The sequence below is a fragment of the Lepidochelys olivacea genome (assembly GCF_965140295.1).
Source record: "Lepidochelys olivacea isolate rLepOli2 genome assembly, chromosome: 2".
Lineage (NCBI taxonomy): Eukaryota > Metazoa > Chordata > Testudines > Cheloniidae > Lepidochelys > Lepidochelys olivacea.
In genome coordinates, this window is record NC_140412.1 from 180366208 (window position 1) to 180654565 (window position 288358).

The window sequence follows — 288358 nt, forward strand, 5'->3', positions numbered from 1 at the left end:
TCCGGAAGTGGTTGGAAGTTTCTGTCAATGTTTTTTGGCTGCTCTCGCTGTCCATTGTTCAGGGCCCTGCAGAGAATTCTTTCCTCTGACAAAAAAAAAATTTTTTAATTGGACCTACATTTAAAAATCAGTTTGGAAAATATGTTGCTTTAAATGAACTCAGTTTTAACAATCAGTTCAAGATGTGTCATTCCCTGAGCCAGCAGGGGCTGGGAGCACTGTACATGCAGTCCACTCAGCCCCTCAGCTTCCCTGGGGCAGAGGGAGGGTTACTGCAATGCAGGCGAGAGGTACTGCAGCTGTAAAGGAAAGGAGGGCCTACAACATCTAACAGAAAAACAAGGTGTGGATAGTAAAATACGTATTGATGCTTTAAATCTGTGTAATATGTCCTTTAATCAGGGCTATATCCTGCACTTGCATGGAAAATTGGCTGCAGTGTTTTAATAGGTCTTTTCTAGTTCTAACCTCTAAAACCCTACCTGTTCTTGTCAAATTACCGGCTGTAGCATGTACCAATAAAAGATACAGATTGCGAAGACTTGAGCAAAGGTGGTAACAACAGAAGCAAGCAGAACCAGGCTAGTGTAGCCTGCCAACTTCCCACCCCGAAGTTACTGGGACTCAAAGCCAATCATTGCTGCAACTCCAGAGATTAAAATTCTTCAGAACACAGTCACACATTCTCTAAGGACAAAGTAGTGTTCCAAAAGCATTCTGGACACAGCTCTGCAGTTGAGGCTCTTGTCGATGTCTAAAGGCGTGGGTGATAACTGATAAGGAATAACTGGGAATTTGGCTGAGAAAATGAAGAACACAGTGCCATGAATAAATCAAACTGTAGGACTGTCAGAAATGGATGTCGGAGGAACATTAATACGATGTAATGTGAGGGGATAATGAATCAAGACAGACTTAGAAGGAATGAACTCTTCTAAGTAAGCAGTAATACATGACTGGGTATGTATTTGCCAGTCAATATTACTCTGGCAGGGCTTGCAATTTTCCTGGTATGGTGCACTCCTTTTATAAGAATAACCTCTGTCCTGGATGATTTGTTTCTTATAAACAGTTGATTCTTAAAAGTGGAGTTTTTTAGAACTTTAGGAATGATTTTGTCCCAGTAGTTTTGATCACTATATGTGGTTGATTCTTATATCAGTGATTCTTATAAATGGAGTGCACTGTCCCACAGAATATATGTTCTTTGAATGTAACCATGGACATGATTTTTTAATTCAGGGCTTGATCCCGTTGACTTCAGTGGCTTGGACTCTTTCCATTGCCTTCAGTTGGCTTTGGATCAGGGTCTTTTTTCAGTAGATTGAGTTGGCAATATTAGGTACGTGCAGAGACGCATATGCTAGATAACAGGTTTCAGTGCAGGGGAGACATAGTTTCCATTGAAGAGTTGCTGTATTGCTTAATAATGATCTGGCAACATTTTGAGATCTGCCCTATAAGAAGAATTTCTCGAAATAAAGAACATTCTGAGTACAGGAGAAATTTAAACTAGTGACCATAATCTGTAGTCAGTCCCAGCCATCTGTTCTTTCTCTTCCATTTTTCTCTTCTCTTTCCCACCCTTTAATTCCTTCTTGCACCCTAATCTGTATCGTACATAGTGTGCAAAACATGGATTCCAATATGCTCATTTGACTTTTGTGTTTTTAATTGTGTTGCTGCTTTTGGTGTTTGTGCATGTTTGTGATCTACAGCTATCTTTTTTCCAATGTAAATTATAGCTGTAATATAAAATATACAACAATGTGGTGTGAAATAAAGGTTTTGTTTGCATAAGCGGGTCCTCCTAAATGAGCACCAATATCACTTTTCTACGTCATCTCTCTTGCAGACAAAGCCATCTTTAAAATATTTTAGGGAGTTTTACAATTTTTATGACAGTTTTTTCCCCCAATTTTCCATCTGAAGATACGGACTCTCTTAGTTATTTACCCTGAGTTCAACTGCTCTACTCACTGCTCAGTGATGCCTCCTCCTGGCTGTTCTGGGGATTAGCTCTGCCCAGCCAACACCCCTTTCCAGGGGTTGCACTCCATCATTCTCCATTTCTCTCTCACTCCAGGAGCTGCTGATTTCTGTTCATGACTCAGTCCTCTGGCCAGATTACTAAGTGGTTTCCCCTTCTGAAGTATGATATTTTCCAAGTCTCTCAGGAAAAAACAGCGTTCAACAGTCCTCACGCCCACTGCCCTGACCCTGTCACTCCTGCTGTGACTCAGACAGTCTGCTAGTTCACTGCTCCTGGCAGTACCACTCAGCAATGGTAGATTTTTTTTTTTAAACAGTGTCTAAAGTTAGGTTTCTTTAGTGTCCATATTTAGGCATTTTAAATAGTGTCCATAAATAATGTCCATATTTAGGCATTTTAAATAATAATAATTAATAAGGTTTGCTTTTTTTCAGAAGAGCTAAGTACCCACAACTCCTACTGAAGTCACTGGCCTGTTTGAAAATCGGCCCACTTATTTCGGTGCCTAAATATGAGCTTAACTTTTGACACTCAGGGTGAAATCCTGGCCCCGCTAAAGTCAATGGCAAAACTACCGTTGTCTGCAGTGGGACCAGGATTTCACCCCCCATTATTTAAATGTTTGGCCTTCATACCTAATTCTTCAGTGTCACAAGATGTAGAGCTATAAATTGATCACTGAGCAGGGTTAATATATATATATTTCCCCCTTTGCATTTTGATGTAATATATATTTACTAATATTTATAGGGTAACACTTGTGTTCTTTCTCTTTATATTGATATTATAGGGCCCAGTCATGCTCCCACTGAAGTCAATGCTCAGTGGGAGCAGAAGTAATTACGTTTTCTTATTTTTAAATAAAGAACAAGTTGACTACACACTAAAAAGTAGAGATCTTTGTTCAGACGGTAAAAAGGTTATGGATGAGATTTTAACTTTTAAGTCTGTTTGCACATCATAAGACGGAAGGAAAGTAAGAGCAAGAGACTTGAATAGAAAATGAAATCTATATGAACCATAAAATATAACCACTGTGCAATAATGTGTATCATTATCCATAGGGGAAAAACCCTGGCAACTCTTGTTGAAATATACAGCATACGGCTACAGTAATCAGATGAAATATAAGAAAGGCTTGCAATAATATTGTACACATTTTCAAACATTGGTGCCTAAGGTTAAGTGCCTAGGGATTAGCATTAATGGGAATGAGGCATTCAGATCCCATATGCAGGTTTGAAAATCTCAGCCCTAAATCCTTACTTGGATCCCAAATAATTGGCCTTATTTTCAGATGTACTAAATTCGAACAACTCCCACGGACCTGCAACTTTTGGCTCAATGTTGTTATTGATTAATTGAAGCAGTCTGTACAAGTCATTGAGTTAAATGCTGATATGCTTGGATATGCACTTTTCCACAGAAATGTGTAACTATTGTGCTTTAACCACTCTTGTTGAGTGAATGCTACCACCCAAACTTTACATGTAGGCAGAACTTTAAAATCAGTTCACCTCCCTCCAAACTGAGGGCTGACCGTTTTCTATTCAGTACGTGCATCTAACATGCAGTGCATTTTGTTTTTGCCAACCCAGTAAAAATGTAAATACTGTATATTCTAGGTTTCTCCTTACCCCTTAATCCAAAATATAGAGAGAGGGAAAGGATGAGAGAAGGAAGGAAAAATGCTGAAGAGGCTAGACTTTGTAAATACATTTTCTCTTTTTTTATGTTTTCCCCTACTTTGGCGGAACGGCTTTGTTGAAATGAACAGTAATAACAAATTGAATAGGTTCACCAAACTGTATTGGGTGGCTAGCTGATTAGATAAGGATCACCCCAATATACATACATATGTGAATATACACTAACTCACAAAAACAAACAGGTTAGATTGTCAGCTGTTTGGAGGAAGGGACTGTCTTTTATTAATATATGTGTGCACAGAGCCTAGAACAATGGTGCGTGGCTGGGACTTCAAGACACTACCACAATACTAATGACTAGTAATGATAATTAACAGGAAACGCCAAGCACAACTGTCAAGGTTCCTTCCCCACTCTGAACTCTAGGATACAGATGTGGGGGACCTGCATGAAAACCCCCTAAGCTTACTTTTACCAGCTTAGGTTAAAACTTCCCCAAGGAACAAACTATTTTACCTTTTGCCCTTGGACCTTATTGCTGCCACCACCAAGAGTCTAACAGATATATAACCGGGAAAAAGCCTGCTTGGAAACGTCTTTCCCCCCAAAATCCTCCCCAAACTCTACACCCCCTTTCCTGGGGAAGGCTTGATAAAAATCCTCGCCAATTTGCATAGGTGAACACAGACCCAAACCCTTGGATCTTAAGAACAATGAAAATGCAAACAGATTCTTAAAAGAAGAATTTTAATTGAAGAAAAAAAATAAAAGAATCACCTCTGTAAAATCAGGATGGTAAATACTTTACAGGGTAATCAGATTCAAAACATAGAGAATCCTTCTAGGCAAAACCTTAAGTTACAAAAAGATGAAAAAACAGGAATATACATTCTATTCAGCAAAGTTTATTTTATCAGCCATTTAAACAAAACAGAATCTAATGCATATCTAACTAGATTGCTTATTAACCCTTTACAGGAGTTCTGACCTGCATTCCTGCTCTGGTCCCAGCAAAGGCAACACACAGAGAGAGCCTTTGTTTCTCCCCGCTCCAGCTTTGAAAGTATCTTGTCTCCTCATTGGTCATTTTGGTCAGGTGCCAGCAAGATTATCCTAGCTTCTTAACCCTTTACAGGTGAAAGGGTTTTTCCTCTGGCCAGGAGGGATTTTAAAGGTGTTTACCCTTCCCTTTATATTTATGACAACAATTAAAAGAAAGTTAAATGTTAAGCAAAATGGAAACATAGAAAATATTGTTACTTAGCCTTCTAGAATGCTGTGATTGCACTACGGAAATGTTGCTATTTGCTTGCATTTCGCATTTCACTAGAGCTGTCACTTGAAAAAGTGACACTATTCACTGGTAAAAGTAAAATGTGTCACCATTAGTTGGTACTGCCTGCAAGCTTTATATAATACTGAATTCACAACATCCCCATGCTAAGAGTTAATTAATTACAAGAATAGAAGTGCTGCCTCTGTAGTACGCCAGTATGTTTGCCTCCAACTCTTCAGTGGCGTATGCTTATACAGCCTTGGAGAATTCTGATACCTGCTGTGCCCTGCAAGGTGAAAAAGAAATGACAGTAAATTCAAGAACACTCTCATCCACAAGTTATCCTAAAATGTTCAGCTTCCATGACACCAGAGAGGTGTTATTAGAAATTATGAGGTATCTTCCTGCATCTTCCTCTGTAGAGTCACTGGCACTTTGGGGGGTAGTTACACTGACAGAACAGTGAGACCTATTAGACTATGGTATTGTCTCAAAAGGGGAGTGACTGAGGCATCATTTTGTGGGTCAGTTAAAATTAGACTGGCTGGAACACCTTAGCTTACACTGCATGGGAGGATCCTGGTTGACCTACCAGTTCTTTTAGATCTTTTGCTCCCATTAATACTAGGGATGGATTTTTACAAACGGCAAATTATAGATGAGGGATCAGATCCTTACCCTGTGTAAATCGGCGTCGTTCTCCTGGATTTAGGGGAGCTACACCAATTCACACCATCTGGCCCAAGTTCTGTTAGGTTTCCTGGCTGTTGTGATTCATCCAGACCCTTACTGAAAAAATAAACCCATTCTTGTTTACCTTAAAAATTGAAATTAGCTGAACTAATTAGTGCTTAATTTCCTACTAGCACCAAATGCAGCCAAGGCAGCTATTTATAATTTCAGAATGTCTCTGGAAGATTTATAGCTATCACAAAAATCTTCGTTTTCAACTTCCAAAGGTTTTAGCATTACACTTGCTTCTTAACATCAGTTCATCTTTAGATCCTGTGGAAACAACACCAAACCCAAACATGGAATGGGAATGAGCTCACACCATCTGCAGAGACTTCTCTTCGGGACATGAAGTGTTTAACTAAGGAAGACCCCTACGTGAGCAGCAGCAGTTCAAATATAAAGCCTTTTATAACAAGTGCATTTTAAATGGTGTTTATGGTGATACAAAATGTTACACCAGCTGATATTCGTTCCAGGATTCATTACAAGGAAACACTAAAATAGCAATTAGCTTCATGAGCAGATGTCAGACTTTCTAAAATGCTAGGTTAAAACAAAGCATCCTACTGAAATGGAAACTACAGAATGAGGCTAGGAGAGGTTTATTATAGCCAACAAAAGTATAGTGGTTGCAACATTTTCAAATGTGGCATTACGTTCATTATATATAAGATGATCATGCTTTTTGATAACAGTCATACATATAGAAGCATAATAATTACAATGATTAATACCTTCATACTTAGCACTTATTTGCATATTGAATCTTCAAAGCATTTAAATAACCTAAGCTAATGAGTTTTCACAGTATGCTTGTGAAGTAAGATGTAAGTCTTATTATCCCCATGCTAAATGGAAAAACAGAAGCAGTGAAATTAGGAGACTTGCCCAAGGCACCAAAAAGAATCAATATGAGGACTGGGATTGGAAGGAGACATGCCAAACCCATGAAAAAAACGCAGAAATTGGGCCTGTTTTTGGCTTAATTAGCTTGCGAGTTACTTGTTCATCAGTTTTTGGCTTGTAGCTTGTTGCTTGTTTGGCTTGTGGCTTGTTGCTTGTTGTAGATTGTTGCTTCTTTTTTTTTGATCGGCTCCCAGCAAGCAGGGGCAAGTGGGGACAAGGGAGGGATAGAGTCAGGGGTGCACGGTGGGCCCACCACAATCCCAGACTGTATGCCAGGGGGATCTAGTCACATACAGTGTTGGGGTTCTTAGGGACTAACTTGTTTTGGCCTTGTTTTGAAATGGGATTAGCTTGATTTTTGGTTTATTGTGAAAGTCAGGGTGCTGATTTAATGTGTGAAAGTTGGCAACTGTGATTGGAAGTCAGAAGTAGGATGTATGCAGAATGAAGAACTTTGTACAAGAGGATGATAAACTGATATTGCTGGCAGATAGACTGTGATGGCACTGAGATAACCTGGATTGTTTGAGAGCTAACAAAAAGTCCAAATTTTAAAAATTGTGAAGCCAATGGGCCCCTTACCTTCTGAGAATTCCAGTGGTCCTTGTTGTTGGAGTCTTCAAGCCCTCCAGAGATATTTGTTGAATTTTCAGGGAATAGTCATAATCTGAACTGATCAATGAGCCAGTATCAATATACTAGTCTCAGTGATTTCAGATCTGGGTGGAGAATATATGCCTGCTCTTGTTGTAATGGATCTGGCAGAATTGAAAGTATTGCTGGAGGTTCCAATTCTGAGGAAAGGAGATCTGAGAATCAAAACTGAAGTGCCCAAAAATGGAGCTATTTTACGTCACCTGAACTTTGTCCTGTTGGTCCTCCTGATGACCCTAAAAGAAGCATTGTAGGGAAGGCAAAATTCTTGACTCTGGTTCAGAAGGAAGCATTAGGGAGAACAGATCTCTGCCATATCAGGAGCAGAACTGAAGGTACCTTATATTCTCTTTTATGGTCCTATTTCATAGCCTCTTTCATGCCCATATTTGGAGCAGGAAATCCTTGAAGGCCCCTCACGCTGGGTATTATATTTCCAGAATGAATTGTCTGCCAGCATGTCATCCTTGTTGTGAAAATGAAGAACCAGAGAAATGATTTGAAGCTGACTACATTATTCCTGGTACCTGATATCCCCCTACAGAATGGTTGAGACTGACTTTCTCCTGTTGGTTAACATAATACAAAAGATTTCACCATGGATTTGTCTGCAAAGACCTCTCTTGATATGAGGGAAGAGAGCGTTGAAAGTCAATGAAATTGTCCTCAGCTCCCAAGACATTTATGTGAAGCATTAGTTCTTTGGGTTTGTAGAGACCCTGGGTCATACAATTGCTGAGGTGCACTCCCCAGAAAGCTATGTTGGAAGTATCTATTCCTATCACAGCTGATGATGAAGAAGAGATGAATAGTACTCCCTTGCAGGTATTCTTGAGCTTTATGCACACAAGTAAGGTCCTGAATCTTCTGAGGTACGATCACAGAGACTCCATGCTGTCATGCAGAGGACTGTACACGATCCTTAATCAAGCTTGAAAAGATTTACTTTAAAGTATGGCAAACAATGCCATGTAGGTGAAGAAAGCCATGACTTCCATACCCCTGAGGAAGAACCTTATCCTCTTTTGACATTGAGATTACACAGAGAATAACGATCTATGAATCTCTTAAATTCTGTCATTTGACCAGTAAGTAACTGCAGAGTTGGTGTCCAAAACAGCTCTTGTGAAACCCAGCTGTGCTCTACAGTTACAGACAGATGAGCCTGTAAGGATTTCTCCAACAACAGGAGATATATCTTGGTGGGTGGCCTTCACCCAAGCACTGCAGAGACTGAGCCTACCAGTCTGTAAACAGTATCTTTCCAATATATAATGTACTGTATTTCAACTACAGTTCCTTACTGCATTCTGCCATATGTAACAGCCTAAATAGGACTGGCTGGAGCCAAAAGAATGGCTGCTAGCTGAACTGCGGTTGCTTTGAACCAGATAGGGGAACCCGTTCAACCCACAGACTAGGCAATGATACCAATACATAACCAATATTAAGACGACAAATCCTAACAACCACTAAAATAGGAACAAACTAGCTAATAGCTGACCAACGCATAAAAGAAGGTTCTTCCTTGAGTTAGTCAAAAGTTTCACAAATTTGTTGTTTATTTTCCTAAAAAGAGTTTTCATTCAAGTTTAAAAAATAATTCCAAGATTTGTTCCCCTACACTGTTTTAATCAGCTCTAGCTCTTTTAGCTTTTGCTGATAAGAAGGCACCAAGGGTTCGCTGAGTGTTAACGCTGCATTCTTGAACTCCGACTTGAAACCAACGGTGCACGCTCCTCAGAAGAGTAGGGATCAACATGGACAATGCTCAGAAGAAAACCTGGAGGTGGAGTATGCCATGTTATATTTTCAAAGCTATTATATGTGAATGTGACAATAATACTTTTTTGTTTGAAAAAGTGTAAAATCACAGCTCATCCAACTGCTAACCTAGTACAAGATCAGAACCTTACATATGTTTGCATTATGACATATAGAAATCCTGGATTTTACTGTGCTAAAATAGTGCAACGAGTGTCATGTAATTTCTATGTTTATTTGTGCACACACACTCCTCCCCTCAGCCCTTGGGGGATTTTCACACAGACAAACCCTGAAGAGAGGGAGCTATGCCAGAATTCTTGCTCCCCACTACTTCAAACCTAGGAGATTAAGTGACAGACTGAGGGTATGTCAACACTTACCATTTAAAGCATAAAAAGTCCCTTTTTTGTGCTAAAACCACAGGAGCGTCTACACTTGTTAAAAAGAAAACCACCTTCACGAGAGGCGTACAGCTCTTACTGCTGTTCTTTTCGCACTTTTCGCACTGAAAGTGAAGACACTTTGCACCAGCATAAACACTCTTTGGCCTCTGAAAGATATCCCACCGTTCCAAAAGCGACCACTCTGGCCCGCATCTCTGCTGCTCTGATGCTCGGACGTCCGCCCTTACCCCTGTAAGCCCCGGGAAGTTTGATGCTCCCTTTCCCTTTGTTTGGAGATGTGGCGGGGAAAGCAGCCAGACAGCAGGAGGTTTTAAAAAAAATGCCAAGGAAGAAACCAGGAAGTAATGGGGCTGCTGAAACATGAAGCAGGGCAGCACGGGGCACTGAGCAGGGACCCAGAATGCCTTCCGCTCACCCCCCGCCCAAGATCTATCGAGAGAGCTGCACTGTGGGATAGCTGCCCTACAGCGCTGCTCTCATCAGCAATGGAAGTGCTAGTAGCCTAAACACTCTCTGACGCCTGAGGAATTGAGTGAGTACACAAACCAGCGCTTTACTTTTACCGGTTCCCTATCACCAGTGAAACTTACAGCACAAAAACTCTAAGTGTAGACATACCCTCAGAGACTTTAAGGCCAGAAGGGCCATCATGACCATCTAATCTTATCTCCTGCACATCCCCAGCCGCAGAACTTTGCCCAACCACTCCAGTAATGGACCCCTAACCTCTGGCTGAGTTACTGAAGTCTCCAAATCATGATTTAAAGATTTCAGGTTACTGTGAATCCACCATTTAATTTAAACCTACAAGTGACCCATGCCCCATCCTGCAGAGGAAGGCAAAAACCCCCCAGGTCTCTGCCAATCCTGGGGGGAAATTCCTTCATGACCCCAAATGTGGTGATCCTTAGACCCTGAGCATGTGGGCAAGGCCTGCCAGGCAGGTACCTGGAAAATAATTATTTGTAGTAACTTAAACTAGTAACCCAACTGGTGTCCTGTCTCCAAAAGTTTGGGTTTTTGTCCCCAAATCAAGGGGGGAAATTCCTTCCTGACCCCAAAGATACAGTTGGACCCTAAGCACATCAGCATGACCCACCAGCCAGACACCTGGGAAAGACTTCTCTGTAGTAGCTCAGAGCTCTCCCCATCTAGTGTCCTATCACCGGCCATTGATGATATTTGCTACTAGCAGTTGCAGATTGGCTACATGCCATTGTAGGCAGTTTCATCATACCGTCCCCTCTATAAACTTATCAAGCTCAATCTTGAATCCAGTTAGGTTTTTTGCCCTCACCACTGCCCTTGGAAGGCTGTTCTAGAACTTCACTACGATGGTTAGAAACAGTATTCTAATTTCAAGTGTAATATTCTTGCTGGCCAGTTCATATCCACTGTCTCTATCTTCATCTTCCTCCCTCTCTCAGATCAGGCTGAGAGACGGAGGGTTCTGCCCTACCACGTTTGAAGTTTTATGCAGAGGGGGAGCTGTCCCGCTGATCTGGGCTTCCTTGGCACCTCTTTGGTCTGAGACTGCATCAGAGACCTCAGATTAGTGTTCTTGCTCTGCGGATACACAGGCTCTGCTGAGCCGCACTTGCTGAGGACAGCACTGGGCCAGCAGGCAAGACTGTGTGGCCACACAGTCAAACACCTCAGGTAGAGCCCAGATCATGGGGGTAGAGTCAGCAAGGTCAGTAACACCTGGCTCCCGGAAGCCATCCACAGACACAGAGAAATGTATAGAGCTCAGTACAGTGGGGTGCTGTTCGCTCCAGAGGACTTTAGTCTATTTGAGCAGGAATGTCCAAGAGGTAGCATCTTTTGGACCTGAGATAGGAAGCTATATTCAAATGCAGTTAATGTAAGGTAATCATTAACATGGTTGCTGTACTTTGCTCATTCAGGTTGGGATGGCCAGTGCTAGCAGACTGTATGTAGAATTAGTATCTGGTTTTTTTTAAAATGTGAATGGAACTGAGAACCCTGTGGTTGAGACTCTGGCAATTTTGAAACCTTGAACAATTGAATTAATGCCCATGATTTTGGTGAGGTAAACGGCAACTGTTCCAAACTGTAAAAATAGCCCATTTCTTCTATAGGCATTAGATCACCTTTTCCAAACTGCACAAATCCTTTTTTAAACAGGCATGATGCGTGTTTGTATGAGATAGAAAATGTATCCCCAACCATGTGTAACTTTCATTTGTGACTTTCCCCTTGAAGAGTTATTTCTCTACCTCACTTTGTGGGAAGAAGTTCAGAACCTATATAAACCCACAGCACATCTTTCATTTCCGAATGATTTAGAACTTATAGCTGCAAATAACCTAAATAGGCAACTGGAAGTGGTAGGTGAGGTACCCGTCTTATCTCATCATTCTTGTATGCCAAAATTCATATGCATACTCACATTTTGTAAATAAATATGTTTATAACATATATGTATGTATGTGTGTGTATGTGTGTGTGTAGATTTTTTATGCTGTGACTGTGTAAGAAGCAAGGAAGAGGTTTCATTTTCCTCTACCACCGTTTCCACAAAAATTCAGAGAGTAGATTGGCTCCAGATCATACATAGTCTGGTTAATTCAGATTGCCTTTGCTCAGCAAGTATCGTGAGGCCCTCCTACTGTGCAGAAATGTTGTGTTCTTTTGTTAATAACATTGATTGGGTGAGGGGCAAACTATCTGCTTCTGTGTAAAAAGAGTAAGGTTATGGGATGTAAGTGAAAACTTTGTTAGAGAAGGGCTGGCCCTAGGTGGAAAATGTTTTTTGCCGAGCAAAAAACCAAACCAAAACAGCTGAGTGAGGTGATGTTTTCCCACATGCTGATTTGGCGGCCCTAGAAGTTAACATCCAGGTCAACTGCCATGATTGCCCAGCCCTGCAGCCGGCCCTGTGTTAGAGCTTCACTTGGTATCCCTCACTGAAATGCTGGAGGTGTTGAGAGAACTCCGGGTCACAACATGTGAAGGCCAGGAAGTCCATTTCTGGTGCTCACCTGGAACATCTCTCTTAGAGAGGACAGACGGCCCCTTCTTTAACTTGCGATCATATCTAAAAATGACAATTCACTGTAGTCTGGGTTAAAAAAAAAGAGATTAAAAATGCCATTCATAAACTTGAGCTGTATGTTATACTAGATGTGATCTTATGATTTACATATGAAGACTGGAATACAAGGGACTGGTAATGAGATATGGAGGCTTTCACCCATATATTACCAGTTCGCATCTAGCTCAAGTTAATAGCAACCAGCAGTTGTGAGTATCTGATGACTGTGTGATAGCCTATGTAAAATGAGTTAGTGTTGTCAGTCTAGCTACTTAAAGACATATGTCCACATCACAGAAAAATATAATCACAGCTGGTGGTAACTGGGCCTCCATTTTGGCACTTGAGTTAAAGGGCCAAAGGACTAAATGGGCATGGATAATGAAGTAGTTGTCAGGGTTGAGACACATTGGTGGGGTAGCGTGGAGGAGTTTGCACTAATGCTGCCTGTGCTGTACTGTCCTGTGAATAAGTAATAATAGTACTAGTGAGCTCTTCTCCAGAGCTTTTCATCAGTAAATCCTGAAGCGCTTGACAGAGGATGTCAGTAGAGGATTTCGGTATCCAGGGCTCTGAACATATAGTACTTTTCATAAACACTTCAGTTGTTTAATGAAGACAAGGTGGTTGATGATGATGATAACAATAAAAATACATTATCTAGCACCTTTCATCTACACGATCTTTCGGTTGGTCTGTCTACCCCGCAGTGAAAGGCAACCAATGTTTAAAAATATATAGCAACACTAAATAATAGTCTGGTTCAAGAATTGCAGCATAAATCATAATTACCCCGTTCTTTCTTTGTCCGATTGAAACCGCAGGGGGAATTTAGGTAGGTATGATGTAATTACCTGTGCTAGAATTTGGCCAGGATATCTGGATCAAGTGTCTTGATACTGTGACTCTTAATTTATTTCAGTTAATAAATTTGCGAATAAAACCATCTTTTAGTGGATGCCTAATAATTAAAACAATAGTTAAACAGTGATTTGGAAAATTGATGCAATGCTAGCAGAAGACCACCAAACTCTGTCCACATAAATAAAAGAAACGCAACCCGTCCTATATCCCATCAGTTAAGAAGCCTGAGTAAACATGGGCCAAGCAATGTGCCATGAAGTCAACAAATCTGGCTCTGATATGTCAGCCGGGTGAGTAAAGCCAGAGTCAAATTCCCTCCCTAAAAATGTCCTGCCACCAGGTTGCTGTTAGTTCAAGTACTCAAGCTAATTACAACTGTGATGGTATCACCAAGGAACAACACAGTCTTTTAGGTGGTGAGGAAATAAGCTATAGAGTTTTATAGGCCAAAACTTACGTTTGAGTTATACTGGTAGCCATTGCAGATTATAGAAACCAAGTACAATTTACTCTTAGTGAAGAGCTCCACAAAGCAAATGGGCTGCTGAACTATTCTCAACTAGGTACAATTTCTACATTATCTTCAGCTATAGACTCGTACTGTCTGTAGCGTACATCATAGTAAGCTAGTCTGGAAGTGAAAAGTGCTACATAACTGCAATGAAGTCCACATCCAAATGGAAAGGTCTTATCTAATAGCCAATGTAGATGGAAAATGTTTGGGGAACACAGGTGCTACTCGATTTTCTTCTAAATAAAAATGTCAAAAGATCATTAATGGCCAGGTCTAACCATAAAGCTAAGGGTAGCCTAGAATTCCTCCTTACCTGTAAGGGGTTAAGAAGCTCAAACAACCTGGTTGGCACCTGACCAAAAGGACCAATGAGGAAAGAAGATACTTTCAAATCTTGGGGCAGGGGGGACAGGACACGGAAGGCTTTATTGTGTGCGTTCTCTTGGGAATCAGAGAAGCATCAGGTCAGAAAACTCCTCCTATAAATCATCCTAAAAGTCTCTCATATTACAAAAATTGTAAGTAAAAGCCAGGCAAGGCGTGTTAGATTATCTTTTGTTCTGCTTGTGAATTTTTCCTTTGCTGGGGGGAGGGTTATTCCTGTTTTTTGTAACTTTGAAACCAAGCCTAGAGGAAGTTCTGCTGTGTTTTTGAATCTTTTGTTACCCTTTAAGTTATTTTCCATCCTGATTTTACAAAGGTGATTTTTACCTTTTTTTTAAAAAAATAAAATCCTCCTTTTAAGAACCTGACTGGTTTCTCTATTGTCCTAAGACCCAGGGGGTTGGGTCTGTGATCACTTTGTAACCAATTGGTTAGGATATTATTCTCTAGCCTCCCCAGGAAAGGGAGTGTAAGGGCTTGGGGGGGGGATATTTTGGGGGAATAGGAACTCCAAGTGGTCCTTTCTCTGATTCTTTGTTAAATCACTTGGTGGTAGCAGCGTACCGTCCAAGGGCAAAGAATTTGTGCCTTGGGGAAGTTTTAACCTAAGTTGGTAGAAATAAGCTTAGGGGGTCTTTCATGCGGGTTCCCACATCTGTACCCTAGAGTTCAGAGTGGGGAGGGAACCCTGACAGCTACATAACTGCAATGAAGTCCACATCCAAATGGAAAGGTCTTAGCTAATAGCCAATGTAGATGGAAAACTTTTGGGGGACACAGGTGCTACTTGATTTTCTTCTAAATAAAAATGTCAAAAGTTTATTAATGACCAGGTCTTGGGTTTACAACTTGTCCCCCAAATTTTTGTGTGAACTAATATTAGTCAATGGAACATTTTAGTGTGACATTTTTCAGTATAAAATAAGTGCTGTTTACCAATGAGCACAGGACTTCTACAAAGATATTGTGAAACAGGTGGACCTAAGTTCTTTACATGGTTTGAAACACCTGACCAAACACTTGGTACCTATTATATGCATCTCAAAGCCCTTTAAGAGCCAATGCTTCCAGCAGCTGCCATGGAAATAAAGAAGAATATTTGCAGGAAGCTTTACAAAATGTATTGTCTTTGGCCAACCTTGTGTGGTGTTTTTGGCTGGATGTGATGCAACTTGCTGTTAAGATATTATTCACATTTACTACTGCTCTTAAAGAGAACCTCCAGAGAGGGTAATTTCATTTCTGAGCAACACTTTTGATGTCATGCAAGTACTGTATAATATATACAATATTATCAGCAATCTCTGAAGTATCATACTTCTTTGCTTTCTGTGGCTTAATTTTCTCATTTGCCTATTTGCAATTCCAGCTCAAGTGGTTCACGTGGTAGGAAAGGCATCAGGTACATGCGAACGTATCATCATGCCTTGTTTCTTTTTAGACTACTCCCTGTGATTATTTCTCAGAACATTTCCTGTTAGGCCCATTTGTCCTTTTCATTCACATCTGTAAAAGTAAAATCACTGGAAAAAAAATAATCCTAAGGGCAATATAGTTTTGGCAGTGTGCTAGAAAAGAAAGAGCACAAGATGGAAATTACATGGAAAGAAGTAAAGAGCATTTAATTTCCAACTTCAACAGCTCAGTTAAGAAAGCTTTTCTTGGAAAGAAAAAGACGGGGTCATACATGATGACTGTTAATTTCCACTAACTGGGTAGGATTTTGCTTTCCAATAATATCTACCTATCTACTTACTTACCTACCTATTTCATTGGGAGTGCAAGTAGTTGGAACGTCTCAGAATCAAGCCCAAAAGGTCAAATTCACCCTATAGCAGAGCCCACACAAAGCCCCATGCACCACTTGAGCCATACTAAAGCCCTGGGTTAAAGGTTTAACACCAATCTCCACAGGCCCGGGGTCTATCAGGTTATGTCTACACTGCAATTAAAAGCCTGTGGCTGACCATGCCAGCTGACTCAGACTAAAGAGCTCGGACTAAGGGGCTGTTTAACTGAAGTGTAGACATCTGAGTTTGGGCTGGAGCCCAGGCTTTAGGACCCTGGGTCCCAGAGCCCAGGCTGCAACTGGAGCCCAAATATCTACTCCATAATTAAACAGCTCCTTAGCAGTGTTGACATACCCTTAGTGAGCGGCAGGAAGCATTTTGTACGTAGAGATGAGCACACCTTGTGGTGTTTGATATTTTGTGAATCTGCAATATCCTTTGGGGGTTTGTGGTGTTCTCAAGACACTCTTACTTTAAATCCAGATGTGTGCTTTTCCAAGAAAGAGTCAATATTTTTTTTAAAGTTAAAGGGCAGCCTAGGCTCTGTTTAGCAATTGCACAGGCATGGGCGAGCTGCCTGTGTACAGTGTATTGTAGACTCTGGACTAGATCGTCATCTGCACCGGAGCTCCACTTGCCACAGCTGAGGAGAGCAGGGCAAAGTTGCCCCTCCATCTCACAAAGCAATCAAAGAAGGGGCCAAGGAGCCAGTCCTCTGGGGTGTATTAGGTATCTCTTCCTTCATTCGAATTTTCTCTCTCATATTGCTCCCTTTTTCAATCTCCTTACAGGGCACTCTCATTCTGTCCACTCTCTGCTCCACTTTTCACCCTGTTCTTTCTCGGTGCGCTGTTTCCTCTCTCTGCTCCTTTCAAAGGTCCTCTTCTAAACAGAGCATGGCCCACTTAATGTCCAAGGCTGAGATGAAAATTACAACTCAGAATGTCTGAGTAGGTTGGGAATTAGGCAAAATGAGTTTGCTCCTCCCGAATTGTGAGTGTCTCTGAAGTGAGCGTGGGATGTTACTTTATTACCTATACCCTTTAAATACAAAATTGACAAAAATTCTGGGAAGTGTTTCATTAGAAAACCAAAAAACCCCCCAAACTGAATTTTTTTTGGTCGGAAAGCAAAATCTTTTTTAGGTTTTTGGCAGGTTTTGGCTGATTTTATTTAATTAATTTATTTATTCTTTGGGTGCAGATTTTGGTTTTGTTTTATTTTTAATTGAAAAATCAAAATTTTCTGCTATTACAATGAAAACCAAAAATATTTTCATTCACATTTTCTGGGTGGAAACCCCCATTTTTCCAGCCAGCTGTACTTGTGGGATCACAGACTGAGATGCATGGCTGCAATGGTATGAACAGGCTTCTATACTGATAACATTAGCAAGCATTTTACTAGCGCACAGATGATATACAACAGAACCTTGCTTATCTCTCCTTCCACATGGTATTAGAAGAGTTTTTTGGTTTTTTTTTTAATCACTACCCTCATATTTATGGGTAGAAACCCCAAGTCGTGGCTGTTCATAAGTTGACTGTATAGTTTTAAAAGAAAAAAAACATTTAAAAATGTTTCTCGACATAAGTTTTTTGTCAGCATATATTTCCTATCAGTCGGGAGTATATTGTCCCTTGGTTGTGTCAGCATAAATCCAATTAGCTTTCATGGGAACAGAATGGTTTATTCATCTGCCCATGGGCAATGCATAACTCCTATTCAACCCTTCATAGCTATGCTTCTGGTCCAGCTTCTGAGTTGCCACTACTTCTGTTCCTGTTCTGCCATTCCACAGGAATCACAATGGAACTTCATGACGTGCCTGGAACAATGACGGTGTGTTTTGCCTGACAGCAGCAAAATGAGGTGCATAGACATGCGTGTGGATAGAGAGCAGACGTCACTGAAAGACAATGCCCTTCTGTTGAGAGAACCATCTTTATGTGCTAAGGAACACGTGTGAAACATAAATAATCCTTTGTGAAAAGGGTTGATTTAGTTTTAAGAAATGTATGTCCTTTTGTAAAACTGTAATTTTTCCCTTTAAAGTTACCTACCGTATCTTGGTATTTATGCTATACTTGTCATCACTAATATCTGAGCACCCAGAGCCACAGTTAAATGTACTTAGTTAATTGAATACATGTAGAAGGTGCCCACTGTGTGAATATGCACACAGTGACAGTACAGTAAATTAACAATATTACAGTATTAAATAAATAAGAACCACAGGAAAAGACCACCAACCAGCCGAAAAGGAAATGGCAAAGAGCAAGCCCTGTGTCATTAAGGCAAACCACCCACCAAACAAAAGACAGCAACTCTTTATTAAAACGAAAACCAGGAAAGACAAGGAGTTAAGATACCAAAAAGGAAATCAAAACAAAGGAGAGGGTCCAAAAAGAGTCAGGGGTAACCCTGATTCAATAACCAGGCCCGAGAAGCAACCCATGAAGTATCATATGTGGGAGAGAGTTCTCCAACACAGGTCCCTGGCCCAAGAAAGACAACCGAAAGCTGACTCATGATGCTGGCCAGAAGTACACAGCAGGCCAAGAAATTATTATTGAGGCATTTAGGGCTTGGATGATTTATGTATTACACTATCTCTTACCGCTTTCAATTTCTATTTCGATTTATGACTAGACGATGGCTCCCTGGAATGCAGCTGTGCAGTCAGGAGCCTCTCTACACTTGCATAACCCACATAAAGGTCCCCCAGAATTGGTGTCCCTGTGCTCGGAGGAGTGCAGGAGCTGTGACTCAGTTGCTCACCCGAGCAGCAAGTCACTGGAAAGGGGGAGGGAACTAGCTGTAGCAAGTTGGTTGGCTCTGTGTGTTGGGGTGAGCTGGGGGAAAAAATTGTCCTGTACCCTTAAAGGGGTATCACAGATTGCCTCCCAGCAGTCCCTGGTTGCACAGAGGGTAACACAATCTGCCTCTAGCTACATGCCCCCATCCTGTCCAATACAAGAACAGAAACCAGCACTGAAATGAACTTGTCTGCCTACTGAGAGAACACTTCTTTCACTGAAAATAATACTGAGTTTGTAACTCTGAGTGAAGGATTGTTTTATTGGCGAGGACAAAATTCAAACCTCCCTTAGTGACGTGGATTGCAATGTAAAAAATGACAACTGAACTGGTGCCGTTTCGAGAACATCAGAACTGTTTGTTTGGTAGAGCGGTCAAGCTTGTGAAAAACCTATGGCATGTGAATCCAGTGAGCTTTTCTTTTCTTTTTCCAGCTTAGCCACGTTTGCCTGGCTTGACTTGAGCCTGAGGTGAGCTCAGTTAACACTAACTGGCCTTTGGAGAGGTCATGATTCACAATCAGTGTACTCAGCAAGCACATATGGGTGTAGTAGAAATACATGTATAAAGTCGGGGCTGGCCCACAGCATTTTGGCACCTGAGGCGGGGAGCTGAAATGACGCCCCCATTCCCCCTTGCTTGGGCCAAAACTTTGAAACTCTGGGTCCTAGTGTCCCCCCACCACGGTCTGGCACCTGAGGTGGCTGCCTCAGTTCACCTCTTGGTAAGGCCAGCCCTGTATAAAGCATACATTTTTTGTGTGTGTGCAGCAGGAGGAAGACCCTGACAGTCCCTACTCCATAGAGTTTATAAGCTACATAAATAAGACAGACAAAAAAAAAGTGGGGTGAAAAGAAATGTTATTATCCCCATGTTACAAGATGGTGTAGCAAAGCACAGACAGACCTGTACTTTGCTACTCCATCTTGTAACATGGGGATAATAGCATATCTTTTCACCCCACTTTTTTGTATGTTCACCCTTTTTACAAGACTATGATAAATTTTGTACAAAGCATGCTTTGTGAAGTATCATTTGAAAACTCATAATCTGCTGAACATTATTGTCCCGGTAAAATATGTGTAGCAACATTGTATGTAAAGTTATAAATTTTTCTACTATATAACATTGCCATAACATGTTCCAGAGTTAGAAAGGCAGGCCTAAACCAGTTCTTGGAGACAAAGACATGCTCGCACCCCAAAATAGGTATTAACAAAGTCAAGTGGGCTATCACTTAGTTAAGCAGCCATTTTCTGGCAGGGGAAAGGCGTGAACAAGAAATTTACATTTCATCACAAGGACAGTTCAAACCTCATGTCCACAAGAGACTGTTTGGCCACCATGACTCAGCAAAGATATTTCTAGCTCAAGAAATTGAATTAGAAAGAGGAGAAAAACACTTGACCTCACTCGTCTCCTTCTTCATCTCTGCTCATGACATCAGTGACATGTAAAGAACTGAATGGGGGGAGCAGAGACTTTTCAATTAGTACAGACTGCTCTAAGTTTATGGTGAGGAAAAACCTTTTGCTTTTAAGTTCACTTAGTTTGTTAAGCAGTTAGTGTGTGTTTTATCTTATTTCTTTTGCAACCAATCCTAACTTTTATGCCTCATTAACTGTAGCCACTTAAAAACTTTCTTTTCTTTCTGTAGTTAATAAACCTATCTTATTGTTTTATCTTAACTAGTGTGGATTAAAGTGTATAGGAAACTCAATTGGGGATAACAAGGCTGCTGCATATCATTTTCCATTAATGAAATGACAGACTTTATATGAGCTTGCATTGTTCAGCAATGTTGGACAGCACAAGATACACATTTCTGGGGGAAAGTCTGGCACTAGAGAGCTTGCCGGTATTGCTCTGCAGTTTAATTAATGAGTGGCTAGCTAGTCCCATTTACAATGGAGTTCCAATGGGACAAATCCGGGAGGAGAATCACAACCCAATGTCAAGGTTAATTTTAGTGAAACAATCTTTTTGTAGTACTGCATTCCAGTCCACTAGTACAAATTGTCTTTTCCCCCTTTAAAGTTCAACACATTCTGATGGCTACACCTACGCAAAACAAGGGTTCAAATATTTTTCCACCAAGCGGAGAAACAAAAATGCCACACAGTGAACGCAAGTTAATCACCAAGCGCTAGAATTTTGCGGCCAGTTTTAGATCAATCCCAAGTTCGGTAGCAGTGCAGTTTCCATCCAAATCTCGCAAAAGAAACTACGATTTCATATAAACAACAATTGTGTAAGCATTACGTCAAATGGAATTGGGGATGTTCAGGAACTCTGCAAATGAGACTAGTGAGGTGCCTAAATGTGGACTTTGGGTCAAGTTTCTCAGAAATTGGAGCCTAAATTTAGGCATCTGAGGTAAAAATTTTAATAACACCTAAGTGACTTACGAGCCTAAGTCCCACTGACAATTAGTTTGTTACTACTTAATTTCAGTGGGTAAAATTTTCAAAAGTGCCTAACTGAATGACAATTGGACTTAGGCTTTTTAGCCACTTAGGCTCTTAATTCACTTAGGCTCTTCTACAAATTTTACCTTCACATCTATATTAAGGCACCTAAATAAATGGCCTGATTTTCACAAAAGCTCCCTACCATGAAGCCCTCATTGATTTTAATGGGAAAAGAAAATGCTTGATTACTGTATTACACCCAGGATAGTTGTTGTGAAGAAATTACTGTCCCACAGTTTCATTTACACGAAAGCCCCTTTACATCAGTCAGGCAGTGGGAATGGACCTTAAAGTGGGCATAAATGTAATTTACTCCCACTATAAAGTACTTAACACTGCCAGAGTGGTGTAAGAGAGCCAATAAGCAATGTTAAGGGCCTCTGTTGAAGACTATGATAACAAACTAAGCAAACTTTTTGGTTAATGACACACTCGTTTAGAACAATGAGAAAACAAATCCAAGGTTCTTTGTTCTTTCTTTAACAAGTCCCTTTATTGAATATATAGGGCAGAACTCAAAAATTCAAAAACAGCATTGTTTTAAACCGTATATATTTTGCCATTGAAAATTAACTTGGATATCACTGCAAAATTTTTAAAAGCACTTTGTGTTACAGACTTCTGCAAATGAATATTAAAAGACCATCTAATATTATTGTTAGAACCAATATAATTATAGACACGGTATTACACCCACACGCAGAGAGATTACATAGTTATCTGTCAAACCACAACAAAGCCTAATGATGTGGAATCACAGTTCCATGTTTGCTAGCCAAGTTTATTATATTTTCCAGCTTTCAGCAAGAAGCCCTAATGAAAACAATATGCAATTAGTATTTAAGTTGTCACAAAATTACAGAGGAATCACAGAGACTAAATGCATACTAAATTGATAGGAAATCCAATTCTATTTCCACTAGCACATCTCCATAAACTTTAATGTTTGGGAAAATATCATTAATTAGTTATATTTCAGCTAGTTCACATGTATACTTGCAGGAAGAGCTCCACTAAAGAAAATTCCTTCATGACTCCAGCTCTGAAAGGAAAATACATAATGTGCTACAGTGTCTAAGTGATAAAAGCTAGTACTGCTAAAAATGTACATTACCTGGGGCTTTTTGGTTTTTCTCTTTCTTTATAACTAAGCTCTCATTCCTTCCACCAGCAAATAGCTATATGTGGATGATAATGTTTTGGAATGCTGATTTAACAATGAACATATTCAGGGATCAAAGGAATGTGTGCAAACAAAAGCAGGATTGTCATTCGTGTTTCGCTCATAGTGCATTGTAATCATACCATGCAAAAGGCCTTTAAAATACCATTTTCCCTTTTGTCACACATTTAGGTTTTTCATTTGAATTGCAATGTGAGGAGCTGTATGTGCATTAATATAGCTTTGACTAGTTAGGTGACAGGAGCAGGTGCTTTTTACTTCTACCTGAAATTGTAAAGGCCTTTCATACTCTCTGAAAAAAAGAAAGACTTCTGAAAATAGGAGTTACAGACAATTATAGCAATTCAGCATGCAGTATCTGTTAATTTCCTTGCATAGGTTAAAAGCAAAAATGCCTTGACAAAGCATGAATTAGAAATGAATAAAACAGAAAAATGTCTAATCAGAAAGGCTTCACTGAAGGATTAGTAAATGTAAGAAAACTTTGGCTTAATTTTTTATTTTCCACCCATTAAAGTATTACATCAGTCACATCGTATTATATGAATAGTTACTCTGGTTTCTTTGCAAAAAAACCAACGACCTCAAACCCCTGTACACTTGACTGACAGCTTTTTGAAGAGCAAGGATAAAAAAACCAAGAGAATGCATTTAATCACTCTGATGTAGTCGTCTTAAGCTATGCCATTTTATGGTTACAGTTAAGCTCTTAAGCAGAATATATTTTACCAACTCCATAAAACCCTCCAAACAACTTTTCTTTTATGTTAATAGGAGCACAATATACTTTTGTGTTGGCATTTTAAAATATTAAATAATGAAACTTTCAAAAAATATTCACAGCTAACTACAGTGCCTATAAACATTACTTTTTCAGTAACAAACACACCAAGTGCATCGTTGAACAGAGTTTAATTTAGTGAAACACTGACATAAAGATATCCTTTCTGTTACACATCTTACCGTCCTGTTCAATTAAATATTGTGTTCTCTTTCAAATGAAAACTCACAATTCCAAAAAGAGCAAAAAACAGGTTACATGTCAGTTGCTGATTATTAATAATTATCCTCCATGTTATTGTTTGCATGTGGCAACCCGTTGTTCATAATCAGCATTCATCTTTCATCTTTATTGGCTGGGCGTCCTGGCAGGTGCTGGGTGGGGTAAACACAGAGGGGTCAGTAATACCCAGCTGTAGATCAAAAAAGCGGGTGGAGGTTGTCACGCTGTAGTTCTTGGTGTAGGTTTCCTGCACTGGGTAACAGTCCTTGACTGTGTAAACGCCAACCCAGGACTCAACTATAATGAAGCACAAAATGTGACTATTTTATGGGACAAGCATGAATTATTTTAAAGTTGTTATTAAAGAGACAAAAGAACATTTGCATATTTTCCTGACTTCAGTGACAACTTTCCGGGAATTTTGGACACCTAGAACGTTGAAAATCCCAGCCTTAATGGAGAAATGAAAAGAAAAATGTTTGGCATGCTGTTTCAAGATAAAATGTTTAGTCATGAGCTGAATATTAATTTATGGAGCAATTTTTGAAAACTCTGTATGCTGTATATATATCTTAAGCAAGTCATGAGCTGGACTGATATCTGCTACTCTAATGGACAGCATCAATCAATTTAGGATTGGGTTAATCCAATAGGAGTTAATCCCTAATTACCAGGAAATTGTTCTGATCAGAGAATCATGTCTGCAGACTTCCCTTTTTCGATCTAATATTGCCCTAATTCGTGCCAATACTGCCTCCCTAACCCCCCACTCTCTTCCATTTCTTTTCCTTCCTCAACTCACTCTCTCAGTTCTTTGGACCTTTCTGACATAATGCTTCCTTTGCCTTTATATTCACCTAAAACAAGTGTTGACCTATAAGTAGGGCGGTAAGTTTGTCAGGGTGGTAAAAATGTCATGGATGCTCTGACTTTTGTTTGTCTGAGATTTTTCTTTGTGCCCATCATTTTAATAAAGCAGTTATATTCCAGACCCTGGGTCATGACCCATCAGTGGGTTGTGGGAAGCACTTAGGTGGTCGCCAGCCTGGTAGAGAGGCGAGGCCCCAGTGGAAGGGGTTGGAGAGCAAGCCCACCCCATACTCATCCCATGGTGACAGATCCTGTCCTGCAAGACTGGCCCTGGCTCCCTCACATCATGATGGATTGGTGGCCAGGCCAAACTTGAGTGAGTGCACTGTGACCTGCATGCCAGCTGGCAACACCCAGTGTGGGGAGCCAGGCCCAGTCCTATGGGACAGGAGCTGCTGCTGTGAAGTGAGTGTGGGATGGGCTTGCTCTCCAGCCCTCTCACTCCAGGGCCTTCCCTGTGTGGGATTAGGACTGCTGTGCCGAGGCAGAGGGAACTGATACAAGGTCAATGCCTCTTCCCGCCCCCCATTGCGGTGAGGGCAGTGAAGAAGGAGGCATTTATGTATATTGTATTTAAAGAGGTATAGTTGAAATTTCATATCCATGACTTTACAAACCGGTTTCCCCTAAACCTGTGACTTTTACTAAATTTACAAATGAGTTTTGATCAAAAAGTGCGTTGGCAAATCTGCAGCTCCACCTATAAGTATCAATTTCTCATCCACGTAAACAAGAAAGTAGGTTTCTCTCACCTCTCCATCTGACTCTCTCATAGCTCCCACATGCCCCTCACTTGGAGGGACATCACTTATTTTAATCCTAAATTTACGTACGTTCCACACAAATTTACATCATCTCCTTTTTATTCTCAAAAATTATTTACCTCACAAATAAAGAACCATGAAATTGAAGTTTTAGAAGGAGTTATTTACACAAAAGGGAGGAACTCCACAGCATTTTGTGTTTCCTGCATGAAAAATGTTTTGGGTCCCACATTTCGAGTAAACATCAAACACTGCATCCCACAGGTATTCCGAGGTAGTTGAAGAGGTCTGAGTATCCTTGATGGTCACCATAACTTGAAAACATCTCTCTTTCCGTAGTTAACACATTGCCAAATGTATTTCTTCCTTCTGCTACTGAAGGCTCTTTCTCCAGTCTCATACTACTGGGCCTCAGAGCCACTTTTGACACTATGCAATACTCAGTTTCCATAGCTATGTAGGATATCTGATTTCCTCTTACCTATGAAGTCGCTCATTCTCTGTTTTGGTGGGAATTCCTTCTCTACACCAAGACTCCTCCTCTGTGGAGACCCACAACCTTCTACCTTCATTCCTTTTAGTTATCTTAATTGCTAACTGTGAATTTTATACTGATGAACTTCAGCTGTACATATTTTGCCTTTTGTCACATCTTTAATGAAAATATATATGGCTTCTTTTCATCTTCTTCTAGTTAACTATCTCAAACACAGAAGTGTTCATCCTGGAAAAGAAGAAGCATTCCCAAACACAACTTGAACTCCTCTACCTCTTTCCCTGACTCATTCCTCCCATCTCCCTGTAAATCCTTGGCACCATCCTAATCCCTAAAATTTTACTTCTCCCACAACTCTTTTTCTGCAAATCTGCCCATCATCTTCTCCACAGCATTGCCCATATAAGCCTTCCCCTTGCCTGCCCCCATTGTGGAAATCTTTACCCATACCTTCATTAGTGCAACTTCCACCTCCCTAAGCATCTCCCCTAGCTCACCATTCATTTGAAATCCTGTTCAAATCCTGCACTCCTTGGACCCTATTCTCCACTGCAAGGTACAAGTCAAGAGCACAAAATTTGTATCCTGAGACTGAGAATACGTCATGGACTTAGTCCAGCCTAAGTCTCAGACCTCCTCTCTCTCTCTGGTCCTCCACCACTAGTTTTCCCTTTGTCAATTCATGTAATCTTGCCACTGCTGATGCAAGAATTTCTCTCTCTACAGCTTCCGCCATCCAGAAGGGCTTCATTGATTCACCAACCTTTTTTAAATCTCACCTCAGAGCATATATTTTCTCTCTTGTCTGCACCTCTTAACTTTTCTCTTCCCCTTTTTTAACTTGGTGACTGTATAGTTTTAGGGATGTGCTCAAACACCTTGATGATCTAGAGCCTACTTTTGCACATTATTTGGGACACAGTTTGTATGAAAGAGGCGATTCAAAGCTGAATTTTATTGTATTTTATCATACAGATTTTAAAAGGTGCCATAATTAAACACTGGCAGAGCAGATATTTTTCCTTTGGTGTAATAATTAAGGGATTTCTTCTGTGGAAGGCTCTTTTGGGATTATAAAGATTGATAAAAAATTGGTTACTGTCTAACAAATAATTTTAAAAAAAATGAGTTTCTAACAGTAAGACTAAAGATCAAGAATTTAGGGCATTTTAAAGCTGTTGATTCTATCTTGGCTCTTTAAAAAAATGTTATACTTCTTGAATTTGGATGTGTATATTATTTCAGCATTGTATCCTTGCATAAGCTAGAATCTGCACTGAAATTTCAAAATTGACCAGTGCACCAATTCCCATGTGTCTCCTTGCTCAATCACAGGGAGGTTAACATACATTACAAATTAAATTATAAGACATGGAGAGGGAGAATACATCTGAACATAACCACTTGATACTTTTTAAGTTTTAAACCCTAGATGCTACCAAGTCCAGAGATCCTTACAGTAAATCCTAGTGCATTTGATTAGTATTTCTTATTACAGAAACCCTGATTCCAGCCCCTAATGGATGGAAAATATACACCATCATGCTAGATGCAGTGACATCCGCATTTCAGTAACCCCTATTAGTGACAATTTTTTTCTTTCTTCCAGCCCTTTAGTGGCCTCTACCTTCTCTTATCCAAATGGTCATGCACATTTATTCTATCATTTTAAAATTCAGTCCACATTAACAAAACAATTTGAGTGGTGATACACACACAGAACGTCTAAATAAAGGCTGATAAAATGAGCAATAAATTCAACACACTTCTCAGAAAATTGTAATACATTCGTGAACATATATAAATAAACGAACAGTCTACAGGATCCTTTTCAGACCTGCTCATTATGGTTTTTGTGAATTTCATATAAAAATGAATGCAAAATAAAATGCTATTGAAGTACAATATATTTCCATGAAACCAGAATAACCTTACCATAATAACAACCTCCAGAATCCAAACCAAATTAGTTCTGAGGGAGGGAGGGATGTATGGATAGACAGACATGAACAGGACATTGTTTTCTTTCAATATTATGAAAGACACAAAAATAACTGTTGGTGTACAATATAGCAGGGCATATTCAAATGACTTCAAGAGTGCAAATTGATACTATCTGGATATCAAGTACCATAAATCTGCCAATGATACTGGATCTGAATAACAAGTTTCCTGGTGTGGGTGGTGACATGTCTCTAGTGGAATGTGTGAGGATGCATCCAGTCTAGTTAGAGTTCTAACAATCTTTTCCTTTGTTTTATTTTTAATTTTTTTTATTAAAGAAATATTTTCCCTTGGCTGAGTATTAAGGTTCATAACTAGCCGTATATTTTGTTGGTCATAACCATAAGTATTGCATTAACTGGATAATGCTGTAAATTCAATTTAAATTCAGAGGGGTTTAAGAACTATTTTTTATAGTTAAGGTCTGGGTGTGATGCTTCCCAGAGGTACCCAGGGTTGTGAGGTATCTTGCTACTACCTACTCTTAGCGCGAAGAAGCTTTGTCTATGCCTGCCATGGGACAGCTACCCAGTTCTTTCAGTCAGAGGCAACACAAGCACCCCCTTCTAGATCTACATAGGCCCTCCTGTCTCTCTACAGGTTAGCAACAGGCACACTCTAACCTACGACCACTTCAAGCCTCTCCCTGGAGTGTCCAGTCCCTGATACAGTGGACTCTGGTAGTATTCACAGATTTGCCATTTCCAAAGAAACAGTACATCCCAGATTACCATTTACACCTAAGATCACGGCTCTGCTTAAAGCACAGCACTTATATATTGTGACAGGGTCTGGCCAGATGGCTACAAGAAAGTGATCCTATTGGGATCCGGTATGTGGGTGGGTGAAGCCCACCCACTGCTAAAGGATCCCCCCGCCCAGCCTAAGAGGGAGATCCACAGGACCTGGACACCAAATAAATGCAGGGGGCAACTAATGAAATAACAGGGACAGGAGTGTGGTCAAAGGGTCAAACGAAGGGAACCGGATGGGGACACCGAGCAGAGAACCCTGGACAGCACCCACTGCTCCTCAAAGGCATCAAGGGAGTCAGTGGACGCCACCCAGAGGAACTCTGCCCGGAGGCGTGAATGGACGGAGGATCAGAAGTAGGCCCCACAGTCACAGGAGACGCCATCGGCCAACCTCCTCACTCTGGTTTTATAGATGGCCATTTTAGCTAGGGCCAGGAGGAGGTTGACCAGGAGGTCCCGTGACTTAGTGGGGCCACAGACAGGGAGTGCATACATAAGGAGGTGAGGGGAAAAGTGCAACCAAAATCTTAACAAAACATTCATGAGGAGCCAGAATAGGGGCTGCAGCTTGGCGCACTCCAGGTACACATGCGCCAGGGTTTCCCTCATGCCGCAAAAAGGGCAGGAGTCCGGGATTGGGGTGAACTGCGCCAAGTACACGGCCGTGCTCATGGCCCCGTGAAGGAGCTGCCAATTGATATCCCTGGCAGGCCTCGGGACCAAGGTGGAATAGAGGCTGGCCCACCGGGGCTCCTCACCCTCTAGAGGTGGCAGGAGGTCCCGCCACTTTGTGTTGGGGTGGGACGCAAGGGTGAGGACGTGGAGGGTGTGGAGCACGAGCGTGTAGAGATGTCGTTTTGGCGCGGTCTGGAACCGGACCGGCTGCAACTCGCACAGCCGGCTCACGGTGAAGGGGCGGGGGGGATGGTCGGGTCCACGGGGCAGGGGCCCGATGAAAAGGTCCGGAGGGCCTGGGGTGCAGGGTGGGCGGGGCGCGCCCTCTCGCAGGACCTGGTCGAGGTAAACCCGAGCAGTGGGCGGCAAAGCGGCCCTCACCTCCTGAAGTACGCGCAGGGCAGTACGAGGACTGGAGAACCCCATGCGCTGAGCGAGCGTCAGGGGATCCAGCCAGTCTCCCCGGTCATAGTCCAGGAGGTCTCCGACTCTGGTGACTTCCGCCAGGACCAACCTCTGGCGCACCGAGGGCGACTCTGCCACCTGCACACGGAGCTGGGGGTTGTGTAGCAGGGGCTCCGCGAGGAGATCTTCCCCCACAGAGGCCGCCACGGACTTGGTCGCTGTGAACAGTTTCCAGGTCCGGAGGAGGTCCTGGTAGAAGACCGGCAGCCCAGAGAGGTCTCGCGGAAGACCTCTCGGATGGAGATAAAGGAGCTGCCGGTCATATCGGAGCCCCCGGAAGCGGTGCAGGAAGGCGTGCGCCAGTACGCTCCACGCCGGACTACCTGTACCATAAAGGAGCCTCTGCAGGGCCTGGAGGCAGAAGACATGGACCTGAGTGCGGAGACACTTCAGGCCCTGCCCTCCCTCCTCCAGGGGTAGATGGAGAACCGCTGCAGAGACCCAGTGCAGTCCTGACCAGAAGAACTCCAGAATCAACGTCCAAAGGTTGGCCAGGAAATCCGGGGCCGGGACCAGGGTGTTGAGCCAGTGCCAGAGCATGGACAGGACCAGTTGATTAAGCACCAGTGCCCTCCCTCGAAGGGAGAGACACCGGAGTAGTTCTGTCCATTTCTGGAGCCACTCTATCACCCTGCCCTTTAAATCATGCCAGTTCTCCGGCGGAGAGGGATGTGTGGCAGAAAGGTAAACGCCGAGATAGAGCAGCGGACCCACACTCCACCGGATGGCCTGAAGCCTGGGTGGGAGGGAGCTCGCCTGCCAGCCATCCCCGACCACCAGGCCAGACCCAGCTGACCCAGGTCTACAAGAGAGTGATAGAAGGCAGATATATTAGCCGCAGTAGGTCCCTTTTCCCTGGGTAAGGTAACAGGGAAGGTTTTTTTTAAAACAAAAAGAAAGTTTATTGGTAACGCTTACAGAATTACCAAAGGAAACAAAACAACTATGCAACAAAACAACGCAATCAGAAGGTATAACACAGCAGCTTTCAGGAGGGAGAAGTGTTCAGGCTAGCCTGGGCCCAGAGCGGGGGGGCTTCCTCGACACTCGTGGTCTTCCACCCTCCTGAGTTACCTGGTGGCCTAGAGCGGGGGGGCTTCCTCGACACTCGTGGTCTTCCACCCCCTCGAGTTACCCAGTGCCGCGCCCAGTGTCACCGATCCTCCCTCTCCTGAGAGTGCCCGGTAAGATGGGCACGGCTGCGGGGTGGGCGGTTTAGGGAGGGGGGGGTAGACACCCATGTATTATAGGACCCCTCCTAGATGACAGGAATGATGGTATCCACAGCGGCAATGGCTGGGGCTGGCGTCTCTCGCTCTTCCCCTCAATCAAAGGGTCAGACGGAGGGAACCGGACGGGGTCACCGAGCAGAGAACCCCAGACAGCGCCCACCGCTCCTCGAAGGCTTCAAGGGAGTCGGTGGACGCCGCCCAGAGGAACTCCGCTCGGATACGTGAGTGTACTGAGGATCGGAAAACGGCCCCACAATCGCAGGACGTTTCATGGGCCAACCTCCTCTCTCTGGTTTTGTAAATGGCTGTTTTAGCCAAAGCTAGGAGGAGGTTGACCAGAAGATCCCGCGACTTTGTGGGGCCACGAATGGGAAGTGTATAGATAAAAAGGTGGGGGGAAAAATGAAGCCAGAAGCGTAATAAAATATTTGTGAGGAGCCGGAAAAGGGGCTGCAATCTGGTGCACTCTAAATACACGTGCACCAGGGTTTCCCTCACATTACAAAAAGGACAAGTGTCCGGAATGGGGGTAAACCGTGTCAAAAACACGCCCGTGCTCACAGCTCCGTGAAGGAGCCGCCAACTGATGTCCCCGACGGGCCTTGGGACCAGGGTGGAATACAGGCTGGCCCACCGAGGTTGCTCACCCTCCAAAGGTGGCAGGAGATCCCGCCACTTTGTATCGGGGCGGGACACCAGGGTGTGGGCGTGAAGGGTGTGAAGCGTAAGTGTATATAAATATTTCCGTGAAGCAATTTGAAAGCTAACCGGCTGCAGTTCGTGCAGCCGGCTTGCAGTGAAAGGGTGAGGGGTGTATTGGGATCTATGGGGTGGGGGCCCGATGGAAAGGTCCGGCGGGCCTGGGGTAAGGGATGGGCGGGGTGTGCCCTCGCACAAGGCTCGGCTAACATAAGCCCGAGCAGCGGGGGTCAAGGCGGCCTTCACCTCCTGAAGTACGCGCCGGGGGGTACGGAGGCTGGAGAGCCCCATGCGCCGAGCGAGCATCAGGGGATCCAGCCAGTCTCTCCGGTCGTAGTCCAGGAGGTCTCCGACCCTCGTAACTTCCACCAGGACCAACCTCTGGCGCACCGAGCGGGACTCCGCCACCTGCACACGGAGCTGGGGGTTGTGTAGCAGGGGCTCCGTGAGGAGATCTGCCCCCACGGTGGCCGCCACGGACCTGGTTGTTAGAAACAATTTCCAGGTCCGGAGGAGGTCCTGGTAGAAGACCGGCAGCCCGGAGAGGTCTCGCGGAAAACCCCTCGGAGAAAGATAAAAGAGCTGCCGGTCATATCGAAACCCTTGGAAACGGCGCAGGAAGGCGTGCGCCAGTATGCTCCACGCCGAACTACTTGCACTATAAAAGAGCCTCTGCAGGGCCTGGAGGCGGAAGACGCGGACCTGAGTGTACAGACACTTCAGGCCCTGCCCTCCTTCCTTCAGGGGTAGATGAAGAACTCCAACAGGGGCCCAGTGCATTCCTGACCAAAAGAACTCTAGAATCAATCTCCGGAGATGGGTCAGGAAACCCGGGGCCGGGGCCAGGGTGTTGAGCCGGTACCAGAGCGTGGACAGGACTAGTTGGTTAAGCACCAGTGCTCTCCCTCGGAGGGAGAGACATCGAAGAAGCCTCGTCCATCTCCGGATCCGCTCTATCACCCCGCCCTCTAAATTTTGCCAGTTCTCCGGCGGGGAAGGATGCGTGGCGGAAAGGTAAACGCCGAGATAGAGCAGTGGACCCGCACTCCACCGGATGGTCTGAAGTGCGGGTGGGAGGGAGCTCACCTGCCGCCAGTCCCCCACCGCCAAGCCAGAGCTCTTGACCCAGTTGACTCGGGCGGAGGAGGCTGCCGAATAGATGGCTTGGCATGCCTCCACTCGCGCCAAGTCGCCCGGGTCCTGGACCACGAGAAGTACGTCATCGGCGTACGCCGACAGGACCAGCCGCAGCTCCGGCTCCCGCAGCACCAACCCTGTCATCCTCCTGCGGAGGAGACAGAGGAAAGGCTCGATCGCCAGAGCATACAACTGGCCCGAGAGGGGGCACCCTTGCCGCACTCCTCGCCCGAAGCTGACCGGTTCAGTCAGGGTCCAGTTGAGCCTAACCAAACACTCCGCGGAGGCATACAGCACCCCGAGAAAACTCACAAACTGAGGTCCAAATCCAAACGCCTGCAGAGTGCTCAGGAGGTACCCATGGTCTACTCTATCAAACGCCTTCTCCTGATCAAGAGACAGGAGGGCGAACGATAGACCATCTCTCCGCCCGAGTTCCAAAAGGTCTCGGACGAGAAAGAGGTTGTCGAAAATGCTGCGACCCGGGACAGTATAGGTCTGGTCTGGGTGGACCACGTCCGCCATCACGGACCCCAGCCGCAGCGAGATTGCTTTCGCTATGATTTTGTAATCCGTGCTAAGGAGTGAGACGGGACGCCAGTTTCGTAGATCGCGGAGGTCCCCCTTCTTTGGCAGCAAAGCGAGCACCGCTCGCCTGCATGACAGAGGGAGGACCCCGCTCTGCAAGGACTCAGCCCAGACGGTGACTAGGTCTGGGCCGAGAATGTCCCAGAACGCGCGGTAAAACTCCACGGTCAGCCCGTCCATGCCCGGAGATTTATTGGTGGGCATGCGACGGAGGGCTTCCGAGAACTCGGCCAGGGTGAGAGGCAGCTCTAGTCGGTCTCGGTCGCCCACGCTGACCGTGGGGAGTTCCTGCCAGAGCACCTCGCAAGCGTCAGGATCGGTCGGGTCCGGGGAGAAAAGGCTTGTGTAGAAGTCACGGGCCCTCCCACACATCTCCTCCGGACCCGTGAGGGGGGTGCCGTCTTCCGCAAGAAGGCAGGTGACGTGTTTCTTGGCCCCCCTCGTTTTCTCCAGGGCATAGAAGAAGCGGGAGCCGCGGTCCATCTCCCGAAGGAGGCGGATGCGGGATCGAACGAAGGCACCTCGGGCCCGGTGGTCCTCAAGGGCCCGGAGCTCCTCCCGCTTCTCCCGGCACGCTCCGCAGAGGGACGGGTCCTCGGGATCGGCGGCCAGGCGCCTCTCCATCTCTAAGACCTCCCGTTCCAGCTGCTCTATCGCCGCATTTCGCCGTCGGCTGGTGCCCCGAGTGTAGTCACGGCAGAAGAGCTTGGCGCGCACCTTCCCGAGATCCCACCATCGCCGCACCGAGGGAAAGGCACGCCACTGCTCTCGCCAGGCCAACCAAAACTCCCGGAAGGACATCACAAAGCTCTCGTCCTCCAACAGGCTGTTATTAAAGTGCCAATAGGCCGGCCCCGGTCTCTCTGCACGGAGGGAAACCGTTACAGTGACTAAATGATGATCGGAGAATGGGGCCGGCCGAATGGCGGAGGAGTGGGCCTGTGAAAGATGGAAACGGGATAAGTAAATACGGTCCAACCGAGAGTGGTGTGACCGATGGGCCTCCACCCGGACAAAGGTAAACGTGGAGGTGTCATCTGGGTGATGGTCACGCCAGACGTCCACTAGGGAATGATGGTCAACTATCCCTTGGAGAATATACGCAGCGGCCGGACTCGGTTCGGCCCCTGAGCGGTCCCGTTCCTCGAGGGTGGTGTTAAAGTCCCCTCCCAGGACCAGGCACTCGTGCGAATCCAGGGTGCCGAGAAAGTCGGACACCTGCTGATAAAATTGTGGCCGCCTGGAGCTCATTTGCGGGGCATAGATGTTAACAAAATTAACCACGAGCCCCTCCATACGGACTCGAAGGTGCAGCACGTGACCCGGCACGGCCTCATTGACCCCTAGCACCTCAGGCCGTAGGTTGGGGGAGAATAGGGTTGCCACTCCAGCCTGCCAGGTCGCAAAGTGGCTAAAGTATACCCCGTCCCCCCACTCCAGCCGCCACCTGTCCTCGGCGGCCGGGTCTGTATGGGTCTCCTGCAGGAAAACTACAGAGTACCTCCCCTCCCGAAGGTAAGAGAGCACCTGGGACCTGCGGAGAGCCATCCTACAGCCCCTGGTATTCAGGGTCGCAATAATAAGAGGCGTCATACGGAGGGCTGGGGGAGTGGGGGTCTCGTATTGGCGGGGGGGTTCAGGGCCCCCGGCGGGTTGCGCAGCAACCCATGACCCATCCCGTGGGTGAGTAGATCGCTTCGGAAGCTGCGGGCTCGCTCGTAGGCCGCAGCACCGCGCTTTCCTTGCCCCCTGCCCTCCTTCATAAGGGACTTTGTGGCCTGGAGGAGTTGATCAAAGTCCCCCCATAGCCGAAGAGCCAGCTGTGCCCTATTGCGGGCGCCACGGGAGTGCTCTAGGAACTTCCGTAGCGCATGCCGCAGCTCATGGGGGGGTGGGGTTACAATTCCCGAGGTATTCCCTAATGGGCCTCTTAATACAGCCTCGTGGTCCGCTAAGGCAGGTAGACAGGGTGCGGACCACCGACGGGGCGTCTGACAGGCTGGGGTTATTAAATTCATTTCACGCCTTGGGGTGGAGGGGGATGGCAGGGGAAAAATTGCCACTCCTAACGGGTCGCGACTAGAAAGTGCAAAGACTGCTCCCTGGGGGGAGTCTGCAAAAGGCGGAAAGGAAATAACCCCAGGGGCGGCATTAACATTGCAGGAGGAGGGACCTTGGGCAGGGGCAGGGGTGGGGGCAGGGGTAAGGCTCTGGGGTGCAGGAGGCGAGCAGCTAAAGGAAAGTGCCTCCTGAGCAGAATCAAGGGTTAAGGGGGAAGGGGAGGGGCTCCCAATAATGCTAGGTGCTGGCTCCATGGTGATTTTAGCGGTCACGGCATCAGGTGGTGGACCGCCTTCTGCAGGGTGCTCACCCGGGAAGGCAAAAAGGGGGAGGGAGCATGGGGAAAGGGAGGCTGGGGTAAGGCTGCCCAGCTCGAGGCCGGCCGGCAGCAAATCATCCCCTCCCTGGGTGACCGGGGTCAAATCTAGGGCCTCAATCTCCGCATACACGGAGGAGAGGCCAACTCCTGCCACCCCGGGGGCCTCTCCTCTAGGGCCAGCCTCAACGGCCGCCTCGGGGTCCGCGGGGGGTTCGGGTAGCATCCAGGCAGAAGGGGTGTTCTCAGGAGTCTCGGAGGGGAGGGTTTCCCGTGGAGGGGGGATTCTGCCCTCCAATGCCAGTCCGTCTTCCCCTCCCGACACCGGCGGATGGATCTCGCTCGCGGCCGTGGCGGGAGGCTCGATAGCAGTGCCTCCTTTCCTGGTCTTCCGGGGGGCTTCCGCGTCGGGTGGATGCAGCGGAGCTCGAGCCTTCCGCTTGCCTCGCTTCCCCTGGACTAGGGTCCATCCCTCCATAGCATCATCTGGGGGCTGGTTAGCAGGGGTCGTATCGGGGGGCGGAGGCGATGGTTTAGGGGTTCGGGGAGGTAGCGGTGGGGCAACATGAGGGGCGGGGGCTTCTCCTTGGGGAGGGCCCTCTCTTATACCCGATAATATCCTTGCCACACCCTCCTCCATGGGCTCTATTGGGGTGGTACTAGCAAGGGTGGAAACCCCTTGCTCGCCCGGGCATTGTAGGGAAGGTATCTCTTGGGCCCGGATGGGAGCAGCGATGGGTCGAGTAGGAGGAGGGTTGGTTCCTGGTACTGGGCAGCCAGGGGCGTCGGCAGCGACGGGGCCAATGTCCTGCCGGGTCTCAGGGGTTTCGGGTGCCCCTCCCCCCCGAGCCAAAGGGCAGTCTCTGCGGACGTGCCCCGCTGAGCGGCAGAGGTAGCACCGGGCCTCTCCGGTAGAATAAAAGACCCGATAGCGGGCTCCCTCGTAGGGGACTACAAAGGACCCCTCAAGCGCCTCTCCGTCACGCGCTCCTGCCGGTGGTAGAAGCTGTACTTGCCGGCGGAACGAAAAAATGTGACGGAGGGTGGGGTCCTTGCAGCCCAACGGGAGAGGGCTGATAACAGAAACAAGTTTCCCCAGGGTGGAAAGAGCGGGTAACAGGGCAGCATTGGGTAAGAAGGGAGGAACGGAGGTAAGGACGAGGCGAACGCCCAGGTCTTCTAACGGTTCTAGGGGGACAAACACCCCCCCTACCGTCAGGCCCCTCTCCACCGCCTCCTGGGTGGCATCCTCCGAGGCTAAGAAGAAAACGACCTTCCCATACATCTTGGAGGCCGCCACAATAGCCGTGGGTCCCACCACCTTCGCCAACGCCTGCACGTATGTCTCCACGCGGGGCGAGGCGGGCACCAGGAGGCAACGGACGCCGTGCTTCCTGGTCAAGGCGGGGAAAGGGCCTCGGCCGCTGGTGATGGTGGCAGAGGTGGGGGGGGGGCGAGATGACGAGGCGGCAGGCAGCGGGGAGCCCGCTGCTGCCCGGGCATACATCCTGGGGGCCGGGGGAGGGACAATCGCAGAGCTGGTGGAGGGAAACGCTGGGAAGGGCGCCACGGTTGATGACGAGGCCGCAGCGGTGGGGGCAGCTCCCGTCATGGAGGGCTCAGTGGTTTTAGCGGGGCCCTTTCCCTTCCACCCGCCCTGGCCCTTCTTGCGAACCGGGGGGGTTTTCCTAGAATCTGGGGGGGTGGTGGGTGCAGCAGCAGCAGCAGCAATCACCCCGGTGCCTCCTGCTACCGGTGCCTCAGCAGGGGGGGTGGCAAGTACCTTAACAATAGTAGTAGGGGGGGGACCTTGGGGGTTGGGCAGGGGTGGTGGTGGGGAAGGGACAACTAATTCTAATAAAGCAGTCTCGCCCCTCTCGTTCCCCGCCATTGTGAGCAGGGAGAGACAGGGAGACACCGGAAGGAGAAGGGGGGAGGGGAGAAGGCAGAATAGCCCCTCCCTCCGCTGGCTGCGGACGGGAAGGAAAAAAAATGCCGAGGGAGGGGGGCTGGGAGGAAGGGGGGAACAAAATCGGGGTCCAGTAAAAGGGGCAAGTTGTAGGATAAGCAGTCCGGGGGGGGGTGGTGCAGACCCACACACGTTTGTCCAAAGAGTCTCGGTTGGTCGGTTGTTAGGTCCGGTCCGGAAGGCAAAGTTCAAAGCAAACAGCTGGATCCGAAGGGAGATGGCAGATTGCCAGCAGGGACAGACTGCGGGGGGGCCGTGACAGTTGTAATAACGATGGGGGGGTAGGGGCACCGATGGATCGGGGGTGGGGGTCTCCACGCCACACCCCCTGTGCCGCCACAAACGCAAGTAATCACAGTCAAACTCCCCCCCACGAGAGCATAATTCAGAAAGTTACTCAGTCTTACGGCCTCCGTCACGATGATTTATATTATTTCTTCTGTCCGATGAAATCTCCGTCTCCGGCTGTGTTGGCTGTGTTCCAAGTCCTCCGGTATGTTAAGAATGCTATAAGGTCCGAGCTACTGGCGAAACGGCTGGGTCTGGGGGTTTCCACTCCCCCCTCCGGACAGCAAAATCGGCAATCTTCCCCCCCCTCCTCCGGGGGCTCAGCTGAGGCAAATAGCTGCGCCCGAAAGCAGGCGTGGGGGGGATGGCCGACAAAGGACGTAGATGGGAAAAAAACACAAAAAATAAAAAGAAAAATCAAAAAAAGCGTCTGGCCCGGTCGGGGGGGGACTAAGGCAGATGCAAAAAGTAAGAAAAATCCGGGCCAGGGGGCTTTAGGAAAGAATAGAAAGCAGATAGCTGAGGAGCAAGCAAAAGACGTTCCGTTTCCTAACAGGGAAGGTTCCAGAACAATCAGGAACTTTCTGGAAACAATTAAGGCAGACAGGCTGATTAGAACACCTGCAGCCAATCAAGAAGCTGCTAGAATCAATTAAGGCAGGCTAATCAGGGCACCTGGGTTTAAAAAGGAGCTCACTTCAGTTTGTGGTGCGTGTGTCAGGAGCTGGGAGCAAGAGTCATTAGGAGCTGAGAGTGAGAAGGTGTGCTACTGGAAGACTGAGCAGTACAAGCATTATCAGACACCAGGAGGAAGGTCCTACGGCGAGGATAAAGAAGGTGTTGGGAGGAGACCATGGGGAAGTAGCCCAGGGAGTTGTAGCTGTCGCACAGCTGTTCAGGAGGCACTCTAGATAGCTGCATTTCACAGGGCCCTGGGCTGGAATCCAGAGTAGAGGGCGGGCCCGGGTTCCCCCCAAACCTCCCAACTCCTGATCAGACACAGGAGGAGTTGACTTGGACTGTGGGTTCATGAAAACAGCCAAACTGGGAGCTGCCGTGAATCTCTGAGGCGAGCAAATCCGCCAATAAGCACAAGACCCAAGGTAGAGGAGGAACTTTGTCACAATATGTTTATAGTGAAACCAAGTACAAGTTTATTTGTTATAAGTATAACAAAGCACAGTGATTCAAGTAATAGCAAGTAGAAGTATTGGAAACAAATGGTCACATATCAAATAAAATCGTAACATGTTTTAGAACCCGGACTTAATTAACTAGATACTTTCATGTCTTGTAGAGCAATGCTCACCCAAGGTCCTTCCAGTGTTTTTCAGCCAGGTTGGCTGTGACCCAATTTTCATGAGGCAAAACATGGTGTCAATTTGCCTTCTCAGCAAAGGATCCAGGGTGTTTGCACCCATAAACATATCAGAACAATCCACTGTCCTTATTCACAAACAGGATGCCTATATACTCCTTTCTTGTAGACTTTGCAATCTCTTAATCAACAACTGGCTCAGTATGCAAATGGGTCTACAGTGTGAGGCACACAATACACAATGCCCAAACGGCCATACAGGGAGATAGGCATCTGCTACCCTGTGCCCGAGAGGAACCCGCCCAAGGTATGTCACCTCCTGGTAATCTGCCTTAACACCAGGGCCTTAAGAACACAATTTCCAGTTCAGATACGTAACTCCTCAAATATTATCCATGCACGCATTTTGAAATGATTAGGATTACCATTGGGCTACTGGCTCTCAGCAGAGACCTCACATGCTACCCTTCAGTGATTATTGTGCATATATCTGACCCAAGGGAGCCCTATAAAACCCTATGGAGCCCCAATGCCCTCTGTCAGTTGGCTCCAAGAAGTCCTTGGGTCACACTGGGTAATCTCCAAGCCACACAGGTCACGTGCAGTTACTCCTTAAACTGTGAAAGAGTCTCTCTATATTATAGATTTTCTTATGAATAATTCTGGGCTCAGATTACTGGACTCTAATGGGGAAATGGTGTGATTTCATCCCAAACTTTGTCTGAGACATGCAAACAACTCCATTATATGCTCCTGTAGATATTTAACCCTTCTTAGATAATGGGGACATTTTCTTTAATACAATACAATGAATATGATATACAGTATGTGCTGGATATTTATTACATGTTATTTCTTCCTGCAAATTTTGTGGTAATATGAAAGCCAATACTAACAGTCAGCTGGAAAATTATATCTTGGGTAAAGGAGATGCAGACATTTTTTAACAAAACCAAACCAAACACTTACATTTCCTGGCTGGTTTTCTGTCAGACCATTCCTGTACCATAATTTCATCTCCAGGCCCCCCGATGTAGTACTGATCTTCATAAGTGGAGTTGTTAGGAATATCATAAGGATCCCATGGCTCAGTCAAAGCAATCTTTGAGCACAGCTTTGTGACTTGTTCAATCTGAAACATCACTGCATCTTTATAGAGAAATATATATTCAAAGAATCTGAAACATTTAAAAAAAGAAAACAGTTAACGTTCATGATGTTTTTACAGCTAGTAGCACTCCCTGTAGTTAACATTGCCTGAGACTTCTCTTTATAACACCCTGTTTTTAGTCGCTTATAACTTTGTCAAATTTTAACCATTTTGGCTGAAATTTTCCATATTGGGTATCTGCCTCAGTATGAGGGTTTTATTTATTTTTTTTAAAAGTTTCAGCTGAAGTCCTTCAGCCATTTCTAAGAATGAGATGAGGGGAAAATATGTTTTGCCCTGGTTACATTTTTTAAACAACATTTTAGTTTAGAAGCCCTAGCACCTGCCAGTTTTGTGGAGCAAGGGCTTGACATTTGGCAGGAGGATGGCCTTTGTGTCAGGGTTATATCATTTGTGTCCCTGTGAAAGTCTGTCCAAATTTGGGCAAGATATAAGCCTTTGAAAAATTTCAGTTTTCATACACTCAACTTGTTTGAGTTTAGTGGTTAAATTCTCTGAAGATTCTGTCCTCAGTGAGCATGCTTAGTCTCCTCACAGGTCTTACCATGTGAACTGAGGCACAGGGAATTGAGGCTCAGGGCAATTAAAGCCAAAATTTTCAAAACGTCCTCTAATTTTGGATGCCCAATTTGAGACACATAGTGAACAGTTTTCCAGAGTATTTAGCATGTGTACAGCATATTATATGTTCAAAGCACAGCTCCAGTCAGATTTTTCAGTCCAGTTGCAGTTGTAAGCGCTCAGCACTTCTGCAAATCTGGTGTCAAGTGTAGAAACTGAGCACAAAGTTAATGGCCATCTGTGAACATTTTAATGTAAGTATTTGGCTTAAATGATTAAGCCAGATCACAACTCTGAAGTATAAGAAAAGACAGAATCCAATTCTTCAGGGTGGCATTCAACTTCCTTAACCAGAAAACCATTTCTTCTTTTCCTGGAATCACCTGCCTCATTCACAACCCTTGCAACAAGTGAGGCACGGCTCCTACAAACAAAAGCCTTACTCACTATACAACCTTGATTCATTCTCAGAGTACCATCTATCCCCTGCACTGATGTAGGGGTCCTGTGGAAAAAATAGGTGTGATTATGTAATTAAAGACTCTATCATAATGCATATGGGGAACCTTAATTGTGGCATTTCCTAATTTTTGAGTGCTTGACTTTTCAACCCTGAACATTCTTGTAATGTAATTTTTTTAATGTAATATTACATAAGACCAGGTGGAAGTAAATGCAATTCAAAATGTTATTAATTCACCATATAAAATATATATAGGTAGGAATCACTTCACCCACTGCTCAGGTGAAGTTATTTAAAGGTTAAAACATGAAAAACATTTAACAGTGGTTAAAAGCCATTTAGCAACACTCTCAGCAGCTCAAGAGAGAAAGTGAAGAATAGTGTATCCAAATACAGGGGGAAATGTAGGTAAGTGAAATGTAATTAGACAAACTGGAAGTTGATTAAGACATCCTGATTCTTTCAAAAATTGCCACAGAATCATTACTGGCCTAAAGTAAATTTACATTCTCTTTGTTGAAAGAAAAGTTCACACCATTGTGATAGGGGTCAGGAGAACTATCTGGTATCTGGTCAGTAAAATGCTGAATTTGTGAACACTTAAGCATGTGCATAACTTCTGTTCCACTGAATACAGTGGAACTACTCATGTAAGTACAATTATGCATATGCTTAAGTGTTTTCAGGATCAGGTTTTAAGGGTTTAAATCCAGCTCAGCTTCCTCTTCTGCTTGCATAAGTTCAGCAGTGGCGTCTTGAGATTCAGAGAGAAAGAGAATGCCTTTGGGAAAGCGAGCTGCATACATGCAGCTGAGTCTCATGGCATAGCAATAACTTTTGACCTTGAATTATCATCTGGAAAATTTGCAAATTAACCAAAGATAAAAATGCTGATTTATCTTTTAAAATGATGTGACATACACATTACATCCTGTCTGGTTTTAAAGGATTTCACTTCTCTTTCTTCCTTCAAATCCCTCCTCAAAACCTATTTTCTGTGGAAATTCTTCCTACTTTATTTCCCCTAACAATCATCTCTTCACACCTTCCTTTCCCTGAACTGTTATCCAGTGTTTTGCCTTCTCTGTCTTGTCTCTCATATATTATAAGGTATTTGGGGGAAGGGAATATGTTTTACCCTGTATTTTGTAAATCAAATTATATATTATTTATATTACATAAGAGATATATTCTGCCACCCTTAGTCAAGTGGAGAGTACCTTAGGCTTCAATCCTCCATATGCTTATGCATGTACTCAACCTTAAGCACATGAGTAGCCAGTCTAACTTCAGTGGGACGACCTGCATGTTTAAAGTTAGGCGTGTGTATAGCTATGTTCAGAATTGGAGCCAAACCCTGTAGATACATTTAGTTGACTTTGCTTTCTCAAACATAAATACCTAGCAATGTGTATATTAATAAAACAAAATAAAAAACCCTAACAACACAAGATACTTCACTGTACACACTTCTCACCCTGGGGAGAGGATGAGAAAAACTCATTACAGAGGTTAGTAATGTCGCTTAATGCACAACTGGAGGGCACTCTGATACTAAAATGATGAGCACAGAATAAGACTCTAAATAGAACAAAATAGACTACTATGACCACAATGAAATCATTGGTGTGCAGAGGTGTGTGTGATAATCTTTGATAATAAAGCAAGTAAACAAGTTTATACTGTAAATAAATATACTCTCCCTAGGTCTTACAAAAAATTCAGACATACCTATTATCCTAATTTTTACAGTGAGGATTGCTTCTGTGTATGTCTATATGCCTCCACACAGTGAACATAAGGTACTCTGCAGTTTTGCCAGACTTTTATTTCATTACACATTATTGAAGGTGAACTGCTAAATTGTTATTTTACAAAAAGAACTGTTTACCAGTCAAAAACAACAACAAAATGTGCATAGACTTAAAAAGGACAACCTGGCATATTTTAAAACAAAAAAATTGAAAACCATTTCCTCTTTTACTTTCCTACCAAGTCCTAAATGTACTCCCTGTAGTTGTTTTAGGTGCTTGAGATGTCACCGGCTTCCTAAGGGGAAGCATGGATTCCTGAAAGTAGGTTTTTGCAGGAGAACGGATTTTTCAAATACTTTGTTTTTTAAAAAGTAAATGTAGTTGGAATCTTTATCTACAATTACTATTATTCTGTTAATAATTTCATTTCTTAAACAGTTTTTTAAAACAACCCCCAAAATCCTTTATACCTCGCCTTCAAATATAATTTATAAAGGAGCTACTTGGTCCAGTTTCTATCTTTCTGGTTTAGATTATTTCCATTCCTCTCCCCTACTTTATGCTGTGTACTTAAAGGGACTCTGTTAAAAGCTTTTACAGTCCTTTTTTATATGACTTAAAATTAATAAAATCCTGTACATTAAGGCATGTATATAGTGTTTACTTCTCCTTTTGTGAGCATAATACTCCCTCTCACTTCAGTCAGGCCTTATATTAGCTAATAATGTTTACAAAGCATTTGGAAGGTGAAAGGCAGAATGTTATATATTAGTATTATTATTATTGCTGATGTGTTGTTCAGATGTGAACGATGTCATTTTAAATTGTTGCAAATGAACTTCAAAGTTAATTTTTTTCACCTCCACTAAAATAACTGGAATTGTGGATAATCTACCTCTGTCTTGATGGTATTGTTTAGATTTGTCTAGCTGCATTTTCAAAAAGATCATTGGTGCAATTGGTTTAAAAACATTGTGAAAGCCTTCTTCACAACTAGAAGTGATAGAAATTTCATTTTTTAAAAAACAAGTGTTTCTATTCTGATAAATATAACAAAACCTACAGGTAGCTCTACATCCTTAATTCTTTGGCTTTCTTATGCCCTGTTTGATAATGTATACCACAACTTTCATAGAAATATTGCTTCTTTTTACAAATCACTTTTCTAAACAAAATATTGATCAGTGTATTTCACAAGCCTAGTTCATTAAATGATGATAGCAACAGCTAATCTCTTCATTTTAATTTTAAATAAGAACATTGTAGAGGAGACAAAAAGCTGCTGAGTAGACATTCAGACAGATGATAAATACTTTTTTTCAGGTCAAGAAGACTTCATCTGCTTTTGGAAATCTCTGGCCAACTCATTTCCTAACTGTGAAGCATTCATTTTTTTTTTTTTTTGGGTATACTTCTGGGAACTCCATTCCTCTTTCCCATGATGTTTCAGTAATTTCAGACTTATGTTTTTTTTCTGGTGTATCTGACTTCAACAACAGTAATTACCATATTTGATCTCACATGTTTGGCAAAGATGCAGAATTATAATATATTGTACAAATACGGTATTGTATATATACATGTGGCAGTACATGTAATCTAATGTTGTGTCAATGCAGTACTTTTTAGACTGACCAAAAATGTTCTCAGATTTTACAGGATTTTCTTTTCCAAGGAGCCTGAGCCTTCTGTATCAGGTATCTAATTAACAAGTTATAAACAGAACTTTGACAATACGAGTTTTGAACTGGAAGACATAGGCAGCTTAATCCAGTTAGTTATGAAGTTCAGGTAAAAAGAAAATTTTAAATATAAGAAAAGAATCAAAACCTGAAAAGTCAAAGCTAAATCAACTAAGAGGATTACATATTTCTGTGATTTTACTGAAAAAAAATCATTAAAAAGTTATACAACCTTTTATTCTTTTGATTTTTGTAACATAAATTCGATTAATTACTTTGCCAAAAATGACAGGAAACTACGTTTTTCAGTAAGAAAAGATTTACATCGTTTTCTTTGCTGTTTCTTGTGGGCCAACTGAAGTTCCATAATATAGAGCCTAATCTAGCAAACTTTAATAATCCATTCTAATTTAAGATGTGATTCAGGAAAACACTTGAAACATGTTTAAATTCATTCCTATTTAGGATAGCACTTAAAGCACATGCTTAACTTTAAACACAAGCTTAGAGCCCACTGTCTTGTGTTTCAATGGGATTTAAGAATGTGCTTATGTTCTGTCCTAAATGGGGATGCATTTGAGCAAATCTTTAAGTACTTCCCTGAATTGGGGCCTTTAGTAGTCCCCTTAAAGACAATGGGGTTACTCATAAGAAATGAGATGGAAAATAGTAACAAAAATATTACAATACCTTCATATAAATCAATAGTGTGGCCTCATCTGCAACACTGTGTGTAGTACTGGCCACCCTATCTTTGAGTTTGTACAGCACCTCGCACAACTGGGGCTCCTAGGGCATACAGTGTACAAAAAGAAATAATAAAAGGATATTGCAGAACTAGAGAGGGTTCAAAAAGTTGGGGAAAAGTCTTCTATTGAGAGGGCTGAAAAGACTGGGTGTGAAGGAGCAGAGAGACCTCAGCCGGGCACAGCAGGGGTTAAAGAACACCTGTGGGTTCAGCTAGCCCCACCCCATTATACCTGCAGCCAATGCCAAGCCTGGAGGGGGGAGAAAAGAAGGGAGCCTGGCTCAGTCAGGGGCTGACTGGCAAAGAAGCATGAGCTCTCTGTATGCCTGCCTGAAGGCACAGACCAGCAACCTGCCTGCCAACACAGCCACTGGAGGCAAATAAGTCTTCCCCGGCCAAGGGGAACCTGCAGACAAGCCCCAATTGCGGGAAAACTGGACTAGAGGGGCCACGCCCCAAACTAAAAGGACTTAAATAGGGAGCAGCCCAGGAAAACAGGCCATGAAGCCCTCCTCACAGCTGGGAGGAAGGTCCATCTCCCCTGCTTAGGGGTGAGTTACACGGGACCCTGGGTCAGGACCTGAGGGAGAAGAGTTCAGGTGCCCCTTCAGCCCTCCCTAACCAATGATCTAGCCAGTAGGCTTCATGGCCACTGAAGCCCCTATCACAAACGGTGGAGAGTGTGGGCCTCACCCTAGTCCCTGCTGAAGGAAATTTAAAAAAAAAAAAAAAAAGAGAGACAGTCCCGGGGACAAACACTTGAATGGAGATGGAGCAGCTGCTGAAATGGATGGTAGAGGAAAACACCCAGCATCAACAGCAACAACAACTACTGCAGCAGATGGCCACATAGCAGCAGCAGCTAAATCGCAAATTGGCAGCCCAACAACAGCAACAGCTGGTCCAACAGGTGTCATCCATTTTGCAATCTGCTGCTCCAGCAAAGCTGCCTGCCCCTGCCCCTATCAGGCTTGCCAAAATGGGGCCTGATGATGATCCTGAGGCTTTCTTTGAGACTTTTGAGTGAGTGGCCACAGTAGCCTGGTGGCCCAGAGACCAATGGGCTGCCGTGCTGGCCCCGTATTTAACCAGGGTAACACAGACTGCATCATGTGCTTTAGATCCTACTGCTGTCCAGGACTATGCCCAAGTTAAAGCAGTGATCCTTGACGCCCTAGATATCGCGGAGGAAACCTTTTGGCAATGCTTCCAGGGGGATTGGTACCCACTGGGGGCCCGACCCCGCCTAGTCACCCAGAAGCTGCGCGACTCATGCTGGAGATGGCTCAAACCAGAAGCCAAGACAGGGACACAGGTTGCTGAGGTGGTCCTGCTTGAGCTGTTTGTCCAGATCCTGCCCCCTGGAGGAAGAGAGTGGGTGTTGCGGCATCACCCTGACACCACAACAGATGCCATCCAACTCATGGAGAACTACCTAGCCGGCCAGTCCCCCATAACAGCACCCCCTTTGCATTCAGCTGCAAATAAGAGCCCCATGTCCCTAAAAGATGGACCCACTCATGGACCCCAGATCGTGAGGAACGCCAGCACCCTTCCTCCCTCTCAGAGCTCTGGAGGGCTCAAGGATCTAGAGGTGCCAGAGCTCTCCAATCCAGAGTCATTTACCCGCACCCTAGCTTGGGAGACCACAGGTCCACCAGAGGCCTTGCCAGGGCCCTTGTTTGGCCCAGAACTCGGGGAGACCCGTCATGACCCAACCACCTAGGTACCCAAGTAGGAAACCCCATGTGCCACCCAAGTGTTTCACATGTGGCTGTTCTGGGCACTGGTCCAAAGAATGTCCGTACATGAAATGTAGCTTTGGGAAGATCTGGACTCCGTGAGCACGAGCACATGCTGGGGACCCAGCAAAACTGACCATCACACTGTGGGTAAATGGGAAAGAAATGATGGGACTAGTAGATTCAGGGTGTGCCCAGACCCTGGTACAAAGTACAGAGGTGCCTAATCCCAGCCCAACTCAGGGCACCATTATGTTACAGTGCGTGCATGGGGATGTGAGGGCCTACCACCGCACAGAAGTGACTTTAACAGTGGGGAGACGCGAAGAGCCCCTGATGGTCGGGCTGGCCCCAACACTGGCCTACCCAATTATTTTGGGCAGGGACTGGAACTATTTTGGGGAATTGTTAGTGGAACTGCTGGGACCCCCGTTCAACGGTCAAGGGCCCCTACCTCTGGCCACCGGCCGGCCTGAAGCTGCGACCCTTGTGAGGTAGGGGAGATTGCTGACCCTGCTGAAGGGATGTCCCAGTCCTCAGCGTCAACCCAGGCCAACCAGGCCCCCTCCTAGCCAGGAGGGGAGCTCCCCCTATTATCCAGATCAGAGATCCTGACTTGCCTCTCTGACTTTGTGGAGGAGCATCGGGCTGACGATACCCTGAGTCGGGCATACACCCAGGTGGCGGCAGTGAACAGGGAGACTGTCAAACCCCACCAACTGGGATGGTTCCCACACTTTGAGTTTCACGGTGACAGTCTGTACCACATACATAAATATCAACCAACTGAAGAGATTCAACATAGCTCTTGGTGCCCCGACCTTACTGTAAGGAAATTATGCAACTCGCCCATGCCATACCCGTGGCTGGGCACCTTGGAAGGGAAAAAACGTTAGCCCAGATTTTAGCCCAGTTCCTTTGGCCAGGGGTCTACAGAGACGTGGCAGATTTCTGTGCCTCATGCCCACAGCACCAGCTCCCTGCACCTTGGCCAGCTGAGGGAGCCCCTTTCATCCTTCTTTCACTTGTAAGTGTACCCTTTGAGCAAATTGGAGTAGATATAGTCAGCCCGCTGGAGAAGAGTGCTGCCAGATACCAGTTCATTCTTGTTGTGGTGGACTATGTGAGCTGGTACATCGAAGCAGTGCTGCTATGCTCCATAAATATCAAGGGGATGGCTATGGAACTTATGAACACCTTCGCCCGAGTCAGGGTGCCCCGGGAAACCCTGACAGATCAAAGGACAAACTTTGTCTCAGACGATCAAGTAGCTTTGCCAGTTACTTAAAACCAAGACCCTACAAAATGGATGGCCTGGTGGAGTGCTTTAACCAAACCCTAAAAACAATGCTCTGAAGGTTCATCCTGACGGATGTCCGACATTGGGACCAGCTGCTCCTGCCTCTCTTGTTCGCGGTCTGGGAAATACCTCAGTCTTCCACTGGCTTCTCACCGTTCGAGCTTTTGTATGGGATGCAACACCAGGGATTTTAGACCTTGTTTGAGAAATGTGGGAGGAGCAACAGTCATGGTGCAGTATGTTTTAAACCTGCGGGAGAGACTTCAGGCTCTAGGCTTGTCTGCCAGGCAGAACCTCCTACATGTCGAAGATACCCAAGAGGCAGCCTACAATAAACAGGCGCGTCTCCGAGAGTTTCAGCCCGGTGACTGGGTGCTGCTATTGTTGCCCAGTTCGGAGTTGAAGCTCCTGGCCCACTGGCAAGGACCGTATGAGGTGATCCGGTGTGTGGGGTAGGTGAACCAGACAAACGTAAGGTACGACAAATCTACCATGTGAACCTGTTAAAACCATGGAAAGCCCCAGAAGGCTTGCTAATAACACCGTACCCACCAGAACCTGAACTAGGCCCAACAGGCAATGAAGGCTTCAACTCCAGGGATCATTAACATTGGGGACAATCCTACCCCAGAGCAGAAGGGTCAGGCGCAGAAACTGATCACCGCTTTCTCTTCCATTTTCTCGACCCAACCGGGGCGTACTCACCTAATAACTCATCATATTCAGACAGAACCGGGTATTAAGGTAGGAGAAAACCCCCAGCCCCTGCCCCAGAAGCTTAGAGAGGCCATGAAAGACCAACTCAGGTCGATGTTAGCATTGGGGGTGATTGAGGAGTTGTTTAGCGACTAGAAAAGCCCCGTGGTACTGGTCCCTAAGCCCAGTGGAAGCACCCACTTTTGCATAGACTTCCGAAAGGTCAATGCAGTATCGAAGTTCAATGCCTACCCAATGCCACAGGTTGATAAACTGCTTGATCAGCTGGGAAAGGCGGAATAGATTTAACCACTTTAGACTTAACAAAGGCTATTGGCAGATCCCACTCACACCCGAATCCAGGGAAAAGACAGCTTTCTCCACCCCCTTCGGGCTTTTTCAGTTCCAGACCATGCCCTTCAGTTTACATGGGGCCCCAGCCACATTTCAGTGGCTAAGGGACGGAATTCTTCACCCCCATAGTGGGTATGCAGCTGCGTACCTCGATGACGTGGTGATTTATAGTCGCGACTGGCAACACCATTTGGAACATGTGACATCAGTCCTGCAGTCCCTCCAGGAGGCCGGCCTCACAGAGAACCCCACCAAATGTCACCTTGGGAAGAAAGAGACCACCTACCCTGGGTACACATTGGGAAGGGCTTAATCTGACCCTTAGTTGACAAAGTCCAGGCCCTCCAGCTGTGCCCCCCGCTGTCCTCAAAGAAGCATATATGCTGATTCCTGGGACTAGCCGGGTACTACTGCCACTTTATCCCAGGGTTTGCCTCCATTGTGGCCCCCCTTTCCGATCTCCTCAAGAACAAGAGTCCTAAAAGGATCCTGTGGACCAGAGCCTGTGAGGAGGTGTTTCAAACTCTGAAGGCCCGGCTCCCTCAGGAACCCGTCTTGTACAGCCCTGACTTCGCCAAGGAGTTCTTGTTACAAACAGACACCTCAGACGTGGGCCTAGGAGCAGTTCTATCGCAGGTAGTAGGGGGTGTCCAACACCCCATTCTATATATTAGCAGGAAGCTACTCCCGCAAGAGAAGACCTATTCGGTAATCCAGAAAGAAGCCCTCGCGGTAAGATAGACCCCATGGACTCGCTCCGTTATCTTCCGGGTGCGCACTTCACCCTCATTACCGAACTTGCCCCCCTCTGCTGGCTCCATGCCATGAAGGACACAAATCCCCGAATCATGAGGTGGTACCTTTCCCGCCAGCCCTTCTTCTTCCGCATCCAGCACCAGGCCGGGAGAGACAGAGCCCATTTGAATTCAGACTTCTTTCCACTGGATGGTGGAGAGCAGTTTGAGGGGGGGCAGACCCCAGAGGAGGTCATGGGTGTGGGGGGATGTGTGAAGGTTCATAGAGAGTGCAGCTGGGCACAGCAGGGGTTAAAGAACACCTGTGGGTTAATCTAGCTCCACCTCATTATACCTGCAGCCAATGCCAAGCCTGGAGGGGTGAGAAAAGAAGGGAGCCTGGCTCAGCCAGGGGCTGACTGGCAAAGAGGCAGGAGCTCTCTGTATGCCTGCCTGAAGGCACAGACCAGCAACCTTCCTGCCAATGCAAGTAACTGGAGGTTGTTGGATCATATTAAAGAAGTTCTGTATTAAAATCACAAATGAGTTTGATTCCCCAGAGTTTAAATTCCAGGGTATTACTAATTAAGAGGTCTCTTGGTTTTTGGTACTGTTTCTCTCCCTCTATGTGTGAAACTTGCAAGCTGCTAATTGTGTTAGTACATTCTAAGACAGAGTCTGTTCTCAAAGCAATTCACAGAGAGAGAGACTCAAAGCAATACTCTAACAACAGAAACAGCACCCAGAGACTCCCCGCCCTTTTGTTGTATTAACAATTGTGATTAAAATAGAGATAGAGGATGTATGTGGATGGATGCTTGGTGTGGATAATAACTGAATGATCAGGGAGGTGCCAGCCTAAGAATCCAGTGTCCATCGGCTGAAGAAGGCATCAAGTGGAACTAACCAGAGGACCCCCCTCTCCCCCGGAGGGCAGACTGGAATCCACCCAACAGCTTCAAGAATGGGAGAACCAAAGAACAAGATAACATCTTGGAGCCGTCAGGAATGTGCTATCTGCTGATTGATTCAGCAACAGCATGATGAAGCAATTCCCATAGACTGGCATAGGAAGAAATTCCTATAAAAATAGACTCTAAAAAGTGAGAACTTTGGGGGTCTGATTCTGCAAACCAACTTCCAGGAGCATCAGATGAGCATCTGACAAGGCCCTGCTCCCTCCTCATGTCCAGGCCACCTGACCAGTGGCTTGGCATGAGCAACTCTAAGGCTGGTAACTATGATAACAACTTTGCAGAACCTGTGTGTGTGGGTGTGTACGTGTTTGTATGAATGAATGTGTGAATAAATGAGATTGAATGGAATGTTATAGCTATAACTAACTGCTTACTATGATTCTTTCTGTATTCACAATAAATGTGGTATTTTGCCTTTTTCCCTTTAATAAAATCCTGCTGGTTTTTATTTTATTGGTACAACAAGGTAAGTAAGTCTTCCCCTGCTAAGGGGAATCTGCAGAGAAGCCCCAGTTGTGGGAAAACTGGACTAGCGGGGCCATGCCCCAAACTAAAAGGACTTAAATAGGGAGCAGCCCTCAGGCCCTGAAGCCTTCCTCACAGCTCAGAGGGAGGTCCATCTACCCTGCTTAGGGGTGAGTGACACAGGACCCTGGGCCAGGACCTGAGGAAGGAGAGGTCAGGTCCTCCTTCAGCCCTCCTTAACCAGCCACTAGGTTGCTCAGTCACTGAAGGCCCTATCACACTGGGATAGTTTATATTTATCTTAGAAAGGAGATGGATAAGAAGGGCATGATGATAAAAGTACAGAAAATAATGAAGGATATGGAGAAGAGAAATTGGGAACTTCTCTTCTCCTTGTCTTATTATACAAGAACAAGAGGACATTCAATGAAATGGAAAGGTGGATAATTCAAAACTGACAAAAGGAAATATGGTACTTTTTCACACAACCGGTGATTAAACTGAGGACTTAGTTGAACTTGATAAGATTCAAAAAGGGATTGGAAGACAGGCCATTTTGAGTCAGACATCACAGTAGGGAAGTTACATTCACTTTAGCTTTCTAACATCTTTATTCAAAGCTTTGAGTATAGTTTATTTTTAAATAAGCTCTGTGCATGATGAAGATTCACTTCACTGAAAATAAAAACAACCTGAAGTTCTGGCTCTTTCGTCAGGTTTCCTTCCCAACCTAAAAATAACTCTCCTTTGCCTCATCTAGAATTCTTTGTGCAGGTCTCTCTCTCTGTCTTTCCTTGCTACAGAAAAAAGATAATATTGTGTATATCAAAGGAAGCTCAGTTTATACACCAGTGGATGGGCTCAAACCCACATAGTTTGAGGAGTTAAAATCCTGGGTTGAATAAACATTGATTAGTATGACGGGTTGGGTCACAGAAACCCCCTTGGGACTGCCACTTAATGTGCTGAGACTATCTCTGAGCCCATTTTCCCTGGCAGCTTGGGACTTCAGTACCCTGTTTTGTTAAGCCAGACACGCTAGCCTGCTACAAACACAGACCCAGGTCTGAACCACGTCCCCCAAAAGCTGCAGGCTTAACGGAAAACAGCTTAAGAAGTGCTCCTGTCTCCAACACCAAGGTCCCAATGGGGTCCAAACCCAAATAAATCCGTTTAACTCTGTATAAAGCTTAAACAGGGTAAACTCAAATTGTTCGCCCTCTATAGCACCGATAGAGACATATGCACAGCTGTTTACTCCCCCAGGAATTAATTACTTGCTCTGGGTCAATTAATAAACAAAAAGTGATTTTATTAAAAACATAAAAAGTAGGATTTAAGTGGTTCCAAGTAATAACAGACAGATCGAAGTAAGTTATCAAGCAAAATAAAACAAAACATGCAAGTCTAAGCCTAATACAGTAGGAAACTAAATGCAGGTAAATCTCACCCTCAGAGATGTTCCAATAAGCTTCTTTGATAGACTAGATTCCTTCCTAGTTTGGGTCCAGCAATCACTCACACCCCTGTAGTTACTGTCTTTTGTTCCAGTTTCTTTCAGGCATCTCTTTGGGGTGGAGAGACTATCTTTTAAGCCAGCTGAAGATGAAATGGTGGGGTTTACAGGGCAATATATAGTCTTTGTGGGTGGAAACCCTTTTGTTCTCCTTTGTAAAATCCCCTTAACAAGATGAAGTTTGCAGTCACCTGGGCAAGTCACATGTCTATGAATGATTCAGCTTTTGACAGGCCGATGCTATTGTTTACATGTTAGTTTGAAGGTTCCCAGGAAAGCTCAGATGTGGATTGGTGTCTCCTGAAGTCCATTGTCAGTTAAGTGTTTCTTGATTGGGAACTTACTGAGAATAGTCCTTTCTCAAGAAGCTGACCAAATGCTTCACTGAGGATACGTAGAATCAAACAAATACATAGCCAATATTCAGAACTTCAAATACAAAAATGATACACACATACAGACAGTATAATCATAACCAGCAAACTACAATCTTCCCATAGAAACCCCACTTGGCCTCCTCTGTATAAGAATTGGTGCAACCATAGGACCCTGGTTGCAACAATGATCTATATGGTCACAGTTTATGTCAATAACATCACAATTAGATGTGCAAAACAGAGTATCATGGGAGATAAGAGGCGGCATGTGAGAGAGACAGGCAGCGACACAGGGAGAAAGAATTAAGCATTCATAGTTATGTTCATAAGGGAAATGGCACTTTGGACAATCACTGCAGTAAGCAAGTGTGGTACAATATATAACAAGTGTTTAAAAAAAACCATAGGTTCGTAATTATGGATCAGTTTGTGACACTTAAATTGAGCAATTCCAAATCCATTGCAACCCTATACTACCTTAAAGGTAGTGAAGGGACAACAGGTTCAACAGATCACCCAAGTGGTGTCAGTCTCACTCAAGAAACCATTTTTAGACATGAATAACCCTGCCAGTTGTTGTCCTTCTCAATTCTCCTAATTTTAAGGAAGGCTATTGAGAAAGTAGTTATAGGCCAACTCCAGCTGCCCCTGGATTCCGTCAGTGTCTTAGATCCTTCTCAAGTCTTGGTTCAAATGGTACGAAAATGAGACTGCATTGATATCAGTGGTTAATAATCTCCTTCTGGAAATGGACAAGGTTTAGATGTCAGTGTTATTGTTATCAGCTCTATCTGCAGCTTTTGATACCAAGGTACTGCCATCTGCAGAATCTTGCCAGAGTGGACCAAATGGCTTTTCTGAGAGCTTCCAGAGAGTAGCGCGGGGCAACTGCTCATTCTCTTTGAGGGTCCTCACATGGCAGTTCAGTAAGAGTCATTTTGTTACTCTTATTCCATGGACATATGAAGCCACTGAGGGATTCTGAAATATGGGGGATTGCAGTGTCTCCTGTACACTGAGGATACTCAGCTGTATGTGTCTTTTTCAATTAACCCAAATTACACCATCTCATTATTCCCCAGTGCCTGAACGAGTTAAAGGCCTGGACAAAAGCAGCCTGGCTAGAGCTCTGTACAGATAAAATGGAGGTGATGCTTCTTGGCACTGGGAGACATGTGGCTGCTTTTCACCAAAATGGTTCCAAGTCTTTGGTTTCTATTGAATCCATTGTACCTTTCATTAATTACAACTGGTCAGAAACCTGCAACTATTCATCTGATCAGTAGGTCTTTCCACTGTCACCCACACATTTGTCACCTCCATAACTGTTACTTTATGCACTGGCTCTATCCTTGCTGCTGTACTGGAGATAAATATAAGGACAGATCCTGATCCCTAATCTTACCATTTAAAAGATACACACAGATCAAACAAGATGCACTGGGAGAGCCAAATTAGAGTGCAGGATTAGAGAGTTTATTTTATTTTGTTTCATTGATCTCACTCATCTCCTATAATGTAATATTGTGTGGAAGAGGCATTCAACAGAGGCTAGTGTTATGGGGCGCTACAGAAGTGAGGCTTAGCGAGGCTTTGGAAGGGAGTCCTTTGAAGTATACTGCCTGGAACCTCCCTCAGCATGTGGAGAATACAGCTGGCAACCTCTGGAATGGGCCACTATGAATACATAACTCTGTACTCAAAGTCTTCCCATTGGCTTCATGATCATTTCTGAGGTCAGTTTAAGGTGTGCATCCTAACCTTTAAAGCCCTGTAACCCAGCCATCTTAAAGGAGGCTTCCTCTCACTCTTTCCCTCTGTGACATTTAGATCAGCTGGAAGGCTCTTTCCTGTTTATTCTTGAGGTTAAACACTGCACAATCAGCTGCAGGGCCTTCTCCGCAAAGGGCTCTTGCCTAGAGAATTTGCTTTCTTTGCAGGTCTGCCAAAACATGAGTCTAGTGAGTGCACAATGTAAGGTGACAACATTTGGTTAGGTATCTTTCAGAGCATTTGTGCTTTTTTATTTCTGTTTGATTTTATTTCCATCAAAAGCAGTTTTTAAATTTCACCTTTATTACATTAAAATTTGTAATGACAATAGGTATCTAGCTGCTACTGTGATAATTGTTAATAAATTAATGAATAATAATCCTTGTTGTTGAAACTAATTTTGACTGTAAAGATGTAAATATTTAAGTAAATAAGAATTTTTAAATAGGTTTTTAAAACGTCTAGTGTTTGCTCTAAGGTAAATTGCTAAAAGTATATTTGCTACAGAATTATTTCATACATTACCCGTTAATATACTGCAGAAATTGACCATCATTGTTAAACAACTGTTCCTAAAGACATGACTTTCAGCTAAAACAGATTGGCTAAAGACATTTCTATTTTTAAGTTATAGCCATTTTAAATGTATTAAAAAACAGGTGTGACTAAACGCCTGACTGACATTTATTTTTTATTCAAGGACAGGTCTAAGAAATAGTAGCAAGGAAGACAAGACCTGTAAATAACAGTGGTATAAAAATACAGCACGGGCACTGCTGAAAGTTTTCCATTACTCAGGAAAAGGTCACTAGACCTACTTAATATGTTTAGACTACCCCATGCTGATTAAAACATGACAGAAATAGGTTTACCATTTGGCATTTGACATGAATACAAAACCAAAGTCTCTGGCAAACAGGTAAGACTGTCTAACTTTCCTGACATGAAAGTGTCTGTGGCAGGTATCAGCTGGAAAAAAGAGCTGCTGTTCACTTTGAACATTTTTCATCAGCAAGAACTGAGAACTTTTCTTATATGTGCAATAGTGATTTACTTTTTTCCTTCTAAGAAACATTTTGTCCACCATCACAACAAATATTCTTACCAAAGTAACTTATCTTTTGAGGTGGACAAATTATTATTATTATGATTATTGATAACCATCCAAAGTGTGCATATTGTAATTTTCTTGTATTTCCAATTTCAGGCACATTTAATAAGAAGTAATGGCCAAGATTTTCATAAGTGACTAGTGATTTTGACTACCTCATTTTTGGGGTGTCTGATTTTCAGAGAATGAGTATTCAGCATTTTCTGAAAATGAGCATGGATGCGCAGCATTTTCTGAGAATCAAGCCTGTTTAAGTTGTCTCAAGTTGAACACCCAAAAATTAAGATAAAAATCATCCAAAATCATTAAATTTGAAAATTTTGATCAATGGGCTGCTTGCTTGTCTCTATTGTTTGCTTAAATCAGGGGCCTCAAACACGCAGCCTGTGCGCCGCACGCGGCCTGTGGAGTTATTTCCTGAGGCCTGTCATAGCTCCCTTAACCCCCCGCCTCTGCCCCCCCCCCCGAGTGGGCCGCATCCCTGCTCCTCCGCCTACCTCCCAGCGCTTCCTGCCACCAAACAGCTGTTTGGCAGCGCTTAGGACTTTCCAGGATGGAGGAACGGGGACACTGTACGCTCAGGGGAGAAGGTGGAGAAGAGGCAGGGCCGGGCCGGGGATTTGGGGAAGGGGTTGGAATAGGGGCAGGGAGGGGGCGGAGTTGGGGCAGGAACTTTGGGGGAGGGGTTGGAACAGGAGGAGCAGGGATGGGGCCTCATGGAAGGGGTGGAGTGGGGTTAGGGCTGGGGGTAGAGGCGGGTGGCTTTTGTATCTTTGTATGTAAAGGTGTAAATGATGCAGCCCTCAGGCCAATGTACTAGTCCTCATGTGGCCCTCATGGTGATTTGAGTTTGAGATCCCTGGCTTAAATTATTATCCTAATATACCAGAAGATCAGCCTTCCTACTGAGGGGGTCTCATGCCTCCAGCTTACATTTTCAGGACTTCCAAAGCTTAGGCATTTCTGGCACATCCGTACCTCTTTACGGACACATTCTTCAGGTTGTATATCCAACCCTTTGGGGTTCTTTTCTCAAAGGCTACCTTCTTGCATCTGTGACTGGGTAGATGACTCTTCAGAAAGAGCTACATCAACATTAACCACTTATTCACCAATACAGTTGAGACCTGTCCCTCCAACCTCCCACATGGCTATCAAGAGCCTTTTCACACTTCATCATCTACATTAGGTTCCCAAACACCTGCTACTATTTACAGATCCCTTTCCAGCACCCTCTCTATGAAAAATATGTACACCAATATACTTATCTCATTTTCCATCACAGTGTGAGCATGAGACCCAGCCATCCCAGTACAACCAGATAATCGCTATCACTCCAGCTACTGTACAAATACCAGCATAGACGACAATGAACTGTAACATATTTTCCAAAACAAATTTAGGGCCTGATCTAAAGCCCAGTGAAGTCAGTAGAATTAAATAGACTCTTAAATCAGGTCCTTATTACTTGTTACACATGGAGTACAAAGAGTAGTTGAAACAAAAATCTAAAAAAGGCATTTGAAATACTTAGCACAGATGCCAATATCCATCAAGTGGATAATGCAGATTATATGGGTGCATGCTGGAGTATGGAATGAGGGCAGAGAGAACGTTGTTTGTAAAATCTTAATTTCCAAAAGTTTATTTTTCACAAATTTACGGTAACTGAATTTTCTGGTTTTAATGTTCTAGAATTTATTTTAGGCAAAATAACTAATAGACTATATCTTTACATCCTTGATTATAACCACCTGAATTATCTGGTGCATATTCCCTGCCATAAAAGAACTGTGCTGGTTTTGGGGACCTCCCTTTTTATACTCAATCTTCAAAGTTAATTGGATAACTTCTTAGGGCAGTGATTTTCAACCTGTATCTAAGATTTCCAAAGGGGTCCACACCGCCATTCAAAACTTTTTAGGAGTCCTCAAATGAAAAAAGGTTGAAAACCACTGTCTTAGAGATGTGAAAGACTTTTTTGCTCCATGTAGCATTTTATTGTAATTCCATATCTCAGAGATGCCATGGTCTAGAGAAACTCCATATTTTTTGTACGAGGTTGACCCTGAAGAGGAGTGAGGTAGTAGAAGTTCTTCAGGGAGTGACAGGGGCTACTGAGAGTTTCTCAGAGATGGGCTTATAAGGCGTTGGTGAATCAAAGAGTAAGGATCTGAGGGGAATTCATTGCATATGAGGGGTGAAGATCCTGCTGCGGCTCATCTCTTCTGGCAGGAAGTGTTTGTGGGTAAATATGGCAGAGGCCAGGAGTAGGATCTTAAAACAGAAGGCCAGACTGTCCTCTACACTACATGACTGCACCATCTGGAGATTTTCCCTATGCTGGGAAAATTCCTGGGTAGCTAGTTAAGCCCTTCTTTGTGCTGCTGGAGTGGCACATATGGGAAACTGTTGCCCTAAGCTCCAAGAGCTTTTTATGGCTGTCATACTTCAGGTGAGAGTTACACCTGCAATTCATTATGCATGGGTGCACTGCTTCACCTGTGTAGGTCTGTATGCATGGAGAACCCCACTAAAGTCAATGGGACTTCATGTGGGAACAGCGCTGCACCTATGCAAAGTAAACTCCAGGATTCTATGTTGTAAGACACTACCGGCTGCTTCATCAGAGTTTTAGATTCAGCAAACTATAGTTATTAACCTGATAAACACAAACAGATGGACATCTATGTGTAAACTTGACCAAATTTTGTTTTTAGTTACATTGACGTTTGGCCTATCCCGCACTCATTATACTGGAATGAATTATAATAATAACATAAAAATTACAATTATACTGATGTGCATATATTGATATTTTAAAGATAATTATGGCTAATGTAGCTAAATATGTATGTTTGTTGTTTGCTCTGCTATGTTTGCAGTTTCAGTAGATAGAGTCCTGGCTGTCATAGATTTATGCATATATTCTGTGTTTACGAATACTCGATTCTAATAGGCATCATATAAATATGGTAATGATGATCTGCTATTTTTTAAACAAAAATTCTAGTAACATTTCTGAACATAAAAACAGAGAGAGAACTCTGTTTATATTGAACTTCCCATGGAAAGCCAAAATTACACTTGAATAAGTTTTGGGGGGGAATTAATATGAAGATCAGGTTGATGTTAACAGAAGGTAGTATTTAAAACCAATGGGTAATTAAGCATGGGCAAGCTGGCCTAATCTGACCCCTGAGCAAAAGACTATAAATTTAACTCAGGTCACCTGTTTTTAAAAAAAATCCCAAAAACATTTTTTACATTTATAGTCCCTGTTGCTATGGCATATAGGTATCTCAGTTACAACATATATTCTGCAATGTCATAATCCAAATTTTATGTAGTTTTGAAGGATTTTTTTTATTTCGTTCAAAACACAAATAGGCACTTAAAGTAAATTCAAACAAACAGTGCTTTAAATCCATAACAGTATTCATAGAAATAGAGAAGGAGGTCACCACTTCTAACAACAGTCAGATATATATAAGTACTGTATAATATAATTTTATCTCCTAATGTATGGTTTGTATCTAAGTGGTGCTTCCAAGTTTGCTGTTTTGTTTCATTTCAGAAACCTATATGCTGTCACACTTTATGCTTGCAGTCATAAGGTTTCACATCCATGAGTATTATATATTACAAATCATCACAGCTTAAATATAGTGTAACAAACAAAAACAAATCTATAGATAAACAAAGAAAGAGTAAAGAAACAAATATATGAGTAAACATTAATTTAATAAAATACATATTGAAAAATTAGTCTTTATAGAGAGAGTTAAGATTCAAACCGTGTTTGTGCATATTTACACGTGGTTGTAGTCACAAACAGCTCAAGCACAGAGTGAAGAAAAACGAAGCATCTCATCTGCACAGCCCTGATGATAAGATAGTAGTCTCATACAACATCAACAACTAGATGAATGAACCTAGTTACCTGATGCACTGGGGGACTCTATTAGCCAACATTAGGCCCATCTTCCCTTCATTTCTTTTATGTCTCTGTAGCAGGGTGGTAACCCTGCTCCTGCCAGAAGGGGATAAAGCAGCCCCAGAGAGGGCTGCAGTGAGGAAAGCTGGGCTAATTGGGAAAGCAGCCACAGCTGTAGCCAGTGCAATCAGGGCCAAGCTGACCCTTATAAGAGGGTGGTGGGTCAGAAGGACTCAGACTCTCTCTCTCCTTCTAGACAGGGAAGGATCTGGCTACCTGGGAACCTGAGAAGGGTACCTAGGATGGAGCAGTGCTGGGGAAGGGCAGAGGGGGCTGGGAGCTCCAGCCTAGCAAAACTGCAGGCTGAGTTAAGGGCCCACAAAGGGTACTGGGGCTGCAGAAGGGCAGCCCCGAAATAGGCAGAGGCAGCAGGTCCAAACCCCCCTTGCCAATGATGAGTGGCCTTTAAAGACTGCAGTCAGCCCCAGTGAGTGGGGGCTAGATGGTGACTGGCAGTAGCCACTGAGGCGAGGTGGGGATAGGGGGTTGGGAGTTCCCCAGATTGTGGGTTGCTGCGATGGGCAGAACCCCTGGTAAAAGGCACCAAGGTCTGGGAGGGACACAAGGTGCCAGGGGCAGGTGAGATATCAGCCAGCAGAGGGTGCTCTGGGGCTGGAAAGAGCTAATTCCCTGGACAACCAGTAGGCGGCACCACACCGGTGAGTCGCCACCCCGCCACAGTCTCCCATCCTAATTTTCCTCCTCATTGCTACAAAAAAGTGTAAGAGACACCAGAAACATCTTGACTCTTCTACCACCTAATCAGTTATATAGTCAAGGTTCCTTTTCCCTCTTTTGTAAGGCATGTAGAATAACATAACAGACTGATTGTGTGTGTGGGCAGGGGGAGGGTGGGTTATGCGTATGTGCCACAGTGTAAGAAACAATGAATGTGTATCTACAGCAGTAGGTATAGGATAATGAATCTGGATTAAGTTAAATTATAACAACAATGCCTGATCCTTTATGGAAACAGGTTTTCCAAATATACAATCCCTTTAGAAAGAGTCATACCCATGCAGAATGAGTAAACTTTCCAGTGCTGTCTGCCTAAAAGTGTGACAGAAACACAAGTTTCCTGGCAAGAAAAGCATTCAAATATCATAGAAACCACAGATGCTAATGGTATAAGGAAGTAATGAAACTGAGTACAACAAAATGTCTTTCCTTGCACTTCTAAACAAATGAAACTGTTCTCCACCTGAGCATTCAAAAGTTTTAGCACAGTCATGTAAATCATTACACTTTTACACTCTTCAGGTGAAATCTAGCTTCTCCCCCTCAAAAACATAAGTTTTATATGACACAAGTAGGTATATATTTCCTAGTGAGAGAGGGTGAAATCTTTGCAGAAGCCTGGCACAAAGTCTATGCACCACCTTGCCCCTTATTTTGAGGACTAATGTGGGACTGAAGAGGTGGACAGAATTCATGCTAGCCATCTACACAGGAGTGAATTCCATTCAAAATGTTTTAAAGAACTGAGAAAAGCAAAGGGTGCTACATTTTTGTGCATTCGTATATTCAGATCTCCCTGATTCTAGATGAAGTATCAACCTCATCTTGAACTGCAAGGAGATGACAGAAGGAAGCTGATAGATTTTGCTATGCTAAATATGAAAGTTCAAGAACTGACAGAGAAACAGATGGACAAGATTAATGCCTGAAACCTGAGTGGACAGTCTTGTAACCGGTGGTTTTCATAGCTATCTTACATTGTTTTCTTTCTGTAATTAGTCACAGGTTTAGAACAAGAACGCAGCAAAAAAAATAAGCATAATTATTTTGTTCTGTTCCTGTTGGGAACTGGTGCCATTTAATGATGTGGCATTTTATGATGAAAACCTCAAGGATAATTACATTAGTTCTCTGAACAACTTCCATAAGAAAACATCATTTAAATTATAGTTGCCACTTTTGGATATTAGCTGCAGACTTTTAAAAACATTTCATCTTGAATAAACCCCACAACAGCGTGCTTTTAACAGATATGCAAGGATCTGTGATAACACTAAATTAGTTACATAGGACCAGATTATGATACCCTTACTTATTCTGAATCATTAGTGCCTGAAGCTGTATGCATGGTACCCACAGTGTATAGCATAGGCCAGGGGACCAACTGGGGCGGGGGCAGGATTGCCCAGGGTGAGGATCAGTTTTCTCTAGGCCCCGCCCCCCCCCATTTGAGAAGGCCACTAAAGCAAGTGAGGTTGTAATGTGGCGTATGAGTTCACTGCACCACTCAGGTTTGGCCCATTGGCTCCTTGACAGACGGGTGCTGGGCCAAAGCTGAGTGGTGCGGCGACCCTGTGGAATGGGTTGCAACACCACTCCATGAAATTTGGCCCAGCAGCTCCTCCCTCATGACATTTTAAGTTAAAGTGAGAGTGGTTCAGTTGTGCATAAGATGTGATAAATTTCTGGAGATGCCTCTGTTCTGAATACCCCCTTTAAATTGACTTCAGAGGGACTATTTATGGAGTAATTTATTATACCACTTGAGTAAGTACAAAAGAATTTGGCCCACTGTAAGGTAAATAAATCAATGGAGAGTGGAACCTTTTTACAGAGCAGTAATTTTTCTAACAGATCAACTTTACTATAAGAAAAAGTTCACTGTAACCATTATTAAATGTTTATATTACACTTCACTGAAGTAATATTGGACTTTATATTATTTCACCATGAGTTTCACAGTATCAGAGTTTAGTAAAACTGGCTTTCACTGTATATAATACATAGAGAAAATATAATACTCAGTTTAAGATGCAAAGCTACATTTTCTCTCAAGGAGAAAATAACTTCATTTTAAAGAACAATACTGCACTTCCACTGCTACAGTATTTTATTTTTAAATAAAATTTTAAAGGTAGTTCTGACATATAGTATTTGGCCCTTTGAAGATAAATGTAATGTTGCCATCTTAATTACATCAAACCTCAAGTTGAACTAGAAACTAGTATAAGATCATGAATATAAAGATTTCTTTCACAGTGTTTGTATAACTGCTCAGTCATGTCATCACCACTGCATATATACTGTCTGCAAACACAGAACAAATTAAGAATATATATATACACTCACACACATACACATATGTCCTAACTCCTTTAGTCAGGATGCCAAAAAGTCCCCTAATGCAAATAATAACAATTTCTCTTGTGAAAACATTTGTCCTGTGCATCTGATTCAAAGACACCCAGACATAATGTACTCCTAGTTCAGATATGGTTTTGCTTTACTTTTATTAATAGTAGTATTACGGTAGTGTATAAAGGCACCAGTCAAAACTGGGACCCAGCGTGCTAGACACTGCACACACATATAGCAGAAACAGTCCCTTTCCCAAAGTGCTTACAATCTAAATAGAAGAGACAGACACAGTGGGAGGAATAAAGTATTATCCCCACTTTATGAGGTTCAGAAATATGAAGGGTTTAATCCAGTTCCCATTAAATGCAATAGCAACCTGGTCCATAAAGAACTATGAATTAACAGTGATTCTCACTAAGAAGACATCTTTTTTTTTAACAACCCCTCAGCAATATTTAGAATCTACCAAAGATCCCCTGAGAACCTCAGAGTTACGAACACCTCGGAAATGGCAGATGAAGCTATAGGCAAAATTATTGAAGTGCCTAAGTGACTGAGAAGACTAGGTCCTATTTTCAAAAGTGATTTGGGCACTTAAAAGCCTAATAGTTACTTAGGACCTAAGTTCCTGTTAGTTTTGAAAATGGGACTTAGGCTGCTGAGTCACTTAGGCAATTTTGAAAATTTTATCCATAGTCATATTTTATTTCCTAAATGTTGAGTAGCAAAAACCACTCTCAAAAGCAAGTCTGAGAAACAAATTTGCAGTCATTCAGTGATGTGAGCTCAATGACTTAGACAGTTAAGTCATCATAATGGCCACAGAAACAAAAAGAATTACATTATTTTAATAGGTCAGATTCCACTGTTTTTCTCTTTACAACTGCACAGCCTTAAACAATTAAGAATTGGCTCAAGATAAATCAGAGACACCTGCCCACACTCTTGTTTATTTTGAAAAGTGATCATCTCATCTCTGGACAGATGCTGTTATATTTGCACCTGACCATATGGTTCTTCTTATCAGTCTGGGAGAAGGATTGACACAAGTATGCAGACAGGCTACAGGAGTGCAAGATGCACTTGCCTAATCATAGCACTGTGCCTCCTGTACAGCATCAGCAGCTTTTGTTCTCAAGTCAAAGAGTTAAGCAGATTCATCATTTGTGTCTGTCCTTTGAAAATAGCACAGAGACTAGAGAAATAATCAATAATCATTTTTGTTATTAAATAAATATTATCATCTTTTTAATAGTTCAGATTTTTTACTCTCCATTATTATTGCCATTATAAGTGCCAAAAGGAATTGACCATATTAGGGTCCCATTATGCTAGGCACTATACGAACATACCTTAATTGTAGTTCCTGTCCCAAAGAGTTTATTGTTCATGATATACTTATAGAAGGTTGAATATGAAATATCTTCCTCTCTTCATGGTGCTGACCATTCGGTGAATTTAATATTTTTCTTGTATTTCTTATAGAGTAGAAGCTAACACCAATGTGGATTCCTTTTTGTGTATATCTCTGTATGTGCACGTAAAAGCTGTGACGGACCAGGAGTGAAATTTTATGAGTCCTGCAGCTATTGTTCTCCTTTCAATTGAATCCAAAAGGTATCTAAAAGACCTACGGGCTCAGGCTAAATTGAAACTTGCAAAATATAGCATGAAGGTAAAATAGCACCTGAGCTTCTCTTCCAATGTCTCACTGACTCGCCCTATTACCTTTGAAAGAGATCACATTCAAATGAAACAAATGCCTCAGATCCCAATGTGTAAAATAGGGATAATGATACTTACCACATTTATATAGTGCTTTTCATCCATGGATCTCAAAGCACTTTACAAGAACTAGGTATTACTGTCACTATATACTATTGGCACACTTAAGTTCCTTCCAGCATTAGACAATAAAGATTTAAGAGATATTCCCTATTTTTAAAAAGGGGAATACCACAATAAATGGTAATATCTCTAGAACCAGGATGAACTTTTTAAGCATGCTCAGTGAACATGATATGATAGCACTACTGGAGTGAACTATGGAATAATATAATAAAACATGAGATGGCACAATCTAGTGGATGAAAATTATTGTTTTCTTTATTATTTGTATTATGGTAGCACCCAGAGGTTCCAGCCAGAATCGGGGCTCCATTGTGCTGGGTGATGCACAAATGTAAAATAAGACAGTTCCTACCCCAAGAATTTTATAATTTACAATAATCTGAAGAACACAATGCAGTGGAGAATGGCAGAAGACATGAGTGAGTGAAACAGGAATATCGGGCTGCCTTTATTAGCTAAAACTGGGATTTTCAAAGAAGTTAGGCACTGAGCTCCCATTTAATTAAATATCCTTTGTCAATCTCAGCCTAAGTGCACAATTTGCAGAGTTCAGTGTTTGTTTGTTCTTAAATAAGGTAAGTGAAGAAAAGAGATTAATGAAACACTAAGAATGTCTACGCTGCAATTAGACACGTGTGACTGGCCCATGCCAGCTGACTTGGACTCACGGGGCTCAGGCTGCAGTGGCTGTTTAACGGCAGTGTGCACTTACGCGCTTGGGCGGAAGCCCAGGCAGTAGGACCAGAGGTGGTGCTAGCCCATTGGGGGCCCTAAGCAGGAATATTTTTGCTCCTCCCAACACACAACACATACTAATAATAGGGGGCCCCCATAAGTTGCTCGAGGCCCTAAGCAATTACTTAGTCTGCTTATGCCTAGTGCCAGCTCTGTCTAGGACCCTGCAAGGTGGGAAAATTCCAGAGCTCAGGCTGCAGCCCAAGCCCGGAAGTCTACACTGCAATTAAATAGCTCCCCAGCCCGAGCCCCGCAAGCCTGAGTCAGGTTCAGCTGACACGAGCCAGCTGTGGGTTTTTAATTGCAGTGTACACATACCCTAAGAGGCCACCTACCTCACTATTATCTTTAAGCAGTTCACTGTGGGCATCGTGGCTGAAGTGGGTATGAAAATACCACAATTTGTTCATTTCATTTTTAAACGTATTCCTTAGTGGTGGGCAACCTGCAGCCCATCAGGGTAATCTGCTGGAGGGCCGTGACACAGTTTGTTTACACTGACCGTCCACAGGCACAGCCGCCCGCAGCTCCCAGTGGCCGTGGTTTGCCATTCCTGGCCAATAGGAGCTGCGGGAAGCAGCAACCAGCATAGCCCCTTCCCGCAGCTCCCATTGGCCAGGAACAGCGAACCGCGGCCACTGGGAGCTGCGGGCAGCCATGCCTACGGATGGTCAATGTAAACAAACTGTCTTGCGGCTTGCCCATGTATTATCCTGATGGGACGCAGGTTGCGCACCATTGATATACCTACATGGAAAGCCCTAATAAGTATAGTCCTTACTATGATTACCATCCTGCAAGCAGGCAGATCCTTGCACTCCTTTGGGTCCCATTGAAATCATGCAACTTCAGTGGGGCTGGGCATTGGCACAAGAGTCCCACAGCATGGAACAGTTTGCAGGATTAAGGCCCATATTTGTAGGATTTAGAAAACATTTTGTTATTTACAATTTAATTAAATCTTTGGTCAGCACTGATTACTGTATCTTAGTTACATTTGATATGAGTAAAGTTTGTATATTGCTGCTCATGAGAAGTGTTACTAACAGTTCTCTAGAGGGTTGCATAGCAGTTTTGTTTGTTTTTGTAGTCAGTGCCTTGGCCTAATTATCTTTCTCTTGCCAATAACAGAGGTTAGGAGACAGAACTATTTTTTTCAAAAATCTGGAAAATTCCTTTTGATTTTGAACTTCTGATGCCTTCAGGATATGACTCACTATGTCCAAAGTAAAATGAAGTTATGATCACACCTTGAGGCCTGATCCAACACCTATTGAAATCCATGGAAATCTTTCCATTGACTTTAGTGGGAATTGGATCAGGCCCTTAGTGGACACTATTGGCATACGTGATAAAATCTCCCTACAATTTTGTATGACAGGAAATCTGCCCACCAGGAATAGTGAAGGTCAGAGGATTGTCTGCAATAAATGAATGGTACTCCTGGGGGAATTCTGCATTACTACGTGTGTGCAGAATTCATGTCCCCTGCAGATTTCTTTGCTTCCCCACAGAAAAATTACTTCTGATGGGGAACCAAAGGGAAGCCACAAGAGTGGTCACATGCCCCTCCCTGGCAGCACAGGCATGTCAGTTTGGGTGCCTGGAGCAGCTGGTAGAAATGTAAATCACCGCTAGGGGGAGATGGGCGGTTGTGCATGTGAGAGAGAGGGACACTGTCCCGCTTGCTCATTATTGCGGCTCATTTGGCATGGAGGGGCTGGGCTTCGGGGTGTTTCTGAGGAGCTAGAAGTGGGACAGGCTCTGTCCCCAAATGCAGATCGTAATGTATACTCCTGGGGGAACTCTGAATGCAGAATTTGCAGAAATTAATGTATGTGCAGAATTTATTTTCCCCCACAAAAACGGGCTGCAGGGCCCTGTGGCTGGGCTCTGGGAAAGAGGAGGTGTGAGTATCTTGGCCGGGGGTCCCTGTGGCTGGGTTCTGAAAGGGAAGGGATTCAGGTGTATTGGCTGGGGGGGCATGGCTGGGCCCTAGAGAGGGCTTGTGGGTGTCTGGTTCCCCAGCTGGGCTCAGGAGGTGGGGAGGGGGCAGAGAAACAGGAACTGGATTGTCACCGGGGTTTCTTTAACTTTCTACTCCTGGGGGAATTTGTGTGCGTGTTTGTATTGTTAAAGACATACTTGCTGACAGGTATTTTTAAATAAATTACCAAAATAATTGAAACTGGCGTGATTATGTAGTGTTATTTTGACAAATAAAATTTGCAGAATTTGCAGAATTTAAAATTATTGTGAGCAGAATTTTTAATTTTTTGGTGCAGAATGCCCCCAGGAATAGAATGGGTAGCACTAATGAAGGAAGGCTTCGACTGCACCTGTCTGCCCTGTGCCCAGCTCTATCAGCCCAGACGTAGTTGAATCCAGTCCAAATATGTAAAATATTCAAAAAATATTTAAAAAAACCAGAATCTTCAAATAATACAGCAATATGTTTGTGCAAACATGGGAATATGTGTTGTACAGTTTGCATATCAGAATACAATACAACATCAGATTTTCTAATGCACTTTTCTACACTTGTTTCTGTTTTGAAAAACAACCTAGAACTGATATATGATGAAGAAACTTGTACCTCATAGATCTCCTGAGATCAATTTAAGACATGTATGACAAGGAACAGATCCCAGGAATGAATTACCACCTTTCATGTTTGACCTATCTTATATTTAATACGGTTAAAACTGTTCCTTTCCAAAATATCACTAAAAGAAAACCCCACAATTTAGAAAGGGGAAAGAAAATTTAGATTTAAAACAGGATACAGAATAAGAATGTTGTGACAACCATTCTGACACAGAAAAAGAATTCAGGAGCATGCAGTTTAGAAAGACTTTTTAAATGATTATATGATGCTGGAAAGAATGGAAATTATTAACAAAAAGAGCAAAAATATTATTTTTGTTACATTTTAGTGCACTAAGAACTGTATTAATTGTTAAAGTATCTGTCAATGCATGCAAACAAACAGTACAGTTTGTAAATGTCAAAATTTTTGAAATCATTGGTCTGAAGTTTGGGAGGCCACAGGATGGGGATCAGGTCTCCTAAGGGAAAATCCTAAACCCGGTGAAGTCAATGGGAGTTTTGCTATTGACTTCAATGGAGGCAGGATTTCACCCATATTTCTAGCTCTGCCATTGGTTTTCTGTGTGATCTAGTGTAAGTCACTTAACCTCTGTGATTCATTTTACCCGTCTGTAAAATGAGGTACGGTGAGAATTAATAAGTATTTGAGATATTTGGATGAAGAATGTGACAGAGTACTGGGCAACAGCAGCTGAGCCAGCACACTTATCCAGGATATTAGCTGGTGGCCTGGACAGTAGAGGATGGTGATACAATGCTGCAATGACTGGTAAAACAATAGGCAGAGATGCCAAAGATGCTGCAAAGCTTCCAGCAGTTCCACCATCTGGAGAGGTAAGCTTTACGCGCTGAGCAACAGATGAGCCTGCAGGATCTTAATAAGAGAACAAGCCAACAAACAGCAGCAGCTTTTACTGCAGATGGTGAGTTTTGTAGCAGTGAGCAGCAACTGGGCACCAGCCCTGGGGCTCCGTAAGATGGGCCCTGCGGACAACCCTGATGCATTCCTGGGTACCTTCAAGAGAGTGGCTATGTGTGCAGGCTGGTACAGGGAAACCTGGGCCCTACAGCTAGCCCCTTATTTGACTGGGTAAGCTCAAGTGGCCTCTATGGCCCTGAATGATGAGCAGGCCAGGGATTATGAGGGGGTCAGGTAGCCATCATAGATCAAGTCAGCTTCTTCACTGAGAAATAATGCCAAAAAATCAGAGGCGTGAGGTGAAGTGTGTGTGTGTGTGTGTGTGTGTGCGCGTGTAGCCCCAGGCATTCATTCAAAACTCGATGGATTTGGCTACCCGTTGGCTCAGGCCAGACACCCAAATGATGGGAGAGATAATGGATGCTCTGGTGCTGGCACAACTCCTTCAGGGCCTCTCCAAGAATATACTGGAATGGGTTAGATGGCTTCAACTGATCTCTTTTGATGCAGCTGTAAAACTGATGGAGAAGTTTGAGGAGGTGGACCTATGAAGGAAAGAGGGTCAACCCTATAAAGGACTGGAACTAGGGAGGAAATTCAGGGAAACCACAGCTACCAAGGGTGTGGAGATGAAGAAGGAAGAGCCCAGAACTAAGAGCTTCAGCCGGGGTTTGACATGACGTGTTTCCAGTGCAGGCACCAGGGACACATAAAAAGGTGCTGCCCTGTGGCAGAGGTAAACCTGGAAGACCAGGGAAGGTTTAATTGGAAGTGAGTTGGGGGAGTGGACAGACTGCCCCATCCTGTTGTGTTGGGCACCAACTGGAACCCGTTCCCATTAGGAAAAGAAGGTGGTGTTAGGGGGCCACAGGCCGAGAAACAGAAAACCCGAGAGGGAAGAAACAGAGCCCAAATGGAAGGGAAAAAACCCTAGATAACAGAGCCTAACTCAGGTGAAAGGGGAGAAAAGGAGAGTCCTCGCAAAAATTGATGGGGAGGGGATAGGAATTAAGGAAGCAGAAATAGTGGAGAAAGACAACCCAAGCTCCTGTAGCCCACCACACCACAGCACCAAGGAAAAGCTGCGCAGGTACAGTTCAGAGGCCTGGGAGAGTCCGAGGCCCTGAATAATCAGGGGGATGAGGGAAGTGCTCTCAATCCATCGCCAGACACAGAGGGAGAAAGCACTCCCCTAGGGTGCCCATGATGTGGCGAATTGTGGACTGAAATGGAAGTGTGGGGGGTGTCCTCCCCACACCAAGTGTGATTTCAATGGGTGGGAAATGAGTGGGTACCACAAAGATGACCTAGATGATCAGCCTAAGGACCAAGAGAGACCCACACAGGGTGGCACCTCCAATAAGTGCAGAAGACAACAGGAAAAGAAAAATCTGACTGTCAGGTAAGGCAGAAAGGTGTGTGATGGAGTGCTGGGCAACAACAGCTGAGCCAGCGCTCTGATCGCTGCAACTCCAGTGGGTTGCCCCTGAGCACACGTGACTATGGGAACAGTGCGCAATTGATAGACTGGAATGGACTGGGGAGAGTTAAAAGGCTAATTAACTCATTAGCCCAGAGGGTACAAGAGGCACAGGAAGGAAGTGTGAAGAGAGTGAGTGGGAGAGAGAGAGGTTGCCTTGTAGAGTCAGAACCATGAACAATCTCTCCCCTCCGGAGCTGAGGACTCCATGGTACTGTTGGTATGTAGCTGCATCATCCTTAAGTGGTGGAATAGAACACTGTAAATATATTGCATGATGTGTTTTACTCGAACAAATGTCTCTGGGCTGTTTGAGGGCTAGGAAGTAGGTAGGAGCGAGTCTGCTCTGCCACAAAGAGCAATACAGAACCCTCTCTCTTCCTTCCCAGTGTTTGATGCAGGATGAGAGCAAAACTGATTACACTTAGTTTGGAAGAGTAAATTGTAAGTTCATTGGGGCAAAGATTTCATCTTCCTTTATACATGTTCAGCACCTCGTAAATTCTAGGCACTACCACAATACAAATAAGAAAGAACAAAAACAAATGCCAGTTGGAAGTACCAAGGGGAATGAACAGATTTGGTACCTTCATTTTTCCTCATGTGTCTTGACGTAGTGACTGAAATCTTGTTTCGATACCTAGAATTATATTCCACTGAATCAGTGAAAAGGCATTCTAAATTGAAGGCCTCACCTCAGGAATGAGTTTTCCCTAGAGGTCTTCCTGAGTCTGAGTTGGCAAATGGGAAAATAATGAAAGGCCTATCGCCACTCATTGAAAAGCACCTAACTCCAGAGCAAGCTGGATTCCATCCAGGCAAGTCACACACCAGTCAAGTGCTGAACATCACCCAATACACTAAAGATGGTTTTGAAAATGAAGTGGTAGCAGGCACCATGTTTGTTGACCTATCAGCATCACTTAAAGCGTCTTACTAAAACATATGTGATGAAATATCACCACCTCCTACGACTGCTACAATTTCTATTAGAGAATTAATGTTTTTATGTCAAACTATGTGGAAGCAGAGCCAATGATGGCAACAGAAAAAAAGCCTATAACAGGGGAGTGTATTCTCATCATACTGTTTAACATCTATACCAATGATCAACTAATCCATCTTGACACAAGAAGTTTTATCTCTGCCAACAACCTATGTGTCGCTGCCCAAGCCAAAGGTCTTGGCCAGACAGAAACTGCATTAACACTGCACTGTCTGGTCTCTCAGTCTATTACAAGAACCAATTGCGTGCCCAACCCAGCCAAAATGCTAGTGCGGTGGTTCTCTAAGTGGGGTCTGCGAACCCCTAGGGGTCCATGAGAGTCTTCCAGGGGGTCCGTGAGTCATGTCCAGCTCCAGAGGGTCCACAAGTCCAGTAAGATTCACAAGCTGCCACTGATAAATATAGTAAAGTATATTTATTGAGCATGGACATCAGTCAAGTCCCTGATGGCTCTTTTCCTGTTGCTTGTTACATAAGTATCTGTCACCATGATATGACAGCTCAGTTCACTTAAAAGGCTCTTTCTGGTTTTGCCTTTAACCTCCATATCACCTCCCTCTCCTAAGAAAAAAAATGTAATGGGGGAAGTCCTCTGTCACCATCCACCAGAAATCACCTCATCTCACTGTGCTTACCACCCATCACTGATCAGATCAGTTAAAAACATGATGCCAAATCCTGCTCTCAACTAGGCCAGTGTAAAATCAGAGAAATTTCACTGACTTAAACTAAGTTACTTTTGATTTACACTGGGGTAAGTGATCTGAATCTGATGAAAATGAAAAGGGCAGAATCTGTTGGACCTGTGGGAGTCCAGTTTTGGGGAATGGGTCTAAAGTGAGCTACACAATCTGCCAAATTACAGTGGCTGAAATAAATGATTTATCTGTGACATTCTTTGGGCAGGCTCACAGCACAATGCTAAAGCTGTGGCCTGGGATGCATAAATGATATAATAAGCATGCGGAAGCAGACTGATAAACAAACCCTGGGGAAAATAGGAGGAGGAAGAAATGCATCCCCTGGTTGCAAACTGAGTAAGGTACTGATGGTGGGATGGATGGAATGGAAGCTCTCTCTCTCTCTCTGGGCGTTTATACCACCTTGTCGGTGTGTGGAGGGGGGAGCAAGAGGAAGGGGGCTACAGCCCTTGAACAGGGGACTCTCGGGGACTGTGCTCCCCAGTAGTATTTGTGTAGCCCTTTGGGGCGTGTTCCAGTGCCCACTGAAGTCAGTGGAAATACTCCCATTGACTTCAACGTGCCCTGACTCGGGCCCAGGGTGCACCTGAAAGCTTTACCGAACCACACCCTGCTCCAGCACCCTCAGGTCCTCTCTCTCCCGCCAACGCCAGCACTGCCCGGCCGGAGGGGGGCGGCGGCGGGGGAGGGGGGTTGTTTAGAGCAGGTTTGCAGAGGCAGCAGGTCCCTGACGGCCGAGAGGCAGGGTGTGGGATTTCCCGCCCCAAGCCGCCCCTTCCCCAGAAGTGACTGGCTGACAGGCTGCTCTCCCCTCCCCCGTAGGGAGGGGCCACCCCCGTGGAGCTCGCAGCACCTACTTCTTGCAGGGGATGAGCCCCTTTCTCTCCTCCAGGAGCCGGAGGCGCTGGCCGGGGCCGTCGTAAGACACCGCCGCCCTGGTGTTCCTGCCGCTGCTGTGGTCGTACGCCACCGTGCGCCCTTCCCACTGCAGCGGCGCCTGGCACGGGGTGGGCGGCGGGGCGGCCGCCCCCGCAGGCCAGCCCGGCAGGCACAGGAGGCCGCCCAGCAGCAGCAGCAGCCGCCGCCGGGGTTGCCCCAGGCAACCGCCGCCGCGCGCCATCCTCGGTGCCTCCTCTGGTCCGCCCGAGCCCGGTGGGGTGAAGGGGGGAGGGGAGAAAGCCCGGGGCTGCTGAGGCGCTGGAGCGGCCGCCGCTCGCTCGCTCGCTCGCTCGCTGGCCCCTTCTGCGTGGCTATGTCCGGGGAAGGCGAAGGCGGGTCTGGCTGACTGCGGCAGCGGCAGGCGCGGAGCCAGGGCCCAGCAAATTCTGCAACTGGGAGAGAGACGGGAGCGGGTGCGATGCTGAGCTAGGGCGGCTGCTGTTTGATCTCTCTCTCTCTCTCTCTCTCTCTCTCTCCGGCCAGCAGGGGACTGCGGAGGCAGAGTGCCGCCTGCAGCCCGCCGGGCACCAATTATTTAAACAACGGCCACGGTGGGAAAAGCTACACGGGTTTCCTGCCACGGGCATTGCGCATGAGATCGAGAGCCCCAATTCTGTAGCTGGATTTTAATACCCGTGCTGTAGGAGGGGAGCCATCATCTGATGCCAGTGTCGGAGCTGGGGGGCAGCACATGATACCAATGCCACAGCCGGGAGCTCTGCTCCTGATGTAATACTCTGGCTAGGAATACTGGCTATTAAGCCTGTATTTGATATCTGTTCCATATACCTCTTTATGTTCAGCCCTGGACGTTTTCTCCTTGAAGGCTTAATTAAGATAAAAAGGAAGCAAACTATATATGTTAATGTCATTGCTCAGTTTACTTATAATGATCACATATTTCTTATTCAGCAAAAAAAGAGGGGAAAAAGGACAATATGTGCTTTAAAATACATTCATGCTCGTGCTCCATATATAAACCAGAATAGGAAAGTAGACACTTTTCAGCAAGGAGCAAAGTGGCCACTTGTTTGGGAAGCTGATGGTTTGCTTGCTTTCCATTTGGACCCTATATTTTGTGCTCTGTCTTTGACAGGAGCTTCTGTGATGTGGAATTTGATTGTGAGCAAATCTGATCACTTTTTCCTCTGTGTTCTATGCGTGTGTACGGTCAAGGGTTCCTATGCCGCGGTGAAAGCACATATTTGAGCATACAATTTTGCTGCTCCCCAAATTCCTACTAGTCTCAAAGCAGAGCTACTAAGCGAAGGACTGGAAGCTGCAACCAGTTTTATCATATCGACATATATTCGTGTCCATTTGTTGTGTGTTTGGGGCTCATGGAGGAAGGGAGTTGAAGAATGATCTGCTTAGAGAGACCTGTCTAAAATGTTGCTTTTGAGGGAAAACATTTCACTTTCCCTGGCATCTGCTCTCCAATGGCTAATAGGATCACCCCCTTTCCCCCAAAAATACCCGTTCTTCCCCCATTTGCCTTGGAGAGCCCTTGGCCTAAGTTTGCTGTCTCCTCCTGAGCAGTTTCCTAGAAAAGAGGGGGAGAGACTAACATAGGCAACATAAAGCACACAGAGGGAACTAGAAGGGAGGGCGCTGCTGCTGCTACAAACAGGAAAGCACATCAACCTGAGTTTACTGCAAGTGCATCCTACAAAAGAATCTTAATGAGGGGATGGGAAATTGCTACCCTAGGAGGGCCACAGTCTGCCTTCAGTTACATCCCCGCTATGCCAGTGACTGCAATATGCCATTGTTCTCACTGGAGTTGCACAGTTGAACTGAGGGCAGAATTTGGTCCCTGGTAATCAAGGATGAAATGCAACTCTTTTAATAAATTGTAAATCCGGAGCAATTCCAGTGAACACTCTGGGGTTACTCCTGAATTACACCGATGTAAAAGTAGAATGTAGTCAAATGAAAGCCTCGGCGTTCAGACTACTGAAAGGGACAAAACGACTCGAATGTGAACGGTCTGCACTGTTTTCTAAAACTCTGGCGGCTGCTGGTTTGTGACACGAAGTGCTTTTGAAAAACTTTAAATAATAGATCTTCCCCTCGCACCGATTCCTTTGCTGATCCGATTTATGGGGAGATTGTACGAAGGCGAAGTGGGTAGCTAATGGGATTTCTAACTGCAGGTGCAACACGACTATTGGAGCTGTGCACTGAGGTTCACTCGAGGCTCGGATTGGCTGCAGCTGCTGCCCCATCCAAGATCGTTTCCAGAAAAAGTAATTGACCAGTTTGTATATTTCTTTGTTTGTTTGTTTGTTTGTTGATGTTGTTGTAAAGTCTAAGTTTCACATGATGTATCTACCTCTGGAGCCATTGCAGTAACTGCGTAACCACCTACAGGCGACAGAAATAATAACAGCGTTTTTTAAAAAGCTGCAAAAGTTTCTGTGCTTTGTCACTGAAAATGTAGGAAAAGGGCATAAAGTTCAGAACTGCTTAAAAGAGTACCGTCCTTGCTCCTATTGAACTTCCCCTCCTTGTCTCTTAATTCTGCCAGTGAATTTGCAGACCGAGGTAGATGAGGGAGGCGGTTTTTTCTCTCTCTCTCGTCTTGAGAGAATTTATTGCACAGATCAACACTGAATGGCTTGCTGAAATTTATCTTGAGGCGCAATGAGAAATTTAGTGATGTCGCCCTGGGATTAAACCGAGTGGAGGTGATGTCACCCTGTCTGAAAAGAAAAACAAACATACACACACCCCAAACGAATGATGCTGCCAAGAAGAAAGACCAACCCCCACGTCACTTGTGGCACTGGTATAAATATGGCCCTGCAATTTCCATGGCTGTCTGTAAAGCTCAGATCGTTTGAACTTTGGAACAAGAGAGAAGCTCTGTGTCTTTTTAGCACTGAGGCACAAGGAGCTATAGAAGTTCATCTTTGCCTGTGGTTTTTATGTGCCAAAGTGATAGGGAAGAACTTGGATAGACCAGCATCTCTTTAGCCCTTTCCACTGAAAGCTGAATGAGCGACAGGATCAGCACTGTGAGACTGATTACCCAAGACTTCGGGAGAGGAAGCCGAGAGTCTCCGGAGCGCCAGACTTTAGTCCCGCAGCTAAAGGCTGGGAAAATGCTAGCAACCTTGGCAGCGCTCTTTCTGTGGCTCCGGGTCAGCACAGGGGTGCATGGTGCTCCCTGCGAGGCTGTGCGCATCCCCATGTGCAAGACCATGCCCTGGAACATCACCAGGATGCCCAATCACCTGCACCACAGTACCCAGGAGAATGCCATCCTGGCCATCGAGCAGTATCAGGAGCTGGTGGACATCAGCTGCAGCCAGGTGCTCAGCTTCTTCCTGTGTGCCATGTATGCCCCTATCTGCACCCTGGAGTTCCTCCACGACCCCATCAAGCCCTGCAAATCTGTGTGCCAAAGAGCCCGCGATGGATGCGAGCCCATCATGAAGAGGTACAACCACAGCTGGCCCGAAAGCCTGGCTTGCGATGACCTGCCTGTGTATGACCGAGGGGTCTGCATATCTCCTGAAGCCATAGTCACCGATGTCCCTGAAGGTGAGGAGGGACCCCCCCCCCGGGGGCGTGTGTGTGTGCGTGGTGGGAGGGGGACGGATACACAAAGGCAGGGCTCATGGAGTAAAGAACCTTGATTATAAGGTGGCAATTTTGAATTCAGATTTGTGCCCTTCTTCACCAAGTCTCTGGAAAGCAGAAAGCTTTAGTTAAGTGGGTCCCAAAAGCACAGAGCTCCAGAAGCTCCAGCACTGTGTAGGCAATCTGTCTCTCAAATATAACACAGAGACAGGTTTTGGCGAGGATTGCAACTACTCTCTCGGGTAGTTAAAATATTTGTCTTTTTTTAAAAAAAAGGCTTCTCGGCAACAAACAAACAAACCCAAACAAGAAGAGATTGAATTTCCTATGGGCAGGCAGCTTTTCTGAGAACACTGAAAAGCCAATCAGGGCAGAAGGACTCCAATATCCTCTCCAAATCTCACTGGTGTTACTAGTCAAAACGAGAGAGGATTTAGAGTTAGGCATACGTAAACATTTAATAGTGATGTTTAAGCATGCCTTTCAACTGTGAGTGTCAAATTGGCAGTGCACTACACAAAATTAGGCTTTTGGCCATGAAGCGAACTAGCAATCATACAATTATATATTGCAGATCTTATTCCCTTCTTTAAAACCATTTACAGTGCTGTTAAAAAAAAAAAACAAGTGTCAGACCTGATGCAGACATATTTTCAAAAATATAGTGAATCTGTTGTTTTTAGGACAGATTAACTATTTTAAATGCTCCACAAGATGTGTGCGCTGGGGAAGTGATTCCGGAGATATCAGAGATGATTTTTTTCCCCGTATCTTCTTGTGTTCATTTCTTTTCGGTAGCAGAAACCACGTTCTTCGCAAATCTTATTTTGTATGTTTTTTAAATAGATGTGAAGTGGATGGATTTTACTCAAGATGTAATGGTCCAAGAAAAACCTCATGAGTCTAACTGCAAGAATCTAAACCATGGTGCGTCTTCGTAAGGGTCGCCCTTTATTTCTCTCGAAAATAATTCTGCAATTGACATTAATTTGTAATTTTTCCTTATGATCTTGGGTTTTTTTCTTTGAAGCTCGATGCAAGTGCCGGAAGATAAAGCCTACCCTGACAACGTACCTGACCAAAAACTACAGCTACAGTAAGTCAACCAGTGAAATAATCTCATTTTCAACTCTTGGCAAAATTTCTCTATAATCGCACTATCTTCCAGTTCCCTTCCCCTGCTTCTTTTGGTATTATCAAATTATTATAGCTCCTCTGCTTGTAATCCATGACAAGCCACAGCGTAGGTTTTAAGGTTAAATCAATACATAAATCATAAAGAAGCAGTTTTATCTGGCACTTTAAACGATGTTGCTCCCGAAACCTTGTTTTCCCGAAAAACAAGAAGAAACAAATATCTAAAGTTAACCTGGTCATTAAAATCACAAACTTGTTGTAGTGTTTTTAGAATACAGACCGGTCTAACACAACTTAGTGGGACAGATTGTTTAGCAAAAATGGAGAGGGTCATGTGAGCCGTTTCTAAATTTTCCTGACGTTGTTTAACGCGACTCAGTCTAGTGACAAGTCACAAAATAGCTGGAGATCCTATGACTTGCCATTTTTATTTTGCTATTTCAGCTGGAACAAATTGGAATCTTGATTGATCAAGTAAGCACTACTGTGCAGTTCTCACTCGATGAAATGAGTGCATGTGAAAACACTGAAATTGGAGAGACATGAAAAGCCTGAAAAGCAACTTTTTTGTTTTATTTAATCACAAATTAAGTCATAGAATACTTACTATATTTTGCATACTAGCCATTAGAGTGCAATGGCCAGATCCTTAACTTATGTGAATTTTCATAGCTCTATTGAGGTCTATGGAGCTGTGACAACATACCCCAGCTGAGATCTAGCCCCTGGATTTTATTGTACATTGTATGGCATTTTGACAAGTGCCCAGCCACAAAAAGGATTTGTGACCAGAGGAACTCAAAATATTTATTTATAATTTAGTTCTTCTTTCAATAACAAGTCTGTAAGATTAAGAGTGAATGCAAAGTGAGCTGTGAGTTTAATATGTAATATTATGGTTTATTGCAGTTTACAGTGACTGTTTCTGGGAGGATATTATTTTAATTTTCTTATTTTAAGCAATGGATAGGAAGTTTAAAAAAACTTATATTCAATATCAAATTAAAACAAAAATGTTTGGGTACGTGCTTAAGTCTTTGTTGTTAAATAATCCTTTATTTCAAATTCAGTTTGCTATTAGCAAGACAGTTGTAATATTAACCTTACAAAGCAAACTGCAAACACATTTCTTTTAAATTGTTGCATTCTGATGCACTTATATGAAACATTAATATTTTCTAATATCTAATTTCCCAATCTCTCTCTCTCTACAACACACACTATCATTTGGTGGAACACTGAGATTCTGCATTGTGTAATATATACATACATCTGTACTCTGTGTGTGCATATAAATATATATGGTAACTTAAAATGTCTGTATTCTGAAATAGAATTTTTTAAATCATGTTTGGCCCAATCCTGTTTCCATTGACTTCAACAGGAGTGTTGCTGAAGAAAGATGCCGCTACTGGTCCTACATTTAAAAGAGCTGAAAACACTGCATTCCATTGACGACATTTGTATTCAAGATTTTAGCTTTGAGATGCAGTGTCTTGTTCTGCCCTCAGTGAAATCAATAGGAGAGTTACCATTTGAAGTGGGATGGGGAGATAAAGTGGGAGAAAAGTTGAAGTACAAATCCAGTTTTTGCTAGAAATCCCCTTTAAATAGTATATACAGTTAACCAGTAATTTGTAATGAAAGAGGTGCTGGGGCTCAAGCAATTTTTTTTTAATATTCATAACTGATGCAGCAAGCCCAGAGGTGCTGGGGCTGTGAACTGCCAAGCCTAGAGGTGCCGGGACTGAGCACTGGCAAGTCCTGGCACAAATTAAGCACTGCAACTAACGCATTCTTCCAGTTGATTGGGGGGTACTGTTTAGTTGTAAATACAAAAGAATCACTGATGGTTATCTGGGTTTAGCTATGATATTATAGCTTATTTTGTAAACCGTTCCCAACAACAATCATATTTTATAGTACGTCTATATGAAGTCTTCAGCTTTTTAATTTCCAAGCAAATTTCCAACTAAAAATTCATGTAAAGATTATGGGTAGACATTTTCAAAAGCATTTAAGTTACATAGGACCCCAAATCCCATAATGTTTCAGTAACTTTTGAAAATGGGACATAGACTGTTAACTCACTTAAATGCTTTTGAAAATGTCACCAATATCCCTAAAACACTATGTGGATGCTACAGATTTTGATATAGTTACTGTTAACACAGATAGCACAGATTGTTATAGCTACTGTTCTCAATAGATATTATTCCTCCTTTATGTGAAACCTTGCTATATTTCTAGAATTTGCAAGTTACTAATGTTATTTATTGGAGATGGAATAAAAAATGTTAAAAAAGAAAGTGGAGACACTGCTCAGGTACAGGATGCGCCGCTGATCAGGTGTGTCCTTTGAGACTAATGAGTGGTCCTTTCTTAAATCCACGTAGGTGTATAGTTTTCTTCAGGATGTTTAGCATTCCAGAGTCCAAATACAATCTTAATTTCTCCTTTATATAGTCAGGTAACAAGAGTCAATGGATATTGTATTTGGGTCTCTATTCTGGGTAAAATCCACAGTTGAGATACCACTTTTAAAACAGTTTCTCAAAGACTTTTATTTGAAGGAAGACTATAAACTATATACATTGTGAAAACCTTAGCCTATTAATTTTTCAGCTTTTCATTTAAAATCAATGTTTTTTTTTACAGTATGTTTGACGTAATTAATTTACACCTGGAAAATGTATCCAGTTTTTAGATGTAATCTAGACATCAGTAGTTTAAATGGTTTATTATTTAAAATAGTGTGGATTTCATGGTAATTCTTTATGACAAATATTTATTTGTCATTTGTCATTTATATTTATGACAAATACCATTGGTAAATCTTTATGACAAATATTTTTAGCTAATCATAAATAACAACATGTAAGGAGTGAAAAAACAACTTTTACTCATATTAATAGTTCTTATTAATTTACATTATAATTTTCTTTGCCTATATATTTTCCTACTTGCAGTTATTCATGCTAAAGTAAAGGGTGTAGAGAGAGGTAGCTGCAATGAAATAACTACAGTGGTTGAAGTGAAAGAGATACTTAAATCTTCAGTGCCCATTCCTCGGTCTCAAGTGCCTCTTCTTACTAATTCATCCTGCCAGTGTCCACATCTTCTCCCAAATCAAGATGTTCTCATTATGTGTTATGAATGGCATTCAAGGTAAGCAATTACAATGCAGTGCAGAAATGTACTGTAGTCAAGTTTAATAGAAAGCAGGCAAGCAAGCAAGCAAGCAAGCAAGAAAAGGCCATTTTCTCTGTTCAGAAGCACATGTGAACCTAGTGCTGAGTTTAATTCCCCTGATTAGTATCCCATATACAGTTCAGGGGAAAATATATAAATATTCTATTACTTTTACAAGACCATGGCTTCAGGTAACAACATTAACATTTCAAAATTCACTTACACATTTCATAAGCAACCTGAACTCTGACCTACAACACATACTTACAAACTTTGATGTGTACATGGAAACGAGACTCAGATGTGTAGCATGGTAAAATGTGGCCACCGCAACTTTATTTGAAATTATTACCCCTCTGGGCTAATCACCCCAAACTACCCAGCAGGAATCAGTTAGAGAAAACCAGTGAAAGATCACCATCTGCTTTTTTATTACTGTGGAAAACGAAACTAATCACCAAATATGTTGTGAATGATTTGGAAAGGTTATTGAGGTTTTTATTTTCATATGCTCTGCTAAAATGGATTTGAAAAAACTGTTATATGTTTCCTGTTGAACTCAGTTGTATATAAACAGAAGGTTTTGAGTTACAGTGGCTTTTTACAATGTCAGAAGTCACAACTGATAAAATCCTGTCTCCCTTGAAGTTGATGGCAAACACCTATTGATTTCAATGGGACCAGGATTTCACCCAGTAACTAGTTTTGAGCTGAAGTGACATCAGCACTGAAGGAAATATCACATTGTGGTTTCATTCATAATGATTTCCCCTTCAGATTAATGCTACTATTTTTTTCTATAATCAATACTAGAGGAGGGAAGGAGTGGTCTATAATAGTGGCCAGATTCTCCACTGCGTTGTTATCTGTTTAGTCATTTACATCTGTGCAAAGGGGATGTAAAATGCTACCAACTCTGCATGGTACCATTTTATACTCACTTTGCACTATGTACATGACTACCTGGGGTGCAAGACAGTGGAGAATCAGGCCCTATATTAGGTAGTGCAGATGCCCGATTAGCAGTTAAATGTCATATGGAATCAGGCATATTTATATCAATGTTTTGCTTTCTTCAGCTGATTAATGCGTGCATCTTAATTGATATCTGCAAAGTCTGGAAAATTATTGCAGGATTGCATTGCCTCGACTACTCAATAGGTTTAAGGTCTGGTATCTCATGATCAATGAGGGTCTGAAATGTGTGCTTTATAGCATGGAGGTTTGGAAATCCCAGTCTCCCAGTGAGACAACAACTCATGATTCTAGATTGTGAGATATCAGACCTTAAAACTGTGATGATATGATTTTTAGATTAAATTATTTTAAGCTTTTGTTAGAGGCTTCCGACATTCTGTAGTTACAATTTTATTTTTCTCATTCTGTGGCCTGTACTATAGCTCTCTTGTACTAATGCCAGCTAACTTTACAGGGGAAAAAAATGCAAATACTAGTAGCTGAAAGCCTGTGCTGTCACATGGGTGTGGCATTTGGGTCAAGTAGTCCACCATCTGTGTGCAGTCTCCCTCATACACCCAATGAAATTGTTGCATGCAAATTAGCGGCTGGTGATTGGTTGAGTTACGTCTGCTATCACAATACTCTAGGACTCTTGGCATGGCATAAATACATGCCTTACTATGGCTGTACACTGCATGGCTGTAATTCATAAAGTCAGTGTGGCTGAGAGCTTAAACACTGATGGGTAACAGACAGCAAATCCCAGTGATGATTGAACCTGGAGATCAGGGCTTAAATTCAGCTGGAGCTGTCCAGAGTGGAACTCCGGTTAATGTTTTCAACCCCCCATGGAGTGTTTATTGCATGTTGGGCTGGGGTTTGTGCGGGCTCCTGGAAATACTTTGTAAGAATTTAAGCCCTGCTGGAGATATTCTGAAAAAGAGCTGTCAACCATGCTTATAGTTGTTTCCATTACTTCACATTGACTCAACAGACATTCTAGGCTTCAGAGTGACATGCAGTTATGCAAGACAAACAAAATGTAAGATTGGACAGTGTGGTATAAAGTTTTTATACCTGCATAACTCATTTGTGGTTAGGGACATGGGAGTATTAATATTGTTCTACTGGATCAAACCAGTGGCCCATCTAGTCTATTATTCTATATCTGATAGTGGCCTCTACCAGCTGCTTCAGAGGTTTATGTTTCTCATGAGTAATACAATTGTCATAAATAAGTGCCAATGAAATCTTTATACCACAGTGTATAATCATGTGTACTCTTTCTCCTGTGACATTTCCCAGCTGGAGTTACAGCAGAAGCCCCTCCATGTCACTGTGCGATAGGGCCACTGGAGCCCCATAAGTTCAGATCCCCGGCCTGCTCACTGTACCCCGGCCTTTCCTCTACCCCAACCCACCATGGCCCTTGGCTGCAGCCTGTGTTGGACCAGCATAGAGACCCTCTCTGTCTGACAGTGGGGGGTATGGAGGCATACAGTTTCTGCCCAGCAATTGTTCCAGTGAGAGACTGAAACGATTGGGCCTTGTGCTGTCCTTCACGATATAGATATAGTTAGACAGAGAGAGAGATTAATTAAATGGAGTGTCATGGGACATGCTACCCAACCCATCATTCTTCTTTATACCTGGTGAAGCTGGGGTATCTTTCACCTACAGCACTATGGCAGGTAAGGACACAGATTCTGAAGTGTTTCATAGGCACCAGCACAATGCCTATGTTGTATGGGTTGCAAATATGTCAGGGAAATGTTGATATTTTTTAAAACAGTGTTTTCATTAGAATTTAAAAATTAATAATGGAAACATTTCTGTTGGTCTTAGGTTTGCAAAAGTTTATTTGTGGAAAACTTAAATTTGGGATCATTTTGACCTGACTGGTTCCCTTTGGAAAATATTTTTTGTCTAAGGTAAATCAACTGGAATGATGACTAAGCATATAAAATCAGGGATCATATCTTTTAGATACCTTGTATATAGGAAACTAGGTATAGCTCACATTTTTATCTTTTAAAAATTTTAGGTTGATGCTTCTTGATGGATGTTTAGTTGAAAAATGGAAAGATCAGCTAGATAAAAGATATAAGGTAAATATAACCAATGAAAGTAATTCTTACATTCTTAATAAAAAGTCAGCCATCAAAATCTATGTGAGCACCTAAATAAATAACCTGAATTTCAGAGATATTGAGCAGTGGCAGCTGTTACTGTCTTCAGTGATGGTGTTTAGCACCACTGTAAGTTGGACTTCTATTTAGAGGACTAAATGTACATTGAAGTGTGTAAGTTTGAATATTTTGGCCTTAAATTTTGGAGAGGGTTTCTCATAATGAGACATTTATATGTTTATAATTTTCTTAGAAGAAAACAATTTTTACAACAAACATCTATGAACATTTAATCCATAAACATTTAACAAAAATCTAAAATATTTTGAATATGTAAATGTTTTATGTTAGTGTTCTTTTCTTAAACACTGATTTGTTACAACAATGAACTTGTGAATTATTTTCCTAGAGTTGCTAATGCATTAACCTATGAATGATAACCTATCATTGTTAACGTTTCAGAGTAGCAACCGTGTTAGTCTGTATTCGCAAAAAGAAAAGGAGTACTTGTGACACCTTAGAGACAAACCAATTTATTTGAGCATAAGCTTTCGTGAGCTACAGCTCACTTCATCGGATGCATGTAGCTTACGAAAGCTTATGCTCAAATAAATTGGTTAGTTTCTAAGGTGCCACAAGTACTCCTTTTCTTTTTTCTATCATTGTTAAGTATACAGTGCTCATTACAAAGTGAATATGAGAGTACGGCCAAATCCTATTGCACGGAATAAAGCCAATGTAAACAGGCTTTGATCCATTTAGAAACATTGCAGGGACTGAGGCATGGAATCCTATGCACTAAGGTCCCACCCAAAGTCTACTGAACTTATTGGGAGTCACCCCATTGATTTCAATGGGCTGCAGACTGGACCTTAACTGGCCTGGATGCCTGTGCAGCTACATTGTACCTCCTTCTGCATGGGGAGGAGGAATAGACATAGCACACTTCTCCCTGACTTTACAAGGTCACTGACCACCACCACCACCAACCCCCAGCCTGCTCACAAATCTTCCTGTAAGTCCCAGGGCAGAGATCCATCATGGACAGGGTGTTATGGAGTCCTGATTCAGCTGTGCTCAGCATGGAGCCTGAGCACATTAGCAATTGGAGGCAGGGTTTGTTTGCCTCTTAGTTCTGAAAAAAGTTTGCAAAGAATTAAATAATGGGCTGAGATCATACTATTTTTATTTTTATTTTTTTTTGCTTTTAATTATTGGCTGGCTGGAGAATGCCAGGGAGGAGAGAAAGAAGGCTCATTTTTCCCTAAAGAAGCTTTTAAGCTACAGATCAACTCTTTGCTGCAGCTGTGTGTCTGCTACATTTTATTATTCTTTTTATCCAGTCCTTTGACTATAAACTACCTATGAAATGGGGAAACACACTTTTAAAAAGAGTTAAAAAAAAGAAATGGGGGAAAAAGTAAAACTAGATTATAATAGCAATAAGGCAGCACAGGCTGTGATTTATGGAACCATTACCATGTGACTTGGGCATTTGAAAACACTCAGCCTTTAACCTCATGCCTCCTCTCTGGCTCATGGTGTGATTTAATGGCCTTCAGATAGCACCTTTGTCATGTCTGACTACATAATTAGACATCTCAAAACCTGCTTAAACAATAATTTATAGACCGCTACAGGTTTTATAGATATCTTACAAGTTGTGGTGCTTATTCACTGTATTTTGTTCAGTGATTAGTATGTTTTTGTCCACAGTACAGGAAATAATCACCTTTTAAACCTGTTGCTTTTAAATATAAGCCTAAGTACTAACTGGTATTTTTGATTTTGTTTAATGGGCTGTGTGCGGTTGTTGTTGAATCACAAAAGACTCTCTGCCACTCTGCAACACTTCACAGGGCTGATGCTTTATATTTTGTCACCCTAGGCAAAACCGCACAAACTTTGTCCTTCACAGGTGTCACCTTGTACCCCTAAAAATTCAGTGGCTTAGGTGGCCATCTAGCTGTCCTATTCCTAACATCAGCCCTGTTATTTCTAGTCTAGTGAAAAGATTAATCCATAAATTAAATATAGCTTTCCTATATGGGGATATGTTTACATATATATATATATATATATATATATATATATATATATATATACACATACACACACACACTTTTAAAGGATAGACTGCTCTCTACTTAGGCGAAACACTAGGCCAAGTAGGCGTGTTCTGTAAGTCATTTAGTAGTGGTCCTGCAAAGGTTATGCACATAGAATCATAGAATCATAGAATATCAGGGTTGGAAGGGACCCCTGAAGGTCATCTAGTCCAACCCCCTGCTCGAAGCAGGACCAATTCCCAGTTAAATCATCCCAGCCAGGGCTTTGTCAAGCCTGACCTTAAAAACCTCTAAGGACGGAGATTCTACCACCTCCCTAGGTAACGCATTCCAGTGTTTCACCACCCTCTTAGTGAAAAAGTTTTTCCTAATATCCAATCTAAACCTCCCCCACTGCAACTTGAGACCATTACTCCTCGTTCTGTCATCTGCTACCATTGAGAACAGTCTAGAGCCATCCTCTTTGGAACCCCCTTTCAGGTAGTTGAAAGCAGCTATCAAATCCCCCCTCATTCTTCTCTTCTGCAGGCTAAACAATCCCAGCTCCCTCAGCCTCTCCTCATAAGTCATGTGTTCTAGACCCCTAATCATTTTTGTTGCCCTTCGCTGGACTCTCTCTAATTTATCCACATCCTTCTTGTAGTGTGGGGCCCAAAACTGGACACAGTACTCCAGATGAGGCCTCACCAATGTCGAATAGAGGGGAACGATCACGTCCCTCGATCTGCTCGCTATGCCCCTACTTATACATCCCAAAATGCCATTGGCCTTCTTGGCAACAAGGGCACACTGCTGACTCATATCCAGCTTCTCGTCCACTGTCAACCCTAGGTCCTTTTCCGCAGAACTGCTGCCTAGCCATTCGGTCCCTAGTCTGTAGCGGTGCATTGGATTCTTCCATCCTAAGTGCAGGACCCTGCACTTATCCTTATTGAACCTCATCAGATTTCTTTTGGCCCAATCCTCCAATTTGTCTAGGTCCTTCTGTATCCTATCCCTCCCCTCCAGCGTATCTACCACTCCTCCCAGTTTACAGAGTAACAGCCGTGTTAGTCTGTATTCGCAAAAAGAAAAGGAGGACTTGTGGCACCTTAGAGACTCTCTAAGTCTAGTCTCTAAGGTGCCACAAGTCCTCCTTTTCTTCCTCCCAGTTTAGTATCATCCGCAAATTTGCTGAGAGTGCAATCCACACCATCCTCCAGATCATTTATGAAGATATTGAACAAAACCGGCCCCAGGACCGACCCTTCGGGCACTCCACTTGATACCAGCTGCCAACTAGACATGGAGCCATTGATCACTACCCGTTGAGCCCGACAATCTAGCCAGCTTTCTACCCACCTTATAGTGCATTCATCCAGCCCATACTTCCTTAACTTGCTGACAAGAATACTGTGGGAGACAGTGTCAAAAGCTTTGCTAAAGTCAAGAAACAATACATCCACTGCTTTCCCTTCATCCACAGAACCAGTAATCTCATCATAAAAGGCGATTAGATTAGTCAGGCATGACCTTCCCTTGGTGAATCCATGCTGGCTGTTCCTGATCACTTTCCTCTCATGCAAGTGCTTCAGGATTGATTCTTTGAGGACCTGCTCCATGATTTTTCCAGGGACTGAGGTGAGGCTGACTGGCCTGTAGTTCCCAGGATCCTCCTTCTTCCCTTTTTTAAAGATTGGCACTACATTAGCCTTTTTCCAGTCATCCGGGACTTCCCCAGTTCGCCACGAGTTTTCAAAGATAATGGCCAATGGCTCTGCAATCACAGCCGCCAATTCCTTCAGCACTCTCGGATGCAACTCGTCCGGCCCCATGGACTTGTGCACGTCCAGCTTTTCTAAATAGTCCCTAACCACCTCTATCTCCACAGAGGGCTGGCCATCTCTTCCCCATTTTGTGATGCCCAGCGCAGCAGCCTGGGAGCTGACCTTGTTAGTGAAAACAGAGGCAAAAAAAGCATTGAGTACATTAGCTTTTTCCACATCCTCTGTCACTAGGTTGCCTCCCTCATTCAGTAAGGGGCCCACACTTTCCTTGGCTTTCCTCTTGTTGCCAACATACCTGAAAAAACCCTTCTTGTTACTCTTGACATCTCTCGCTAGCTGCAGCTCCAGGTGTGATTTGGCCCTCCTGATATCATTCCTACATGCCCGAGCAATATTTTTATACTCATCCCTGGTCATATGTCCAACCTTCCACTTCTTGTAAGCTTCTTTTTTATGTTTAAGATCCGCTAGGATTTCACCATTAAGCCAAGCTGGTCGCCTGCCATATTTACTATTCTTTCGACTCATCGGGATGGTTTGTCCCTGTAACCTCAACAGGGATTCCTTGAAATACAGCCAGCTCTCCTGGACTCCTTTCCCCTTCAAGTTAGTCCCCCAGGGGATCCTGGCCATCCGTTCCCTGAGGGAGTCGAAGTCTGCTTTCCTGAAGTCCAGGGTCCGTATCCTGCTGCTTACCTTTCTTCCCTGCGTCAGGATCCTGAACTCAACCAACTCATGGTCACTGCCTCCCAGATTCCCATCCACTTTTGCTTCCCCTACTAATTCTTCCTGGTTTGTGAGCAGCAGGTCAAGAAAAGCTCCCCCACTAGTTGGCTCCTCTAGCACTTGCGCCAGAAAATTGTCCCCTACGCTTTCCAAAAACTTCCTGGATTGTCTATGCACCGCTGTATTGCTCTCCCAGCAGATATCAGGAAAATTAAAGTCACCCATGAGAATCGGGGCATGCGATCTAGTAGCTTCCGTGAGCTGCCGGAAGAAAGCCTCATCTACCTCATCCCCCTGGTCCGGTGGTCTATAGCAGACTCCCACCACTACATCACTCTTGTTGCACACACTTCTAAACTTAATCCAGAGACACTCAGGTTTTTCTACAGTTTCGTACCGGAGCTCGGAGCAGTCATACTGCTCCCTTACATACAGTGCTACTCCCCCACCTTTTCTGCCCTGCCTGTCCTTCCTGAACAGTTTATAACCATCCATGACAGTACTCCAGTCATGTGAGTTATCCCACCAAGTCTCTGTTATTCCAATCACGTCATAGTTCCTTGACATCACCAGGACCTCCAGTTCTCCCTGCTTGTTTCCAAGGCTTTGTGCATTTGTATATAAGCACTTGAGATAACCTGCTGATCGCCCCTCATTCCCAGTATGAGGCAGGAGCCCTCCCCTCACAGACATTCCTGCCTGTGCTTCCTCCCGGTATCCTGCTTTCCCACTTACCTCAGGGCTTTGGTCTCCTTCCCCCGGTGAACCTAGTTTAAAGCCCTCCTCACTAGGTTAGCCAGCCTGCTGGCAAAGATGCTCTTCCCTCTCTTCGTAAGATGGAGCCCGTCTCTGCCCAGCACTCCTCCTTCATGGAAAACCATCCCATGGTCAAAGAATCCAAAGCCTTCTCTCCGACACCACCTGCGTAGCCATTCGTTGACTTCCACGATTCGACGGTCCCTACCCAGGCCTTTTCCTTCCACAGGGAGGATGGACGAGAACACCACTTGTGCCTCCAACTCCTTTATCCTTCTTCCCAGAGCCACGTAGTCCGCAGTGATCCGCTCAAGGTCATTCTTGGCAGTATCATTGGTGCCCACGTGGAGAAGCAGGAAGGGGTAGCGATCCGAGGGCTTGATGAGTCTCGGCAGTCTCTCCGTCACATCGCGAGAGCATACAGACCCTTATGCCCACTGACTTCACTGAAGTCCCAAGAAGTTGTTAGGTTTTGCATGTGTAGATCCCTTTGCAGGATAAGGGCCATAGTATGCAGCTATCTATTGCACCAGTTTCATTGACAATATCACTGAATCAATGGGAATTTTGACTGCACCAGGAATACAGGTCCAGGCTGTTACTGTAGACATCGGTGACATACTGACAGTAAGTAGAGTAAAATATTAAGCTACTGAGAGCTACATTAGAGTTCACAGTTTACGTTAGCTTTTATGAATTAACTCAGAATGCGGTAACATTTCTTTCTAAGTGTTTTGTTTTGAAATTATTTCCCTAGAGGTGGGAACAGAGACTGCAAGAACAAAAGGTGCGAACAGCCCATGATAAAAATCAAAACGTTGGACGCACTGGTCGGAGTGGTGCACCAAAACTGAACACTAAGAACACCAGCCCAGTGCTGAGGACCCCCAAAAAGACCACTAAAATAAGAAATGACCAGAAAGAAGCAACCCCACAAAAAGTATGAGTTATGAATTTCCCTAAGGGAAGACTTTCTTGCATGATGAGGGTCACAAGCTGGCTTGAGTGGCATGTGTATTACTACAGAACTCATCAACTGCGGTATTCTGCATAGACATTGTTTGTAGCACTTTACTTTTAAATGTTTGCTTTTTATTTTAAGCCACTGCAAACCATAGATTGTAGGTTTGCACTGATGTGTGGAAATATTAAAGCTGATTGATGGCGCTTATCATATTCAGAGCAGTCGAACGCATAGTTTACTAATAAGCATTGGGATGTGCATTATCCAATTTTTTTATGTGTGTGCCATAAATACGCTTTCACTATTGGTGTTTGAACTGTGTGTGTTTGTATAGCAAAAACACATCAAACGGAAACATTTAATTTTTTTATTGTACTTCAGACTGGCTTCTGTTGTTATAACTTTAAATATATTTAAACATTTAGATAAAAAAAATCAATGTTTTTAAAAGGAACAAATTAAAGTGAAACAAAAGAATAGAGTGCTTAACAGTAACATTTACATGTTTGCCATTTGCTGAAATATGGCTTTGTTATGAAAAGTGATTTAAAACAACTGGAAGGAAAATATTATTCTGTTACTGTAAACATGCCCTTCAGTTACTCTATAGTGCAGATGTTAAAATATTCAAGAGAGGGACTAGAGTATCTCAGGAGTAAAGTGGGCAATTAGCCATTTTACCACTGGGGACCTGATTTTAAATTTTGCTTAGATCACACAAGCAAATGAGATTGCTATTCCCTGTTCATAAACTCCTCTACACTACCACACAGTTTGGCACAACTGGAAGGCACTCGTATTGAACAAGGTCCAGGACAACGTTGATGCAGCTACTCATGTGCTCGAGGATAAGCATGTGCTTAAATGCTTTGCTCGGTCAGGGCTTAAAATTGCAAAGGTGTGAGGTAACTTAAATATGAGGTACATTGGCACAACTCTGTGGTGCAGTTTACACTGCTCCTGACTGCATCTTACCTGGCTCAAGCCATTGCTACTGTTTTTTGCTGACACCTATTTAATGCCATTGCCTAATGAACATTTGGCTGTGAAAGTTTCAATACCCCTGAGCTTTAATTAAGCAGTTAGAGCTCACAACAAATGTCACAGAGAACCCCCAGAAATCTTGCAGCAAAACCAAAAAATACTAGACTTAAAACCCCTGATATTTTCTATTTTTTAAGGGGCAAAATACCATTCTTAAAAACAAGCAAGCACCCAACTTTCCTGCCTTCTTTATCCATCTTAAATAAGAAGAAAAAAAGACACAACCCCAAGTTTTAAAAAATCCTTTGCATGTCTGCCGATTTATTGTGTCAACACATTAGCATGCTGATCTAAGTTACTGTAGGAATCCTAGGTTTCAGAGTAGCAGCCGTGTTAGTCTGTATTCGCAAAAAGAAAAGGAGTACTTGTGGCACCTTAGAGACTAACCAATTTATTTGAGCATAAGCTTTCGTGAGCTACAGCTCAAATAAATTTGTTAGTCTCTAAGGTGCCACAAGTACTCCTTTTCTTTTTATAGGAATCCTAATGAAGGTTGCATGTATTTTATATGAGGGCATAATTTGTCACCCTGACTCGGTAACAAAATGATCTAGCACAAGCAACAAAAGATGCTCAAATAAATCCAAATAGCACCCAGCAAAAATATTACTTTCCTTAGCCATGCTCGTACCTGTGCAGCATAATCATCTTGCTTGCTGGCGTGCAAGCTAATGAAATTTTCACATGTGCAATTTCTAGCTGTGAGCCCCCTAAGTGGCAATGGATGTGTGCTTTGTGTACTTACACAACTAGAAGAACAAAGTGACTAAAAGCTCTAGCCAAAATGTCCAAATGTGGGCATCCTAAGATAGGCACCTCCAGCCATTGTCTTCGTGCAGATGCAGAAATTCAACCTTGCAGATATGGGTCTGAGATCTATGTTTAGGTACCTAAGTGGCCTAATTTTCAGAAGTGCTGAGCACCCATAGTTCCCATTGATTACAATGGGAATTGGGGATGATCACCTTTTCTGAAACTCAGGCCATATAATTAGGTGGCTAAATAAAAATTATGGATGAAACCCTGTTTTCATTGAAGTCAATAGTAAAACTCCCATTGGCTTCTTGGAGCCAGGATATCACTTGAGATACCTCAATTAGACACCCAAGTTTGAAAATATTGACCTAAACAACCATAAGCAAAAAAAATCAGTATTTTTAAAAAGCTTCTAAAATAGTATGCTTTTAGAGCAGGAATCGGCAACCTTTGGCATTCGGCCCATCAGGGTAAGCCCCCTGGTGGGCCAGGCCAGTTTATTTACTTTCTGCGACCGCAGGTTCAGCCGATTGCAGCTCCCACTGGCCACGGTTTGCCATTCCAGGCCAATGGGGGCTGCGGGAATGAGCAGCCAGCACATCCCTTGGCCCTTCCCACAGCCCCCATTGGCCTGGGACAGCAAACCGCAGCCATTGGGAACCGCGATCAGCTGAACCTGCAAACACAGCAAGTAAAGAAACTGGTCCGGCCCGCCAGGGGACTTACTCTGGCAGGCCGTGTGCCAAAGATTGCCAATTCCTGTTTTAGAGCATTGTGGAAGTTCTAATGCTTTGTTTTCATATCCATCTCAAGTTAACCCCTAAAAAAAAGCTGAGGAATACATGTAACTGTAATGATTAAAAAAGGATCAACATTCCTAACATTGCATTGTTAAACCAGCAAATACTGTAGCCGTGATACTTCACTTTAACAAGCTTTGTTGTGAGCATGCAATATTGTGAGCACAAGTGTGTTTGTTGAATGAAACACCGCTATTTAGAAATTATAGCAGCATTACATATTATTTTACATCTGTTAAAATCAAACTTTTATCAAGAGCTTTTTTGATATTAAAGAAAAAGTGTAAAAATTATTTGCTACATAGAATTTGCGCCATTCCTTCATATAATGAGATCATTCAACATTCCACTGTATGGGAATAAATGTTGATGCACCAATACTAGTGGTTTTGTATGTTTGCTTTTACATGTTCCCTAGTGTATGTTATATGCATGTTTTATGCTGACTGCACTTTCACTTTCCTAGTCCTTACAATTGGAAATACCTACGGTTAAAAATGCTTGGGAATGAAGGCCAGTACTGCAGATAGCATGGGGCAATACTGTATAAGGAGCAATCCTATCCACACAAGGGAGATGGACTGGATGAGCTAACGTTCTATTTTCCATCTCTAATTTTTATGATACCATTATATAATACTATATACATATGTAGTACTAATATGTCTTTACCTTTACAAATTACCTTACAAATATTGGCTCACAAATCCACACAATGCCTGTGTGCGGCTTCTAAGTGAATATTTTAACATTTGAGTGCTATTTTGTTGCTAAAATATGGATTTAGGCACTTAACTTTAGCTACTCAAGTTTGAAAATTTGGTTAGAAGTCACATATTGGAGGCCACAGCAACTCATTGTCACAGCCAGGGTTAGAACTAAGGGGTTCCTGACTCCCAGTCACTAAGATATATGTACAGTTATTGGAACAGCAAGGCAGAGTGGCACAATGAGAATGTGCTGGACTCAATCTATATGTTGATGGACAGAAATCATCCTCTCGTCTTTTTTTAGTGTTGGGCCCAATAGGAGTTGTGGAGGCAAACAATTTAATTAGGTTGAAGAGAGAACTGGACAAATTTATGAGTGTGATTATATTTCGGATTTGTTTGTGATGGGTAGGGGACAGGGGTACTCTGGGGCTCACTTCCAATGTATGTCTTACGTTCCTAAAAGCTTATGTTTAAGGTTTCAGCTGGCCAACTACAGGGGTCAGGAAAGGATTTTCCCCCCTCCTAATGTATTCTGGATGTGGTTTTTTTAGGGCTTGTCTTCACTACCCAGGTAAGTTGACCTAAGTAACTCTACTCCAGCTACATGAATAATGTAGCTGGAGTCAACATAACTTAGGTCGACTTACCATGGTATCTTCATTGTGCTGTGTCGACAGGAGATGCTCTCCGGTCGTCTACCTTACTCTACTCAGAGTGCGGGAGTACCGGGCTTGACCGGAGAGTGCTCTACAATCAATTTAGCAGGTCTTCACTAGACCCACTAAATCACCCCGTCCTGCATTGATTGCAGCAGACTTGATCTCCCTGTACTGAAGACAAACCCTTAATCTCCTTCCTCTAAAGCACTGGGAATGGCCATGGCTGGAGATGGGACATTGGATGGGGTGGGCCAGAGTTCTAAGGGCTACCGAGCATTCTCCCTCTTAGGTGCTTGGCTGGCTGGTTTTTGCTCACATACTCAAGGTCTAACAGATCACCATATGTGCAGTCAGGAAAGACTTTTTTTTTTTTTTTGCTGGTCAGATTGGCAGTGACCTTGTGGGGGTTTCATCTTCCTCTGCAATGCATTGGTGGGGTCACATGCCAGGATTATCTGGGTATATCTCACTTAATCATTTATCTGCCATTGTGGGGGCCTCGGCCACTGGTGTACCTTTGCTCCTCCTATTTGCTGTCTGTGGCACATAATAGCCTAGTCTCCTGTTGACTGTAATACTTGGGTGTAATTTTGGCTGTTGGATTTAGTATGCAGGTGCTGGGTGGTTTTGGTGGCCTGTGATCTACAGAAGGTCAGACTAGATGACCAGGTGGTCCTATCTGGCCCTAAACTTTGACTCTAAGAAGGTAGCAGGCCAAACTGAAGGGCCCCAGCTATCTTTTGTGGTTATATGGTCACCTGCCTACTATAGGGTCTGTTTTTGAGGGGGTGGAGGTAGTAAATTGGGAGTTGAGGACAGGGAAACTTACAATTCTCAGAGTCAAAGCTAGGGAGTTTTAAATGTAATTGAGATAGAAGCTTTTTAAAATTATTTCTAGTTTCACAAGGAAGCCCTGACCAGACTATTTGGTGTGCATTGCTAGTCCCATCTCTTTGTGTAGCTTTTCTTCCAGTAAAGTTATAGCACCACCTTGCCCATACCCCTAAAATGGGTATCAGTTGGGTATAATCCTTTAATACATAACTTTGACAAATTGAGAGGAGAGCGTTTGGCTGCATCACTAATGTAGTTAATGTGCCCAGATCCTAGATGCTTTAGCTCCGGCTCTTTTGTCACCACACAAGCATGTATCCAGTTTAGTAAGAGATAGAAACTTATGGATCACAACTTTCTTATTAAGCACATAAAATATTTCAATGAAGTCCCCTATAAAATAAACTAAATGCCCCAGTCACTGTATTAACTCAGATCTTTGTTACTTCATTTGCTTATTTTTGTTATTCTGATCAAATCATTGCATTTAACTAAAAAGCATTCACTGAACAAAAATAAAATTATAAATCTAAAATAACCCAAAATTGCTTTTAAATTATTTCACCCAACATTCTAACCCGAATTCAGAAAATGAGACCTGAAAAAATATTTACTCTAAGTACACATAAATGACACTAAATCTGCTATGGTTGTGCTTAGCAGTTGACTGTAATTGCAAATAAATCCTAAAATGTTTCCTCTACCAGATTTTCAGGAAAGTTGCCTCATCTTCAGTTAATTTTCATGGCTAAATATGAATAGGAACATAAAAATGGCCATACTGGGTCAGACCAAAGGTCCATCTAGCTCAGTATCTTGTCTTCCAACAGGGGCCAATGCCAGGTGCCCCAGAGGGAATGAGCAGAACAGGTAATCATCAAGTGATCCATCCCCTGTCACCCATTCCCAGCTTCTGGCAAAAAGAGGCTAGGGACAACATCTCTGTCCACCCTGGCTAATAGCCATTGGGAAAACCTATCCTCCATGAATGTATCTAGTTCTTTTTTGAACCCTGTTGTAGTCTTGGGCTTCACAACATCCTCTGCCAAGGAGTTCCACAGGTTGACTATGCATTGTGTGAAAAAATACTTCCTTTTGTTTGTTTTAAAACTGCTGCCTATTAATTTCATTTGGTGACCCCTAGTTCTTGTGTTATGAGGAGTAAATAACACTTCCTTATTTACTTTCTCCACACTAGTCATGATTTTATGGACCTCTATCATATTCCCCAGAGTCGTCTTTTTTCCAAGCTGAAAAGTCCCAGTTTCACTAATGCCTCATCATATGGCAGATGCTCCATACCCCTAATAATTTTTGTTGCCCTTTTCTGAACCTTTTCCAATTCCAATTTTAGAGATGGGGCAACCTCATCTGCACGCAATATTCAAGATGTGGGCCATATGATATTTTCTTTGAATTATTATCTATCCCTTTCTTAATGATTCCCACATTCTGTTTGCTTTTTTGACTGCCACTGCACATTGAGTGAATGTTTGCAGAGAACTATCCACAATGGCTCCAAGACCACCAGCTCCTCCCCAGCACTACACATAAGTCTATCTAGATGCTTGAGAGATCCGCAACTTTCGTACTAGGCTGGTAAGTCATCATGTGGTTCTCCTGGTCATTGCAAACCCAGCTGTATATGTTTCTTATAATCGAATTGCCCATTACTAATACCTGTCTCTTCCTAATAACCGGGATTCCCTCCCCCAGAGAGGTATCCTCAGTGCGAGAGGATTCCACATCATCATCTGGAAGGAGGCTCCCAATTATGGGTTCATTTTCCTCTGCTCCAGTTGGATGTTCTCCTTCCCTGAGACTTTCATCCTCCTCAACAGCACAGAGGCTGTCAGACTGGGCGTGGGACTGTTCTACTATGTCCCAGAAAGTCTCATCTATGTACCTCTCTGTCTCCCCTTAGCTCCTCCAGTTCAGCCACTCTGGTCTCCAAAGCCTGTACATGTCTGAGGGCCAGAAGCTCTTTGCACCGAATGCACACATACACCACCTGCCCACAGGGCAGCTAATCATACATGCTGCATTGGGTGCAATAAACTGGATAGTCCCCACTCTGTTGCTGAACTTCTGCCTGCATTCTCTTTTTACTCCTGAAGTTAGTTCCTTTGTTGAGGTTCTGTTTTTATCAGGGGGTGTTTTTGGCTTAAGTTTAAAGACATTTAAGGAATGTTATGTGTATTTAGCCCCCCACTTTCCCACTTCCCCTGTAAACACCCTCGCATTAGCCGCTCCTGTTTGCTAGCTCCTCTGGTCGCTTAGGAGTGAACTTTTTAAAGCCCTGGTCTTCCTGAATAGCCCCACCCCCTGGTTAAGGGTTGATGGGTGCTAAAGGGCTTAGGGATCAAAGCCTCGTTAAGAAGCTCTCAGCCTTGCCTAGCAGACTGCTAGGCTCAGCACCCACAAGGTCAGCACATGGTCCCCCAAACAAACAGACCACATGGTATATTTCAGTCCAGCAGCAAGCACATCACAACACACACAAACACACAGACAACAAACTTACCTCATGGGTCACGTAATCGCTCCTCCCTCACCTGGAGAAGTCTGCGCAAATCTCCCCTTAGCCACTCCTGTTTGCTAGCTCCCTCCTGTTTGCTAGCTAGAATCAAATCTAACTCAACACAGAACAGAAATTGCCTTTCCATTGACCTTAAAATCTGTATCGCACAAGGAGCCACAGCCTGGGATTTCCATAAAAAACACCCCAAAAACAAACAAACAAACATAAAAAAAGCGCAGGATACAACGTAGAATCAGCAATTTGAGGTTGTTGCAAAAAAAGCAAATGCAATTTTAGGTCACATTAACAGAGGCATAGCATGCAAGTCATGGGAGGTGACAGTACTGCTCTCCTTGGTGCTGATTAGGCCTCAGCTGGAGCACTGTGTCCAATTTTGGTCACCAATGTATAGGAAGGATGTGGAGAAATTGGAAAAGATCCAGAGGCGAATGAAAAAGATAATGACAAAGAGAAATGGAATGCAAGCCATACGAGAAAAGGCTGAAGGAACTGGGTATGTTTAATTTGGAAAAGAAAAGATTGAGGGGGGACGGACACAATAGCTGTCTTTAAATACTTGAAAGGCTGTCATAAATAAGATGTACAAAGTTGTTCTCTCTTGACACAGAGGGCAGGACAAGAGGCAGTGGGTTCAAACTGCAGCATAGCAGATTTAGATTAAATCTCAGAAAAAACTTCCTAACTGTAAGAACAGTTGGACAATGGAACAAACTGTCTAGGGAGTTGTGGAAGCTCCTTCGTTGGAGGCTTTCAAAAGAAGGCTGGATAGCTATCTGTCTTGGATGGTTTAGACACAACAAATCCTAGACTAGATGACCCTTGCCTTCTAACCTATAACTCTATTATTCCAGATGTGCATCATAAATGTACATCACACCTGAATGTTTAACTGTGCTCTGAAAAGGACACAACAATATGGGTGCTAAAATGTTGACAGTGTTTGGGTTGTAACCCTTAGAATGTATTTTGATGTTCTCATGTAGGTTAGTACCTACAAAAGACACCCAACCTCTATGTATGAAAAACACTCTGCCAGCAGGATAAAGAGTATTTTTTATGGCTTTGAACACAACTTTTCACCAAATCTCCTTCAGACTTTTGAAGTCTTAACTGTGAAAAGAAGGTAAGTTCAAGAAGATAATTAAAAAGGGTAATTAAGCAGTAATAGATCACACATTCTCACATTTTACTTGCATGATATATGGGCAATATACACAAATAAGTGTCACAGATCTAACGATAACATTTCAGCATCAAAACCTAAAACTGATCATTTTAATGAAGCTCACATGATGCTGTTCAAAAGAGATAAGGGACATTAATAAAAAAGTGCAATCCATCTACGGCTAAAGTTCAAAATCTAACATACAAGAGTAACCATATTTTTGTTCAGAGGAGATTGGCTATATCTGAATTATGAGGCCTGGGGTGAAGTAATGATCTATAAAAAAAACCAAGGTTAAGCAAATAATAGCACAGTAAATAAAATTATATCACACTTAACCAGGCAGATCTATAATACAGCTAGAGCTGAAACAGGTGCAATAAATACACTACAGCATTCAAAGCCTTTGTGTGGTACCTATCAAACATTCATTAGTTTGTTGGCAGTCTTCCAATAGCTGTTTTCTCACACATACTTGATAAGACATGTATCTAGTTCACAGCATCAAAAAATTTTGCATTGTCATAAAATAATGCTGTCTGAAGTCATAACCACTTCATACTTTATTACAGTGTAATCAAGGCAAACCCCATTTGTTGAAAAACATAATGAGCTCCATTCACCCACGGTGGTGGTGAAGTGTCTGTGTGTGTGTGCGGGCGCAAATTGCACTCCCTGCAATCCAAAAGGAGAGGGCAGACAATGTTTGTATCAACACATTCTCTCAGCGTTCTGTAGAGCAGTGCTACTCAAAGTGGTGGTCCGCGGACCGGTACTGGTCTGCGAGCCATCCACTGCCGGTCTGCGCGCACATTGGAAAAAAAAATTGCCGGTCCCCCACATCAGATACCTGAGAAGCACTGCTGTAGAACACCTGTGACGTGATCAGGGCTCTAGAAAAGGCCTTAAACAATTGCACTCCATCGATGCATCCCTCGCTGCCCTGATCATGGCGCTTTCTCAGAATTGTCTTCCTTCCACCTTAGTATGATGTAATATGCTCTGCATCCATCCAGCTCCACAGGTCCCAGATAATGTGTGGTTTTAAAGAACATAATTTGTATTGTATCCAAAAGCAAAAGAAAACCCAGAGGACATACAACAGCTCTGTATTGTGCTCTTGGGTACCCAATTTACTATACAGGATGACATTTAAATATGCACTGACTAAAGCTTCCAAGTGGTCTTCCAAGGTTCCCGGCCAATGGGAGCTGCGAAGCCAGTGCTCTGGGCGGAGGCAGTGTGTAGAACTGCCTGGCCACACCTCCGCCTAGCACCTGAGTGAGGGGCATGTTGCCACTTCTGGGGAGCTTTTCAGGTAAGTGCTGCCCAGAGTCCACCTCACCCTGTCCCGTGCCCCAACCCCCCGCCCCCTCCCAAACCCAACCTCTGTAGCTGGGAGGTGCATGAGGATGCAAGACTGCCCCAGCAGTGGCCGGTACGCCTGGCACAGGGGCTGCCTGAGCTGCCCCTGAGCCAGGCACACCGGCTGCTGCAGAAGTCACAGAGGCATGGAAAGTCACAGAATCCGTGACTTCTGTGACAAACTCACATCCTTAGCAATGAGATATGAAATTCAGCTTCTCATATATGTCTTACCTCCTCCAGGTCTGACAAAGCCTTAAAGCATTTTTTATAAATTTATTTACAAGATGTCCTATACTTCTAAACTTCTTAATAAAATCTTCTAATGGAGACATTTGTTTTATTTTTTTTCTTATACTGCTGTTGAATGCAAGATCTGACTAAAGATATTAGCCACTAGACCAGGAGTGGGTAAACTTTTTGGCCTGAGAGCCACATCGGGGTTGCAAAACTGTATGGAGGACCAGGTAGGGAAGGCTGTGCCTCCCCAAACAGCCTGGTCCCTGCCCCCTATCCGCCCCTTCCCACTTCCCGCCCCTGACTGCCCCCTCAAAACCCCTGACCCATCCAACCCCCCTGCTCCTTGTCCCCTGATCACCCCCTCCCGGGACCCCCCGAAACCCCACCCACTATCCAACCCCCCCTGCTCCCTGTCCCCTGACTGCCCCGACCCCTATACACCTCCCACCCCCCGACAGGCCCCCTGGGACTCCCACACCTATCCAACCCCCCTATTCCCTGTCCCCTGACTGCCCTGGCCAGAATCCCTGACCCATCCAACCCCCTCTGCTCCTTGTCCCCTGACTGTCCACTCCTGGGACCCCCCGGCCCCTAACTGCCCTCTAGGAACCCACCCCTTATCCAACCTCCCCCACTCCCTGACTGCCTGGACCCCTATCCACACCCCCGCTCCCTGACAGGCCCCCTGGGACTCCCACACCTATCCAACTGCCCCTGCTCCCTGACTACCCACCAGAACCCCCTGCTCCTTATCCAACCCCGCCACTCCCCGCCCCTTTACCATGTCGGTCAGAGGAGCAGGAGCTCCCAGCCGCGTGGCCCGGCCAGAGCCAGCCACGCCGCTGCGCTGCCCGGCAGGAGTGGCGGGCCAGAGCACTGGCAGCGCAGAGGGCTGAGGCTGCGGTGAAGGGGGCACAGTAGGGGAGGGGCCGGGGGTTCGCCTCCCTGGCCACGAGCTCAAGGGCCGGGCAGGACGGTCCCGTGGGCCAGATAAGTCAGATATGGCCCACAGTTTGCCCACCTCTGCACTAGACTAATGGCCTTTTCTCATAGAGATCAAATGAGGCTCACGAAAAGGAGACTTACACTAAACTACACTAGAAAAATTGTTTGTCATTCATCAAGCTCAAATGACAGATCACAATCGCAAGATAATTTCTCTATTAATGGACACAAAACATGCATTCAGTGAGTGAAATCACCTTTGGTAAAGATCAAACTGAAAATTTCTAGACTCAAATGTGTACATTTAAGAAAGTTACAAGCATGTTGACTGTGATCAGCTGTTGTCCATGTCCACTGAAGGCAGGTACGACGCATGTACTTGTCCTCAGCATCTCCCTACAGGAGGCCCCATAATCCTACTATATCCTGCCCCAGGAAACAGTGAAGTAATCAGAAAGGAGCCGTGAAAGTGTGTCCTTCTGACTTGCCTAGAGAGATCTCATGGAACCAACCCATCAGAGCCCAGCAGGCTCAGAAAAAAGAAGCTGCAGGGCCTTAGCAGGTCAATTCCTGGCTGGGACCAAGGGCAAGGAATGGTAGTCCTCTCTGGCGACAGGGGCTTGAGGGGTAGCCAGAGTTTATTTTTCTGTCTGCATTTGCTTAAGCTGGGTTTGCAGGGAGAGAGGATCTAAGAGCCTTAACCCTTAACTAGAGTGAAGTTAAAAGGAGTCAGGTAGGAAGAGGCCCAGGGAAGAAGGAGCAACAAACTGAAATTGAGCCATGCATACTATTTGCAGAACTGGGACAGGCGGGTCTAGGCTCACCCAAGACTAACGGCCTGCCCCCTCAACCACTAAGCCCAGGTTGCAGTTAAGTACTAGGGACAACAAGAGAAAAAACAGGAACAGGAATGAGGTCAAAGGTTGAAAACCAGGAAACCAGAAGGGGACATTGAGCAGAGAAACCTGGACTGCACCCTCCACTCCTCAATGGTGTCTTAAGGACTCAGTGGACACTGCCCAGAGGAACTCTGCCCAGAAATGTGATTGAACAAGGGAATGGAAATAGGCCTCACAGTTGCAGAGTACCTCCCCTACCCATCCAGCTTCCTCCTCCTGGAGTGTAAGTCTCCTTTTCGTGAGCCTCCTCAGCCTCTGCAGGTTGGAACAAGCTCCACCACTAAGGTGTTGGGATGGGACAAAAGCATGAAAAAATGGATTGTATAAAGCATGAGCGTGTACAGATGTTTTCAGGGTGTGGTGTGGAGGCACCCCAACTGGATGTCGTTCAGCCAGCTCAGGTGGTATGTGGGAGGGTGGCCAGGGAGGCTCACAGGGCAGAAGCCTGATGTTGAGTTCCAGAGGGCCAGAGATGAGAAGTGGGAAGTGAGCACCCTCCTGCAGGACCTGTACAAGGAAAGTGAGAGAAGCAGGAGGCAAGGAGCACATGACAGGGGATGCAGATGGTGGAGCGCTGTTATACCAATAAATTAAAAACCAGCAGGATCTTATTAAAGGAAAAAAGGCAAAATACCACATTTATTGTGAATACAGAAAGAAACATAGTAAGCAGTTAGTTATAGCTATGACATTCCATTCAATCTCATATTTATTCACACATTCATTCATTCATACACACACACACAGGTTCTGCAAGGTTGTTATCATAGTTACCAGCCTTAGAGTTGCTCATGCCAAGCCACTGGCCAGGTGGCCTGGACATGAGGAGGGAGCAGGGCCTTGTCAGATGCTCATCTGATGCTCCTGGAAGTTGGTTTGCAGAATCAGACCCCAAAGTTCACTTTTTAGAGTCTATTTTTATAGGAATTTCTTCCTATGCCAGTCTATGGGAATTGCTTCATCATGCTGTTGCTGAATCAATCAGCAGATAGCACATTCCTGACGGCTCCAAGATGTTATCTTGTTCTTTGGTTCTCCCATTCTTGAAGCTGTTGGGTGGATTCCAGTCTGCCCTCCGGGGGGGGTCCTCTGGTTATTTCCACTTGACGCCTTCTTCAGCCGATGGACACTGGATTCTTAGGCTGGCACCTCCCTGATCATTCAGTTATTATCCACACCAAGCATCCATCCACATACATCCTCTATCTCTATTTTAATCACAATTGTTAATACAACAAAAGGGTGGGGAGTCTCTGGGTGCTGTTTCTGTTGTTAGAGTATTGCTTTGAGTCTCTCTCTCTGTGAATTGCTTTGAGAACAGACTCTGTCTTAGAATGTACTAACACAATTAGCAGCTTGCACGTTTCACACATAGAGGGAGAGAAACAGTACCAAAAACCAAGAGACCTCTTAATTAGTAATACCCTGGAATTTAAACTATGGGGAATCAAACTCATTTGTGATTTTAATACAGAACTTCTTTAATATGATCCAACAGCGCCATGAATTGACCAAGCCCTGTGGGGTCCAAGAGGTATCGGAGTCTGGTGCCAACAGCCAGGGTCATCCTTGAGTGCACCAAGGGGGACTCACTACCTTCACAAGAAGATGGGGGTTGTGTAGCCAGGGTTCTTGAGGAGGTTCTCCCCCTCAGAGGCCACTACAGACCTGTTTGCTGAAATGAGCTTCCAGGTCCTGAGGAGGTCCTGGTAAAGATCGGCAGCTCAGAGAGGTCTCAGGAGTGACCTCTCGCTTGGAGAAAAAAGAGCTGCCTGTTATATCAGAGCCCTTAGAGGCAGTGGAGGAAGGTGAACACCAGCATGCTCCATGCTGGACTACATGCAGTGTAAAGGAGTTTCTGCAGGGTCTGAAGGTGGAAGATGTGGACCTGGCTGCAGATGCAGACCAGGCCTTGTCCACCCTCCCCCATGGGAAGGATTAGTACACCTGCAAAGACCCAGTGCAGTCCCAGCAAGAAAAAACTCCAGGATCTTCTTCTGGAGGCTGGCCAGATTCTTGGGGGTGAGGTCAATGTGTTGAACTGGTGCCAGAGCATGGACGGGACCAGCTGGTTGATCATCAACACCCTCCCCTGAAGGGAAATCAAGCAGTGCATAGCTGCTGTTTATAATGGGCCCAGGTTCCCCTACCAGCCACAGGTAAACTGGTGTAAAATGCAAGATGGGACCAGACCTTATTTTGGAGCCCAAACAAAGAGCCAAATTGAAAGGACCCAGAGCTGAGGCTGAAGACCCTAGCAAGGGCAAATAGAATGTTAGTTACTGGACTCTATAATACCAAGCCACTGAAGACCCACCAAGGTTGACAGGCAGCCTGTCGTGGGCGCTTGGGGCAAGAAAAGGACTGCAGTACCACAGCCAGTCACTAGCAGGTATTCAGGAGGTAAGTGACCCCATTACAGTAGGACAAGAAGTAATGGGCTTAATCTGCAGAAAGGGAGATTTAGGTTAGCTATTAGGAAAAACTTTCTGACTATAAAAAGTAGTTAAGTTCTGGAATAGGTTTCCAAGGGAGGTGAATTTTTGCAGGTTTTTAAGAACAAGTTTGACAAACATCTGTCAGGGATGGTCTAGGTTTACTTTGTCCTGCTTCAGCATAGGGGGCTGGACTTGATGACTTCTCAAGGTCCCTTCCAGCCCTATATGAGTTAATTAAGGGGTGAGCTATAATGAAGACTATTTTGTGAACATAACTATCGTGCTCATTACCAGCATGAATGATCTAGTACACGTTAGCAAATTAATTGGTACATTCTACAGGAGTGTTACTAATTGGTAACAAAATATTTCATTAGGGAGAAAAAGTTTATTTTATCACTGCTTTTTATATATAACATAAAACACAGGTGGACAGATAGATGTATAACCATTTAGCGACTTACGTTTTAACTGTTACAGATAGATTTTAGTTGTGGCTTAGACTATTCAGATCAATCTCTCCAAATACATATTCAATGCTCTTCAGTGCATGCTCCTTATTAGATGAGCCGTGAACTGCATTACGCAAAATATCTTGTGCAAATTGAGCTCTAAGTGAATCAGGAGAAGACTCTTTTGCCTCGTCTGGATCTGCTGGACCCATTAATTGCCTCCACTCCTCCACAGCATTTTCTTTAGTTAGGATCATTACCATTGATGGACCCCTGTGAAATCAAGATATACAAATATCATATGTACCACGAGAGCTTTGCAACTATAGAACATAGAACAACACTGAACCCTTTACTGAATAGTTAGCAAAATTTAACTCCTGGGGAAAAACTGTTCCTTATTCACTGCAGGAAGAGAGTATGTCTGGCTTTAGAGATGGATGAAAATTAGTTCTGAGGGTGAGGGGATAGATACTGTCAAAAGTCTCCAAAGTATAATGTGATACGTTTAACAAGACAGTCACATTTCCCTCATATACCCCTCTGGGTCTGCATTTGAAAGACCACCTGGAGAAACGTATGGTGAAAGATTGGGGATGCAGAAAGAGTGAAGATGCGGAAGTGGTTTTCTATTGAAGAGGCACATATTTAAAATGAAATTTGGATTCTTAAGACCCTTTGAACAGAAAAAGTCTTATTTACTGTTTATCCAAGTGGAAAACAATGGCCTTAAACAATTCATTCCCTAACAACTTCAGCGGTTAGATGGTTAGCCTATTTTCCCATTCTTTGTCCTTTGCAAAAAACAAAACAAAAACAAAAAAAAGGTGGGGAGACATAAGTAGTTGCCCAGGATTCTCTTTTTTTGAGGAACAAATCCAAAAAGGTGGTCATAATTCAGTTCAGTGTAATTCACAGGTTCTCTAAGTGAAACCCACTGCCTAATAAAGGAAAGACACTGTATTCTAAAAAGGTAATAAATATTTAAGTTCTTTTTATAAACATTCTAAAAATTCCCTACATTTGACACAGAAAATGACAAAGAAGTGCAGAATTCCAAGAGTCTTCTTTTGTTCAACAAAAACATTTTGCCTGCTCTATAAATTCAAAGTTATAACTGCTACGTTTACATAGCACAATATTGTAAAATCAGACACTTACTCAGACATGTAATTCACTAACTGGTCAAAAAAGGGTTTTCCTTCATGAGTCTTATAAAACTGTGTTGCCATTTCATGGGTGAAATTTATTTCTTTCATCTGTGATACAATAAAGCCAGCATTTGTAACCTTCTGCAAAATGTTATCTAGGAGAAAAAAATACATTGGTCTTAATTTTTAACATTATTTTAAACACATGTAGAAATGATAACCTTGAAAAATTCCAGAAACTGCTAGATTTGTTTTTTACATTTGGCTAATTCATATAATCATGGCTATAAACATGCTATTTATAATACAGAACAATCAGGAGTGAGATCCTGAATAGATCAAGATTCCTTAAAAACCTGCAACAAGTCATTCTCATCAGTCATTTACTAATACATTTCCATAAAGATGGCACAAAAAGAATTACTATTAACAAAAAAATTCATCCCATTATCTCTCATTGGACAGTTGAAATGTGACACGCACCAGCTGGCCTGGTAAGATCAAACTGCATAGTTCCAAGAAGGGAAAAGTGAGATTCACAAAAATGAATGGAGACATATAAAAATCAAAATAACCACTAGAGCTGTTACTATAAAACAGAGACTGTTTCTAATAGTGGTGGGCCCAGATGAAGAGGTAAAAACAATGGCAGTAGCAAGTTTAGGAAGACTCGACTCCATTTTTTCTTTCTCTGACTAAAGGAGATTTTATCTTTCCTTTGATACGGCTTCCTCTTTCTTTTTATATATCTCATTCTCAAGGTTCCTTCCCCACTCTGAACTCTAGGGTACAGATGTGGGGACCTGCATGAAAAACCCCCAAGCTTATTTTTACCAGCTTAGGTTAAAACTTCCCCAAGGTACAAACTATTTTACCTTTTGTCTCTGGACCTTATTGCTGCCACCACCAAGCATCTAACAAAAATAACAGGGAAAGAGCCCACTTGGAAACGTCTTTCCCCCCAAAATCCCCCAAAGCCCTACACCCCCTTTCCTGGGAAAGGCTTGATAAAAATCCTCACCAATTTGCATAGGTGAACACAGACCCAAATCCTTGGATCTTAAGAACAATGAAAAGGAATCAGGTTTTTAAAAAGAAGGATTTTAATTGAAGAAAAAGTAAAAGAATCACCTCTGTAAAATCAGGATGGTAAATACCTTACAGGGTAATCAGATTCAAAACACAGAGAATCCCTCTAGGCAAAACCTTAAGTTACAAAAAGACACAAAAACAGTAATATACATTCCATTCAGCACAACTTATTTTATCAGCCATTTAAACAAAACAGAATCTAATGCATATCTAGCTAGATTGCTTATTAACTCTTTACAGGAGTTCTGACCTGCATTCCTGCTCTGGTCCCGGCAAAAGCAACACACAGACAGAGAGAACCCTTTGTTCCCCCCCCCCCCCCTCCAGCTTTGAAAGTATCTTGTCTCCTCATTGGTCATTTTGGCCAGGTGCCAGCGAGCTTATCTTAGCTTCTTAATCCTTTACAGGTGAAAGGGTTTTTTCCTCTGGCCAGGAGGGATTTAAAGGAGTTTACCCTTCCCTTTATATTTATGACACTCATAGTAAAACATGAATTCATCTCCACCTCCGTGGCCTGTGAGAGGAAGGAACCATAGGCAAGTTTGGCTAATGCAGGGCTCAGCAACCTGAGGCACGTGAGCTGATTTTCAGTGGCACTCTGCTGCCAGCCTGAGGTTCCGTCCACCGGACCCGCTCAGTCCACTGCCTGCCTGGGGTACCGGCCGCGGGCCTGGGGCTCTGCTCCTGGCCTCGGCCCAGCGCTCTGCAGGCACCCCCAGCTGTGGCCCACTGGCCCCAGCCTGGGGCAGTGTGGGGTGCAGACAGGGACAAGAGGGGGCACAGCTCAGCACCCTCACCTTAAAAATTGTTCCAGGCCACTGGGATATTTTTAAGTCCAGGTTTGCTGCTTATATCAGACCACATGGAACAGCGTACTGTGTTTGACCTTGTGCGTGCCCTCTGTCTCCATTTTTTTCCCCACTGTCAGTTGAGGGATACATTTGACAAAATGTCAGCTAAGAAAGCAAAGTTAGATGTCCATTCATTTCAGCCTTCTTGGACAGACACATTTGGAATTATTCAAAAGAAAGACCGTGCTGTTTGTGCTTTCTGTTGTGAAAGTGTTGTTTGTCGCACATCAAGTGTTCAACGACATTTTGAAATGAAGCATGAGAAAATCTTTCTTGATGAAGCAGACAAGACTGAATCGATCAAAAAGGCAGTAGAAGGATATGAGAAGCAAAGCAGTGTTTTTAAAAGCTTAAGTGTAAGTAAAAATCAAGCCACAGAAGGAAGTTACAAGATTGCACAGTGCATTGCAAAAACCGGAAAGCTGTTTACAGATGGCGAATATATAAAAGAAGTTTCTCAGCAGTTCGGAGGTTTTGTTCAATGATTTGCCAAATAAAGATACGATCATATCTAGAGTAAAAGAACTGCCGGAACAGTTGAGAGACGCATAAGTGAAATGGCAGAAAACATTAACGAAAGGCAGACGACTGCATTAAAAGACACAGCAGTGTTTAGCGTTGCAGTTGATGAGAGCATGGATATAAACGACGTTCCACGTTTCGCAGTTGTTGCAAGATATTGTACTTCCGATGAAATCCAAGAGGAACTTTGTTGCCTAAAACCCCTCCATGGCACAACAAAGGGGGAAGATATAGTGGAAAGTTTTGTAAACCATTTTGAAGAACGAGGAGTTGACATCAGAAAAATATGTTACATGACAACAGATGGTGCACCTGCCATGGTCAGAAAACTGAAGGAATTTGTAAAGTTACTTGAAGATCAAATTGGCCACCCGACAGTCAGATTTCACTATCATCCATCAAGAAAACCTGTGCGCTTAAATTTCTAATTCAGAGCTTAATAATGTGATGAATACAGTGGTGCGAATTTCCTTGTTGCTCGATCTGCTTTGACTCACAGACAGTTTCAAGAACTGCTAGAAGAGATGGACAGTGCTTATAATGACATTCCACTTCACAGCAACATTCGGTGGCTAAGTCATGGCAAAGTTTTGGTGTGCTTTGTAAACTGTTTTGATGCAATCAAGGCCTTTCTGTCGGAAAAAGGACAAAACTACCCCAAACTGGATGATGACAAATGGCTATGTAAGCTCATGTTTCTAACTGACATCACTGCTCACCGAAACGAACTCAACCTCTGTCTCCAAGGTGTAGGGCAAATGGTTCTGGATCTTTATGAAGCCTGGAATGCATTTGTTGCAAAACTAGCAGTTTTTTCTTGGGATATTTGAACTTCGACTTTCCGCTACTTCCAACACATAAAAGAGCTATTGACATGTTGCACCGTCAGTGTCAATGAGACTGGAATGTACCTGCAAGAACTGGAATCAGAATTTTCTGACAGATTTCAAAATTTCCAGTGATTTGGCATAATGCTTTCTTTTCTAATTAAACCTGAAAAGTTCAATGAAAGCGACTTGGATTTGTCTGTATTTCAGTGGATGGGTGTTGAAGATTTTGAAATGCAGCTCATTCAGTTAAAAAGCTCAGAATTGTGGGCATCAAAGTTTATAGATCTGCGGAGTGCACTTGAAGCTACTGAGAGAGATCATGGGACCTCTATTCTGACCTGCTGGATGTCCCGGCCAAAGAAATTTAACTGTTTAAAGAAAATTGCGTTTGCAATGCTTTCAGCATTTGGATCCACGTACCTGTGTGAACCGGTATTTTCACACATGAAATCTGTCCTCTGTCCCTCTCGGAGCCAGTTAACAACTGATCACTCAGAAGCCTGTGTGCAACTTAAAGTATCCAAATACATGCCAGACATTGGAAAACTCAGCAAGGAAAAGCAAGGGCAAGGATCACACTAAACTGATAAGATCTCCATTTTAATTTAATTTTAAATGAAGCTTCTTAAACATTTTAAAAACCTTATTTATTTTACATATAACAATAGTTTAAAGAAAAGGAGTACTTGTGGCACCTTAGAGACTAACAAATTTATTTGAGCATAAGCTTTCGTGAGCTACAGCTCACTTCATCGGATGCATTCAGTGGAAAATACAGTGGGGAGATTTATATACATAGAGAACATGAAACAATGGGTGTTACCAGACACACTGTAAGGAGAGTGATCACTTAAGATGAGCTATTATCAGCAGGAGAGCGGAGGAGGGGGGGAGAGAACCTTTTGTAGTGATAATCAAGGTGGGCCATTTCCAGCAGTTGACAAGAACATCTGAGGAACGGGGAGGGGTGGGAATAAACATGGGGAAATAGTTTTACTTTGTGTAATGACACATCCACTCCCAGTCTCTATTCAAGCCTAAGTTAATTGTATCCAGTTTGCAAATTAATTCCAATTCAGCAGTCTCTCGTTGGAGTCTGCTTTTGAAGTTTTTTTGTTGAAGAATTGCCACTTTTAGATCTGTAATCGAGTGACCAGAGAGATTGAAGTGTTCTCCGACTGGTTTTTGAATGTTATAATTCTTGACGTCTGATTTGTGTTCATTTATTCTTTTACGTAGAGACTGTCCAGTTTGACCAATGTACATGGCAGAGGGGCATTGCTGACACATGATGGCATATCACATTGGTAGATGTGCAGGTGAACGAGCCTCTGATAGTGTGGCTGATGTGATTAGGCCCTGTGATGGTGTCCCCTGAATAGATATGTGGACACAGTTGGCAACGGGCTTTGTTGCAAGGATAGTTTCCAGGCTGAGGTTGATCCACACAAGAGATCCACTTCCTGGACACTATGGTGCTAATAATCGATGGTCACATAAACACCACCCTATACCGGAAACCTACTGACCGCTATTCCTACCTACATGCCTCCAGCTTTCACCCAGACCCCACCACACGATCCATTGTCTACAGCCAAGCTCTACGATACAACCACATTTGCTCCAACCCCTCAGACAGAGACAAACACCTACAAGATCTCTATCAAGCATTCTTACAACTACAATACCCACCTGCTGAAGTGAAGAAACAGACTGACAGAGCCAGAAGAGTACCCAGAAGTTACCTATTACAGGACAGGCCCAACAAAGAAAATAACAGAACGCCACTAGCCATCACCTTCAGCCCCCAACTAAAACCTCTCCAACGCATCATCAAGGATCTACAACCTATCCTGAAGGACGACCCATCACTCTCACAGATCTTGAGAGACAGGCCAGTCCTTGTTTACAGACAGCCCCCCAACCTGAAGCAAATACTCACCAGCAACCACACACCACACAATAAAAGCACTAACCCAGGAACCTATCCTTGCAACAAAGCCCGTTGCCAACTGTGTCCACATATCTATTCAGGGGACACCATCATAGGGCCTAAACACATCAGCCACACTATCAGAGGCTCGTTCACCTGCACATCTACCAATGTGATATATGACATCATGTGTCAGCAATGCCCCTCTGCCATGTACATTGGTCAAACTGGACAGTCTCTATGTAAAAGAATAAATGAACACAAATCAGACATCAAGAATTATAACATTCAAAAACCAGTCGGAGAACACTTCAATCTCTCTGGTCACTCGATTACAGATCTAAAAGTGGCAATTCTTCAACAAAAAAACTTCAAAAGCAGACTCCAACGAGAGACTGCTGAATTGGAATTAATTTGCAAACTGGATACAATTAATTTAGGCTTGAATAGAGACTGGGAGTGGATGTGTCATTACACAAAGTAAAACTATTTCCCCATGTTTATTCCCACCCCTCCCCGTTCCTCAGATGTTCTTGTCAACTGCTGGAAATGGCCCACCTTGATTATCACTACAAAAGGTTCTCTCCCCCCCTCCTCCGCTCTCCTGCTGATAATAGCTCATCTTAAGTGATCACTCTCCTTACAGTGTGTCTGGTAACACCCATTGTTTCATGTTCTCTATGTATATAAATCTCCCCACTGTATTTTCCACTGAATGCATCCGACGAAGTAAGCTGTAGCTCATGAAAGCTTATGCTCAAATAAATTTGTTAGTCTCTCCACAAGTACTCCTTTTCTTTTTGCGAATACAGACTAACACAGCTGCTATTCTGAAACCTAACAATAGTTTAGTTATATAATATAGACTTATAGAGAGAGACCCTCTAAAAATGTTAAAACGTATCACTGGCACGTGAAACCTTAAATTACATCGAATAAATGAAGACTTGGCACACCACTTCTGAAAGGTTGTCGACCCCTGGGCTAATCAAATGTCAGTAGTGGGGCAGCATCAAGAATTATTTCATGCCTATAAGAAGGTTTATAAATATAGCAAATGCATTTAGGAAAGACAAAAAGAATTGATCTGCTATAACTCACTGCAAATTTTATATTGCTAATATTTTGTAGGAATGAGGTCCACAGTTATTTTGGAATGAGATCCACAGGCTTGGTATGCTTGTTCTAGAATGTTTACCTTTATGTTCCTTAACAGCCGTGGGTTTGATAACTGCCAAAGTGTGTTCCACAGGGAAGAAGAACTCTAGTTCCTTCTTAGCTTCACCAGGTGATGCACTGCCATGCAGCTGATTGACAGGTACACTCTCTACTGCATACTCTGAACGTAAACTAACAATTATTAAAACAAGGTTGTTCAATGACACGACATTTTCATGCATAAGTATCCCTACGAATCTCCTAAATTAATGTTAATTTTGAGGGGTGAGATGGTGGACACTGGAGGCACAAAGGATACTTACAAACCTTTTGAAATGAATAAATATATTCTAAACCAATCATTTTGGCTTTCAATGGGATTTATGAGCTTAAGTTACTTAAGTGCTTTTAGAAAAAGAGAACTTGTGGCACCTTAGAGACTAACCAATTTATTTGAGCATAAGCTTTCGTGAGCTACAGCTCACTTCATCGGAAAGCTTATGCTCTAAGGTGCCACAAGTACACCTTTTCTTTTTGCGAATGCAGACTAACACGGCTGTTACTCTGAAACCTGTCGTTAAGTGCTTTTGAAAATTCCATTCCTGTCTGCTGCCACCAGTGAATGCTCAACTACTTCAGAACGTTTCTGTGTCCTGTTTCTTTATGTGATACTAATGCTATGTCTATATTATGAACTCAGGATGTGATTCTCTGCTTATGTACACATACTTGGGCTAGTTCTCATTAAGCTAACAAATATACATAGCAGTATAGCAGAGTATAAATAGCAGCATAGCACGGGTAGCACAGCAGAGGCCCAGCTGAGCCACGCCAAGTACAAACCCTCCTGAAACTGGTGGGTATGTATTCTGCACAGCTCAGCCATGCCTCTGCTGATGCTACACACACTACTACAGCTACACTGCTATGTATACTAGTTCTAGCTTGAGGAGAACTAGTGTGAATATGTGAACACAAGCAAGGAATCACACCCCTAGCTTGTAGCACAGATGTAACCTAAGACCCTGGACTTGGAAGATTAATTGCAGTTTACCTACATTTAGCTATAAATACTGCAATTTTTAAACTAGTCACTAATTCCCATTATGATCACTAACAACAGGTCTTACTAAATGATAAACAGTACCACTGCTATAGATGACAGACACTGTGAGTGAATGTCTTAATACCACAACAGTTACTGAAAACAATGTTACAAACACTATCTGAAGTACCTAACGTAATTATTGATACGATATTTACAAGAAATTAGTATACCTGAAAAGAAAACTGAGCCATAAATAGAACACTATACTTACACAAAGGCACCCAAATTTAATTTAGCTAAGACATAGGACACTTTTCAAAGAAGAGAATAAGTAAAACAGAAAACAATTTCAAGCAGATATATCATCCAGAGTAATATATAATCAATGAACAGTTAGAAAATAGAAAATAATTAGCTGACAGCTATGTAAATCACAGAAATAAATCAAACTAATCATTATGACTCAACAGATCCCTCTCTTCTCTTCAAAATCTTGCATACAATGTTCTTTTTTAATTTGAACTTTCCACTATGTTTACTAGCCATGTGTTGTTTTTTATAAATCCAGTTGATGCTGTATGTGCTAAACTATATAATCAAGAAAATCATAAAAACTTTCAGAAACATATCACTTTTCAGATGACAGCATTATAGTTACATTGGTTACACTGGGGTCTAAATGTATACATTGATTATGGATGTATATTGCAGATTATGAATAATGTATAGCTATTACAAATACTACCTGGCTGGACTTTTCTCCTTAGCCTCTTCAAGACTCTTTGGGCCTAGTAAATCTCTCCAGCGTTGTACAGCATTTTCTCGTATTAAACCAAGTGCAAGGGTTGGACCACTGTTAAATGTGATGGTTAGTATTAAAAAAGCAATTGGAAAAAAACCCCTAAAATATCTCTTAAAATAATTTGATTAAATTCAGTGTAGCCAGGGAAAAGGTGCCTTGACATTGGAGAGATTTAAAATCCAATATACAGTTAAAAAGCTGAAGTTCCGGTGAATTTTTTATATTTTTGGGCAGGGGTGCGGGGCATTGGGTGAAGGTAATTTAAATGAACATACTACTGAACAGTGCCATTAGATGCAGGGGATGTCATCAACTTACATATCAGGGGTGAAATCCTGGTGTCACTGAAGTCAATTGGAGTTTTTTGCCATTAACTTCTACGGAGCCAGGATTTTTCCCCAGATCACCAGACCAGTACCATAGAGAATGTTGTGAAGATGTTGGGGAGAAGAGTCTTGGCCAAACTCTTTGGAAATTGTAATTGCTTCTGCCTGAAATGACTGTTGTCACTTTGCTTGAGGGAACATTTTCACTGCAGTGACAGCCACACCTACTTACCATACTCTGTTGACAACATAGGAGGATGAGTGATATTTGTCAGATGTTTGGGGAGAAAATAAAAGTGAGTAGAGGAGGGTTAATGGGCTGAATTAGAACAATCATTATTATTGTTTTTATATAGTGTTGATAAAAACACTTTTGATTTTTCAAATACTGTTTTTGCCATGACTTACTTTCTTGGGATCTAATTATTCCCCAGCTCTGTAGTGAAATTCAGAAACCTAACTATTCTTAAAGTCTGGAACTAGTCAGCTACAGGGGGTGGGGTCATTCCTTGAGTGAATTCTATCAAGAGGTAGCTAGCTTCTGGATAATATGTCTGATGTATCTGTGAATGTTCTTATTATCCATAAAACTCATTTCACTCACACTGAACACAACTGTATCTTGTGGCAATGAGTTATACATGTTTATTATGCATTGTGAAAAATATTGCTTCCATTTGTAAGTTCAAACTTGCTGCCTTTCAATTAATGTACCTTGTCATGTGTTCTAGAAGGGTTGGGAAAAAATCTTCATTTTCATGTTCCTTGTAAAACTGATGTGCTTGTTCTTCTGTCAGAACTATTTCCCTTTGCATTGCTATTGTAAAGCCATCATCCTTAATCCTTTTCAGAATAGAATCTACATATAAAACATTGAAATAATGCTGGATTGTCATCATTTAGTTCATTTTGTACTTGTCATATTTCCATATTATAGTTTTTCCAGTCATTTCATTATAAAGTTTTCCAAAAGAGTTAACTTGTTCATTTTGGAATATGAAAACTATAATTCGTAACAAACTATAGGGGTCCAATAATCATTGCTTGGACACTCAGCAAGAAGTTTTCTGCCTTTTTAAGGAAGGAAGGAAGGAATGTAGAGAAGTCACATTTAATTTGATTTAGCTCTCTGTCTTTGAAGGTTCTGAAGATGTGCCTGACTAATATATAGGAAAGGTAGACTGCTTATGCATATGTAGCGTGCAATTACACTTTCTTAAAAACCCTTCTACACACATTCGTTCTCAAGAGCAAAGCCTAACCAACAAGCAGCATGACCCAATTCATTATGAGGTCATGAGCTTGAAGAATGTGGATTTAGGTACCTAACTTTAGACATTCAAGTTTATCAGCTGCTGCTAACTAGCTGGGTTTTTTTTAAAAGCAAAGAACAACATTTTGAAATCATGGATTTCTCAATTGTAACTGATTTTCACTTGTTGTTTGTTTTTTACTGAACCTCTTTTTTTTACCTGCAGCTGTTTTGGTGAATGGCAGAGCTAGTAGGGCACAGCATAGCTCAAAGTATGCCTGATAACACTCTCCTGGATCAGAATGATTGTTCACTGCTACAGTATTAAAAGTCACCCTTATCGGAGAGACACTCATATTGGGCTTCTAGCTCTCAAATACCACTGGCTGATATGTCCATAAGTAAGTTACAAATATCACCTATAGAAACTTTATCCAGTCAAATGAGCGTTAGTCACTTGGGGTTTCAATAAGTTTGCTGATGGAAATACAAATGTTAATACTATAGCATTGATCATTCCAGCTGACCTCCACTCAATCAGCAAAATCACAAAAATACTCAGAATATATTGGGAAAAATTGGGTTGGGACTGTGGATCTGCCAAGTAAATAAACTTGAAGAACTAAAATTCAATGTCAAGTAACTATTTTTTCCAGAGAAGAAACGTCAATAAAGATTCTCATTCTGAAATATTATTATTATATTATATATAATATAATAATATATTATATTCTCATTACAGTCCCCACAAAGGAGGGTCCAGGAGTTCTAATAGAAGGCATAATTATGACTGAATTCTGTGGCTATTTTTGCAAGTATACACTATTTTACATGAGCAAAGGTGGCAGAATCAGGCCCTATATACGGACTGCAAAACTGCTCTCCCAGTTGCATGAGAACTAGATGTCAAATCAAGAAAGGAATGCCATGTAAATGTAAGAAGAGTGCTCCAAGTAGTACCCTTTCAAATCTATGTAACAGACATTATTCAAGCTAGCCATAGATGCTGCCTTGGACCTGGCAGAGAATGCTCAACCACTCAAGGACAGTGGTGCCACAAGTACTTCTTTTCTTTTTGCAGATACAGACTAACACGGTTGCTACTCTGAAAACTAGCTAAATTGTTTTAGCAGAAAGCATAACTCATTTAAATATGTTTTAATTAGACTCATTGATTTTTGATTGATGCAATTAGACTCATTGATTTTTCTAGAAACCATAATTATATCCCAGAAAGGGGATCTATAGAGGCAATTTTTGAAGAACTGATCTAGGAAATAAAATGCAAAAAGAAAAGGAGTACTTGTGGCACCTTAGAGACTAACCAATTTATTTGAGCATGAGCTTTCGTGAGCTACAGCTCACTTCATCGGATGCATACCGTGGAAACTGCAGAAGACAGTATATACACACAGAGACCATGAAACAATACCTCCTCCCACCCCACTGTCCTGCTGGTAATAGCTTATCTAAAGTGATCATCAAGTTGGGCCATTTCCAGCACAAATCCAGGTTTTCTCACCCTCCGCCCCCCTCCCCCCACACACAAACTCACTCTCCTGCTGGTAATAGCCCATTACCAGCTATTACCAGCAGGAGAGTGAGTTTGTGTGTGTGGGGGGGTGGAGGGTGAGAAAACCTGGATTTGTGCTGGAAATGGCCCAACTTGATGATCACTTTAGATAAGCTATTACCAGCAGGACAGTGGGGTGGGAGGAGGTATTGTTTCATGATCTCTGTGTGTATATAAAGTCTGCTGCAGTTTCCACGGTATGCATCCAATGAAGTGAGCTGTAGCTCACGAAAGCTCATGCTCAAATAAATTGGTTAGTCGCTAAGGTGCCACAAGTACTCCTTTTCTTTTTGCGAATACAGACTAACACGGCTGTTACTCTGAAACAGGAAATAAAATGATATTCACATAAAAGTAGGTAAAAATAGAATAGAATGAATAAATTGTATTTTTCTGATATACAGTTCTGTCAACTTAATGCTGAGCACAGAAACTAATTTGAAGACAGCATTGTCTAGTGTGTAGAACGCTGGACTGGAGGACTGGATTCTCTTCCTGGCTCTACTACTGGCTTGCTGGGTGACCTGGGACAAATGAGTTCATCTCTCTCAGTTTCTCCATCTGTCAAATGGGGATAATTATATTGACCCACTTTGTAAAGCACTTTTGACATTTATTGGAGAAAAGCGCTAGGTAAAAACTAGGTATTATTCATTAAAAGATACCAGGATTTTTGAAATCCAAAATATAAGGCCTTCTTTGTGTACTGCAGGTGAAAAATGTAGTTATTATCACTTACTTTTTCTTTCCTTTAATAGAGAAGGTCTAATTAAGGCCAATGTTTTTTCAAGATTTTGGCCAGTCTTCTTTTTACCAAAATCTGGGAAAAAGAAGGCAAGTTGCCTGCTAGCATCTTCTACACTGTCTTCCACATGACATAAATTTAACATATTCTCGGATTCCAAAACTTCTTGCAAGCTAATAAGAGACAAATAATACATCTAAATTAATGTATCCTTTATATTCATTTACTGTTTTACACAAACGTATCAATAATTGACTTGCTGAAAAAATATATTTTAATACTTTAGTAAAACATATAAGAATAGAATGCCAGTTACTTTATGATTCTGCATACCAACAAAAACCAGCAGTTCTAAGGAATGAGTATATTGTCCATTCTTAACAGAGTATTAGTTACTTCCTGTGTCATACCATAAGTACTTTGAAAGCGAAATCTCAGTCATGCAATGTTTCTACTTGGTCTGCCTTTGAATAGCCTCTGTGCATTTCACTGGACAAAATTAACACTGACAATGACAGTTTCTAAAAAAGGATTGATAAGGGGATCATGCTTTATATACCTAAAGCATGATCTTTGAAAACACAGCACTATAGAAATTCTTTGAAAAAGAAATAATTTTTATTGTGACATGTTTATAATTGTGAGGATCACCTATATGTGATCACTCTAATATTATCATGTCAGACAAAATTTATCCAGGAAAGGCTACTGCAGCTGTAAATCAGAAAGACAAAAGAATAATGACTGGTTCTTTCTAACATCTTTACATTCATGTCAGTACAGGGTCATGTAATTAGATTGAATTGGGTCAGTGCAGGTACATATAATTAGACTGTGGTAGCACTGTGCAGGCTGTACCATCCTTTAGTGTGCCTAGCCCATTCTGCAAGCCACTTTGGGGGGACTGCAGTTGTGATGGGCTGTTGTGTATCCCACACATGGTTAGGGAGACTCTTGCTTACTCCCTGCATCTGTACAGCTGTGCATATAAGGGCATGTGACAATATGGCTCTTAATATTTTTTTTTATGATTTCTCATGTAACTGCATAAAACTTAAGTGTCATTTGAATTTTTCCAGTTACCTGTTTGGCTTTTCAGGCTGAGGCTCTGCAGATATATCCTCATCTGATTTACCCAGTTCTTTCCATTGTGGAACAGCAACAGTTACCTCCTTTGGTTTAGAAACTATCAGAATATGGGATGGTCCACCAGTCATGATTGTCACAAAATCTTCAAAATCAGGCTAAAAAACAAAATTTCTAAACTATATACTACAAAGAGAACTGTTTGACCTTATCACCAGAAATCAAACTATACATGTGCTGTATAACTTGCTCCCATCTCACTATTGTATTTACAATCACCATATACAATTCTATATGAAATATCTGATAAGATTTTGTGATAAGTCCATTTTAGTTCAAGTGATAAAACAGTATTATAAAGTATGCCTCAGCCTTTGCAGTAAATATATGATCTTGAGATAACTGAAATTATACTATTGCATACAACTTGTGTGCCACATGTTCTCCCAATCTAATGTACCAATAACTCAGAGATGAGATCAAATGTGATGCTTATAGTATAGTGGACTGAGGCACATGATGTAAAGCAACAAAATATACTGCATTTCCTGACATGATTTTTAAAGTTCTATAAATTCCTGATTTTCAGGACATTCTCAGACACTTACTTCCTTGTTTGTTCTTTTCTCCCCTTCAGTCTTGGCCTTCATCCACACAGAGAGATACTTTCATGGGAAGCAACCTCCTGGTGTATCTTCATAACTTGGAGTCACTTTTCCACCAGTGCTGGAATTCTCTTCATTCCCTCTAAGCCCCCCATTTACTTCATTGCCAATCTTTCTTTAAACCTTTCTCTTTGCTTTAACATATGATTGAGTCTTTCCCCCGCCAACATCTCCCATCCCTTAACTTACATAATATATTTCTCCTTTCATACTAACAGGATAGTAAGCAAGAATATTTATTTGTATTTTACTGTTTTTAATGTGTAGTTTTTCTTTTTTCATATTCTGATTCATCTCTATGTATTATTTTACCTTTCAGATTTTATGGATATATTGTAAGGACACTCAATTCTACAGTTATTTTTCTCTTGGTGTAAAGCATTTTGGAATATGATAGTTTGCATGATAGACATATAAAAATAAATTAAATGAAAGTGAATAGAAAAATATATTTTAGTACTAAGAATACATAAAGTGTGTCTCTACACTGAAAAGTATTGCAAAAAAATGTTTACTATCTCGGTGATTTCAAGAGTAAATTTGCTCCATCAACAAATAAGAAGTTTTATCTAAACTGCCAGTCCTACAAACACAACCTGGTATCTGAAAAGTCAAGTTGTGTTCTTTCTGATTCATTCAAAATCCCCATTATAAAGATTCTATAGGCCAAAATTTGCTCTCAACTACACCGCAGCAACTCTATTGTCTCCAAATTCTGTCTTCAGTTGCACTTACGTAATCTCATCATTTTCAACAGGATTGCACAGTTGTAAATGAGGGCAGTATTCTACTTTCTGAAACAGTTGAAGTACATACAATGTAAACAAGTACTATTTTTACACACTCATTTTCAGAGTAGAGTAGAATCACACTTTGAGACTAACAAGGAAATAACTACGGCAAAGAGTCCTGTGGCAATGTGTAGACTAACAGATGTATTGGAGCATAAGCTTTTGCGGGTGAATACCCACTTCGTCAGATGCATGTAGTAGAAATTTCCAGAGGCAGGTACAAATATGCAAGCAAGAATCAGGCTAGGGATAACGAGGTTAGTTCAATTAGGGAGGATGAGGCCCTCTTCTAGCAGTTGAGGTGTGAACACCAAGGGAGGAGAAACTGCTTTTGTAGTTGGCTAGCCATTCACAGTCTTTGTTTAATCCAGAGCTGACGGTATCAGATTTGCAAATGAACTGAAGCTCAGCAGTTTCTCTTTGAAGTCTGGTCCTGAAGTTTTTTTGCTGCAGGATGGCTACCTTTAAATCTGCTATTGTCTGTCCAGGGAGATTGAAGTGTTCTCTTACAGGTTTTTGTATATTGCCATTCCTAATATCTGATTTGTGTCCATTTATCCTTTTACGTAGGGACTGTCCAGTTTGGCCGATGTACATAGCAGAGGGGCATTGTTGGCACACGATGGCGTATATTACATTGGTGGACATGCAGGTGAATGAACCGGTGATGGTGTGGCTGATCTGGTTAGGTCCTGTGATGGTGTCACTTGTGTAGATATGTGGGCAGAGTTGGCATTGAGGTTTGTTGCATGAATTGGTTCCTGAGTTAGAGTTACTATGGTGTGGTGTGTAGTTGCTGGTGAGAATATACTTCAGGTTGGCGGGTTGTCTGTGGGTGAAGGACTGGCCTGCCTCCCAAGGCCTGTGAAAGTGAGGGATCGTTGTCCAAGATGGGTTGTAGATCACTGATGATGCATTGGAGAGGTTTTAGCTGAGGATCGTATGTGATGGGCCAATGGAGTTCTGTTGGTTTCTTTCTTGGGCTTGTCTCGCAGCAGGAGACTTCTGGGTACATGTCTGGCTCTGTTGATCTGCTTCCTTATTTCCTTGTGTGGGTATCATAGTTTTGAGAACGCTTGGTGAAGATCTTGTAGGTATTGGTCTCTCTCTGAAGGGTTGGAGCAAATGCGGTTGTACCTCAGTGCTTGGCTGTAGACAATGGATCATTTGGTGTGTCCAGGATGGAAGCAGGAGGCATGAAGGTAGGCATAGCGGTTGGTGGGTTTTCGGTACAGGGTGGTGTTAACATGACAGTCACTTATTTGCACCATGGTGTCTAGGAAGTGGGCCTCCCGTGTAGATTGGTCCAGGTGGGGTGGAAACTGTTGAAATCGTGGTGGAATTCTTCCAGGGTTTCCTTCCCATGGGTCCAAATGATGAAGATGTCATCATTGTAGCGTAGGTAGAGAAGGGGCGTTAGTGGACGAGAGCTGAGGAAGCGTTGTTCCAGGTCAGTCATAAAAATGTTGGCATATTGTGGGGCCATGTGGGTGCCCATAGCAGTGCCACTGGTCTGGAGGTATATATTGTCACCAAATTTGAAATAACTGATTTCCCACAGTTCACAGCTCCCTCTGAACTAATTATATATTATATACTCTAAAAAACAACAACCATACATATATGAATCGTTGTTGGTTTTTAGAGTATATATAGCTTTTGCTGTTTAGAGTATTTACCTTATGTTATTTTGACTATTCCACTGTTGGCTAATGAGTTGGTTGTGTTAGGGAAAATAAACCTCTATTGCTTCAGTATGTACCAAGGATTGTATGCTATTCCATTGTTATTTAAATGCAATGTTGGAACACCAATAACCACAGGCATCGTACAGGAGTTGGACTGGAAAACTGAAGCAAAGAAGATGAGACAATCTTTTAATTTATTTTCTCTCTGTGTCATCAATAATTTTAATTAACTGAAATCAATTACATTTTATAAATGTTTTACAAGCCATATAGATGATATTATTATCAATATAGCCATCTCTATTTGTGTAGGCCTTTTACCTGTTCTATATTGCGACTGTAGAAATTTCTAACTTGCTCTTCAGTTAATGTCTTCTCCTCTTCTGCCGCAATGCCAAAGCCCGCTTCTGTAATCTTCAATTACAGATCAGCCATCAGGTTCAGAAGCATTTGAGGGAGACATATAGCAAATCAGCAAACATTAGTTTACATATTTTTGCCATGATTCTAAAAACTGACTGATTTTTATGTAGAATCTTAAATGAGGTAATACGAAATATCACAAATATAGTAACTTCTTCATTCAGCCCAACTAAATTTCCAGCTTTTCAAAGTACTGGACGGTGTTCAAGTGTGACACCCATTAAAATAAAGAAGCCTTTTGTTACACATTATGTACCTCAATATACAGATTTTATTGAAAATCTCTACTATTTGTAAAACATGTTTTATCATTATTGATTCCAGTAATGCAAATAAAGCAAACCTATGGGAAGGCAGCACATAATCATTCCTAATGACTGACAGTAAAAGCTTTATTATGCAGCAGTCAGTCATGTACTTGTAAAGTATTTGTACATACTTCGGAGAAATTGGTCTACCGCCATTACAAAGTATATATTAACTTTTTATTATAGTATATTTGCTTTTTGATTTTCGTATGCAGAAATAACATGAGTATCTATTTTTTAAAATTCCCACTAGCATGGTAGAAATATGTATACGTAGAGTAGGCATGCACTGATATGATCTGGATCACCATGCGTACTCCCTGCACAGCATATACCCACTATACGTGTGCATGTCCACAATTCAGCATTTCTGGAACTGAAATGAGCATTCCTCTAGTACTATGTTCTGGAGGCAGACATGATGTCTCCTTAACCAAATGTTGTGTCTGCCTATGCATCTAAATCATTACCAGTGTATATCCTGTGACTTTACTTTCCTATAAGCATGAGCTTATGTATGTCTGCATACAGTGGTGAGCTGGAGCCAGTTCGCACCGGTTCGCTAGAACTGGTTGTTAAATTTAGAAGCTCTTTTAGAACCGGTTGTTCCGCAAGGGACAACCGGTTCTAAAAGGGCTTCTAAATTTAACTGGCCCAAAGTGGCGCCTTAGGCGCGACTCCCTGGGTACTCCAGCTCTGGAGCACCCACGGGGAAAATTTGGTGGGTGCAGAGCACTCACCGGCAGCTCCCCGCCCCACCCCCAGCTCACCTCCGCTCCACCTCCGCCTCCTCCCCTGAATGTGCCACCCCACTCTGCTTCTCCGCCCTCCCCATTCCCTCCCCCCCCCCCCGGCTTCCCACGAATCAGCTGTTCGGCGGGAAGCCAGGGAGGACTGAGAAGCAAGCGGTGGCTTCCTACTCGGGCCCAGGAAGGCAGAGAGGAGGTGAGCTCGGGCGGGGGGAGCGCAAAGAGGGCTGCCCACGCCACAGCAGGTAACCCGGGGCGGGGGGGAGTGCAGGGGAACCGCTCCCCACCCCAACTCACCTCCGCCACGCTCAGCCTGAGCGGGAAGCCGCGGCCTGCTTCTCACCCCTCCCCAGCTTCCCGCCGAACAGCTGATTCGCGGGAAGCAGGGGAGGGGGGTGCGGAGAAGCAGAGCGGGGTGGCGCGTTCAGGGGCGGAGGTGAGGTGAGCTGGGGCTGGGGAGCTGCCGGTGGGTGCTCTGCACCCACCAATTTTCCCTGTGGGTGCTCCAGGACTGGAGCACCCAGGGAGTCGGCGCCTAAGGTGCCACTTTTGATGTGATCAGTGGGGGGAGCGACTGCTCCCCCTGCTCCCCCCCAGCTACTCTCCCCCGCCCCTAGGAGCCTGAGGGACCTGCCGGATGCTTCCTGGGAGCTGCCCCAAGTAAGCACCGCCGGGACTCCCCACCTCGCCCCCCGGCAGGTTCCTCTGGCTCTTAGGGGTGGGGTGGGCACGTGCCTCTGGCTCTTAGGGGTACGGTGCCCGGTTCTGGGGGCAGTCAGGGGACAGGGGAGGGGGATGGATGGGGGAAGGGTCCTGCAGAGGGGGTGTCAAGGAACGTGGGGGGGTTGGATGGGGCAGGAGTCCCGGGGGGCAGGGGTGGGCAACGACCCCCTCATGGGGTGAGGAGGGAACCCGTTGTTAAGATTTTGGCAGCTCATCACTGTCTGCATACATTCACACACATATGTAAAGAACTGGCTAATCTGTAGGTCTATTTGTAGGTCTAGAATTTTGAAAAATACTGCTGTGGCAAAGAAAATATTTTCCACATTTGTGAAATTATTTTCTGTGACTCATCTGCCCTATCCCAGAATTGACGGGTAACTCTCACCCCTGCCATCAACTGCAGAAAAAAATAAGGAACTGTTGGGAGGCTGTGTAAGCAACTTACCGCGCTTCAGTTGGAATACTTGTGTGTCAATCAATGATCTGCATAGTATACTTCAGTACATACCTCTTCCAGTACCATAAAATATGTTAAACAGCATCAGTGTGAAAATCATATTGCTCCAGCCACAACCATTTTATGTTTGTCAGTTTTATAGGATAAATATTAGCAGATCTGGCTGTACAGTTTTGTCCTAAATTAATATCCAATTATACTCCCATCTCATATCTTGGCACTTAACCAGAGACGATGGTTGGGTTTTTAAAAAATTTCGTTTACCTTTTGTTTAATTTCTTCTACTCTTCCATCTGCAATGGCATCAGGTTTTATAATTGCAACAGTGTATATGACTCCTTCTATAAGAAAAGGAAGAATACATATGCATATTTATAAATATATTTACTGAAATATATACACAGACTAATTTACTTTTTATACTTAAAACCTGAGCTCTCCATATGCTTCCTTTTAATTTTGGATTCTGCTCACCAAGATATAGGGTCCTGGGAACCAATAGCAGTAGAGGTTCAAATGTGGATTATAAACCTCTGTACATGAATCACACACTGAAATGCAATTCCTTTTCCCAACTGCTCACACCTTAGTACTACAACTTTGAAAGCAGAGATAAGGGAGGGTGAGTGTATATATATGAAGTAGATCCATTAAGAGAAAGAAAAGCTACTTATCTATAAGTGGAGTTCTTCCTGTACATACAGATCTGCCTCAGCAGACTCACATACCTCAGTATTGCAAATCCTGGAATAATTTACAACTATAAATGCTCGGGGTAGCACTCACACTTGCTTGTGGAGTTCAACATTCAAAACAAGGTTATAAAGGGCTCGGTTTCATTCTGTTATCTGTAATGGAAAAGACTCTGAAAAAAAAGCCAGGAAAGAGGGCAGGTAAGTGAGAATCTGCAGAGGAAAGATACTTGCATAACACCATTTAGAGGTGGACTTCCTTTTTTAAAGTATTAATTTTATGTTTGAGATTAACAGCTGATGGTCTGACCCACAGTTGGCACTTGGGAAAGTCTCTGACCATTGGACAATTGATCTCCAGCATTGCTATATCATGACGTAGTCACTATGTTTCTGGTGACTTCCATGTGTATAAACAGCAAGAGAATTATAAAGAGTAATAACATGAATGGTATGTTCACAGTGGTCAGACTTCTTACCAAAAGGTTTTCCCCATGATCAAATATTATAAAAGATCATGATGGCAGAGTCCTCACTGAGGGTGATGACATTAAATATAGGTGGAGACATTACTATGTCAATATGTAGTCTCAGCAGAGAGACTCATAATACAGGATGACAGAAAAGAGTACAAAGCCGGAGCCAGAGCCATCAATCCTGCAAGAATAAGTGGTGCATACTATTATGAAAATAAGACTGTGAAAGCACCAGAGGTAGATACTGTGTCTGAAGAACTGTTAAAACAATTGGCAAATGTGGTACTGATCTTATGTTGAAAACTTATAATGATGTATGGATGACTAGAAATTGGCTGGAGGACTGAATGAAGGGAATCTTTCTGTCCTTACCAAAGAAAAGGAGGCATAACAGAACGTAGTAACTATCATATCATCTCCCTGGCATAGTACACAAGCAAAGTTCTGCTCTACATAATCTAGGACCTCATGAAAGGAAGGCTAGAAGCAGAACTATCACCCCAACAAGCTGGTTTCAAAGAGGCACAAGTAACCACATCGTGAACATCCATCACATCATTGAAAAATGCACACAGTACGATCACCCATAGATCATGTGCTTCACTGACGATTCAGAAGCATTTGATATGGTCTGACATGACTATCTTTTGGAAGATATTAGCAGACATGAGGATTCCAAAGCATCTTATTGAGCTATCTGCAGGTCTCTAACACCAACAGACCATGGTGCAAACAGCAGTAGGCAACAGTGAGTGGGTTTTCCACTGGGCAAGGAGTATTTTGTCCCCAAGCCTCTTTAACACATGCACAGAATTTATTACGAGACAAGGTTTGGAAGGTTTTGGCAAAGTGGAAGGAGGTAGGATTTTCATTGGTGGACCTCTCCTAATCAACCTCAGATCTTGTGATGACACAATGCTCTTTGCTACAACCACCAATGCAGTGCAACAAATGTTTGGGTCTGCAAAAACAACTAATGAGGAATACAGATTATTCCTGCTTACAACGAAAACAAAATGCATGAACGTTAAACACAGCTAATAAAAACAGGATGCAAGAGGGCACCACCATTAACAGACCAGTTGTAGAGGCAGCAGATGAAATTTAATTATTTAGGATCATATATATCCAACCAAGGAGCCTGTTCCAAAGAAACTGGAAGAAAAACTAGGGATGACTCGCTCAGCTATGGCCTCCTTTGTATATTTCATGATGCCACAGTTTTTCTCAAAGATGCAACTGGTGAAAAGTTTATTTTTTTCCATAGTGGTTTATGGATGTGAACGGTGGGAAGATAATTTCACTGACAAGAAGGGAACTGAAGCTTTTGAGGTGTGGTGCTGGTGAAGATTCTTGTGGATCTCTTAGGCATTTGCCTTTTGTCCATGTTAGAAATGTTAGTGGAGAGAAGCAGACCCTGATGTCAGAAATCAAGAGATGTAAATTTATGTACTTTGTCACATTAGGAACAGTGATGGAAAAAATCTTGAGAAAGTTGTTATGGAAGGAATGGTGGAGGGTCTTTGTAGTAAGGGATAACCAGCAAGGAGAGATGCAAGGATGGTGTGCAGTAGGTCACTAAAGGTTAGCTGCTGAGTACTCGAAGTTAGCGTTGAAACGTGAAAGCTTCGAAAAATTCTGCTATGTTGTCACTGATATTCAGATATGAATAAATGGATTTACTTAGCTTCTTTCTTCTTTGAGATTTGCCTTCGCAGAACCCTATTTTGGGGAGAATGACAAGCATTTACAGCCCTAGGAGCTAGGGCTGAAGAGTGATAAATTTAACAGAGATTGAAAAGAACTACCTTCCTGAAACAAACAACTGCCCTAATTCTTGCATGAAAGCTCTGAAGCAGGGCCAGCTCACAACATGTTGGCACCTGAGGCGGGGAGCTCAAATGGCGCCCCCATGACCCCTCGCTTGGGCCAAAACTTTGAAAGGTCTCAATTCTGCCTTCTTCCTGTTCTACTCCTCTTGTGGTACTGCTCTGCTACCTACCCCAATAAAGGAGAACTAACAACTTAAAAGCCTCATTCAAAAATTTTAAGTAACACTTAACTTTCAAACGCCTGAACAGCAAATGTAACTTTTCTTGTCTGCATAATAAACACTGGCATTTTTATCTGTTTGAATAATCGAAGTGGTGCTTTCTGTGCCTTCTTGGTTGCAAAGATTTGAACTGCTTCCCGAAGGTCCACAGTCTGGGCCAGCTCATGCTCTATTGAGATGGTTACAAGGCTGACTAGCCTCTCCTGTGTCGTTGTGGAGCGTAGATGTATTATTATTAACTTCAGCTTGGAGAAGTTGCGTTCTCCACTGGCAACTGTTACAGGAAGCGTTAGAAGTATGCGCAGAGCAACAAAAGCATCTGGAAAGAAGGTGGTCATCTTATTTGTGCACATATATTCCAGAACAGCCTTTGGAGTTGATCCTGCTGAAATGTATCTTGAAAGGGCTTTCAGTTCATCACCTAAATCACCTGCATCAATATCGCGCATGTCATCATTTGTCAACACTGTCTCTAGTGCCCTGCATTGCTGGTGTGGGTCTTCTTCAGGTATAGTGAGGAGTTTTGGAATATCATACAACATCCCAAATATACTGCTGTGTTTCTTGAGCTACATGAAATGTTCTTTGACTGTATTGCACAATCTAGCACCTGGTTAAAGAATTCAACTTTGAATTGTTGTTTGGGGTCTCTTATGGAATTATCCCGTGCCTCGTAATCAAAATGTCTTCTTCTTCGGTGACTCTTGTATTCTTGAATGGGTGGGAAAATTGCTTCAGTGTGAAGTTCCTCGGCCAACTTCTGTGCACTCTTCAGAACGTTTTGAAATCCCTCATCTGACCAGTAAGACTGTAGGTATGACTTAGCTTTGTCCAGTTGTTCCTTTGCTCCAGATATATCAAGGTCAACACCTTGGAGTCTCTTGCTCACAACATTTATTTCAAACAGTATGTCATGCCACAACACTAAGCCACACAGAAATTTGAAGTTACGTATGTTTCTGGTGATTCCATTTCCCTCTACCACTGTTCTCCCACAAACAGTTCCTGTCATAGCATTATCCTCCATAATGGCAACTATGGCATCATCTATCTTCCCAATTTGGTGTTTGATAGGCTTTATCGCCTCCACTCAACTTTCCCATCGTGTGGCACTCAGTGGTTTCAGTGTCAGAGAGGATATTCCCAGATGTTGCTTCAAAATTTGCTATCTATGAGTTGATGCAGAGAAAAATACATAGATGGTTTGAATTATATTAAAGAATTCAGCAGCCTCACTAGAAGCTGATGCTGCATCACTGACCACCAAGTTCAATGAATGAGAACTGCATGGGACAAAAAAAAGCTTGAGGGTTTAACTCTTGGATCCGTGTCTGCACTCCTGTTCTTTCCTCTCATGTTGGCACCATTATCATAGCCCTGACCTCTCATGTCAGCTATCGTAATTCCCGTATCTTCCAGCTTTTTAAGGAGCACATTTGTCATACCAGCTCCTGAAGTATCATCAATGTCAATAAATTCTAGAAAATGCTCTCTGACAGTCACCATTGCAGGGACATTTTCACTAGGTTCTGTTGTTGTTACAAAATGCACCATTAAAGTCATTTGTTCTGTATGGCTGATGTCAGGTGTGCAGTCCAGAATAACAGAGTAATATCTTGCTGACTTCAGATCTGCCACAATCTTCTGTTTGACTTTTCTTCCAGTAACTGTATGATCTCATTTTGAATTGTTTTTCCAAGGTAGTGGGGTGGTGAGTCTTCTTAGATGCTCCTGGAGTACAGCATCAAACTCAGCCATCAGCTCCACAGTTTTAAGGAAGTTTCCATTGTTTGGCACATACAGCTGATCTGAAGTGCCACGCAGTGCTAGGTTTTGGGTAGCAAGCATTCTCACAATGGCAATGAGCCTTTTCAGAACATTTTGCCAGTAAAGAGACTCTGATGCAGTCTTCTCTTGATGCTGATTATCTGTGGTGGCCTTTAACCTTAGTCTCATCTCAAGCTCTTTCCACCGCTGGGATGCTCTCTGGTGATTTGCTGCTGTCTCATGGCATGCCAGATTTCTAGCCAGATTTTTCCAGTCCTTTGTTCCTGTAGAACCCCATGTGTCTGGAACATTAGACTGGAGGAGTTTGCAACAAAAACAGTGTGCAGCATTCTGGGCTTTTGAGTACATAAGCCATGGCCTCTCCACTTTGTCACCATTGGGGATTTCACGCCAGTAATGTGTTGGATGGAAACTTCTATTTTCATTGTCTTTGGGGAACATGAAGTTTTTCACTTGCTATGGCCCATGCAGTACAAGAAATTCCCTCAGGCTACTGCTCAAGTGGGTCCACTCAGTCCTGGATTATCTAGACTTAAGGAATTAAACTCAGCAGCAACTGTTTCTTGCACCTACACCACTCTCTTCTCTGATCTACACTTTTCTTCAGGAATGTGCACGGTTACATCCATTTGAGATGGAGATATGGATGCTGCAGTAGCTGCCAGGTCACCTGCACTCTAACTGGAAGATCAGGCATCTCCTCATCACTCACATCCTCACTGGGGCCGGAAGGCTCACTGTGAACATTTGTGTCTATGTATCTTAGGAGAGCTCCTTCCTGTTTAGATAGAAAAGCTTCCTTTGCTTTCTTTCTTTTACCGAATGCTGCCCCAGAGGGGTGTTTTCTTCCTTCACTCATGACTGCTGTTCTGTGCCAGCTATAGTGGCTCTCAACACTCATTTGAAGGGGACAAATAAGCAGGCTGGTAGCAGGGCCTGAGTGAGGAAAGATATCAGCGTCTTAAAGGCCTAACTGGCTCCTACTACTTCAGTTGACTGCCTGTTCTCCTCAAGTGGTTTCAGGGAAGCAGCAGGAAACAGGAAGCTCCCTGAGAAGCTGGCGTTAATCAGGCTCCTAGGGGTGCTAGAGAGGTACATAAGAGGCTCCTCCTCCTCTCTCCCTGCAGCTCCTGCTGCTTTCTGTTATTCCCTCTCACCTTTTCTCCTGCCTACCAGTTATGTCTCTTGTGCCCTCCTTCCTCCAGCACAGCACTCCACCATCTCTGCATCTAGAGCAGAGAGAATACATATGCACCAGCAGCAGACACAATTTTCTACATTCTGGGTCCTAGTGGCGCCCCCCCCAGTCTGGCACCTGAGGCGGCCGCCTCAGTTCGCCTCATGGTAAGGCCAGCCCTGCTCTGAAGTCGCATTTCAAAAGTGTTGTTTCAATGAAGAAGAGCTGGATAGAAGTGCTAAAGGGCTGGAAATACTGTATCGCTGTTGTTAGCCTTCAAATTGCCTTTTCTCCTGGGCCTGTTTTGCTTTTTGCTGATACTACAGACCTCCCAAATAGTTGGCCTGCAACTGCTTAGATTGTAGATGGTATCTAATTTGACTTTCCTTAATTAAGTCTTATAAATCCAGGGATTTGGTAGTTTTACTCATCTCTTAATTTCTTCATTGGGTCACTAGTTCTACCAGGCATTAGAACAAGCCTGTGCTCCAAAATGCATGAGCAGTCATTCTGACTTGCACTTCTTGTGGTAGGCCAGATGGACAAGGCCACGTGAACATCTCGGAAAAAACAACGCTGCTACAGATCTTGTAATTGCTGCACTCAGCATATTTGCTGACATTTTGTCCTTCATATGTACCACTAACAAAATCAGACTCCTTTCTGTGAGACTCTGGAGGATACTGTATGCGAAATGGGGCTCTCATTTGTTCCCCAACAAAATTCATACTCTTAGGCCTTTACAAGATGCACAGCTTTTAGGTGCCATGTCATTCTTGGTCACCATTTTTTACCATAACTTTTCTGTCATGGATGCTATATTACGTTAGAAGATAATTCAAAGTTCAAATTAAACTCTTTGCTATAGACATTGAGCGCTCCATCATGTTAAATCTTCATAGAGCTGGATCCAGATCTCAGACATTATAGAAATAATTAATAATAACAACATAAGTATGTCTGTTATTAGTTTGATCATTTTACGACATTCATATGCATCTGCATGTGATATTTGACTCCTTCCACAATAATCTCTCATAATCTCAAATGAGCCAAAGGAAAATGTTATGACTGGACACACATAATCCTAATACCAAATACCTAACAAGATACTTAAGTTTTTTCTTTGTAGTAGTAATTTTAAAATAATTAAAATATCTTTTACCTTCAAGTTGGGTTTCTTCAATATAATCTTCTGATGCTTTCTCTTCTAAAAACACAAGCTCTTGTACCTAAGAAAATTGCAGTTTTCATGTTCTTATTCTGATAAAATTATACTGTCAGTATGAAGTTAATATTGAGGCAGTATGGGCCAGTGGATAGCTCACTGGGAATCATGAGACCTAAGTGCCATTCCTGACTATGCCAGTGATGTTGAGCAAGTCACTCCTTTGTTCTTTCTCTGCTTCCCCTCTCTGCAAAACTCCCTGCAGCGTTAACTTAGTGCAAGATAATACCAACATCAACATTTAAGCTGCTTCTTTTTCTGCTTCTAAACATTTTTTGCAGATTTTGTGAAACCTTGTGCCAGCCCAGAAAGAAACATAAAGATGGACATAACTGTGGAAATGTCCAACCTATTTCTCTGCTAAATGTAGAATATAAAGTAAACACCAAAATTCTAGCAGCACAACTAAATTATTTAATCTCAATTATTCACAAAGTTCAAGTGGGTTTTGAAACGGGCAGGCTTGCTGCTGCTAACACAAGAAAAATAATTTATTTAAGTCACCAAGCTCAGTTACCAGTTATCTCTTCAGCAGTTTTATCCCTAGAAGCTAAATAATATATTTGATAGGGTATAATGCTATCTTATGCAGAACTAAGACAATTTGTTCTGATTTTTCTTAACTGAGTTGTAGTCCATTACAATTTATCTTTTGCATCTATACAGATAAATAGAAATCTTTCACCTGCATTTCAGTTGGAAAGAGGAATTCGGTAAGAACTGTCCCCTTTCCCTTATTCTCTCGAGCCCTTAGTAAAATAATAAGAAAAATCTCCAGCATTGAAAGTATAAAAATAAATACAGAGATAAATACAAAATTAGTTTTTATGCTGGTTATATTTTTGTTAGTGAAGAATCCCTCCTCTGCATACAGATCAGTTTGTAAAATTACCAGTATCATGTGGATGAGTACCACTTAATGGAAGTTTCTAAAAGATGAGATACATGCCAGTTCATGGTAAAGATAGTGGTATCCACAAAAATGAAAACGAAATATCAACAGTAAAAGAAATAAAAACAACACCACACACGGAAAGAGACCATGCAAATGTAATAATAATATGCATTTATATTTAAACTTGATAAGACAACAGTTATCTAGTGAGTACCTGAGGGCGTTCTATTTCCCCGGCTAAAATTTTCCTCTCTTCTTCTACTAGCTCTATTACTGTCTTACTGAGAAGTGGTGCATTTGTGCCTCGCACTAGTGCTATAATTTTGCCATCCTGTAAAAAATAAATGATAAAATAAAACTCTCAGTAAGATCTACTAATGTAGTTTTGCACATTTAATTGACCTCTAACACAATCTATTTTTGACCAGCAATAGACAGTTACCATGATACGGTGTTCTAAAACTAAAAGTTGTAGCAATGTATCACTGCAGATAGACTGATTTGCAAAACAGGTGATGAATCAAAAACACAGGGCTAAAATTAGTGCTATCAAAGAAAACTGACTGTTATTCCTATTATTTGTTATTCTGTTATTGTTTAACATAGCTCTTATCTCAAAAGTTTCAGAGGGTTTACATTTTAGAATCTGGCATTTTCTTATTGAAATGGCTTGACCTGCGATGGAGTTCAATGTCTAATTTAAGAGATGTGTAATGGGATACAGAGCATTTCATCTTCAACACATCAAATATAGCCTAGTTGGGTGACAACCTAAAATTATCATCCAACTGCTCAACAGTGTCCTACATGAAATGAGTAGGTGGTCTCAGTCAAGTTCCTATTGAGCAGTTGTCTACTTAGCACAGACCACGGTCACAATTGGCAATGACTGGACTGTTACCTGTGTTGGCAGCTCCGCTGAAAGGCCAGCAGTTGAAAGGGTATAGAGCAGTGGTCCCCAAACTGTGGGGTGCAGAGGAATGTTCAGGGGGGCACGAAGCTGAACCCAGGCTAGCCCGCAGCCACAGCTCTATTCACCCCCTGCTCTGCCCCCAGTTGCAGCTCCACTCCACCCCCTGCTGCAGCTCCGCTCTGCCCCCAGCCACAACTCCGTCTCTAGCTACAGGTCCTCTCCCATCCCCAGTTCTGCCCCCAGCTTCTCCTCTGCAGAGCCAAATGTGTAGTAACGGGGGGAGGGGGAGAGGAAGCAGGCATGCAGACAAATTCTGTTACAGGTGAGGAGGGGGGTGCTATAGGAAAATTTGGGGCACCACAGGTATACAGAATGAACTTCCTTCTGATTCAGTGCTTAATTTGTGCCAGGACTTAGCCTTTCCACCTCTAAGCTTGGGTTCATAGCACCAGCACCTTTGGGCTTGCTGCATCAGTTATGAGTGTAAAAAAATTGCTTGAGCTCCGGCACCTTTTTCATTACAAATTAAGCCCTGTTTTCACCATCAGAAGTTCTTCCTCCAAATTGGGTATGTGGCAGGATAAGGATGCTACTACTATTGATGCCCAAGCTGTATTTGTTCTGAAATGGCCAAAATTTGCTATCCTTATTTGAGCAAAATTCCTATTGGAGATAATAAGAGTTTTGCTCAATTAAGGACTGCCAAATCTGGTCCTCAGTAAATAGTGCAACAAAATGTCCAGGGCTAGCAATCAGACACCTTGCACAAATTCACTTAGAATTAATTTGCTCAAAATTCAAAATAAATTTGAAGGAAAGAATTTAGAAAGCCTGATTCTTATTTACACTAAAATCCCTTTACACTGTTCTAGCTATATAAAGAGGCATTAAAGCATGTGTAAACATAATTTATATCCACAATAAGGCCCATTTACATTGATAAAATGGTGTAAAGGGACCTTAGTATTAATGAGAATCAGGCCTAAATTTTCCTTCTCTCTTGCTGTTCTCTGTCCTTGTTTCCATCTCTTTCCATTTTCCCATCCCCATTTTTGACTACTCTTGTTTTTTGGTTACTCGCTTTCTCCTTTGGGATCTGACCTTTAGCCCACTAAAGTTAATCACAAAGTTTCCATTTACTTCACTGGTACAGAGTTAGACCTTTCTTGCTTTCATTTCCTATCCACCTTGTTCCCAGGTTTCTTCCCTCCACTGTTTGTCTCTCCTCATCTCAGTTCTAGTTCCTCCATTTCCCCACAGCTTCCTTCACTACTCTTCCTTCTGTGCTTCATTCTTCTGCTCATTGCCCCACCATGTATATGCATGAGCAGCACAGTGGAACTGGATAGCTTTTGGTGAGATCAGAGATGCTGTTAATTTCATGTGGCTGCAGTCATATAGAGTGGAGTCTGCTTAATGCACCCTGGTTATTAGTCCCTAGCTGCTGGAATCCAAATCTCAAAACTTCCAAGTAGAAAAAAAACCACTTGCCTACAGAGTTAGCAACCAGGCCTGGCATAATGTACTATAGTAGATGGAGAATTTTCTTTCCCTGTTAGCAGAAGAACTATGCTAATACCCCTTCCTCTCTGCATGCCAAGAACATATAAAATATGATTCACTGATAAAATGACTGGTATGTACAATATGCAACAATATCCTATACACTAAAATTGTAAAGATATAATTCACATTTGTACAACTTTACATTTATTTTCATATACTGAAAAAACAACAAAAATAGGCAGCACGAAAATAAAAGCTGATGATGATTGTTGAACTTACAACACAAAAGAGAAAAACAGGTTCACATTTGTCTCTAAATGTCTGCAGGGTCACAATGCTGTCAGCCTCTGCCTAAAATAAGGGCAAATAGATTATGAATTATAGCTAGCTAGCTAGATATTTGAGAACTTTTACAGAATGATTCTCAAACCGTGGTTCTGTGGACCAATAGTAGTCCTTAAAACACTTGCGGGTTATCAACTTTGTTGGTCACATGGGACAGGCTTTCCTTCTTGTTTACAGCTGCTAAATCACATTAAAGGTACTCTGTCCTAATATTGCTTTTTGAGGTAAGTAATGGCTGTAATTGCCATTGGAATGCCATAGGATCACACATAGGAAGGTCCCATGACATTTCAATGGGAGGGAAAGTGGTCTATTGTATTAACTCTCTGTTAAGATGTGGTCCACACTATATAAAGATTTGAGAATCCCATGAATAACATTTATTAACATTAACTTCTTGTTTTATGAATGTATTTTACATATACAATACACACAAATCCAAAAACTGTTTGAACTAACACTGGTAAACTATACTTGGCAAGGTTTTAACATAGTATTTATTTTAAAATAACTAGATCACAAGCACTATATAATATTGTTGTTCAATGTATTGATAGCAGCGGTACTAACTAAAGGGAGACCTGAATGGAAATGAACTGTTTACACTTCTGGGCCACCAAAGTCCTGAATTAATACTAAAAAGAAAAGGAGTACTTGTGGCATGTTAGAGACTAACCAATTTATTCGAGAATAAGCTTTCGTGAGCTACAGCTCACTTCATCGGATGCATACTATGGAAAATACAGAAGATGTTTTTATATACACAGACCATGAAAAAATGGGTGTTTAACCTTAATTAATACTGTCACTCTTGGGTGAAAGGTATGATGTTAATGATACGGTATAACAACCCCAAATAATAATATTGCAGATTTAAACATTTACATATGCTGATGGGAATAAATTATGGATGTCAAAGTAAGTGCAGATGAAAGGACAGCAGCTAGATGTATGAAAACAGATGGAATGAACAGGCTTAATCTTCTCTTATTTTAAAAGCCACGCATGGTTGCAAATAGCCTGGATCATAGAGATATGGCTGAAAACCTGGGGTCTGATTCTGATCTGACAATGGTTTTGCATTAGTATAACCTCATTGACTTCAGTGATATGAGATTACAATCCACTGTTCGGTGTTTGGGCTTGTTGCTCTATGTTTTGTATGTACACATATACATACCTATGTATGTATGACTATTTTAAAAGCTTTAAATATTTGATACATATGGGGTTGGATTTTTAGAATCTGAGTTTAATAGGAGGAGATCTGTGTGCAAAAGATCTGTAGGATAAAAACCTTGCTGACTTGTCTGTTGACCTAATGGTAGTGATCCACATTTGTATGTCGGACACCTACAATGATCCCCATTAAAAGAGCATTTGCCAATAGTCACCACACAGTGGTATCTATTAGACAGTTTTGCTCTGTTTACAGCTGAAGATGTCAGTGGTAACTCTTATGGTAATGGTTAGCGCATGATGCTTTTTAATGGCTATTGCAGTAGGCAGGACAGGTTGCTTCTGTCATCTTGTTCTCTGGAGCTTCAGAGAATGCAACAAAAACAATCTGCAGCCATACTAACAAGTATTATAAGCTTGATAGTTTAATATCTGGATGGGAACTCAGAATGAACCTGTGAAACACATCTTTAGTGCATTACATTGTAGCTGCCATTTTAACCTGCTCTTCTGGTTGAACTTTTTCTCAAAAACATTTTTATTTTTTTAATCTATTTGTTTTTCAGCTTCCCCCCTTCGTTCCTTTTTATATATAACATAGGAAATTATACGGAAAAGCAACGGAAAAACAAAAAGAAGTTACTGACCTGATTTTCAGAAGTGATGAACACCCACAACTTCTATGGTCTTCAGTGGAAGTTGAGGGTGCTGAGCACTTTTGAAAGTCAGGCTATATGGTTATGCATCGTTAAGACTTGGATTTTTAAATGTGCAAGTCAGTATATTCAGAGATAAGGTTCCCCCAGTAATCTCAACTCTATCTCATAGTATGTATGCATTATAAGAATGTTCTTCATTACACTATTGTCTAGTATGTCTTTTCCATTATTAACTTGTATGATTCTAGCCTATCTCTTCTCTTATTATAGATCCTTCCCTATTCATTTTAAACTCTGATCTTCCTCTTTTAAGAAGACATGCAGAAAAAGAGACAAGCCAAATTCATCACCGACTCCACTGGTACTCAGATATTATGGTGATAGGTATCCTATAAATAGATAGCTAAAGAAACACATTTGACACTGAATTTCTAAACAGAATTTACATCCTTACCACAGCAAAATGCAAAAGGTCATCTTCACCATGATCATTTTTTAGTTTTTTGAATAAATTTACCACAGCTTTGCAAGGCCCACACCACGCCTGATAAACGTCTATTACTGAAAGTATAAAAAGTTAGAATGAAACTCATCTGCTTCATATAGTTTATAAAATAAAATGTTTTGGTAAATGTATAGGGTAAGTCCTGCAGTGGCACTAGCATACATGTATTTCTAAATCTATTTGTGGTCTCTTTTTCTTCTGAAAAACATTAATTTTTGGTATTATCTCTTAAACAAATTAGGTTTTAACTTAAATGTCTTAGTCTGTCAGAGTATTTATTTATTTATTTATATTTTCTGTGATGGGGAATGCAGATATATGAATGTCTCCTTCCCCTATCACTTTGTCTTGGTGGCCCTTCCTTTCCTGTGCCCACTGTTAGTTGTCTCTCCCTCCTTTGGCCCTTTTATCAGTTGTCTCTTTCCATGTCCTGCCCCTCCTTTGTGTGCTGTTTCCCTCCTTCCTAAGATCATGTATGCTATCTCTCTGTCAACCTTACTCACTACCCATTGGTTCTCTCTCTTGAGCCCCTGCTCACTTCACACACGATCTGTTCTCCCTCTTTAGACAGGATTCCTAATAAATTTAAGAGATTCCGATGCCAAGCTTACATACAGACTGAGGGGAGTGGAGAAAATACATACTATGTACACTCTTGAAAGCACACAATTTATAACACAATTGCTTTTGTCTTATTCCAGATACAATTGTGCATGAATAGGAACATAAAACTCACTCTGCTGATTAGTTCAATTTCACAGGGTAATTGAAAATATTGACCTATCAGGACTTTCACTTACCCCTTCCCAGACATAAAATCATTTCAAAACTTTTTTTCTTTTTTAAACACCCATGCATGATATCCAGTATGGTTTAAATTCCCAGCTTTGCAAAGGAGTATGTGAAAGGCACTCATCACTACAGAACCCTTTTGTGTTTGAATTGCAGGCAGACACAGTGCATTGGGTCTTTGTATCTTTCGTGTGATAGGATTAATATTGTGACGGTTCTGTCATAAATATAAAGGGAAGGGTAAACCCCTTTGAAATCCCTCCTGGCCAGGGGAAAGCTCCTCTCACCTGTAAAGGGTTAAGAAGCTAAAGGTAACCTCGCTAGCACCTGACCAAAATGACCAATGAGGAGACAAGATACTTTCAAAAGCTGGGAGGAGGGAGAGAAACAAATGGTCTGTGTCTGTCTGTATGCTGCTCTTGCCAGGGACAGAACAGGAATGGAGTCTTAGAACTTTTAGTAAGTAATCTAGCTAGGTATGTGTTAGATTATGATTTCTTTAAATGGCTGAGAAAAGAATTGTGCTGAATAGAATAACTATTTCTGTCTGTGTACCTTTTTTGTAACTTAAGGTTTTGCCTAGAGGGGTTCTCTATGTTTTTGAATCTAATTCCCCTGTAAGATATCTACCATCCTGATTTTACAGGGGGGATTTCTTTATTTCTATTTACTTCTATTTTTTATTAAAAGTCTTCTTGTAAAACACTGAATGTTTTTTCATTGTTCTCAGATCCAAGGGTTTGGGTCTGTGGTCACCTATGCAAATTGGTGAGGCTTTTTATCCAACATTTCCCAGGAAAGGGGGGGTGCAAGTGTTGGGAGGATTGTTCATTGTTCTTAAGATCCAAGGGTCTGGGTCTGTAGTCACCTAGGCAAATTGGTGAGGCTTTTTACCAAACCTTGTCCAGGAAGTGGGGTGCAAGGTTTTGGGAAGTATTTTGGGGGGAAGGACGCATCTAAACAGCTCTTCCCCAGTAACCAGTATTAGTTTGGTGGTGGTAGCGGCCAGTCCAAGGACAACAGGTGTAATATTTTGTACCTTGGGGAAGTTTTGACCTAAGCTGGTAAAGATAAGCTTAGGAGGTTTTTCATGCAGGTCCCCACATCTGTACCCTAGAGTTCAGAGTGGGGGAGGAACCTTGACAGGTTCCAAAATGGCCAGTGTGAGAGACACAGTTGAGTGTTATATGGAGGAGTCATGAGATCTGAGTTTACATGGATTAATTTGCCAGGAACTTCTTTTATACAATAGGTGGTATGGAGTGCCAGTGACCATACATCCAGTCTTTAGGCTGGTGAAGCAGATGTGGAGTGGCTTCAGTGCAGCCCTGTGTTTTACCCCCAGTTTAGGAGTGCGAATTTCAAATCCTTCAAGTCTTCATGTAAAATAGCTACACAACACATATTTACTTAGGCTTTATGGCGGTTTCTAGCATTCTTTGCTTTGAGGGGCAAGTCACAGGAAGTGGCAGTAAGACAAAGTGTATGCACAGTGAGAAGTAACTGGGCAGGAAGGGGGTCACAAAAATAAAAAGATTGATAAAAATGCACGCACGTTTCATTATGTGAGATTAATAGAAAAAATAATAGTACCTGTTACACCTTTAGTCAGCAACATTTCATCCCATTGACTTTGACTGGTTAGTACTGCCTGAAATAAAACAAACCCAGAATTTAATATCTCTAAAAATGTCAACAATTCTATTGAACTCTAGAATTATTCAAACAACAAACAAGAGTTATACCTGTAGCTGAACTTCTTTCTTCTTTCCTGCCATTTTCCTGTGATTACATGAAAAACAGCAAAACATATAACACTTTTAAAATATACTCGACGCTCCGTAAGTTTAGCTCCATGTAAACTGTGGTATGGGAACTGATTTACACAGAACGCCTTTTCCACAAAGCTGTGTTCTATGGGCCATTAAGATCAGCATAGCTCCACTAAAGTCAATGTGGCTATGTCCATTTACACTAGCAGAGGATCTATCCCTAAATATAGCCGACTTCACTGGAGCTAAACTGATTGGCACTAGCTAAGGATCTTATCCTGAAATTCACCATTTATTTACAGAATTAGATATAGCACAGGAAACCACATGACAAAGTTCACATTTTCAACATATTGGGGTTTTCTGGACATTTCAGTCCCCATGTCGCTGTATCTCCCATTGCTCTGATGAGACCGCCTACACAGCGAATGGGCGGAATGGAAGTTGTTGTGATGTGAACATATTTCCACAAAGTATTGGAGTGAGAGCTTCAACTCAAAGGGCATCAAATCAAACTTTGTCATTCATTATTTGAGATATATTTAGCCTAATGACCTGCACATAACTCATTATAAGCTTAAGATTTTTGTCACAGTTATTTTGAGTAAAAGTTATGGACAGGTCACTGGCAATAAACAAAAATTCAAAGAAGCCCACGATCTAAACTGGTGGGGGGCAAACTTTTTGGCCCGAGGGCCACATCTGAGTGGGGAAATTGCATGCAGGGCCATGAATGTAGGGCTGGGGAAGGGGGTTGGGGTGTGGAAGGGAGTGTGGGGTGTGGCAGTGGGTGCGGTGTGCAGGAAGGGGCTCAGGGCAAGGGGTTGGGGCAGAGGAGGGGTGCCAGGTGTATGAGGGGGCTCAGGGAAGGGGATTGGGATGCAGGAGGAGGTGCACAGTGTGGAAGGGGGCTCAGGGCAGGGAGTTGGGGGGCAGGAGGGGTGTGGGGTGCAGCAGGGAGTTGGGGTGCAGGAGGGGGATTGGGGCAGGGAGTTGAGGTGCAGGGTGCAGGCTCCAGCCCGACGCCGCTTACGTGGAGCAGCTCCGGGGTGGCAGCGGCGTGGGGCCAGGACAGGCAGGCAGAGCCTGCCCTGGCCCCATGCCACTCCCAGAAGTGGCCAGCACCACATCCTAGAGGTCCCCTCAGGGAGGAGGGGGGCGGGCAGAGGGCTCTGCACTCTGCCCTTACCTGTGGGTACCTCCCCCGAAGCTCCCATTGGCTTCGGCTCCCCGTTCCTGGCCAACGGGAGCTTCGAGGGAGGTATCCACAGGCAAGGGCAGCACATGAAGCCCTCTGCCCCGCCCCGCCCCTCCCCCAGGAGCTGCTGGGACCTGGTGCTGCTTTTGGGAGCGGTGCGGGCACGGAGGTGGCAATCCTGTGGGCCAGCTCCAAAGCCCTGAGGATAATAATGCAATTAGTGTTTTAGAGAGTGGCTAAAGGGTAAGGGGGGGGTCCAAAATATTCCTACTTACAGCCCCAATAGTGTAGCATTACCTGTGTGTGCACAACAGACAGCCTGTGCACACAACTAGTGCTATGATGCACATGTGCACACACGTGACACTGGCACACACCTGTACACACAGACAGAAACACGAAACTGACCCCTTGACACATGTGTGTAACAGGGGCACGCGCTTGCACGCACACACGCGATGCCTGCACACACCCGACACTGGCACGCGCTTGCACGCACGCGTGACACTGGCACGCACAAGTGTGACGCTGGCATGCACACGTGTGACGCTGGCACGCAACAGACACACACGTCCAGCACTGACGCACACAGACAAGCGACAGACACTCAAGCCACTGACACACACGCACCGGTGCACACACCCTGAGCGCTCCGGCACACGCTCCGCGCACGGCTCAGCCTACCCACGGGGCGAGCGGCGGATAACGGCCTCTCCCCCACTCGCTGCCTTCGCCGGGCGCTCCCACCCAACGGGCCCAACCAGAAGCAGAGAGGCCGTTCCAAAACCGTTGGCCCCCCCGCCCTCGTCACTGCTCCACCTCCCCCCGCCCCTTCCCTCAGCCCCACTCTCCGCCCACTTCTCCACCCGCCCTCGGAGGGCAACGCGCATGCGCGACTCTGAGGCACTGGGCCGGTGCGCGCTCTCAGGGAGGCGAGGTGGGGCGGGTGATGAGCTGGAGCGCCGCCGCGCGGGGTTGCGGTGTGGCGCGGCCTCCCTGCTTCCCTCCCCTCCCCTCCCCTCCCCTCTCTGGCTAGTGATGGGGGAGCGGGCAGCTAGTCCGAATTCCTCCCCCTTCTCCTTGCTGAGCGTGTAGAGTCTAGCTGGTGCCGCATTGCGGTCTGGCAATGGCGAAGGTCGGCGGTGCAAGGATTTTGGAAGGAAGGAGAGGTTTGAGGCAGTAGGACGTTTCCCTCAGATTAGTCCTTCCTCGAATGCTCTTCCGAGGGGCGGGGGGGACGGACTTCTTTCCGTGGGCAGCGTTAGCTCTGGCTAAGCGTGGTCTGACATCAGTCGCCGCCGTCCTACCTCCACCTTTGCATTGTCGGGGATTTAGCAGACATATGGCCTGTGCCTGTCCTTGTGGAAGGAAGCTCTCAGTCCCCTGAGTGGAATGTGCACTGCAGGCTGCTTTGTTCCTCTAGCCCTGTGGGCATGCATGGTCCTTGACTAGGGTGACCAGATAGCAAGTGTGAAAAATCAGGACAGGGAGTGGGAGGTAACAGATGACTGTATAAGAAAAACTCCCAAATTTCGGGAGTGTCTTTATAAAATGGGAACATCTGGTCACGCTATCCTCCACAGCTTTTAGCTATGAAACAGGAAAATGGGCAGCTCTCAAAATTCAGTTGCCTTACTTAAAGGCATAGATTAAGGTCCTTGTTTAGGGCTTATAGAAAATGGCTTTTGCTCATGGGAGGGGGAAAGCAGCCCACTCATTGGACACCTCCCAGGATGTTGGAAAACCTGCGGCTTTAGATTAGTTATCTGGTCCTAGGCTGTGCAGGGATGTTAGAGTTTTAGTTCTCCTTATGCAACCCAGGGCATTAACGGGGAGCCCACTGTTATCTAGCAACTTGGAAAAATCTTTAGGTGTTTAATTCACCTTGCTCTTTATCCTTTTCTGTGATATCTGAGGTTTAATTAGGAAAGCCACCATTCTTATATCTGCTGTGCCAAGTAAAATACTTGTGGGAAGGGGTAGTAAGTGATGCAACTATGGAAAGCATATATAGGTCCAGAGCTGAGTGACCACTAAATACGTGAAGAGTGTTTTTGTTTTTTTTCACACGTACTAATCACATTGTAATTATGTGTGTGATGTACAGGAAATAGATATGGTCTAGATCATAGGCTGATCCTGATCCATAAGATACTTTGACTTACGTTGGAGGAAAGTTGTTTGCATAGTATATCAAAACAAAGAAAGCAGAACTTAATCCTCTTTCAGTAAAGCTGGAAGCTTTTATGTTTAAGAGTGACTCTAATTTTGTTCTGGAAAAGAGACAAGAATTGATATACTAGAAATCAGTCTTACAGAACACACAACCATGTAAGGTAAAACTAGTTTAAAATAAAATAAAACTACATCACAAATCTAATGATTTGAAAACTAGTATCTGCCTGGAAGGGACCTTGAGTCATCTAGTCCAGTCCCCTGCAATCATGGCAGCATTAAATATTATCTAGACCATCCCTAACTGATATCTGTCTAACCTGCTCTTAAAAATCTCCAATGATGGAGATTCCACGATCTCTTTAGGCAATTTATTCCAGTGCTTAACTAACCTGACAGAAAGTTTTTCCTAATTTCTGATCTTAACTGCCCTTGTTGCAATTTAAGTCCATTGCTTCTTGTCCTTTCCTCAGAGGTTAAGGAGAACAATTTACCACCCTCTTCCTCATAACAACCTTTTATGTTCTTGAAAACTGTTATCATGCCTCTTTCAGTCTTTGCTTTTCCAGACTAAACAAACCCAATTGTTTCAATCTTCCTTCATAGGTCCTGTTTTCTAGACTTTTAATCATTTTTGTTGCTCTTCTCTGGAGTTTCCCTAATTTGTTTACGTCTTTCCTGAAATGTGGCACCCAGAACTGCACACAGTGCTCAAGTTGAGGCCTAATCAGCATGGAGTAGAGCGGAAGAATTATTTCTTGTCTTGCTTACAACACCGCTACTAATACATCCCAGAATGATGCTTGCTTTTTTTGCAACGGTGTTACACTGTTGACTCATATTTAGCTTGTGGTCCACTATGACCTCCTGATCCCTTTCTGTAGTATTCCTTCCTCAGCAGTCATTTCCCATTTTGCATGTGTACAACTGATTTGTTCCTTCCTTAGTGGAGTATTTTACATTTGTTCTTATTGAATTTCATCCTGTTTACCTCAGACCATTTCTCCAGTGGTCCCGATCATTTTGAATTTTAATCCTATCCTCCAAAGCACTTGCAACCCCTCCCAGCTTGGTGTCATCCGCAAACTTTAAGTGTACTCTCTATATCATTTTCAAAATCATTGATGAATTTATTGAACAGAACTGAACCCAGTGTTACCCACACAAAATTCTCTGTTACTTGCACACTCTAGGGTCACCCACCTTTATCCAGTTCCTAGGGCTAAGGGTGTAACCCTCTTAATTTAGACACAAATTCCTAGGGCTCAGGGTGTAACCTTCTGCGGGTTTGTAGGATCTTTAACCAGTGAAAAAGCCTTACACAGTAATATCTTTATCCTCTATTTATTAACAGTTACCAAGCAGAATACACATGCTAAGCATACAATGCTATGTTCACCAATCCTGATCAGGCAGGCGGACTTTCCCTGTTGGCCAGGCAAGGTCAGTCTCGTTTAGATTCTGGTTGCCGCACGACATGGTCATGCAGAGGATTCTTAGCCGCTTTGATCTTAGGCTGTGTCTTAGAGGTGAGTTCTTCTTCCTTCAGGTCTTTCCTTCTTATTCTTCCGTTCTTTTCCGCTGGTCTCCTTGGACCCCAGTTTATATAGTGAAACTTGAGTCCTGCATAGCTATAACTTAACCAATCATTTTGCTAAAATTTTACTAACCAATCCTTACATATTGTAACAAAATTCTCTAGTCATACTCTACCACCTTAATTTACACTTAGCAAAATTAATTATGTAACAGACAGATACAGGCCAAGAACCAGACCAAGATCGTACAGACAAACAATAGAGAAGTGGGGGCCATAAAGATAAAACAATAAAGAAATGAGGATTTCACAACCACAACTATTGATAAGTGGTTTCTTGCCAGACAGAATGCTATTCAGACTAAGTTTTCTTTAACCATTTTAAGATCTTTTTCTTTATCTGATGATAGTGGATGCTATTAGGACAGGCTCTCCTTATCAGCCCAATATTGCATTGTTTTAGTGTAATTTAGATGGAATGTGAGGATGTGACTACCTGATCTTGGCTAATAACTGCTGCTCTCCTAATATGGCTGCAGAAAAAAGCCTTAGGCCTTACAATATGGCTACAGGAAAAGGCCTTATCCTTACACCAGAACTGATCCCTACATGACCCCACTCAATATGCCGTTCCAGTTTGACTGAACCACTGATAACTACTCTCTGGGAATGGTTTTCCAACCAGTTATGCACCCACCGTATAGTAGCTCCGTCTAGGTTCTCCATCAGGGTTGTCGCAACGAATTTTTTGGTGGCCTCAGAGTGCAGCCACCAACTCTTGCTGTTGGCTGTACTGACACTTTTTCCTAAAATTATTTATTTTTCCTGAAGTTAATAAAGTAATATGCACATATATACATCCAAATCATTGTAATTTATTTATGAAAGGTTTTTAGGTTTTTTTGCAGACTCAATAATAAAAGTAATGTACAGTTACCTCTCTTCTTTATCGGACCTGGGTGTAGATGTGGTCCCCACATCTCAAAAAAGATATACTGGACTTGGAAAAGGTTCAGAAAAGGGCAACAAAAATTATTAGGGATATGGAATGGCTGCTATATGAGAAGAGATTAATAAGACTGGGGCTTTTCAGCTTGGAAAAAAGACGAGGGCAGGGGGTTATGATAGAGATCCATAAAATCATGACTGGTGTGGAGAAAGTAAATGAGAAAGTGTTATTTACTCCTTCTCTTAATACAAGAACTAGGGGTCACCAAATGAAATTAATAGGCAGCAGGTTTAAAACAAACAAAAGGAAATATTTTTTCACACAACGCACAGTCAGCCTGTGGAACTCCTTGCCAGGGGATGTTGTGAAGGCCAAGACTATAACAGGGTTCAAAAAGAACTAGATAAATTCAAAGAGGCTAGGTCCATCAATGGCTATTAGCCAGATGGGTAGGGATGGTGTCCTTAGCCTCTGTTTGCCAGAAGCTGGGAATGGATGACAAGGGATGGTTCACCTGACAGTTAGCTGTTCTGTTCATTCCCTCTGGGGCACCTGGCATTGGCCCCTGTCAGAATACAGGATACTGGACTAGATGGACTTTTGGTCTGACCCAGTATGGCTATTCTTATGTTGTTATGACCTAACAAAATAGAAGCACAAATAAAGTGCTTTGCACATTCTTGGCTTTTTTATGATTGTTTCTTTTTGTTTTTTGGTAAAAGTGGTTGTCTGTACAACAATTGTAAAGTAAATTTAAAAATGCTTTGACATAATAGAAGTCCAAATAATAATGAAAAAACGTTTCTGCAAATTGTTTCCATTTTTTTATTTCAGAAACAGACAAAAAAAATCAATCCAATCCAGTAATTATAATATTCACAACAAACATAATCCTACTATTTTGTATGTTAGAAATACAGTGTGATAATAAAAGTTCTGGGTTTTACCACATCCATTGTGTGGATCAGATTACTTACAAAATCTCAGCAGCTCTTTGAAAGGAAAGTCTGCAGGATCTCAGGTCTCGTGTGAGAAGAGAAGCTTTGAGGTTGGCATCAGTGAGGTGGTTTTGGTCCTTGTTTTTCAGAAAATGAAGTGCACTGAATGCCCTCTCATACAGCACAGTAGTAGAAAACAGGGACAAGAAAAGCAAAGCAACTTTAGCTAGGTGCTTGTAGGTGTCCTCAAACAGGTACACATTATTCCAGAACTCCTGTACTGTAACAGCAGGCTGGCAGAAGTATGTGTTCATTCTTGAATCACTGCACATTTTCAGCATGAGTAACTTGAGAGTCCTTAAATCCAGAGCGTCAGAGGAAGCTAATCTGTCTTTTTTTAAAAATCTGTTTATTAAAGGAGTTTAAATGAAAGGATTTTGCCCAAGTGGGAAAGATCCCGTTGCAGGACCAATATCTACAGAAGTGTTTAGAGAAGAGAAGAAGGGCTGGGGTATAGCTGGTTGCCAAGGTGAGGGCTGAATCATGGGTGCTGATGGAACTGTTGATGCGGGCATTGGAGGGTTTAGAGAGTATATGTCTGTTGCAATGGATGGCAAGCTTACTGGAACAGCAGAAGGAACCTTTCTCTGCAATAATCCTATCAGCTCAAAAGTTGTAGTGTTAACAACTCGTAATTGCTCAGAGAGATTGGCCACTGTTGCTTTGATTGCCATCATATCATTTTGAAGATCCTTTATAGCTCTTTCAGATGAGCTATTATCTTTGGTTGGGAGATTTGCTAGACGATCATGGATCCTTTGTAACAGGTCCGAGGTCTTTACCTCCGTCAGGCTTGTCTCGTAACTTGGATTGTCCATGGCGGTCTGAGATGCCTCTACCGCTTCTGGATCCAGATTCTCCAATAGCTCGTCCATGGTGTGACCTGTTAGCTCGTCAGTCGGTCAGTGTATTTGTGTCACCTGTAGTCTTGCTGCTTCCTGTTCCAATTGTCTCCTCCTCCGAGTTCCCTTCCGTATGGATGCTTGTGATGCGTGTTGTGACTTCGGACCCTTTGCTAACTGTATTGCTCCTTGTTGTATGCTTGCCATGATTCAATCTACAAAGTGGTTCGACCAAACACTTGAAACGCGTGTCCTCTAGCTCAGTGTCCATCTAACATATTTTTTTTAATGTTTGTTTGCAGCCAACAAAGCTGAACCAGAATTGTTGAATGGGTCAGTCACAAAGGTGTACTGATGGAAAAAGTTTCCCTCACTGAAACGATTTTCAAGATCCTCCGAGAGGATGCTCAGGTATTCGGTTACAGCTGAGCCAACTTTTTGCTGCACAGTCTCATCCTGACAGCTGAAAAACTGACTAAGCTCGTAAAAAACTGAAAAGTCCTGTTCCTCTTGTAGGTGCTGGACTATGTCAGTGATTGCCATTCTAAATGTATTCATTATTTCAGTGCTATCAAATATTGTTAGCTGAGGTTTCTGAAGCTCCAGATTCAAGGAAGGAAGCTTTGGTAAAAACTCTTTCAAAAAGAGGAGGCAACCTTGTATTTCTGGATCTTGTAGTTTTTGAGACAGTTCTGGTGAAACTTTATTTACAACCTCAACAAGCTCTTCCCAGAGCTCAAATAGCCTCTGTACACTGTAATTAAAACTAAGCCAGCGGCCTGGGTTGTAATTCAGCAGCACCTTTGTGTCTTACAGCCCATTTCACACAGAGTTGCAAATCTCCCTTTATTGACACTGCTGGTTTTGACAGCACTGCGGCATTTTTTCACTATGGATTCAACCTCATCCATACTTTCCATTGAAGCTTTGCTGGCAAGTACTTCTTAGTGGGCAAAACAGTGAAACAAAAGAAGTTTCTGAGTGCACCTTTCTTGGAAGCAGCTCAGCACTCCTACTCGTGCACTTTGCATAGCTGCTGCCCCACGAGCTGTCAAACCGCAGAGATTGTCAAAGCTAACACGGCACTCCTGCATTCTTGCCTGAACACATTTAAAAATGTAGGCTATCTCTGAGGCTCACCTGACATAAAACACCTTCAGAAAAACAATGGCGATCACAGTCCAAAAAGCAAACACATATGAATACTTTGGGACTCATCATGACATCAAGGCTCTCATCCAAGCACAGGCTGTAGAAAGGACTTGCTGTGACTTTTCTAGCTATTTCATTTTGTAGAAAATTTGCCAGATCTCTTATGCTCCTCTGTAATGTGTCACTGCTCAATGGTATCTCTCTGAAAAGCTTACTTTCTGGTTCTACAGCCAGAACAATTTTTCTCAGTTCTCCATCACTGAATGGTTTCCTTGCTTGCCTCAAAAATAGTGCAACTTTAAAAGCAGCCACTTGAATCTGATCCTCTTTACTGAAAAAATCTTTGAGCCGCCACTGTTGTCTTTCAAACTTGGTTTTTGCATCATGTAACAGTTTGCGCCTCCGAAACTCATTGTGGTAATTCTGTTCACCCCTGCATGAGTGCTATAGTGATGTCACATTGCATAAATTTTGATTTAATGAATTTTTCTCTTACAAACAGCGCACACTGCAACTTGCTCAGAAGCGGAATCAGACGGCTTCAGAAACACAAGAAACTGCATTTCCCACTCGTCTTGAAATGTTCTTCCTTCCATGTTCTGCTTTTCTTAGAGGTGGCTCCTGTGGGACCATCTCTGTGTCATAGTCACGGGCACTATCTGGCACTGATTATTTGAAATACTTTCTGATATTCATTTGTGTCTTTAACTCTTTTGCCTTCTGCCACAAACAGTCACAGCCTGTTCAAACACCACCCAGTGGTTTTGCCGATGATGAAGTTGACCAGTAGCTGCTTACGGAGCTACAGTAGTGAGAGATGTAAAAACACAGTGTGAATATGTTTTGTTATTTGAAAGGAAAGCACATCTACGTAATTCAGCTCTGCCTGCGCTGTAGCAATATTTAGAAGAGAATGATCTGCATTATAATTTATGGTGTTTACAAGGCAACTTTAAAATTTATATCTCAGCGATTGTTGGGGTGCTTTGGTCTGGTGCATAGGAGTATTTTAACTTCTGTATTTGGGGGAGCAGGGATGTGTGGATTTAACCAGGACTGAACTGGGCCTTATGGGTGGGTGATGTGAACAACCGCCCATGGTGCCCTGGTGAGGCGAGCTCCAGAGACAAGAGGCAAGGAGTGGGGCAGGTCTGGGGTGCGAGGCTGTGGAAGGGAGCTTGGGACAATGTGGGGGAGGCAGCAGGGCCCATGGGTGATGGGGTGGTGGGTGGGGTGCCTGGGAGGCAGCGGGAACTAGGGGCAATGGAGGCAGTGCTTAATTTATAATGAAAGAAGTGTCAGGGCTCAAGCTGGGTGGCTGCTGGCAGGCACCCAGCTCTGAAGGTAGGGTGGCATTGGGGTGCTAACTGTGCTGTGGAAAGTGATATTTGTATCTTTTTAAATACCACTTTTCACAGCAAATCCTGGGAAATTGAGACCTGGATGGAGGGGTGGGAGATGAGGGGCTGAGGCCGATGGATGGAGGAGGCACCACCACCACATGTCCGGGGCTGATGGGCGGCACCCTGGGTCAACACCTGCAGCATTCCATGGTTGATGCCCACTGCCACGTGGCTGGGGGTCAGCACCTGGGGCCAATGCTGTGTATTTGTGTCTGCTGCCGCATAACTGGGGCCAGGGGTTGGTGTCCAGGGCCAGCACCTACTGGAGCCTGCTTTCCTGCGACAGGGGCCGAGGGTTGGTGCCCAGGGCCAGCACCCACTGGAGCTCACAGTCGGCACCGGAGATGTGTACCTGGGGCTCCCCCCGCCTGCCACTTGCCTTGCCCCTCCCCTCCTCACCCAACCCCGACTGTCCATGGGCGGCGGGTATAATAGGTGGCACTGCCACAGCAGCCGAATCTTTGGTTGCTAGGTTTGGTGGAGAAGTTTTTGCTTTATTATGCCCCATACAGGTTCCGGGCCAGCTGAGGAGGTACTATGTGCTATTCAGCTTCCTGGATTCCTCAGTAATCTGCCTGGACTCCAGGGAAATTACTGAGGAACCCAAGAAGCTGAGTACCACATCCTCAGCTGCCCCAGAACCTGCCTGGGGCATAGCAAAAGCGTCTTTGAAGAGATGCTTTTCCCCTGGGCCGGCTTGGGTCTGGGGAGGGGAGGTCCGACTGCGGTTGGCCTGGGACTTCTCCAGGCAGGTGGGTGCCGGGGCTCCTCCAGGCAGGTGGGAGCTCTCGTGGCTTTGGCCGGCCTGCAGCTCCTCTGGCCGAGGAGGAGGGGCACTCAGGGCTTCTCCAGGCAGGGGGCTTGTGGCTCCAGCCACAGAGATGTCAGGAGGTTTGGGGGCTCTAGTTGCCGGGAGGGGGGGTGCAAGGATTGGAGTCCTTCTCTTTGCTCCATACCAGGTAGCAAAAACCATTTTCAACAAATGCATACACTGATATTATACCTTTTAAAACTGATCCTGGTAACTCATCCTCCATCTTTGGTACATTTTCCACTGAATCTGGCAAGTCGTAATCATATTCAGTAACTGTCTTTCCATTTCTAGGCTATGGTGTTATTTATCTTACAGTACCAGTATTCATTCTTCTGTACCATGAGTGGGTTTACAAATTTTAACAAGGAACATGCAACCATATACAGCATGATTCTACACACCTGGATGGCACCCTGCAACAGAGAACAGAGAAACAATTAGTGCAATGTTGAGGTTATTGGTTACCCTTCCACTCCTTACGTTGTGTAGAGTGGAACCATTTGAGGAGCCTTTTCTTGCCTGACTTAACCTCTACCTGATAGGTAGTGGGACTGGCTTTATTTGTTATCACTACCGGATCCACTGACCAAAGCCTCAATGGATGATGTTTTTCAGAATAGAACTGGTACAGGACCTTGTCCCCGACATGCCACTCAGTAACTCTTAAGTTTGAATTAAGCTTCTTGTCCATTTGACATATGTTACATTGTAGCTGGACAGCTACCTCCCTCTACGCGTTACTGATGGTTTTGAGTAATTGGCCCATATATTGGTCCATTTGCACCAGAGGTTGGTACAGATCTGGAGGGACCCCTCCTCCCAGCCACAATAGTTCTAGGGTTCTCATGGGCCTCCCTGTTAACACTTCATGGGGCGTGTACCCATGTGACCCTACAGAGGACCTAATTGCCATTAATACAAAAGGCAGCTTTTTGGACCAGTTTTTTACTGAAACTCACTATAATTTTTCGGAGTGCAGTCTTGATGGTTCTATTTGTGCATTTAACTAGCCTGGAGCTCTGTGGGTGGCCTGCTATGTGAAACCTTTGCTTTATGTTTAGAGCCAGGCAGATGTTTTTAAGTAGGTCCCCGACAAAATGAGGCCTCTGGTCCGAGTCTATGATCTCTGAGAGGCCAAAGCGGGAGAAAATCTGCTCTAATAGTAAGCGTGCTATGGTGGCGGCGATGTTGTTTCTCGCTGGGTAAGCCTCCACCCATTTGGAGAATGGATCCATCACTACTAGACAATAGTAGTTCCCCTGCCCAGAGCGTGGTAAAGGGCCAATGTAATTGATCCGGAGGCGGTGCCTTGCCCCCCTGACTAGCTGGTGTAAAACTGGACCCTTCCTGACTTGGTAGTCTAAATTGTTCTCAGCATAGATGAGGCAATTCCAGATGTGTTTTCAGCATCTTTTACAACCTCTGGCCACCATCCAACTGTTAAGATTCTTTTGACCATCTTTTCCATACAGAAATGTCCTTGCTGATGGGCGAGCATGATTAATTCTTTGCTGAGACAGCTAGGGATGACCAGAACTGGAATTTCATCTTTAACCTCTATTCTTCTAGCCATGACCAGGCCACTTTGACGTTGGAAGATATTGTAGTCCCTGTAATGTTGTTTCTCTAAGAGGTCCTTGATCTCCTCATCTCGCTTTTGTAGCTGCACAATAGTCAGATGACTTAAGACTTCTGTAGACTGCAGCTGGCAAATAATATCTTTAGATTTGTTCCACAATGTTTCAGGGCCCATGAGTGCAGGTTGTTTGGGTAAGCTGTCCACTCTGTTATTCAAAACTGAAATTTTGGCCATGTTTTTTCTGTGGGCTCTGACTTTAAATAGAAATGTTCGTCCTTTCCTGCTCTTTGCCAATCTCCAAGCATGCACGAGGTATCTGGCGTGTGCCACAGACTTCTTGTGAGCAGTCCTCATATCTCTTGCCATACATATGGCCCTTAAGACCCAGTCTGAATCTGAACAGATCATAATGGCCAAGTCCAGGTCTGTGGCATCTAAGGCGCCTGCAATAGCTACGATCTCTGCAGCTTGTGCAGAGTGTGGAACAACCGTACCTTGCAGCACCTTTCTAGTGTTGACTTGGAGCACAGCATATCCAGTGTGGGGACTTCCTTGTTGATGGTAACTGCTACCGTCCATGACCCATGTATCTCTGGCTGCTTCTTTTGCTTTCTCCAGATGGAATGGAGATATGATGGTAGGTATCTCTTCTGTCAGCAGTGGACATTCGTGTTGCTCACCCTGGATCAAAAGGGCAGATGGGACCGTTGACAAGGTTGTCACTTTGTCCATTTGAACCTCCCTATTAAGAAGGCTCAGCATCCATCCTGCTAGGCGAGGACTGGAGACTCTGCCATCGTTAGCCCTCCCAGATAAGATGTAGCATACTGGTGTGTGGGTAGTATGAAACACAACTGGGGACATACCGATGATGTATTCCCAATGTTGCAGGGACCAGATAAGGGCTAAGACCTCTTTTTCACACACTGAATACCTCTTCTCCACTTCGGACAGATGCTTAGATCCATAAGCCACCAGTTTTAAACTGGCTCCACTTTGTTGCAGCAGCACAGTGCTTAACCCTTGCTCTGTAGTGGCAAGCTGTAGATGAAAAGGCTTGTCAGGATATGCAAACGCCAGAGCTTGCACGAAAGCTTGCTTAATCTTGCATACCGCCTCTTGTTCTTGTTCTCCCCATACCCAATCCTGACCTTTCCTTAGGAGGGCATAGAGGGGATGAGCGATTTCAGTGTAGCCGTCAATAAAGTCTCTGGAGAATCCTGCCAGGCCTAAAAAGGATCTCAGAGAAGAAACATCCCTGGGTGCTGGTAGCTTACAGACGAGATCAACTCGATTTGCATCCGGGCAAGGGCCATTAATTCCCAATTCCACTCCTAAATATGTTATGGGCTGCTTTACCAGCTGTGCCATGTATGGACTTATTAAAAACCCAGTCTGTTGGATGACTCTCAGCACCTCATCTAAAACCATCAGGTTTTCTTCTTGCGACTTAGTGGCAACTAGGATGTCATCCACATAACTAATCACCTTATCCTTGTGGGCAAGATATTTCCACATCCTAGTTATGAAGCGGTGGCGTAACAGGGATCCATTATGGTAGCCTTGGGGTACCCTTGTAAAAGTTACTCGTTGGTTATCAAAGGTGAAAGCAAATTTATACCAACTACTGTGATTCCAGGGTATTGAAAAGAAAGCGTTGGTAAGATGAATAACAGAACCACTGCGCTCCTGCCACTATTGCTGCCATGATTTCAGGGAATTTCACTACTACAGGTGCTAATCTCCGTGTAACTTGATTTAGGGCTCAGTAATCAACTGTCAGCCTCCAGAACGGGGCATAACAGACGCTGGCAGTTTCAATTAGGACTCCCTGTGCCTTTAAAAGGTCTATGGTGCTGTGGATCCCTTCCTGGGCCTCTCGTGAGTATTTATATTGCCTTTGTGGCCTTGGGTCTGGACCCTCCACCATAACCTCTGCCTGTATCTTGCCATATAGTCTAATTTATTTTTGGCAAACTTATTAGGGTACTTGCCAGTAATTTCAGCAATGTCCAGTTCCCAAAGAGGCTTTTCTAAACTGGTTGGGACTTTCAGCGCACTCACCCTGTGTGAAATGGGCACTATGACACCTCCTTCCCCATTCTGACTTTGGGCAAGCATTTGATTTGGGAGGTCTACGATGACATTTAACCTTTTTAAAATATCCATCCCCAGGATGCCAGGCCCATCTAGTTTTTGTATTCTGAGGGAGGCCTCCACCATCAATATCCCAACTATGCACTGAATGGGCTGCGAGAATGGCACTGTGCTTTCTTTCCCGTTATAGCTTTCAAACACTTTAAGCTCTTGGACTGGTAGTTGTTTAGCTAAGGGGGCAGCTTTTGTGCAAATGATTGACATAGTGGCCCCAGTATCCAGGAGCATTGTTTGCTGAATGCGTCCAAACTCCCCAGCCAGCCAGATGTCAGTGACTGGCCTCCTCCCCCACCTATTGTTGTTAATGGTGGCCACACATGAAGGGAGCGGGAGAGCTTGGCATCCTCAAAATGAGCACTGCAGCGCTCCCAATTTAGTGGGAGCTGCTGCTTTGGCTGCTGGCTGGTCCCCTTCATACCTGGACAGCCTTCTGAATAACTCGTCTGTTGGCAGACGATCAATCTGGTCCCTGATTTAATAATTGAATAGTCTTTTCCAGAGAACCAACCTGAAACCCCACGACTCATTAGCAGTATCCTGATTGTAATTTGAGTCCCGAGCTTTAACATAGTTGTTGTTACCGTTCTTATCTTTAAAATCATTGCCCTTTTTATAATCAACACCCTGAACGGGAGAAACCTTTTCCTTGCAGCCTGAGCTGGGATAGGCTTCCCGTTGCAGTTCATATGCCTTCCTAGCTCGGCTTTCCAGCTCTTTTAGGCTGACAATTGGAGGGTTGGCAGGTCCCATGGTAGCTGGAAGTAGACCCTGCATGAACATTTCCCTGAAATCAAGGGTGTCACAAGTAGCAACACCGTTGGTAATAGGTGACATAACCGTTAATCAATTTAGTAGACGTTTCCATGCAAGGAACTTTTCAGGACGTTCAGAAGACTTTTGCTTTTCTGAATACATTTTACCCAACGCATTCTCATAAGGGTGATACAGTTTTATCACAGCCAAGTATATTTCTACTACCTCATCAACACTAGCCATTTGGACTTCATTGGGTAAGGCCCCAAACTCATCATTGTTCACACACTCCTGAATTAATGCTATGGTGTGCTCTTTGCTTAGGCCAGCTGTACTACTTAGCTTAGCTAACCAATTGCGGGCACTTTCTTTATTTAATGGGGCCATTTGTTTGCCCATCGCCCTGGCCTGTTCTGGCCCTAAGGCTCAGATCTCATAACACGGGTCTCTGGTGGCCTATTGAGCACTGCAGTGGTAGTGATGGTGTAGCAGGGATGAGAGATTTCAGAGTGGTAGCCGTGTTAGTCTGTATCAGCAAAAAGAATGAGGAGTACTTGTGGCACCTTAGAGACTGACAAATTTATTTGAGCATAAGCTTTCATGGGCTAAAACCCACTTCATCGGATGCATGCAGTGGAAGATACAGTAGGAAGATATATATATACACAGAGAACATGAAAAAATGGGTGTTGCCATATCCACTATAACGAGAGTGATCAGTTAAAGTGAGCTATTATCAGCAGGAGAAAAAAAACTTTTGTAGTGATAATCAGGATGGCCCATTTCCAACAGTTGACAAGAGGGTGTGAGTAACAGTAGGGGGAAAAATAAGCATGGGGAAATAGTTTTTACTTTGTGTAATGACCCATCCACTCCCAGTCTTTATTCAAGCCTAATTTAATGGTGTCCAGTTTGCAAATTAATTCAAATTCAGCAGTTTCTCATTAGAGTCTGTTTCTGAAGTTTTTTTGTTGTAGTATTGCATCTTTTAGGTCTATAATCGAGTGACCAAACCGGACAGTCTCTACATAAAAGAATAAATGGACACAAATCAGATGTCAAGAATTATAACATTCAAAAACCAGTTGGAGAACACTTCACAGAAATATTTCTTTTGTAGCTTGCGTTCGGAGGGCCCTGGACCTCAAATCACCTGACGACCAATTTTGGATCGAGGCGAGAGGAGCACAGGATCGGACTGGATCCAGAACCAGGTAACTTGATGACTCTGGATATGCAAGATACCAGACAGATAAGTGCAGTTAGATGGTATATGCCCTCCTTGACAACGCTGGTCTCTTGGTCCGTCTCCCTCCAAAGGAGCTGCATTCGACTGCCTCTCAGATGGACAGTGACAGCTAACAGTCATGGAATCCTTTTTAAAAGCACCAGGGTGCCAAAGTTCCACAGTGACTCCTGCTGGAACTGGATTTCATACGAGAGTCTGTCTGCTTTTTCTGACCTTAGCGCAAAGCACACAAAAATGTCCAAGAGGACATAACTTTACCCCAACATTGAACAATTGTCATAACTATTCATACAAACAGTACTAAAACATCATTGAGCACACAACACATATGTTTTTATCCAACAATGGGTGCCACTGGAGGGAATCTTCTCCCCTCCTCATATGTCTGTGGTTCTAACCCTTCTTCAGGGGCAGTTGGTGGAGTGTAACTGTCAGTGTACTCATGAGGTGCTGTACAGTTTTCAAACCTACCCCCTCTCGATTCACCAGACTCATAGCCCCTCAAAGGATCTGTGTGTATTGCACCAATGACCCCTTGTTTTTTCTGCAGCTGATCTTTTAAATTTTAGATTTTCTGATTACAGCTTACATGATTCCCAGTTCCTTCTTTTACTTTCTTAACTTTCTTTACTAGTTCTCTCACTGCAGTCTGGGAGTCTTCAAGCTTTTTAGAACATAATTTTCCTTTTCTTTCTTTAATAAGCTGCTATTCAGGTATTTTAACTGCTGCTCAAGCTGATTAAGCTGCAGTGTCTTATTGAGAACCTGTGCTAATGCTGTGTTATGTTTTGCTGTAATCTTCTCTATTTCAGCTTCCTTAGCACTAAGGTGGCTTTGAGTTTTGGAAGCTGCTTCCTGATGGACTTTTAACTGTTTGTCTCATTCTTTTGCCACCATGACTAATCCATAAATCAAGGCTCTTTTCTTTGCCTTTTTCTTGAGAGAGAGTTTGGAAACCATGAATCTTTCCCAGGTCTTACATAATTTGCCTAAGGCATCCTCCCCCGAAAATAGTCCCCTGCCCACAGATTCTGGTTTTCCCAAATAAATTTACAAAATACTCGAGGGAGTTTTTATTTGTCTGCCTTGTCCAGCCTGTGATGATGAAGATCTTCTCTGCCATCTTACCCTTAGCAGTAGCTGGTGCCCTACAGTACCGGAGTCCGAGTGTGCCTGTGCCAACCGGACTTGCTTCCAGCTGGGGCTTTATCGACACTTTCTGGGCCCACCTGACAATTAAGCGAGAAGGCCGGGATACAGCCCACATTCACTGGACCTCAGTGGGTCGGAACACAAAACGGTTCTCACCCGAGTTTCACTGAGTGAGCCACGACCACCAAGCTTCCACGATCAGGACTGACCAGGTCCGTGGATCTGAAAGCCAGACTCTATGCTCATCGGGCCTTTCAGCCAGGGTGAAGCAGCACACCTAAATGGTGCCCGCTACTCTAAGCTTGGTCTTTCCAGTTGAAGAGAAGACAGCTCAGTCGCTATCCCTTTCCTTCCCAAGGCCTAGGGACCTTTATGTTCAAACCAATCTGGGTAAATAATAAGGTAAGAAGTGGGCAATTTAAAAGGGTTCCAAGGTGACTAAAGTGGCAGTTGGTATTGCGATTAATGTGGCAGCTAATAACAGGATTTTAAAGCTGGGTCCTGCCGCATTGGTCACCAAATCTATTGTCCTCTTAATGTTGTAACAGCAGTTGAAAAGTAATCAGAGATTGGTGTTCACACCCAGACGCAGTATCTATCACCTGTTAAAAATCCTCATTACCCACCCACCTTCCCAGGTGAGTGAAAACTGAACCCAGATTGAAGGTGCAAATCAAAATGATTTTATTTAGGGAAACAAACACAACTGGGAACTAAGGGGATAAACAGAGAGCAGTAAAATAACTCAGTGGTTTTGAACCAGTTGGGCTTGAAGCCCGGCTCAGCGTCAGCTCGTGTACGACCCTTAACAAGCTATGAGTATCTATAATAAAGTCCGTTTTTATACTTGCAGGTTGATGTAAATAGCTCATGATTGGACAGCAGACAGCTGGTCTCGACCCAGGTTATTGCAGCAGCCGTTAGGTTCTGGACCTTCTGCTGCTGAAGGCGGTGTCTAGCAGGAGGAACACAGAACCTGATGGAGCTGTTGGAACAGCTCAGGACACGCCTTGATGATCTACAGGTGAGTACTGGCGACAGATGTTGACTCTCGGAATGTGTGCATATAACTGGTTTACAGGCCACCTCTGTGGCGGACAGCGTTCACGCTGGGCGCGACGGCCTTATATAGACTTTAGTGCGTGAAAATCCTAACGTGAGAGACCCTTCTGGCATCTTCCCTTTCTTTCCCACCATTAGGGAAAAGGGGCATCAAAGTCCAATATAGAAGAGCTTACATTATGGAGTCCAACAACTGTTTAGACATATTCAAAACGACAAAGCCAACAAAATGACTGTTGTGTACATAAGCATCAGATAAACCATATATAAACAGTACATTAACATGACATAATACAGAAACTTACAGAACATTACAGAAACCTAAAATAAAGTCCTACAGTGGAACTCTGCCAGAGGATGTTGTGAAGGCCGAGACTATAACAGAGTTCAAAAAAAGAACTAGAAAAATTCATCGAGGATAGGTCCACCAATGGCTATTGACTAGGATGGGCAGGGATGGTGTCCCTAGCCTCTGCTTGCCAGAAGCTGGGAATGGGCAACAGGGGATGGATCACTGGTGTTGTTCATTCCCTCTGGGACACCTGGCATTGGCCACTGTCAGAATACAGGGTACTGGGCTAGATGGACCTTTGGTCTAACCCAGTATGGCCGTTCTTATGTTCTTAAGAACAACAGTTATGGTGTTACCCCATGATTTGGGCCAAAGACACTCCAATACTGGCTTGCCTATAACCATAAATTGATTGTCAATCTATTTTGTCCAAATGGGTAATAAGGTGGTGACCCGCCCTATAAGAATTGCCAGGGTTTTACTAGGGGGCTTATCTCCGACCGCAGAGGACTCTCCGGAGCAGGCTGATCCTGCTAACTCTTGGAAGGACACGGATTGACATACAAGAAGTAAGTTTTCGAAAATAAAGTATCATCTTTTTTTTAAAGGAAATAAGCAGTTACAGTATATTTAATAAAGCCAGAAAGAGTACATTATATTCTAAAAAATAACATTTAAAATGGAATAATAAAAAAATAAAAGACACAGATATCATAAGAACGGCCATGCTGGGTCAGACCAAAGTTCCATCTAGCCGAGTATCCTGTCTTCTGACAGTGGCCAATGCCAGGTGCCCCAGAGGGAATGAACAGAACAGGTAATCATCAAGTGAGCCATTCCCTGTCATTCATTCCCAGCTTCTGGCAAACAAAGGCTAGGAATCATAGCATACATAGATGAATATAGCAGTTATAATGTGATACTTAAGGCATATAGAGATCTCTCATACACCTGCATAGAGTTCTAATGCAGTGTCATTATACAGTATCACAGTTGCTTACAAAACAACAAGAAGAGCTTCTTTTCACTTGTACAAGAAGGCATTACAAGTTTATATATTGAAAAGGCATTACAATTTAATATTACCATTCTGTGAGCGGTGGCTAAACGATCACAGAATGGGGTGAGGTGGATCACACTCAGGAGCAGACAGCTTTATTTTCAGGCATACCCAGTCATTCTTTCAAAATAGATATAAAATCATACTTCTTCTACAATCCCTCTGGATCGTCTCAGTCCTTCTGTCTATTGCCTGCAGTCTTCTCCTGTTGCTGCTTTTCTCTGATCTTCTCCACCCACACCCGCCTGTCAGCATCTCCTTATATTCTGTTTCTGCCCTTCTCTGGTTGGTTGATCTTTTAAGCTCAGTAATTAGCCTGCGCGGGTGGCCGCTGTTCAACCAATCAACTCTGCCTCTCATTTGAATGTCTCCTCCTCCTAACCCTTCCCTTCAGGTGTTTTGGAGTGAGTTGAGTCATTCCTGTTTGAACTTTATTTCACCCCTGTTTCTGATCTGCTATTGGCCAATTTAGTCTGTGTCCTCCATCTTTGATGTTTTCTAATGTAAAATCATTACATTTTTTGCCATTTTGGATTTTTAGCTATGCACTAGTATTAATTATAACTTATCTATAGCCTCAAATCTAAAACTAACTACTGTTTTATGCAAGCCAAAACATCATAATACTGTCACCACCATTGTTATGCTACTTTGGGGAGATAAGTTTTTAACTATGTGTCTTTCCCTCTCTGCCATTGTCTGTCAGCATATCTCTGTCCAGGGTGCTGTGAGAGTTTTTCAGAGCAGCTGAAAAGCAAAATTCTTCTTGCTGGGTTATAAACTTGTTTATCAGTTCAGCACTTCATAATTGGGTGAGTTCCATGGCTCTGTGATCTTGTCCAATGTTGGCTCAAGGCTCTCATATTCTCTGAACAGACATGTCTTCGTACTGGCACAATTCCTCACTACTCTTGATTCCCACCTTGGTCACACTTGTGTGCCTAAGTAGTTTTGTTTAATGCTTATGGATAGTATATACTTTAGCTGTCTGAATTTTCGTTTAGTCCAGCACACCAAAACAATAAGCATAATTGCCATCAAAACTTGGAGTGCTAAGATTATCACAATAGGATATAAAATCATATTAAGAAATCCTGTGGCTGTGGGAGACCATCCCAAAAGCACTTCCCACCAGTTATTTTCAATACTACTTTTTATACGCTCAATTACTTGTTTAATATTCTTTGTAGAGTGGTGAACAGTAATTGTAACCCTTTGTGCATTCTTCTCAGCTTTTTGTAATTGTTTTTCCAATTCAGGATGATCAATTAATTTCTTAATTAAACTTATATCTAAAGGTATGGGGTTGATCCTTTTATATATCTGATATTGATCCTCAATTTTTCCACTCTCAATTTCAGGTAGTGTGAAATTGAAATCACAACCAATCAGTGAAGTAATATTACAAAAACATTTGTTCTCAAAAGAATTATGAGTTATACATGTGATTCACCAGTTTGTGTCGCTGTCCTCAGTCTAAACTGCTCGTCATAATTAAACCAAGACATGCCCCCGAATGTATTGAATGCTCACCTAATTATATCCATATATTTAAAGAAGGCTGAGCTTTTCTCTGCTACAGCACCTGCATAGATAAGAAAGGCAGCCTCCCAATTTTCCCATATTCTTATCCTTGGCCACATAGGTATCTCTCTGTTCCACTTGATTTGTCCTGGCTTACTATCTGTCAACACCTCCCTGTGCAACAGTGATAATATGTACATGTATTTATCTCTCAGGATTTTATCTCTAGTAGTATTGAGAAGGTGAACTCCCATTGGGTCAGCCACCCTAGCATAACAGTACTTGGGACTGACCATTAGGGCATCCTCAGTGCCCTGCTGCCCCCCAGCTACCCCAGGGAGAACAACTCTATCCCATGAGGTTACAATCCTTGACAATGGGAGAGTTGAAAGGTGCCTAGAACTCCCCTCCCCCAAAGGGCTCCCCTGCCCATGCAGAGGGTCTGCACCACCTGCCTATCGCCTGTCTCCCAAACTTGTGCCCCTGCTGGGCATCCATTACTACCCCATCTAGATCCTTCACTCATGGATGCCGCCAGCTGTTGCAACAACTGCAAGTTAGTTTATAGCCGCTGAGCAATACCATTAGCCTCTGTATAAGGGGTATACATACTAGGCGAGTTTGGTACAGCTTCTAGGACTCCAATTCCTCACCCTGGCCTATTTATTACCCCCTTTAGATCCATCTTCATTCCCCCCATGTAAAGTCTCAGAGGGACAAATTGGGCCCCCTACAATCGATACCTGTTGCCACATTGTGTTGCCAGGGCTCACCTGCACCACATGTCCCCGTAACCTCCAACCATTGCAGATCTAACTCAGCCCTGCAATCAGCAACCTTCCTCTGTTGCTGATCCAATTCACCACTGCCAACGCTGTCACCCTCATCTCCTGCAATCAGCTGAGATGAGGTATGCCTCTGCTCCAGCGTCTGCTCACCCTGTCAGAGTGCAGAAGACCGCCTACTCTATCATCCTGGCTGTCCTGCTCAGGGACCAGATGAAGGCATTCCTATAGCAGTGGCTGGGGGGGGGAGTCAAAGTGACTGCTGTGGAGTTTCCTATGATGCCCATGTCACCGCGCCTCAGTGGGTTACAACTGAGAATACCAAATTCAGGACAAACTGCTGAGATATAGGACAGACACACCTCAAAGCTGGTGGTTATTCTCCCATAAGGTATATTAGACAAGCAACAAAAGTAAACTTCTGTTTCACCACACTGGCTAACAAGAGGTCAGAAAAGCAGTCTCCTTAGGTATTCCAGTCCTGTATCACCACCATAAACACTAGACTTAATTATGAGTGGTTATTTAAAACCAATTTCATCAACCAAAGGGTTTTTCTGATTCCAAAGGACCAGCCACATACCAAAGTCAGTATATAACTTAGATCTTACCCAATAATCATGCTGTTGCCAATTCTTTAATATCTAAAATCTAAAGGTTTATTTATGAAAAGAAAGAAAGGTGAGAGGTGCTGGGTCATCATCCACTAGCACTAGCTATTGCAAAAATACTTGGTGTACATTAAATAACACCCTGGTCCCAGAACGTGGCAATACCAAGAGTTAAGATGCAAACTAAGGAAATTTTGTTTTGTTTTAAGCTTTAATTTCCTTTGCTATTTGGTTTTGTCTCAGCCTTAATTGTGTCTACAGCTAAATGATTTTTTATATAACCTTTAAGGATTTCCTTGATATTCCCCAACAGTAATATAAATGTTATAATGAACAAAATAAACCAGCAGATGGCATCACTTGCATTGAAATAGAATTTCAAAGAGCTCATGCTATAGACAGCAATTTAGAAACTTGGATGGAATCCTGTATACAATCACTTCAGACTCATAATTTCTGTAGTGTAGTGACATTTCTTTGCACTATTCATGAATATCATTACCATGTGTGGCAACCAGGAAATTTACCCTTTGAAAGAAATAAAGGCATCTCAGATCAAAGGGGTATCACTCTCACTCTCCTGGCTGAACACATTATTTCTATTAGTATTAATAGGATTTAGAAACATGAATCAAGCAGAATATGTAACCCTGAGGCATCTGCTTTTGCTCTGAATACTCTGGAGTCTTAATCTGAACCTTTCTAGTGAGAACTTAATAGGTTCAAAGATCAACTAAAAATAAAATAAAAACCTGTGTGGCCACCTGGAGGTTTTTTTAAGAGGGTTGCAAAAGGAATTTGTGTTTCCCTTCTCTGCTTTGTTTTTATTCTGTATGTTAGATTTTATTTTTCTCACTCCCGTCTTTTCCTCTCACCTACCTTTTCATTGGATTTTTGTCTATTTCTGCTCCTCTTTCTAACTCTGGAAGCCACAGTGTTTCATTTGATTCGAAATCAGGCAAGTTGAGTTAATTCATCCCTGCTTTTGTGTCCTGAGACCTAGCTTTAAATCAGAGTAGGTCACAACTGAAATGAGGTTTTTTTTAAATTGAAATATCTAAAAAAAAAGAGAACCTGTAGTCCATCATTTAGATTTATGATATGAAGTTCACTGGGCTGTTCATCAGTCTCAGTGAAATATTTCTCTTTTTAGTAGCTAAGTTTTCCATAAGCAGTTTATTAAATGTTCCACAAACTGACCAGCTAAAAGTGATAAATGTAAAGTGAAAGTATCACAATACAATTGACTTGATTCTCAGGGTTTTGACAGACTGAAACTGAAGATAAAAAACAGCAATAATGGGTTTAAGTGCAATCTACTGTAGCAAAACTGAAAAGTGGAGGAGGAAAGTCAGGTTAATTAATGTTTATGTTTGTACTTTATGCATGATCAACTCAGTAGTTGGGCCCATCTGAAAGCAAAGGTATGGGAAGGAGCAGATAGAATACAGTACAAATTATTACTCTAAATGCAGTACTGATGGTAGATTAAAAATCATATCTGAAGACTCCCTTTCTGGAAGGGAGGGCAGAAAGTGTTGATATATGCATGAGAAATTACTATATACTTTTCTAGCTAATTCTTCTTCATTGTGGAAGGAAAAATAAGTGCATGAAGTGGAAATAAAATTTGAAAGAGCTCAGTTGCTTAACATATCTGTGAGACTAATTTCCTTTGAGGGATTTTTTTTAAACAGATTGTGATATGCTCAACTACAACCACACTAAGCCTCTTTGACACTGTGGAAGTCTTCATGGTAAACAGCTTGAAATATACCATAATTAGTAGCTAGTGTGGGTTGAGAGTGTGATACAAGATTAAATCTTTCTATCTACTTTACTATCAACTGTCCCCGTTAATAGGTCAGCTCTGTCTGTGGTCTCCTTCTAGTGACCTACAGACTCAGATTATTTATAATCTCTTTATCAACATTCTGGCACTGCATATGTGGAGTAACTGGCCTGTACAGTCCTCTTGCTACAATTAGTCCCAAAAGAAAAGAAAAAATATCAAATGAACCTGTGAAAAACTAACCCATTAAGTCCTGGAACTGAGATCAGATATTGATGGCAATATCTATGAATAGCTAAAATGAGGTTCAGGAAACTTTGGAGCATCATTGGTGTCAAGGTTTTGTTTTTGTCTTTTTCCCCTCACCTTAAATTTCAAAGTGGCAGTGAGAAACACTGTGTGGAAATGGGTGAATTTCCTAGTATGAAATTGAAAGCTAATTGACTGTGTGGCTGACCTGACTCTTCAGTCCTGTCGCAGTGTCTATCCTGTCGCAGTGTACTGGGAAGTGGGATAACTAAGTTCCATTCCCCACCCCCCATCCCTCTTGGTGATTCTCTGCAAGCCTATCTTTGCCTCCTCCTTCACCAGCCTCCTCTTCTATGTGTCCTCTATATTGCTCCCATATCCTCCCAAGGCATTAACCCCGTCCCTGAGCTCCCCTCACAATCGGTCTCTTTCAGCCGGGTCAGTTCAGACATATGGGTGCCCATCATTTCGTCGGCATAGTTGCACACGAAGATGTCAATAGCTTCACATCTGCATATGCCACCCTCCTGTTGATCCCTCATTCCTGGACCTGGTATCTGCCATCGCGCTGGGCCCAGCTGAACGGCATCCATGCCAGGGCTTTTATATGTTGTTCAAAGGTGGCACTTTCCTGTGACCACAGATATGTGTGCTATGAAGTGCTAAATACCCAGTGCCTTGCACCTCCCCTGTAGTTTCCTACCTCCGACCATATCTTGGAAGCTGTTGATTGTAAGCAGAGGTAGGTGCCTAGGTGTTGACTCTGAGCCCAGCAACTTAGTTGCATAACTGACATGTGGCTGCTCGCCAGGGAAAAGCCTGTGCATTGACATGCCTAAGTCACTTTGTGGATCTAGCCCTAGGTCTCTGTTGCACATGGGGTGAGGGTCGGGTAAGGATAGTGAAAAGGTTTGGTGCCCGTGTCCAGCAGTACCACCTAGTGGCGATACTCTGGGCTGTGTTGCCAAGTAGCAAGAGTCAATAGCTGTGTCACCCAGCGGCGAGAATCGATGACCAGGGAGGTAGGAGATCCTAGGCCCTCCCAGCTCCACCAGATTCTAGCCCAAGGCCCAATGAAATATAATTCAAAATATGGGGAGTAGGGGCTTGTACACCTGCTCCCCAGGCCACTTTCTACCCCAGCTCTGGTTCCTCTGCAGGTACCATTGGTTTGCTTCTGAGTCCCCCTGGAGTCCTTTCTGGTCACGGTCTAGAGGGTGTTTCTGCACCATACAACTGCTCTCTTGTTCGGTTTGCCTAGACTGAGCTGAGCTGCTCCGCTCCCTTTTGAGGTCAGCCTCCATTGTGAGCATGCCCAGCAAGAGCAGCTGACTGTGGCTTTCTGGGCCCATAGCTGCTCTTTTACCTTTCCCTACCTGTACACCCCATAACAGTCCCCCAGAATAATTATTTGTTTATAACCACATCAAAGATGTATGCAGTCTTGGAAGTCTATCTACTACAGGGTAAGAGGTAGAGGTAGAAAGAGGTAACAATAAAAGGCAACAGTAGGCAGTTCAAGATAGAGCAATTATGCTTTTCAAACACCACATATCGATCCATTTTACGTACTGTGCAACAGTACAGTGCAGCTACTACTAAACTATTATCTTGCAAATAAGAATCTACTCTCTAATCTACTGAACAAACTGACCAAATTCCAGCTCAATGTTTAGACAGCAGTTGTTTGCTCAGATCTTACCACAATGGTGTGAAAGCAAGTGTTTTGTATGAAACTATTCTATTGTTGTTTAACAGTGTGATTAAAACTGTGATTAATCACGACTCTTTTTTTAACCTAGTTAATTTGATTTGCATGAATAGCGTGCGTTAACTGCGATTAACTGACAGCCCTAATCTACAAATATGTGATATGTATCTTTGTGAGCTAGGGATTGTATTCTAGATCTATGAGGAGGAGAGGGTTACCGAGCTTCCTCCAGGAACTAAAATCAATTGTGGGAGAGGGATGTAATTATTGCAAATCTCTAGACAAGTAAGTAAACAACGCCAGAGAAGTACCACCCCTGGGGGGAATTGCAGATAGTGGTTCAGACTGTGTTCAAGCAGCCCAGCAGACAAAGAGTGAGCTTTTGGTACAAAGGATTAGCCTGAACTGCCATAGCAACCCTCTTTTGAGCCTCAAACTGACATGAAGCTGTAATCAAAAGGGCAAAACCCTGCTGGATGGGTTTGAAGGACTAGAAACCTACCAGGGTCTCCATGGGGAAGATGGGTGGCACCAGGAAAGCTAGCATGCATGTACGCTGTTTTCTCTGTTATATTTTGTCCTAAATAAATGTACTGTACATTGTGAAAGCTGGCTGGTCACTGGTAAACGCTGTCTTAGCCCCTGGGAGATAACAGAACTGCAGACTCTGGACTAAGGTCAGACATCCTGGGATAAGCACAGTGAGTTGCAGGGGTACTACAAGCCTAGAACTCTGGTCTGAAGGGCAAGGAACACTGATTCCAGCTCATAGAAAGAGATGATGGCTAGAGGCCTGAGACCAAAAGGGGTGCCCTTGAACAGATCACAGAGGGGGCAGAGGTTAGGGTGACCAAATGTCCCAATTTTATAGGTACAGTCCTGATTTTTGGGTCTTTTTCTTAGATAGGCTCCTATTACCCCTCACCCCCGTCCTGATTTTTCACACTTGCTGTCTAGTCACCCTAGCAGAGGTGCAGTAAACCCCAGAAATGTAAGACCCCCTACCCCTCATATAGCAATAACTATACTTTTCCTTGTCATATTTTAACAGGTTTCCATGCCCTCACTGCATCATTGTGCCAATTGAGGCCTGTATTAGTCCCGCCCCCCTTTTTGTCCAATGCATTGGCCATATGCCTTTGGAAGTCCCTCCTACTCCTTCCTTTTGTACAGGTATGCATTTATGGTGCAATCAGCCATTTTAAAACACGGGTTTTTAAATTTAATTAATCTTTACTGAAATCAGTAAAAGTAAGTGGAAACATTTAGATTTTATGTCTCTCAGTTTAGACCAGTGGTACCCAACCTTATTACACAAGAGGGCCACATAAACCTAACCACAATCTTGTGTGGGCCAAACAGATTCTACATCTTTTAATAAGATTTAAAGTCACCTGTATTGATTTATATTTTAAGTTCTGCTTGTTTTTTATGTATTTTGATAGGTTGTTTCTATGTATGGTATTGTCTATTTAAAAAACAAAGAAATCAGTGCATAAACATATATCAGAATTATGGAAAACGGGGAAAAAACCAGTAAAAAACACATAATCCTCTCCTTAATCGCAAATAAAGAGTGCACTTTCTGAGTTAGTGAAGCATCTGAGGTTGTTTCTCAACAACCAGTTTGCTGAAGTTTGGCTCAAAGTGTGAGACACTCATCCAAAGTACAGTATGCATGTGGTCATCTGTTAGGATGTCCAAAATTAGGTATATACTTAATAGCCTCCTTCTGCAAATCTAACTGTGCCTGGTTTTTGGTGTCATTATGAAACACAGAAACTGGATACGTTATTTTCACATTTATTACTACTGGCACTTCAGGAGTTATAAAAAGCAACAGCCAATTAAACCCAAAGATAATTGCTCTGTACTGAATACTTATTATCTGATAGGCTGTTTTAAGGCCGTTTGGTCCCCATTGCTTCAACTGTACTGTGCCATTAGGAGATGTATCTTCAAGGGTAAAGCTACATGCTGGTATTTCAGATTGCAAGACATCACATCAGCACATATAGACTTCGCCTTTGTGAGTACAACATGAATGGTCTGAGGCTTTCCAAGTTCCTCTATCGGTGACTAACAGTATCTGAGGTGGTGATACAAACTCCTTTCAAATTATACGCTGATAGGTGGGTTCCGATACTCCTACTGGTAAAACTTTAACTCATGTGGTAAACTTTTGTGCTGTGCAGAGCATAAGCAAGAGCAATTCCGTTGATATATTACATGCCATCTCATGATATGTAACCTTGGTAAATTTACACACTTGACACCAATTTAACGCCTCTTTGTGATACCATTCCTTAGTTTGTCCATGATAATAAATGATGGTATTCTTTCCTCTTCTGTATTCAAAAACACACCCTTAATTTTGTGTAACATATAGCTTCTATAGGTGACAAAATTTAATGACTTGCTTTTTTCCCCACCAACATCATCATCATTTGCTTGATTAATTATTAAATGTACACTGTTTTATATTTGGTCAAATGCATTAACAATAGCTTTCATACTATACACAATTAATAATTCCTCTGCAAGTGTTCCTTTAGACTAAGAATACATGTTTTGTAAAATTGATGACAACCATTCTTGGAACCCTTATTCATGTTCCCGTAAGCTCTAAAGGTCAGTGCAGTTTCAAGTTGACATTCCAAAAAGCTCAACTCCAGCACTAGTGTCCCGGAACAAATTTCTTTTTTGTCTGGTTTTCCAATGCACATGGGCTGGTTTCCAGTCCTCCACAGTGTTGTTGCCTACAAAGTCTTACCCATAGTCCCAAACCATAGCTTTTTTGAATTCTGGGAACTTGGGGGAAAATAACTGTTCTGGAGTTAGAATGGCTGACAGGTTAAGTAACCCAGGTACATGCATAAACTGCATATCATTGTACAAAACTTCTTTTAGGGATCTTAGCAGTAATCCATTATCACACCCAGGCTCTTTTTCCGGACACTAAGGTTGGTTACTTTTCTCTTCCCCAAGGCTCTCCTCAGTTAGAATTTGGACTCTCTGTGGCTTAACCCAATCCTTCCATGTGACATAAGAATAATTGCCCTCATGTTGGTGATAAGCATATGGGAAATTAGTGGACACTACTTCCACCCAATAAGACCATGTCTGTCTTTCTTTCCTCATTTCTGGTTCCCTATCCGAGTCTGTTACTTGTTGTCCATAATACAGATTTACACTTTCATGTCACACACACATTTATCACTCCACCATTTATAGAACCAAAACTGCAACCATGACATTGTCCTAACTGAGGCACCATCATAGTTTTATTGATGTGCCTATCTGTACCTTGATAGTGGTTACATTTGGATCATATGAATCATGGAAGTTTGGCTACAATGGTGATATCAGCAAATTCCAGACCCAACCTTCTTGCTTTGTTCTCCTCGTTACATTTATACTCATGATTCTCCATCTGCCACTCAACTTCAAAGCCTTTCACCCTGAACTCATGGCCTTCTACCTTTCAGTCATATTTAAAGCCTTCCATTTTGAATTTTAGCCTTCCCCACTTAGAGCTCACTGCATCCCACCTGAAAAACAGAAGAATTATTGTGGCTCTTGAAAAGATCCCTTTAAACAATTTTAATTGAGTGGCATGATACCAGGTCTTTCTTTATCATGTTCCCTTGTCAATTAAAACAAGATACGCTGTGGGACTAGCTTTGTCAGTCTTTGTGTTCGGTCTCTTTGAAGGAATGCTACCTTTTCCGTGGAGGTTTGTATCATTACTTGATCTCCTGCTTGCCAAATCCACATTTTGGGCTTTATACCACGTGTATCATGCCTGAACGGTCTTATCCTGTTCTTGAGTCATTGTTACATACTTTTCCTTCAACATGTCGTGCAGCTCCATTATCCATTTTTCTGCTGATAGCCCATCATCCAAAGGTCCTTTTACTATCAGCATGTGCTATTCTGGAAGACTCATTTCTCTCCCTGTCATGGCTATATATGGACTAACCCAAGTAGTTTTACTAATAGTTTCTTGAATTAAAGTTAAAATTTCCAGCAAGCAGGCATCCCATCTACCTCTAGTTTCACATACCAGTTTGCTTAACATACTGTTTAAGATGCGATTTACTTGTTCCACTTTATCTATGTTTGTAAGTGGTACAGAATGTAAAATTTCTTACCAATTCCCAGCATTGTGTGTGCTTCCTTCATTACCTAGCCTTCAAAGTGAGGCCCCTGGTCTCTTTCCAGTACCAGATTTACCATGGTGCCAGTGGGGCCCATGTCAGAAGGGGCCCATAACGTTTGCTTCCTCCCCTCTCAGTGCATGGAGCAGCACACTACTTACTGTGACAACCAGCCTCCAGCCCCAGAGAACACCTTATCCCCCCACACACCAGGCCAGCCTGTGTTCCTGTGTTCCACATGCAGGGTCCAAAGGTGCTGAGGGACAAGATCTCTTTCCCTGCAAGTCTGCTTCTTTATACTTTTTTGCTTCTGCTTGCAGTTTTTCTACCTCTGCTTCTAACTCTCCCACCCTTCCTTTTAGCAATCACACTTTCTAACCAGCTGTTCATAATAAACAATTAAACACATACCAGCCATTTTGTCCTTCTCTTTGCTGTTTTTTAACCCCATACACCAACAGGCAACATAATATGGATATTTAGTTGGGTAATCATCATGTGTTGGATATCCTTGTTTCAATGCCTTGTCATACTGAGACAGGGCAGATTTTACAGCCAGCAACCTTACATCTACACTAAGGATATCATCTTCCTCTGATAAATATTGTGGGTTGTGCACAAACTCAGTTTTGTCCATCTGCAATGGGGGGTGGTCATCCTTCTTTATTTCAGTCATACAGCCAAAATATCTCCACAACAAAACTAATAAACTTGCGCTACAATAGTTATAAAAGCACTAATTATACACTCTTCATATTGTGGATCACTGTATCCCTTCATCTTTCCCTTTTTTAACCTAAATATCCTCCAATCTCTAAATTTTTAAATACAATTCTATTTACAGACTAACAACAATTTTATTCAAAACACACACCCCATACTGAAATGCCCAATCAGCAGATTAATCCTTTTTCCAATTTATTTGATCTGCACAATTTCAATTTCCAATTAGGAGATCTGGGCCAGCCAACAATTAACTAGAGGTACTTATGGCTATACCTGCCCCTACGCTAACTGTTGGTCCTTATGGCCTCTTTGATTTCCCACTTCAACAATACTTAGTCAGAGGAACTTCCAGCTTAACCAGCTCCCACACTAATTACAGTGTCTTAAGACTGCAACCTAAATGTTTCAAAACTGCAACAAACCCCTTGAATTCCCCAACACCAAGACTTGCTCGCTACAAAAGGTATGAGAGTCACCAGTCAGGTCAGAGACACACAACCAAATAAAAATGAACAAACTCACCCTCTAATTTGATTGTAGGTTGTGATCCTAAAGGATATTTCTCACCCTGCTTGCTGTGCCAAGAAACTGTTGGGATTTTGTGGTTCCCAATAATAACCACATGAGTCAGATGCCGGGCAGAATCAAGGGTCTTCGATTCAATTCAATTCCATTCAACAAGACTTTATTCAATGTGTACAGTGTGTCCCTGGTACAAAACTCAGCCAGAGTCCCTCTAGCAAGGAGCCCCTCCCATTGCTATTTTATAGCACATGGCAGTTACATAACAAGTTACATAACACAAACCTCTAACCAATCATATTTAACCTTTCTATATATGGATTTGATCATCACATGCTTGTACTTCTCCACTCCACATGTTGAGCTCGCCCCCCTCCCCTTGGTCTTTTCTAGAATGTTCCTAGTGTGGTGAGTCACAGCATGCTTCTTTATACATAAGTACCTTCTAAACCACATTTTGTTTAAAATGAACAAAAGCATACCCTTCAGGTGGGACTCAAAGAAGTGTTTGTAGTGGCTCTGGTTTGTTGATTATTTGGATCAGGTGTCTGTATAGTTTTAGTCACTATAGGCTTGTAAAGGTTCGGACTCACCCCTGTAGTGCCTCCTGGTCTTTGGGAATTAGCTCTTTTCCAGCTCTGACCCCCATGTCCCTCACAGACCCTGGTGCCCCTTTCTCTGAGATTCTGCCCTGTGGTAAGCTGGAACCGGTTCACTGGAACTGGTTGTTAAATTTAGAAGCAGGACAACCGGTTCTAAAAGGGCTTCTAAATTTAACAACAGGCCAAAAGTGGCGCCTTAGGTGCCAACTCCATGGGTGCTCCAGGGCTGGAGCACCCACAGGGAAAATTTGGTGGGTGCAGAGCACCCACCAGCAGCTCCCCGCCCCGCGCCCAGCCCCAGCTCACCTCTGCCCCGCCTCTGCCTCCTCCCCTGAATGTGCCGCCCCGCTTCTCCACCCCCCCGGGTTTCCCGCAAGTCAGCGGAGGGGAGCTGGGGTGCACGAGGAGGGCCACCCACGCCACAGCAGGTAACCGGGGTGGGGCGGGCACTGTGTGCGTGCAGGGGAACCGCTTCCCGTCCCAGCTCACCTCCACGGGCCTGAGAGCAAAGCCGCCACCTGCTTCTCAGCCTTCCCGTGTGAACAGATGATTCACGGGAAGCCGGGGGGGTGGGGTGGAGAAGCAGAGCGGGGCGGCACGTTCAGGGGAGGAGGCGTGGAGGTGAGCTGGGCCCAGGCACAGGGCGGGGAGCTGCTGGTGGGGGCTCTGCACCCACCAGATTTTCCCCGTGGGTGCTCTAGCCCTGGAGCACCCATGGGGTCGGCATCTAAGGCACCACTTTTGATATGATCAGTGGGGGAGTGGCCGCTCCCCCCACTATCTATACTACCCCTCCCCTAGGAGCCAGAGGGACCTGCTGGATGCTTCCTGGGAGCTACCCCAAGTAAGCAAGTCCAGGACTCCCCACCTCGCCCCCGGCAGGTCTCTCTGGCTCTTAGGGGCGGGGTGGGCACCCACTACAGTGGCCCACGAGACCGTCCTGCCCGGTTCTGGGGGCAGTCAGGGGACAGGAGTTAGATGGGGCAGGGGTCCCCAGGGGGCATGTCAAGGAACATGGGGGGTTGGATAGAGCAGGAGTCCCAGGGGGGCAGGGGTGGGCCACGATCCCCTCGTGGGGTAAGGAGGGAACCGGTTGTTAAGATTTTGGCAGCTCATCACTGGTTCTGCCCCCTGGGTCTCCCCTTCCTGGGGAACCCCCAACCCACTATCCCGACCTTGCCTCAGTCTGGGCTACTGCCAGGCATCACCATGCCCCTGCTCCCTGGGGCAGACTGCAGCGTAAAGGCCACCCATCATAGGCAAGGGGGTTCAGACCTGTTGCCTTCCTCTGCCTCCCAATACCTCTATGGGCCTTGGACTAGGCCCTACAGCCTGGGGAGTTGCCAGCCTGGAGTGCCCCCACTCAGCCTGCTCCTTCCCCAGCACTGCACCACCCTCAGTTGGCTGGGCTGGGCTGTCCCTGCTCTCTTCCAGCCTGGAGAGAGACTCCTTAGGCTTCTGGCTCACAGCCTTTTTATACAGGCCAGCTGGAGCCTGACTGGGGCATGGCCCAGCTGCGGCTGCTTCCCCAGTCAGCCAGCCACAGCCCTCTCCAGGGCTGCTTTTAACCCATTCTATTTTAGGAGCGGGATAGCCACCCCGCTCCAAGGCTCCACAGGAAAGGGTGGCTGTGGATACTGCCAAGTCTTTATATTTGGATCAGACCATGTTTCTACTCCTTGTTCTACATTTTCCACCACATTTGTCACTCATACATTTACTGCCTGTTTAGTATCATTTTTAATCCATCCAAATTTCTTATCATTTTAAACATTTGTACAAATGCACCTTTCATTTCACAACACAGTCTCTGTAATTCAGTATATATTTCATCCTTATAATACTTCAGTTTCAAATATTTTCTTCTGAGAGAATTTTAACCAACTTGGAGGCTAGGACCAATTGTGATCTTAATTGTTCTGGTTCTGTTCTCATCTCTGCCACCTGTTTCTGCCACAAAATAGATGGGTCCGTTACTTGATTTTTGTTTCTTACATTCAACTTTTAGGGATGACACTCTATCCTTCAAGGATGTCCCCTTTAAATACAATCCTTCTATTACAGCCGCCTTAGTTTTTTCTTTTCTTGTTAATCCAGGACTTGGATTTCCACTAACCAGGAATCTCCCATTCCACATATTTCCGTAGCCTGCAACAGTCCTCTGCTGTGGCCTGCAACATAGTTTTCTACCCAAGTGCCAAGAATTATTAGTACCCTTGTCCTAAACCAAGGGGTGGTCGGAAGATATTTGGTTGTGATTCGAATAATCTGCTCAACCAAGATATATTCCTAAAGTGGTTTATACCCTCTGCCTTATCCTCCGGCCTGGCTTGCCATATCTGTTGGACTAGTTCTTCATAATAAGGCTATGAGTTGACAATTTAGTGAAAGTACCTTTATTTCCCAAAGGCTGCTTGGCTTTTTATTAAAGGAAATACAGCCCATATGCTGAATTTAATGTAACTACAAATCCCTACTGCAATCATGCTTCCTTAATACTATAAGCAATGGCCTGTTGCTTACTGCAAAGCTAGAAGGAGGAACCACCATATTATCCAGGTGTCCTGTAGTCTTGACTGTCCAATGGGCCTTCTAAGCTAAACCTTTTTTTGCAAAATCCCCGTTTTATAACCTACACCTAAATGCCTGCTGCACTTGTGTGTGTCAGTCAGTGTTTCATTGTCTCAGATATAACTTCTTTCAGTGGTTGCAAGTCTTCCTGTTATAACCGTTTCATTTTGCTTAACCTACTTTATGGTTTTAACTGATAGAAAAGCAACCCCTTTGAGCCTTATAAAACAACTTTGCCTAGAAACAGCAAAGCTAATTATAATTAATTCTACCTAACAGTAACCTATGTTAGCAATTTATATTAAGTGCCATTTTGCATTATAAGTGCCATCCTTCATAACTGAGGGAACAGGACTTACTATTTAGGATATCACAAGCAGAGAGCTTAGAAGAGTGAAATAATTTAAATACCTACGATGAGTGGTTGCTGCTGATGGTGTCTGCCTGAGTGATGCCTGGCATTGTACTAAAGCTGCATAATATAAATGATGGGAGCTGACCCCAGGTTTCTGTGGCAAAAAAATGCCATTAAATTAAGGTCAAATTACAGTTGCATACGCTTTACCTTAATGTACAGAACAGAGACTTGGACAGCCACAAGAAAGAAAATCAGTATGTACTCCCCCTTATAAATGTAGATGATGAGAAGGACAAGGTGGGTGAGGTAATATCTTTTATTGGACCAAATTCTTTTGGTGAGAGACAAGCTTTCGAGCTTACACAGAGCTCTTCTTCATGTCTGGGAAACTAACTCAGGCTATGTCTACACTTTAGATAAGCTATTACCAATAGGAGAGTGGGTTTGTGGGGGAGGGGGTGTGTGGAGAAAACCTGGATTTGTGCTGGAAATGGCCCAACTTGATTATCATACACATTGTAAGGAGAGTGATCACTTTAGATAAGCTATTACCAGCAGGAGAGTGGGGTGGGGGGAGAGAAAATCTTTTGTAGTGGTAAACTCCCATTTTTCATGGTTTGTGTGTATAAAAAGATCTTCTGTACTTTCCACAGTATGCATCCGATGAAGTGAGCTGTAGCTCATGAAAGCCTATGCTCAAATAAATTGGTTAGTCTCTAAGGTGCCACAAGTACTCCTTTTCTTACTACAGCCTATGTCGGCATAATTTATGTTGCTCGGGGCATGAATATTCTACCACCTGAGCAACGTAAGTTACACCAACATACGCACTCATGTGCACAGTGCTGTGTTGCTGGGAGAGCGTCCCCATAGAGTGTTTTCACTAGATGTGCTGCAGCCGCACAGTTGCATCCATACAGCAGTGCTGCAGCAGTGCTCTGCATGTAGACATGCCCTCAGTGTCATGGCTAAATACAAGGTGGAACAAATTGTTTAGCCTAAGTAGTTAACACACATTTCAAGGGACCATTCAATGTAAAGTGGCCTGTTAACACCTCTCCAGTCATTAGGGAGGAAAGGATGCAGGGGAGAGGGGAATGGAGGAGCACCCGGGATGGGGGTCTTAAAGGGTTATAAATTGTTGTGATAAGCCATAAATTCAGTGTCTCTGTTCGGTCTATCATTTTTAATGTTTAGCAAAGTTATGAATGTAAACTCTCAGGCTCGTCTTTTGAAAGTGTTGTACATGTTTCCTTTGATGAGGAGGTCTGATATGCCAGATATAGAGTGATTGCTTTGTGAAAGTTGTCACCCACAGCTGGTGTGGTGTTTTGGTCTGTTATTATTTTCCTTTGTAAGTTCATTCAAGAGCAGAGTGATTGTCTGGTTTCACTCACATAGTTGCTACTGGAGCATTTAGTGCACTGCATGAGGTGCACCACATGTTGTGATAGGCATGTGTAGGACCCAAGGATCTTGAAATGTGTATTGTGGGGGGTGTTTATCATTGTAGCAGTGGAGATATGTCTGCAGGTTTTGCATCTGTTGTTCTGGGAAGGTCTGGTGTTGCTTTGAGTTGGTGTGTCCTTGTCTGTGGGGAGCTTGCTTCTGATGATGAGCTTGAAGAGGTTCGGAGATTGATTGTAGGCCAGGAGACAGGGTTCAGGAAAGATTTCTTTCAGAATAGGGTCCACATTGAGTATAGGTTGAAGTTATTTGATGATACTCTGTATAGGTTCTAATGTGATGTGGTAGAGATGATGAGATGGTCAAATAGTTTGACACACCATGTTAGAAAATGAAACAAGGTTGTAAGGGGCCTAATGCGGGTTGCTGCGACTGAAGATAAGTTGAGGAAGACTATGTTGGCATGGGCATATTCAGTGGAGACTGGAGAGTTATATCGGTGGGACGGCTCTTGAAGTGATTGTGGATGGAAGACAACCAAGTTGGAGATCAAAGTCTCAGTATATGGACCAGGTATCAACGGATCACAATCTGCATGATAGTTTGGCATGTGTTCATGAGTTTTGGAAGAAGGCTATAAAAGTCTCTAAATCCAAATAGGGAATTAGCAAGAAAGAGGAGGAAGAACAAAGAGAGAAAAGATTTTAAACAACAAAAAGTATGCAAGTATGTTACCTTACCTAAAGTTTAGCATTTCCATCAAGACTTAAATAGGCCTGACCTAGCCCATGGACCTTCCCTAGCCCCCTTCTCTACTGACCCTGCCCCTCCCCCTGTCTTCACATGGTTGCCCTTTAAACAGTTCTAAAGTTCTTTGTTTAAGGTTTCCTGCCTGAAGGGCCTGTCGCGGAAGCTGGAGGTGCTGTGCCCAACTTGGACAGAGACAAAAGGTCAAAGGCCTTGACACCTGTATTATCAGTTAAGCAGTGGTGATCAAACTATCAAAAACCATTGAATAGATGGCTGCAAATGTGCCAGACAACCTAAAACTGACTTATTCTTTAGCAAGCCACACAATAATCATCAAACACACAGAGGGTCACATAATAGTCACAAAAATATTACAAGTGCATTCAGTATTCTTTAAAATATGTAAATACACACCCACAAATCAGCCTGTCTGCATGATGTGCAACCTAGGGGATTAAGGGAATTATTTAGGGCCCGATTCTGTACCCCTTACTCACATTGAGTAATAATTTACTCATGAAGTAGTCCCACTGAAATCAACAGGATTATTCAAGGCCAGATTCTGATACCTTGACAAACACTGGATAGTCCCTTAACTTCATGAGCAATTCTATTGACATGGGACTACTTTAGGACTAGGGTCTACTCAATGTAAGTATGGCAAAATCTGTCTCTTAATAAACCTACTGTATCTCTGACAATTGTCTTTAAAGACCATGGACAAGTGGAAAGGTACTGAAAGAAGAATGGACCTTGCAATTACCATTCCTTAACACAGTCTGTTTTAAAAAACAAATAGAAGCGTATAGAAGAGGGGTGGGCAGGGGTGTCCCATCCTGGAGCACCCTCCTATATCCCAAACTCCATTCCCAGCCCCACTCCAGAGCGTGCATCCCCAGCTGGAGCCCTCAACCCCCCTCCCTGCACTCCCCTGTCCCAACACGGAGCCTCCTCCTGCACCCTGAACTCCTCATTTCTGGCCCCACCCCAGATCCTGCACCCCCAGCCAGAGCCTTCCCCCACTCCCCCCCCAACCCCAATTTTGTGAGTATTCATAGCCCGCCATTTCTATTCCCAGATGTGGCACTCGGGTCAAAAAGTTTGCCCACCCCGGTATAGACAGTTAAAAAGGAGCGTTGGGATCTCTGGATGTACATTTGACTTTCAAAAATAGGGAGTAAGTGGGTGGGAACGTTTTGGATGTGTGGCGGGGTGGTGGTTAAGGGCAAGGTCACTTTTTTGGGATTCTCAAAAGCAGACAGAGCCTCTTCCCATGTCCAAACAGGTGCTGCTATTCAGAGGAAAAAAGAACTCAGTGGTTGAAGCTTAACCCACTCATCTCACAGCCACACATTGGCTCCTTCAAATATAGACCGCATTGCACTCTGATGACAAAGGCCACCAAACAAACTGCAGAACCAAAATGCAAAAGACTAGGACTTGCTGCATGTGCTGTGGCATTCTTGGGAGAGGACTGGGTAGGGAACAGTCTGGTCTAGAGCTGAAGGATTCAGTGGAGAAAATGACAGAGTGGGGCCTGAGATGAAAGTCCATACCTCAAGGGGGCAGCATCAGAGGCAGGCCCCAACTATATGCTTTGTCATTGTGTTATTGATTTTAAATATATAAGTGAGGGAGAGGGAGGGGCATAGGTGCTGGAACTAGGGGTGATGGGGGTGCTGCTGCACCCCCTGGCTTGAAGTGGTTTCCATTATATACAGGGTTTACAGTTTGGTTCAATGGCTCTTGGCACCCTCACTATACAAATTTTTACAGCACCCTTGGGAGGGAAAAGAGAAGACAGAATTCCCCAGGAGAAGGTGCTATTATTAACCACTGAAGGCTATTAACCACTGATGTCCTATCCCCAGGGTCACAAGAGGCTGACAAGGAACATGATACAAGTGTAAGGGGAGAGGAGGAAGGAAGCCTATGTAGCAACAAATGGTTGTACATACACCCCCACACACGCACATGCTCATAGAGCTGATTGAAACAATTTTCGTTTACTTAAATTATTCTAGTATCACTTTCAGTTACATCGGGAACCTGAGAAACACAGCATCTAGCTCTGGAAATCAACAATACAATTTAGGAACATTAAGCAAAAATAGTCATCAGAGAGATGATTTACTTCTGTTTTTTGGAGGCTGATAAAATACTTCCCTTGTGACAGGGCTATTGTTTTCTTGAAGGACCAGACCACTTGAGACTGCATTACAGCTCCAGTCCATATGGCCAGAACCCCAGAAGTATCAGCAGTAGTTGCCATTCTGCCGTAGAAGTGACACTGGGCAAATGTCTGAAAAGCTTGAACTTTTGTGTCTGTATTTAAATTACCAATTAGCATATTTAAATGAGGAGAATAAGAGAGTTAGGGGAAGATGGCACAAGAAATAAAAAGCTGGTAGAGATGTGTTGAGGAGAAGAAAAGGGGGATTGGACCCACCTATTTAATTTAAGCCTTGCTCCCAATTCTCTTTTCCCACTCTTTCAACATAGCTCATTTTTCCGCTCTTTGGAAAAGTTCATTTTCTTGTTAATTCAAAAACACTATTGCAAAGCGCATAAGGGGAAGGTATAAAATGTTTTGGTCTCTAGTATCAAGTGCTTCAGGGGAAGGTATAAAAACCTCAGAATGGACAATTCTGCAATAATGTACTCCAGGAGGAAAATTTTTCCTAACCTTTGGCCAGTTAGAGGTTGGTCTATGTTTATATACCATCCTCAATATGAGCTAATTGTGAGAGCAGATTTATTGTGTAAAGTGAGCTATTTTCACTGAGAAACTCTTGAGTAAATGAGACAGGCTGACTACATAGAATCACTAGAGATGAGCAAAGAGAATTCTTGGTGAAATTTGCTGTTGCTGCAAAGCCAATATACTTAGGCAACTTCAAAGATTAGAGGAATACTTATGCATCATGACATATCAACCCTCAGGATAGAAAATGAGAACCAACAACTTCGGTCTCCTAGTGGGCTACAAAAGAATGAAAATTATAGAGATCCAAATAACATTGTCCTCATAGGGAAAAGTCAGTAGTCCTTGTAACTCAGTAACTCTTGAGTAAGTTTTCTTATTTCCAAGAAGAGCCAAAATCAAGGTTTGCTGTACCAGTAGTTCATAGTTTAATGGGCTATTCCTGCTATGAAGCATAACATATCCAAGCAGCACAGTGCTGTGAAAGCTAAGAAAATTTCATTGTATAGCAATAGGTCATGGTCATCCTCCAGGGGAAAATTCTGGATGTAGTATATTCTGAATACATGATGAGGTATAAAGCAGACTAGTATTACCAGGATGAAAAAAAAGCTCTTCATCTGAGCCCTGAATTCCACACGTGAGTTCATGTCAGGCCAATACTTCGTTGCTAACTGAAAGATTACAGCTAATTGGATTATGAAGAGTGCAGAGACTGTTGCCACCATAATACCAATCATGCAGTAGTTTGCTATCATCATACCCTGCTCCTGAATATCTCTGTGGAACTGAAAGCATTTAGAATGGTTATAGTTTTTAGAGGTGCCATAATATGACAAAAAAATAGGGAAGATAACCACAGTTCCCACAAACCAGACAGCAGCAATCCAGGTTTTAGTGTACCACCTCCGAAATTCCAGTCTCAAGAGGCGTATTATAATAATAGCGACATAGAAAATGAAGGTGATGTACATGTGGGCATAGATCAAGGCACTAAACATTTTGCAGGTGAACCACCCAAATTTCCATTCAGATGAAATGTAATAGGTAAGGCGGAAAGGAAGACTGAGTAAGAGAATGGAATGTACCACCATGAGATTGATGATAATGATGGTCATCACAGATTGTATATTCCTTTGAAACAATTGAAGGGCCATCACAATGACTCCAGCAATGCCCCCTGCCAGATTGACACTATATAGTGCTATCAAAATCAAATGCAGTCTCTCCAAGTTTTGTGGCAGTGTTCCATTGGAGGAAAAATCCTGTTGTGCTGAGCTTGTTGTGTTAAACATCTCGAAAGTTTTCTTTTCTTTTCAAGGTTACCTAAAAATACAACAATGGAAGTTGCATTTTAAAATCTGTATTTAATCTGTGCTTTCTCTGTGGCTACTCTTGTTTTTTTAAATTATAGAATGGCACAAATTCATGAAATAACATTTCCTGGATTGTGTGTGAAAATGGTGTGCTCTACATAACTATATATTCTTATGAATATAAAAATACACGGTCCTGATATATAGCACTTATTAGATTACATGTGTTATTTTTATACTGGCTGCATATTTACAAACTTTTTGTCCATGAACTTGGATCCATTTTTTCTTTTCTTATTTCCCTCCGGATATGTGAATAGTTGGAATAGCCAAGATAGCATCTGTTCATCATTTTAAAAAGCAACAACAAAAACCCTGTTATTTTGTAAGTTAAGTTTGAAGATGAAAACTGTTGTTGGAGTATGTAAACATGTTTGTGTGCATGATGTGGACCACCATTTTAATTTAATTTAGGCTACTGTAGAACCAGAAGATGGTAACAGCTTTCAGTCACTAGATTCCTAGGCTGAATTAGAGCCAGCATGCTAGAAGTAAATGGCTCCATATCCCATCACCTTATCCTTTCAATCTTCTATCTACAGAATTTTACCTACACCCCTCTATTTTTGGGGGTGGGAAAGAGCTGTGAACTATTTTAGGACCAAATTTCTAAAAGGTATAGGTCCACTTGCACATGCTAAATATAAATGTATGCATGTGATGTATTTATAGTTATTGCAGTTATGCACACAACTAGGTAGACTTCCTGTTCTCAAGCAGTTACTCAGTTTGCACACATCAATACAGTAACTGCATATAAATTGTGTGTATGCATGTATTGCATGAAATCCCACCTCTTAAAAATATGAGCCTTAAAGTAAAATAAACTTTAAAACAATGGTTTACAGATTAGAATAGTAGATTGGGCTCAGCTTCCTGTTGTTCAGGAACTTGGTTTCAATAGTTTAGTTTAACTAGCGGTTCTTAAACATATTCCTGCTCATATATAAAATATTCTATGTCAGTGGTTTCAAACTTTTTCATTTGCGGACCCCTAAAATGCTTTCAGATAAACTCCAAACTTTTACTAAAAACTAGTTAAAGCATTCCTGGAATGCAGAAAGTAATAGACAGATAAACTCTAATATTATATTGAATAAGTTACAGTCCAGAATCAGAAAAAGACTTTCCTTTCATTCCTTTTAAATATACATTTAAAAAAATTTAAAATAGTAAAAAATGTACAACTGACAGAATTTCAAGTCAAATTTGCAGAACTGACAACTTTGATATACAGTACACTAAAAAGACTAAGAATGTTTAATAAGCATTAATAACTCTGCCTTTTCACTCTCAATTTAAATTAATGTTCCAGTATATATTATTAATATTTCAATAGAAGCTTTGTACAGGTATGCATTTTTGTTGTTACAAACAGGATAATTATAGCATTGCATGCCTATAGTTTCATTGCATTACTCAGGAATAATATTGTCACTATCTATTGTAATTTGTAACTGAAATACAAAGAAGAAATGTTACCTCTTAATGTGTTATTATCCTGATTTCTTTTCTTCCTTCTCCGTTTCATACATCGCATGGTACATTGCGTTCAATCTCACCGTAAAGAGAAAGCAACATGTATTAGCAGCCTTCTTGTAGGCATACTCTCGCTTTGTCTGCCCACCTACAGGAAGGAGCTACTAGTGTTATTTTCCTAACCACACACTAAGGACTAAAAGTTTCCAAATGCCACAGAGTAGCATTTTGTGTGAACTTGTGGGAGGTACAGGTCTGAGCAGGTTCGAGATGCCCAGGAGTTGGCTAGTCTTTTTCAAGTTAGATGGTGTAGCAGGGTAGTCTGTCCCTTTAAAGACTAGGGGATGTGGCACCAGCCAGCCCTCTTTGATTATCAGACTCAGCTGAGAAGTTGTGTGTGTGTGTTGTGAGAGAGAGAGAGAGAGAGAGAGATGTTGCCTGTAAAAGGTCTGTGAAGGCTCAGTTGCTTGGGGACTGTGGCAAGGAGTTTGACTCTTGAAGGTCACTCTGGAGCAGAGAGAGGTGCAGAGTTGGAAAGGCCTCTCGGTCCTGACAATCTTGTTTGCTTGTGATCTTTGTGGTACTTTGTGGGGTTTTGTTTGAATTAGGGCTGAAAATTAATCAGTTAACTCAAACAATTAGTTCAAAACAGGTTAACTTGATTTAAAAAGTTAATTGTGGTTAATCACCATTTTAATTGTTCTGTTAAACAACACTAGAATACCAAAATTTAAATTTATTGTAAACATTTTGGATGTTTTTCTACTTTTTCAAATATATTGATTTCAATTACAACACAGAATACAAAGTGTACAGTGTTCACTTTATATTATTATTTTTATTACAAATATTTGCACTGTATAAAAGATAAAAGAATTTGTATTTTTCAATTCACCTCATACAAGTACTGTAGTGCAATCTCTTTATCGTGAAAGTGCAACTTACAAATGTAGATTTTTTGTTATATAACCTCACTCAAAAACAAAACAATGTAAAACTTTAGAGCTTACAAGTCCACTCAGTCCTACTTTTTGTTCAGCCAATCGCTAAGACAAACAAGTTTGTTTACATTTATGGGAGATAATGCTGCCCACTTATTTACAATGTCACCTGGAAGTGAAAACAGGTGTTCACATGGCACTTCTGTAGCCAACATTGCAAGGTATTTATGTGCCAGATATGGTAAACATTCTTATGTCCCTTCATGCTTCGTCCACCATTCCAGAGGACATGCTTCCATGCTGATGAATCTCGTTAAAATAATGTGTTAATTAAATTTGTGACTGAACTCCCTGGAGAATTGCATGTCTCCTGCTCCTGGCTTTACCTGTGTTCTATTTCATGTTATAGCAGACTCAGATGATGACCCAGCATATGTTGTTTGATTTAAGAACACTTTCATTGCAAATTTGACAAAATGCAAAGAAGATACTGTGACAAAGCTCTGAGCTTGTATTGGTGGGTCCTGTGCTTTTGGGCGGATCCAGTGGCCTCAGGAGCTCGCTAAGGTCCTCAATGTGACTTCCCTTTTCTCAGAGTAGAGGCAAGGGTCAGCCTACCAAGCTACTTTCATCACAGGCCAGTATGGGAAGTGGGGAGGTGGAAAACCCCACAGTCTCTGTTGCTCCTTTGAGCTTTGTAGATGAGGTCCGGCCTCCTGTCTGGACCGAGTCGTGCTTCCCCTCTCAATGGGGTCTCTGTAGAGCGGGAGGGGGAACCCAGGCCCACCCTCTACTCTGGGTTCCAGCCCAGGGACCCTAATGGTAGCAGCTGTTGGTGGCTTCCCCTTCACCACTGGAGCTGCTTTGATTCCCTGGGCCACTTCCCCATGGTCCCCTTTTTCTAGCTTCACCTTTACCTCAGGCTTCAGCAATGCTTCCCTCCTCCAGCTCCTTTCACTTGGGGTTCTGTCAAGGCAACTGGAAGGAGAGTTTTTAAGCAGTATGAATGGGACCTTGATTGCTTCCAGTGTCTCCATTAGCCTGATGGCCTTAACTGGTTAATTGGTGTCAGGTGTCTTAACTGGCCTGGGGTAGCCTTTGTTTGGCTATCCAGGGAAACAGGGACCTGCTCATCCTGAGACTGGTATACCTGCCTTCCACCACTCTCTTATATCCTTCTGGTCTGAGTCCGTCACAGTACCAATATGAGATTTCTAAAGATAATTACAGCACGCCACCAAAGGTTTAAGAATCTGAAGTGCCTTCCAAAATCTGAGAGGTACGAGATGTGTCAGAAGTCTTAAAAGAACAACACTCTGATTTGGAAATGACAGAACCCAAACCACCAAAAGGGAAAATCAACCTTCTGTTGGTGGCATCTGACTCAGATGATGAAAATGAACATGTGTCAGTCCGCACTGCTTTGGATCGTTCGAGCAGAACCTGTCATCAGCATGGAAGCATGTCCTCTGCAGGGGTGGGGGGGGGGGGCGGGGGCCAGGGGGAAGCATGAAGGTTCACACAAATGTTTAGCATATCTGGCACATAAATGCTGGCTACAACAGGGCCATGCAAATGCCTATTCTCACTTTGAGGTGACATTGTAAATAAGAAGCAGGCAATGTTATCTCCTGTAAATGTAAACAAACTTGCTTGTCTTAGTGATTGGCTGACTAAGAAGTAGGACTGAGTGGACATTTAGGCTCTAAAGTTTTACACTGTTTTGTTTTTGAGTGCAGTTATGTAACAAAAAAAATCTACATTTGTAAGCTGCACTTTCACGATAAAGAAACTGCACTACAGTACTTGTATGAGCTGAACTGAAAAATGCTATTTCTTTTGTTTATCTTCTTTTACAGTGCAAATATTTGTAATAAAAAATAATAGTATAAAGTGAGCACTGTATACTTTGTATTCTGTGTTGTAGTTTAAATTAATATATTGGAAAATGTAGAAAACACCCAAAATATTTAAATAAATGGTATTGTATTATTGTTTAACAGTGCAATTAAAACTATGATTAATCACGCTTATTTTTTTAATCTTGCGATTAATCATGTTTAATTTTTTAAACTGTTTGACAGCCCTAGTTTGAATTAATAAATCTGGGCCCTGCAGGAAGGGCTTGAAAGACTTGGGGTGTGATGTCAGTCCTTCTGGGGTTGGTAAGACAGGCCAGCATGATTACAGATGGATAGAAACTTGTTAAGTTGTTTGACTAATTGTATAACCTACTGTGAGTTACTAGATTTTGTTATTTAGCAAGTTAGTGAACAAAATGTAATAATAAAGCAGAGGATTCTGGATCACAAATGTACTCTTTTTTCTGTTCTGTAACTTATTACAGTGTTGCTTGTTAGGTCAGCAAATTATCTGTATTATGTTCTGTAAGAATAATGAGGTCTTTGGCAGAAGTAAATAGAGACCTGACTAGAGCCCTCTATTACATCTTTGAGATATGGGAAGAGAATGGCATTGTTTAGTGTGAAATAAGGTATCTACATTAGTGGAGAGTGAATTACAAAAGTTCTACTGTAAAACAAAACTGACAGAATGCCAGTGTGGATGAAGGATGAATCCAGGCCACAAGCCCAAACACTGACCCATAGCACAGGGTTTCCATTATGTATCTTACTGTAAATGTTAAGGTGTTGAGCCAGGCCTCTCTAGAAGCTTCAGTATTTCCCTGGGAAAGGCAATTCCTTATTAACTTCTACCCCAGTGTAACTTTTAATTTTTCTGATGGAAAAATTCTGTGTTGTATGTCACAGTCAGGGTTGCCAAAGTTAAGACGAATGTACTAATTAAAGGGGAGGGAATAATATTAAAAGTTTGGTGTGCAAAAATGTAACAATAAGCAACAGATATGACAGCAACACTTGCATCCCTCTGCCTATTGTGCAATCATTTCATTCTTTGAGATGAGGAGACATCTTCTCTCCCTCCTGTGAGACAATCACCCTTCCTATTAAATAATGCTTCCAAGAAGAGCAAAAAGTCAAGGAGGAAAAGTTACACTGGCAGTTGAATAAAGTTTGTGGTGCTTTTTAAGTTTAGGATCAAATTCTGAAAAACACAAGTGCATGCGGTACATATATAAATTACAATGCTCTGATGTACTCATCCAAGAGAAGAACTTGACCTTTACAATGTAGTAAATGTGCTCTTGTTACACTCCCAGACAATGGTGCTGTTTCAAGTGGGAGCATTTTATTCACATTCTTGCTAAAATCAAATCAACATACACTTTACAAAAGCCCACTGCTGGAGAGTATTTCAGCAACTCCAAACTCCACTGCGGCCATATCCTGCTCACCCAAGCTGTGTCCTAAGCTTTCAAAAGAGTTCCAAACCTTAAACAGGGCACTGGCATTGCATTCAGTTCTATATGAAACAGACACTTGGCATGCACAAAAACAGGGTACATTTACACTCGCACATACATTGTGACTTTTGAGTGCTACTGACACTTCAAATTTTGTGTGATGTTAGAATTAAAGGAAATTTGTTTGGTCAAAAATGCCTCTGAAAACCTTGTTCTGGAGTTGTTCTCTCTTTCATTCTCCTCCTTTAAATCCACTTTGTCAAGGAGGCTTATAAACTGTTATAAGAGGTAGAATAAAAATATTTGTGGAAAAACTGTGGAACTAATATCTTGATTTTGGTGTTCCCTCCCTCTCCTTTCGTGTGATGTCCAATTAGAACATCATTTCTTCAGAGCAAGGACCTTTTATATTAATATCTGCCTGTAAATTGCCCAGCAGACTGTAGGTACTATAATAAACAATTATTAATAATGTCATAAACCCAATGAGTCACTACTAGATGGTCTTCCTTCCCTATAATGCCTTGGAAAGAATTGGACCACAGGTCTCTTGGAGAGGGAAAAGGACTCCATTCAGCATCTAGCCAATCAGCTTCTTGGGGCAGGGGCCATGACTCCATGCTGTGGTGTTCAGAGATTGCACAGTGCTTAAGGTGTTTGCCAGAGGTCTGCTTTAGTCTAACTAGATGTGCATACCAAGAGCTTCACAGCGCCCTGCCTAGACTCTCTGTCACTCGCTGAATAACACACATGCCTTCATTTCTATTTGGAAAGATCCTATCATACTGTGGGAGCTACTGGAATTAAATAGCTAATAATAACGGAGGACACTGTGTTACACTGTGACCAGGAAAAGAAACAAGGATGTCAGAATCAGAAAAAGAAGAAGATGGCTGTTTTGTGTGGCAGGCAGCAGCCTGGGAGCTGATCTCAGGGCGGTAGTCCAAGAAGCAGTCCCTGAAAGGTTTGAGGAAGCAGCAGTTTTAGACTAGGGCTGAGAATGGGAGAGTAGCCCAGCAGAGAGGCTGCATATAGCCATAGGATGGGGCTACAAGTGACCCATAATTGTTAAAGACCCAGCAGAGCAAACACTGCAGAGGAAAAGAGGTGCCAGGACCAGTGGCCTGGGGAGCTGAGCCAACAGCAGCTGAACAAGAGCAGGGGACAAGGTTATGGGAGAAGTTTTAACTGTTAGGATATAGATATTCAGGCCTGTCTGTAAAGGCCTATACTCTAAGAATGTAGGTATATTCTTATCACTTAGCTAGTTATAGAGGTGTAAAAGAAAGAATCAAAATCACTCTCTGACTGTATAAGGCCTTTTCTCACTGTGACAGTCTGAAGCCCTGGTCTTAGGCTAAGATCTTTGGCTAAGCAGCAGAGGCAGCCATAAGCTGGGAAGCGTATAGTCACATCCTCACATTTCAAACTAGTCATATTGAAATAAGGCAATCTGGGGCTGTTGGAAAGGTGATTCAATCTATCACTTCCAGAGAAAGGGAAGAGCCTAGTGGATGTAAAAGGAAGTTTAGTTTAGTTAGTTTTCTGTTCGGTAAGAACTCACTTATCTATAGACACAGCTGGGAAACCCTTATGTCTTTATAGATGTAGTTGTGAAATCCGCACTTCTGTATTGCTTTGTCATTATAGTTCCCACTTTGCTATTGTTTATTTGTCTGGTCTCTGTCTGGTTCTGTGATTGTTTCTGTCTGCTGTATAATTAATTTTGCTGGGTGTAAACTAACTAAGGTGGTGGGATATAATTGGTTAAATAATCATGTTACAATACGTTAGGATTGATTAGTTAAATTTCAGTAAAATGATAGGTTAAGGTATAGCTAAGCAGAACTCAAGTTTTACTATATAGTCTGCAGTCAATCAGGAAGTAAGGGGGGGAATGGGAACAGGGAATGGGGGTGGGGAAATTGGGATCATGTTTTGCTAAGGGGTGGGGAAGGGAACAGGGACACAGGTAAGGCTCTGTGGTGTCAGAGCTGGGAAGGGGGACACTAAGGAAGGAAACTGAAATCATGCTTGCTGGAAGTTCACTCCAATAAACATTGAATTGTTTGCACCTTTGGATATTGTTGCTCTCTGTTCATGCGAGAAGGACCAGGGAAGTAAGTGGGTGAAGTAATAGGCCCCCTAACATTAACTAGCTATGCTGTGCAGGTACCTGGGGTCTTGTACTCAGCCACAGGATCTGAAGCTGCACACAGGGGACATAGAGCACCAAATAGCAGTACAGAAGGGAGATGCCATTGCAGGGCTCCTAGGGTGACCACTAGATGATACCCAGAGGCAGAGCCAAGACAGGTTTAGACCAAGGGCTAATACTCTGTCTCTTATCTTTCTTATCTATGTCCAGTTTCTGTGCACTTTGGATACTTGTGATTCCAAAAGTAAGGATATGTTGGGGAGAAAATCTATTTGCCACCTTGTAAACATTATCAGTAGCTGATATCAAAAGTGCTGGGAACTGTAAGTTGAAATTAAGAATGGCTCTTTTTCAGTTGGTTTGTTATGATGTGAGTTTTTCTTGAAAATTGCATCTTGGAATTATTCAAAATCTGTTAATCTCTCATCTTCACACAGTTGGTTAAAGTGTCATTTAAAACTGTAATCTTTTGCCTTCAAATTTTAGGTCAGAGTTCCTGCTCTGTGCAAAAGAAACGAGTCTCCTTAACCTATTTAGATTGGTTTCAGTGAACCGTAAGATCTTCTGTTGCAGTTTTCAGAATATCAGCTGCTCTTGACCTTCTCAGTGGAAAGCTGGCAGGGTATTGAGGACGAAAGGTGAAGGAGGAGACCATAGGCATGCAGTAGAGGTCAAAAACATAACTGCCTTCAGTTGCTAGCAGGAAAAGGTGGGAGACATGCTGATGAGGGGAAGATTAGTGAAAGTGGAAAAAAGGAAGAGGAAGGATAAGAAGAGGCAGAGTTAATTATGAGAAAGGGGAATAAAGTTAACATGTTACTGCAGAAAAAAGAGGAAGAAGTAGGGTTTGAGAGAGAAGAGCAGGATGGGGCAGGAGCTAAAGGAAGATTGGTCCTGTTTTGAGCAGGGGGTTGGACTAGATGACCTCCTGAGGTCCGTTCCAACCCTGATATTCTATGATTCTAAGAGGGGGCAGAGCATAGTTAGAGATGCAAAGACAGGTGCAGGCTGTGTGGAGCCACTAAGAGATTTATAGAGAGGTCCTTTTAGATAGCTGTTGCATCAGCATAAACCTGGCTTGAAATTTTGACAGCTTCAAGCCTTTCTCATTAATTAGTTGCAGAGTAGAACTCTTGGTACTTTATTTCATTTCATTTCTATAGGTCTTTCATGGCCCCATTAGTGCAGATGCATATTGAAATGCTTGGTTTAATTTAATCTCCATCATGATAACATAGAATTCTGTTTGCTTTTTTTTATTTTAATGTACAATCTCATGCTGCTCTTTTTTAGGTAGTAACAGAGCCCATTATGTATGACATAGCGAAGACATTGTGCACTACTGCTAGCTTGTCAATTAACTGCCTCAATCTAGGGTTGTCAAGGTTCCTCCCCCACTCTGAACTCTAGGATACAGATGTGGGGACCTGCATGAAAAACCTCCTAAGCTTATCTTTACCAGCTTAGGTCAAAACTTCCCCAAGGTACAAAATATTCCACCCGTTGTCCTTGGACTGGCCGCTACCACCACCAAACTAATACTGGTTACTGGGGAAGAGTTGTTTGGATGCGTCCTTCCCCCCAAAATACTTCCCAAAACCTTGCACCCCACTTCCTGGACAAGGTTTGGTAAAAAGCCTCACCAATTTGCCTAGGTGACTACAGACCCAGACCCTTGGATCTTAAGAACAATGAACAATCCTCCCAACATTTGCACCCCCCCTTTCCTGGGAAATGTTGGCTAAAAAGCCTCACCAATTTGCATAGGTGACCACAGACCCAAACCCTTGGATCTGAGAACAATGAAAAAGCATTCAGTTTCTTACAAGAAGACTTTTAATAAAAATAGAAGTAAATAGAAATAAAGAAATCCCCCCTGTAAAATCAGGATGGTAGATATCTTACAGGGTAATTAGATTCAAAAACATAGAGAACCCCTCTAGGCAAAACCTTAAGTTACAAAAAAGATACACAGACAGAAATAATTATTCTATTCAGCACAATCCTTTTCTCAGCCATTTAAAGAAATCATAATCTAACACATACCTAGCTAGATTACTTACTAAAAGTTCTAAGACTCCATTCCTGGTCTATCCCCAGCAAAGAAAACTACAGACAGACACAGACCCTTTGTTTCTCTCCCTCCTCCCAGCTTTTGAAAGTATCTTGTCTCCTCATTGGTCATTTTGGTCAGGTGCCAGCAAGGTTACCTTTAGCTTCTTAACCCTTTACAGGTGAGAGGAGCTTCCCCTGGCCAGGAGGGATTTCAAAGGGGTTTACCCTTCCCTTTATATTTATGACAAGGGTTATAGTTAATGATAATTGTATTATTAATTTAAAATGAAATCCTACTTATTTGCATATTTCATTATGTCACTTCTGAAAACCAAATTGTATGTAGCCAAGGTAAAGCCAGCAATACGCTAAGTATCTGTTTCTGTGTATTGACTTGCTTCTCTATTTGTGATTCTCAATGTTCTTTCACAGTCTTATTCCACTAATCAAGTCACATGTGCTGTAAAATAAGCAAGTGATGCTTCATGGTCTGTGATCGTTTAGGATAATCCCTTCAAATTACATACTCCCGTGTCTCATACATTGTGAGAAGATGAATTATTTCAATCAGCAAACAGTCAACAAGGTTCACAATGGGCACATTCAAGTCCAGGAAAATAATTCAACCAGTTTGGGGTTAATAAACCAGTGTTCTGTGGTTACAGTTTTGTGAGAGAGACTTTATACTTTGTTCTTTATCATGTAAAAATAGGCCATTTGTCTTATAGGATACAAGTTCTATAATTTATCTGTGTTTGCATCAACAACATTTGCTTGGAAACTGCTTGCCTTAGCTGAATGTGTATCTATGGAGGGTATTATGCTGAGGCAACAGGAGTCAGGGAGGCTCTGTGCGCCTACATTATGGACTTGCATGGGTCAGTGGAAGAGGGAGAATAGTACTTCTATGAATGTGCTTGGGGCAGGGGTATTGATGTTTGTGGGAGGTTTCAGTGCTTAGGGTAGTGGTGAGGTTGACTTCTGAATGATCTGACTGCTTATCAGATGGAGGGGGTGTTGATTCACAGTATGGATTGATGTAAGGAAGTGATTGATGCAGATAACTGTATTGAGAAATATTGTTTGCATACAAATTCCCAGTTGTCCCTGATCATGTGTTTACCTTTATTATTAGAAACACATTGTATGATGTGGTGCAGTGATAGCAATAAAATTTCTTAATAAAATAAACTTACCAGGCTTCAGGGTGGCGTCTGCCACTTCTGTTGTCACCAGCCTCTGTTTGCCAGAAACTGGGAATAGGCAACAGGGGATGGATCACTTGATAATTACCTGTTCTGTTCATTCCCTCTGGGGCACCTGGTATTGGCCACTGTCAGAAGACAGGATACTGGGCTAGATGGACCTTTGGTCTGACCCAGTATGCCCGTTCTTATATTCTGCTGCCAGTACTGCAGCTGGCCGTTCCTCCCAGGGATACCACAAAGCTCCTCTGAGTATGGCCCCACGATGTGCTGCAGCTGCTCCTGTGGCAAGCCTCCTCTGGGACCAGTGTCAGCAGCAGAATCATGTCACTGGCTTCATTCAGCACCTGCTGCTGGTTCCCACCAGTTCCTATGCTGGATTCTGGGGAGAGCAAGTCGCCATCCCAGCAGACCAGCTCAACGTGCACCAGCACCTGGTCAAACTCAACATAAAATGGTCATGACGTTGGTGAGTTACCTGAGGTGCAGGTCTGGTGCTGGTTTTCTGGTACTTGGTCTGGAGCCACTTAAACCACTCCATACCCTGGCCACTGGTCTGATAAATTTTCAACAGAGCCAGCTTCTTCGCTATTTGCTGATATGTGGCCATTCCTGGTGCTCTTATTAAAATCCACTCTTGCTGGCCTTGCACCAGAGGTTAACCAAAATCTGGCTGTGCTCCCACAACCACGATGCAGATTTGTGTGTAGACAGAATTGGGGTTTGGGCTCACGCATAAATCTGAGCCTGGGCTTACATTCAGTGTACACATACCCGCTGAGTGCATGGCCTCTAGCTCTCAGGCCTTGGATCATTACCTCTTTTGTGATGGAATCACATGATTTTCCCACTCTCAGACCAAGCCCTGGGCTATATCAACTGTGATTACCTCAGCCAGTGTAATGTGGACTCAGACCCAGCAGTTCTGTTTCCTCCAGGACAATGACAGCGGTACGCAGTGACCAAAGAGCTTCCTTAAAGTAAAGTATCCTTTATTTGGAGTAAAAAACATTTAAGAGAAAACATCTTGCAAGCTATTAAACAGATTGTGTGCATATTTAGTTTTCCCCTAAGATTTGCCATTCCCTGGATCTGGAAAGGCCCAGTTCCTTCACGCTTCCTTCCCAGAGTCTCTGTGTGTCTCCGCAGGTGGCTTCTGATAAGTGTTCCCCCGTCTTCTCCTCAAAGGCTTTTTAGCTCTAGTCTTTTGATCTCCTGCTTACCAGCCTAGCCAGACAAGGTTTGTAACTGGCTGGAGACAGGATATAACTGGGGTTATTTAGTCTGCAGAAGAGAAGAGTGAGGGGGGATTTAATAGCAGCCTGGTTCAATTACCTGAAGGGGGGTTCCAAAGAGGATGGAGCTAGGCTGTTCTCAGTGGTACCAGATGACAGAACAAGGAGTAAGGTCTCAAGTTGCAGTGGGGGAGGTTTAAGTTGGATATTAGGAAACACTATTTCATTAGGAGGGTGGTGAAGCACTGGAATGGGTTACCTAGGGAGGTGGTGGAAACGCCATCCTTAGAGGTTTTTAAGGCCTGGCTTGACAAAGCCTTGGCTGGGATGATTTAGTTGGTGTTGGTCCTGCTTTAAGCAGGGGGTTGGACTAGATGACCTCCTGAGGTCTCTTCCAACCCTAACATTCTATGATTCTATGATACCAGAAGCTAACAGCTTGACCTTTTAATAGAAACTTCAATGTTCTTATTTGGAAAGCCATTTGTTTCACTTCCCACAGCCCCAGTGTTCTTCATTATAAGTAAGGTCAATACATTAAAACAGGAAAGACATATAACCCAATATAGACTAATTTTCCCTCACCAATCAGGTCATGTACTGTGTTTATAAAATTATTATCTAGCAGCTCCACTTTTGTCACCCGGATGAAAGACAAACAAAAAACCAACCATCATTATGTCACTAGAAATACTGTCCCCAATAAATAAAGAATGTCATTCTTACTTTATTATGATGTATGTGATGGTACACATGGGATCTGTCTGCCTCTACCCCATGTCCTCTTTATGAGATATGACAAAGTTCCTCCTCCTACCTTGGTGGTTCTTGCGCTTATTGGCGGATTTGCTCACCTTGGAGCTTCACGGCAGCCCTTAGTTTAGCCGTTTTTCTGAACCCACAGTCCAGGTCGACTCCCCCTGTGTCTGACCAGGAGTTGCGAGGTTTGGGGGGAACCCAGGCCCACCCTCTACTCCGGGTTCCAGCCCAGGGCCCTGTGGAATGCAGCTGTCTAGAGTGCCTCCTGGACCAGCTTTGTGACAGCTACAACTCCCTGGGCTACTTCCCCATGGCCTCCTCCCAACACCTTCTTTATTCTCACTATAGGACCTTCCTCCTGGTGTCTGATAATGCTTGTACTCCTCAGTCCTCCAACAGTCCGCATTCTCAGTCTCAGCTCCTAGTGCCTCTTGCTCCCTGCTCCTCACACGCACACCACAATCTGAAGTGAGCTCCTTTTTAAAACCCAGGTGCCCTGATTAGCCTGCCTTAATTGATTCTAGCAGCTTCTTGATTGGCTGCAGGTGTTCTAATCAGCCTGTCTGTCTTAATTGTCTCCAGAAGGTTCCTGATTGTTCTGGAACCTTCCCTGTTACCTTACCCAGGGAAAAGGGACCTACTTAACCTGGGGCTAATATATCTGCCTTCTATTACTCTCCTGTAGCCATCTGGCCCGACCCTGTCACAGAGGGTAAAGACAGACAATGCAACCAACGGAGGTGCTCACGTACTATGGGGATGAGCGCCATATGGGAATCGAAATAGAATAGAACTCTGCATCAGCAGATTCAAATTTCTCTCACTCTCTTTTTCCTTCTTGAGTGCAAGAAACTGAGCAATTACTATAATTGTGAGAACATTCCTCCCCGAGAGCATAGCTGGGCCCTCCAGCTAATTAAAACAGTTTAAGCCACCTGCTGAAAAAGGAAATATGTGACAGGCTCCAAATGAACCATTCAGCAAAGTCCTGTTGGACTTGTCTTTCCCTTGTAACAAAAATAAATTTATTAAAAGAGACTTAGGGAGGATAAAAAAGCATTTAACATGAAGTGATTAACTAAATCACTTTCTGTTCCACCACGGCTTGCAAGTGAAGGATGAGCTAGGCAGATGTTAATGCCAGTCAGGAGGTAAGTACGTGTGTTCTGGCCACAGCTGGCAGTACTGCCTACGGATGGTAGTCTCGGATCCATCGCACCTGGTGGTTATAATTCAGGAGAATGTTTCCCACTGGCAAAAGCTCCACAGTTCAGGAAGTGTTGCTATTGAGCAGTTCTTTCCCGCCACCCAGAATGCACCGGTTCACAGACAGACTCTTGAGCTGAAGAAGTATGTTGTTTATCTGCTGCTTCAGTGCACTTAGGGCACAGCATAGGGTTAAATGCAAGCACACCCTCCATGTTCAGGTGCTTGCATTAAATATGCCGTTACAAAGTCATTCGCTCTATATTGTATAAACACTTTTTCTGATTAGCACTAAGATTAATTTGCTAACTCAATTGTTTACCTGATTGGATTGCTGGTTCATCTTTTTATCTGGCTGTTCTCTTTCCTTGCCAGACAAGCAGGCATCTTTTCACATGTCCCAACACCTAAAATATACGTTCTACATATTACATCCTACAGTCAACCAATGGTAAGAGTTCCAGGCCACCTTACCTAGTGGCAACAGTACAGAAAGCATCGCCCAGTGGTAAGAGCTAAATCCGCCTTGCCTAGTACCTATAGCTCAGGGGTTGGGGTGGGGTTGGGGAACCCTGGCCCATCCTGCTCCACCAGGTTCTGACCCAGAGCCCTTTAAAACAAAATCCCCATCTGTGACTCAGAGTCTGGTGCCCTCGTGCATGCTCCCTGGGTCACTTCTGACCCTTGTTCCAGTCCTACTGTTGTTGCTGCAGTCTGGCCTGGGGATCCCCCTGGGTTGTCCTTTGGTCTGTCTCTGGAGCCACTCCCACTGGTGGGTAGCGAGCCACCGCCCTTGGTTGGAGGGTTCTCAGGGGCTTGGCTAAGAGGTCTGGTCCTGGGTGTTTGGAGTCCCACTGGCTTCTCCACAGGAGGCTGCTGCATGCGACCACTCTCCTCCTCAGTCAGCCCAGATGGAGCTGAGTCACTCCTGTGATGGGTTGGATCACAGAAACCCCCTTGGGAACTGCCAACTGATGTGCTGAGACTACTTCTAACCCTTTTCACTGCCAGCTTGGGACTCCAGAACCTTGCCAGTTTGAGCCAGACATGCTAGCCTGTTACAAACCCAGACCCAGGTCTGAACCACGTCTCCCAACAGCTGCAGGCTTCACTGAAAACAACTTAAGAAGTGTTCCTGTCTCTAACACTCAGGTGCCCAGCTCCCAGTAGGGTCCAGTCAGCAGTCATTGCCCACATGGTATCTTGAATGTCTCCAAGAAGACTTCTTATGTGGATTGGACTCTTCCAAGATCCTTTGTCAGTTAAGTGTTTCTTGACTGGGCACTTAATTTGCACATTCCTTTCTCAAGAAGCTGACCAAATGCTTTACTAAGGCTACTTAAACTCAAACAAGTACACAGCCATTATTCATAACTTCTAATATAAAAAATGATACATGGATACAAATAGGATGAATATATTCAGTAGATTATAACCTTTGAAGAGATATGTAACATGTAGCATAAAACGTATTCCAGTTATGTCATATTTACATTCATAATCATATTTCCATAAAGCATTATGGGGTGTCTCAAAGTCAGATTCAAGACTCACTGAATTTGTCAGACCACTCTGTTTATTAGCAAAGCGCTTTGCCAGTGCACCCAGATATGTGAGCCTCCTGCAAAAGCTCAAGCTAACTTATTTAAACAGATAAGGGAAAGCCAATTTAACATAAGAGACAAAAGGACACGGAAACTGACAAATATACATACATATCTTATTTGCATACTAACGTTTACCAATCTCCTAGCTCAGTAGGAGCTCTAAGTTAATTAGTTTGAGGACACATTGTCTCACACTCCTTAATGTTTCTCTTCCTGACAACTATATTTCAACAAAGCCTTCAAGCAGCATTTCTTTAATGAATTATAATTTCAATATAATTCATTCTACTTTCACAATCCCTTCTTTTGGTCAAGCTATGCAATGACCAACAATTATTGGGTTCCACATATCAATTGTTCTTTATCTCTTTGTTCATCAGTGATATTTAAAATCATCAAATTAGCACTCTGGTTTGGGGCAGCTATCTGTGTAGCAACAATTTTGGATACAACAGGAAAGTAACTGAAAACATACAAAAATTATTAGAATTCCAAACAGGAGAGTTAGGGCTCCCAGAAACAACCAGTTTCCTATGCCAGAGAAATTGAAAAGGTTACTTAGCCACTTCCATAAAGAACTTGGCTCTTCGTGGGGAAGATATGCGATTTGTTCTAAGTGGCTAGCACGATCTATTACCTCATTGGTAATATACACACAGCAGTCTTTTCCAATGAGAGCAGAAGTCCCTCCTTTTGCCGCCAGCACTATGTCCAGTCCCTGACGGTTTTGGAGGGCCATCTGTTGGATTGCCCCTGTTTCTTTAGCCAGGGCTCTTAAACTTTCTCTGGTTTCATTTGCCATTATTTCAACTACTGCTTGTAATCTTAGGAGCCTTTTTGCATGGTGTATTACTCCCCCTAATGGTATTAAGGAACCATCAATGGCCTCTTCCCAGGTTAAGGGGCTTATGTTATTTACATACCATTGGGCATCTGTTAAGTCCCTTCTTTTTCGCCTGAAATTGCGGAGGCGTTCTCGAGGGAAGGTTCCTAGCACTGGGAATTGTGGGAAGAGTCGGGCGGGATAACAGATTCCTGACCAATTAGCTGGAAGTGCGGTATAAGCTCTGGTCCCACACACCCAGTGATGGCCTATTAAGGCCGGGAAGGGTCGGTTGCACCCATTTGTCATATAGGTGTTTGCAAAGGAGGAGGAGTATCCCCCAAAGGGTACAGGGTAATTCTCCTTACGAGGAGTGGTGTTATTTGCATGACATTGAAAGATTGTATTGTTTTCACTAAGGTTACTGTAGGGGGAACATGAGATTGGTTTCTCTGTTTGATCCCAGGTTGAGAAAAAATTCATATCTCCATACCCGGCCCGCCACTTTTTAGTTTTGTTTGAATAATCCCATACACCATTGGCCACAATATGCTGAAGGCAACGGCTTTTTCCCAGATCCAGCCCTGTCCCATTACACAACCAACACCAATGACCTTTTCCCTCCACCACACTTATCCATTTAGATGCATTTATTCCCACCGCTTCCCAAGTGTCATTGCTGTTCCATATTTTGTTAAACGGACGAGGCCCTCCAGTGAGGTCTGGGGACTTGAGTGGGATAGTCAGGACAGGAACACCAGTTTGAGAGTGGGCTGCGATGTGGCTGCAGACCCAGCAATTAGAAATATTAAGGGTCTGAGCTATCCACACCTGCTGCTGGATAAAAGAATTGTCATCGTGGTCTCCCCAGTAGCCGAGGAACAAGCAGAGGCGCATGTTGGAGGCAAGGCTCTTCTGGTTCTGACAACCTCAACTGAGGGAACTGCAGTCACGTTTTACGCCCACCAGGCAGTAGGCGCTAGGCACGCTGCTGCTTTTTTTTGTTCGTCGTCTGCTTCTGGCAACCCTTATGAGAGCGTAGATTGTAAGTGTAAGCAGTGTCAGGATGAGCTCCACCCTGACATCTGGTGGTGAGGTGTGGCAAGTTGTGGAAAAGAACTTCAGGGGCCGATCTCATTTGCATAGGCACACCCACCCCGCCTAGAATGAGGCCATAGCTGCCCAAATGGTCACTTTGGCTGCTGTGGGATCCCCAGTGTCTCTGTTATTGGGGCAGGAAGAATAAATTGTTATTACCCTGATTATGGGAACTGTGCTTGGAACTGTACTTGGCCTTTTGTTATGATGGAGGGACTCACCATCAACTAAGTAGCACTCACTAGGCAAGGGTCATGGGTTTTAAAACTCTGTGAATTGAGAGAGGATGGGGACAAGTATTAATACTTGGTGGCATGGGCCCCTTGGTGAGGGCCTTACATGCTAATTGCACTTCCTCCTCTCTCCACTGTGGAATATCAGAGCTAATTTTGATTCCATTAGGAGTCTAGTTACAGGCTGCTGAGCTCACTTTGGGCTAGTGGTGTAGCAACACTGAGGATCCCCTCCTACAAGCTGAATTCACCAAAGAGCTGAACTGACTAAGAGCTGAAATCACTGAGCATTGTGTTAAGTAGTGGGGGAGCCTGAAGATATATTGTGGAGCAGTTTGTGGGATGGCTGGAGTGCCTTGTGGACAGGCTGGTGGAGCAGTTCGTAGGACGGCGGAAGCTGCTGGTGGGACACGGAGCAGTTTGTGGACCAGCTGGTGGAGCAGTTCGTGGGACGGTGGGAGCTGCTTGTGAGCTGCGGAGCTGAGCGAAGGAGTTCGTGGGGCGGCTGGCGGAGCGGAGCGAAACGAAGGCCTATGGAGCTGTGGGGTGGTCAGCTTCAGATCATGTAAGGTGCCTCTTACCCCCGTCCCATCTCCACCCAGGTTGGGAGGTAAAGCTCTGCAGATAAACTTTCGAACTCTGGGGCTGCCCTGCCCAGGGACAGAGACTTTTGGGTCATTGGACTTTTGGGACTTTGGGTACTTTGGGGTTGCTGGACTCAAGAACCAAAGGGAAAGGACATGCCCCAATTTGCTTGGGGTGGGTTTTTTGCTCATGGGTTGTGTTATGAATCCTGTTGGTGGTGTTTCCCCAACATAATGCCACATTGTTTCTCTCTGTTATTAAAAGGCTTTTTGCTACACTCAGACTATGTGCTTGCGAGAGGGGAAGTATTGTCTCTTGGAGGCGCCCAGCGGGGGGGTATATATTTGTCCCAGGTCACTGGGTGGGGGCTCGAGCCGGTTTGCATTGTGTTATTGGAATGGATCCCCTAGATATTGAACCCGGCCCTTGTTGCTGCCAACTCTGACGGGCAGAAGGGTTACATAAGATATTGCAGACTGTTCCTCTACGTCGTCTTCTGGAGTCAAAATTGACTCTGTGTTGTCCTGAGGTGACGATTGGTTCTCTGGGGATGGTGCCTTCTTACACTGTGAAGCATGTATCCATGCTGCGATGCCAGATAGTTTAACAGCCGTCTGTGTAGTAAGCAGTACCTGATGAGGATCCTTCCACCGGGGCTCCAAGGCGTGCTTTCGATGATGGCCCAGTCACCTGGCTCGAGGTTGTGGCAAGCGTCAGAGGTGGGTTCCGTGGGCCAGGCAGCTCGAACCTGTGAATGGAAGTGACTTACAGCTTGCATTAGTCCCTTGCAATACTGAAGGAGCGCTCTGTGAGTCAAGTTCAAATCTGGAACGGGAGTAATGGTAGTCATAGCTCGCATAGGGCATCCCATAACAATTTCAAAGGGACTTAATTTATGCCTTTGGGATGGAGTGGATCTCATGTCCATAAGGGCTAATGGTAAGGCTACTGGCCAGCTTAATCCTGTAGAGTCACAAATTTTAGCAAGCTTATTCTTAAGTACACCATTTCATCTTTCAACTGCACCTGCATTCTGTGGGTGGTAGGGACAGTGCAACAGGTGTTTGATATGCAATATACGGTCCAGGTGTTGAACAAGTTGTCCAGTAAAATGTGTACCCTGATCACTGGACAGAGTAGCAGGAATTCCCTTGGCAGGCATAATATGATTTAACAAACATTTGGCAACAGACAGTGAGTCAGTCTTGCGACAAGGAAAAGCTTCAATCCAACCAGAGAATAAACATACCATAACCAATATAAATTCATATTGTTGACACTTAGGCATTTGTACAAAATCAAGTTGCCAATGCAAGAACGGTGCTTGAGGCAGGCCCCGGAACCCCTGGGCCACTTTTACAGGTTTACCAATATTATGGCTTTCGCAAATGGTACAGGCTGCACAGTGGCGGGCTGCAAAAGAGCTAAAATGACGGGCCCACCATCCTGTCTTAGTTACAGCAGAGACCATCCCCTCCTTTCCGACATGTGAAACACCGTGTAGCAGGGCGGCCAGAGACGGGTAGAGTGAAAAAGGGGCTACAAAGGCGCCAGTAGGTGAGCGCCAAAGAGAATCGGGATGTAGAGAGCAACCGTGGGCAACCCAGGATTCTTTCTCGGTTTCTGGGGCAGAGTCTTGGAGCAGGGTGAGGTCAGTGAGGGATGGCAGCGATATAGAAACAGAAAGGGAACCTAGAAATGCATCTGGGGAAGGTTCTATGGCAGCAGCATGTTTAGCAGAGGCATCAGCAAATGCGTTACCCTTAGCAACATCAGTATCCGCCATTGAGTGGCCAGGGCACTTAACAATAGCTAGGGCAGATGGAAGTAATTTGCATACAGGAGGGCAGCGATGTAGGGCCCATTTTTAATAGGGGTACCGGCAGAAGTAAGGAAACCCCGAGTTTGACAGAGGGTACCAAAGACATGTACAACCCCAAAAGCGTAGCAGGAGTCAGTGTAAATGGTGGCGGAGCATCCCTCCGCCAAAAAGCAGGCACGGGTGAGGGCAAGTAATTCAGCGACTTATGCTGAGGTTACAGAAGGTAAAGGCACAGCTTCCAGGGTTTCAGAGAGTGAAACTACAGCATATCCTGCAAGGAGACAACCTTGGTCGTCTTGAAAACAGGAACCATCAGTAAATAAAACAAGGTCAGAGTTAGGGAGAGGGACATCAGAAAGGTCAGAGCGCAGGACGGTGACAGCAGAGACAGTTGCAAGGCAGTCGTGGGGATCACCGTCATTAGACAAAGGAAGGAGAGTGGCAGGGTTTAACTGAGAATAACGCTTTATGGTGATATATGAAGCTGATAGTAGTAAAAGTTCGTACCTGGTAAGGCGGGCAGAGGAGAGGTGGCCTGTGTTACGTTGTAGCAGGATTGTTTTTACAGAGTGAGGGACCAGGAGGGTAAGAGGAGAGCGGAGAACAAGGGAATCAGATATTTCGACTAGATATGCTGCAGCAGCCACAGCACGCAGGCAGGGGGGTTAGCCTTGGGCAACAGGGTCTAAAGTGGCAGAGAAATAAGCCACTGGGTGGTTCTTTTCTCTGTGCATCTGAGTGAGAACTCCAAGTGCACACCCAGATTGTTCATGGCAGAAAAGGGTAAAAGGCTTAGAATAGTCAGGCAGCCCTAAGGCAGGGGCAGAAGCCAAACCCTATTTGAAGGAAACAAAGGCAGAATTGGCCTCAGGGGGCCACGGCATGGGGTCAGGCACAGAGAATCGAGTGAGTTCCTGGAGAGGTTTTGCAAGAGAGGCATATTGGGGACTCCACTGTCTGCAAAATCCAGCCATGCCTAAAAACTTTCAGACCTGGCGTGGGGAGCAGGGTCGGGGAAAGCTAAGGATAGCTTGGACACGGGTGGGAGAAAGTGCACGGGAACCCTGGGAGAGGAGAAAGCCAAGGTATGTGATAGAAGCTTGACAGAGTTGTAGTTTAGATCAAGAAGCTTTGTGACCCTTATTTGCTAGGGCAGTAAGGAGCACTAAAGAGTCAGTTTCAGAGGCAGACAATGAAGGGGAACAGAGGAGTAGATCATCTACATATTGGACTAGTGTGGACCTGGACGGCAAAACAAGGTCAGTAAGGTCTCGGGCTAATGCTTGGGAAAAATATGACGGGCTTTCAGTATACCTCTGGGGCAGTGTGGTCTATGTGTACTGTTGCCCCTTGTAAGAAAAGGCAAACAGGAACTGGGAGTCAGGGTGAACCGGGACAGAAAAGAAAGCAGAGCACAAATCAACAACAGTAAAATGAGTTACATCTGGTGGGATAGAAGCCAGAATCGTCGCTGGGTTAGGGACAACGGGAAAGGCAGGCATGACAATGCGGTTAATGGCCCGAAGATCCTGAACAAACCACCACGATTTACCATCAGCTTTTCGAACTGGGAGGATAGGGGTGTTACAGGGGCTGGAGCAAGGGATAATAATGCCTTGTTCCCGCAGGGCGGTCATGACTGGAGCAATTCCAGCCTCTGCTTCGGGGTTTAAAGGGTATTGAGACAGGCGAGTCAGAGGTTTGGAGGAATCAAGAATAATGCAGACGGGGTAAGTATGTAAACAGCCCACTTCAGACGGGTGGGTTGCCACAGAGAGGAAGGGACCTGTGAAATTAGGTGTTCAAGGGATGGGACCAATGGGCAGCAGGGGACCGGAGTGGAAAGGGGAGTTTCAGACAGCAGGGAGGCTACAGAATCACTCAGAGAGGACTGGGGCATTTGTAAGTAGACACCATCCAGGGAACAGTAGATGATGGTACAGCCAAGTTTACATAACAGGTCCCGACCCAAAAGGTTCACCGGAGTGGAATCCGAGAGGAGGAATGCATGGTCTGCGGAAAGGGGACCGACCTGGACTGGTAAAGGTTTTGAAAGGGGATAAGGGGTTGGGACTCCCATAATGCCCACAGCGGATATGGTTTTTTCGGAGCGGGGAACTTCAGGCAGGTTGGCAGTATAAACTGCAGAGAGCGAAGCTCCCGTATCAACAAGGAAAGGGAGAGAAAGATCATTAATAGTCAAAACACATTCACCCATGGGAGCGAGAGGTAGTAAAGGAGCTAAAATTTCCTGAGGTTCCCTGGTGTTCTGTCATTGCTGTGGGACAAAGTAAGTCTGGGGACTGTCGGGCTGTGCAGACAGGGGGTCTAGCTGGTTGTTTACAGAGCTATTAGGCCGGCGTGGACACTCGTTTTTCCAATGTCCGGGTTGTTTACAGTAATTACAAACACCCCCAAAACCGAAAATCCAGTTCCACAGTCCCTCCCGTGATCACGTCCCCCTCCCCGGTACTGTTTACCTTGCCCTGAATAATGCTGTATTTGCAGGGCCATTAACTTTTGGGAAGATTGTTCCTCCTTTCCCTTTAGAGTGTGATGGCAGTATTCTGCCACTGATTGCAATTTATCCATGGTTTCAGTTTCCCACCCAATACTTATTCGCTTTAGCATACTGCCAATAGCAGGTAGGAGGCCATTAATAAACGCATGAGCCAGGGCGCCCTTCCCATTTTCACCCGGTTGCTGTATACCAGAATGTTGCAGAAAAACATCAGTCAGTCGGATGCGATAGTCACCCGGACTTTCTCCCTGTCGCTGTTTACAGCAATGTATGGCTGTCCAGTTTGTTTTTGGAGTCCATACTCGAGGAATGGCCTCATGTAGGCTTTTAGCTCGGTCTTTACACTTTTTCTGGTATTCAGCATCAGGACTGGTGTCTGGTAAAGTTGAATGGCGCTCACTGATGGGCCAACTGACTGCTGTGAACCATTTTTCATGCTCGCTAGGGGTTACAAGTAGCTTGCACAGCTGCAGGAGGTCTGCCTCAGAGGGTTCATCGGTGTTGCACACTAACAAAAATTCCTCTGCAAATGTGGTAGGATTTTCCAGGGGCTTTGGAAAGCCTTTTACAATTGAAAGGAGCTCTGTACAAGTCCAGGGTTTATAGCTCTAAGTGGGACCCTCTTGTTGGCCCCCAGTATGCAGGATTCGGAGGGGAGCCTGGATAGGTTTAGAGCCAGAGTGTAAGTGTTGGGCCCAATCAGTGTCCAGGCTATCTTCGTATGTATGGGGAAAAACAGAGGAGTCAGGCAGACTGGAGGGTTTCGGGGGAATGGGGGTTTTTCTTTATGGGTCTGAGTGGTACTGGTGGAATGGGCCTGGGCGGTATTGGACGATCCGGACTGGTCTGAACTGGAGACCCCTGGGAGTTGTTGTGACCGCCTATTGATCCGATGCAAGGATGCCAGGCCAATTAATGCATCTTCCTCATCATCATCCCCAGAATTTAACAAGGGGTTTTTTTCGTCCTATGAGATGGGAGTATGAAGGGGGATGGGATCGATCCTGGTTTTCTCGGAGAACGAGATAAAGGGGAGCGCTCGGTCTAGCAGTGGGAGAGGAGGCTTCTAATAAAGCTTTTAACTTATCATTTGAATCTTTGAGAGAGGCAAGTTTTGATTCTGTCCACCTATGATTTGCCTCTTCCCACCACTGCATGAAACAATCAACCTCTCCTTTTGCCAATTTAGTTTTAGGTTGGCTGAGTTTGTCTTTTAAGACATCTACTCAGTCTTTGTCCCAAGATCCTAACAGTGGCCACTGAATTTTGGGATTCTCCTGAGTTAGCCTAGACCATTTTTCCAGAAATTTACAGGAGTCCGGACCCTTCCTAAAATACATAAAATAAGCCGGTGTTCCTTTAGGGAACTGTCCCGACTTAGACATCTGGTTACCCATACAGGAGGACTTTACACACCAATCACACAAGAAGGAAAGTCGGGTTCATCAGAGCGATGCCCGGTGCAACACACAAAAGGAGCCCACAGAATACTGCCTCAATCGCCCTTGCTTTCACACCAAGGGTTTTACCCAAGGCGCGGTGCGGTTGCGATTGTGCAGATTTCACTCACTCAGACCGTGGGGACAGGAACCCTTTGGTCAGCTGATCCCCGGACGGAGATGGCGCCCAGACTCAAACACACCACAGGGAGGACGGATAGACACAGAGACAAGACAGTCCTCAGTCCGGACAAAACACAGAAATAATTACCTGACCAGATTCCTGATGTCAGATCCCGGGATCCCTACCAGAACAGAGTGGAAACCAATAGGCTTGATGGCGTAGACTTCACTGTGGTCATGCACCCTTCCGTTCTGGTGGAGGACCGCTCGGGCCAAATGCCCAGGTGCCGGCTTGCCACGGCCGTCCTAAGAATGGTCAGGAGTCACACGGCCCCAGTGAAGACGGTTGCCATCTCGGTGGAACCTCCAAATTGTCAAAGTCAGATTCAAGACTCACTGAATTTGTCAGACCACTCTGTTTATTAGCAAAGCGCTTTGCCAATGCACCCAGATATGTGAGCCTCCTGCAAAAGCTCAAGCTAACTTATTTAAACAGATAAGGGAAAGCCAATTTAACATGAGAGACAAAAGGATGCAGAAACTGACAAATATACATACATATCTTATTTGCATACTAACGTTTACCAATCTCCTAGCTCAGTAGGAGCTCTAAGTTAATTAGTTTGAGGACCCATTGTCTCACACTCCTTAATGTTTCTCTTCCTGACAACTATATTTCAACAAACCCTTCAAGCAGCATTTCTTTAATGAATTATAATTTCAATATAATTCATTCTACTTTCACAGGTGCAACGTCACAATTCCCTTTTAAATGATTCCTCCACTGGGACCATGCCCAGCAGGAGTGAGGGGGTGTGGCCTCTTGGGCCCAAAGCAGCTCTTTAACCTTTGCCTTACCAGTGCAGGGTTGTACACCCTGTCACAATGCCATAGAAGCAAAGAAGTGACAACATGTTACTTTAAAATCTTGTACTAAATTGCAAGTCACTTTTTAAACTACTAAACATTCAAACAAGTACAAAATACTTTTAATTAGTAATTACTATAGGGAAGTATTATTATCATTATTTGTATTATTGTAGCACCTGGGGGCCTGAATCATGGACTAGCACCCCATTGTACAGGGCACTGTACAAACACAGAACAAAAAGTCCCTGCCCCGAAGAGCTTACAAACTAAATATAAGATAAGAGACAACAGAAAGGATACAGACAAAGAGACAGATGGGGGAGTGCAAGGAAACAATGAGCTAATGTTGGTCAGCATAACAGGCAATGGTCTCAGCGCACCAGCAGCCTAACTGTTGTCAAGTTTTTGTAGACATCACGGCAAACAGGAATTTTAAAGTGGGCTTTGAAGGAGGATAATGAGGTAGCTCTGTGGGTGTTTATTGTGAGCTCTTCTGAAGTGTGAGGAGGCAACATGGGAAAAAATCATACAATTATAGAATATCAGGGTTGGAAGGGACCTCAGGAGGTCATCTAGTCCAACCCCCTGCTCAAAGCAGGTCCAATCCCCAACTAAATCATCCCAGCCAGGGCTTTATCAAGACTGACCTTAAAAACCTCAAAGGAAGGAGATTCCACCATCTCCCTAGGTAACGCATTCCAGTGCTTCACTACCCTCCTAGTGAAACAGTTTTTCCTAACATCCAACCTAAACCTCCCCCACTGCAACTTGAGATCATTACTCCTTGTTCTGTCATCTACTACCACTGAGAACAGTTTAGATCCAACCTCTTTGGAACCCCCTTTCAGGTAGTTGAAAGCAGCTATCCAATCCCCCCTCATTCTTCTCTTCTGCAGACAAAATAATCCCAGTTCCCTCAGCCTCTCCTCATAAGTCATGTGCTCCAGCCCCCTAATCATTTTTGTTGCCCTCCACTGGACTCTTTCTACTTTTTCCACATCCTTCTTGTAATGTGGGGCCCAAAAGCATCCTGTATCTTTCTAGGAGATAGAAGAATCGGATTCTCCACTGCCTTACCCCTTGTTTTATCAGAGGTACCTGAGTAAATTGAGTACAAAGTGGATTTCATCCTGATTTGGTAGAGCTTTTCAGCTTTACACTCTTGCATAGATGTAAATGACTGCACCAAATGCAAGACAAGAGAATGAGGCCCACATTGTTTAAACTGTAGTATTGACCTGTCTATAGTTCCATGTTCAATTAGCTGTAAACTTTCATATTGAAACACTAGGGGGGAAAAAATTCATGTCAATTGAAAAATGTATGTGTCACCTTTGTCTACCGAGCCACAGAAACTGAGAAGAAGAAAACGAAATAACATCTTCTGGTGATAATGAGGTGGGGGTCTGGAAAAGTGTTACATAACATGCAGAAAGATTCAATTAGTTCAAGTTTTTAGTAAAGCTAGTTTGTCACCTCCCTTGTTAAGATCTTTATTTGTTTTTATGTAGTCTGTTTTGTGGTGTTACAGTTTAGCTGTTTGTTCCAAGCCCCATGCGCCTCAGTAGCGGGGTACATGCCACTTTACAAATACAAGAACATTTTTTACTGCATTATTTTATTTCTGAATATGAGTTTTCCTGATGGGAAAGTTCTAGTTTTGCTCCAAAAATACTGAAATATTTGAAAGGGCTTGAAGTTGCTCAGGTGCCATTTTAAATAAATTTCTTAGACCAATTTTTTACTCCAATATGCAGAGTTTATGGAGAGGTCTGGAGAAGCAGATTTTCTTTCCAAGGTCTTTTTCTTACCTGCATACAAATCTAGGCTTTCCGTGAGACTTAATTTATTTAGTACCTATGGGAAAGGAGTAATTTTAAATATAATGGCTAACTTGCACTAAATTATAAGTCAAATACTTGATGCCATTTTACCACAAATTGAAAAAGTACAAGAATCAGTAAAACAAATTGAAAGAATCAGATTTACAGGGAACAAGTCCCTTTAGAGACTAGGATTGTACGTATTAAAATTGATCTACCAAGCTCTAGGACCCTATTCAATACAGCAATTCAAAATAATCAGGCTATGCATCAGGGGCAGTGGCGTAGATAGGTGGGGCGAACAGGGGCAGTGGACACAGAAAAAGGTGCCACCCACTTGTACTCACCAGGCGGCGCTCCGGGTCCTTGGCGGCACTGAAGGCCCCCACCCCCAAAGTGCCGCCGAGGAGCCGGAGTGTGTGAAGGCCCCTGCCACCGAAGACCCGGAGTGCCACCGGGTTAGTAAAAATTTAAAAAGGCACCTATAAATTAAAACGGCACCACTTGTGCTCAGAGGGGGAGCAGCCACTCCCTCCGCTCCCCCCCTGGCTATGCTACTGATCAGAGGTTGTAAACACTGGAAATTAAATTCAGGGCTTCCATCCTTCACATATTAGTTTTAAAAGAGGGTGTAGAAAGGTAATCCTCTTCTGGTTTTCCTCCTGTTTTACTAGACAGGATTTTAAATGTGAAATTCAAACCTTTGGTAAACATTGAAAAAGTTTTTCGCCTATGAACATTTAGAAATTCATTGAGGGTATGTCTACACTACAGAATTAGGTCGAATTTATAGAAGTCGTTTTTTTAGAAATCGGTTTTATATATTCGAGTGTGTGTGTCCCCACAGAAAATGCTCTAAGTGAATTAAGTGCATTAACTCGGCGGAGTGCTTCCACAGTACCGAGGCTAGAGTCGACTTCCGGAGTGTTGCACTGTGGGTAGCTATCCTACAGTTCCTGCATCTCCACTGCCCATTGGAATTCTGGGTTGAGATCCCAATGCCTGATGGGGCTAAAACATTGCCGCGGGTGGTTCTGGGTACATATCGTCAGGCCCCTGTTCCCTCCCTACCTCCGTGAAAGCAAGGGCAGACAATCGTTTCATGCCTTTTTTCCTGAGTTATCTGTGCAGATGCCATACCACGGCAAGCATGGAGCCCGCTCAGGTAACTGTCACCGTATGTCTGCTGGGTGCTGGCAGACGCGGTACTGCATTGCTACACAGTAGCAGCAACCCATTGCCTTATGGCAGCAGACGGTGCAATACGACTGGTAGCCGTCATTGTCATGTCCGAGGTGCTCCTGGCCACGTCGGCCGGGAGCTCCTGGACAGACATGGGCGCAGGCACTAAATTTGGAGTGACTTGACCAGGTCATTCTCTTTAGTCCTGCAGTCAGTCCTATTGAACCGTCTTATGGTGAGTAGGCAGGCGATACGGATTACTAGCAGTCATACTGTACTATCTTCTGCCGGGCAGGCAAGAGATGAGGATGGCGAGCAGTCGTATTGCATCATCTTCTCCCAGGCAGCCATGAGATGTGGATGGCATGCAGTCCTTCTGCACTGTCTGCTGCCAGCCAAAGATGTAAAAGATAGATGGAGTGGATCAAAACAAGAAATAGACCAGATTTGTTTTGTACTCATTTGCTTCCCCCCTTCCCCTGTCTAGGGGACTCATTCCTCTAGGTCACACTGTAGTCACTCACAGGGAAGGTGCAGCAAGGTAAATCTAGCCATGTATCAATCAGAGGCCAGACTAACCTCCTTGTTCCAATAAGAACAATAACTTAGGTGCACCATTTCTTATTGGAACCCTCCGTGAAGTCCTGCCTGAAATACTCCTTGATGTAAAGCCACCCCCTTTGTTGATTTTAGCTCCCTGAAGCCAACCCTGTAAGCTGTGTCGTCAGTCGCCCCTCCCTGCGTCAGAGCAACGGCAAACAATCGTGCATCTGAGTTGAGAGTGCTGTTCAGAGCAGTCACAATGGAGCACTCTGGGTTAGCTCCCGGAGGCCAATACCGTCAAATTGTGTCCACAGTACCCCAAATTCGATCCGGCAAGGCCGATTTAAGCGCTAATCCACTTGTCAGGGGTGGAGTAAGGAAATCGATTTTAAGAGCCCTTTAAGTCAAAATAAAGGGCTTCATCGTGTGGACGGGTGCAGGTTTACATCGATTTAACACTGCTAAATTCAACCTAAAGTCCTAGTGTAGACCAGGGCTGAGGCAAATGGGATCAGAGTGGACTCTCCTTACTTTGTTTTATTTAATTGAGCATCCTCATGATGTAATCTGAAATACCCAAATGCTGTTGTTTCCTGACAGCTCATGGAATGACAATTTAGAAGAAAAACCACAGTTCATATTTCCTATTATGCTGTTGTCCTCCCTCCCCATCGTTGTTGGTCACCCTCACATTTCACCATGTTTCAAATTACGTTGTAAGATCTTTGGATTACTTATTATTTGTGTTAGAGTAGTGCCTGGAGGCTCCAGTCAGGATCAGGGTGCTAGTGTGCTAGGTGCTCTGCGGATATTTGAGTAAGAGACAGTCTTTTTCCTGAAGAATTTACCGTCTAATTTAAGGTAGCACAACAAGTGGTGTAATGAAGAATTGGAAGGAATAGGGGAAGGGAGGGTGAGGGTAACTTTGATCTAAACACGTGGCTAGATTGACCACCAACTATACATACAGTTAAACGATATGGAGTCAGTAATTTTTTTTAAAATGTATAAAATATAATTAATTAAATCAAAAGGTATAATCCCTACTTGCCATCTGTCCAGTCACCATGATTAAGGCTAAGATTTAGTCATGGGTATTTTTGGTAAAAGTCATGGAATAGGTCACAGGCAATAAATAAAAATTCATGGCCCGTGACCTGTCCATGACTTTTATCAAAAATACCCATGACTAAATCTCTACTTCTGGGAACCCACTCCTCTGGGGAGGCCCCTGATGGGGGGGAGCTGCTCCAGTGCTGGGGGTTGACTGTCCCTCCCCCCCAGCCGCTGCTCCCAGGGACCGCTCTCTGGACGGCCTCTGGGAGCCCCTGGGGCCACTGCTCCAGTCGCCCTGGGACCGCTGCTGCTTGGACGGTCCCCAGGGCACCCCCAGGACCGCTGCTCAGACGCTCCCCAGAGCTGCTCCCAGGACCACTGCTTGGGCAGCCCCCAGGACTAGCTGCAATGGCTGCTGCTCACACGGTCTCCAAGGTAACTTCCAAGAGCCACCTGATTAGCAGCTGGTATGGCTGGCTCTGGGGCGGTCCCCAGGATTGCTGCTCTGGCACTTCCCGGGGCCGCCCCCAGGACTGCTGTTCGGGCAGTCCGCGGGACCAGCCACACCAGCCACTGCTTGGGCAGTCCCTGGAGCCTGCTTCCCAGGGTTGCTTCAGCAGTGGCCGCTGCAGCTGGCCGTGGGGTGCCCAAGCAGCTGCTCAGGCAGCCCTGAAATCAGCTGCACCAGCTGCTGCAGAAGTCATGGAAAGTCACGGAAAGTCATGGAATCTGTGACTTCCTCGACCTCAGTGAAAGAATCGCAGCCTTAACTATGATGTATGGTTCTTGTGTTTTATGTTTCTGTAAACCACCTAGCCCACCGTCAGACACTGTAATAAGGTGACTATGTTTAAAAATAGCAACTTCTTTCTCAATAGTGTATTTAGACACTTCACTGTGGACTTAAGTTTAAGAATTGGATTTTTAGTCCTGCTATCCCTGCAGAGTCAACACACCTAAGAGTGACAGAACTGAATTCTGTTCTTCTTTTTGCATCAGATGCCGTATTGTTTGTAAAATTCCAAAGCTAGTTGAAGACACTCATGTTACATAGGTGACTGGGAACATAATCTGAAGACAGTGTTGTGTGGATGTAATTGTTGAAGGCATAACTTAATTTAGCCCTGCAGGACCATTATTACCAGTGTGACGGGGTGGACCAGCCCCGCACTGGGACTGAGAGGGTTAATCCTTCCCTCCTAGCAGAGGAAGCCATGCCCCTGAGGCTCTGCTGGGCATGCTCCGCCTGGAAGTCAGGTATAAAAACCTGTAGAGCTGTTCAGTCAGGGCTGGCAGCTGAGGAGGAAGGATGCTCAGCAGAGGCTCCAGCCCAGGAGCCGTTACAGCCCTTACTGGGGAGAGCTGAAGAGCCAGGAACCTGGACCAGAGGCCCACAACTATCGGAACCCCAGGAAGCATCTGGTGCTGAGAGCCCTGGAGACCCTGATGCCACAGGGACTATGGCGACTGGTAGGAAGAGACCCAGGGAAGGTAAGGAAGGGAGTGGTACCTCCCACCACTATGAGGTCAGCGTGTTTCGGTCGGATTCCCCGCTGACCCAGTAGTGGATCTCTCCGCCCCTGACAGGGCCCTGGATCAGAGCCTGGTGAAGGCGGGTGGGCCTGGGCTCCCCTACTGGGGATCACTACCCCTCCCCTTTTTTTCTTGAGATGACATAATTCTCTGACCCCTTGCTTGCCTCAGAGGATTTAGAGAGACTCTGGCCATTGGGTCATACTGCTCTAGGAGCACACTATATGGACTCCGGCTGCTGGGCTGCGCTATCCCACTAGGGGGAAAGAGTTTAGGGGGACTCTGACCATTGAGACACACCGTATGGACTACCGGAGGGGTAGTAGAACAGATGTAGGTGCAGAAGGGTGGGGTTACCCCTCCTCTCCCCCCCCCCGGCAGATCAAAGGGGTGGATGAAGTACAAAACCCGCCACAACAAGTAATAAAGTAATCTGCTTTGCAGTACAGCTCTCATCTTGGGACAATATGGCCCTGCTTCTGGTTGTTAGACTAATATTTAATATTTCTCCAAATTCTTCCACTTCTTGTTTAGAAAAGTCCCAAGGGGTCTCCTGAGGATGTAATGCTTCATTGTACAGAGTTTGTTGCTCCATGACTAAAGGTGAATTTCTCATCACTTGTTGCTGGAATGGCTTTTTGTATGGTCCATAATTTTTTTTTTTAGTTTTCACTCCTTCCCACTTGCTGTTCGATCTTTTATCTTCTTCACTTTATTGGAACCACTTAAAATCTTTGGAGAAACATAGGATCAATTTCAGTAGTGGTTTACACCATCGTAAGGTCTCTGGTGGTAAAACTTCTTCGCAGGGGGAGTGAGTTATGGCAATGCAAAGTGGCTGTAGTCCATTTTCAGACGGTTGTATGTTTATGGGAGTGGGGGGAGAGGGGTTCACTGTGACCCACCAAAGTGGGTGATGCTGTCTGAAAATTAACATGCTTGGACTGTGGGAGATTCTCTGCCTCTGTGAGGAAGGATCTGCCTACAGTTTTCCAGTGGAATTGAAAATCTCCTTCCTTCCAGCAGAACACTTGCGGGGGGGAAAAAAGCAATGGTAACAGTGCCAGCCCTCCACTGATATAAATCTCTCCTACAATGGCTAGGTCTTTACTTCATTGCATCTAGCTTGGTGCGTATATATATAGTTACTTGCAAATATAGTATCTGGAACATTTAGTTACGCAAGTATTAATTGACAAAATTCCCTGTTCTTGACATACTTTGAAATCTGCTACACAAACCTGTGGTGCTTGCTACTTTTGTCAGCTCAGGGGTTTTCCAGGAATAGCAAAACTACCCTTTGACATTAAAAGAAATGAAACTTATTGTCCTGATAAAGATTTTTGTTTGAGTTGCACTTAATCACTAACTGCATTGGTTTCACATACTTCTTTGCTCCTACATATCTTTATAAGTGGTGGTTATGGTGATGCATTTTGCATACATTGTATTTCCATTCACCTCCCAGTTGCCACTTTTATCAACACACCCATCATGTATTTAAATGTGACCGCTGCTATCCTGATTAGATTTGGAATGTGGTGATTACACATTTTCTCACACATTTACTTTTTCACACACAAAGATGTGTACTTCACAGCTTGGTTTTGCTTGTGATCTCTCTTACAGAGTTCACTTCCGAATTTCACCTCTAGGGAAATAAGAATCATAGAATATCTGGGTTGGAAGGGACCCCTCAGGAGGTCATCTAGTCCAACCCCCTGCTCAAAGCAGGACCAATCCCCAATTTTTGCCCCAGATCCCTAAATGGCCCCCTGAAGGATTGAACTCACAACCCTGGGTTTAGCGGGCCAATGCTCAAACCACTGAGCTATCCCTCCCCCTCTCAGATTTTTCATTTGCTGTTATAATTGCTGCTGCCTCACATATATCAATTCCATAGAATTAAAATTTTGCTCATGTAACTTTCTAGCCTCATCGTGTGTAATTCTCCCTCCCCACCACTGCTGTTGTGTTACAAACAGTGCCCTCCCAGAAAGCACATACAAATCTTCAGCCATTCAGATGGCTTAACTGACTGAACATTAGTGCCCTTCACCAAAAGAGGTGTCGTGTTGGGGAGCGTAATGTTTAGCAATCCTGTGACAGCAGTGAACAGGCTGAGAATTCCACTCTCAGGTAGCAATGTACCATCATTTTTCCTTACCTCTTTTTGTGACTGTGTGAGTTTCCACATCACTTATTGTTCAGTCAAATTAAAATGCATGACGTGGTGTAATATCCGGTCAGCCACCCTGAACAGAACTATTGCTGGATGTCAAAATGGTGCTACAGCATTTATGCAATTTTTATTTAGTAAAAGATTGAATATTATGAACATACATCGTGGAGTTATACAGACTATTACAAACATTTGGGTTACATTAATTAATCCCACTCTATTGAAATGTATTAGTTGGAGTAAAAAATCAGATATACAAAAGCAAATTATTTCTTGTTCAGATCTCCTGGTTATTTCAGGATAATATGAACAATATCATTATATATTATACTTTAGAATATAATTATTATGATGGCAGCTCTGGTCGTGACTTTAGCTGAGGTTGTGTTCCAATTTCCATTTAAAGCAGGAATACCTCCCCTCTGCTAAATAATTAAAATATTGTTGTTTTTCACTAAATTAGGGTCAGTTGTTCTCCATAGACTAAATTTTCATAATTATCTTCTTGATTAATTACTTAAGTTTTTTATACATAAACTCTTTAAAAACACACCTGTTTTGAAATTTGGGCTTGGCTGCCAGGCCAAATGATCTAAAAAAATACAAAACATACTGTTCAAATTTGGCCTGGTAACAAGGCTTGCTTACAACACAGGTACATTTCTTCTAACAAGTCAGAATTCCTTTTCAAGTTATTTCCAATAATTGTCATAACTGTTTTTTATTTTGTGATACTGAATGCCAACAAATAACATACCCTGGAAATGAAGAGATTTTGACTCAACTGCACCCCTTTGGGTGAAGCTAAGGAACTGCAACAAAAGGAGAGAAACCAGTAACTACACGGTGTATGGTGTGGGTGTATTCTCAGAAGAATTACTTAAACTACATATGATTTTTCACAGTGTATGAACAGTATATTTACTTCGTGTCAACATTTTATTTAATGTGTTTACTGTATGTAACTCTATCTGTTCTGAGAATAAAATTTTACAAAATTTTAATATAAAGCAATTTTTATTTAATGTGTATTTGTAGGAAGGACTTGAATGAAAATATGTGCTTGTGAGCCAAACCAACAAATTTATTACTGTTATTATAAAACATTTATATAGTGTTGTAAAGGTAAAAGTTGCTCTATAGACCCTATACAAAGTATATTCTGCACACCACAGATGACATAGGAAAAAAATACAAACACAAATTTATTTTCACCTTCTCTCCCTGGTGTTATAGCCTTTGTTGACAGCTCCAAACTCTTGTTGTTGCACATGAGAATTTCTCAGTTCAGGATACTATAACCTGGTCAGACCTACTGAGCAATAAGGAGGGAGTTCTAAGCATGAGGGAAGAAGGCTCAGAGAGGCGAATGGTAGACATCAACACAAGGGATATTAAGGAGAGCAGCAGTACACTTTGTGTATAGACAATAGACAGTAAAGCAAAAGGAAATGAAAGGTGAGATATATGAAAGGGTGAGGTTGTGCAGTCTTGAGGTGAAAATGTGGGCAGAGCCATGAAAAAGAATTAATCAGATAATTTATCCAGCTAATACTACCAATTTGCCAAATGATTCACTTATTATTCAACTGACTCTAGATGGAAAGTCGAACTTGATGCAGAAGGCAAAAAGAAATGGAAATAGGAATTAACCATCCACTGTTTTGAGCTACAGATATCAATGATATGTGTTATATATTGGGACATGTACAAGACAGTAGATCTGTGTAATCTGAAGTATCTTCCACAAAGTGATTTTTTTATGTGCTTGATAATGGGTAATTCTAGGTTTTAAAAAATCCCCACTGCTCACCATGCATCTATAACTGTGAAATATAGCTGGCTGCTCAATCACACCACATATGCTAACCTCATCCCATCCCAGCCAGAGTTTCTATCTTTTTCACTTGCTCAGATAACAAAATTCTGTTGGACTAATTTTATCCCAGGGACATTCTGAGAGGCCAGACTATGGCCTTCAAAACTGGGCAAAAGTATCATAGAAAAGGACATTATTGTTACCTTGGAGACTAAAATAAATGACCTGGAGAAACAACACAACTGCTGTCTGAATAATATTCTAAGTTAAATTATCTGTAGCGTTAACTAAATGAGCTCTTGAAAAAATTGGACAATTCTGTGAAGAAAGAGAAAAAACACTGGCTTTTGATTTGAACTGCCAATGCTGAATATAGTGCCCAGTGGTATGTAATTATTTATGGAGACATTTTTACAGCACAGGAAAGAGATAAATCAGACCTTTCCCTCCCACAATAAAGCTATTTTCAAAAGAGTGAGTTCAGGGGAAAAAATTTAAGAAATACATTTACTGCTTGCTTTTTAGGAGTTGTGTCAGTTGAGCATTGAACTAGAAAGCCACATTGCAGCGTAGGCCCAAAATTCCTCAGTGAAGACCTGCAGAACCACCACATTCTATCACAGATTGTTGTTAATAAATAACATATAAACAGTATACATAACATATACAGATCTAGGAACTTCAAAAGTCTATATATTTTATTATATAAGCCACTATCCATTGACTTTGTGTTTTATTTTTTTCTCTCCATATTCTTTACAAATCATCTTGGGCTATTGCTTCTTTTCCCTCTGAGGCATGGGATTGGAACCTTTGTCTCCATTGTGACATAGCACAGTTTCCACTAGTCTGCTAAGTTGGCCCTGTGAACACTGGTAAGTATTTCACCCACTCAAAGAACCTATGTTATTTTGCTGGTACTGTGTTTAAGGCATATAAAATAAATAGATACACATAATTTATAATGCTTTTTGACTTGTCTCCATAAACTATTATTTTAAAAAAATACAGACAAAGCCATATGTTTTCCTCCCACTTAAACACTTTAGTGTGGAAGATGGTCTCTAAAAATGAACAAACCTAACAGCATGCAAGTTTGTCTCGAAGAATAATAATCTTTTGCTTAAAGAAACGGCTTCCGCTTATAACAAATGACAGCAAATCAAGAGTGCTGATGGCAGTTATACTCAGACAGATATCATTGTAAAGTTCTAATTGTTTTTCTTTCATGTGCTGTATGTAATAGAGCCTAAAGAGGTGATACGGAAGGAAACAAATTATTATCACAGATATGAACATCAGACTTTTAATCTGGGCCCAGAATTCTTGATGTGACCAAACAGAGCCTGGAAGCTTTTTCACCACCTTTAGAATGATGAAGACTTGCAAGCCCAAGAGGACACACGTGATGGCAGCTACAGTGGCAATTATGACATAGTTCAGTGCTTTCACACTCTCCATCTTGAGTTCTTGTTGGAACGTAAAACATGTGTTATTTCCATAATCCCCAGACATCCCATACCGAGCACTGAACAACGGCAGCACAATCACAAGGGCCACTATCCACACTGTAGCACTAGCAGCCACAGCGTGCAGCTTCCTGTAGAACTCCACCTTGTCCTTCCATTGAAAGAAAATGAGCCACCGGATAACGAGCGTGATTATGTAGAATAGAAGAGTGAGGTACATGTGGATGTGCATCATAGCACTCACTGCTTTACAAAAGGCCAGCCCAAAAATCCACTTCTGACTGATATAATAATAAAGCCGAAACGGCACAGTCAGGAGAACCAGGCAGTGCAACACCACGAGGTTGACGATCACCGCCGTGGTCACTGACAGAGTGTTCATTTTAACCAGTAAAAATGACATTGCGATGGCTCCAATTGTACCTCCAATAAATGCTACTGTATATATAGTAATCAATATGTAACGTGCAATGTCAGAATGAATGGTACCGGCCTGAGGTGTACCGACAGATGCATTCAGCAAGGTTGTAGTCTCTCCAGGCATGGTCCTGTAAATCTCTCTTTTGGACTCTGTAAAAGAAGACATTAATGTCATTAAAGATTAAAGTGAGATTTAAAACTGAGAGCTACCATCTGAAAAGTAAACTGAGTCTTCAGCCCGGTTCTGGCTCCAGGGCGTATATATATATATATAATCCTAGAAATGCTTGGATTACTTCATTTCTGATATCAGTTACTGTAAATGATTTTCCCCACTACTGAAATGTCCTCTGTTAGGAAAGGCAGTTCAGAGTTCCTACTAGTTAGGAAAGAATGGCTGCAAAAGTTGAATTTAAAGATGGAAAAAACCCAAGCAGATACATAGGTTAGAGGGAGAAGCTGATGAAGTTATGAAAATGTTACCAGCCATGTACTTAAACAGTTATTAATAAATATTTCAAAACAAAGATAGGCAAAAAAGATCTGCTGCCTGGCCAAATTGAGTATGATCCTTATGGGGAATGACTGCCGAGGAAAGAGTACTGCAGAAAGAGATTGGGGGGAGGGGAGTCATATATGAATCAACAGTGTCACACTGTTGCAAAAAGAGCAAACATCATTCTGGGATGTATTAGCAGAAGTATTGTAAGCAAGACACGAAAAGTAATTCTTCCGCTCTACTGCACGCTGATTAGGCCTCAACTGGAGTATTGTGTCCAGTTCTGGGTGCCACATTTCAGGAAAGATGTGGAGAAATTGGAGAAAGTCCAAAGAAGAGCAATAAAAATTATTAAAGGTCTAGAAAACATGACCTGTGAGGGAAAATTGAAAAAACTAGGTTTGTTTAGTCTGGAAAAGAGAAGACTGAGAGGGGACATGATAACAGTTTTCAAGTATATAAAAGGTGGTTATAAGGAGGAGGGAGAAAAATTGTTCTTCTTAACCTCTGAGGATAGGACAAGAAGCAATGGGCTTAAATTGCAGCAAGGGAGGTTTAAATTGGACATTCAGAAAAACTTCCTGTCAGGGAGGTTAAGCACTGGAATAAATTGCCTAGGGAGGTTGTGGAATCTCCATCACTGGAGATTTTTAAGAGCAGGTTAGACAAACATCTGTCAGAGATGGTCTAGATAATACTTAGTCCTGCCTTGAGTGCAGGGGACTGGACTAGATGACCTCTCGAGGTCCCTTCTAGTTCTATGATTCTTTGATTTTTATCAGTCCTTTGTGTTAACAGCTCAGATCTTTATTATAGAGGATCTACTTGGTGATCAAAAAGAAGACACAAATCATTAGAATCCTGCTATTTATTCATTAGAGTTAAGGATTTTTAATTTATTTCTGATATAAATATTCTATTTAAGAACCAGATTCTACAGTTAATCACATGCTGCTCCATCGAAGTCACAAATATGAAATGTGACTGAGAGCAGAGTTTTGCTCAGGGATCTGTACATAATGAATTATATAAAATGTGTGTTATAGATATTAAATATTTAATATAAATAATATTTCTTCCCAGGTGCTAAAAGAGAGGGTAAGTATCATTCTGATGCTCTAAAAGGCTCACATTTACCACATATATGTTATGTTGTATTTTCACATTGGGCCAAATTCAGAAGTATTTATGTGCCCTTGAAAGGACCAAAAGCAAAGTGAAAATTGTAGTTCTACTGTGTAGATGGGGACATCTTTGCAGTCCTGGAGGACTATTAAGACATGCAGCAGAAGAGAGAGCCATGGCAGGTCTCTGCAGCTCACTGGAAAGATGAGATCTTGACATGTTGGAAGGTGATGTGGGATGGGCAGACCACAGGACTGCATGACCACATACTGTTGGAGCAAGCAGGTAGATTGAATCCAGTGTTCCTTCATATACCCGACAGTAGCTGGATATGTATGTGTGCCCTGAATTGTGTATCGACCTGGGTTCATCCCTGCCAGCTTCCTCCTGGGTCCTTGTGGGCGAAGCACTTTTATTTGAATTTGACTCATGGATTTTACAATGTAAAACCTGACCTGGTTTTCTTTTAACACCAAAGCAGTGTTAGCTTTGCAGTATGATAAGTAGTTCCTCTATCTATTGTATCACTGATCTTTTAGGTGATTTCCATTTTAAATAATACACATTTTGACAGTCAAAAGACTATTTAACAGTTTCCTCATTTGTGGAAAAGAGGAAATGCCTTTGATATTTCTAACAGCAGGTTTCAGTTGCAATGGGACATTAACAATGTGATATTTCTCAGTGACTTCATTTTTTGATAAAGATTTTAGCTATTAACATATGTTTAACATATTAACATATGTTTTTAGTATGCCTATCATTCTAGTATCTGAGCTCTCTTTATAGGCTGGCCACTATTTGAAAAGTCAACACTTACTTAAACTGTTACCTCAACATATCCAAAATATCAATTATTTCACTATATCTAGTATCAGCAATAACCAGGGGACCTTAGATATTGTATAGGAATTACTGGTAAATATTGACTCCCTAATGGTTGACTCTGTATTTTAGAGGTTAAAATTATATTTGTAGCTCAAAATGAAGTTCTCTCATTATTTTTCCAGTAAACTATAGCAAGCAAAATGTGTTGCAAAAGAGATTTTTTTCTGTAAGGAACTACAATTTACAGTATATTTCGACTATGCTACTGGAAAGGAAAGAGTACAAGTTCCTTCCTATTCTAGCTGTTGCCTCTTCTATAACATTGCATTTTAGCTTTAAAATGTTCATACCAGAAGGGATTAGCAATAGCTGTTTGTATGTCAATTTTTTAAGTTGTCAAACTGTAATTAGAAAACGTCACTATAATATTGCATTATCAGACAGTCTCAAATTAGAATGTGTATTTACAGTTTTAAAGTACTACTATACTAAAGGCAACTGCTGCAAATCTGGATTGCTATGACAGACATATGATTATCTGCATCATTAACAGTAGTTCTGTGGTTGGAGTTGGATGACCCCTGGTGGTTGCTTCTCAAGTTCAAACAATGAAACCTTTTCAGAATTCACATAGAAGAAACCAAGTAGAAACACCACATTTGGAATTTTTCACACACCTCTGCTATTGAGACAGTGAAAAACTTACCTATGTCCCTCAGTGCATGCCAATGCATTGTAATGCAAGTTTCTACAGCATTATGGAGAATCTACACACCATCCTTGCAATAATTCTGCAGGAAGGCTCATCTTCATTGTGTGTACAAAGCATTCACCAACAGTGATGTTAAAGCACAGAAAATCAGCTTATCTGGCCACCACTGTTACAGCCATCCAGTTGAAACCTATTTATCTTGAGAATACATAACATAGCATGACACAGCGTAATATGCTTCACATAGAAAATTGCTACCTTCTCATAAGATACAGTTTCCTACTGTGCAGACACCTGAAGAGCCAGAAAACATTGACCAGAATGGCAAGTGCCAGGTCTTACAGACATAACTTTTAGCAGGAGACACATGGAATGAGAACGTAAAGTCTTTCGTATTGAAAGGTAAATGCTTTATTACATTAGACCATGATCTTGGAACCTGCGTGCAGCCCAAGAAATAGACTCTATATGAGGGTCAAAGGGCAGACAAATAACTGCCACAGGCTGAGAACCACAGAGGAAACCACTCTGTGGCCACTAGTGCTGCCTCAGGGTTGCATTAGCTTCTGAGAGAGATGACTCCCATGTAGTTTCCCCACTCAGATTATGTAGTTGCAGATCTGCTGGCTAAGTCCCACCTCCAAAAGACTCCTCCACACTATGGATTCGCTACAGGATTGTGTTTTGTTGCTGCACAGGGTTCCCTCATTCTGGCCTTCACCTCTGTGTTGCAGAATTAGCTTGCTACGCCCATGAAGATGGAAGGGGATTGGATTGACTCTGTAATATATATGTTCAGGGCTCTTCAGGGAGGGGCTTGCGTTTCCTTCCTTTCCTGATTCCCTCCCACCCAGGCTACATCATGGTCAGTGGTATTATGTGAGATCAGAAGCAAATCTCAAATCCTTCTCTACACTAAATGTCTTGTCATTTGGCTAAACTTTTGGGAGACAGGGGTTTTGAAGAACAGTAGCACAATGGCACATAGCCACCTCATTTGGATCATATAGAAGCCAAAGAAGCATCTATTAATGTTGGGGACCTTCAGGAAATCATCAAAACATCAGTATTTTGTTTCAGCAGAGGAGGTAGCAGATTGTGCTGGGCAGGAGTCCAGAAACTAGAGTCTTTCATAATAGTGATTGACAAAAAGATTTTTGTGATAAATTTGAGTATTGATGTTCCATAAATTCATAGATTACATTATTAATTATTATTATGTATTATTAATATGGCACAGGCCATAGGACTTCCCTGAAGTCATTCCTGTTTGAACTACAACATATGTTTTAGAAAAAACATCCAATCTTGATTTAGAATTTCCAATGACGGAGAATCCAAAGCAGTAACTCCTCACTTAAAGTCGTCCTGGTTAACGTTGTTTCATTGTTACATTGCTGATCAATTAGAGAACATGCTTGTTTAAAGTTGCACAATGCTCCCTTATAACATTGTTTGGCAGCCGCCTGCTCTGTTCACTGCTTGCAGGAAGAGCAGCCCGGTGGAGCCAGCTGGTGGGGGCTTGGAACCAGGGTGGACTGGCAGCCCACCATCAGCTCTCCGTTCCCCTAAGTTCCCTGTGCGCCAGCCGCCCAGCAGGCTATCAATTGCCCGGCAGTTCAGCTGTCCCTCTCCCCACTGCCGTGTGCTGCTCCTGCCCTCTACCTTGGAGCTGCTCCCGGGAGCCTCCTGCTTGCTGTGCAGGGGGAGGGGAAGGCTAATGTCAGGGTGTCCCCCTGCTCCTGCACCTCGCTTACCCCTTCTCCTTAGAGCAGGGTGGGGACATGACAGGGCTCAGGACAGAGGGAGCTTCCTGGCAGCAGCTTCTGTCTCAACTTGCTGATCTACTTAAAAAAGCTGTGTACTTAGAGTGCGGTCCTCACACTTAAAGGGGCAATGAGCATCTCTCTCTCACACACACACACGGTGTATGTCTCTGTCTCTATCTGCCATGCTGTCTCCCCTCCCTCCGTGCTGCCTTGTAGAATGTGAGGCTACATTAACAACAATGGGTTAACCTTTGACAGCTCAGCTGATAGCTAGTTCATCATTTAGCAGTAAGTCATTCCCTGGGAAATATCCCACCCTCTGATTCCACCACCTCAACCAAGCTTCACAATCATCATTGCTGTGTACAGCATTAAATTGTTTGTTTAAAATTTATACTCTGTGTGTGTGTGTATATATATATATTTTTCAACAGACAAAAGACTATAATATATATGGTGAAAAAAAATTCCCTGGAACCTAACCCCTCCTATTTACATTAATTCTTATGGGGAAATTGGATTCATTTAACATCATTTTGCTTAAAGTCGCATTTTTCAGGAACATAACTACAAAGTTAAGCAAAGTTAAGTTTACCCTTGGTAAACGGTTCCAATGGTTAATTACCCTCACTGTTAAAAAATTAGCACCTTATTTCGAGTCTGAGTTTGTCTAACTTCAATTTCCAGCCACAGGATCTTATTATACCTTTGTCTACTAGACTGAAGAGCCCATTATTATCAAATTTCTGTTCCTCATGTAGAGACTGCGATCAAGTTACCCCTTAACCTTAACAAACCTTAACCTTCTCCTTGTTATACTCAAGGAGCTCAATCTATTTAGCATATCACTATACGGCATGTTTTCCAACCCTTTAATCATTCTCGTGGCTCTCTGAACATTCTCCAATTTATCAACATCCTTCCTGAAATATGACCATCAGAACTGGACATAATATTTTAGAACCGGTTGCACCAGCGCCAAATACAGAAGCAATATAACTAGGGCTGTTGATTAAATGCAGTTAACTCACATGATTAACTAAAAAAAAAAAATCATGATTAATCACAGTTTTAATTGCACAATTAAACAATAGGATATCAATTGAAATTTATTAAATATTTGGATGTTTTTCTACATTTTCAAATATATTGATTTCAGTTACAACAAATACAAAGTGCACAGTGTTCACTTTATATTATTATTTTTATTACAAATATTTGCACTGTAAAAATGATAAAAGAAACAGTATTTTTCAATTCACCTCATACAAGTACTGTAGTGCAATCTCTTTATCGTGAAATTGCAATTTACAAATATAGATTTTTTTTAATTACATAACTGCACTCAAAAACAAAACAGTGTAAAACTTTAGAGCCTACAAGGCCACTCAGTCCAACTTCTTGTTCAGGCAATTGCTCACATTGTTTACATTTACAGGAGATAATGCTGCCCACTTCTTGTGGACAATGTCACCTGAAAGTGAGAACAGGCGTTCACATGGCACTGTTCTAGCTGGCATTGCAAGGTATTTACATGCCAGATATGGTAAACATTCGTATGCCCTTTCATGCTTCGGCCACCATTCCAGAGGACATGCTTCCATGCTGATGACGCTCATTTAAAGAGAAATGCATTAATTAAATTTGAGATTGAACTCCCTGTAGGAGAATTGTAGGTCTCCTGCTCTGTGTTTTACCAGCATTCTGCAATACATTTCATGTTACAGCAGTCTCGGATGATGACCTAGCACATGTTGTTCGATTTAAGAACACTTTCACTGCAAATCTGACAAAACACAAAGAAGGTACCAATGTGAGATTTCTAAATATAATGTGACAGGGTCAGGCCAGATGGCTACAGGAGAGTGATAGAAGGCAGATATATTAGCCCCAGGTTAAGTAAGTCCCTTTTCCCTGGGTAAGGTAACAGGGAAGGTTCCAGAACAATCAGGAACTTTCTGGAAACAATTAAGGCAGATGGGCTGATTAGAACACCTGCAGCCAATCAAGAAACTGCCAGAATCAATTAAGACAGGCAGGCTAATCAGGGCACCTGGGTTTGAAAAGGAGCTCACTTCAGTTTGTGGTGTGTGTGCGAGGAGCTGGGAGCAAGAGGCACAAAACCTGAGAGTGGAAAGGCATACTATTGGAAGACTGAGAAGTACAAGCATTATTAGTCATCAGGAGGAAGGTTTTGTGGTGAGGTGTTGGGAGGAGACCATGGGGAAGTAGCCCAGGGAGTTGTAGCTGTCACACAGCTGTTACAGGAGCCACTGTAGACAGCTGCAATCCACAGGGCCCTGGGCTGGAACCCGGAGTAGAGGGCGGGCCCACGTTCCCCCTATCCCTCCATCCCCCCCAACTCCCTACTTGATACCAGACTGTGGATTCACAGTGGACTGTGGATTCACGAAAATGGCCAAACTGAGGGCTGCCGTGAATCTCCGAGGCGAGCAAATCCACCAATAAGCGCAACACCCACCAAGGTAGAAGGGAAACTTTGTCACAATAGCTACAGCACTTGACCCAAGGTTTAAAAATCTGAAGTGCCTTCCAAAATCTGAGAGGGATGAGGTGTGGAGCATGCTTTCAGAAGTCTTAAAAGAGCAACACTCTGATGCAGAAACTACAGAACCCGAACCCCAAAAAAGAAAATGAACCTTCTGCTGGAACATCTGACTCAGATGATGAAAATGAACATGCGTCAGTCCACTCTGCTTTAGACAGTTATGGAGCAGAACCTGTCATCAGCATGGAAGCGTGTCCTCTGGAATGGTGTTTGAAGCCTGAAGGGACATATGAATCTTTAGTGCATCTGGCATGTAAATATCTTGCAACGCCAGCTACAACAGTGCCATGAGAACACCTGCTCTCACTTTCAGGTGACATTGTAAAAAAGAAGTGCATTATCTCCTGCAAATGTAAACAAACTTGTTTGTCTGAGCGACTGGCTGAACAAGAAGTAGGACTGAGGGGACTTGTAGGCTCTAAAGTTTTACATTGTTTTCTTTTTGAATGCAGGTTTCTTCGTACATAATTCTACATTTGTAAGTTCAACTTTTGTGATAAAGCGATTGCACTACAGTACTTGTATTAGGTGAACTGAAAAATACTATTTCTTTTGTACAGAGCACTGTACACTTTGTATTCTGTGTTATAATTGAAATCAGCATATTTGACAATGTAGAAAATATCCCAAATATTTAAATAAATGGTATTGTATTATTGTTTAACAGCTTGAATAATCGCGATTAATTTTTTTAATTGCTTGACAGCCCTAAATATAACTTCCCTGTTCCAACTTGCTATTCCTTTGTTTATACATCCAAGGAGCACATTAACCCTTTTGGTCATATGACTGCAATGGGCGTTTATGTTCAGCTATTATTTACCATGACTCCTAAGTCCGTTTCAGAGTCACTGCTTCTCAGAATAGAGTCCCCCATCCCGTATGTATTTTTTGGATTCTTTTTCGCTAGATGTATGGCTTTATATCATACCATACACATAGTAATACACACATTGTGTGCTTGTGCCCAGATCCAGAACACTCTGTATCAGTGACTAGTCCTTTTCCATATCTTTGTGCTATCTGTAAACTTTATTATTAATAATTTTATATGTTCTCCCAGCTCATTGATAAAAATATTAAATAGCTTAGGACCAAGAACAAATCCCAGTGGGACCCCTCTAGAAACACGTGATGATTAATGATGATTCCCCGTGTACAATTACATTTTGAGAAGTATCAGCCAGTTTTTAATCCATGTAAGATATGCCATGCTGATTATGTATTGTTCTAGTTTCGTAATAAAAATGTCATGTGGTACCAAGCCAAGTGTCTTACAGAAGTCTAAATTTATTACATCAATACTATTACCTTTATCAAGCAAATTTGTAATCTCATTTTTAAAAATCAAGTTTGACAAAATCTCTAAAACGTATTATAATCTGTGCTGACGAATGAATTAAGCGGTCTCTCTCTTTCTCTCTCTCTCTCTCTTGCAAGTGTCTTTGCAAAATTTATCCTGTGATAAAAATCTGTATCAGGACTGTCAGAATTGCCCTCCGTAATCATGTAGATTTTCATGTAATCCAAAGGTTGGACTCCGTGGAAGAGGCATTTATATTCTTTGTACAGCTGACTGGGACCTGTTTTCCCCTCTCAAAATTTCAATGAGAACGAAAATTTTCCTTTTGTGTTGAAGTTTTTAGTGGAAATTGTTTTGGTTTTCATAACAGCTGAAAACCCTAAACCAAAATTTTACAAATTATCGACAACCAAAAACCAAAAATTTTCATTTTTTTTACAAAAACCTGGAAAATTTTAAAAATAATTTTTTTCACAAAGATTTTCATTTAGTCAGAAAGCTATTTTATGTTAAAAAAAGTATGACAGTTTTTGACTCACTCTAATTATTTTTGACTAATTCTAATTGAGTATGCTTATAAAATTTGCAGATGACACCACGCTGCGAGGGGTTGCAAAAACATGGGAGACAGGATTAGAATTCAAAACGACCTTGACAAATTGGAGAATTGGTCTGAAATTAACAAAAATGAAATTAAATAAAGACAAGTGCAAAGTGCTTCACCTAGGGAGGAAAAATTGAATGCACAACTCTTAAATGGGGAAATAACTGGCTAGGTGATGGTACTGCTGAAAAGGATCCGAAGGTTATAGCAGATCACAAATTGAATACAAGTCAACAATGTGATGCAGCGGTGAGAAAGACTAATATCATTCTGGAGTGTACTAACAGCAGTGTCATATGTAAGACACAGGAGGTAATTGTCCTGCTCTACTTAACACTGGTGAGGCCTCAGCTAGAGGACTGTGTCTAATTCTGGGCACCACACATTAAGACAGTTGTGGAAAAGAGGAGGGAAGAACCTACAAAAATGATAAAAAGTTTAGAAAACCTGACTGCTGAGGAAAGGTAAAAATAATCTTGAGAAAAGAAGACTGAGGGGGACCTGATAACAGTCTTCAACCATGTTAAGGGCTGTTATAAAGAGGATGGTGATCGATGGTCCTCCATGTCAACTGATCATAGGACAAGAAGTAATGGGCTTAACCTACAGCAAGGGAGGTTTAGTTTAGATATTAGGAAATCTACCCCTGTTTCTATGATTCTTCATGGTGTAGATTGCAGTGACTGCAATATCCACACTCCAACAAACAAACAGACCCCTATGAAACTTGTAAAATAAATTTCTGCTTAGAGAAAACTGAAGTAATTAAATATATCAGATAGGAGAGTACACATTTACCATACATACCTATGATTTTTCCAAACAATTTTTAGAGATCTCTGTCACTTTTTCTGTAGTTCATTTACTGGATGTGAGCCGGTGGTCCCTCTGTGTGTGCCGCCATCTGACTGAAACTTTGCAGTAGAAATCCAGTCTATTGATGTAGATGTAGACAAAGGACATATAACTTGTCACTGGAATGATGGAAAACAAAGGAGACTTCCAAAAATGCTGTATTCTTAGTTCTGGTTTTTTGAAAATAAATAAATAAAAATGGGGGGGTTACACAATAGAACTTTCCTTACAATCTTCTTTACCCTCCTAGGTGCCATGGGCATGTCATCTGACTTACCAGATGCAGCATCAGAGAAAAAAGAGAGAACAAACCCAAAATTTATGCACAAAAGAGGGAGGAGGAAGGGGAGGAAAAGTGACCTCCGTATACCGGAAACCCAAAAGAGTATGTGTTAGGAAAATAATACCACAAAAAAGCAATGAAGAAATGTTTCTTCCCATACCAGAACAGCATAAATAAGTAACAGTTATGAAAAATGGCTGTACAGAAAAGCTCTTAGATTTATTTAAAATAAGAAAGAAAAAGCCAGTTGGATGCATTTTTTTAATTACAAACTTTGCTTTCAAACCAGTTACAAATTGAATCACAGAACAGATTCTGCTTTTCCAGACACATACACCTTGTTCCTAATCAGGGTTTGTCCTCCACACTTTGAAGCTCATTGATTTGTATCTTCATTTTGTGCAATCTAAAATAATAAAGATCCAGATTCCCAAAGGTATTTAAGTGCTTAGCTCTCACTGAAATCAATGAAAATTAAGTACCTGAATACCTTTGGGGATCTGAGCCTAAATAAATGGTTTTCAATTAAAAAAAATGTCATTATGTTACTTTCTCCTTTGGACCCTGTCGAAAGCGGTGACCCTGATCCTCAACTGCATTAGGGCAGCTTTGTGCCTAAAGCTTTTTTACCTAGTCCCTGGGTTTCCCTTGCATAAGGGGATGCTGAAGTGGTTTAGAGCCTCAGTAACAGCTTTTATATCTTTTCTGCCTCCCTGGAGTCAGTTCAGAGGATATGGGCAGGGGAAAGGACACTGGCATGCCCTGATACCTTAGTAATCTCTACCCCAATGACCCTTTGGCAGTACTGGATTTACCATGGCACGACTGGCGCCAGGCCCACGGTCCAAAGGGGCCCCAGCCTGGCCTGCTCTTCTCCATCCCCTGTTCTCTCCTGCAGGGGCAGAAGCTTGGTGTCCCAGCTCCTGGGGCTCCTGCTGCAGCAGGGCAGGCTCCACCAGCAGCCAAGCTCTTCTCACGCCTCTTCTCCCAGTGTGCCACGTTCCCACCCCTCCCTCTCCCAGCCGGCAAATAGCTGTTTGCCAGCGCAAGGGAGGGGGAGGAGTGGAGCCGCAGTGTGCTCGCCACTCAGGGGAGGAGGCGGAAATGAGGCAGGGGCAGGGCCTTGGGGAAGGGGGTGGAATCGGGGCATGCCCCCTCCAGCCCCCTGCCGTGAGCGGCTCAGGGCAGGAGGCTGGGAGCACCCCCACGACCCCAGCCCACAACCCCAGCCTACACCTCCACAATGCCAGCCCTTACTCCTGCACCCGCCACACATACCCAGCCCTCCCATGAACCCAGCCCTGACTCCTGCATCCCCCACACATACCCAGTCCCCCCACACCCGATGCCCTTACTCCTGCACCCCCAACATCTCCACCCCCACCACCAAACGGGAGCTCCTGCACCCCCCCCCCACAATTCCCACCTGCACCTCTCGCACCAAATGGGAGCTGCCCTAGGTAAGTGCTCCACACCCCAACCTCCTGCCCCAACCCTGAGCCCCCTCCCTCACCCTAACTCCTGGCCAGACCCTGCACCCCAACCTGCTCCTGCACCCTAACTCCCTCCCAGACCCTGCACCCCCAGCCCTGTGCCCAGTGCACTCCCACCCTCAGCTCAGTGCAGAGAGAGATGAAGAGAATGGGCTAAAACCAGGGAGAAGGTAGGTACCTGCTCTATGTGGGCAGGGACAGGGGGGGGATCCTGTTTACCCCCTCCCCAGCCCTGCTGCGCTTGAAGTTTACCCCCAGCCCCTCCCTTGCTCCAGGGACCAACCCTAGCTCCCGCCCCACTGTGCTTTTGCCCCAGGCCCCTGCCTTGCTCCAGTCAACAGGGACTAATCCTCCCCCCATTCCCTAATGTGCTTATCTTGCCCCTGGCCCCTGCCTCGCTCCAGCTGGGGACCAATCCTTCGCCCCCTCTGTCACGGAGTCCCTGGGCGATGCTCTGGAACTGCTCCCTATGAAGCCAGTCAGGACTCTGGGGAAGTCTCCTTTCTGTGAGCAGCCTGTCTTCAGGACACAAAGCTCACACAGCTTCCACCTTCCTGGGTCTGACCTTGGAGCATTCAGCATCTTCTGCCCCTCCGTGCACTTCCCACAGCGAGTCCGCTCAGGTGGGGCTCCTGGGGAAGCCAGAGGGTCCTGCACCCCAACTTCGCAGTCAGACGTGACTCTCAGCCAGCCAGTAAAACAGAGGTTTATTAGACGACAGGAACATGGTCTAAAACAGAGCTTGCAGGTGCAGAGAACGAGACCCCTCAGCTGGGTCCATTTTGGGGGGCAGGGAGCCAGACAACCACGTCTGCACTTCACTCCATATCCCAGCCAGCCCCAAACTGAAACTCCCTCCAGCCCCTCCTCCTCTGGGCTTTGTCCCTTTCCCAGGCCAGGAGGTCACCTGATTCCTTTGTTCTCCAACCCTTTAGCTCTCACCTTGCAGGGGGGAAGGGCCAGGCCATCAGTTGCCAGGAAACAGGGTGTTGGCCATTCTCTGTGTCCAGACCCCTGCACACACCTGCCCTCTAGGGCTCTGCAACAATCATACACCCTTATCCCACCCCCTACATACTTAAGAACTGCCTAGGGGAAACTGAGGCACCCCCACACTATTCAGAGGAAACATGAAGAACAGTCCCGCTTCGTCACATCCCCCCATACCCTGCTGTCAGGGTGGATAAAAATCAATGATTTTTTTTTAAAAATAAAAAAATCGGATTTTTTTAACTTAAATTGGATTTGTGAGGGGGAAAAACCTATCTAAAGATAGTTTTAATTAAGATACATTATATCTTATCATGGAATAGGGATTATAAATTCTAATTCTATAGTATGAGACAATATATTGATGTAATGTTTAAGAAAAGTTTTGTAAATGAGTTCTAATAGTTCATGGATTAGAGACCCAATTTTATGGGGTTCCACGGGCTTCTGTATAGATTATTTAGGTTAATCTTTCTATCTACCCAATGGGACGCAGTGCTCAGTCTAGAAGACACCATCAGGGATGCTTAATTTTGCAGTTCTCAGACTGTGGGTTTGTGTCTCTAGCGGTAACATGCTTGTTAACAGCAAAACTGTTTTTAAATAAATAAATAAATAATATATAGAGGTGAGAAATAACAGACCTCAACTCTATTGTCCCTCTGCAAATTTGTGTTCACAGAGTCAATCCTTTATCTCTCTCTAAAAGTGAAAAGTTTCAAAAAGTTCAATGAATAGAAGATTGTTGGGGGCAGATCTGGACAAGGAAAAGAAGTCTGGAGATAAATGTGAGAAGCGAGGGACATGTGCTTTTTTGTTAAAATATTATGTTTGCTGTTGAAGAAAAAAATCCAGAATACTTAACGTTGTTGTATTAGTTAAATAAAACAATTTAAATGTCTGTCTGGTGATGTTCTCCTAATACAGCATGGCAAAAAAATCCTCCAAATATTAATGATTAACCTGTTCAATTGGAGATAGTTCACCTCCCAATGACTTCATAAATATCTGCTTCAATTATCTTTGGTAAATGAAATAACCAAACAATCATTAATTTTCTGATATAGCTGTAAAACTCATCTGAAAAGTTTTCAAAATAAATCACTGTTTAAAAAAGTATAGTGTGTACCTTCTAAAAATGAAACCTACATCTATCTCTGAGTTTTGAAGAATATGTATTAAGGTTATAACAACCAACAAGAACTCACTTTTATGTAGAAAACCATGATTAAATCGAGTCTTCCTGACTCGTGATTTAACTCATGATTTAAATCAAATCCACCCTGCCCGCTGTGCTCTTGCCCCGACCCCTTCATTCCCCAGGGGGGCCCACAAATATGTTTGGTGCCGGACCCACAAAAAGTTAATCCGGCCCTGCCCTTTGGTGTAACGGCATTCAGCACCATTTAGAGTAAACCGCAAGTTCCTTTAAATTATGCTAGAAAACTGAAGGAGAAATCAAACGAGGCTTGAAAACAGCAAGAAAAAATTGCAAGAAGAACCATAATAAAATCTTATAATAAGATTCTTTGTCACTCATTCTCAGTCTAGAAATTTTAGAGATGCTTCTCCTACCCCATTCATCAGTCAGACTTCTGAAGCTTGACCTATTAGTCTTCACTCCCAGGGAGCCTCTAAGCTAACTACAGTACTAACCCCTTCTGTCCATTCCTCAGATGACCCTTGGATTTCATTTCCACTCGAAGCAAAGGATCCAACCTTACTACCCAACTGGCTTTTCTTTTTCCTCTGGAGAACTTTTAAAATCGGCATGCTATGGGTTTCCGTAGCAACTGGTATTCAGTCAGCGTAATGTTTTCTATCATATGCCCTTTGTATGCCACAATGGATTATCAGATTTAAAATCTGAACAATACTCTTTTTCCTTCTGTGGCTCCCAAGACACCTGGTCTTTTATTCTGTGATCTTTATGTCCCAGAATCCTTTGTGATCCATATCCCAGAATCCTTTGTGTTCTATATCTCAGAATCCTTTGTGCTGTTTCAGGGGAAAAAATGCTGTACAAAATAATGTTTTGCTTTAAAGCCATTATGCACATTATGCCAAAAGGACATATTTACTCTGAAGTCAACAGGGTTTCTCATGTGAATGAGGTCTACCCATGTGAGTAGCAGTTTGCATGTTGAAGCCCTCAATCCATATAATTTTGATATAGTTACAATCATCAAAAATATAAAAGTATCATTTATACATTGTTACAGAAAATTCCGTAAATTATACATTCCCCAATGCTGAAGCGATTGAGGCGTGTGTGTGTGAGAGAGATAGAGCAGTGAGAGAAGCCAGCAAACCACAATTAAGGCTGTGATTCTGTCACAGAAGTTGCGGATGTCACAGATTCCATGACTTTCCGCGACCTCCGTGACTTTCGCAGCTGCAACGGCCAGTGCGTCCGATCCCTAGGGCCAGCTTCTCGGGCACCCTGCAGCCAGCCGCACCAAGCGCTGCTGGAGTGGCCCCGGGGCCAGCCGCACCGGCCGCTGCTTAGGTAGTCCCAGGGTGACTGGCTCCAGGGAGCACCTGAGCAGTGGTCCCAGGGGCTGGCCCAGGGCCAGCCACTTGGTCGCTGCTTGGGCAGCTGGCCCAGGGAAACACCCAAGCAGCAGTCCCAGAGCAGCTGGCCCCAGGACAGCGGTTCCAGGGGCAGCCCTGAGGAGTGCCGAGCAGCCGTCCCAGGGGCTGCCTTGGGGCCAGCTGCCTGAGTACCTGAGCAGCAGTCCCGGGGCAGCCCCAGGGAGCACTTGAGCAGCGGTCCCCAGTGCCTCGGAGCAGGGATGGCTGGGGGCAGTCAGCCCCTGTGGCCAGTGCAGGGGCTAGCTGTTGGCCCTCTGGCCCCCACTGCCTGGTGTCCTAACAGCAGTGCCAGTGGCCCCAGGTGCTGCTAAGTTTTAGTCAGGGGTATTTATATAGTAAAATTCATGGACAGGTCACGGGCTGTGAATTTTTGTTTATTGCCTGCGACTTGTCCATGACTTTTACTAAAAATACCTGTGACAAAATCTTAGCCTTAACCATGCTTCACTGGCTGGGGAAGCTACAGTGAGAAGTGAGAATCTCAACCAGCAATCCACGGATATGTGGCTGGTTGAGGCTGCTTGGACAGTAGTGGACCTTGGAGCTACAGTCCTCTTAGCTTCTTAATTAGCAGCTGCCCACTCTTCATCCTCCTCCAGACAAAGGACTTTGCTGGGGTTAGAGAGAGGAGATCAGAGCTCTAAGATCTACTGCTGCCCAAACACTTATAGTTGGTGCCCTCTCGATGGATCACGGGCTGACACTCTGAAGAGCCACACCTGGCTTTCCAAACTGAGACTGCCTGAGAGATTATTTCTTGGGATCTGGGAGGGCATTTGTAGGAAGGGCTTTGAGAAGGTTTTCATGAGCTCCGTCTTTTGTGCTGCCTCGCGGCATGGACCCGCATTTATCCCCCCACACATCCTTCTCCTCTACCTCCACCTCTATCATTATTAAAGTCATCCCTCCAATTTCTCTTGCGTTGGGTGTCTCACTCCCACATGTATGTCCCGTGTATGTAGCTTCTCCACCCCCTCTGCCTTTCTGGCAACGATGAAGGTTTTTGTCAAACAGAGGCCACCTCAGGGGTGAAGCTCTCAGTTCTGCTCTGTGGGAGTTGACACTCTTCCCTTCTTCCTGTTCTGTCTCTGCTGCTTGATCAGCTGAAAAGAGTGAAGGTAGCTCACACTACCACACAAAGACCTGTAACATGACCTCACTGTGATTAGCCCATGTTGTGTGCAGTTATATGTGCAGTGCCTCAGGCCTGGTCTATGCTAAAAAGTTTTACCAGTAAAACTTGCCTTATTTCTGCACGTCCTTGTGTGAGTCCATACTCAGTTTTGAGTCCTGTCAGTAAAACCTGACTTTCTGTCAGTCAAGTTAAACCACCTCCTGAATGATTTAATCCCTCTAGCAGCACCATTCCACAGGTACAGTACCTGTCTATCACCTGTACCAGTAAAACTGTGCACCAGCAACAGTTCCCCAATGCCCCATGACAGGGACTGCTCTGGTCACAATGTTGAACTCTGCTGCATAGAGGTCACATTGACCGTAAACCTACCCCCCACCTCCTTTAAAATGCCCAGGATGTTCTGGACATGCCTCTCCTCCTGCTACACCCCCTTTGTGAGGTCACAGGATATGGCATCCTATAAAGCTGCAAGGAAGCCTTGTGCTGCTGCCTAGTCCTGGCTTTCCTTGGCTTGGTGAGAAGGAGCAGCCCAGCGTGGAATTCCACAGAAATAAAAACATTTTTGCAGATGTTTCAAAGGAGCTGCCAAAGCTGGGGCAGCAACAAGCAGCAATGTCAGGCCACGGGGAAGGAATGACAACAATACTATCAAAAAGCAAGGGAGGCCAACAGAAAAGCAAGGCATCCTCCCCTGCCCCATGCCACTATTACGTGGAGCATAGTAAATGTGTCATATCCAGTGTGTGTACAGAAATATGAGGTTTTGCAATAGAGCCTGGGCTATGTCAGTGTGTTATGTGCACCCTCTCGCTGGAGGGTGGAGATTCAGAGTCTGTCAGTGACAATAGAAAGTGTAATAATGCATGTGTGTTAAGAGGTGTGGCTCAGCTTTGGATTTCCTTACTTATATGGGTTTGTTACGAGTGGGTTTTGCCCGTAAGGAGCCTTTTGCAGGTTTCTAATGCAGTTGTTGTTTGTTAGAATATAGAATACTGGATTTGAAAGCAAGCATGCAAAGCTTTCACCATTTAGATACCATCTTACATTATTACATCCGTTGTTTCACAGTAAGTTAGCACACAGGATGTAATGTAGTTCTGTGGTATTATACAATGAGACACTAAGCAGTGGCATTAAAGGTTTTTTGGATTACATAGTCCTAGTAATTTCGGTAATGGGTAATGACTATAGAGATGTTCAGGGATCAGATAATAGTAATAAAAAAAAATCCCTAGCTCTTTTTCAGCAGTAGATCTCAAAGCACTTTACATAGGAGGTTAGTATCATTATCTCCATTTTAGAGATGGAGAAACTGAGGCACAGGGATGAGAAGTGATTTGCCCGAGGTCACCCAGCAGGCCAATCGTAGAGATGCAAATAGAACCCAAGTCTCTTCAGTCCCAGTTGAGTGCTCTATGCGGTTAGGCCACTCTGCCTTGTCTTCTGCATTGGGTGGTTCTAGAATGTTTGTGTATCCAGGGATCAGAGTACGGATGGGGGAAATAGTCATGGTATTCTCAAGATCAGCACATAAACCCACATAGCTGACTGTTTTTTATGAAAATTGTGCAACAACGTTGACATTTTCAATTGTTTTCATTAGGCTTCAGGGTTAATGTGCCACTATGCTTAATGGGAGCAGTCCATACCTTTGAATATCTGCAGACTCAGATAATGCTATATCCACAAGGTTATGGGGAGTAAACTTTGTTTTAAGCGAGTGCATAAATTCTACAGAAAATGGTGAGGGCATAGGAGAAATAGTTTAATTTTTGTTGTTGGAGGTTGCAGTTGATGGTCTGTGATATACAGGAGGACAGACTAGATGAGCTACTGGTCACTTATCTCTAGGATTCTGTGAGAACAGAGATGCAGAGCCACACTCAGCCCAGCCCTTAACAAGCCTATGTAATATTGCTTTGGTTGGTATTAGAGCTGGTGGAAATTTTCTCTGATTTTCAATAGAAAATGCAACTTCTGCACAATCAAAATTTTCCATGGGAATGTTGAAATTTTGCTAAAAAAATAGATTTTCCATGTACGAAAATAAAAACAAAATGTTTGCTGTTGGACTCAAGCAATCTGAATTAAAACATTTTGGTTTGTTGAACTGTAACGAAACATTTTGTTTCAAACCAGTTAGACACTGAACAGCATCTGGCTAAGGTGCCTCATGGGAACTGGTTGCATCATGCCCCCATCATTCCTTATGGGCTGCGCTCCTTGGCTGGATTACATTACCATGTTTCAAAATTTCTACACTGAAATTCTTCTGAAATTTCCATTCTGCTAAAAATTTTGATATTTAACTTTTTATTCGGATTTTGGATTAAAACATATGTTGATACCCTGGAATTTGGTGCAGAAAATCTGATTTTTACGAGCCCTAACTGGTGTCTAGTTTCAAGCCCTAGATAGGTACGGAAGATTTGGGTACACCTCGCTGAAATTCAGTCATGCTCACTCAACTAATGGCCAAGATTTTGCTACAGTATATATCTATATTTTTCTTTGGACATTAAAAAAAACCCCAAGTGTTACATACCACCTAGTTTATTGGAGGGAAAGTTTACATTTCCATCAGCAACATACGGAGCAGCAAACAGAATGTGATTATTTTAGCAAAGCTATACTACACAACTCCAGCTGTGTTATAATGCAGGGGTTAGAAAGTTACATTATTTTAAACTTGTAACTAACAGGGAAGTGCCTTAATAAAATGCCAAATAAAACAAATGCAAATAGGTAGTAGGTTACAGAATCACTATTTCTGTTCTTTGGGCATCTGGGTCAGATACTCAGTTGGTATAAATCAGTATTACTTCATTGACTCCAATAGACTACACTAATTTACACCAGTTGAGGATCTGACCCAGATTACTAAATCTTCATGGCCTGACTTCTCTGTTGCAGTAAGGCCCCTTTCCACTGTTTGAATGGTGTAAAATGAGAAGCAGGCCCTTTATGTTCAAGCATAATACATGCTGTATTGTTAGTGATTACTTCTGTTGGGGACACTGGGGCATGGCCACTGGGTAACTTGAGGGGATGGAAGACCACGAGTGTCGAGGAAGCCCCCTTGCACTAGGCCCAAGTGTCCTTGGCCTCCCCTCCCGCCTGGAGGCACTCGCAGCAGCTCTGCGTACTGGGCCCAAGTGTCCTTGGCCCCCCCGCCTGGAGGCACACACAGCAGTTATGCTGAGAATCTGCAACAATATGCTGCAGAGTCAGACTGCCTGAAACTAAGCAAGGCCAAACAGGGCAGATATGGAAGAACAATGCTGAATAAAGCAGCTTTATGTATGGTTTAAGAAACGATACAGAGAACAAGGGCACTAGCTGGGAACTGGATTGGTTGGCTATATGGATACTTGGGGCAGCTTGCTATTGCATAAGTATGCTGGGAAAAAGGATGTATAAAAGCCTGTGTAACTTCCTGCTCTGTGTGCAGGATTTGAGATTTTATTCTCCCTGTACCTTTTTGCAGCTGCAAATAAACTTTTCTGCTTCTCCACCCCATTGTGATTATTGGGTGTAGCACACCGGGTAGTGAACCAACTCCAGCTGTTGGTTAGCCTCTCGGCACTGGGTGGGCTGACGAGGCTGCAATTGAGCCTTTCCCGGACCCCTCCTGGAGGTCGAGGATTGTGGCGAGAACCGACACCCAGTGCGCACCGGTGAGTTCACCGGGGCCTTGGAGGAGATGCGATTTGATCGACCCCGGAGGGCACAATGGTGCAACGCACTCATATAGTGGAGAAGCAGTTGTGGTGGACGACGGTGAAGAACCGGTCCCTTGGACATAGGGGAGGAGCAGTTGTGGACGACGGTGAAGAACCGGTCCCTTGGATAAGGTAGGAACCTTTTGAAATCCAGATTGTATGGTCTGTTGGAACCTGGGGACGCCCAGAGTTACCCTGTAGGTATGGGACAGGGACAGAGCTCGGGGGTTAGGGCACGGTGTACGCCCCTAGAATGCATTCTAGCAAACTGGAAGGTATTTGGTGCGGATCCAATGACTAAGAGACAATTAAAACGATTCTGTACAGTTGACTGGCCTCAATATCAACTAGAGGGCCAGGAGTGGTGGCCACCAGGAGGGTCAATTAATTACAACACGATCCTTCAGTTACTGCTGTTCTGTCAGAGAACAAGGAAATGGAATGAACATATGTATGCGCATTTGTTTCTGACTTTATGTACTCGACCAGATATTTTACAGCACTGTAATCTGACTCCGACGGTTCGGTAGTAGCTAATGTTAGTCCCCAGACCCCCACCCGCACTGTAATGGCAGAGCCGGTGTCCCCTTTGGCCCCCACACCCGCACCTTATAAGGGTAGGATGCCTCAGGTTACAGAGATTGCCCCCTCGGTGGGACTCTATCCTTTGCTTACCGAGACTGTTGTGGCTTGCCCAGGGGCAGAGGGACATCAGGCTACCACTATGCAAGTTTACACCCATGTGCCATTCAATCCAATAGTCTTAGCAACTTTTAAAACACAGGCTGGGGAATTCTCAACGAACCCAAGCAGGTTTATATCAGTCTTTGAGGGGTGCCTCAGTAGTCACAAGCCGGATTGAGACGACTGTAATATCGTCCTAATAACTCTGTTGTCTGAGGTAAAGGAATCAGGTTACAGCTAAGGCAAGGAGAGCGTCAGCGTTCAAGCGAAAAAAAAAAAGGAAAGGAAGCTATCTGTCAAGTTCCTACCCCAAGCAATCGTAAGCAGCTCAGGGCATTTCTGGGTATGGCAGGCTTTTGCAGGATATGGATCCCAGAATTTGGACTGTGGGCTAAACCCCTGTACGACTGTGTAAAAGGAGCAGATCATGACCCCTTTTATTGGACCCCAGAGGCTGACAGGGCATTTAAAATCCTTAAAAGAAAATTGATGGAAGCCCCGGCACTGGGCCTGCCGGATCTCTCTAAGCCGTTTCAGTTGTATGTACATGAACGAAGGGGGGTGGCCCTAGGAGTGCTCACACAGCTGTAAGGAGCATGGAGACGTCCCATGGCTTATTTTTCTAAGCAACTGGATCAGGTTGCAAAGGGTTGGTTGGCATGCTTACGGGCGGTCACAGCTACTGCCCTAGTGCTTGAGGAAGCTGAGAAGCTAACAGTGGGAGGGGTTATGCAAACCTATACTCCCCATATGGTCCGAGCCTTATTGGAAGCAAAGGGAGGGCTTTGGCTCACCCAGGCTCGGATTGCTCGGTACCAGGCTAAACTGTTAGAGAACTCTGAAGTCAGCTTACAGCCTTGCCCCTCCCTTAACCCAGCCACCCTCTTGCTAGAAACAGAGGAACAAAAACATGACTGTTTAGAGATCATAGATGTCCAGTACTCCAGCCGTCCGGATTTAAAGGATGTACCCCTCCCAAATGCAGATTATGAGTGGTGCACTGATGGTAGCAGTACTGTAACAGATGGGCAAAGGAGGGCGGGTTATGCTGTTGTGACCCTCCATGACATTGTGGAAGCTGAAGGTTTGCCTGCTGGGACCTCTGCCCAGCTTGCCAAACTAATAGCCCTGGCCCGTGCACTTGAACTGTCAAAAGGAAAGCGGGTCAACATTTTTACTGATTCAAAGTATGCTTTTGGTGTGCTGCATGCTCATGCTGGCCTATGGAAGCAAAGGGGAATGCTGACAGCCCAAGGCTCCCCAGTCAAGTACGGGACCCAAATCCTCCGGCTCCTAGAAGCCGTACAACTTCCCTCAGAAGTGGCGGTGGTACACTGTAAAGCCCATCAAAGGGAGGATCAAGATGTGGCCAGAGGTAACGCCCAGGCAGATCGAGAGGCTAAGCATGCTGCCACCCTGCCATCCCCTCAGGCTGAGAACGCCCATATGCATGCCCTTATCCCATCAGTAGGGGAGCTTCCAACCCCTCAGTACTCTGGGGAGGAGAGACAGCTAACTGACAAACTCAGTCTCCGGGAAAAGGAGGGATGGCTCCATTCCCCAGAAGGGAAGGTCCTCTTACCAAAGGGCCTGATCCGGCCAGTGCTGCAGAAACTACATCAAACCACTCATGCTGGCAGGGAAGCACTTATCCAGCTAATGGGAAAATACTTTATCACTTTGGGACTCCGACTCCTGGCTGCCCAGGTACAAGCGAACTGCTTAGTCTGCCAAAAGAATAACCCCCGACCGGGACATCCTGTGCCACCAGCTGCCCTAGAACCCACTCTGGGCCCCGGACAAGTGTGGCAAATAGACTTTACTGAGTTTCCCCGAACCCAAGGGTTCAAATATCTCCTTGTCATAGTGGATCGGTTCAGCGGATGGCCAGAGCCTTCCCATGCCGTAATTGCACTGCCAGAACAGTGGCCCTCAAGTTTGTTAAGGAGATCATTCCTCGCTTTGGACTCCCCCTGTGGATGGAATCTGACAACGGGATGCATTTCACGTCAAAAATCATTCAAAACATCTCACATGCCTTACAGATCCCCTGGAAACTCCATACACCCTGGAGACCGCAAGCCAGTGGTGTAGTGGAGCATACCAATCAGACCCTTAAACGGCATCTCTCAAAAGTGTGCCAAGAAGCCTCACTGTGATGGCCTGATGCTTTGCCCCTCATCCTACTTTGTATCCGCATTCTCCCTAAGGGTAGATTAGGGCTTAGTCCCTTTGAAATTATGTTTGGAAGGGCATGGCCTATGAATGGCACCCTGGTTCTGTCAGGGGAATGGGAGTTGGGTAATGTTTTTTTGTCACAGTATATGTGTCCCCTGTCTGCTGTTCTTTTGTCTCTTCACAGGTATACCAAGGATTCCCAGCCTCTCCCCTTGGACTCTCCCGTCCACTCCTTACAGCCCGGTGACTCTGTGCTTGTTCGCACCTGGAAAGAGGAGCCTCTCCAGGAAAAGTGGAAAGGACCCTATACCGTCCTGCTGATCTCCCATACAGTGGCAAAGATCGAGGGACACAAGAACTGCATCCATCACTCTCGTCTGAAGGCAGTACCCGCCCCCTCGTCAGCAGAACAGTGGGCCGTCCAACCTGCTGACTCCTCATCTAGTGACGATCTCGGGCTAAAGCGACTGTTTAAAAGACACAAATAGCGGGCACCTTAATGCTAAAATGGGCCCACCCAGGTACTGGAGACCCTGGGTTGGGAAGACTCTGGTGATAATTAATTGGGTAACATTGTTATTCTCTGTGTTAGTATTTCCAAACTGTGCATATCGGGAGCATAACTCCTTTGTTTCGCTTGCGCACCACGTTGCTATTTTAACAAACCAGACTGATTGCTAGGTATGTGCTCCAACTCCACTGTCCCCCAAAACGGGAATGCCCCTTGACATGCTGCCCTTGACCCTAGCAGAATTAGCCTCCACCAAAGAGCAGGAAAGAACGGACTCGCCGTTCTGGAACAAGACCTCTTTACAGCAAGCCACCTATCAGGACCAGGAATATTCAGTTGCAATACTCACTGAGGGAACGTTATGTTTTACCCGAAACCAATCTGATCACTATGGGCTTCCTGTGGGAAAGAGCTCCTGTGTTATTACACAGTGGGCTGATGGGCATTGGATAAAGACCGAAAGGGGAGGCCAACAGTGTGGGTGTAATGGTTCCTCCCCTTTTAGGGAAACTCTTACAAATACTCTTACCACAAAAGAGGGGTTTGGAAATATAACTTGCCATCCAGTTAATATCTTCAATTTAGCAAGCCAATGGTGGGTTTGTAGTGGTCCCTATGGCGAGTGTAATTTGAAAGGCACAATTAGAAACGCCCCCACTTGTACCCAATCAGGAGGATGGGATGCCCCCTTAGGGGCATATGAACTGTTTGGAAAAGCAGCCAAAGCAGCCTTAAGTATCCCAGGAATCCCCTTAAGAAACAGTCCTTACTGGGCCCTACAAGGTCACTATTTTGTATGTGGCCGAAAGGCTTACAAGGTGCTGCCAGCCAACTGGATAGATAGCTGTTATATAGCTCATGGAGTTCCTCATCTTTCCATAACTGCCACACTGCCCAAAGGAAAGATTAGAAATGCCCGAGACTCTTCTGTTGAGTCAGGAGAAAAGACCCTGTGGCGACTGACTACAGCATTGGAGGGCAATATGAAGAATTCCCTCACAACCGAGAAGCTTGTAGGGTGCTCTGTACTGGGAATAGCGCCACTGTTTTCCGGGCCAGCCATGGCATGCATAGGCCGCTATACTGTAAGGCTGCAAATGGTACTTGAGAAAGTTGCCTTAGAGTTAGAGGACTCGGTTAGTGATTTAGGATCAGCAGTAAAAACATTAAATAAAGAGGTACAGCAGCTCAGGACGTTTTCCCTCCAAAACAGGCTGGCTTTGGACTATCTCTTGGCATCCCAAGGAGGGGTTTGTGCCCTCGTCGGGCCCCGATGTTGTGTATATGTAAATGATAGCAGTTATGAAATCTATGAAAAGGTGGTACAGGCTGAGGCCCATGCCCGAGCCGGAGCAGAGGTTGCCTATACTGCCCCAGAGAGCAATTGGTTGCAAACCTTGTTTTCAGGCTGGGGTTTGTCGTTTTGGCTTGGTGGTTTATTTAGCCTGCTATTGAAACTTCTCTTTCCTGTATTGCTTGTATTACTGGTATTATGCTGTGCAGTATCATGTGTTAGGGCCCTTTTGCAGAAGTTAATAAGTCATTCTCTTCAGGGCTATCACAAAGTGCTTATGCAAAGTCCTATTGTAAAGAAATAAGTAGCCCAAGTGAGAAAACTCAGAGCCAAGGATGTTGAGTGTTCTCAAAGGAGGGAGTTGTTGGGGACACTGGGGCATGGCCACTGGGTAACTCAAGGGGATGGAAGACCACGAGTGTCGAGGAAGCCCCCTCGCACTAGGCCCAAGTGTTCTTGGCCTCCCCTCCCGCCTGGAGGCACACGCAGCAGCTCTGCGTACTGGGCCCAAGTGTCCTTGGCCCCCCCGCCTGGAGGCACACACAGCAGTTATGCTGAGAATCTGCAACAATATGCTGCAGAGTCAAACTGCCTGAAACTAAGCAAGGCCAAACAGGGCAGATATGGAAGAACAATGCTGAATAAAGCAGCTTTATGTATGGTTTAAGAAACGATACAGAGAACAAGGGCACTAGCTGGGAACTGGATTGGTTGGCTATATGGATACTTGGGGCAGCTTGCTATTGCATAAGTATGCTGGGAAAAAGGATGTATAAAAGCCTGTGTAACTTCCTGCTCTGTGTGCAGGATTTGAGATTTTATTCTCCCTGTACCTTTTTGCAGCTGCAAATAAACTTTTCTGCTTCTCTGTAGCACACCGGGTAGCGAACTAACTCCAGCTGTTGGTTAGCCTCTTGGCACTGGGTGCCGGCAACACTTCTAATTAGGGCTGTCAATTAATCACAAATAACTCACGTGATTAACTCACAAAAATTAATCGCGATTCATCGCCATTTCAATTGCATGTTCATTGTTTCTGTCAAACAATAGAATACCAATTGAAATTTTTGGATGTTTTTCTATATTTTCAAATATATCGATTTCAATTACAACACAGAATACAAAATGCACAGTGCTTACTGTTAGGATATAGATATTCAGGCCTGTTTGTAAAGGCCTACACTCTAAGAATTTAGGTGTATTCTTATCACTTGGCTAGTTAGAGGTATAAAAGAAAGAATAAAAATCACTGTCTTCCGGTGTAAGGTCCTTCTTTTACTGTGACAGTCTGAGGCCCTGTTCTTAGGCTAAGGCCTTTAGCTAAACAGCAGAGGCAGCCATAAGCTGGGAAGCGACCGGTCACATCCTCACATTCCAAACTAGTCACATTGAAATAAGGTGCTATTGGGCTGTTAGGAATACAATCCTGTCCTGATAGTGCCTATTGCCTCCAGAGAAAAGGAAGTGCCTAGAGGATGTAAAAGGAAACTTAGTTTGATAGCATCCTGTCTGGCAAGAACTCACTTATCAATAGCTGGGATGTGAAATCCCCATTTCTGTGTTTGTTCTATCATTGTAGTCCCCATTTCCCCATTGTTTGTCTGTATAATCTCTGTCTGGTTCTGTGATTGTTTCTGTCTGCTGTATAATTAATTTTGCTGGGTGTAAACTAATTAAGGTGGTGGGATATAATTGGTTAAATAATCATGTTACAATATGAAAAGGAGGACTTGTGGCACCTTAGAGACTAACCAATTTATTAGAGCATAAGCTTTCGTGAGCTACAGCTCACTTCCTCAGATGCATATCGTGGAAACTGCAGCAGGCTTTATATATACACAGAGAATATGTTACAATATGTTAGGATTGGTTAGTTAAATTTCAGGAAAATGATTGGTTAAGGTATAGCAAAGCAGAACTCAAGTTTTACTATATAGTCTGCAGTCAATCAGGAAGTGTGTGTGTGTGTGGGGGGGGGAATGGGAACAGGGAATGGGGGTGGGGAAATTGGAATCGTGTTTAGCTAAAGGGGGAACTGGGAACAGGGACACAGGTAAGCCTCTGTAGTGTCAGAGCTGGGAAGGGAACACTAAGGAAGGAAACTGGAATCATGCTTGCTGGAAGTTCACCCCAGTAACCATCGAATTGTTTGCACCTTTGGATTTTGGGTATTGTTGCTCTCTGTTCATGCGAGAAGGACCAGGGAAGTAAGTGGGTGAAGGAATAAACCCCCTAACACTCACTTTATATTATTTTTATTACAAAGATTTGCACTGTAAAAATGATAAACGAAAGAAATTGTATTTTTCAATTTACCTCATACAAATACTGTAGTGTAATCTCTATCATGAAAGTGCAGGTTACCCATGTACATTTTTTGTTACATAACTGCACTCAAAAACAAAACAATGTAAAACTTTATTCCCTACAAGTCCACTCAGTCCATTTCTTGTTCAGCCAATTGTTCAAACAAGTTTGTTGACATAATGTTGTCCGCTTCTTATTTACATTGCCACCTGAAAGTGAGAACAGGCATCGGCATGGCACTTTTGTAGCTGGCACTGAAAGGGATTTACGTGCCAGCTATGCTAAACATTTGTATGCCCCTTCACGCTTCAGCCACCATTCCAGAGAACATGCTTCTATGCTGATGGCACCCATTAAAAAAATAATACATTAATTACATTTGTGACTGAACTCCCTGGGGGAGAATTATATGTCTCCTGCTCTGTTTTACCCGCATTCTGCCATATATTTCATGTTATAGCAATCTCAGCTGATGACTCAGACATGTTATTCATTTTAAGAACACTTTCTCTGTAGATTTGACAAAACACAAATGTGAGATTTTTAAAGATAGATACAGTATTTGACCCAGGCTTTAAGAATCTGAAGTGTGTTCCAAAATCGAAGAGGGATGAGGTGTGGAACACGCTTTCAGAAGTCTTAAAAGAGCAACACTCTGATGCAGAAACTACAGAATCCAAACCACCTAGGGTCCCCCCCATCAGATTCCCACACTTCAGCCCCATGACCCCTTTTGCTCCTTTCTGCTCCCCCCTCCTCACTGTGGCCCCAAGACAGGAGAATCTCTGTCCCCGTGCCACAGCACCCAGGGGAGTGAGAGCTCCTCCAGTCCAACGGCCGCAGCAGGGGTCCGGGTGCTGGAGCTTCCCCCACCACCCCTCGCGCTTTTGCGGGAGACCAGGGTCAGGGCACTGGGGCATCTCCTGCCCTGTGTGCCCAGCGCTTCTGCCAGAGAGTGGGGTCGGGCGCGGGGGCTTCCCCCACTGCCTGCGGCTTCTTCCGGGGACACATAGGTGGTGCTGAGGCTACCCCTGCCTAGGAGCTTGTGATGGGGAAGGGGTCGGGGGCCGCTGGAGGGGGCTTCCTCCATCCTGTGGCTCCTGCCAGGGACAGGTCAGAGGGTGCCAGGGAAGGGTTCCCCCACCCTGCCCGCCCTGCGCTGCTGCTGCAGAGTGGAGTTGGGATGCGGGGGCTTCCCGCGACCCACCCCACTCAGCAGCCAGGGCTCCAGCTGTGGATTTTTTCCAGAGCCCCCCAGTTGGCTGGAGCCCAGGGTACGGGCCCTGTCGGCCCAGTGGCTAATCCGTTTCAGACTGGCCTCTCATTTCATGTTAGACACAGGGCTTGTCTACACAGTGAACTACTGCACAACCATCCGCAATGATACAGTGCTTTTATGGCACTTTCATTGTGTGTTGTAGCACCCAGGTTTACTGCAGTGTAATTCGCCATGTAGACAAACCCACAATAATAACCCATGATCATGATTCTGCTCTCCTCTACCATGGCTTTACACCAGCATACATCTTATCATAGCAAGTGTTCAAATTCTGGCTGATCTCACATATGAACTAAATTTGGTGGTCTCATGCTAGTTCCCTTTTCCTACTTCACAAAACCATGAGACAATTCATCATGATTGGCTGTCTCTGTTCAGGAGGCCCAAGACAGAAATGCCTAGGGTACTGCAGATCAAGAGTGAGGAGAATAGGCAGGATTATTTGGAGAAAGTTTATATGGTAGCCAGCAGCGATACGTCTGGGCCAAACCAGTGTTGGTAATGCCTCACTTACACAAGCACGAAAGTCACTCATAATTTTTTGTTAAAGAATAAAGTACCAAAAACACCCACATAAAGTTTCATGGTAGCTGTTCCCTATACCAGAACTTTCATAAGGGCAATACTGTAGATGGTTACCCACTAAAACACATCACAATCCATTGTGCTTCTCCTTTCCAATGAACAATGACATTTTTTAAATTCACAAATCTATAAAAATAACAGCTCTGACTCTAACAACCACCCTAACGTTTCCTGTCTCTATTGACATTCTCTACTGACATTCTGCTTTGCCCTCAGTCACTTATTACTGAGAGCATTTGAAGCATCCAGAACAATTTACACAAAATGTCAACTCAAACACCAATCTAGATGCTGATATTTTCAGAAAGGCTGTTATTTATTTTTAATAATGGTGCACTTCCAGCAATATATCACCTGCTTAATTTTATCTCTTCCTGCAGGTTTTTGCTGGTTCACATCTGTCACATACCACTAGATTTTCAATAGACGTGCTGTTCATCAAAAATCCAGTATAGCCATTCACTTGTTATCAGAACTTGTTCACAGCAGCATGATAAAAATCCTTGAGGGAAGAGTGATTGACAGGGAAGGACACTTGCTCCCATTTTAAAGGTGAGATTAGATTGCAGAGAATAGATTCACTTCTATCTTACAAGCCATTTCAAGAAAATAAAGCACTTGTGTTTTCAGAAAGATGGTATCTACCCTAACATTTGTTACAAATACATGTGGGTTCATCATTACCTGCATGCCACAGCAGGTATCATATTTTGAAGAAGTTTCTTTCAAAAGAAGAAAAAGTTCTATCAAAATAGCAAGTCTCACACTATTGTCTATCAAAACTGTTATTGAAACCACTGCTCTCATGCTTATTCCCACATTTTTTTCCTTTGCTGTCTGTTTAGAGAGGTGAATACAATGGCTATAAGATGGGCAGCAAATTTTAATTTTAGTAGTAAACATCTCTTTCATGCTGCAAAAACATAATATATATGAAGCATAATATAATAAAGTCTGCTGTATCAATCCCCCGATCTATCTCCATTACACTCAAATATCAGTATTAAAAATACCATGGGAATACCCTTGGTGAAATACCATTGGTAAACAGAATAGATACGGAAGATTAATTCCTACTTCAACATTAATAAATATTAAATACATTATTATATCACTACAGTAGGGAAAGCATTTGGGATAAACAGGGGCATGGATGAAAGGTTTCCTCCCTGTACCTCTTTCAGGGGAGTTACAGCACAGGAATAGCTCTGTGTTGTATTTTAAAAGTACAGTGGTGTGCAGTAGCCTTTCCTAATTAGAGAAGCTAAAGAATGCATAATTAAACAAGGCACTGTAAGTATCTGACTGCTCCATTACAGACAAATTGTTTGGCCTGACCCGGTGTGTGTTGCAGGAAAATGATAAACTCTGAGATTTCTATTCCAGGCTAATGGTAAGTATCTGTGTGTGCATGTTACATTAAGCACCTTAATGTGAGCATTTGCAAAACTGTGAAACTAATTGCATTAACAATAATCTCATTACCAGCCTTTCTTAGAAATCCCTGTGCATTTTTGCGGCAGCAGGAACATTTTAGGAACTGAAGCCTGGATTCTCTACATGTCCTTCCTTTTTTTTCAGCCTTCACCCTGGGGATCTTACAAGTGGACCAGTCCAGGAGGGTGTTAATTCCCCAGCCTCCTCCCGCTGAAGCTGGATTGGCAGCATACTGTGTCTGATATGAGAAGCACTACATTTAAGACCAGGCACTACAATCATGAAACCCAGCCTAGGGGGTTGCTAAATGAGAGCCTCACTCTCTGCACCACTGTGCTACCTCAGTTCTGGGTACTGCAGCTAACATCCCACCACCGGAGACTCCCGCTGCAACTCAGCAGGGTCAGGTGACCAGCAGCAGACTGCTGATTTGATATCATCGGGCATAAAGCTTTATGTTCCTGTCTGAGCACCTAGTTGCTAAGGGTTGTTGCTTATAGGTGACAGCTAGGGAGGGCATGCGGGCTCAAGTACACCTCCAGATATCTGCTTGGCCTGCTGGGAGAGGGAGAGGGACTCTGTCCTTTGCCTGCTGCGCCTGCCCGCCAGCATGCTTGGCCCCTGTCCCTGGCAGGGAGTGGACGGGGTGGGACCAGCCCCGTCTCATGCCAGCCGCTCCAGGTCGCCGCTCCGTGCAGTGCTGCAGCTGCCTGCGAGAACCTGGCTGGGAAGGAGGCAGCAGCCCGCCCCCTCCACTCAGGCCTGGCTGCCAGGGACAGAGGCCGAGCGAGCCAGCGCTCCCTCTCACCCCCAGGACGTTTCCGGCTTGCTTGGCCCCTGTCCCTGGCAGCCAGGCCTGGGCGGAGAGCAGAAGGGGTGGGCCACTGCTGCCACCCCGGCTGGGCTCTCTCTCAAGGAGCTGCTGCGCTGCACAGAGACAGTGACCCAGAGCAGCCACCTTCAGCCGAGGTGAGATGTGTCTCACTCCCACGCCCCTCCTGGGCCTGGCTGCCAGGGAGAGGGACCGAATATGCCAGTGGAGTGGTGCAGCGAGAGAAGGACAAAGCAGGGCCGGTGCAACCACTAGGCAAACTAGGCGGGTGCCTAGGGCACCAAAATTTGGGGGCACCAAAAAGCGGTGCCCTGCCCCCTGGGCTGGTCCCGGCCTCTCTGCCCCTGTCCGGGGTGCCAAGTGGCCCCTGCTGCACCGGGGCTTCCCAGGCGGCCAGCCCCGCTACCCGGCTCAGCAAGAAAAAGCTGGCTTCCAAAGGCACCAAAAAACCGAAGCCTTGTGCTTGAGGCGGGGGCAAGCCCCAGCCATAAAAAAGCCAGCGCGGGGCTCCTGCAGCAAATGCATCGTGGGCCCCGGCCCCTGTGCGCCCCCCGGCTCTTCCCTCGCCTCACTCGGGCTCTGCGGCTCCTGGGCTTGTAAGCCGCCGCTGCTGCCCCTTCCAAAGCAGGCTCGGGGCCTCGCGCCGTGGCTGGGAAATGCTCGGTCTCTAAGGGCAGCCCGCTTCCGCCGCACCTGGCCGCTCGCCATGGGCAAAAAACAAAAGCTAATGCTGGCGGTAAAGGCAAAAAACGTCGGCGTGGTGCAAAAGCTGCTGCAGCGGCCCAAGCCGGGCAAAGCCAGTAAGTAAACTCAGGGTGAGGGGCCACCGGAGTTGGGTGGGGTGGAAAGGGCTCGCAGGGGGGCTGTGCACCCTCCAGGAAAACTCAGGGGGCGGGAAGGTGGAAACCTGGTCTGGGAAGCAGCCCTGGGCATGGCTGACCCCTGGAGTCTATAAAGGCTCGTTAAAATTTGCCCCACAATAAAACAATGTGCGGGGGGCGCAAGGTAAAAGTTTAGTCTAGGTCGTAAAATATCCTTGCACTGGCCCGGGGACAGAGCCCTTCCCCTGCAGGTAACTCTGGTGGGATTGGGAGAGCGTGGCAGCCCCAGGCTGGGCACAGGGTGGGGGCTCGCTAGGGAAGGCACTGGGAGCAGGTTCCCTGGTCTCTGCTCAGCTGGAGGTAGGGGCATTGCCTGCACCTCCCCTTCTGAGGTGTCTGTGAGCTCTGAGGAGGCACTAATGCTGTGAGTCTCCCCAAGCTGGGACTAGCCCCAGCCTAGCCCAGAAGCACATGCTCCTTGGTCCTGTGGCCCCAGCCCCTGAGGGAGCCGGCGAGATTATCTCAAACCCAGATTTTTTTTCTTAATTTGCTTCGGTGCGGCGGTGGGGAGAGATTTCATTGTCTATATTAAACTCAGGGGGCGGGAAGGGGGAAACCTGGTCTGGGAAGCAGCTCTGGGAAGGGCTGACCCCTGGAGTCTGTAAAGGCTCATTAAAATTTGCCCCACAATAAAACAATGTGCGGGGGGTGCAAGGTAAAAGTTTTGTCTAGGGCGTAAAATATCTTTGCACCGGCCCTGCCTACATCGTTCCTTATCCAGCACTTAACATGATGGGAAATCATTTCCATCTTGAATTCATGTTTGAACTGTGGGAGCTCTACTGGGTGTTAAACAACTTGAGGAAATCATGTTATTTGCATCCGGTGACAGTGTCAACTGTTACACCCTTTCAGGAACTTTCACATTATTTTGTAGGTAAGATTGCTCTGATTCAGACTTCGCTGTCTGCATCTGTCGTTGCAAAGTTGTGTCTGAGGCAGGGCCGGCTCCAGGCACCAGCATTCCAAGCAGGTGCTTGGGGCGGCGCTGTGAAAGGGGCGGCAGTCCGTGTGCCATCAGGGCGGTGTCTCGTCTTTCCGTGGCAGCGGCAATTCGGTGGCAGCTTCTTTCCTCAGGCTGCCGCGGTGGCAATTCAGCGGCAGCTTTACTCTGCAGGCTGCCACGGCGGCAATTCGGCAGCAGCTTCTGTCTGCCTGGGGCAGTAAAAACGGTAGAGCCGGCCCTGGTCTGAGGCTAGGGGTGGAGCACTGGAACATCTTCTCTGCTTCATCTTCAGCTAGTAGCACTGACAGAATGAGATGTTCATGCTGCCGCATGAGTTAAATCCCTGCTGTTCATGGCAGTTGATGGCTAGCAGAGAGAATACAATACTTCCCTACAGAAGGGCATAATGCCAGCTTTTCTTAAAGAAGTGATTTTTCAGATCCATGCTCAAGAAACCATCTCTTGACAATGTCAGTCTCTTCATTCCCTCCCAGTTAATTCCCTGTCTCAGATACTCCTTATGAAGAATGACGATTGCAACATTGACACCCCTCCTACAGCCCCAAAATAGTCTTAGCTGCTGAGCTAAAATCCAACAATGGATTGATTTTTTTTTTGTTTTGTTTTCCCCAAGGAAGACTTGTTTCCAGCAAGGTCCTCATTCTTAATTAATATTTTCTTTTATTCTATATGACTTTATTGATGGCAAATGAAAGAACAAGAAGTTTCCCAGACTGAGTAACCGATGTCACTTTAGAATTCCAAGTATTTCATCTGTTTAAATTTTTCTTTCTGACAAGAGGCACTTTTATGAGAGTCTCTGACAATTTATTTTAAAATATAGTAATTCAGTTGTGACCCTAAGAATGCCTCAATGCCAGCTGGCAAAAGGCCTGTTCAGTAACAGCAACTTCTACCAGACCTTACAAATTCACTACACGTAACACATTGCTGTGATAGTATTTATGTATAAAGAATTTCATGTGAGATCTTAAATGAAAGCCAGGATTATGATGGTCATTTACACTGTTGTGAAATGTATGTACTGATTATATTTTAAAAGTTATGTCTATATGCTGAAAATATGTCCTTATAGTTTGTATCAAGGTGTTATTCCCCAGCAGAGGTGAAAATCTGGTTTTGACAGACAAAGGATTGTATATTCATACATCTGCCTAGGTTCATATGTAGATTAAATATTTTAAGCCAGACACAACTGGAGCTACATTTTCATTTCAAGTCAACATGTGGATATGAAGACATCTTGGAAGAGCACACCAGGAAGGGAAACACAGGACGTCATGCTGTCACTGGGGTCAAAGCAATGAGTTTGGGGAAATATAAAGAGGAACAAAAGTCCATTTTGATATCCATTTACTGAGGAAACACCCTTGAAGGGCATAGGGTATTCACGAAAACTTGGATCCTGGTCTGACTGGAAACCAGCATCTCTGGCAAAGACTGAATCCTTGGGAGAAAATCTGCTTTATTAAATAGGAAAGGTAGCCATTAATAAGTGTGGACCTAGGATTGTGGTTTAGGTTTTGTTTTGTGTGTAACCATTCTGTTTCCAATATGTTTACTCAATACTTATCTGAATCTTTGAATCTCTGTTCTTTCTTAATAAACTTATCTTTGTTTTTATTATAAATGCATCTCAATGCTATGGTATTGAGCCAAGTATGAATCCTCAGTTGAACCAAATAAGCTGATGTGTATACTGTTCCCTTTGGGGACAGTGAAGCTGGTTATTTCTGTGTGTCCAGTGACGGGGGTTGGACCCTGCAAGGGACACTGCCAGAGGGACTTTGGGATGAGGTATACCTTGTGCTCCCTTCCAGGCAAAGGAAGGGCTGGCAGAGTTCTGCGGAGAATGCTTGAGCCACAGTGAGGCTGATTGTCGTAGGATGCTGCCTCACAGCAACCACAAGAAAGTCCCCTTCTTGCTGGTAGGCAGGGGGTAACAAGGTGACTCACAGTACTAGGTACTCCAAGAAAGCATCACGTCAGTATAGCAAAATAAACAGCCCCCCTGCAGCACATGATCATACTAAATAACTGTGCAGCAAGACAAAGCAAAATAAACAGCCACTTCCCTACACGTTCCCACTTCTCTACACGTTAATCGTGAACAACATGTGCATCTTCAGTAGTCCTCTTAAAAAGATGTGCCTTGGAGCATGCCCTGAACATCAGCAGATCCGGGCTATTTTGCACCAAGGGGCAGCTGTGTATTTCAAAGGAAAGGAGCCCTCATTGAGAATATCCTCTTTGTTCCCTGGCTTTTTATGAGGGCGCTCTGGCTCAAGTGCCTCTGCAGATCTTAATTGTGGCAAAATATCCCAGGGAAAGAGACAGTCTCTCAGGTGGAAAGGTGTTGAGCCATTTGGGGCTTTACATTTCAGAACCAACACCTTTAAACTATCCACAAACTACTGGCAGCCAGTACAGAACATTGAGCACTGCTTAAATATGCTTGTGGCAAGAATCGTCTCTTAGCAAGGAGACTGACATATTCTTCACTAGCTTTAAGGGGTAGTCCTAAATACAAAAGTCTAGTTTTGAGGTGACAAAGGCCTGAATTATACTGGTGAGGTTCACAACAGAAAGAAAGCTACAACCTTCTACCTTGAAATGAAATGAAAACAAGCCAGCTTGGCTACTGTTGAAAGACAATCATACAATAATATTTGAGAATCTAGCTAGACTCCTTAGTTGCAGAAACATAAGTAATTTATCAGCAAAGACATGACTACAGTCAGTGGCGGGGAAATAGTGGGGGCAATATAGGCAGTTTGCCCCGGGTCACCTGTTTGAGAGTTCCCCTAAACTAAGTGACAGTATGATGCGGCATATGGGGTGACAGTGGCACTCGGGTTTTGGGTAGTTGGATATTTGCTCTTCATCCATCGTTAGGATGAGACCAGTTACCAGCTCCACTCATAATGTTAATGTTTCTGTTTTGCATTCTCTTTCCAGAAATGTGTATTAAATACTAGAAAGGATTTCTCAGGTGTAGATGTGACGCTCCCCCGGGGTACCTAGGGTTGTGAGTCATCTCACCACTATCTGCCCTTAGCATGAAGGAGTATTATCTGTGCTTGCTGTGGGTCAGCTCCCTGAAACCAACAGTCTCTGGCAAAACAAGCACTGTCTCCCAGGCCTCTGCAGGCTTCACGCATTCTATGTAGGTAGCGAGAGGCACACATCAACCCCTGAATACTCTGAGCCTTCCGTGCAAATCCAGCCCCCTATCTACTGAACACTCCCAGAATTACCAGGTCTGCTATTCCCAAGGGAACAGCACACACCAGATTGCAAGATTCAATTTAGGACTAGCACTTTGCTTAACTCTACAGCAGTCAGATATATTTATGGTGAAAACAAGAACATATTTATGATCAGAGATTCAAGGAACCGTGAGAAAGAATATTGGAAACAAATGGCTACATGTAAAACAAAATAAGAACACACGTTCTAGAGACTAAACTAATGTTAACCTCATGTCTAAAGAAGTTTTCTGTCACCTAAAGTTCTCTTCAGCATTTTCAGCCAAGACAGAATGAGACCCCCACCTTCATGAATGCAAAAGCCCTTGTTTTCTTCCTTGGCGAAGGGCGCCTGGGTGTCTTCCTTGCCTTCTAGAAATAACCCCAAAGCGCCCATTGTCTTTACTCATAAACAGGATAACCCCCCATGGCTTGCTTTTTCCTGTGTGTTCTTTTCATGTTGATTTCACATCTCTTCATTAACATTTGACTTCATATGTAAATAAACATCCATTGTGTTAGCTTACAATGCTTAATTTACATCCTGACAGAGAGAAAAACATTTTTTGTCTAAGAGAAAACCTGTTTTTTACCTTTGCTGGTGCCTAATACCTTGATACAGACTCTAAGGACATGTTTTCCATACATATACATAGCTCCTTACATAGTGTCTGTACATACATTTCACATTGGTATGGATGACTAGTGTGACACCAGCTTTTAATTTAAGACCTTGCATGATATTCTTTGTTGAACCGGAATGTATACATCGGAATTAGGATATTCCTGTAACCGCCTTGCCAATTGGCATTAAGAGGTTTTGGTGGTCACAGCACAGGTGCTGGAACCAGGGGTGCTGGGAGTACAGCAGCAGCCGGTGGCGTGAAGCGGTTTCCATCATATACAGGGTTTACAGTTTGGTTCAATGGCTCTGAGCACCCCCACCATACACATTGTTCCAGCACCCTTTGGGTCACAGTAGACGCTATGATACAAGCAGGTCAGCGTTCCTGTACATGCATCCCTGACCACTAAGTAAACACTTTTAACATTATTGTACTTATCTTACGTAAACTTCACAGAGCACAATATTCACCTCAGTTACTGCAGCCTAAGTAAAAATGTGACTCTTTCTAAGCTTTATCCTAAAGATTTTCCTGATAGCTTTTTTTTTTTTACAGTTTTATCTCCTGGCAGGATCTAGTAAATTCAGTTCAAAGCTGAAGTGTTCTCTTTTGAGTCTAAGAGGTCAGCTCAGTTGCTCTGTGTTCTTGTTCCTGAGAACGAGATCCTAACTTCAGTATCACTGTTAAATACAATTAAAAGTGCTTACCTCACATTCATTATGAAGAAGAATGCAGATATTTATCAGGATAATCACAGAGTTTATTGGGAATTCAGCACTGTACAAACAGCTGCTACTGAAGAACTGAGACCAAATGTTTATGGTTCCTGAAACGTCACGAACAACCACTAAACCACAAACGGATGTCTGACAAACTCACTCTGTGCCTGATCCAGCGATCTGATGTAAAATTTCGAAGTGTCTTATTATATTTTAACATACATTAAATATTTCCAATTATTATAAAAGACAACTGTTTGAAAACAGTTGCACCTGCATAAAAAGGAATTCAAAGTAATTGAAAGGGGAAAAAATTGTGTATGAAAGTATGCATGTGAGAGAGTGAACAAGTTCTGATCTGTAGCTTGGGGTGCAAGCCAGCATTCAAAATTTGATTCAGTGCTTGAGTGAGATCTGAGCTTAGTGTATCTCTTGTGGCTGTTCTTCATTCTGTGGTCCTGGTTAAACAGCCCATCAGGACTCCTGTTGGTCTTTGGTTTTTGTCAGAGTCAATATGCGTAAAGCGGTGTAAAGTTGAATTTGCTTTTTTTTATCATCTGTGTCTGATTTGAATGGGACTGCTGCCATAAGTAAATTAAGGGGGATTTGAAGTCAGTGGAATTTAAATTCTGTGTTATTACTCATATGAGTATGGTAAGGAGAATTTGGGGATTTGGCTCATTCTGTTGCTTCAGGCTCGTACAAGTAAAACTTATCAAAGGAATCCTTTTGTAAAATATTTTCAATTGCCACACATAGTCTCATATACATAAGATTATATAGAAAGAAAACATTTTTGTAATTAGAATTAGAGTCCACACATCCCAGAGGTTGTGCGGTTACCAATAAGCATGGTGTATACAAGTCACTCGGGGATCTAACTGACCTGTGCAAGGTCTTTTGCAAAACTTAAACCCTGCAGTGCCTTTTCTCTGGTGAGTGCCTCTCTCTCTTTGAGTCCTCATGTGTGCCTCCCTCTCTTCTACTGGAGAATCCACCAGAACCCTGAGTGCCAGTATATAAATGTAGCTAGGCCTTGAATGTTTAGACATAGTTAATAAACACAGTTATTTGGAACCCATCTATGTCCATGCAGTTTCCTCTTATTCTTATTGTTGTATAGAGACGCAACAGAATGCCTTCACATCCCTGTGTATTGCAGAGTGCTAAAGGAGCCTCTGTCATGATGGGGACTTCTGGGGGTGAGCTAGAGAGTTGTTATAATTCTCCAAGAACTCTCCAATATTTGTATAAAATGTGCTTTTTCTGTGAATCCTGCTGCCAGTAAACCCATTTGCTAGAATAGCCACAGGAAGTGCCCACAGGAAGGGCATGAACACAGTCAAGTTTGTCCAGTTCTTATGGTGAGCACATGTTAGTCTAACAGCCTTTTTGTATAGTTTAGGGTTAGCTATTGTAATCTGGCAAGAAATATAGAAATATTACTCCACTTCCTCTGCTTGTTTAAAGTATGTTGCTGCACTGCACATGGTAACATTTGAAATATATAATTTTACATTATGGCTATCATTATTTCACTTATGTTAACTGCCCCATAGGTCAGTTCAGCAGATGCAACCATGTGATTATTCTTAAATATTTTAACTCTTCGGACTATATTATCCATATTATATTCTTTAGTATAGTGTTTAATTTAATATACAGACAGACATGTTCTTATTACAGCTCATTATCCAGTTACTAAACAGAGCAAAAGAGCAACACTTGAATTATCCCTGTTTCTATGGTATCTTATGGCAGTTTATTTTATAATATTAGACCAGGTTGAAGAAGTTGAATCCTTCACAATTTCTTTAACCAGTTTACAAGGAAGAGAGAGAAGGAGTAGCATTAAGAGTGAATGCCATAGAATGGTTTCAGATGACTTGTTCTGTTCCCTACTATACCACAAAAGACTGTATCACTATGGGACGATCACTTAGCTTTTCCCTTATTTTACACATATGTAGAATAGGTAAAATACCTATCTGTTGTAAAGTACTTTTAGAGCTGCAGATAAGTGCTATCTATACCCAAAAGTAGTAAGTAATATGAATAATAAAAGGTGATGATATTTTCAAAGGCATATGCAAAACAAGAATATTCATTTTCCACAAAATTATGAGGATATATATTTTTTAAAACTAGAGAAACCAGAAAGGTCACTTAATTCTTTGTTCTAGTCCAGTGTAAAGATCATACAAGATAAAGAGCAATAATGACAAAAATTATGAATGCTCCTATGATGGCTAGACAGTTTTGTTTTTTTTTTAATTTAATAAGAAAATTATTCCTCCAATTACTGGTAGGTTTTGGTTCTAAAACCTTTTCTATAAAATTGTAATCATCCTGGATTTAAAACTTACAATCACTTTAATCCTCAAATGGCACAATCATACTTTCCAAACGATAACAATAATACTTTATTATTTTGCTTACATCTCCTGATATCCATCTGAGGAGCTAAAGTTCTTTGAAAGCACAGATGAATTCCTCTTATTAACTCTGTGATGTACTATTATCCCCATTTTACAGATAAGGAAACTCAGACACAGTGCATTTAGAGGATTTGTTCAGCGTTACACAGCAAATGTGGAAAAAAAGCCAGGATTAGAACTCTGGTCGCCTGATTCCCATTCTTTTGCCATAACCAGTCACAATATTAAACTTCTCATCTGAACTTGTGAAAGCTAATGACCTCACTAAATATTTACTTAAAGTTGAAAATACATAAACTGTCTCTGAATGTATATTGAATATTAAACACTTTGGCTGCTTGGAGAAGTAAAGGAAGGAGAGCTGAGAGAGAGGGGCCTTGGAATCAGACTTCTCTGACTTGGAACTGTTTGCAATATTCTTGACTGTGATGTCAACAATGTTCTACATTACTTTTATGGCAAATTCTGAATGTTTGCTCTCACTAGAAGCAGAAGTATCTGCACACTGGTTAAAACATCACATGTTCTAATAGATTGCAACCTGTGTATCATCAGTTAAAGTTAAGAGCCACAGAACTATTTAAAGAGCACAGCCCCAACCACAACATTTGTATCAAAAGCTATCTTTAAAACAGAATTGTTTACCAGTATACCCTTCAGCTATCGTGTTCTTGTTCTGTATTTCCTGTCCTGTCTGTGTGAAACTACAGGAGAGCAGGACAATGAAGATGAACTGATAAGTGTGTGTGCAAAAGTTTTAGTTTCCTTATTTTTTTTTAAAAAGAAAAGTTTTTTTCTACTATAAGCAGGGTCTGAATGAGCTCTCCCCTGACATCTAGGAATGCATGGAGGGGAAAAGACTACAGAAGCAGATTATGTTTCCTTAGATATGTCTACTTTGCCTGAGTGATCAGCATGATGGAGCTGCTTTGCCAAAATGATCAATGTTGGCTGGTTTGAATTACAAATCACTCCAGTATGTCAATGCAGGGGGAATGAAATGTTGTTATCCTTATTGTATGAGTGAAAGGTGTTAACGCCCCTGTAGTCTGAAGACAAAAAGAGGGTTAGTTGGCAACAACAATCTTTAACCCACTAACCTCCCTTTTTGACCATGGGAGTGTTTACGGGTCGTGCCTTGAATACATGTCCCTTTAGAATATGTGCTGAACTATCTGTTCCGTCTTGTAGTTAGCAGTGAAACACTGAGGACCTGTCCCAGGCCTGAGGAAGAGCTCTGGGTAGCTTGCAAGCTTGTCTCTCTCCCCAACAAAAGTTGGCCCAACAAAAGAGATTATCTCACCCACGTTGTTCCTCTTATTTTGTTGTACACAGACTCAGTACTTGCGAGAGGGGAAGTATTGCTTCTTAGGCCTTGTCTACACTACCAAGTTTTGTCACCAAAAACTGCCTTTTGGCGACAAACCAGCAAGAGCGTACACCCTACAATGGGACTTTTGTCGCGAAAAACGCCCAGTTTTGGCGACAAAAAACTTCCACCCCACGAGAGACTTTTGTCTTTTCCCCTCTCTTTATTGTCGACAAAGAGCCAATGTAGACACTGTTGATTGTTTTGTCGATGAAGTGAGCTGTAGCTCACGAAAGCTCATGCTCAAATAAATTGGTTAGTCTCTAAGGTGCCACAAGTACTCCTTTTCTTTTTGCGAATACAGACTAACATGGCTGTTACTCTGAAACCTGTCTTCCACCAGTATCCCACAATGCCCTGCCCTGATTGCTCTGCTGAGTGTTTTGATCTCTGCTGCCCTGCAGGCATGTGCCCCTCCCCTTTCAAAGCAGGAAGTATCTGTGTGCTGCTCCATTTGGGGAACAAACAAAGAGCAAATCATTGGCATGCTCCTGTTCTGCCCAGCACTAGGAACACAGCAGCTGCTGCAGGGGGAGGGGGCCAAACTGCTGCGCTGTTTTGCCATTCCTCAGCACGGAGAGCTCACAGAGTTACTCATAATGCTGCTCTCAGCAGCTGAGGGGGCTGTGGGAGAACTCGGAGAGAATCCCAAGATGCACAGCGATCAGCTCTTCCTTCCCACAACACTGCACTGTGGGATACATACCCACGGTACATTGCTCACCCTGTCGATGATGGTGTCCCCAATGTGGACATGATCTCTTGACAGAGAGAGCAAGTGTGAACAACCCTTGGCAATGTTTATTTTGTCGACTTTTGGGTGTCGACGTAAGTTTTGTCAACAAAACGTGGTAGTGAGAGACAAGCCCATAGAGGCTCCCAGGGGTGGTGTTTAGTTTTCTCAGATTACTGGTTGGTGGCTCAAGATGATTCTGTTTTCTGTTGTTAAGAGGAACCCCTAAAACAGATATTGAACCCGGCCTTTGTTGCTGCTGACTCTACCTGGCAAAAGGGTTACACTTCTATTGTTTTTTTAAAATTAGAAATAGAATCTGATGCTTTCTTTTTTGACTCCAAAACCCTGGCAACCTTTGGAGAACCAAAAACATACCATCACAGGACGCTGAAACATTAGTGGCATCTCTTCCAGACACCAACTGCTTAGAAAGGGATTGTTGTTCCTATACGGTGCACCATCCAGATTTTTACTTGTGGAGCTCTCTGTATGGAACACACGCTAGTCTCTTAAGTAAATATGGGTAAGAGAGATTTTTTAACTCACTCATTTGAGATAAACTCTATCCTATGTTTCTATCCTAAACACTATCCTGTTTTTCCGGTTTATAAATTTGAGTGTAGCTTTTAACTCACACCTATCATTCTGTAGGTATATTGATTCAGTTGACAAAGATACTTATTAAAAATAAAATTCAGCCACTTTGACTGAGAACACTTTCTCTCTTGTTCTCATGTGTTTCATCTTGGTGTTTGTTAGTTGCAGTGTCCTGTAGGAGCACAGCAGTCTTTGTGGATTGCAGATGGAGATTCAATTGCAGATGTAGCTAGGTCCTGAATTGTTGGTGGCTTTGATGCTCACTACTGAGGCCTCTAACCAGCGGTAGGAATCAATGGAGGAATCTGAGAACTGTGGCATTGTGTTCATAGTAGTCTGTCCTATTGAGGCTACAGGTACCCTCATTCTGCACAAGTAAGAGCTTCTGCATTGCTTTCATCTTTAGTAATAGCTAGTTACAGTAATCCAGTTGAGGAGGTGAATGCATGAATCACTTTGGGTAGATCATCCAAGAAAAAAAAGAGTGAAGTTTCCTATCTACCTGACAGCAGAAGGTGGCTTTTTTGCTATCCATACTACTTGATAACCTGTGCTTAGTGCTAAGTTGAACAGAACCTAGAGGTTTCTCAACTCTTTGTTAAAATGGGGCAGAGTTCTTCAATGGAAAGGGAGGTTGGCGTCTTGCTAGTTTTTCAAAGCAGCCCTTCCAACCAGCATCACTTTGGTCTTGCATGGGTTCAGTTTGAGCCAGCTGGTTTTCCTCTAGGTGCTGCTCTCCTGTAGGCATTGTGACATCCTTGTGGTGGCCATGACTGCATCTGTTGAAAATGATACACAAATGAATGTCCTTGGCATGTTGTTGGCAGCAGAGTTCATGGCATCTCCCCACAAACTCGAAATAGTTTGATGTATATTGAAGAGAAAGGAGGAATGTCATAATTCTTCAAGAGATTCCATTATTGGGGGCTCCCTGAGGTGAGCAGAAATTGTCCACTGTCACTGTGTTCTGTTAGAGGAGAAGTTGGAGCCTCTGCAGTACTGTACCATTCCAGGTATGCTGTGCAGGTGGGTCAACAGCACTCTGTGGTCCAACTCCTCAAAGGCAACAGAGATGTTGAGTAGTATAAGCATTAAGATATGGCCTCTGTTGCCATGGGGAGGTCATTCGTTAGTGCTAGTAGGTTTGTGTCTCTGTGCTGTCTCCTGGTCTGAGACATTCAGTAAGTTGGTACATATCCCATGTTCTTAGAGCTTAGTTTTCACTAAAAAACATTTTCCAGTTGTTTTAAAAGAATCATAGAAATGTAGGGCTAGAAGGGAGATTATCTAGTCCAGCCCCCTGTGCTAAGGCAGCTTTGAGCATGCCTAGACCATCCCTGACAGATGTTTGTCTAACCTGTTCTTAAAAACCTCCAGTGATGGAGATTCCACAACCTCTGTTGGAAGCCTATTTCAGTATTTAACTATCTGTACAGTGAGAAAGTTTTTCCTAATATCTAGCCTAGGTCTCCCTTGCTGCAGATTAAGCCCATGACTTCTTATCCTGCTTTCAGTGGATATGGCAAACAATTGATCACCCTCCTCTTTATAACCTATAACCTTTTACCTAATTAAAAACTGTTATCATGTACCCCTTTAGTCTTTTCTCTAGACTGAAGATGCCCAGTTCTTTCAGCCTTTCCTCATAGGTCACGTTTTCTAAATGTTATATCATTTTTGTTGTTCTCCTCTGGACTCTCTCCAATTTGTTCACATCTTTCTTAAAGTGCGGGGCCTAAAACTGGATATAGGACTCCAGCTGAGGCCCCCTCATTGCTGAGTAGAGCAGAACTACCTCCTGTGTCTTACATATGACACTCCCATTGCTACATCAGAATGACATTTGCCTTTTCCCTAGCAGTATCACACTGTTGACTCATATTCAGTTTGTGATCTGCTATAACCCCCAGATCCCTTTCTCCAGTACTGCTGCCTAGCCAATTATTCCCCACTGTGTATTTGTGTGATTTCTAAAAAGAAAAGGAGTACTTGTGGCACCTTAGAGACTAACCAATTTATTTGAGCATAAGCTCACAAAATTGATTAGTCTCTAAGGTGCCACAAGCACTCCTCTTCTTTTTGCGAATAGACTAACACGGCTGCTACTCTGAAACCTGTGTGATTTCTGTGATTTTTCCTTCTGAAGGACAACACTTGCAGTTGTCTTTATTGAATTTCACTGTATTGATTTCAGACCACTCCAGGAATTCTGCTAGGAATGGCAGATGAGAGACAGGGTGATAATTTAGAGAATGTTTATGCATCAAATGTTTACACATCAAACCAGATAATTGGGGGCAAGTGGTGGTGTTGTTTTTTGAAAAGGCTGCAGGTTTACTTTTCTGAGGATGTTGTTGATAATTTCCATTAGCAGATGACACAGTTGCTCTTTGGTAGCCTACACCAGCCAGAAGGAACACTGAATTTTCTACTGCATCCATCTGAGGAAATGAGCTGTAGCTCACGAAAGCTTATGCTCAAATACATTTGTTAGTCTTTAAGGTGCCACAAGTACTCCTTTTCTTTTTGCGGATACAGACTAACACGGCTGCTACTCTGAAACCTGAAGGAACAAATGTTTCTCAAGTCTCCACTGTGCATGAGTGTGCTAAACACCATTGCAATGGTGGAGCAGAGAGCAGTTACAGGCACCCAGTCTGGTTCTGAATATTCTGCCTCGCTGAGTTTCTCGTGCAGCTGTTTGATCTTTTCTGCAGAATATAATGAGAGTTCCTCGCAGCAGCTGATGCTTGGGTCTAATGTTTGAATAATGCAGCTAGTTGACTTTGTGGTGTGGTTTTGTAGCCGCATTGGCAGTGTCCTACAAGAAATCTTCATGCTGGAGGCTAGATTTGAGCAGATGTTGTACCACCTACATTCTATTTTCTGCCTGAGTGGTTCTTCTGACGTTGTTCATTGGTGAACCATGCTGATATTGTTGGTCAGTGTGGGAAGGTGGGGCAGCTTAGAGTCAACTGTGAGCATCAGAGGATTAGACTATTTTAGTAACTCTTCAGCTCTAACTTTGGGTGGCTTACTTTTGTAAGGTAAGCTGGAAACATAACTGATTCAAGTTTGCTTGATTCAAAAGTTTTCCACAGTTGAACCAACTTTGTTGGTTCATTCCCCTGTAAGTTGCTCGGCAGTTAGCAGAAGGTGACTTCTCCCTCAGCACCCGTTAGCCCTAAGCAAACAGTCAATATCCTCAGGTGTTAGGGCTCAGATGAAAAGATTTATCCAAGGCTGACATAAAAATATCCTTATTCAGACTGCTCAGATTCAGGCAAGTGCTTGTCATGGTTGCTGAGTTTAGCTTAAAACAAGGAATAATAAATTAATTCAAATAATGAGCAGGACAACAGAATAGAACTTTTTAAATAAACAATATCTACTAAAAACAAGATTCAGGCGTTGGCTAGCTGTATGAGCAAGTAACAGAAATAGAAAACTTAAGTAATGTTATAGTCTGATAAACTATAAACCAGTCTGATAAACAATCAAACTGCAAGTTCAAAATCTCCTCCAAATTAATGAAAGGCACAGAGCAGTGCTGAAATCGGTGAGCTGCTTCTCATAAGCAGCACAAACTCTTTTGGTAACCTGAAGAGATCATACATTTTAGCTATTCTAATGCTATGTTCAGATGACAGGTGTACCATATAACACTCAAACATTACTGCATACATTGTTTAGATGACCCACCCAGGCCATGGAGTATATCAACTCCACCAGCTCTACCAGCAGGTTGAGGGCAATGTGAGAAGGAATAACTGTTCTATTCCCCATGTTTATTCCCCCCTCCCCACTGTTCCTCACAAGTTCTTGTCAACTGCTGGAAATGGCCCACCTTGATTATCACTACAAAAGGTTTTTTTTCTCTTCTGCTGGTAATAGCTCACCTTATCTGATCACTCTCGTTACAGTGTGTATGGTAACACCCATTGTTTCATGTTCTCTGTGTATATAAATCTCCCCACTGTATTTTCCACTACATGCATCCGATGAAGTGAGCTGTAGTTCACAAAAGCTTATGCTCAAATAAATTTGTTAGTCTCTAAAGTGCCACAAGTACTCCTTTTCTTTTTGTTCTATAAGCATACTGCAGGTGTGCAAAAAAAAATGTATGCACTCAGTCAATTTTCTTTCATTGCAAGGAGTCCAATACATTGTGGAGAGCTATAGACTATATCTGATATCCCAAAGAAAGATGGTAGAAAAAGGTTTATGTGTGTAGCAAGGAGAGGAAGGGGATAAGCTGAACAAGAATTAGACAAGTTAAGCATAATTTAAAGGCACAGGGTGTATGGCAGTGCAACACTGAGGTAGCAGAGTTAAGCACTCAAAAAATCAGGAAATTGAAAGTTTAGGTTAAATATATAACATTAATTCTGCCTCCTCAAGTTCATTTCAAAGCTGGACACCTGAATGAAGTTCTCTAACTTGCTAAGTAGTAGCTTATGTGAGTTTGTCAATTGATATGTACCAGGCTTGTTATCCCAAGGGGAGTCTCTGACACTCTTCAAACCAAATGCACTGCTTCAGGTAAAATAAACAAATTTATTCACTATAAAGATAGATTTTAAATTATTATAAGTCAAAGCGTAACAAGTTGGATTTGGTCAAGTGAAATAAAAGCAAAACGCATTCCAAGCTGATCTTAACGCTTTCAATGTCCTTACAAATTTAGACGCGTCTCACCACAGGCTAACTGGTTGCTCTTCAGCCAGGCTCTCCCCTTTAATCAGCGCTTCAGTCACTTGGTGTGGTGTCTGTAGATGTAGGTGGAAGAGAGAGGAAGAGCATGGCAAACGTCTCTCCCTTTTATCATGTTCTTTCTTCCCTCTTGGCTTTGCCCCCCCCCACCTTTCAGAGTCAGGTAAGCATTACCTCATTGCAGTCCCAAACTGACCAAAGGAAGCGGGGTGACTCACTCGAGAGTCCAACAGATCCTTTTGTTGCTGCCTAGGCCAGCGTCCTTTGTTCCTGTGAGGCTGGGCTGGGTTTGTCCCATACACTCCCTGATGAGGTGTGAACTGCCTCTCTGCTCTTGGAGAGTTTTTGTCTGGGCTTATTTTAAGTCATGAAGACACATTTTTAGTCTCATAGCTATATACGTGAAATTATAACCTATAACATTACTATAACATTACTGTAACAACAATTACTATAACATCACTATAACAATAATGCTCAGTGCATCATGAGCCTTCCGAAGACACCCAACATGACAAACTTTGCATTGGATACCACACAATCATTTTACAAAGATTAACATGTTGAGAGGTTTATCGCAGGAGTGGGTGGGTAAGATTCTGTGGCTTGAGATGTGCAGGAGGTTGGACTAGATGATCATAATGGTCCCTTCTGACCTTAGTGTCTATGAATCTATGAATCTAAACGTAGGGGTGTTCCCCCGAGGTACAGAGCGTCACACAGGGATGTTGCAGGAAATTGCCACATATGTCACTGTAGCTTCTCCTGCCCCTTTATACTCCAGGCATGGCTTCCACCTGGAAGAGTACAGGATAGGAGACTTCTGTGTCTAATATCCCTTTTGTGTGGGATCAGGACTGTCATGGCCTCTCCTCTACCTTTGGAGCTCCATGGAAGTGACTGCAGAGCCAGAAACATTTAGTCTTGTGTAGATATTATGTTCCCCCTCAGTATCAGTATATATCTCTATATAGAGATATATACTCTTTAAATGGGTCTTCATTTAGATTCTCTAGTGTTTTGGAGTGTCATTAAAGCCTAGATTTTATAAGAACAGATTCTTATTCTTTACATATATAAAAGATGTGCTAATTATTTTAGGCATAAGTTGCCTAGTTCTCTTGTTACTGTCAGGTTTTGTGTCTTCAAGAGGAAACCATGGCACCTTACTGCCAGAGTTACCAGAGTCTGGCAAGGAGCAGAACCCCTAAAAATGTAGAGGAAACGAATCACAAAGGTAGACTACATGATCGTTCAAAAAAGTGTACACTCTTCTGTTTAAAATAAACCCGAGACATATATAAGTGCATTCATGGACCAGTGGAAATAATGTCAGCTCCAGCTGTTCAGTCACAGACTCCAGCAACAACCTGGTTCAGTCAGACCTGCCCCACACCTCAACGTGCAACACCACATCTACCTGCAGTATCTGCATCTCCTCAGAAACTGCCCCAGACAACTCCACTGCTCTGCACCTCCGTTAGTGTGGCAAAAAAGTCATGATAGAGAGGTTTGCCAAGATAGGCATCTCAGCCACAGCAATAGGTAAGTCTACGCTTCACGACAAAGGCCTTTTTTGTGTTTAACCATTTTACAGTTCCCAAGTCACAGTTCTTTCTCATAGAATTGGGTTATTAGATCTTTGGGTCTATTTGTTCAACTTGGTAGGGGTGTTTATCTTTGCCAACTAGAGATACACAGTAAAATGGCTGTAATGTAAAATGCCTTCTGCTAAATAGCAAGCCTGATTTTTTTTTAATGCCCCTGGGTAACAGTCTAGGCTGGGAAGTGAGACAACACCCATATGTATGTGCTATGTCCTTCCTATTCCCACCCCTCTCTCTCCCTGGAGGCTTAGACAGCAACAGGGTTTGCCGCCACTTCCACTGTTTGCCACCCAGATGTAGTTCTGATGGTTGGTTCTATTTTGATGCATTATAGACATCTTACAACTACTTTGGGATAAAAAAAATGTTCTTCTTTCCCAAGCTACACATTTTTAACTGTCCCTGCATCAGTAAAAGCTTCTCTGCTTTGTAGAATTTTGGGTTTTGCTAAATGTGTTATTTATCCATTCAGTGTTGGCTTAATTTAGCAAAAGGGATGGTCACGTAACAAGGAGGTAGTACATGGTAAGCCAACACAATTTTGCTCTTTGCTGCACTGGCCTTTGGACTTTTATGGATTTTCCAGGGCTCTAAACTTCATCTTTTAGATAAGCACAAATAATAAAGTCACAATAAAATAAAATAGTAGCATGTATTCGTTATTGGAGCTTGTAATTTTGTAGATTTCTGATTTGCTTTCAAATAAATCCCCAATCCAGGAAAGCATTTAAGCAAAAAATCCCAGACAAGTCAATGTGATTATTCACGTGCTTACATGTTTTGCTGACCTGGGACCTGGAAGTGCAACAGCCCCTATCCATCTCATGAAATTAATTTCTTTTGCAAAACTTAGATGCTTTTCTAACAAAATAACTGAAATATAGATAAATTCCATACATCATTGTGACACTCTGTGCCCCAAAGTGACACTCCGCACCTCATATTCACCATAGTGATATGATTATGATGCATCTTGTACAAAATATGTCATGTGAGGTGTCAATGGAAAAGTTATTGTTTGCTGAATATGATTATCCTATTTGTATGCATGTATCATTTTTGTATCTGGAGTTATGAATATTGACTGTGCATCTGTATTTCAAATGTGTGCTTGCTTCTGGGTAACTTCCCACAAGTTAATTTACATCCAGTCTAGCCAGTACATTGTGAAGGGACTATTCAAGGTAATGGCCCATCAGCGATCACAATGGGCCATGGGAAAAGCTTATCCTCACCTGATGGGCTTTTCTGTGGATGCTTCAGTCAGTATATGAGTAATGACTGCTATGACTCATCGAAGCATGCAAGGGCATGTGACTAGATCATGTGATACTGGACTCCATCTTGTGCCTGTACTTTTCTACAAACTGTGCTGGGGACTTTGCTTGGAACAAAGAAGTTCCCTCCACATGGAAGAAGCTATAAAAGGGGGAAGTGACATCACCACTGGGCCTCACTCCCCCTACAACACAACACATGGAAACACCTTAAGAACAAAGACTGAACTGGGGAAGGTGGTCCCAGGCAGGAAAGAAGGAATCCTAGCCTGTGTATGGAAGATTAGTGAACTGTGTGTAATATCTAACAGGGTGAGACACTGCTTGACTTAAATCCAAGTTTATAGAATTTTGTTTTGTTTCTTAGGTAATCTACTTTGATCTGCACACTTATCACTTATAATTACTTAAAATCTATCTTTCTGTAGTTAATAAATCTGTTTTATATTTTTTTTACCTAAAACAGTGTGTTCAGCTTGAAGTGCTTAGGGAATCTGCTCAAGAACAAAAACTGGTGCATTGTCCTCTCCACATTGAGGGAGGGGTGGACTGGATAATAAACTTACACTGGTCAGAGTTTTGACCAGGGCAAGACCAATACAGTTCTGGGGTCGTAGGCTGGGGGCTGAAGGCTCTCTATTGTTGAGTGACTGGCAAAGGCATTCGTGTAACTGTAGCTGGTGTGTCCCTGCCTGTGTAAATATTTGTGTGAGTGCCGGACCAGCAGAGGTCTGCAGCTTGTCACAGCATCACAGTGAGTAAGGGAGCCCATGGTGGTCAGATAGAGGGCTCAGCAGTACCCCAGTTCCAGGTTGCACCCCAGGGAAGTCTGTCACAGTCATTCACATTGATAAGCAGAAATAGAATTAAAACTACTGCAGCCATGACTATTACCTTCAAGCACATCTGTTCGGACTGAAAGATTCAAGTGCAATTGAAAATAAAACACAGAGAACCAAACAAAATAAATGAGCTTTACACCTTGCTCTGGATCCTGGTAGATTCAGCTTCTGGTGACCCACCAAAGGCAAGTTCCTGCTCCTGAGGCTTTGTCTACACTATGGACCTTAGAGCGGCACAGCTGTACCCCTGCAGCTGCGCCGCTGTAAGGTCTCCCACGTAGCAACTTTATGCCGGTGGGAGAAAGCTGTCCCGCAGGCTAATTAAACCACACTCAATGAGCAGCGGTAGCTATGTTGGCAAGAGAGCATCTCCCACCGACACAGCGCTGTCCACACTGGTGCATTTGTTGGTGAAACTTATGTCGGTCAGGGGGGTGTTTTTTTCACTCCCCGGACCGACAAAAGTTTTACTGACAAAAGTGCTAGTGTAAACAAAGCCTGAAAGAACGAAGTCTGATCCACTGCGCTTATTTCAACCTTCCTTGTAGAAGGATAATGTGAGAACTGGCCTCTCAGATAGCTGGTTGCCAGACTATTCAAAAGTGTTAAAGATAATCACTCACATCTACAACCAAAAGGAAACAGGAAATCAGTGCAGATATTGTGGGTTCCCAGTTATGCATCCTTCTCAGGCAACTGCTAGCTGCATTCTGCATTATCTTTAGCTTTTGGGATTCTCAAAGGGAGGATGTCTTAAGTAGGCAGGTAATCTAGCCTGGAGACAACAAAGGTATGAATGAACAATGCAAGAGCCACAGTAGAGGGGGATAGTTGCATCCTCCTTCCTAGCCAGCCCTAGTTAGTGAAGGGTGATACCAGTGAGTCCGTCTGCAGCATTGGATCCAAAAGAACCCCAGACCTCTGTTCCCCTGAGAAGCAGGCTTACACCCTCACTACAGAGCAGCATCTGGTTATTGCTCTGTCCCCATATATTGATTGTAGAGTGGGCTGCTGACTGCAATGGTGGTGGACCTCTCTGTGATTACTGTTGAGAGCACTGTTTGAGCATCGCCCAAAAAAAGCTAAAGCTTGTCTTCGCTGCTCTTTTCCCACTGAAGTCAGCAGGAAAGTATTGTCTTCAGTGGGAGCAAGGCTGAGCCTTAAAGTAGGAAGATTAAGGCAAAATATGAGCTATCCCCTGCTTACTGATCTTAGTTAAGAAATTATGATCTCATGTCACCTCACAAACAAGGCCAGTGCACCAGGAGCTAAGGAAATGGCATCTGTGGTAGATGTAACCTAACTATAGCCTTGTGTAGAAAGGATCTCGTGACTTTTGCTCTTCTGTGTGTGGGGGAGTGCACTGCTGTTGGTAAATTTCTCTTACCACACTGATTCCTCCCTTATTATCTTACTGTTTTCCCTTTTGCTTGGTGCCGGGGTGAGGCTGGAGCACATGTCTGTGAATGATCCTTAGAGGCGTGATGGTGTGGAGGATGCACATATTATTTATTTATTGATATATGATCATAAACAGGAAAGCAGACAAACACATCTGATAGCCTCCCATGTACCAATACATAAGAGACAATTCTGAGAATAACTGTTGTGAAGTCTTTTCCCAACTCCCCATGGTGAGGTACCAAAACTGGTTTGGCTAAGTTCAGGAGACACAAGGGCAGATATAGGAACTTTAAAGAGGTTAAAAAGAGCAACCCTTGAAGAGGAGGGATGAGAGAGGGAAGCACAGGCTATAGGGGTACAGACTGTCTCTCACAGACCCAGAAGTGGGGTGTCTACATAAGCTGGGCCTACTAAGTTTTGGGTGAGGCACTTATGCATGTCCTTATGCATGTTTACTGTATTAATACCTCTTTGATCTTGTTATGCTGTGTTCCTTCTGTTGATATTTTGTTTGGAAAAAGATAATTTATGTTGCAGTTCAGACTGGTCACCGCTCCCAAAGGGAAGACTTGCAGGGCAGACCAATCCAGTGGGGGCTACTGAGCAGTCATGGTTGGTACGCAGGGGACTGTAGCCTAGTACCTTGGTCTGAGAGTGGGAAAATAATGAGGTTGCACCCTAGGGGGGCTGAAGGCTACAGGCCTGGAGAGGGAACACTCAGAGATACATGCAGAGTGGGGCTAGAGATGCAGCTATTTGACAGCTGTTTTTGTCTCAGCACTATAGAATAACTGCAGCCCTCAAGCTACATGCAGAGGGAGGCTAGAGATGCAGCTAGCCTTGTATTTGACAGCTGTTTTTGTCTCAGAGCTACAGAATAACCAGAGACCTCAAGTTACACGCAGTCACAGCCTTATTTCACTTAATACATATGTCAAGCAATAACCACGGACTCTGAGCAGCTTTACAATTCGCTTCTTCATATGATTTTTCCCTCAGCCATTCTTTGTACTCTGAGTATATCATGAGTCCACATGCTTTTAATTTTATAGCCCACTATGGTAAGGTATGGTACAAAAAAGAGCTTAAGGAATGAGTAACATTTTTTAAATCTGATTTTGTAACTTTGAGTGAAAATCACTGTCCATTTCAAATTTGTGTCACAAGCAGTGATCTTAATGTCTTTTTAAAATAGATTTCATTATTAGTAAAGCCTGATAATTAACTGTAAGTTTAATATTAATTCTATGGAGAGAGGAGTGGGTATGTTTTCCCTTTGTTTATTTGAATTGTGTAACCTAGTGTCAACCAACCACCAGCCCAGCCCAAGGTATCCACCCTTTAGGTATAGTTAGCTTGGTCAGGCAGAAGTGGAGTTCAGAAGGTCAATTGGTCACCTTACTCATCCTTTTCATCAGTTCATATCTGACAGTACTTGCAATGAATATTGGAGGTTGAGACCACACATTTTTGTAGCTCATACGGGTTTTAAAAATGCCCCTAGGAAACCACTCCAAGTTCTCCCTGAATACAGATTCTTTTGTCCTGGAAAGCTTGTCCAAGTTCAGAGCAGTAGGGAAGAATCAAGAAAGACCCCAAGAAGTACTAGTGAGGCTCAGTTGAGCAAGGTCCTCTATGAACAGTAGGTGATAACTTAAGTACCACAGCTCCTTCTAGTTAGCCATAAACCACTGAAAAGATGGATATTCTTGGGTTAGGCAGAGGACTGGGACTCAGGAGTTCTAGGTTCTGTTTCTGGCTCTGTCATGGACTTCCTGTGTGACTGTATCAAGTCACTCAGACCTTTCTGTGCCTTAGTGCCCCATCTGGAAAATGATAATAATAATATTTCATTAGGGAAGATTAAATCAATTCATTAATGTGTGAGACGTCCCTCAGAGATTATGGTACTAAAGGTAAAAATAAATTATTTGTGATAATTTAAAAGAAAACAACAAAAGGACTTTGTGCAAACATGTTTCTGTCATTGTCATGACATTTAATGTGCTACATCTTTGCTAGAACTTGATATGTGGAGTGGTTTTCCCAAGGTCAAGAAGGAGCTGCTCCTAGGCACAAAAGAAAGTGCCCATTGTGAGGACTGTCGGGCATGAAGAGCTTTCAAATGGCAGTTATATGTTTCATCCAAATGTCTCGTTCCAACTCTCTAGGAGACAGCTCATGACCTAGCGTTTAGTTTAGATCAGCAGATTGTGACATGCAAATGTTTTTGTAGGAGCACAATGATTTCAGACCTGATACTAGCCACTGAGAGGCTAAAAACTGAGAAGAAGTACCTCAGTAAAATGGTTACCAAACTTGTTGAAGAAAACCAGAAGCTCTTGGGTGAAAACAGGCATTTCCGAGAAAAGATCACAAGGTAAAAGCAGTGTAGATAGGTTTTCTCATTGTTATTTCTAATGTAGCTCCCACTTCATGCATTTACCTGTGAGAACTGGCTTGGTTTTAATCTGACGAGTGTAAACACTCTCAAAGATATCATGTATAACAACTTTGTGGGGTGGGGAATGAGTGGTGTTAATGAACTGCACCTAAAAAGTTTAGGTTTCAGAGTAACAGCCGTGTTAGTCTGTATTCGCAAAAAGAAAAGGAGTACTTGTGGCACCTTAGACACTAACCAATTTATTTGAGCATAAGCTTTCGTGAGCTACAGCTCACTTCATCCGATGAAGTGAGCTGTAGCTCACGAAAGCTTATGCTCAAATAAATTGGTTAGTCTCTAAGGTGCCGCAAGTACTCCTTTTCTTTTTTAAAAAGTTTAGATGCTTCTCATACTACTTCAGACTCCTGAGTTGGGAAATAATGCAGCAGTTTCTACCTTGAGATTACAAATACTTCCTGGTTGTGGCTGGCCTAGAAATAATGTGGGGAAAGGCTAGTCATGTTGTATTATGCTATGCCTAATTCTTGGTCCAAGTCAGAATATAGAAAAGTGCAGAAATGGGCAACTATGAAAAAAAAAAAATTCCGAAAGTTAATCACAGTTTCTCAAATTTTCTTTTTGGAGGTTAAGTCCTTATTTCAGTTTTTAATTTATATTAATTTTATCTAACCAGCTTTATAAATGACTTTTGGAAGTGGGGAGAGGAAACTCTAGTGTGAAATATGATCTTACATAGTCAAACATTTTTTTAAATCCTCTTTCTCTTGCCCTAACATTTTTCCTGAAACAAGGACACAATCTCCCAACTGCAGCTGGTCGTGTACTCTTAGCTGTGTCATTGTGTCTTGCAGTTTTCAGAGCTCTCCAGTGCCTAGGAAAAGAGTGGTGGGAGAGATTGATGAGGTGAAGTCAACCTTTACCAAGGTCAAGAAGTTGCAAGATTTAGAGCGGCAGAAGGTGGAAGAGGTTGGAGAATGAAGTCTGAATAGAGTTACTATATTGGGCAAGGGAAACACTGATATGTAGCTACTCCCTCAATGCTGCAGTGAGAAAAGTTAGCATAAGGAAAAGCAAAGTTATGTCCAGAGGGTGTAGCCTGAGTCTTCCCTCACTTACACTGTTTTAACTCTAGTGTAATTCCACTGACATCAATATCTGTATCTGGTGTCAAGGAATAGGGGCTGTTTTCCAGTCTCTGCCACTGATTCATTGTGTAACTAGGGAAGAGTAATTTAAATTCTCTTCTTTAAATCCTGGATGCATTGAAATCAGTGGGAGTTTTCACCATTAATGGGGACAGGATTTCACTCTCTGATTGTTTGTCCATGGGAAAAAAGGTTTTACTAATGTTTACCGGCAGTATTTCTGTAGGTGTTAGACAGCTTAATTAAAGAGAATTCCAATGTAATCTAGAAGAAGTTCTAATCACTACGGCTAATTACACAGAACTAAAATGTAATGAAGAATAAAGAATAATCAGAAAGGAAGTTGCCATGTTGACAATTTGTTGATGCAAAGTTGGAGTGCTCTGATAACAGGAAAAAAATCCCAGTTTTTAATATATTTTAATAGCATTTTCTGTTAACTTCACAGCAATTAAACCGAACCAGCAAACTGATCAAAATAATTTTAGCTATTTTAAGACTTACCTCATAACAACCTGGAAATGCTCAACTTTCCAGTGCTCTAGAATGACAAAACTGATTCCTTCAGTCCTGCTTTCCACCATCAGATTATGTCCTTGCTGAGGAGCATAATTAAAATGGGTGCCCCACAGAGAAAGGTCTTGAAGGCATTTTTACATTTCCATGGTACACAGATTCAGATCTCCAGGCCTCATGTGGAACCTCTCTTATTTTGAGCCACAGACCTGGAGGCTCAGGAAGTTTCTGCTGGCCAGAATAGGGTTCTTCTTATTTGTTCTTTAAGGTAATATTTGGTTTTAAATTGCAGATTTCTGAATTCCATGAATGTAAGGTTCATAAGCATGGAGGATTTCTAAGTACAGAGAGGATAAATCGCTTAAAGGCAAGTGGGAAAATAATACACGATACATAATATATATTGTTAATGTATCAGTGCAGTACATGGATGGGCCTGAAGCAATATCACTGTGGGATAGGATCACATTGCATTTCACCTCCTAAGCCACATTAGGCCTGGTCAGTATTTGCATGCGGACTTCCAGACCAACACCAAGGTACCGTAGAAAGTAGTGCTGGATATTCATTGGGTGGCTTCTGAGTCAGTGCTGAATAAGAACTCCAGCATGGTGACGAGGAACACTCTGCTTCTAGCGGTGCACTTGTTTGAGATGAAACATAAACCCAGGCAGGGCCATCCTTAGGACTTATGGGGCCCTATGCACTATTACTAAACTGGTGCTCCCATGCCCGACGGCAGCCTGGGCTTGCAGCCCAGAGGGGACTAGGGATGAGGCAGCAAAGGATACTGAGCCACCTGGCCCGGTAGAGAGTCTCAGTTCCCTGCGGAGATCCCTGTACCCTCTCCCTCACGCAGAATGCGCTGTGCTGACACATTTGGCTCTGTGAATACGGCCCCTGCCCAAGGAGACTGCAGCGTGCATTGGGTGTGCAGGAGCCGACCCGCTCTTACCTGATGTCATGGGCAGTGGGTGAAGCTGCCGCTTGGGGAGGCTAGCTCCCAAGCCCACCTCTTCTGCCTGTGGCCCCACCCATACTCCACCCCTGCTGTGCCCCAGGCCCTCCCCCGACTCTGCCCAGGTCCCACCCTCTCCACACTATCTCCCTCCTCTCTTCCCTCCCACTCCCTAATCACCCCCTTCCAGCCAAATCCCTGAACCCGAATGAAGCAAATGACATTTGAAAAAAACCGCTCTTCTGCAATTCCTTTCTAAAGAAAATGGAGCATGTTTTCCACTGCATGCCAGAAGGCGAAGACTGGACATGCAGAAGGTACCTAATTAAAAGCACTAAATTTTGGAATAAAAAATGTCAGTCACGGGTTTTTTGATATACCCTGAAGTTTGTCATAGATTTATTTCCAAAAACTTTGTAGTAAGGGCAAGTCAACTGTCCTGCTGAATACAACATTAAATATTATGGAATACATGATACAGCTCTTCTCGGTTTTACATTTTCTTAATCAGTATTTCTAAGCTGATTTTATATTTTAAATGTACTCTTAAGCCTTCATAAAGTAATCATTCCAGATTACTATATATTTAACTCACTGAAACAAAGACATTATTTTAAATTAATCAGTCACAGAGGTTTAATGTGTTCATAGCTTTTAGAAAAAGGGAACAGTAGTTTACTTTGTGTGATCTCCATAACAATAGACAAGTTTATGAAATTTCACCACCTTTAAAAAATATGTTTCAAAAGATTTTAGGCATAACAAAGGATTTTATATCTTACTAAGGTACTGATTTTGCTAGATGGTTCTCTTAAAACTAGTTCATCAAACAGTCAGAAGAAAAGAAAGAGAAATTTGTTTGTCCGGCTATCTGACCGGAAAGGGGTGTTGTCCCTCAAAGGGCTCTCTTCAACTGGCAAGGGGCGGGGATGAAGGGAGAAAGAGATGAACAGAAAAAAAAGGAAGACTCTGGAAGCAAGTTTTTTGTGCTGTAGTAATTAAAATTAAAATGTGTATTTTAGATAAGGGTGGTCTTTTGAAGGATTTATTTAAAAAACTGAAGATCCAAGCATTTAAGGCTAAAGATGAATACTCAGATTGTGCATCTAAAAATCTATGCAAGGATTTTTTAGAGATGTGATTTTATCATCTTCAGTAACACACTAATGAAATATTTTTAAAGCAAATTTTAAACTAAGGTCCTGTGGACTCACGTGTTCTAAATAAATATTACAGTAATGCATAACTGTTTTTGTCAGTAAATTCAGAAACTGACAGTATATACCTGGGGGTTCGCAAATGCCTTAATTTGTTAATGGCTTCATTAACACTTGAATGACTTGAATGACTCTTTAACAGTTTCAGTGTTGTGCTAATAGGTCAGGCAGGCAGGAAGGCTTTTTCACTTTTAACTTACTAGATCCCCTCTTGAGGAAGACTCACCAGGCTGCAGCAGCTAGCTGTGGGAGCCTGCAGGAAGGGTCAGAAGAGGGATAGGAAGAGGTGGATGGGTGGACACTAAGACCCAGGGGTGCCCCAAATTTTCAGGTGCCCTGCGCAGCCAGGTATGCTGCATATGCCTAAGGACGGCCCCGAACCCAGGGCTCTGGCCACTTTAGGTAAAGTCTTCCATTTAAGTAAGAATGAAGTGGTAGTTTAGCCACTGTGTCTTGGCAGAATTCCAGATTTGGGTAAATATATGCTGCTTACCTAAATTCTCCCTAGAATTTTGATGGGAAAACATGTCCTTCACTTCTTGCCCTAAGTAGTTGTATGGTGTTAAACAGCTGCAAGGTTCCACACCAGATGAGACTGCACTTACTGGTGGGTGAAGTGATTCTTGTATATGTAGTTTGTAAGTTTCTGGAATCCTTTGGGAAGAAATGAGTTGCTGAAATATGTTGTTAACCATACAGTGGGATGTTTTAATGGTATTATGGCTGAATGTTGTAACATTTGGCTCAGCAAATTAAAACACAAAAAGAGAAAAGAATAACATTACTCAGATCGAAGGTTGCTTTTGGAAATGCATTGAGACATTCTAGAATTGTGTCTTTTTAAACCTTTCTCCAGTTCTGAGAATGATTTGCTGCTTGGGGAGTTGGTCAGAACAATCCTTTAAAACAAAAGTAGAAATAAGAAAATACTCCTAAATCTGGAAAGGTACCAAAAGTGAATCACTCAAGAGAAGGAGAAATCAGACAGTTTGTATGAATTAAAAAGAGAAGAACCCCCAATAGGAAGAATAGTCTCATCCACTTTGTGAAGTAGGTTGTATCAACTGATTAGATGTTTAGGCAGCAAAATACTGCAACAAAAAGAGAAGTGTGGTCAGGATTAATGTGCAGGCCCATCTTGAACAGCGAACTCAGTGAAAAAACAAAACAGTTACAGGTGGCATGGAAAGTCCCACTTCATGCACAATATATTAGTAACTATAACATTCTGACTTGCTGCATAGACATTTCCAGGACATGATATTTCCATAATATAAGGACTAGTTAACCTATAAAGAGGCATCAGTGAAGGGTTTTCATTGAGCAAAATCACACATGAAGTTGAACGGATGCATTTGCTATTGATAAAGCATTAGTAATTAATTATTCATCTTTATTTATTTGTATTATGATAGCAGCTAGAAGCTCTAATCGGGATTGGGGCTTGTTGTGGTAGGCACCCTGCACATCTATAATGAAAAGGTGGTTTCTTCCTCAAAGAGCTTACAGTCTAAGCATAGAATCAAAGAAATGAAGGGCTGGAAGGGATCTCAAGAGGTCATCTAGGCCAGCCCCGTGCACTGAGGCAGAACCAAGTAAAACAAGACCATCCCTGACAGGTGTTTGTCCAACCTGTTCTTAAAAACCTCCAGTGATGGGGATTCCTCAGCCTCCCTGGTAACCTACTTAACTATCCTTAGAGTTAACAACCTTTTCCTAATATCCAGCCTAAATCTCCTTTGCTGCAAACTATGACTTCTTGTGCTACCCTCGGTGGATTTGGAGGACAATTGATCATAGAACAATCTTTTACACATATGAAGACTGTTATTAAGTTGCCCCTCGTCTTCCTTCCTCAAGCGTAAACATACCCAGTTTTTTTAACCTTTGCTAATAGGTCAAGTTTTGTAAACTTTTTATCATTTTTGTATCACTCTTCTGGACTCTCCCCAATTTGTCCACATCTGTGTTAAAGTGTGGTGCCCAAAACTGGACACAGTACTCTAGCTGAGGCTTCACCAGTGCTGAGGAGAGCAGGATAATTACCTCTCATGTCTTACGTACAACACTCCTCTTAATACTCCCCCCGAATGATATTAACTTTGTTGCAACTGCATCAGGTTGTTGGCTCATATTCAATTTGTGATCCACTATAACCCCAGATCCTTTTCTGCAGTATGACTGCCTAGCCAGGTATTCCCCATTTTGTAGTTATGCATTTGAATTTTCCTTTGTAAGTGTAGTATATTGCACAAGTTTTTAAGGAATTTCATCTGTGGCATGTATGTGGCAGGCATGTAGACTTTAGTTGCTGCTACCTGTAAAAGCAAGGAGGAGCCCTGTTTTCTACCCCACTGACTGTCACATATATTTCCTACCTATACTTGTAATGTGAAAGGAGCTATTGTGAACTATAAACATACGGAGCATCTCCCTTCTTCCAGAACAAAAGACTTTGGCAAGCAACTAACATGGAAAGGAATTAATAATTTTTTAAAAAATAATAAAATACAGGATATACTTACAATGAAGAATTCCTGTGGAGAGAGTTTTCCTCAGTATGTGTTTATAGGAACAGATTGAAGATAGGATTGTGTTTTCCCAACTGAGCCATTAAGATAAACCAATGATTTCTCTCTGTCCTTGACCCTACTCAACCTCACATGCCCCCTCCCGCCCTTTTTTTTGTTAGATGTATTTGCAGCAGTGCAAGAGGGAGACGGAAGAAAAGAAGGAGGACATTATAAAGGTAACAAGACATGTCTTTACTTATGAAGGAGGAAATAGATTCTTGTGGCAGAAATCTCTGAGTGTGATAACTTGCAGTAAGACTCTTAAAAATAGTCTTATATTGTGAGGTTAGAGCTTGTAAAAGGGGCAGCCTCTCTGCTTTAGCGACTGAAGTCCTCTATCCACAGAGCACATACAGCAGCAGCACAATAAACTTCCTTGTTGCTCAGCCAATATACCTTACCCCTGCCATGGAGGGACCACCCCCAACCAAGCAGTTTCCTCACAATTACCCACTGTTGCTCTAGCACTGAAAAGCTCCACGGATGGTAGTCATGGTGGGAGCACTAGCGTGCACCAGCCATCAGTTTTAATCACAATGTTATTTACCTCTGCTTAGAGCAGATATAGACAACCCAGAGATCAAAACACCAATGGTTATTACCGATCTGACTGCAACTCGCTCCCCCACCAATGCTGCTACTAGAGGAGCTGCGCTGACTGTGCGGCAATGGTGGGAAATTATAAGGACAAAGCTCATGTAGACACGACATTAGGATGAGAGGGGAGTTCAGTTTCCATGACCCACTGATTCCTTATTCTTTTTTCTGATACTATCAGCAAGGGATCATTAGATTAAGTTGCTGTTATGAGTGTGCTCTTGTCCATTTGGAAATGGACTAGGACCACCAGTTCCACATTGGGAACTGTACAGTGTCAACATATTTTCAGCCAGGCTTCTGCCTGGCCACCCATTTTGCAGTCACACTTTGAACCTGCAAAAACTGAGCTCACAGTTTGTGCTCTCATATTTCATCGCAGGCACAAATATTGGTACCTCTTACAAAGAATGAGGTCTCCTTGAAAACCTGGGCTTGACTTTCTAGACACAGGATTTGAATGAGTCACATAATGTGAAAATCTCTGTATTCTATAACCCATCGAGTTATCTCATAATTTACTTTGAATAAACACAATCATAGGTGCTGGAACTAGCTGTGCTGGGGGTGCTGCAGCACCCCCTGGCATGACGTGGTTTCCATGATATACAGGGTTTACAATTCGCTTCAATGTTTCTCGGCACCCCCACCATGCAAATTGTTCCAGCACCCCTGACCACGATGTTAAGATGGAGCATTTTGGTCTGATGGAGATTCTCTCTTTGGCTCGTTTGTAGGTTTTAATGTTCGTTTTTGGTAAGGAAGAGTGCTTTATTTATTTATTTATTTATTTATTTTTATCAAAACAGTAAAATTATGTACTTGCCAAAGCAAGGTCTCTGTCAAGGTTGTGAAGTTGTACGTCAGGCTGTGGTTTCAATTCTTCACATTAAGAAAGGGCAACACTGATTCTTCTGGTCACCAAGAACCAAGCTCACAAGTCTGCAGGGTAGTACTGTAGGAAGGATTTAATGCTAACTGGGCCTGGATCTACCTAAAATTTAAGTCAATCTAGCTACTTCTGTCAGGTCTGTGAAAAATTTCACACCCTCTGCAACATAACTAAGTCAGCCTAACCCCCACTGTAGACACAGCTAGGTCAATGGAAGAATTCTTCCACTTACCTAACTACTGCCTCTTAAGGGGGTGGATTTACTACAGTGATAGAAAACCCCCCTTCCAGCACTGTAGTAAATGTCTACCCTGCAGTGCTACAGTGGCGTAGTTGCCGTGCTACAGCTGAGCCACCACAATGTGTATAGAGTAGACATACCCTCAGAGTCCCAAACCTACTTGTGTGTTTCAAGAAAGTGAGGAGGAACAAGACTGACTGATTTATGCAATTTCTCCATTGTCTGCCACTGAATGCATGTGTTTGTGAGTGTGGGCCCTAGGAACCAGGACCTTACATTCTATTGTCTGGTCTGCACTGACTAGGATGACTTTGGACAAGGGAGTCCTTGGGGGACTTAGTGACCTTAACCTGTCTCCATTTACCCAGCTGAGAAATGGGTTTAGTAATACTCACAGTGGGAGTGTGAGGATTAATTAATCTTTAAATACTTTGAGATCCTTGAGTGATAGTTACTATTTCAGTGTAAATTGTAATTATTAAAGAACTATAGATAGAAAACTACTACACTTGAGCTGTGCTAATAGCCATTCCTTTTAAGAAATGTATAATTAAGAATAATAAATGTTTTAAGATCCAAAGAAGCAACTGAGGTTTTTCCTCCAGCAACATGTATTTGTTTTTGTTTATTTTCAGGAAAAGCACCAAATATCTGAAACAAGAGGAATAGTGGCAGAACAGGGCAAAATTATAGAGGTGTAAAATCCTACTACCAGTCAAAATATAAGATCTCTCTCTGTCTGTCTAGGTAGTTATAAGACCCTTATCCCTATAGCATCTCAGCCCTTCCCAAAATGAGTAACAAGAATGACAAACGATGAAGCAACAGGGTAAAACGTAATGCAAATTTTATTGTAAGGGAATTTGCATCACAATAACCTCTGTAGAGCCCCAAAGGCATACAATAGAGAGCACTTTTATCCATCACCATCATGCAGAAAGCAGTAACTTTACCTTTAAAGTGTGCGGCCCCGGAAATGCATGGTGATGTGGTGAGCACAGGGGATCAAGGATGGGAGTTCCTAGAAGTTTGTTTATCATAGTCTGTTTGAGACATGAATAGTTACAAGGATCATATTGTCGTCAGTGTTTTGCTAATGAATGGAGACTTGACTTGTCTTGAGCACTAGACTGGTGAATTTCCAAATGCGAAAAAGGCACAATTGTGTGTGTTTGGTTTCTTTTTAACTCTTAAGGATCTTCAGATACAAATAAACCACCTGCAAGAGGAGCTCAAAAATTCGGAACTAATTGCATTGTAAGTATTGGCAATCCATTATTAAGCAATCAATATGTAAGTGCCTGGAGGACAATAAGATTATAAGGAATAGCCAACATAGATTTTTGAAGAACAAATTGTGCCAAACCTACCTAATTTCCTCCTTTGACAAGGTTACTAGCCTAGTGGATGGGGGGAAGCAGTAGATGTGATATAGCTGTATTTTAGTAATGCTTTTAACACAGTCATATATGGCAGTCTCATAAGCAAATGAGGGAAATGTGGTCTAGATGAAATTACTATAAGGTGGGTGCACAACTGGTTAAAAGACCATATTCAAAGAGTAGTTATCAACAGTTTGCTGTTAAATTAGGAGAGTGTATCTAGTGGGGTCCTGCAGGGGTTAGTTCTGGGAAGGTACCATTCAATATTTTCATTAATGATTGGGATAATGGAGTGGAGAGTGTGCTTATAAAATTTGAAGATGATACCATACTTAGAGAGGTTGCAAGCACTTTGGAGGACAGGATTAGAATTCAAAACAACCTTGACAAATTGGAGAACTGGTCTGAATTCAACAAGGTGAAATTCAATAGAGATAAGTGCAAAGTACTTCACTTAGGAAGGGAAAATCAAATGCACAAGTACAAAATGGGGAATAACTGTGGCGGCAGTCATAATGCAGAAAAAGATCTGGGGGTTATAGTGGATCACAAATTGAATATGAGTCAGCAATGGGATGCAGTTGAAAAAAGACTAATATTTTAGAGTGTGTTAACAGGAGTGTTGTATGTAAGACACAGGAGGTAATTGTCCTGCTCTACCCTGCACCGGTGAGGCCTCAGCTGGAGTACTGTGTCCATTTCTGGGCACCACAGTTTAGGAAAGATGTGGAGAAATTTGAGAGAGTCCAGAAGAGAGCAACAATAATAACAAAAGGTTTAGAAAACCTGACCCATGAAGAAAGATTAAAAAAACTGGGCATCTTTAGTCTTGAGAAAGGAAGACTGAGAGGGACCTGCTAACAGTCTTCAAGTCACTAAAGAGTTGTTATAAAGAAGACAGTAATCAATTGTTCTTTATGTCCACTGGAGGTGGGACAAAACATAACAGGCTTAATCTGCAGCAAGGGAGATTTAGGTTAGATATTAGGAAAAACTTTCTAACTATAAGGATAGTTAAGCTCTGGAATAGGCTTCCAAAGGAGGTTATGGAATCCTCATTAGTGGAAGTTTTTAAGAGCAGGTTGGACAAATACCTGTCAGGGATGGTCTAGGTTTATTTGGTCTTGCCTCAGCACAGGGGTCTGGACTTGATGCCATCTGAAGGCCCCTTCCAGCCCTACTTTTGTATGATTCTATGATTACTTAAAAAAAATAGTATCCAAAATACTTTCAGGTAGTTCATTCCTGAATTAGCTGCCATTCGTTGTTTTTAATTATTATTATTATGCATTTACATAGCATCATGGAGGTACCTAGCATTTATAAAGCATAGACAAACTTGGTCCCTAACCAAAAAAAGCTTAAACACTAACAGAACAGAAGTTTCGATTTACACTTTCTCAGTATGTGGGTGGTCAGGAAAGATTTGGACTCCAAGTGTGGACTGTCTCCTTCTGAGGAGAGAAATCTGTGGGACAGACTCAGGATACTGTTTTCTAGTCTATTTCATTTACACTGTGCACCT

General features: G+C 43.2%; 4 protein-coding genes and 1 pseudogene across 12 annotated transcripts; 1 reads left to right on the forward strand and 4 right to left on the reverse strand.

The window, feature by feature from the left end:
• Positions 1-21821: 21821 nt before the first annotated feature.
• EPDR1 (ependymin related 1) lies at positions 21822-74049 on the reverse strand. The gene is made up of 3 exons (XM_084619585.1): positions 73785-74049; positions 40078-40286; positions 21822-23768 (listed from the first exon to the last, which is right to left on the reverse strand). Exons 1-3 carry the CDS (start codon positions 74045-74047, stop codon positions 23578-23580), a joined length of 663 nt encoding a protein of 220 aa, XP_084475711.1. The 5' UTR covers positions 74048-74049; the 3' UTR covers positions 21822-23577.
• On the forward strand, positions 73215-91528 carry SFRP4 (secreted frizzled related protein 4). 7 transcript variants are annotated; one of them, XM_084619581.1, is made up of 8 exons: positions 73215-73268; positions 76023-76115; positions 76397-77415; positions 78301-78381; positions 78485-78550; positions 81561-81759; positions 84788-84851; positions 90947-91528. In XM_084619581.1, the coding sequence occupies exons 3-8, from the start codon at positions 76866-76868 to the stop codon at positions 91133-91135; spliced, it is 1149 nt and encodes a 382-aa protein (XP_084475707.1). In that variant the 5' UTR covers positions 73215-73268; positions 76023-76115; positions 76397-76865; the 3' UTR covers positions 91136-91528. The 7 variants fall into 7 exon arrangements, with proteins under 7 accessions (XP_084475707.1, XP_084475706.1, XP_084475704.1 ...); XM_084619580.1 differs by lacking the exon at positions 73215-73268 and adding an exon at positions 73760-73846; XM_084619578.1 differs by lacking the exon at positions 73215-73268 and adding an exon at positions 73993-74052.
• A 12262-nt stretch (positions 91529-103790) lies between these two features.
• On the reverse strand, positions 103791-144142 carry NME8 (NME/NM23 family member 8). Its single transcript, XM_084618852.1, has 16 exons — positions 144044-144142; positions 142135-142171; positions 141983-142040; positions 139547-139653; positions 137189-137260; positions 134705-134821; positions 133533-133599; positions 126446-126522; positions 123840-123932; positions 120372-120532; positions 119283-119461; positions 116433-116577; positions 115336-115443; positions 113583-113734; positions 107167-107311; positions 103791-106278 (listed from the first exon to the last, which is right to left on the reverse strand). Exons 2-16 carry the CDS (start codon positions 142165-142167, stop codon positions 106041-106043), a joined length of 1752 nt encoding a protein of 583 aa, XP_084474978.1. The 5' UTR covers positions 142168-142171; positions 144044-144142; the 3' UTR covers positions 103791-106040.
• A 39291-nt stretch (positions 144143-183433) lies between these two features.
• Positions 183434-185938, reverse strand: LOC311516596 (putative G-protein coupled receptor 141 pseudogene; annotated as a pseudogene). Its single transcript, XR_014714659.1, has 2 exons — positions 185864-185938; positions 183434-184331 (listed from the first exon to the last, which is right to left on the reverse strand). The product of XR_014714659.1 is annotated as a putative G-protein coupled receptor 141 pseudogene (transcript).
• A 35145-nt stretch (positions 185939-221083) lies between these two features.
• LOC311515369 (putative G-protein coupled receptor 141) lies at positions 221084-259996 on the reverse strand (the record flags this gene model as incomplete). Of its 2 annotated transcripts, XM_084618356.1 has the most annotated exons (3): positions 259914-259993; positions 232109-232326; positions 221084-222042 (listed from the first exon to the last, which is right to left on the reverse strand). In XM_084618356.1, exon 3 carries the CDS (start codon positions 222014-222016, stop codon positions 221084-221086), a length of 933 nt encoding a protein of 310 aa, XP_084474482.1. In that variant the 5' UTR covers positions 222017-222042; positions 232109-232326; positions 259914-259993. The 2 variants fall into 2 exon arrangements, with proteins under 2 accessions (XP_084474482.1, XP_084474483.1); XM_084618357.1 differs by lacking the exon at positions 232109-232326 and having other exon boundaries at positions 259914-259996.
• Between the last annotated feature and the right edge of the window lie 28362 nt (positions 259997-288358).

Coding starts and splice junctions, on each gene's coding strand:
- EPDR1 (XM_084619585.1), bottom strand. CDS start 74,047: ATGGCGCGCGGCGGCGGTTGCCTGGGGCAACCCCGGCGGCGGCTGCTG. Junction 40,287..73,784: donor GGGCTCATCCCCTGCAAGAA/GTAGGTGCTGCG, acceptor TAAATGTTTCAG/ATTCTTTGAATATATATTTC. Junction 23,769..40,077: donor CAGAAAACCAGCCAGGAAAT/GTAAGTGTTTGG, acceptor GCTTCATTATAG/TTGAGTCCTGGGTTGGCGTT.
- SFRP4 (XM_084619581.1), top strand. CDS start 76,866: ATGAGCGACAGGATCAGCACTGTGAGACTGATTACCCAAGACTTCGGG. Junction 77,416..78,300: donor AGTCACCGATGTCCCTGAAG/GTGAGGAGGGAC, acceptor TTTTTTAAATAG/ATGTGAAGTGGATGGATTTT. Junction 78,382..78,484: donor CTGCAAGAATCTAAACCATG/GTGCGTCTTCGT, acceptor TTTTCTTTGAAG/CTCGATGCAAGTGCCGGAAG.
- NME8 (XM_084618852.1), bottom strand. CDS start 142,167: ATGGCAGGAAAGAAGAAAGAAGTTCAGCTACAG. Junction 137,261..139,546: donor ACCTTTTGCATTTTGCTGTG/GTAAGGATGTAA, acceptor CCCTTATTTTAG/GCAGAGGCTGACAGCATTGT. Junction 119,462..120,371: donor CAGCCTGAAAAGCCAAACAG/GTAACTGGAAAA, acceptor GTCTCTTATTAG/CTTGCAAGAAGTTTTGGAAT.